Source organism: Pongo pygmaeus, chromosome 1, assembly GCF_028885625.2.
Source record: "Pongo pygmaeus isolate AG05252 chromosome 1, NHGRI_mPonPyg2-v2.0_pri, whole genome shotgun sequence".
NCBI classification, from domain to species: Eukaryota; Metazoa; Chordata; class Mammalia; order Primates; family Hominidae; genus Pongo; species Pongo pygmaeus.
In genome coordinates, this window is record NC_072373.2 from 92,098,508 (window position 1) to 92,336,577 (window position 238,070).

A 238,070-nucleotide genomic window follows, 5' to 3' on the forward strand; every position below is an offset into this window, starting at 1 on the left:
GTTTTACCCTGTGTTTTTCATCTTCCAACCACTGTATGCCCACTATGGGCTATAGATCATTCTATAGTCATCTTGCAAACTGTGTTTACTATAGTCCACAGAAGTTTCAGGAATCAGTATTAAATTCTAAGTCCATCTCCAGATTTCAAATAAATGTCCCCACAGAGTCACAGCAATTGTCTCAAAATGCACTGGCTCCAGTGCTAGAGGTTATGATTTATCTAGGAGATAGACATGTTCTGTAAAATAATTCTTGGTAATCCCACACAAATCCCACAGGTAATACATGTGAATCTTAGACAATATGTTGGATATCACTTTATTTTCCATTAGTTAACATAATTTCTAACTTGAGCATCATTCGTCCAATGGTAGAATACATGTAATTTTAGTTTTTCCTGATTTCTGCCCCCAATCCGTAGAATTCTAACCTTATACTCACTGACACTCATTTGTTAAGCCATACTGATTATCCCTGAAATAAACATATCACTTTCTGCACAGCCTTTTAAGACACAGTATCCTTTCTGATATTTCTGTGCCACAATTATAGGTATGGGTGTTTTGCTAAGGCTACCCATGACCTGTTGTCCAGCAGAACCTCATAGTCGTTCTCTCTGGGTTTTTGTCCCCTCCATGATAGTGCTGCTGGAAATAACACAGAATAACTGGGAAACTATTTCTGTTTTCTATCTTGCCACATTCTTCCCCTGAGGCAAAGAGAAATGTGTTAATATCTTCCATAGACAACGAGGAGAAAAGAGGAAAAATGTAAGAAAAGAAATAAATGCATATGTTAAAATGTCAAAATATTATCCTCTGCTGAAGCAGAGGGCTCTCTTGAGCCCAGGAGTTCGAGGCTGCTGTGAGCTATGATTCTGCCACTGTACTCTAGCCTGAGTAACAAAGCAAGACCCTATCTCCAGAAAAAAGAGAGAGAGAGAGAGAGAGAGAGAGATTGTCCTACAATAAAAAACATGTAGAAACTCATCAAAATATATTACACAAGTGTTTTCAGACATTGAGAAAAACAGAAAGTGAGTGTTGTGATACTGAGTATGGGAAAATAATCTAGGTGAGCCTTTAATTATTCACTGCCTTTCCACCTAGAGGCAATTTTCAAATCACATCACAGGGAGTGGGAAGTAAGAAGACATATGTGGCCAGAGAATAGCGTCCAGGCCACAAAGGAAGAAGAGCCAGTTTAAGCAACTGCACAGCACAAATAGAAAAGAATAAATGAGCAAAGTTTGTCTGAGCCAGTCTCAGTTTACACCTGTCACCCTGCTTAATTATTAAGTGCACCCTCTCAATTACAGTTACCCTAAGCAACAGAGACCCCAGGGAATGAAAGGAGAGGATACACTAAGAGTAGGGCAGCATCAACTCCAGATTGGATAAAGAAAATGTGGTACATATACACCATGGAATACTAGGCAACCATTAAAAAGATTGAAATCATGTCCTTTGCAGCAACATGGACACAGCTGGAGGCCATTATCCTAAACGAACTAACGTGGGAACAAAAAACTAAATACCACATGTTTTCACTTATAAGTGGGAGCTAAATATTGAGTACACATGGACATAACGATGAGAACAATAGACACTGCAGAGCACAAGAGTGGGGAAGGAGGAAGGGGAGCAAGGGCTGAAGTACTACCTATTGGGTACTACGCTCACTATCTGGCAGAGAGATTCATTTGTGCTCCAAACCTCAGCATCACACGACATACCTTTGTGACAAACCTAAACATGTATCCCTTGAACCTATAATAAACGTTGAGTCTGGGTGTAGTGGCTCATGCCTGTAATCCCAGCACTATGGGAGGCTGAGGTGGGTGGATCATGAGGTCAGGAGTTCAAGACCAGCCTGGCCAACATGGTGAAACCTCATCTCTACTAAAAATACAAAAATTAGCCGAGTGTGGTGGTGTGCGCCTGTAATCCCAGCTACTTGGGAGGCTGAGGCAGGAGAATCACTTGAACCCAGGAGGTGGAGGTTGCAGTGAGCTGAGATCACGCCATTGCATTCCAGCCTGGGCGACAGAGCAAGACTCCATCAAAAAATAAATAAGTAAATAAATAAATAAATAAATAATTGAAGAAAAAAAAAAAGGGGAACAGGCACTTCCGAGGATGGTTTTGGCAAAACAAGAACATCCATTCTCAGCTCTTAAAGAAAGAGCTACACCGCAAAGCAAAGCAAACCAACTCCATGCCATAGACTCATGACCAAAAGCAAATTCAGGTAATAGCTTTGGAAAGTTCACAGATTTCTGTGTGTAGCTGAGAAGACACAAGTATCCTCCTGAGTCCAATCAGGAAATAGAAACTCCACCATGAGTTAAACAGAGGAAGTTTAACAGAATTATTAAACATAATAAGAAAACAATTATAATATATAAGAAAACTCAACAAAAAACCCTAGGGTGGAAGGAGAATACCCAAAGAAGAGCAACTCGGAAGTGTGACTCTTCCGCAAGGCTGGGGCGAAGATCTTATTGGAGAAGGTATGGTTCAGTCCCATACCTTGGGTAGCAGAGATATTCACAGGTTTACCCAGGCCAAAGCTGGCCTGAAGTAGCTAGACAAGCTAGAAGAAACCCTCCTGGCTTGAGGCAGGGGCTTGCAGAGGAAGTACTGCTCAGTGGAAACCTCCAGGCAGTGAGTGGATTAAGCACAGGTGATGCGAGGGTCTGCAGATAGAATGGGGTACTGGGAGGGGCAGGGACCACAGGCAGTGCCACACAGGATGTCTTCACACCCCCTTCATTGACCCACCATGCAGTAGCTGGAAGCTGCAGGGGAGCCCCTTCCTCCTGCTGTGTCCCTCCAGGGCCCTTTACTGAAAAAGCTTAACAATGTGCTGACTTTAAAGGAGAAAGTCATTGTGCTGACTTTAAAGGAACTCTGTTCATTATCACTGTGCCTATTATGAAGAATGAATTTGGAGCAGAGTGGTAATAAATTGACAATCAGCACAACACTCAATAAGAAACATGATATTAATAAAAAGAGTATTAACATGTTCTAAAATGAATTCTCAGGATTTTCTGAGATATTTGGAACTAAGTATTTATTTGAAGGAAGAAAAAATTTCCTGGAGAGATAAGCCTTTATTTTCTACATAAATTAAAATTGTTTAAAGATGAGTCAGAGCTACCATAAATTCATGCAGAGGCATTTCCAAAAGGACATCAGTAGAGACTTTAACACACGTGCCCTCAGAATGCAGAAGGCCAGTGGGGTTGGTTCACAAACTTGACACTGCTAGAGGAACCTAAGCTGAAGAGCGCCACCTGAGGGCGATGTGGTACCAAACACAGCAACAGCCTCCACATCTTTTAAGGCATTACACACTTGAACTCCACAAGTCTAGGAGATAATCAAGACAGACATTATTATCCTCCTTTGGCACAGGAGGAAACTGGTTCAGAGGCTAGAACTCCAGTCCCCTCAGCCAGTGCACTTGCTGGTTCACCTCACTGCCTTTGTTTTTCAAAGCCCTGCTTCAAATTCCCCTCCCTCCAGGACGCCTTCCCTGACTAACGCCAGGCCAATCTCCTTTTCACTTAGCATTTTGAGGAAGTTGTTGTATAACATTGCACAATGTCTAAGAACAGTGGTTCTCTAACTTTAGCTAAGCATCAGAATCACCAGGGGGCTTGACTATTGATTGAGCCTGCTCCCAGACCCAGAGTTTCTCATTCAGCGGGTATAGGATGAGGCCCCAAATAATTTGCATTTCTAACAAGTTCCCAGGTCCTGCTGAGGCTGCTGGTCAGATTACTACAATTTGGGAACCATTGATTTAGAAGATAGCATAACTTTTTTTTTTAAGACAGGGTATCCCTCTGTCATCCTTACAGTGTAGTGACACAATCACAGCTCTCACTAACCTGGAATTCATGGGCTCAAGGGATCCTCCCACCTCAGCCTCCAGAGTAGCTAGGACTACAGGCGCTCACCACCATGGCTGGCTAATTTTTTAATTTTTTGTAGAGACAGAGTCTCACTATGTTGCCCAGGCTGATTTCAAATGCCTGGCCTTAAGCAATCCTCCCACCTCAGCCTCCCAAAGTACTTGGATTATAGGCATATCCAAGTGCTTTGGGATATGTTGAAGCCAGCAGAATCTTCACCCACATCCTAAATTCATATATGCAAGTCTAGTATAGAGAGTGTGAAATGTTACTTTTCTCAAGCAAACACTCTCCAACAGTTAAGTCTCACTTATTTTTTCTGGGTGTTCAGGGGCCCTGACTGCCAGGAGATTTACCTCTCAGCTAGGAAAACATGATTTTGGCCTCCTTATTTCTTTGGCATCAGAAAGGTCTGCTGTTCCTGTAAGTTTCCTGCTCTGTCCTCTCTAAGATAAGAGCACAGCATAGCTGGGCTACAATCACCATCATCGCAGTAGCTCATGCTTGCCCAAGTGGTGTTGGCCCTCTCCCTACATTGTCTCTTTTAATAGCTATAAGTAAAGGAGACTGCTGTTGTTGCTGTTGTTGTTTTGGGAACGAAGGGGTGCCTTCATGACAATCTTCTTCCAAGGAAAAAAGCGATGACCATTTGACAGAGTAGTTTTACTCAGAGTAGTTTTTTCAACATAATACACATATACTATGATTTCTCTTCATTTATTAATTACACCAAGTAAAAATGTGAGAGCCCTCTGTTTCTTATTACCTAACTTTCTTTTAAAGAGAAAATGTCCTTCTTCAGTCGTAAATCCAAATTTACAATAGAAACTGTGTCCTCCAACTGCCAATATGACATTCAGGGCAAACTTTTTATAGAGACACAAACTCCTGGGTTTGTCATCAGTCAGTAGGTATGTATTTGGGGTGTCCCACATAGTATTTTGTAAAAACTTGTGTCAACCTTTTAAAATCAGGCATGTTCACTGAAAATCCAGATTTCCAGTTTTCTTGAAAAATGGTTAAAGCCGAGCCAGGTCCTGACTTTATACTTGACAACAAGCAGCTGCAGCTGATTCCTCTGGGTAGGACATGTGCATTCCAGTTCATTGCAGGTCCCATCACACACACTCACACCAGCTCTTACCTGCTTGTCCCTGGTAGGTCTTCAGATACAAGTTTGCACACCTTTGCACTTCTGATTTCACAGAGCCATTTGGGCTTATAAACTTGTGGTGTAATTTTTTAAAAAGAATTTAAATTCTTTTAGATAAATGTTAAAAGGGTGTGATGAAAGCTGCCTCACGACTGTTCTCTACTTTTTCAAGGTATCTCTCCTTTCATCTTCAATTCCTTTCATCTTCAATTCCTGCACAGACCAGGACTGAAGTCTTGGGAACCTGAGGTCCAGAGGTCCTGGGTTCCAGAGACACAGATGTGGCAAGGAGAGTCACAGGATGCCCTGATAGGAACTGTGAGAGAACAGAAAGGGAAAGACCATTAAGGAAAAGGGAAGCCAGGAATGAAGGGGAGAGAGGTTGAGGAAAGGGAAAGGGGAGACTTACGTTTGCCTCTTAAACCGGGAGATAAAGCCTACAATGAGGAGGAACAGCAAGCATGCCAGGACTGCCAAGGCAATCAAGCCCACGGAGGTGTAGCTCCCACCTGCTTTGGAGGAACATAGGCTGTCTCTTAGCACAGGACCCTTCTCTCTATATATCCAATCCCTTGGTCTAGGCATGCGTGAGCATACCAGGTGCTTCTTATTTCCTCCTCCACTTAAAACATCAATTTCTATTCCTTATAAGTTTAGATTCCCCATCTTGTTTTCAGTGCCTGGGCATCCCAAATTCAGCCGACTTTGGCACTTGCTAGTGTAGCATAGAGGGAAAGGGCAACAGCTTTGTAGCAAGGCAGACCTGAATCTAAATCCAGCCCGTCCACTTTCTATGTGGCTCCAGGCAGTTAACCTATCTCAGCCTTCATTTCCTCATCTATAAAATGAAAAGAGCAGTACTTGCTTCAAAGAAAACTGTGAATGATGAGATGAGATACTATATGCAGACTCATCGGCCCCTACACAGGGAGCACTCAACCAACCAAGCTATCTTTGCTAACCTGCCTTCCCAAAGGCCTGGCTCCCTTTATGCCGAGGAATGAATCCTCCTGGGATTGTTTATCCGCTGCCTACTTCTGGATCCTTGAGTTTTGTAGTCTTGTTTCTTCTTGTATACAAAACACTATTTCAATCCTTTTTGACTTTCAGGTCTTTATTTCCCTCCTTCCTATATCTGGAACCCCTCTCTCTATCCCTTTTATTGGGCGCCTCATCTCTGAAACTCCTCTAACCTGGATATATCAAGCCACATCCCTCCCCAGTGCCTCCCTCTATGCCTGAGGACCACCTCCTGCCATTTCCAGCCTGGGCCCAGCTCTTTCTCACCCCAGTAGAGGACGATGTCCTGGCCCTCTAGACTGCTGTGCTTCACCCGACAGGACAGGCCAGCCGCCTCCCCAGCCACCACATCCAGGGTTGCTCGGAGATACCATGTCTCGTCAGCATTGGGTAGGATGTCCTCTGGCTGAGTGCCCTGCTGTTCCTGCTCACCCCGCATCCACTTCACCCATACAGGCTTTGGGTAGAATCCTGAGACATGGCACACCAGCAGCAGATGGCCAGGGCCAGGACTGGGGCCACGGGACAGCCAGGCCTTGGGCTTCACTGTATCCAACAAGGGAATGGAGGGGATCTTAAAGTGAAAACTCTGCATTAGAGGCTCCAGGCCTCATACTATCCTTTTTGACTTTCAGGTCTTTATTTCCCTCCTTCCTGTATGCCCCTGACATGTTCACTTCTGGAAATGAAGTCTCCCACAACTTTCAATCCATTTGTCCCAACTTCTTCAGGGAGCCTGCCCTGATATTCTTTCTCCTTCTCTGGTCCCAGCTTCCTATGAATGCCCCTTGTCTGTTCCCCTATAACAACCTTTGTTTTGAAGTAACATATGTAGCCTATTTCAAGCATTGCATTAATTAACATCCCTCTACCAAGCAGGGATCCTAACTGCCTGACACCTTTCACCCCCAGTTGTTCATTAATTGAATTCATGGAACCCAAGAGGTGCTCAGTTGATGTCTGTGAAATGAATAAATACCCTCACCCCTTATCCAGCCCCTCCTGGGCCTTCCTCTTCTTTGAATGCTCAAAGGTATGAGAACCCTGGAATGGAAAAGCCTGTTTGGAGCCCTGAAGTGGAGTGCAGGGAGTAAGGAAGGTAGACTGACCTTGCTTCTCCAGTTCCAACTTCCCTGACTCAAAGAGGCCACTGACAAATTGGGGGCAGGTGCCATTAAGAAGCCACTGAACTGTTTCCCTCGTCCACTTGTCCTGGTTGAGCACTTGGATGGCCAAGTTTACCCAAAGTGGGGCCTCTTGGGCTGGCTCCCAAGAAGTTCCTTGGAAACTCAGGATATCTCTTCCTTGAAATGCTACATGGAAGAAGTTATTTGAGGCGTTCCCAGGGTTCACCTCACAGCCAGCGGACACCTGGAGCTCCATGGGATCTGTGGAGACGAATGGAGAGAGATCAAAGAAGGGTTTAAAAGACTGGGAGAGATGAAAGAGAAGAAATTGATGTGCAGGTTATAATGGGGACCCAGACTTCAGGGAAAGGAAAGTAAGTGACCTGGAGTAGGCAGGAACGAGAGATACTTTGAAGAGTCAAAGGCTGGGACATCTCCAGGTAGAAGGGAAATCAGAAGAGGGTGGACAGAGCAGAGAATCTCATCAGGTGGTGCCACAGTCTCCCAGTTGAGCTTCTGTGGTCATTCTCTCCCTTTGGGTACCGGCCCAGGATCCTATCCCTCGGCTCACAGGCTAAGCGTAGCATTTTGGCGAATTCCTTCACGTCCCTGGTGAAGCTGCTTCGATAAACCCGAAATACATGCTGCAGCGTCTCCCACTGCTGGTCGCTGAACGTGCCCTGGGACCAAGGCTTCAGAGAGCGGACGGTGTCCGAGTCGTTGCTCCAACTGTGCGTCTGCAGCTCCCCCAACCACGCCAAGCCATCGGTGCGCGTCCAGCTGCTATTGGCGAAGGACGAGATCTGGAGGCAGCGGAGGGGGAAAAGCCTTTGCGGGACTGGGAGAGAATGAAGATTGGAGGCGCGTAGCAAGTGGACGGGAGAGCAGGCAGCATAAAGAGAAGGAAGAAAGAAAGAAACAAGAGGAGATGAGCTTCACGAGGGGGCTGATGCCAGCGAACTCTGTGCTGCGCTGCCTCTCCCCAGAGACAGGGAGCAGCGAGTTTTCTACCTGGATCGCGCCAGTGCGTCCCGGGTCTCACCAGTCCCCATCAGGCGTTGCCCTCCGGTCCCTACCCAGCTCCCTCTCTCCGCCCTCCCGCGAGCGCACCCAGGCGCCCTCGTTCCACCCACCTTCAGCGCTTCCCCAAGCCTGGAGGAGCGCCCACAGCAGCAGAAACAGCAGGCACCTCATATCGCCCAGCGTGGAGACCTCGCGGAGCGCCGCCGCGCGCAGCCCTCTGACCTGCGCACTCTTCTCCCCTCCCACTCAGCTCACGTCCCTTTCCGCGGGTGCCAGCCAATTCCCAAGCCTGGACCCCGGCAGCCCTCCTCGCTGGGCTTGCCGGCGGTTTGCTGCTTCTGCGGAAGGGCGCCCTCGCCCTTAGCTGTGTAAGCTGCAAAGAGGTCGGGGTCCCAGGAATCCTGGCGCCGCCGCTCACTTCAGTAGGTTTCACAACCCGCGTGTCTCAATTTCCTGTTTCAACGGAGACTTTGGGTCAATGTGTGGGACGCTTTACAACCATTATTTATGTTTTGGAGCAGGACATAAGGTTGTTACAATTCTGTGTTACAATTCCAACCATGGTAAAAATGCAAAGGGAAAAAAGGAGCAAAGTCCTTGCTTTAGCAGTAGATGTCTCTAGGTGGAAAGACTATGAGTGATCTTAATTTGCTTTACATCTTTATGTTTTCCAAAATTTCTCAAGTGCAAGTACCACATTTACAATAAAGTAAACGCATGAAAATTAATTTCCTCAGTTGCACATTGAGAGAACTGGATTAGGTTGGCTACAATTCTTTACAACTGTCGTATCCCAGGATTCCTCCACCTCAGTGTTCCCTAGCCTCTCTTTCCTCCTGTCATGGTCCTTGCTCTCCCCTCCCCGGCCTCTGCTCTGTCTTCCCTGACTCCTTTTTGGGGGCGCGCCCCCAGACTCTCTTCTTCCTCCTCTCCTCCCTGGCCTCTGCCGGCTTACCTTCTCCTCTGGCTCCTCACTCATTCACTCTCCAAATATGCGCCTCTGTTTTAAACAATAAGCGTAAGATGACAGTGTGTACCTGGACAGCCAACTCGCCACTTCTCACACTGAAAATAAGAAAAAGTGACCAAAAATCGTGGTTCCAAGCCTTAGCTCACCTTGAGGAAAAGACCCCTCTTCGGCAACTCAGAACCTAGGCTGCAGCCTGACACCTCCCTCTCCCTCACTCTTTTTATCCAATCTATCGCCAACTCATCTCTATTTCACTGCTTTTTAAATACCGCTTGAATAAATTCCTTTTTCTACATTTCCACCGTCACCATCACCCTAACCTTTTGCCTGATCTCCTGAAGTAGCATTCTTGGGTAGAAAACAAAATCATTAGCACAGCCTGCAAGATTATGCGCCCTCTAGCCCTGGTGTCTACCTTTTGACATCACCTCACACCCCAGCATCATTTGCTCTGTACTGTAGCCTGGCTGTTAGCTTTTAGCTCCTCCACTATGCAAAACCTCTTCCTGCCTAAGGTCTCTGCACAAAGTTCCCTCTACATGAAAGTTTTTGACCTTCTCCTCACCTCACCCCCTCCCAAAACAATGCCTAGTGATTTCCACTAAGATATCAGTTCCAAGGTCACTTTCTCAGGGAAGTCTTTCCAGATCTGCCAGACTCTGTGACCCTAGGCAGAAGTAGGGCAGTCCCCACCTCCACTGCCTGTACACTAACTGGCTTTGAGAAGCTATCCTCTCAGCATGTAGCAGAGTTTATAATTATAGAAATGGCCATATGTCTGTCTCCCTCTGTGTCCTCTTCTAAATCAGCTGGAGAGGTGCGGGAATGCAAGGATCATGTCTGCATAATCTGGTTCCTCACATTCTGCTAACGTTAATGTTTCCCTTCTCCCATATCCTGTTGCAGCAAGAGTCCTAGAGAAAATAGGCTACTGCACCACACTCTAGGCTGGGATCTTGTAGACAGCCATAACCCAGCCTATCTAATTATGTGTAATTTGCCCAAAAAAGCTTAAAATAACATAGTTAACGTGTTCTTGTAACAAATAAGGTGTTAAATTATTAAATTTGGATACAAAATTGCCTAAATAATGGCTAGGAGGGAAGCTATGAGACGTAAAAAGAAAAATAATTATATGACTCATGGGGCAATATTTTTAACTTTACTTTCTTCAAATTTCCAAGCTCCCTTTAAAAACTTGAACAGTTCTGTTTAGTTTTTGTGTATCTTAAAAATTTTAAGTGCTAACATTCTTGCACACTTAAAGACAAGAAGCTGGTTTGTGTGTGTGTGGTTTTTTTGTTTTTGTTTGTTTATCAACAGAGGCCAGGCAGTATTACCTTCAGAAGTTAGGACTATCTGGAGTTATACCGATATTTTTTCCCAAAGGTCAGTTGAGTTAGACACTTTTTGGCTATTGGAACTTTCACTGCTTTTTTCCTGGGAAAGGAACCATTGAATTATGAAATGTTTTGCAATATGTTACCTAAACAAAATATTTTATAACAAGACTGACTCAGAATACCCTAGCACAGAGAGATGGTGATTTACTCAGATCCTTAAAATAAGCCCACGGTGGGTACTACATGATCTCACTTATATGTGGACTCTAAAATAGTTTACTATTTTATGGAAACAGAGTTAGGGTAGTGGTTTCCAGGAGCTGGAGGGAAGGGGCAAATGGGTCAATTTTGGTCAAAGGGTTTCAGCCTCTCAATTTCGAGAGGCTGACCAAGACCTTGGAGCCTGATCATAAGGGACTTACTTGGTTTTAGTTAAGAATTCACAATTCACAATGTCAAATTAGTTGGAATCTTATATGCTTTCTTCATGTTTTTGTTATCCTAACCATAAGGAGACCATTTAATGTACAAAGGATAGCTGCATATGAGAATTTAAGATTCTTGAGAGGATACAATACATCAGGGAAACTTTTATAATAGCTATCAGGAGGATAATACCAACGAACTAAAGAACTCTTCTTAATAGGACTTTCTACAACCCAAACTGATCAAAATCAAACAATTCAAAGTTCAGTCAATAAAGAAAGTTCAACAGCATTCAAGTGCAACTGGTCATAGTCTTTATTCAGAGCATAATGGTGATCAAGGACCATAGTTTGCTGTAAAATGGCCTGATTTAAAGAGGTATTCATTTTTGTAAGTAGCCTGATAATACAAACCACAGTAACCTGGAGATCCACTAAAAAAAACATAAGGATTAGAAAACCTTGTAATAGCTCTCTTACCTCTCGGACGTCCAGTCCCAGGAGCAAAACTCCAGCGACTTTGGGCCCCGCCCCCGTGAGAGTGGAGGGCGGCCGATGAGGGCGGTTCTGAAGGGAACGAGACCAATGAGACGAGCCTGGGGCGGGGCGTGGGGGCCAGAGGGTGGGGCAGGTGGCGGCAGCGGCTGTCCGAGGTCTGGCTCCGCGCAGTATATGACAGTACGTCAGCAGCGGGATGGCCCTAGCAGTGGCGGCGGCTGCAGAAGCCCAAGCAGCTGCAGCCGCAGTGGAGGCTAGAGCTGGAGTGGCGGCGGCGGCGGCACCCCTGGGGGTTTAAGATGGCGGCGGGGGGGTCGTGGGGCAGCGCGGGGGTCGTGGGGCAGCGCTATGGGCTCTCGTTCGGACGGCTGGGGCAGGACAACATCACCGTACTGCATGTGAAGCTCACCGAGTCGGCGATCCAGGCGCTCCAGACTTACCAGAGCCACAAGAATTTAATTCCTTTTCGACCTTCAATTCATTTCGAAAGACTCCAGGAGCTTGTCAAAATTCCCAAAAATGATCCCCTCAATGAAGTTCATAACTTTAACTTTTATTTGTCAAATGTGGGCAAAGACAACCCTCAGGGCAGCTTTGACTGCGTCCAGCAAACATTCTCCAGCTCTGGAGCCTCCCAGCTCAATTGGCTGGGATTTATACAAGATAAAATTACAGTGTGTGCAACAAACGACTGGGATCAGATGACACGAGAAAGAATGACCCAGGCCGAGGAGGAATCCCGCAACCGAAGCACAAAAGTTATCAAACCCGGTGGACCACATGTAGGAAAAAGAGTGCAAATTCGGAAAGCACCTCAAGCTGTTTCAGATACAGTTCCTGAGAGGAAAAGGTCAACCCCCATGAACCCTGCAAATACAATTCGATAGACACACAGCAGCAGCAGCGTCTCTCAGAGGCCATACTGGGACAGGGTGGTTCACTTACTGGCCCTGAAGGCCTACAAGAAACCGGAGCTACTTGCTAGACTCCAGAAAGATGGTGTCAATCAAAAAGACAGGAACTCCTTGGGAGCAACTCTGCAACAGGTAGCCAATCTGAATCCTAAGGACCTCTCATATACCTTAAAGGATTATGTTTTTAAAGAGCTTCAAAGAGACTGGCCTGGATACAGTGAAATAGACAGACAGTCATTGGAGTCAGTGCTCTCTAGAAAACTAAATCCATCTCAGAATGCTGCAGGCACCAGCTGTTCAGAATCTCCTGTGTATTCTAGTAGAGACGCTGTATCTTCTCCTCAGAAACGGCTTTTGGATTCAGAGTTTATTGATCCTTTAATGAATAAAAAAGCCCGAATATCTCACCTGACGAACAGAGTACCACCAACACTAAATGGTCATTTGAATCCCACCAGTGAAAAATCTGCTGCAGGCCTCCCGCTGCCCGCTGCGGCTGCTGCCATCCCCACCTCTCCACCACTTGCCTTCAACCCATCTGCCTGTTTCACATCCTCCTCAGATTGTAAATTCTAACTCCAATTCCCCTAGCACTCCAGAAGGCTGGGGGACTCAAGACCTACCTGTTGACAGTTTTAGTCAAAACGATAGTATCTATGAGAACCAGCAAGACAAATATACCTCTAGGACTTCTCTGGAAACCTTACCCCCTGGTTCAGTTCTATTAAAGTGTCCAAATCCTATGGAAGAAAACCATTCAATGTCTCACAAAAAGTCTAAAAAGAAGTCTAAAAAACACAAGGAAAAGGACCAAATAAAAAAGCACGACATTGAGACTATTGAGGAAAAGGAGGAAGATCTTAAGAGAGAAGAGGAAATTGCCAAGCTAAATAACTCCAGTCCAAATTCCAGTGGAGGAGTTAAAGAGGATTGCACTGCCTCCATGGAACCTTCAGCAATTGAACTCCCAGATTATTTGATAAAATATATTGCTATCATCTCCTATGAGCAACGCTGGAATTATAAGTATGACGTCAATGCAGGGTATGATGAGTACAGAGCTTTGCATGCCAGGATGGAGACTGTAGCTAGAAGATTTATCAAACTAGATGCACAAAGAAAGCGCCTTTCTCCAGGCTCAAAAGAGTATCAGAATGTTCATGAAGAAGTCTTACAAGAATATCGGAAGATAAAGCAGTCTAGTCCCAATTATCATGAAGAAAAATACAGATGTGAATATCTTCATAACAAGCTGGCTCACATGAAAAGGCTAATAGGTGAATTTGACCAAAAGCAGGCAGAGTCGTGGCCCTAGAACTCTGCTTGGACCAGAAGATGTGAATAAACTTAAGCTTATTTATTTAAAATTCCAAATTAGTTGCTCTAGATTCTAAAAGGGTGAAACTTTGGCTGTTGAAAGTTTCAGTATTAGTAAACTTCAGTTACTTTTTCTTTTCCATTTTACTTTGCTTCCCTGCATTTTGAAGCTGCTCTTTCTGGTTCTCCCCACCACCCCACCCCCAAGACTTGTGTTTGTTAATGGAAATAACTTTTTAGGTATTGGGGATCCATTGTCTATATTTCAAATCAGTATTTTTTCCTCAAAAACTTGTGTTTGTTATTAGAAATGATTTTTTAGATATTGAGGATCCAGTGTCCACACTTAAAAGTTGTATGTGTTTAAAAAACAACAGTAATGTGCAAGGTGAAATACTTTGGGATAAACGTAAGCCTATTTTCTGATCTTTCTTAATGCAAACTCTTTGCCTTAAATGTTAGAATATTTAGAAATTTGCACAAAATTAAAAAAATAAACATTGTCTTGGAGGGTTAAAAAATAGAAAGGTGTATGTGTATAGATTCACATACACATATGTATATACAGGCTGACTTGATCTAGAACATTAAATCCACCCTACAAGTTAACCCCCCATTGCAATGGTTGCCTTAAGGTGTTTGCTAGTTGTGTATATAGTGTGGTTAATCACTAGCTACACTGTTTCCCACTTGATTAGAGCAATGGAAAGCATATTGTGGCCTACCAGCATCTGGAAGTGTGTGCTCAGTCTGTATGTGTGCAGAGGTGGTGTGGATGTGAGCATGCATGAAGGAAAAAAAGCTGCTACTCCTAGTAGGCCAAACACTCAGGTTAAACAACTGACAAGTGTTACTGTAGGGTGTTTTTTTGTTTTGTTTTGTTTTTTCTATCAAATTGCAACTTTTGTTGTGGAAGACAAAAGCATTTCCATTTCAACGAGTTTGTCAGGTTTATTAATTTTGGGCAAAAATTGATATGTCATGAAAATGAAACAGATCTATAGTTTTGGGACAAAATTATAAAATTAAATGTTTATATTTATATAAAATGTAAACCTATTTATATACTGCTATAAAGTATTTTTTGAAGAGAGATATGCAAAGAAGCTATTACCTATATAACATGTATATTTAAAGATTTTTTTTTCATCCTGGTGCCAGGAATATAAAAAAGAGCAGATATTTTTAACCATAACATACTGTGATTCTTCAAACAGCACAAACTTTCATTTCATGCAGTTAATGTGTTGACGTTGATTTAAACTGTCACTTGTTTTATCCTGTGGGAACATAAGTTATGTGGTCAAAAATATAAGGATTTTGAACTAATGTTGATTCAAGTTGCATTGTCTTATTGTATTGTCTTTTCAAAGTGCTGCCAGTTGAAAAGGGAAGCATTATGTTTACAAATCTGTTTGGAAATGTTTGCCAAAATTTTGGTAGTGTCTTTAATAAAGATGTTTGTCTCCAGCATCCAGAAAAATAAATAAATAACTTTGTTGTGAAAAAAAAAAAAGAAAACCTTGTAATAGCCAAGTTTGCCATCCACTATGCAGGATGCCTACAAACCAATTGTTAGCTGCTCCTGTAAATACATTATGTGTCTTTCCCCTAAACAAACAAAAAAAAAATCCTTAATGTATTTGGTGGCAGCATCTAGAGGAACAGCAATATTAGCTACCTTTTTAAGTAAGTGTCAGATAGTAGTAAAATCAGAGAAAAGATAAGTGCAACATTCAGTTTTGTTCAGCACCACATACAACACCCAATAGGGGCAAAAATGAGATCTAAGGCTATAAGATGTTTCATTAAGTGTTTTAGTGAAACAAAAATGTTTTAGAAAGTGTCTTCAACCCTGGAGGTCTCATTGGCTCCAAATTCAGGATTTTTCCCCAACTTGAACAGATTGGTTTCAAACTCCATACAACTAGTAGCCCACTGCTGCCAACAGTGAGCCCCCAGGAACTTTATTTAGAACCTTTCCTCAATAGAAAATAACTGATCTTCATCTGTTTTGAGGTTGGTTCTAATTTCAGTTATTGACCTCTTTGGCCTGTGAGTACCATGGGAAATTTCAGGCAGAGCTTTTTGGAAGGCAGGAGTGAGCAAGACCAAACAGAAAGATCCAACCCAGCAAGGAGGCAGTGTACAACAGAGTACACAAATTCTCCGCAGACCCAATATAGGATCTCAGGGGCTGAAAATGAGGTGAAAAATACCTAGTGGTGCTTGAGCAGAGGTCAAGTTATTAATAAATTTATCTGCCCATAAGTCAGCATAGCTCCTGAACAAGGTCCAGTGGGAAACTGACCTTTTTGTGGTCCTTTTATAGCATACTGTAAGGGTACATAAACACGTTTAGTGGAAAGACACCTCACTACATTTAATCTAGTAAGATCATATAAGCAATTACTCTTACCCACATAGGTAGTCCCCAGGTCTTCAGTTTGCAATACCTGGAGGCAAAATATCCCTTCTGCAGGCATCACTTGGATAGATTTCATATACTTGGTAGTGATTAGGTTAATTATTGGAAAGGTTAGGGTATTGTTTCCACTGAGTGCAGGAACCCAAATAGCAGTGATGCTAGAATATCAGGGATAGCTTTCCATTCTTGCTTTGAGATTTCAGGTGGACTCTCATTGGGAAAACAAAGAGGCATTGGCATTAATGGAATTGTTTTATCATTTGGGCGCATTAGTCCACACGCCCCAAAATTGCCCATGGATTTTCCTGTAAGAAAAGAGAAGATATTAGAATAAAAAGAAACACAGTAAAAAAGACAAGACTTTTGTGATACCAGAGAAGTCTTGATCATCAATCTTGGGAGAGCTGTCCACATTTAGAATGCCATCTGCTTATGGCCAAATCTTCTGTAGTCAGCTTCACCTTAAGATCTCTAATAGGTGTACAGTTTCAGGAGTCTCAAGGGCCCATTTTGAGCTGAGAGATGTGGATCCAAGACTTAAGGCCCTGAAGTTTGTTGCAGAAAACTTGGTATTGTCCCCTTCCACTAGAGGTCAAAAGCAGTCTTTCCCAGGTGTCACTTCCAAAAGACTTAATTTCTGAGTTTTAGACTGTGAAAGATCTGTTTATCATCATTTGAAAGGCCACAACAGGTTTCTTTCAGCTGGTGAAAACATGCTTTAGGATAATGCATTAAAGCCTGGCACCATTCAGCCATGTCAGAGTTTATAAGAGGGGCCAAAACCTGAGTTTCCATTATTAAGGGCATAGGTATTTCAGTAACTCTTTTATAAGAGGTCAATGTATGTTTTCCAGTGGTAGTGGATCTAATTCCCATCAACTGGTAACATCTTTAAATAAAACAATTCAATCAATTCAGTTAGCCATACCTAATACCTTTATGTTTGAAATATCTTATTTGACTGACTTATAATTTGATCAGTAAAGTGGGTTCCTCTGTTGCTGGATATTTTTCCAGGGATGCCCCATAAAGGGAACACATTTTCTAATAACTCCTTTTTTTCTATTTTTTTTTCTTTTTTTTTTTTTTTTTTTTTTTTGAAATGGGGGTTTAGTTCTGCTGCCCAGGCTTGAGTGTAGTGGCACAACCATAGCTCACTGCAGCACTGAACTCCTGAGCTCAGGCTCAGGCAATACTCCCACCTCAGCCACCAGAGTAGCTGCGACTGCAGGTCATGCTACCATGCCTGACTAATTTTTTTGGTTTTTGTAGAGATGAGATCTCAGTATGTTGTTTTAAACTAGAATGGTTTGTTGATCCAAAATGAGAAGAGTAAAAGTATAGGACAAAAAGTGAATGAATGAAAAAGTTGTAGAAGGTTTGTGGAAGATGAATCTTTTGTGTTTTTTTGTCTTTTTTTATTTTTTATTTTTTTATTTTTATTTTTTTATTATTATTATACTTTAAGTTTTAGGGTACATGTGCACAATGTGCAGGTTAGTTACATATGTATACATGTGCCATGCTGGTGTGCTGCACCCATTAACTCGTCATTTAGCGTTAGGTATATCTCCTAATGCTATCCCTCCCCCCTCCCCCCATCCCACAACAGTCCCCAGAGTGTGATGTTCCCCTTCCTGTGTCCATGTGTTCTCATTGTTCAATTCCCACCTATGAGTGAGAACATGCAGTGTTTGGTTTTTTGTCCTTGTGATAGTTTACTAAGAATGATGATTTCCAATTTCATCCATGTCCCTACAAAGGACATGAACTCATCATTTTTTATGGCTGCATAGTATTCCATGGTGTATATATGCCACATTTTCTTAATCCAGTCTATCATTGCTGGATATTTAGATTGGTTCCAAGACTTTGCTATTGTGAATAGTGCTGCAATAAACATACGTGTGCATGTGTCTTTATAGCAGCATGATTTATAATCCTCTGGGTATATACCCAGTAATGGGATAGCTGGGTCAAATGGTATTTCTAGTTCTAGATCCCTGAGGAATCGCCACACTGACTTCCACAATGGTTGAACTAGTTTACAGTCCCAACAACAGTGTAAAAGTGTTCCTATTTCTCCATATCCTCTCCAGCAACTGTTGTTTCCTCACTTTTTAATGATTGCCATTCTAACTGGTGTGAGATGGTGTATCATTGTGGTTTTGATTTGCATTTCTCTGATGGCCAGTGATGGTGAGCACTTCTTCATGTGTTTTTTGGCTGCATAAATGTCTCCTTTTGAGAAGTGTCTGTTCATGTCCTTCGCCCACTTGTTGATGGGGTTGTTTGTTTTTTTCTTGTAAATTTGTTGGAGTTCATTGTAGATTCTGGATATTAGCCCTTTGTCAGATGAGTAGGTTGCAAAAATTTTCTCCTGCTCTGTAGGTTGCCTGTCCACTCTGATGGTACTTTCTTTTGCTGTGCAGAAGCTCTTGAGTTTAATTAGATCCCATTTGTCAATTTTGGCTTTTGTTGCCATTGCTTTTGGTGTTTTAGACATGAAGTCCTTGCCCATGCCTATGTCCTGAATGGTATTGCCTAGGTTTTCTTCCAGGGTTTTTATGGTTTTAGGTCTAATGTTTAAGTCTTTAATCCATCTTGAATTAATTTTTGTATAAGGTATAAGGAAGGGATCCAGTTTTAGCTTTCTACATATGGCTAGCCAGTTTTCCCAGCACCATTTATTAAATAGGGAATCCTTTCCCCATTGCTTGTTTTTCTCAGGTTTGTCAAAGATCAGATAGTTGTAGATATGTGGCATTATTACTGAGGGCTGTGTTCTGTTCCATTGATCTATATCTGTGTTTTTGTACCAGAACCATGCTGTTTGGGTTACTGTAGCCTTGTAGTATAGTTTGAAGTCAGGTAGTGTGATGCCTCCAGCTTTGTTGTTTTTGGCTTAGGATTGACTTGGCAATAGGGGCTCTTTTTTGGTTCCATATGAAGTTTAAAGTAGTTTTTTCCAATTCTGTGAAGAAAGTCATTGGTAGCTTGATGGGGATGGCATTGAATCTATAAATTACCTTGGGCAGTATGGCCATTTTCACAATATTGATTCTTCCTACCCATGAGCATGGAATGTTCTTCCATTTGTTTGTATCCTCTTTTATTTCACTGAGCAGTGGTTTGTAGTTCTCCTTGAAGAGGTCCTTCACGTCCCTTCTAAGTTGGATTCCTAAGTATTTTATTCTCTTTGAAGCAATTGTGAATGGGAGTTCACTCATGATTTGGCTCTCTGTCTGTTATTGGTGTATAAGAATGCTTGTGATTTTTGTACATTGAGTTTGTATCCTGAGACTTTGCTGAAGTTGCTTATCAGCTTAAGGAGATTTTGGGCTGAGAAAATGGGATTTTCTAAATATACAGTCATGTCATCTGCAAAGAGGGACAATTTGACTTCCTCTTTTCCTAATTGAATACCCTTTATTTCCTTCTCCTGCCTGATTGCCCTGGCCAGAACTTCCAACACTATGTTGAATAGGAGTGGTGAGAGAGGGCATCCCTGTCTTGTGCCAGTTTTCAAAGGGAATGCTTCCAGTTTTTGCCCATTCAGTATGATATTGGCTGTGGGTTTGTCATAGATAGCTCTTATTATTTTGAGATACGTCCCATCAATACCTAATTTATTGAGAGTTTTTAGCATGAAGCGTTGTTGAATTTTGTCAAAGGCCTTTTCTGCATCTATTGAGATAATCATGTGGTTTTTGTCTTTAGTTCTGTTTATATGCTGGATTATATTTATTGATTTGCGTATATTGAACCAGCCTTGCATCCCAGGGATGAAGCCCACTTGATCATGGTGGATAAGCTTTTTGATGTGCTGCTGGATTCGGTTTGCCAGTATTTTATTGAGGATTTTTGCATCGATGTTCATCAAGGATATTGGTCTAAAATTCTCCTTTTTGGTTGTGTCTCTGCCCGGCTTTGGTATCAGGATGATGCTGGCCTCATAAAATGAGTTAGGGAGGATTCCCTCTTTTTCTGTTGATTGGAATAGTTTCAGAAGGAATGGCACCAGTTCCTCCTTGTACCTCTGGTAGAATTCGGCTGTGAATCCATCTGGTCCTGGACTCTTTTTGGTTTGTAAGCTATTGATTATTGCCACAATTTCAGATCCTGTTATTGGTCTATTCAGAGATTCAACTTCTTCCTGGTTTAGTCTTAGGAGAGTGTATGTGTCAAGGAATTTATCCATTTCTTCTAGATTTTCTAGTTTATTTGCATAGAGATGTTTGTAGTATTCTCTGATGGTAGTTTGTATTTCTGTGGGATCGGTGGTGATATCCCCTTTACCATTTTTTATTGCGTCTATTTGATTCTTCTCTCTTTTTTTCTTTATTAGTCTTGCTAGCAGTCTTTCAATTTTGTTGATCCTTTCAAAAAACCAACTCCTGGATTCATTAATTTTTTGAAGGGTTTTTTGTGTCTCTATTTCCTTCAGTTCTGCTCTGATCTTAGTTATTTCCTGCCTTCTGCTGGGTTTTGAATGTGTTTGCTCTTGCTTTTCTAGTTCTTTTAATTGTGATGTTAGGGTATCAATTTTAGATCTTTCCTGCTTTCTCTTGTGGGCATTTAGTGCTATAAATTTGCCTCTACACACTGCTTTGAATGTGTCCCAGAGATTCTGGTATGTTGTGTCTTTGTTCTCGTCGGTTTCAAAGAACATCTTTATTTCTGCCTTCATTTAGTTATGTACCCAGTAGTCATTCAGGAGCAGGTTGTTCAGTTTCCATGTAGTTGAGTGGTTTTGACTGAGTTTCTTAATCCTGAGTTCTAGTTTGATTGCACTGTGGTCTGAGAGACAGTTTGTTATAATTTCTCTTCTTTTACATTTGCTGAGGAGAGCTTTACTTCCAACTACATGGTCAATTTTGGAATAGGTGTGGTGTGGTGCTGAAAAAAATGTATATTCTGTTGATTTGGGGTGGAGAGTTCTGTAGATGTCTATTAGGTCCACTTGGTGCAGAGCTGAGTTCAATTCCTGGGTATCCCTGTTAACCTTCTGTCTTGTTGATCTGTCTAATGTTGACAGTGGGGTGTTAAAGTCTCCCATTATTATTGTGTGGGAGTCTAAGTCTCTTTGTAGGTCACTCAGGACTTGCTTTATGAATCTGCGTGCTCCTGTATTGGGTGCATATATATTTAGGATAGTTAGCTCTTCTTGTTGAATTGATCCCTTTACCATTATGTAATGGCCTTGTTTGTCTCTTTTCATCTTTGTTGGTTTAAAGTCTGTTTTATCAGAGACTAGGATTGCAACCCCTTTTTTTGTTTTCCATTTGCTTGGTAGATCTTCCTCCATCCTTTTATTTTGAGCCTATGTGTGTCTCTGCATGTGAGATGGGTTTCCTGAATACAGCACACTGATGGGTCTTGACTCTTTATCCAATTTGCCAGTCTGTGACTTTTAATTGGAGCATTTAGTCCATTTACATTTAAAGTTAATATTGTTATGTGTGAATTTGATCCTGTCATTATGATGTTAGCTGGTTATTTTGCTCGTTAGTTGATGCAGTCTCTTCCTAGTCTCGATGGTCTTTACATTTTGGCATGATTTTGCAGCGGCTGGTACCGGTTGTGCCTTTCCATGTTTAGCACTTCTCAGGAGCTCTTTTAGGGCAGGCCTGGTGGTGACAAAATCTCTCAGCATTTGCTTGTCTGTAAAGGATTTTATTTCTCCTTCACTTATGAAGCTTAGTTTGGCTGGATATGAAATTCTGGGTTGAAAATTCTTTTCTTTAAGAATGTTGAATATTGGCCCCCACTCTCTTCTGGCTTGTAGAGTTTCTGCTGAGAGATCTGCTGTTAGTCTGATGGGCTTCCCTTTGAGGGTAACCCAACCTTTCTCTCTGGCTTCCCTTAACATTTTTTCCTTCATTTCAACTTTGGTGAATCTGACAATTATGTGTCTTGGAGTTGCTCTTCTCGAGGAGTATCTTTGTGGCGTTCTCTGTATTTCCTGAATCTGAATGTTGGCCTGCCTTGCTAGATTGGGGAAGTTCTCCTGGATAATATCCTGCAGAGTGTTTTCCAACTTGTTTCCATTCTCCCCATCACTTTCAGGTACACCAATCAGACGTAGATTTGGTCTTTTCACATAGTCCCATATTTCTTGGAGGCTTTGTTCTTTTCTTTTTATTCTTTTTTCTCTAAACTTCCCTTCTCACTTCATTTCATTCATTTCATCTTCCATCACTGATACCCTTTCTTCCAGTTGATCGCATCAGCTCCTGAGGCTTCTGCATTCTTCAAGTAGTTCTCGAGCCTTGGCTTTCAGCTCCATCAGCTCCTTTAAGCACTTCTCTGTATTGATTATTCTAGTTATACATTCGTCTAAATTTTTTTCAAAGTTTTCAACTTCTTTGCCTTTGGTTAGAATTTCCTCCTGTAGCTCAGAGTAGTTTGATCATCTGAAGCCTTCTTCTCTCAACTCGTCAAAGTCATTCTCCATCCAGCTTTGTTCCGTTGTTGGTGAGGAACTGCATTCCTTTGGAGGAGGAGAAGTGCTCTGCTTTTTAGAGTTTCCAGTTTTTCTGCTCTGTTTTTCCCCATCTTTGTGGTTTTATCTACTTTTGGTCTTTGATGATGGTGATGTACAGATGGGTTTTTGGTGTGGATGTCTTTTCTGTTTGTTAGTTTTCCTTCTAACAGACAGGACCTTCAGCTGCAGGTCTGTTGGAGTTTGCTAGAGGTCCACTCCAGACCCTGTTTGCCTGGGTATCAGCAGCGGTGGCTGCAGAACAGCAGATTTTGAACCGCGAATGCTGCTGTCTGATCGTTGCTCTGGAAGTTTTGTCTCAGAGGAGTACCCGGCCACATGAGGTGTCAGTCTGCCCCTACTGGGGAATGCCTCCCAGTTAGGCTGCTCGGGGATCAGGGGTCAGGGACCCACTTGAGGAGGCAGTCTGCCCGTTCTCAGATCTCCAGCTGCGTGCTGGGAAAAACACTGCTCTCTTCAAAGCTGTCAGACAGGGACATTTAAGTCTGCAGAGGTTACTGCTGTCTTTTTGTTTGTCTGTGCCCTGCCCCTAGAGGTGGAGGCTACAGAGGCAGGCAGGCCTCCTTGAGCTGTGGTGGGCTCCACCCAGTTCGAGTTTCCCGGCTGTTTTGTTTACCTAAACAAGCCTGGGCAATGGCGGGCGCCCCTCCCCCAGCCTCACTGTCGCCTTGTAGTTTGATCTCAGACTGCTGTGCTAGCAATCAGCAAGACTCCGTGGGTGTATGACCCTCCAAGCCAGGTGCAGGATATAATCTCCTGGTGTGCCGTTTTTTAAGCCCGTCGGAAAAGCGCAGTATTCGGGTGGGAGTGACCTGATTTTCCAGGTGCCGTCTGTCACCCCTTTCTTTGACTAGGAAAGGGAACTCCCTGACCCCTTGCGCTTCCCGAGTGAGGCAATGCCTCTCCCTGCTTTGGCTTGTGCACACTGCACTTCACTCACTGTGCTGCGCCCACTGTCTGGCACTCCCTAGTGAGATGAACCCGGTACCACAGATGGAAATGCAGAAATCATCCTTCTTCTGTGTCGCTTACGCTGGGAGCTGTAGACCGGAGCTCTTCCTATTCGGCCATCTTCAGAAAAATCCTCAGAAGATGAATCTTTTGAAAGGAATTTTATGTGTGATCAAGCTGGCTAAGATTAGAAGAGAATTAGTTATATGTTTGCTCAGGCTGCAGGCTGATCTTGAACTCCTGGCCTCAAGTAATCTTCCTGCTTCAGCCTCCCAAAGTGCTGGGATTACAGGTATGAGCTACTATGCCCAGCCACTAATAACTTATTAACTGTCATCATAGCATCAGCTTTTCTACATGGGAAAGCTTTTATACAATCAGAAAACATGCAAAGTATTACAAGAACATTATGACACCTCATTAAGGGTAGAAATTGAAATTCACAGTCTATCTGTGAAAGTTCAAGTGATCCTTCAAATGGTAAAAATACACCACCTAAAGTTTTGATTGTCTTATCAGAATTATGGGTTTGACAAGCCAAACATTTAGCACTTTTAGAAGAGTCGCCCCATCAATATTTTTTCACAATTTGGATCCTTTTATCTTTTCCATGGAGGGCAGAGCTTTTGATAATGGAAACTTTAAGGACTCAGGAAGAAGCAGGTAGCTATCCAGGTGCATAGCATTGTTTGTTAAATAAGTTATCATAGGTAATTTGACTTAACTCAATCTTTTTGGAGTTCATTCAAATTGCATATCTTAATAATTTCAGTACTGGCTGACTTAGTAGGAAAATCTGCCGGGTCATTTCCTTGGTATTCAATTAATTCTTGTTCTGCCTGATGTTGGGTTAGGAGTTTTGTGAACCAGTCACTTGCTGCACTAAAGTTCTGGGAGTTCTTGCCCAGTCCAATGGTATGATCTTGAAGTTATCAGAAACCTGTACTTGTTAGAGTATTTTTCATTAATCTCCATGAACATGAAACACTTTAGGTTTATAGTTAGGAAAGTATCAGAGTAAGCAATTAACCACCTGTGAATGACAAGACCTGAAATGGCCATGGTTGAAGATATGATGGCAGTTTATTATAATAATGATTCAATTGACAAAGTGTTTTGGTTATTTCTGTTGCATAAAACATTTTAAGATAATAACTAGAATTATAACTGTTAGAGTTATACTAGGACTATTAGATTTCTATAAACTTTATACAGTTTCTGAAACACATTAATAACATATCTATGCAAATAGGGCTCAAAGAAAATTTGGCATTACTTGTATTATTTGACAATGCTTCCCATATCATTTAATATGTCAAATAAGCCCAGTTATTTTAGTATCTCTCTTTTTATCAGGAGAGGTATTCCTTTGAAAAGTTCCAAAAGTTCATCTTGAAAATGTCAAAGTTTATTTGAGGTCCAGAAGAAGACTTAATTTAGAATTTGATTTTAGAATTTTATCAAAAATATCAAATAGTTAAAATATTTGATCAAAATAGGATCACAGGTCGCTGTGAACAATTCATTTTTTAAATCAAGGTAATATTAAAAGACTTTAAAGACAAATATAGAAAGTTACATATTTATAGAAAAACCTGAGCTCTTTTAGTAGAGAAGGCTCAGTGTTCTTAAGTAATCAAAAACCTGAAAAAGACAACATAAAGCAAAGGAAATTATCTTGGTAAAACACGGAATCTTTGTTTTTTGGGCCAATTACGCAAAAGGCAAAGGAAGACCTTTCCCAATTTCCTATTTAGAGCAGATAAATACTCCAAAAAAGATGTGTTGTTTTAACAGGAGGACCAAGTTCTAGTTTTGTATCAATGTATTTTTATATTAATGCTCAATTTTTAGAAAAACATAAATAATTCCATTCACATACATAAACATATAGACAGAAAAAGACCTTAGAGCTTTTATTCAAAAATTTTAGCCATGTGCTAGGTACAATAATGCAAACTCACTAATTTATTAAAGAGTATCTGGGCTCAAATTGTTTTTCTAGTCCATAGAACAAGATTTCCAGCACAGATGGCTAAAGCTTTTGACTAATAATTATTAAAAAGACTTTTAAGATTTGTTTTCATTTGCCTTTTTTAAGGAACCTTTTAAAGAGGCAAACTTTGATTTAATTTAAATGTTTAGATACTTCTATGCACCAATTAAAGAATGTATCACCTTTCTTTTTTGGCATTTTGTATCCTTTCTTTCCTAATGCACCTCATAAGTGAATATTTTTAACTAGGTTAAAACTTCCACATTGTGGTGACTGTAATTCTAAGTTGTTCTTAGTAAAGTTAACCAGTTTTTCCAAAAATGCACAGGTTCTGGGCTCATAATTTTTGTATAAAACATTAGCTATTGTCCCAAAAAATAGAGTCCTAGGCTTCCTAGATTTGGAGGAACTCATTTCAAAAGGTACTTACCCGAGGTTTCTAACTGGAACCAATCCAGTTAGTTATCAGATACAATCTGATCCTGGATCCAGTTCAGTAAAAATTCCTCAAATAAAGTTGAAGAGCACACAACACAATTCCATGGAGGTTGAATCTGGGAAAGAACTTACCCAGATCCCAATTGCTATGAGAGATCAATGGGCACATTGAACGCTAGCAAGTACCTTTACTTGGTAACCCAGTGCTCCTGTTGGTTACTAGACGTCTACTTCAGATCCCACTTCTTACACCAATCTATTAAAAGAAAATCTTTAGACAAATTAAATTTAGCAGAGTTTATTTGAGCAAGGAAATGATTCATGAATTGGGCAGCACCCTGAACCACTGAAGATTGAGAGAGCTCCACCCAGCAACATTGACAGGCAGTATTTATAGAAAGAAAAAGGAAATTACATACATAAATAGCCTGATTGGTTACAGCTCTGCATTTTGCCTTGTTTCAACATGTTTGAGCAGTTTGCAGCCTATAATTGGCTGCTATGATTGGCTGAGGCTTGGTTACTTGTTTGCTTGTTTTTTTTTTTTTTTTTTTTTTTGAGACAGAGTCTTGATCTGTCACCTAGGCTGTAGTGCAGTGGCACAACCTCAGTTCACTGCAACCTCCACCTCCCACTTCAGCCTCCCAAGTAGCTGGGACTACAAGCATGCACCACCATGCCCGGCTAACTGTTTTTGCATTTTTTTAGTAGAGATGGGGTTTCAACATATTGTCTAGGATGGTCTACAACTCCTGACCACAAGTGATCCACCCACCTCAGCCTCCCAAAGTGCTGGAATAACAGGCATAAGCCACCATGACCTGCTGGTTACTTGTCACAAGAATATACTGTTAAGTTATGTTGCTGTTTGTTTACATATTAAGTTAGGTTATACTTCACTATATACAGAGGCAGCTTTAGGTCAAATTTAATTTAACACAATGTATACAAATATCAAAATACCAAATTCTATGCCTTAAACATATACAATTTGTATATGTTAATGATATCTCAATAAAGCTGTTTAAAACATTTTTAAAAAAGCCCAGGGTGGGAGCAAAGTCAATCCACTGTACTTTCTGCTTTTCCCAGGGACTGGGTGTGATCTATACCCTTAGACTACTAATCACTTCCTTCACTTTTAAAGTAGTTTTAGTTTCCAAAGACCTTTCACATATACCATTTTGTTTAATCCCCACAGCAGCTATGAGAGATAGGGATTACTATTCTTAATTTGTAAATGAGGAAACTAAATCAAAGAGAAACTAAATCTAACTAAATCCAAAGCAGCACACAGTTAATGATTCGGGGATGGAACTGGAATTTTGATCTTCTAACTCCTGGTCCAGCATATTTTATTTCTCATAGCTGCATTCTGAGGTTGCACCTTCCCCTCTGAGGAGGTGTTTAAGTGATATGAATGGTGTGGTTTCTTTTCTTTTGGTATTCTATAATCCTGGGCCATCACAGCTGGAGGAGAGCATAAGAATTTCTTGGATGGGAGGAAGACAGAAATAGAATCAAAGAATTACAAATGATTTGAGTAAAAATAGCTACAGATACAAATTGTCATTGAATATTTAAGGTATAAGAAGCCCAAGTAATATGAGGGCAGTGTATTTTTTTTTTCATTTTATTAGTGAGAAGAATAATGGGTGCCACCTGCTTACTCCTGATTAGCTGTCTGGCATCAAAGTCCCCTGTCTCTCTAGATTGTATTCTGATTGGTTCTGATTGCCATATGTTGATTTGCTTAGTTCTCTTTTAACAACCAGCATTACATTTTGATTCTTTTTTTACTCCTAGCCATACTGTTCAGTTGGCTGGCTTGATTTAAGTTTCTAAAATAAAACTTTCCCATTGATCTCCAAACTACTTTTTGTTTGCTCTCACTGATTTATGTGAATTATACATCCATATCACTATCTGAAATTAAGTGGCTCATTTATGTTGCATGTTTATTTACTGATCTCTTGCCTCTGGTCTTAATACTCTGTCCCCAGTGCCTAGTACACTGATTAGAACATTATAGATACTCTTCCGGGCATGGTGCCTCACACCTATAATCCCAGCACTTTGGGAAGCTGAGGCAGGTAGATCACCTGAGGTCAGGAGTTTGAGACCAGCCTGGCCAATATGGTGAAACCCCGTTTCTACTAAAAATACAAAAATTAGCCAAGCTGGTGGCATGTGCCTATAATCCCAGCACTCGGGAGGCTGAGGCAGGAGAATTGCTTGAACCTGAGAGATGGAGGTTGCAGTGAGCAGAGAACGCACCAATGCACTCCAGTGTGGGTGACAAAGCAAGACTCCACCTCAAAAAAAAAAAAAAGAAGAACTCAATAAACATTTGTTAAACAGATAAATTTCCAAGCATATATCCTACATCTGCAACTATTGTAAGTGCTTTATAGCCATTTTCTTATTTAATCCTGGTATAGACTCTACAAGAAGCTGGGCACGGTGGCTCAGCCTGTAATCCCAGCACTTTGGGAGGCTGAGGCTGGCGGATCACAAGGTCAGGAGATCGAGACCATCCTGGCTAACATGGTGAAACCCTGTCTCTACTAAAAATACAAAATATTAGCTGGGCGTGGTGGCAGGCACCTATAGTCCCAGCTACTGGGGAGGCTAAGGCAGGAGAATGGCGTGAACCCGGGAGATGGAGCTTGCAGTAAGCCGAAATCGCGCTGCTGCACTCCAGCCTGGGTGACTGAGCGAGACTCCATCTCAAAAAAAAAAAAAAGATTCTACAGGAAACTTTCTTGGTTTTGTTCACTGTGGTCTTCGGCACCTAGAATAGTTCCCGGGAGAATTTAGGCACTCAATACATATTTTTGAGTTGAAGGAAGTAGGATAGAGTGAGGGAAAGCAGAGCTTTAGCCCTGAAGAAACAGGAAACTTCCTTTCCTAGGAGAATCAAATCTAAAACATATAGATAGTGAGTGCAAGCATGTTTGTAGGGGGAGGATATGTGGAGAATGTTTCTTCATGTAGACACAGTATTCAGGGTAACATGACAATATTAAAAGCATAGCAAGCATTGCTGGATAAAATAGAAGCCTAGAGAGCTATGAACACTGTAGATATACTCTTTATATGTTCTACAGGTAATCAAAGAAGAAATGTGCCCTATAGGCTAAGGTCATATAGCAGAGTCAGAGAATCTAAAATTGGATCAAAGAGTCTCACACCACTTCTGTTGATCCACAGTGGATACAGACCTACCATACACCATAAAGTGAAATAGAAACTATATATATCAAACAGCAATCTAGTCTAGATTTGACCTAGCAATTTCACACCTCTGATTTTATTTATTTGGGTATTTTCTTTTTTCATAGTTAGTCTAGCTAAAGTTTTGCCAATTTTGTTTAACGTTTTAAAAGAAACAACTTTTCATTTCATTGATTTTTGTATGATTTTTAGTCTCAATTTCATTTATTTCTGCTCTGATTATTATTATTTCTTTCCCTCCACTAATTTTGATTTTGGTTTGTTCTTGCTTTTGTAGTTCTCTAAGGTGCATCATTAGATTGTTTATTTGAAGTCTGACCTAGCAATTCCACTCCTGAGTACATACATAAATGCGTGTCTATGTGTGTCAGGAGATATGCACAAGAATGTTCACAACTACCTTGTTTGTAACGACCCCAACCAAAAATGTTTTCATATATCAACCCAAGAGTAGTTGTACTTTTTAGAATTAAACCCCAAAATTTTCTTTAGTTTTGTGATTTTCTCATTGTTTTAATGGTTGCTTCGCCATCTTATCCTCTACGTCTCTTTAGCTTCACTGTATAATTTCCTTATGTTTATCTCTGCTATGGGTTGAATATGGCTTGTCCCCACCAAAACTCATGTTGAGACTTGGTCCCCAATGTGGCAGTGTTTTGAGGTAGCACCTTTAAGACATGATTTTAGAATTATAAAATCATTAAGATGGATTCATGTCTTTCTGATAGACTAGGTTAGTTCTCTTGGAAATAGATTCGCTCCTGCAAGAGGAGGTTCATATAAGGCAAGGTTGCCTATCATGTTTTGCCCATTTTTGCACATGCCCAGTTCCGCTTCCATTTCTCCACCATATTTTGACCCAGCACAAAGCACTCACCAGAAGTTCAGATGCAGCCACCCAATTTTGAACTTCCCAGACTGTAGAACAGTGAACTAAATAAACCTCTTTTCTGTATAAATTTGACAGTCTCAAACATTCTGTTATAACAACAAAAAATGGACTAGGATAACCACTCAATGCATTTTTGAGTAGTTTCTTCAGAGCTATCGTCTACTTTGTTAAATTTACCATCAACTATCCCTGATCTGTTATTTATTTATTTTTAACTTGTTCATTGATTTGTCAATATTTGTCACTTCTTGAAACAACTTTTTAAACATCTTTCTGTTCTTTTTATCATACTGTCTTCCTTTTCACTATGGTTTCTCTTCCTTCCTTTTGGTCAATAAACATTTTAAGCATAATTACCTCTTTTATATTGCTTTATTACCCTTAATTATTGGGATGTGAATTATCTTATTGTATCTGTTGACTCTTTTCCCACTGTAACTTGTGCTTTCTATTGTGTCCTCATCCTCATAGATATTTTTATTAATGTTTTATCATTGTCTTCCCTTGTGGAAGTACCATCCTTTAGGTTATGAAAAAGTCCATGTAGAACTATTTTGCAATTGCTTCTGCCAGGGCCCTAGGAATGACAATGGCTCTGGACCAGTTCTTGTGTTTCTCTGCTTTTGGTTCATGCCCTAGGAAAACAACAAAATACTGAGGCCCCCAAAACCAGTGCATATTACAGGCCTGGGGTTTTCATTTCTTCAAGATCCTTTTTTTTTTTTTTCTTCATTAACCCAGAGCCCTAGCAATTTTTCTCATCACTTCCCAGGACCAGTGGGCAAAGGTTTTTTTGTCCCTTTGTTATAGACTTTACACTTATTAGAGGATCTAGTTTTAGGGGACCTCTTTTGCAGAGTGTCGCCTCCCACTATCCCAAGGTAAAGTCTTCTGTCCCTTCATGGACATTAGAAACTCAGTCCCCAGCACCTAGGCAAAACCATACCAAGATACCATGAGCTGCTGCTCTCCGCTCACTATTTAATACTTCTGTTTGTTATAGGAAGGCTCCCTTGAGCTCAGCTGTGTTGTTCCAAATCTTTAGATTACATTTCATGAGTATTTACAAGTCTTTGAAGTATGCATTGGGATGGGTGAGCAGTCTCTATTATCTTACTCTGCCTTGTTGCCAGAAATTGTCCACTATGGTGTTTCATGTTGTATTGTTTTGAGCACTTTGACTGAAGAAGAACATTTACAATTACAACCTTCCTAGAAGAGGCCCTACAGAATGAGGAAAGGTCTTAAATCATCAAAAGGAAGAACAATTTAAAGGACTAGCCAGTATTTAAAGATCTGTCAGGAAGAAGTGGGAACTCACTTTTCAGTTGCTTTGGCTGGTGACATTAAGCTTAATGTGTGAAAGTTATCAAAAGGCAAACTTTAGTGCAACTGAAAATTGTATAGCTGTTAGACTTACCCAATAAATGATGGTCTGATTTTTGTGAACTCTGCCAGTAGTGATATCCACACTGGACCTGGATGATCATCTGCCAAATATGCTGTTGAAGAGATTACTGCATGGAGGGGGGTCTTCCAATTCTGAAGTTCTTCCACATTTAACAAAAGTTTAATTTCATGGGCTCACCTTTCACGATCTATGGTTCGAATAAGATGGAAATCTAAGACATATCAGGACAATAACCACCAGTGAAATGGAACAAAGCTCATAGAGAAGCCAAAAAATGGAGAAAAACCGGTTTTAATGGGTGCTTTCTCAGAATCTCCAATTTTTATTTCAAGGAGAGAAAGGAAGCACTTGCCATTTTGTCAACTTCCTTTTTCTACTCCATGACTCACAAATTTACAAAGCAAATGCCTCTGAAGAGTAAGTTTCATATAACAGACACCTAGCTACACCTGCAGAGATTTTTTTTAAAAACTGTATGTTGCCTTATCTCTTGGATCTTTCATTCCTCTGGATTCCTTCTCTCCATCACACTCTCATCCTCCTCCTCCTCTTCCTCCTCCAACTTCTCCTCTTCTTCTTCCTCTTCTTCCTCCTCCACCTCCTTCTTCTCTCTCTCCCTATCCCTCTTCCACTCTCATTTACCTATCTCATTCTTCTGTCTTTCTATCTGCCCTTCATCTGCACCTGTATCCAACCAGGTCATCCCATTTCTCCTTCCCTCTCCACATTCTTTTTCCCTCCACTTCTTTACTTCATTGTCTCATCCCTCTCTCAGCTCTTGACTAGATAGTCACCCACATTTCAAATGGAAACGTGCCTATAGTATTCCACAGTGGCATCAAAATTGAGCTTCTATCTAGCTGGCTTCTCTGGCAGAGCCCTGGACCTGACCCCTGTGGTCAGTTTCTGTTTCATCCACAGCCTACAACCACGGTGTAGGCTTCAGAGAAGATGAAATGTCAACCAAGGTTCAAATCAATGAGTGAAACTTGAGTTTAGGGAAGTGAACTTGCCTGTTCACTTTAAAGTGTATAACACTTTAATCGCCAATATTTCTTAAGCAGTTTCTATGTGCCAGCAATACATTAAGCACTTTACATTTATTTTTCTCTTTTGATTCTCACAACAGCCTGACAAGTTGAGCACCATTATTAATCATATTTTTGAAAAACACATCTTAGAAGTGCAAAGTAACAGTTAGAGAATGGTAACCATGAGATTGTAGCCTGGAGACAAGTTCTTGACTCTGAAACAATAAGCTGGAGGGAGGAGCCAAGATGGCCGAATAGGAACAGCTCCGGTCTACAGCTCCCAGCGCGAGCGACGCAGAAGACGGGTGATTTCTGCATTTCCATCTCAGGTACCGTGTTCATCTCACTAGGGAGTGCCAGACAGTGGGCGCAGGTCAGTGGGTGAGTGCACCGTGCGCCAGCCGAAGCAGGGGCGAGGCATTGCCTCACTCCGGAAGCGCAAGGGGTCAGGGAGTTCCCTTTCCAGGGGTGACAGACGGCACCTGGAAAATCGGGCCACTCCCACCCGAATACTGTGCTTTTCAGACGGGCTTAGGAAACGGTGCCCCAGGAGAGTATAGCCCGCACCTGGCTCAGAGGGTCCTATGCCCACGGAGTCTCGCTGATTGCTACCACAGCAGTCTGAGATCAAACAGCAAGTCGGCAGCGAGGCTGGGGGAGGGGCGCCCGCCATTGCCCAGGCTCGCTTAGGTAAACAAAGCAGCCTGGAAGCTTGAACTGGGTGGAGCCCACCACAGCTCAAGGAGGCCTGCCTGCCTCTGTAGGCTCCACCTCTGGGGGCAGGGCACAGACAAACAAAAAGACAGCAGTAACCTCTGCAGACTTAAATGTCCCTGTCTGACAGCTGTGAGGAGAGCAGTGGTTCTCCCAGCACGCAGCTGGAGATCTGAGAACGGGCTGACTGCCTCCTCAAATGGGTCCCTGACCACTGACCCCCGAGCAGCCTAACTGGGAGGCACCCCCCAGCAGGGGCAGACTGACACCTCACACGGCCGGCCAGGTACTCCAACAGACCTGCAGCTGAGGGTCCTGTCTGTTAGAAGGAAAACTAACAGAAAGGACATCCACACCAAAAACCCATCTGTACATCACCATCATCAAAGACCAAAAGTAGATAAAACCACAAAGATGGGGAAAAAACAGAGCAGAAAAACTGGAAACTCTAAAAAGCAGAGTACCTCTCCTCCTCCAAAGGAATGCAGTTCCTCACCAGCAACGGAACAAAGCTGGACGGAGAATGACTTTGACGAGCTGAGAGAAGAAGGCTTCAGACGATCAAATTACTCCGAGCTACGGGAGGATATTCAAACCAAAGGCAAAGAAGTTGAAAACTTTGAAAAAAATTTAGAAGAATGTATAATGAGAATAACCAATACAGAGAAGTGCTTAAAGGAGCTGATGGAGCTGAAAACCAAGGCTCGAGAACTACGTGAAGAATGCAGAAGCCTCAGGAGCCGATGCGATCAAATGGAAGAAAGGGTATCAGCCCTGGAAGATGAAATGAATGAAATGAAGCGAGAAGGGAAGTTTAGAGAAAAAAGAATAAAAAGAAACGAGCAAAGCCTCCAGGAAATGTGGGACTATGTGAAAAGACCAAATCTACGTCTGATTGGTGTACCCGAAAGTGACGGGGAGAATGGAAACAAGTTGGAAAGCACTCTGCAGGATATTATCCAGGAGAACTTCCCCAATCTAGCAAGGCAGGCCAACATTCAGATTCAGGAAATACAGAGAACGCCACAAAGATACTCCTCGAGAAGAGCAACTCCAAGACACATAATTGTCAGATTCACCAAAGTTGAAATGAAGGAAAAATGTTAAGGGCAGCCAGAGAGAAAGGTCGGGTTACCATCAAAGGGAAGCCCATCAGACTAACAGCGGATCTCTCGGCAGAAACCCTACAAGCCAGAAGAGAGTGGGGGCCAATATTCAACATTCTTAAAGAAAAGAATTTTCAACCCAGAATTTCATATCCTGCCAAACTAAGCTTCATAAGTGAAGGAGAAATAAAATCCTTTACAGACAAGCAAATGCTGAGAGATTTTGTCACCACCAGGCCTGCCCTAAAAGAGCTCCTGAAGGAAGCGCTAAACATGGAAAGGCACAACCGGTACCAGCCACTGCAAAATCATACCGAAACATAAAGACCATCGAGACTAGGAAGAGACTGCATCAACTAACAAGCAAAATAACCAGCTAACATCATAATGACAGGATCAGATTCACACATAACAATATTAACTTTAAATGTAAATGAACTAAATGCTCCAATTAAAAGACACAGAGTGGCAAATTGGATAAAGACTCAAGACCCATCAGTGTGCTGTATTCAGGAAACCCATCTCACATGCAGAGACACATATAGGCTCAAAATAAAAGGATGGAGGAAGATCTACCAAGCAAATGGAAAACAAAAAAAGGCAGGGGTTGCAATCCTAGTCTCTGATAAAACAGACTTTAAACCAACAAAGATCAAAAGAGACAAAGAAGGCCATTACATAATGGTAAAGGGATTAATTCAACAAGAAGAGCTAACTATCCTAAATATATATGCACCCAATACAGGAGCACCTAGATTCATAAAGCAAGTCCTGAGTGACCTACAAAGAGACTTAGACTCCCACACATTAATAATGGGAGACTTTAACACCCCACTGTCAACATTAGACAGATCAATGAAACAGAAAGTCAATAAGGATACCCAGGAATTGAACTCAGCTGTGCACCAAGCCGACCTAATAGACATCTACAGAACTCTCCACCCCAAATCAACAGAATATACATTTTTTTCAGCACCACACCACACCTATTCCAAAATTGACCATATACTTGGAAGTAAAGCTCTCCTCAATAAATGTAAAAGAACAGAAATTATAACAAACTGTCTCTCAGATCACAGTGCAATCAAGCTAGAACTCAGGATTAAGAATCTCACTCAAAACCGCTCAACTATGTGGAAACTGAACAACCTGCTCCTGAATGACTACTGGATACATAACAAAATGAAGGCAGAAATAAAGATGTTCTTTGAAACCAACGAGAACCAAGACACAACATAACAGAATCTCTGGGACACATTCAAAGCAGTGTGTAGAGGCAAATTTATAGCACTAAATGCCCACAAGAGAAAGCAGGAAAGATCCAAAATTGACACCCTAACATCACAATTAAAAGAACTAGAAAAGCAAGAGCAAACACATTCAAAAGCTAGCAGAAGGCAAGAAATAACTAAAATCAGAGCAGAACTGAAGGAAATAGAGACACAAAAAACCCTTCAAAAAAGTAATGAATCCAGGAGCTGGTTTTTTGAAAGGATCAACAAAATTGATAGACCGCTAGCAAGATTAATAAAGAAAAAAAGAGAGAAGAATCAAATAGATGCAATAAAAAATGATAAAGGGGATATCACCACCGATCCCACAGAAATACAAACTACCATCAGAGAATATTACAAACACAACACCTCTACGCAAATGAACTAGAAAATCTAGAAGAAATGGATAAATTCCTCAACACATACACCCTCCCAAGACTAAACCAGGAAGAAGTTGAATCTCTGAATAGACCAATAACAGGAGCTGAAATTGTGGCAATAATCAATAGCTCACCAACCAAAAAAAGTCCAGGACCAGATGGGTTCACTGCCGAATTCTACCAGAAGTACAAGGAGGAGCTGGTACCATTCCTTCTGAAACTATTCCAATCAATAGAAAAAGAGGGAATCCTCCCTAACTCATTTTATGAGGCCAGCATCATCGTGATACCAAAGCCTGGCAGAGACACAACCAAAAAAGAGAATTTTAGACCAATATCCTTGATGAACATTGATGCAAAAATCCTCAATAAAATACTGGCAAACAGAATCCAGCAGCACATCAAAAAGCTTATCCACCATGATCAAGTGGGCTTCATCCCTGGGATGCAAGGCTGGTTCAATATACGCAAATCAATAAATGTAATCCAGCATATAAACAGAACCAAAGTCAAAAACCACATGATTATCTCAATAGATGCAGAAAAGGCCTTTGACAAAATTCAACAACCCTTCATGCTAAAAACTCTCAATAAATTAGGTATTGATGGGATGTATCTCAAAATAATAAGAGCTATTTATGACAAACCCACAGCCAATATCATACTGAATGGGCAAAAACTGGAAGCATTCCCTTTGAAAACTGGCACAAGACAGGGATGCCCTCTCTCACCACTTCTATTCAACATAGTGTTGGAAGTTCTGGCCAGGGCAATTAGGCAAGAGAAGGAAATCAAGGGTATTCAATTAGGAAAAGAGGAAGTCAAATTGTCCCTGTTTGCAGATGACATGATAGTATATCTAGAAAACTCCATTGTCTCAGCCCAAAATCTCCTTAAGCTGATAAGCAACTTCAGCAAAGTCTCAGGATACAAAATCAATGTATAAAAATCACAAGCATTCTTATACATCAATAACAGACAAACAGACAGCCAAATCATGAGTGAACTCCCATTCACAATTGCTTCAAAGAGAATAAAATACCTAGGAATCCAACTTACAAGGGATGTGAAGGACCTCTTCAAGGAGAACTACAAACCACTGCTCAAGGAAATAAAAGAGGATACAAACAAATGGAAGAACATTCCATGCTCATGGGTAGGAAGAATCAATATCATGAAAATGGCCATCCTTCCCAAGGTAATTTACAGATTCAATGCCATCCCCATCAAGTTACCAATGACTTTCTTCACAGAATTGGAAAAAACTACTTTAAACTTCATATGGAACCAAAAAAGAGCCCACATCGCCAAGTCAATCCTAAGCCAAAAGAACAAAGCTGGAGGCATCACACTACCTGACTTCAAACTATACTACAAGGCTACAGTAACCAAAACAGCATGGTACTGGTACCAAAACAGAGATATAGATCAATGGAACAGAACAGAGCCGTCAGAAATAATGCCACATATCTACAACTATCTGATCTTTGACAAACCTGACAAAAACAAGAAATGGGGAAAGGATTCCCTATTTAATAAATGGTGCTGGGAAAACTGGCTAGCCATATGTAGAAAGCTGAAACTGGATCCCTTCCTTACACCTTATACAAAAATCAATTCAAGATGGATTAAAGACTTAAATGTTAGACCTAAAACCATAAAAACCCTAGAAGAAAACCTAGGCAATACCATTCAGGACATAGGCATGGGCAAGGACTTCATGTCTAAAACACCAAAAGCAATGGCAACAAAAGCCAAAATTGACAAATGGGATCTAATTAAACTCAAGAGCTTCTGCACAGCAAAGGAAACTACCATCAGAGTGAACAGGCAACCTACAAAATGGGAGAAAATTTTCACAACCTACTCATCTGACAAAGGGCTAATATCCAGAATCTACAATGAACTCCAACAGATTTACAAGAAAAAAACAAACAACCCCATCAAAAAGTGGGCGAAGGACATGAACAGACACTTCTCAAAAGAAGACATTTATGCAGCCAAAAAACACATGAAAAAATGCTCACCATCACTGGCCATCAGAGAAATGCAAATCAAAACCACAATGAGATACCATCTCACATCAGTTAGAATGGCAATCATTAAAAAGTCAGGAAACAACAGGTGCTGGAGAGGATGTGGAGAAATAGGAACACTTTTACACTGTTGGTAGGACTGTAAACTAGTTCAACCATTGTGGAAGTCAGTGTGGCGATTCCTCAGGGATCTAGAACTAGAAATTCCATTCGACCCAGCCATCCCATTACTGGGTATATACCCAAAGGACTATAAATCATGCTGCTATAAAGACACATGCACACGTATGTTTATTGCGGCATTATTCACAATAGCAAAGACTTGGAACCAACCCAAATGTCCAACAATGATAGACTGGATTAAGAAAATGTGGCACATATACACCATGGAATACTATGCAGCCATAAAAAAAGATGAGTTCACGTCCTTTTTAGGGACATGGATGAAATTGGAAATCATCATTCTCAGTAAACTATCGCAAGAACAAAAAACCAAACACCGCATATTCTCACTCATAGGTGGGAATTGAACAATGAGAACACATGGACACAGGAAGGGGAACATCACACTTCGGGGACTGTTGTGGGGTGGGGGGAGAGGGGAGGGATAGCACTGGGAGATATACCTAATGCTAGATGACGAGTTGGTGGGTGCAGCGCACCAGCATGGCACATGTATACATATGTAACTTACCTGCACATTGCGCACATGTACCATAGAGCCTAAAGTATAATAATAATAATAATAAAAAGAAAAAAAAAAACCAATAAGCTTCCCACTAGGGGAGAGAAATGTGGAGAAGACGTTTCACAGCTCCTTTGTTCTATCTAGTGGTATGCTTGCAGCAGAAAAGGTCCAGATTATCCAAAGTGAGGCCAGACATCCCTGCAAACAATAATGACAGAGTTTTATTTTTCATAGTGACACTAAGAGAAATTGGGGTAGAAGATTAGCTTTAACTATATCCTTTTTAAATGTGGAGACACTGTGCACTAAAAGAGGACTTTAAAACATGGTTTTTTTTCCACTTTATGGGCAAGGCATTTAATCTCTTTGAGCCTCAGCTTTCTCATTTTTGAAATCAGAATCTCATATGAGGCTTATGTAAGAGATTAGATAATGCATATAAATCACCTGGAATATAGTAGATACTTGGTATTTTTCAGCTGAGTCTTAATCCAATTTCTCTTAGTAACACGCTCTAGCTTCTCCAACCTACCCATTGCCATCTGCAGGCTAATTCCAAGTCACTCATCAGTCTCATGCCATTTAATCCAGGAACCTCTCTCATCAACCCCACTCCTCACCCAATCTGAGCTAAGTGATAGTTCTGTTTTTCCATAGAATCATGTGCATGCCTCTATTACAGCTCTCATCACACTGCCACTATCTACCATCCTGTCTCCCTCACTAGTCTGTGAGTTCCCGGAGTATGGAGACTTCTCCATTTATCTCAATATCTTCAGTGCTAAGCACAGGGTCAGGCACATCTGAAGTACTCAGTAAATGTTTTTTAATTAAGCCCTACTTTTAAAATATGTTAAACTGTGGACCTAATACACTTTGGCTTCAATGGAAGTATGAGAGGAGTTCCCCAGATGAGCCAATAGCTATTGTGAGCCAAAGACTTAGTCACATCGTTCTCACTTAGGTTAGAAATCCTCAGAATGCAAATACTACCTTAAAAATATTCCAGGCTTGGTCCATATTCTTCTTGTTTTACACCCTAATCATCTGTACCCTCGTTTTTCTTAGTATTCATCTTTAGAGGCTAAAAATTCAAAATCTTTTAAGCCTGTGCTCAGCAGGTCAATTCCTTTTATCTGGCTCCCCAAATAAATATATAAAAATTCCCTCCCCTTCTTTTAGGGCTACTCAATCTTCTACCAAGATCCTGCCTCCTTTCTCTTTCTAGCTCTGCTGTCCTTACTTTCTTTAAGCGTGGATTTGCCCAATAATAAAACTATGTTTATTGTTTGGCTTTCAAGACATGTAATTCCTAATGGTTTCTGGCATTGTTTCAGCTGCAGCAGCTTAAAATTAAGCGTCTCCAGAAAATCAGCTGTAATGAATCTGAGATTCATTCCTGTCCTGGTATGTGGCTGGTATCTTTGAACAAGGTAGCCTGTGTAATTTTGAGTCCCTACTTTAAAATTGCATGACTTCATAGATTACAGCTGTAATCTTGTCTATGTACAATTAGCCCTTGGATTTTTTTTAAATGTAGAGGCTTTTGTTTTTTAAATATTATTGTTAGTACTTCATGTTTTTTTAATCTAATGCTAACAATAGCTTGCATTATTTTCTTCCAAATTATGTTACCTTTATATTTCTCTACTTAAAGGCTTGCTTTGCACTATAACTTACTTTAACCTATAAAGTTTTGTAAGAATTTTCTTCCATTTGAAACCCCTCTCTTTTCCAACTGAATACTGAAAGAATTTAGTGTAATCTATGAACTTGGGGCACCTGGCAAAATTATTGAAGAAGCACTGACACAACACCAATGCCTTCTGTGTCATGACTTGCCCTGCATGTTTTTTGCTGCTTCTTTCAAAGAAGGGGAAAGATCATGGAACTAATCCGTATTGAAAATCCTGTGTTCTTCTGACTACTAGGAGCACAAAAAATCTATCATTTTCCATTCAAAAAAGTATTCGTTTATACCCACCCTATATTTGGTATCTTTAAACAGCTCCCTCACACTATAACACAACTAGCCTCCAATATTTCTACAATTCAATCTTTCAGCAGTCTTTGATAAAAAATTCTGTTTAAGTCCTTCATAAAACAAAAATTTGTATAAAATAAGTTATCTGGGCATGAAGAAAAAAATTAACTTTTTAAAATGCAATAAATACTTAATGAACACTGAGTAGATCTTAAGTTCTGTTTTCCACTGAGTAGATCTTAAGTTCTTTTTACCCTGGGAAGAGGAAGTGCTTAGCCTGAGCGCTACCCCAGAGGCTGGGGACCTTCCATCTTGACATCCTGTCTCACCCCCAGAACTCTCATTTTAACTGCCTCCCTGTCCCTCACCATTTCTTTAAACTTTCCACCACAGAATCCCAACCACAGTCAAACAAGTCCTCTTCTTTCCCCAGACTTACCTGTTCTTGACTCTAAACTTTGTCACTGGGCACATGTCTCCTCATTAGTCTTCATGAAGGCAGAGATGTTTTATCAGTTTTGTCCACTGCTATATCTTCCAACACTCAGAATAGTGCCTAGCATTATTGAATGAAGGAATAGTTGAATGCAATTATTACTTAGTGTTTAAGACCAAGTAATAATGTAATTATTGGTCTTAAACGCCAAGTAATAATTGCATTCAACTATTCATAAGTCAAAAATTGCACATGTTTATCTCATTGAATAAAGAGTATATCTCAGGAAGTTCAGTGAAAATTAACCTAATGAATATCAAATGTTAGTTTCAGATTCACATTGCTATTTCAGGCTATTCTAGCTTGCCTTTCAGATTCACCTCCAATTGCAAAGTTTTATTTTCTCTTTGGGTTGTGTTACCTTATTGCTTCTCTGCCAAGTTGCTAACTATCTGGTAGCAAATACTCATCTGTAGAGAAAAAATTCCATATAAAAAAAAACTAGCGATTCATCTTTTTCTATAGTTAAGAATTATCACCTAATATAATTGTTTGGTAACTGCCTGATTTTTTAAGCTTTATACTGTCAAGTGAAATCTACGAGAAGCTAAAATGATCATAAAGATAGCACCCTCATTCAAAGCTCAGACCCAGCAAAATTGCTATATGAATAAAATATGTACACAAACTAATCTTTTTTAAAAACTTTTCCCAAGGCTGTATATGAATATAAAAACCCAGATTTGAATTATACATGCAAACTGTAAAAGCAGAGACACATGCTCCCTGTTAAGTCTGTGTTTTAAAATATCCAGTTACCAATCAAGAAACCCCAGTAGATTCCAAAGAAGCATAGTCTGTAAGAAACAATGACAAGGTAAAAGATTATTATCTGGCAAGTGGTGCCTAGAATCAGGTCTGAGGGGGCCAGAAGGGATTATGAATCACAAGATAAGAAAAGATAATTTGCAGCAAATTGGTTAAGATATGTGGGAGGAGCTAAAGTAGTTGGGTCTGCTGGGTGAGGTGGCTCACACCTGTAATCCCAGAACTTTGGGAGGCCAAGGCAGGTGGGTCACCTGGGGTCAGGAGTTCTAGACCAGCCTGACCAACATGCCAAAACCCCGTCTCTACTAAAAATACAAAATTAGCTGAGCGTGGTGGTGCATGCCTGTAATCCCAGCTACTTGGGAGGCTGAGGCAGGAGAATTGCTTGAATCCGGGAGACGGAGGTTGCAATGAGCTGAGATCACACCATTGCACTCCAGCCTGGGCAACAAGAGTGAAACTCCATCTCCACATAAATAAATAGATGAGTAAAATAAAGTAGTTAGGTCAGGTCATGAACAATAAGAGGACATTAGAGACCTGTTTGTGTTGCTTTATTGTGGTGCTATCAACTGTGAAAAGCTGAGGCAAGCCTGAGAGCTTGTGAGAACTACAGGACCAGCCACTGAGTCCTTGTTTCAGCACCAAATTTAATTTATACTGGCTATGTTAACTTACACAAGACCCTTACCTTCCTGAATCTGAATTTCCTCATTGGAAAGTGGAGTCCATTAATGCCCCCTCACAGAGTTGTGGTGCTTGGATTGATCACAGTTGTGCACATATTTACTACATTATTATGCGCTGGACAGGAGCCAGGCCTACCCTATACCAGTTTTCTCTTCTTAATCACTGGCACCTCCTTTCCTACAGTTGTTGAAGCAAAAAACAGAATCATTATGTCCTCCTTTCTTTTCACCAGCTCACATCCATCCCATGAGGAAATCTATCAACTCCACCTTTAAAATATATCCAACAACATGCTACTACTGCTCACAACCTCTACTACGACTACCTGGGCCCCTATCACCAGGTTTCTTTTTTCTTGTTTTCACTCAGGCTATTACAAGAGCTTCCTCACTGGTCTCCCTCTCTGCCCTACCTTTGCATCCTACAGTTCTTAATCTTAACACAGAGAGATCCCTTTAAGATATGTCAGGTCACACATAAGGTTCATGCCTGTAATCTTAGCATTTTGGGAAGCTGAGCGGGAGGATCACTTGAGCCCAGCAGTTCAAGACCAGCATGGGTAACAAAGCAAAACACTATCTCTACAAAAAATTTAAAAATTAGCTGGGCATGGTAATGTGTGTCTTTGGTCCCGGCTACTCAAGAGGCTGAGGCAAGAGGACTGTTTAATCTGGGTAGATTGAGGCTGCAGTGAGCTGTGATCATGCCACTACCCTCCAGCCTGGGTAACAGAGTGAGACCTTGTCTCAAAAAACAAAATTAAAAAAATAAACTAAATGTGTCACATCACATTATTCATATGCTGAGGCCCTTCCAGTGGCTCAGATCTCACTCAGAGCCCTTACAATGGCCCACAAGGCCTGTGGGATCAGGTTCCCTGCCATACCTCCCTGAACCAAATCTCCTCTTCACTAACTTGGTAACAGTCACATTGAAATAGGAGTTCAGCAGGACTTGGTTTTTAAGACACGGGTCACAATGACCCCACTGATAAAACAAGATACAGTAAAGAAGCCAGCCAAAACCAGCCAGAACCAAGATGGTGATGAAAGTGGCCTGTGGTCATCCTCACTCCTCATTATATGTTAATTATAACGTATCAGCATGCTAAAAGACACTCCCACCAGCTGCCAATACAGTTTACAAATGCCAGGCAACATCCCAAAGTTGTGGTGGAAAGATATGGTCGAAAAACGAAAGGCACCCTCATTCCAGGAATTCCTTGCCCCTTTCCTTTCCCAGAAAATTCATAAGGAGTCCACCCCTTGTTTAGCTATGATCAAAAATAACTGTGGAAATAGCCAACCAGCAGCTCTCAGGGCTACTCTGCCTATGGGGTAGCCACACTTTTTATTCCATTACTTTTTAATAAATTTGCTTTCACTTTACTCAGTTGGCTAAATCTTGAATCCTTTTCTGTGTGAAGCCAAGAACCCATGTGGCCTCCCAGGCTGAGCCCCAGTTTTGAGGTTCACCCTATGACAACATGTCCTACTGATGCCTTGATTTTAGTACAGTGAGACTCATTTCAGACTTCTCACCTCTAGAACTGTAAATTTGAGAAATTTCATTGTTTTAAGCCACTCAGTTTGTGCCTGCCTTCAACACTGTCTCAAATTATTTATTCCAACACCTTATGGTCCATTGTAAATCATAAGCCTGTGAACCCAGAAAATCTTAGACAAGTCTCAGTTAATTTAGAAAGCTTATTTTGCCAAGGTTGAGGACATACGCCCATAACACAGCCTCAGGAAGTCCTGATGACATGTGCCCAAAATGGTCAGGGCACAGATTGGTTTTATACATTTTAGGGAGGCATAAGACATCAATCAATATGTGTAAGAAGTACATTGGTTCACTCTGGAAAGGCAGGACAACTTGAAGCAAAGTCCGGAAGACTGAAGTTGGGAAGGAGCTTCCAGGTCACAGATAGGTGAGACACAGTTACATTTTGAGTTTCTGATTAGCCTTTCCAAAGGAAGCAAATCAGATATGCATCTATCTTAGTGAGCAGAGGGGTAACTTTGAATAGAATGGGAGGCGGGTTTGCCCTAAGCAGCTTCCAGCTTGAGTTTCCCTTAGTGATTTTGGGGTCCAAGATATTTTCCTTTCACAAGCACAACTCATGCTTCCTACTTTGGCAGCACATTAAAAGATATGCAACATCTTTACATGATTCACAACCTTAGTGTCAAACCACTTACACTATCCCTTTTTCCACTACAAACTTCAACTTTCTTTAGATCTGCACTACTCAATGTCATAGCCACTAGCCTCTTGTACAACTTTCTTCAGATCTGCATTATCAAATATGGCAGCCATTGGCACCAGGAATATGGCTAGCCTGCATTGAGATGTGTTGTAAGTGTAGAATACATAGCAGATTTTGAAAACTTACGTATATAAAGTAATGTAAGACATCTCATTAATAATTTTTTTTTTTTGAGATGGAGTCTTGCTCTTGACATCCAGGCTGCAGTGCAGTGGCACGATCTCCGCTCACTGCAACCTTTACCTCCCAGGTTCAAGAGATTCTTCTGCCTCAGGCTCCTGAGTAGCTGCGACTACAGGTGCATGCCACCACAGTCAGCTAATTTTTTTTGTATTTTTAGTAGAGACAGGGTTTCACCATAGTGGTCAAGCTGGTCTTGAACTCCTGACCTTGTGATCCGCCCACCTCAGCCTGCCAAATTGCTGGGATTACAGGCATTAGCTACCTCACCTGGCCCTCATTAATAATTTTTAAACTACTGATTACATGTAGAAATTAGTTTGGATATGCTGGGTTAAATATATTATTAAAATTAATTATTGCCAGGCACAGTGGCCCATACCTGTAATCCCAGAATTTTGCGAGGCTGAGGCAAGTATTACTTGAGCCTGAGTCCAGGAGTTTGAGACCAGCTTACATAACCCAGTGAGATCCTGTCTAAAAAAATAAAAATAAAATTGTACCTCGTTCTTTTTACCTTTTTAATATAGCTACTAGAAAAATTTCAATTACACACATGGCTTGCATTATACTTCTATTAGATAGTGCTATATATTCTGTAGCCGTTCTAACTTCTAAATTTGGGACTAATCATATTGTGCATAGCCTCACTCAACCCTCAGGCCTGACTCAACAATGTCTTGCTTCATTCCTTGACTGTTGCTGCCCATCCTGTGCCAGATTGATAAGACACTCCCATCAGCCACCCAGCAACAGGTACAGGAAACATAACCATGGACAACAGTGCTGCCTTAAGGCAATTGTGCTCTACTTATTGAAGCTCTACTATTCTATCTATAGTGTAACTTTACAATTTTTACAACTCTGTTTTATCAGTCCCATTTGATGTTAAGTGTTTATATAAGGAAAAAAGCACTAAAAGAAGACAACTATTAGGAACACTTTGGTTCCTTCTCCCTAGCCTTGTTTAAACTTTTTAAGTTACATCTTATTAAATGTAGCTGTATATATTAATACATTTTTACATATATGCAGATAAAACTATTGGAAGGGAAATTTCTAAAATGTTAATTTCTAAAATGTTAACAGTGTTTTCTCTAGGTAAAGATAAAAACAGGTGACTTTTGTTTCATAATTTTATGATTTTTCTGAAATGTCTATAATATACATATATTGCTGTCATAATCCAAAGGTAAGAGACCTCAATTCATAATCAATCACCCAAGCCTGATAAAGCAGAGCAAGCACGTCCGTTCCACGTCGCTATGAAGTCAAGAGAAAGAGTGGGTTTCCTGTGGGGTTTGCTAACCCAAGAACCAAATGAAACAAGTCAAGCTGTTGGCTGATTCTCTTTAACCATCTCCAGTAGACTGTCTGCAAAGACTCTTAGTGGAAAGAGAAGGAGGTAGTCCAGGATTTTGAGGATGAAAATATAGATTTAATGAAGGTGAAGGGGGAATTTCCTGAGTAGATCTGCCTACATCAAGCAGCAGATGAAGTCATAGGTTCCAGAACACTCTATCCCATCCTATTTAAGCACCAGCCACCTCACCCCAAACACAGAAATGATCAGACAAAAATGGGGTACTTGAGGAAAGGCAGCAGAATCCCCAAAGACACCCAAGGACCAAGATCGTTTCCCACTCTGCCCAAATATGCCTCCCTTGCCTCGATGTTTGTCCATGCTGTCAAGGTGCTGTAGCGTGAGTATGTAACCACTGGTAAGTCTGACTGAGTGATCAAGGGTCACAACACAAGAAGAAAAAGGACAGGAGACACCAGTATAATTTGTCCTCATTTAGCATGTTCATGTTCACATCTGCATCCCAACAACCCCTCCCTACTAATGAGGAACTCCAGGAATGTACCAGAAATGCCAGTGACTCCACGCCACCCTAACCCCACCATGCCTTAGCTAACAGAACATAAGGAAAAGAGTAAGAGCTTTTTAGTCAAACAACGCTCAAACCTTGGTTCTTCCATCTCCTCTGTCACTAACAGCAGTGAGATTTTGAACCAAGTTATTTGTTTCACAATCTATAAAATTGCGGTCAAAGTGCCTCCAGTGGGAGGGAGACCAGCCAGGACCCCTTTCCTAACAGGCAACTTTGTACATTTCATTAATGCTCCCCAGGTACAGTAAATACATAGTCCAGGTAAAATGGACCTCCTTGTAGTCCCTTCTACCTCTCCCTCACCCTCCCTCATTCCTTTCCTCTCTAAACTCTCCTAATGGACTAAACATCCTCCTCATATTCATTTTGATCGGAAAAAAAAGGGAACCGAAGCTGACCTTCTACATCTCCCCCTGCACACTGCTTCCAACACACACACCCCTCCCCCTGCCAAAGCTTGTTCACAACAATCGTGATCATGTACTTGCACCTTATCAGGATTCTCTGCACATGCTATGTTTCAAATGGACACATCATCTAGGAAAAGTTTTCACTGGGCCTAGAAAGAATCCTTAGACCCAAAAGAAAGAGGATAAAACGAATGAATAATTGGCAAAAGGAAAAATGTACGCTTGACTTCATAGCATCTCTGAAAAGAAAACTAAACTCAGAAGTACCATTTTGAGTAAAATTGTTCTTCCCTTTCTTGCTTCCCCTTCTGCTGTACAGTTTCTTTTCCCAATAATCTTTTCCTCAAATAGAGTTGTATGAGCCACCTGGGGAGAGTCAAAGGAAAGTTGGTGTGTAACCCCAGGGAATTCCCCATATGAGGGAATTCAAGTGAAAATGAAATGAACAGAGGGAAACTATTTAGTGACAAAGAATCTAAATTCCAGCTTCTGAATCTCAGAGCCATTTTTCAGACATTAATATGAAAAGAGAAAATACTGGCAATATTGAGGCCATCGTAAAGAATATGTTTTTATAATGAATTAGGCAGATGAACAAGGAGTGGTTTTTTGGTGTGCCTTGCTCCAGGGCACCTCCATCTATCTGGGAAGACATGTCATAATTAATATAGCTTAAAGGGTGGCAGAAATTGAACAGGCAGTGAAATGAGGATGATTTCTAGTGCCTCCTAAATGGGGACTTCACACTGTGGTGTCATGATCTGCTAAGAAGTAGTATGAATTCCCAACATTAAATATAATCAAATGAAAACACTACTCCCAAACTAAAGAAAGATGAGCCTCTTCACAAGTCTATTCTCTTCACAGGATGTAAGGATGACTCAGAGTTGATCATCCTTACAAAAATGGCCTACAGTTCAATATCAGCAACAAGCAAGAAACTATTCTACCAGAGAAATTCCATTTTCAAGTGATACTAACTCAAGACCTACAGAATCTTCATATTTATTTTAATTTCATAAAATAAGCCTAAGGCTGGAAGAAAAACATATAGACACTTCCGACAGATTTTGATACTAAAAGCAATCATCCACATCCAGTACCTTTCCATGTAGCCAGTGAAAAGCAAGCTGGGTTTAACCAAGCAAAATGTATGAACATAAATGGTGGGGGAAAAACTCAGATCTGTGGAAAAATGATGGGGACTAATGGGGGACAGGAAGCACAGAGCTGTGAAAAAATGATGGGGAAGAGGGAAGCAAGAAGGTTTAAAGGGGTTTAGCAAAAACAAGAGCTTGACATTCACTCATCTATTCTTTCAACAAGTATTTACTGAGCACTGACTGTATGCCAGGTACTAGGAACACAATGCTGAATAGGACATATTCCATGTCTGCATGGAGATTACAACGAGTAAGGTGGATATACACCTAAGCCTGACATAATACAGCATAATTAAGTACTAAAGTTGGGGCAAACCAACTTGAGGAAAGGCCCCTTAACCCATCCTGGGGTGTGAGAGGTCACGAAAAGCAACCTAGAGTAAAGAAGTTCAGAAGCTAAGGCAAATGCCAAGGTGAAAGGCATTGTGAACAAATCTCCTTTCCTACTCACCTAATGTCCTTTTTACTTTCACTTATGGCCCAGACAAAAGGTGATGATCAAAAGAGGTTAGTAAATGGACCAGAGGATGAAACCAGCTGAAACCATGATGTTATAATCACACATACAACTATGTGAAAATTTAAGAATACAGGAGGGAGAGTGTAACTCTGAGACTGACAGAGGTGATGTTTAGGCCAAATAGTGGAGGTTGGGTAAAAAAAAAAAAAAAATGGCAAGAGAATCGTAGTGGGAGATACTGACAGAGTATTCATGGCTGATCAATTTCATCAGCCCAAACAGAACTGTCACCTAGAGTCCACTGCTCAAATTGGCTCCTTTTATTTTTCCTGGTAAACTAGCCAACATATGTGGAGTATGCTCAATCACCCCTTCTAGAAGGCCTTAAAAAAGTATTTTTTTCTCTCTTCAGTATTTTATTTGATGTTTCTGTTAGATTGTCTTATCCCTAAGCAATGGCAGAAAAATATGTTTGCCAATATACAATCAGCTCTGAGACTCAAATGAAAACTGTCCTTCTTTACATGTATAGGTTTCTCCAGTGCTGCATGAGGGTGCAGTTGTGCTCAACTTTTTCTCAAGGTCAGTACTACATTTATAGATTTCTTCACCACTGAGGATTTTGGTGTTGGATGAAATGAAGGCACTGAAAGATGCTTCACAGCATTGAACATAATATATGGGACCTCTCCTTCAAGTGGATTCTCCTGAAGCTGAGGAAGGATGGCACACTAAGTAAAGATCTTCCCACTTACTGCCTGCACAGACCCACTCCCCTGAAGAGTGCTTCTGTGGGACAATCACATCTTAGGGGAAATCACTGACACATTCTTCTTGGTGAGTTGCCGTCTTTATCTTTCACTGTCTTCCTGTTGCTGAAGACTTTACAGATTGGAGGATGTACAGCATTTACGGACCTTTCTTGTAATATTTCAGTACAGTGTGATACCCTGGAAATGTCCTGCTAACGAAATCTGAGTAAAAAAAGAAAAAAAAATGCATGCCTCAAATGTATATTAGTATTATGGGAATCCAACATTTTTGAGAATTCAAAACAAAGGAAGAAAACCAAAATGAGGTATAGCCAACTTTCCAACTTCCTTCCTTCCTTCCTTCTTTCTCTTTTTTTTTTTTTTTTTTTTTTTTTTTGGAGACAGTATCTCACTCTGTCGCCAAGGCTGGAGTGCAGTGGCACGATTATGGCTCTCTCTGCAGTCTGGACCTCCCAGGCTCAAGCGATCCTCCTACCCCAGCCTCCCGAGTAGCTGGGACCACAGGTCCAGTCACCACCGTGTCTGGCTAGTTTTTGTATTTTTTGTATAGATGGGGTTTCACCATTTTGCCCAGGCTGGTCTCAAATTCCTGGGTTCTGGTCAACTTTCATTCATCCATTATCACTCTCCACTTTCAACTATTACTCTACATATTTTTAAAATGAAAAATAGTATTGGTTTTATTGCATATTTCATGCTTTGTAAGAGATAATAAGCAGATTCTGGAAGTTCTTTGAAAATACAACCATGGTGTTTTTGAGAGCTAGACTAAAATACGACTTTAACATGATATACAAAAGAAATAGCTTGGGTCAGAACAAAGGGAAAGGGGCCTTAATAATGGGAAGTGGAGTGTATAACAGAGAAAGATGTGAAGAAGCAAAATACTTTGGAATTAGCTAGGGTAGGTGTGGGAAGGAGCAGAAGCACACACAGAAAGGTAAAAGATAAATCGATGTCATTCTGCAATGTTGCTCACCTGTATATCTGTGTTCTCTACAACTGAACTCTCAGCATCTAGGATTCTAACTAATGCATCCCCACCACAGAGCTCACAGACCCCTCACACAGCCAGCACTAAAGAGTTTTTGAGGGCACAAGAAGTTTTACTCTCTCTTCCCCCTCTTTCACCATATATCTCCCTGACAACTTCTTCAAACCTAATACATCAGTTTCCTCTCTTTTTCCAGTTTCTTTCACTTCCCATTCTCTGACCTAGAAGTCAACCCAGGGTTGGGTCCTCCGTTAAATGACAAGCTGTGGAGGCCAGAGACAAAATGGCAGGTCTGAAAGTTACTATCTACGGCCATCAGACTTAAAAGTTAAGCAAAGAGGCCACAGAGAGGTAGAACACAGAGGTGGAACCAGAAGAGACAAGGATCAGAAGAGAAGCAGAAATAAGTGAAATGAAGTAGGATGGTTCCGATCTGCTCGTGCCTAAAAACATTTACTGTGGGATCCTTTTCTTAGGGTCCTTGGCATGAATCCTGGAGCCAGGGCAGAGTGTTAGAGGAGCTCTGTCTAGGACAAAAACAAGAAAAGGTACTCACGAGGGAGAGAAGGATGAAGATTCCAGGAACTGCGTGTGAGAAAGAGGACAGAAACAGAGTATTTAAAACTAGTCGGAGCCAGTATGAAATAATAAAGGGAATCTGTAGGTTTTATAGAAGGAAGCCAAAGATGTGGGAGGAACTGAGCGTTAACGAAGGCAAGGCAGAAAATGATCCTAGAAATGCTGTCGGGTTTCCAGTCCCTGCTCACACTTCATTCAATGTCTCATCCAAAAGAGAAACAGCAGAATTAAGCCACACCCATGCAGCTAGTCCACACTCGATTCCCCCGTGCAAGCAACTTTTTCTCAAAAATCTTCGTGACTCAACTGGTCGCGAAGATTTCCTCCTAAAAGAACAAACTGTTACCACCCCGCAAAAACTACAACACCCATACTGCCCCGCGCACAGTCCGAGTGACCCATTCTCTTCCGATCCCCACTAGCTAATGGTCTTAGCCAATTTCCTCGGCCGGGAAATGATTTGGCGCACATGCGCACTTCCCCTACTTGTCCTGGGCTGGCCTCCAACTTGGAACGCTGGCGAACCGCCTGACCTCTTCCGGCGGCCTCAGCCTGGGACGCATGCGCACATCGAGGCGCCCCGACATCAGGGCGCGGGTCTTTAATTACATATTTTGCTATGCTCAAGGCTATGCATTTGGAACAGTACTTTCCTTTTTATCTTTATTTTGTTTCTTTTGCTTAACTTCGGGATGCAGCAATGAAGTGTTATTAAAAGAGCCCTAAAGCTGAGGGTGAAATTTGGACTCTGTAACAAACCAGCTGTGGGGTCTTAAGCAAGTCACTTAAACGTGGGGACCTCGGCCTCCAAACCAGATGACACTCGAGGCACAGCCTGCTTCCTATCGCTGCTGGAAAGACTGTGGAAATGGTACTGTTGGTGCCCATAGACCTCCAGACCCCCATGGGACAGCAGCTGGGCGTTCCTCCACCATTGAATGAAGTGTGAGCAGGGACTGGAAACCGGACAGCAATTCTAGGGTCAGTTGGAAGGAGAGGTAGGGAAAGAGAAGCTTCCTTAGCCTTTCCCTCGAGCCCACGTCTCATCAGTAAGCAATTCCTGACAATTCTCTACCTACATATCTTCCCACTTTTCTCCATCCACACTGCCATTTCTCTGTCTCCACTGCCATACCATTTTCTCTTGCTTAAATTATTTCCCTGTTTCTAGTCCCTACCCTACCGGCTGTGGGATCATTCTAAGATGCAAATTTGATCATTAAAATATTTCATGGCTTCTCTTGGCCCTCAAAATAAAGTCCAAACACCTTAACAAGGCTGTCATTGCCTGACTTCTTCCTAGTCTTCCAGACTTCCTTCTCTCCCTCTGTGTTCCAGTCATCTTCAGAAACTATCAGTTTAACAAACCAGGCTGCCTCTTACTTCAAAGGCTTTTTGCATATAGAAACAACTTAACGAACATTCTGAACTCTGCTGAACATATTCTCAATGAGGTTTTAACCAGTGCCTTCAACCATACTCTCAGTTCTTCCAGCCCTGACGGATTCTGTAGTTTTCTGTTTACTTAATTATTAGAAGTCCAGTCTAATGCAGTCCACTTAAAATCTTACATCTCATTTCAAGTTTTGCAATGAGATTTGCAAAACTTCCTTCCTTCCCCTCAGCACCAGCCAGACTTGAGCAGTGGAACTTGGTTTGGGGAAGTGGTGTATTCTGTCCTTTAATAAAAGTCTGCCTTTCCCAAAAATACTTACTGTGTTGGGACCCCGAGGAAAAATCAGGGAGGGCTGGGGAGCGAGGGCCAAAAGTCATTTTGCCTAACTGGGCATTTAATTGCAATTGTCTGTTGGTTCTCTCCACCCCTCAGTTGAAGGCTGATTGGTCACGAATACCTTCCATTTGGAAGATACCCAAATGCTAGTTCTTAATAGGCACATGGGTTAGTTCCCTGGGAGCTCTCCCCAGTACACAATTCCTTGATGGGAGATCTGCTGCAGCTTAAAACTGTTACTGGTAGAGGGTCTTGACCACAAGTTGTCCAGATTTTTGGCGTTTTCAACAAAGGATTGGACAAAACGCACAGCAAAGCAAGGAAAGAAGGAAGCAACAAAAGCAGAGATTTATTGAAAGTGGAAGTACACTCCACAGTGTGGGAGCAGGCCGAGCAGAGGCTCAAGGGCCCTGATATAGCATTTTCTTGGGTCCAAATACCCCCTAGAGGTTTCCCATTGGCCACTTGGTGTTCACCCCATGTAAATGAAGTGGTGGCCCACAATCAGTCTGATTGGTTGTGGAAAACAACCAATCAGAGGCTGAAGTGAAGTTACAAAGTTACACTCCTATGCAAACTTCTGATTGATTGCGAAAAGCAACCAATCAGAGGTACTTTCAGTTTCCCATCTACCCTGCAGAAAAGGTGGGAGTTTTTAAAGGGAGTAGCTTCTGGTCCTTTATGTTACTTAGGCGTTGAAAGTTAAATTGAAAGTTAAGGCTTTCCTTTCAATTTAGTTGTAAGGAAGTCAGCATGAAACCGCCTTAGGTTCCTTGCCTTCAGACCCTATTCTCCTGCCTCATAACTATTTCCCACAACCCCTCAGCCCTGCTCTTGGTGGTATAACTAGGTTCCCTGGCTTGGCAGCCAATTCTGTTGGAAGGAGCACTGGCAAGATGGCCCACACCCTGTTGAGTTTCACACTGTTCACTTAACTCACAGTAAACTCACACCGATTTCCACACTGTTCATTTGACTCACACATCCTTGCTAAACCAAGTGGTAAGAGTGATAGCTCTTTCCCTGTCATCCTTCTCTCCCTGCTCTAGTGATCACAGAGTACAGATCAGCAAGCTCATCAGCAGATATCCAACCAGAGATTGAGATACCAGTTTCTTCTTGCCAGCCCACCAATTTCTATGAGTGATTCTCTTGGAGACCCCTCACTTGGAGGAGGTGAGAACAAAAGTCACATCACTAATTTCCATGGCTGGGTACACATGACTCCATCAGTGCCCTTTCTCTTTTTACCTCCATATTATCTTCTAGGGGATGGTTTTAAATCTAGGAGAGGTTAAGGATGGGGTGCTGTGGTATGGTTCGGGGTAGCAGAACTAACTTTCCACTTTTAATGGCACCTCTAGGATGTTAGCGCAGGACAATATATTCCAAGTGGCCTTGGACAAACCCAGTTCTCCTCTCTTTCTTGCTTGTAATTCTCAAGAAAAACTGTAAAATGTGCTGGGAATACAATATCCTGAGAAAGGAAGGAACCGCTTGAAATAGACTGGGCCTCCTTGTTCCTGTCCCTCCTAGGGAATGTAACATCTGGAGTTAGAGAGGAGCTGCCAGGGACAGCCCAGGCTTTGTACCTCTCTCCCCTGGAAGCAGGATGCCCTTCCCAGATTTGTCCAGTGAGTCATATGACCCCTGAGGTATATAACTCATAGTGGGCTGCCTTTTGGGGCCCCTCACTTGTGGTGCACATGGGGCATGTACAGGCAACACTCTATCCTGCCCAGGACGCTTCCTTGAGCCTTGAGGACTGCCTCACAATGGATCCTAGGCTTCTTTTTTCCCTTACTGCCTGCCTATAAGTAATAATCCCACCTCACAAAATTTGTTGCATGTGAGTGTATCTCCAGCAGACACTGGTAGACCTTCAGGCCAGGATGTAGTGGGCAGAAGTGCGTGGACTCCTATTTCTGTCGATTGGCATAGTGTCGATCTCTGCTGTCCTGCTTGTAGTGGGAGTCTTCTCTTGGGATTGGTTATTAGTAAACCTGCCTCACAAAATTGGTGCTATGAGCAGGGTCTGATCTGACAGAACCATGGCTTTCTGGTGAAGTGGGACGATGATATCCCCCTGTATCTGACCCAAGGCAGAGACGTCAGCCTGGGCATTCAGGAACTGACTGGACATGCAGCTGGATGAGTCATGGGGAGGGAAGGATGATAAGTGAAACATAGTCTCCCCACCTCCCCTGCAGATGGGAGTGAGCTGGCTGCATAGACCAAGGAGAGGGTATGGAATGTAGAAACAGGATAGAGCAGTGTACAATTCCCTGGGTGTTGGGCACTTACATAATCGCTCATTCCCAAGCCAGAGAGCTTGGGAAGTGGGTATTCTGATGGACCCTGAGGCACCTGAGAGATAACGGGAAAGAGGTCCTCAGACAGTCCCTGGAACATCTGAGAGGGAACCAACACACACAGGGTGGGCCTTCACAGCTGGGGAGACCGCCTTTCTAAAGGATGGGTATGGAGGAAGGCCAGGGAAGTCTTACGCAGCCTGGGCGGTGTGTTTGATAAAGGACGTTGCAGACCCAAATGTCTCAGGCTGAATGGTGCAGTTAGAAATGGAGCCAAGGTCTCTGGGTCCCCACTGAGTACCAATGGCTCCATACTCCTGTCAGGATAAAAGGGGGAAGGAAAAGGATTCAGACTTTTCTTGGGTTCTTGTGCCCTTGGGCCCACATTACAATATTTCCAGGTCCCCTTAGGGGAAAAAAAGTTAAACTGATGACATCAGGAAGTTTGGAAATGAATATGGTAGCTCATGGTGCCTATTTGCTTGTGGTGCTTATCTGCTTGCAGGTGGGGCCCTTTGGGCCATTTCAGGTGCCAGTGATCATGATTCCATCACTAAGTGTATTGTAGGCATTGACATTTTGGCTGCTTGTGGAACAAAATATCACCACTGCCTGAGGGGGTATGTCCTTTCACAGCTAAGAATTCAAGCCATTAACAGTGGGGTACAGCCACTCCTGCCTGCCACCTAAGCTACTCAGGACCCATTGGGTTACTAAAAAAAAAAAAAAAGCAGTATTACATATTAAATGGAGAACAGGACATTACTTGGCTAATTCAAAACTTGCTACAGATAAAAATATTATAAGCTACCCTTTCACAGTGTAACTGCCCAGTCTGGCCAGTCAAAAATGCCTTTGGGGCATGGAGACTCACAATGGACTGTCCCAGGCTGAATGCCAAGGCCATCTGGGCTGGAAGCCAAAGAAGTATCCCAGATAAAGTCAAGCAAAAATGTTTAACCCTGATAGCACCCACTAATAAAAAGGAGGCCCAACAGCTGGTCAACCTCTTTGGATACTGACAACAGTATGTACCTTACCTGAGTGTCCTTCTGGCCCCCGTGACCAACAAAGTCCCCACTTTGAACAAAGAGCCCTTTGCAATGGCAGGCCTTGGAAGCCATTCAACAAGTTGTGGCCCAGGCACTGACTTTAAAACCTTGACAGCCTGCTAGCTTAATGGAGTTAGAGGTCCACAACCCCCATGCCTGCTGACTGGAGTTTGTGCCAACAGAAAACTGCCACTGGGTTACACCAGCCTCTCATTTTAAACACATAAGTTGTGCTGGGCATGGTGGCTTATGCCTGTAATCCCAGCACTTTGGGAGGCTGAGGCGGGCAGATCACGAGGTCAGGAGATCGAGACCATCCTGGCCAACATGGTGAAACTCCGTCTGTACTAAAACTACAAAAATTAGCCGGGCATGGTGGCATGCGTCTGTAGTCCCAGCTACTCAGGAGGCTGAGGCAGAAGAATCACTTGAACCCAGGAGGCAGAGGTTGCAGTGAGCCGAGATCGCACCACTGCACTCCAGCCTGGGCGACAGAGTGAGACTTTGTCTCAAAAAATAAATAAATAAATAAACAAACAAACAAACAAATAAATAAACAAACACATAAGTTGCCTGAGGCAGCCACCAGATATGTCTCTTCTGAATTCAACCCCTTGCTTGCTATTGGGCACTCTTGGGGACTGAGCATCTTACAGCCTGAAGGCTACATGTGACACTGTAACCTGAACTGGCCATTCCCACTTGAGGGCTCACAAACCCCAACTATAAAATTGGACAGGCTTGACAGACATCAGTTATCAAATAGAAATGGTACATTGAAGATTGAGCCCAGCCAGGACCCCAGGGGACCAGTATGCTCCATAAACAAATGGCTGGCTTATCAGAAGGAGCCAAGCTAGCCATACTGAATGCTCCAGAATGGCTGGCTTGGTTCCCTCTGAGGCCATCCAGGGCCCAAGACTCAGATACTTGCCTACTGATGGCATGGCAGGTTTACTGATGGAGCTGCAAAACAGGAAGAAGACAGGTCCATGAGGTTGTGGCCACCATCTGGCCAAGGGATGGTCATATATTGACTGAGACTGAACATGAATGTTCTGCCCAATGGGTCAAACTACAGGAAATGATGATGGCCATCCAGGCCACCTCTACCATCATATCTTGCTATATTTTCACGAATTTATGGGCTGTTGCCAACAACTTAGCCATTCAGTCAGAGGAATGGCAACTAAGTGACTGGACTATTAATGGATTCCTTGTATGGGGAATAGGACTACGGCAGCAGCTTGCTGCCTGGAAGGGAGACATATATGTCACTCATGTGGATGCTGGGACTACTATAGACCCCCTTGAGAGGAAGTTATGTCATATTTTTGGACACTTCATGGGACTTTACTCTGACCAAGGAACATCCTTCACTGCCCAGGGAACATGATGGGCACACTCTTAGGGAGTATGATGGACTTTCCACGTACCCTGTTATGTGCAGGCCAATGGAGCTATCGAACAATGGAATCACTAGCTGGCTCAGACAGCAACAGAAAAAGGACATCAAGGCAGCCTGCTGGTGTGGAATACCTGCATCTGACTACAGCAGTATGGACACTAAATTCTGCACTCCAATGCAAAAAAACATGGCACTGCAGCACATGTTGGGAAAACACTGAGCTTGGTGGAGATGGAGGTCAACCAGGCAGCCGTTTGATTAGGCTATGCCTGGAAAATCCCAATCTCAGTATTCCCAACCATTCTTTTTCTGTTTTCCCTTAAGAGTGCATATTCTGGAGGTGAGTTCAAGATTCAGGCCATTATGGCACCCTGAACAGGGCCTCCCCAACTCTAATATTCAGGTGATAGTTCCCCTGCTGCCTCCCTTCTATGGGATACCACAGGGGTGGGAGACAGAATCAAGGAGTACCAGGGTGTTAGGGTTCCTCTAGTGGCACTGGGGAAGTCTAATCTTTCCAGTCAGGTGGGTAGTGTTATCAGATGTAAAATTTGTACCCAACGTAATTTCCCTACATGGGCTAGACAACTGAGGCTGCAAGGTCTAGGTCAAGCAACAAGGGTAATGGGTGCCTACAGAGGTGGTAGCCTGGGGACTGGGACAGACTGGGTCGCTACACCACCTCAGCCCAATGCCTATCTGTTAGGCAGGAACTACCTGGACCTCAGGGAAGGGGAAGAGGAAGTAACCTGTCAATCTACTTCTTCCATGAGGACATGGCAGTAGAAGCCCGGAGCATAACACTTTCATTAGGCGTTCCCAAGCTGTGACCATTGCAGGTTACCAGACTAAGTGCTGGATCCTCCATCCCAGACTTTATTCTGTTACAGACCACACAGACCTTCTCATCCTGCTAATGGTATAGTACACCAGCATTCCTAAGGCCACAATGTACACTAACAGAATCCAAGCCCTGGTTACTGAGTGAGGATCTGGCACTTGCCGCTTGAGAGGGGGCTAGAGGTGCCTGTTACAACTTAACTGACTCAAAGTGTCATAACCACACCTAACAAAACCTTGGTGGGCTCATGCTTTAACACAACATGGTCCTTTGGCTACTTGGATCAGAAATGTCCCAGCAGTGATGACAAAAAGAAGGACTGAACAAATGCTAGTCCTCTGCATAGGAGCTTCATGAGCAATATCGAATGGGAGAACTGAGCTCATGCAGCTATGTGATTAATGAGGCCTAGCTGGTGAAGCCAGTGCCTCCATGCTATGAACAGGTCACTGAACAATACAACAGGGGAATGGATGCTGTATGCACCTGAGGGCTACATCTTTCTCTGAGGGCAGTTGGGGGTGACCTAAATATGGAAGGGGCAATGTCATGCCTGAAAAGCTGATGGATAAGGGGATTCCATACATTGAGCCTGCTGGAGGTGCCCCTAGACAGCACTCCTTGGAGTGAGGTGCACTGTTGGGCCAGCAACCTAAACCTGTACGCCAGGCTACCTAGGGACTTGCTAGGAGGAGGAGCTGACTCTGGAATTATGTCCTTTATGAGAGCTTTGGTACCATACATAGGAGTCAGAGCTGAAAAAAAAATAATCTGTCCCTGACCATGAAAGATATTTTTTCTTCCACTGCCCCTGCCCCTGCCCCTGCTGTAGCAGCCCAGCAGATATCCTTCAACTTATTCAGGAAGGTTGTTTTGGACAACAGAATTCTTCTAGGCTTCCTTTTAGATCAGTCAGGAGGAATGTCATTGCCAACACTTCCTGCTCTATCTAGATAAACACCTCAGGCACTGTGGAGACACACGTGGAGGAGATCCGAATGCAGCCCCCCCTGCTGCAGACAGTGGGGACACCTGAAGAATCCTTCTTTGGCCTCTTTAATGAATTCTTATCTGGATCACTGGAACCTTGGGTAGGTCACTGCTCAGGCAAGTAGAGCCACCCTGCTTGTGACTATAATACTCCTGGGCCTAATGAAATGTACTCTGGCTCACTCAGTGATGTTGCACCAAGATTGTGTCAGTGAAGGTGTCACATCGACCTGACAAGGCAAACCTCTACCTCCAGATCTGGGGAAGTCTGTGGACGTACAAAATGCACTAGCTTTGCTAAGACGGATATCTGGGTTGGTAGGGGGTGACTGCAGGACAGTCCTCCAGGGGGCCTTGGACTGACCTAATTCTCACCCCCTTTCTTGCTTGCAGTTCTCAAAAACACTATAGAATATGCTGAAAACGTAATACCCAAAATAGGCCTGTCATGGTGGTTCATGCTTGTAACCCTAGCACTTTGGGAGGCCGAGGCAGGCAGATCACTTGAGGTCAGGAGTTCGAGACCAGCCTGGCCAACATGGTAAAACCCTGTCTCTACTAAAAATAGAAAAATTAGCCAGGTATGGTGGCGGGCACTTGCAATCCCAGCTACTCGGGAGGCTGAGGCAGGAGAATAGCTTGAACCCGGGAGGCGGAGGTTGCAGTGAGCTGAGATCATACCATTGCCCTCCAGCTTAGGCAACAGAGCAAGACTCCTTCTCAAACAAACAAACAAACAAACCCAAAATAGGCAGTAACTGCCTGAAACAGCCCAAGCCTCGTTTCTGTCCCTCCTAGAAAAAGTAACATCTGGAGCTAGAGAGAAGCTGCCTGGGGCAGCCCGGGCTTTATTCCTCTCTCCTCTGGAAGCAGGATGCCCTTCCCAGCTTTGCCCAGTGAATCACATGACCCCTGAGATATGTAACTCAGGCGGAACTGCCTTTCAGGGCCTCTCAGCTGTGGTTTGTGGGGGGCATGTACAGTCAAGACTCCATCCTTCCCAGGCAGCTGTCTTGAGCCTTGAGGACTGCCTCACAATGCATCCCAGGCTTCTTTTGTCCCTTGCTGCCTGTCTGTATTATAATAAAGCCACTTCACATTACTTGTTGCATGTGAGCGTGTCTCCAACAGACACTGGTAGCACTTCAGGCCAGGATGCAGTGGGCGGAAGTGTGTGGATTCCTATTCCTGGCAGTTAGCATAGTGACGATCTCTGCTGTCCTGCCCATGGTGGGATTGGTGATTAGTCTTGCTTCATCGTTATGTGAATGCTCCTGTTTGTCCTCAGTTTGAGGTCATAATTGACAATTCCACGGTTCCAGATACATAACATTCTGCTACACAGATGCTGTTTCCTTTGCCCAGCACACCTGTCACCCACCTCAACCCTTTCTCTCTTTCCCCATCTTTCTGTGGCTAGCTCCTCCTCATTCTTTAGGTCTCAGTGTAGACAGCACCACTATCAGGAAGAAGTCCTGACACTGCCAGGCCTAAGGTAGGAGACTAATCTTCTGCTTCCAAAGCTCCCTGTGCCTCCCTCATCACAGCGCTTCCCAATTATATTTCAAATTAGTCTGTCTTCCCGGACTAGACTAAGCCCCATGAGGGCTGAGACAGTGTGAGCCCGTTTTGTTCATGTTTGCACCCAAAGTACCTTGTGTACAAAAGGCACACAATATTAGTTGACTAAACTTGTGAACGAATTTTTTTTATAATTTTGAGGAAGAGGGAGCTTGTGTGTGTTTGGAAAAAGCCTGGACTCCTATTGATAACACCACCACCCCTGCAGCCCACTCCTCCTCGAGAGCCACTGCCCTTTATTCCTGCTGCACATATCAGATTATGTTTGCAGAAAAATATTTGAAATATCTAAAGGGCTGTATTTGAATCTGCACTTCTATAAATCATATTTATTTGGTCAACCCCATCCTGTAAAGGCTTGCAAAAGAGAAAACTATGAGACAGCTAAGGATGGCGTATTATCCTGAACTTTTTGCTCCATTCCTCACATGGCTTTTCTTGGTTAATTAAAAGCCTGACTCGGGCGGGTGCGGTGGCTCACACCTGTAATCCCAGCACTTTGGGAGGCCGAGGTGGGAGGATCACAAGGTAAGAGATTGAGACCATCCTGGCCAACATGGTGAAACCCTGTCTCTACTAAAAATACAAAAATTAGCTAGGCGTGGTGGCGTATGCCTGTAGTCCCACCTACTCGGGAGGCTAAGGCAAGAGAATCGCTGGAACCTGGCCGGTGGAGGTTGCAGTGAGTGGAGATCATGCCACTGCACTTCAGCCTGGTGACAGAGCAAGACTCCATCTTAAAAAACAAACAAACAAAAAAAAAGCCTGACTCAGCCAGTAGGAGCTCCCTTCCCGTCAACTGACTATAATGAAAGGGAAATTATGGCTTCTTCTACTACTACACAACAGCCTTTGGATGCAACATTCCACCATTTATTTGTTCAACAAAATACTATTAACGTTAACTGACCTCGAAGGGCTGAGAGGGCTTTAATGTACATCCAGCTGGGGCCCTTCATGCTACTAGGGACACAGTGAGTGATGAAAGCTTCCCCAAAGTAAGGATATTCCTATGCTTGGACACTAAGGTAGAGTTCTCAGGGGCTAGGGCCTGTCCTTTCTTCACTTTCTCTTCTTCTCCACACCTCCACAATGGAACAGAAAGCAACAGTTGTGCCCTAGAAAAAAATGCCTCTTGGTCTTCAGAACCCTGGGGTGAAACAGAATATCATTCCCAGGAAGTAGCTCCAGACATAAAATTCTCCCCATATTATCTGCCCTGGGTCATCTATTTTGTTCTTTAAAATAGGGGCAGCATTTTTGTCTAAAAAAAAAAAAAGTTCCTAGATTAAATAAAACATTAATTAATCTAGAATATTGCACTCATCTGTTCACCCAATGAATATATATTGAGGAATATTTATATGCAAGTTTCTGTGGATACTTAAAGATATAATTCCTGCTCTCAAGTTGCTCACGATCTAGTGAGAAAAGGGAACAGTTTCAGCACTAAGCACTATGATAGGGTTATACATTTATGGCCAGAAAGTGGAGGAGGTCAGGGGTAGCTTCTCAAGGAAAACAACACTGGCTTAGTCTTAAAGTTGGGGTGACCAAGCAGAGAAGGGTGGAGGGAGGTGATGCAGAATTGCGGGCAGAGTGAACACCAGGTACAGAAGCCAGGCGATCATAGACATAAGCCCTTGCTGAGCACTTATCCTGGGATGGATGCTACATTAAGAGCTCAACCACAAATCTTTGAAATAGGGCCTATGCCCCCTTTCATATATGAGGAAACTGAGGCGTGGAAGGGCTAACTACATAAATTGAACAAAGTCACAGTTTTCTTAACAAGTGATGAAGCCAAGACTCAAACCAGAAAGTTTGAGTCCAGAGTCACTGCTCTTCACCACTTCATTAGCTGGAACTTGCTATTGATGTAAAGTGTCTTTTGTAAAGGAATATAAGATGCCCGATAAAGTAGGACAGGAAAACAGACTAGGCAGTGGACAGAAAAGCATGTCATGAATGTAGAGTTTATAAGCCCTGTGGTGGCATTTGGACTTATATTAAAGGCAACAGGGACCCAAATGATGGATTTTAAGGAGAGAAGTGGCCTGACTTATTTATGTGTATTATTCCATTAACATTGAATAGTACGGATGATAACAGAATAAGACTACTAGAAGTAAGAAGACCATTGGTAAACTATTGTGGTGACCCAGGCAAGAACTGATGAGGACCAGGAAGTGAAAGCTTGAACTAAGGTAGAAGCAATGAGGATAAGGAGGAAGAGATGGGTATAGAGGGTGTTTCAGAAGTGGAATTGACAGGACATTAAAACTGAATCAGTGCAGAGAATCACGAAGAAAGACCAGTCATGAATCCCAGGTGCTTTGTTTTAGAGGTAGGGTATGGAGGAGAAGCAGATTTGAATGAGAAGATAATTAGGGTGGGTTTGGGTGTGATGGATTACAGATGCTTGTGGGAAGATTCAATTAGCCAAGACAATGGGAAGTTCCCTATATGAGTCTGGAGTTAGGAGTGAAATCTGAGTAGAGATATATATTAGAGAGCCATTGGAACATAGGCTGTCATTGAGACCATGAGAATGGGCGAGATAACCCAGAGAGGATCTCAAAAGATAAGAAGACTGAGGGTGGACACTAGGGAAACACCAAACACACAGAAGGAGAACTAGAGGAAGGAGGCAGAGGAGGAGCTGAAATAGGAGAAAAATTGTGGGGGCATGCCACCACTGAAGCAAAGAGGAGAAAGAGGTTTAGAGAATGAGGAATTGATCAGTTCTGCTATGTCAAGGTAGAATTGGAAAGTGCTCTTATATATGGGATGAAGTTGTTTGTTGTTGGCCCTGGGAAAAATTGAGTGGTGAGGATGGAAGAAAAATCAAAGTGGGTTTCAGAGCATGTGGAAGGGAGGGGATGGAGGCAGCACTTTTCAGGAAGCTTGGCTTTGACGGAAAGTAGGAGAGAACACAGGAGCAAGGGAGTTGTTTGTTCGGTGGTTTGGTTTGGTTTGGTTTGGTTTTTAAATAAGAGAGACTTAGCATGGTGTATTAGTTTCCTATTGCTGCTGTAACAAATTATTACAAACTTATTGACTTAAAATAATACAAATTTACTGCCTTATAGTTCTGGAGATCAGGAGTTCTAAAATGGGTTGGCAGGGCTGCATTTCTCGGGGAGACTCTAGGGGAGAATCTATTTCCTTTCTTTTTCTAGCTTCTAGAGTCCTCTTACATTCCTTGGTTTGCATCCCTTCATCAGTCTTCAAAGCCAGCGGTTTACCATTTTCCAATCTCTCTCTCTCTGTCTGTCTCTCTCTCTCCCACTACCCCTTCCCTCTCTCTGCTTCTGTTGTCACATTGCTTTATGTCTGATTTTTTTAAGAACCCTTGTGAATTCATTGGGCCTACCCAAATAATCCAGGACAGTCTCCTCATTTCAGGATCCTTAGTCATATCGGCAGAGTCCCTTTTATTATATGAGGTAACATATTCACAGATTCTGGGAACTAGGATGTGGACATCTTTGGGGGGTTATTACTCAACTAACCACATATGGTATCTCTGCCTGGCATATAGTAAGTGCTCAAAAATATTATTACAATAAAGGTGCTGGGAAAACTGGCTAGCCATATGTAGAAAGCTAAAACTGGATCCCTTCCTTACACCTTACACAAAAATTAATTCAAGATGGATTAAAGACTTAAATGTTAGACCTAAAACCATAAAAACCCTAGAAGAAAACCTAGGCAATACCATTCAGGACATAGGCATGGGCAAGGACTTCATGTCTAAAACACCAAAAGCAATGGCAACAAAAGCCAAAATTGACAAATGGGATCTAATTAAACTAAAGAGCTTCTGCACAGCAAAAGAAACTACCATCAGAGTGAACAGGCAACATACAGAATGGGAGAAAATTTTTGCAATCTACTCATCTGACAAAGGGCTAATATCCAGAATCTACAAACAACTCAAACAAATTTACAAGAAAAAAACAACCCCATCAACAAGTGGGCGAACGATATGAACAGACACTTCTCAAAAGAAAACATTTATACAGCCAACAGACACATGAAAAAATGCTCATCATCACTGGCCATCAGAGAAATGCAAATCAAAACCACAGTGAGATACCATCTCACACCAGTTAGAATGGTGATCATTAAAAAGTCAGGAAACAACAGGTGCTGGAGAGGATGTGGAGAAATAGGAACACTTTTACACTGTTGGTGGGACTGTAAACTAGTTCAACCATTGTGGAAGACAGTGTGGCGATTCCTCAGGGATCTAGAACTAGAAATACCATTTGACCCAGCCATCCCATTACTGGGTATATACCCAAAGGATTATAAATCATGCTGCTATAAAGACACATGCACACGTATGTTTATTGCAGCACTATTCACAATAGCAAACACTTGGAACCAACCCAAATGTCCAACAATGATAGACTGGACTAAGAAAATGTGGCACATATACACCATGGAATACTATGCAGCCATAAAAAATGATGAGTTCGTGTCCTTTGCAGGGACATGGATGATGCTGGAAACCATCATTCTCAGCAAACTATCACAAGGACAAAAAACCAAACACCACATGTTCTCACTCATAGGTGGGAATTGAACAATGAGAACACTTGGACACAGGAAGGGGAACATCACACACCAGGGTCTGTTGTGGGGTGGGGGGAGGGGAGAGGGATAGCATTAGGAGATATACCTAATGTAAATGACGAGTTAATGGGTGCAGCACACCAACATGGCACATGTATACATATGCAACAAAGCTACACGTTGTGCACATGTACCCTAGAACTTAAAGTATAATAAAAATATATATATAAATAAATAAACATTTCTATGCTGAGGAGAAAGAGCCATCAGAAAGAAAGACATTACAAACACAGGAAAGAAAGAAAGAGAGAGAGAGATTCTGAAAGAGAGAAAGCAAGAATCCCTTAGGCCAAAGGGATGGGACCCAGAACACAGCCAGAAGGAGGGACACTCTGGACATTAAGTGAGATAATGTACACGCAGCTGGCAATAATTTTTAAAATGTAGCATTCGCTACATATTTGTTTGCCTGCCTTATTCCTCAAGTGTTCCTACACTAGTGAAGGATTATGGTATCATCCCTGCCTCAACCTGACAACCCAGCCATATACTATTATGTAAGCTCTCCAAAACTTCACTTCTGATTTATCATTGCTTCTTCCAGAGCTCCTGGCTCTTTCTCCTTGGCAACAACAACAACAAAAAAATTAATTAATTAATTGTTTTAAAAAAAGCAATCTCAATACATGTTTTGGGATAAATAAATTAATGAATTAATGAAAGAACAAATGAACAGACTTGTGGACTGGGAGAACAGTGATTTAGGGTGATCAGAAAGTAGTAGCTTCTCAGTCTTCATTGACTTCTTCATTGCTCCCACCTGGGACACCTCCCTTCCTGTTCTTTAAGTTTTGTCTTTAAGAACAGGAAGGGAAGTGTCCTAGGTGGGAGGAATTCTTCAGACATAGAAAAAGGAAAGAGGGCAGGGCAAAGAGGTATGGGGGAGTCAAGTGAAAACACTGGCTGTGGCCCAGCGCGGTGGCTCACGCCTGTAATCCCAGCACTTTGGGAGGCTGAAGCGGGTGGATCACTTGAGGTCAGGAGTTCAAGGCTAGCCTGGCCAACATGGTGAAACCCCATCTCTGCTAAAAGTACAAAAATTAGCCAGTCGTGGTGGTGCACGCCTGTAGTCCCAGATACCCAGAAGGCTAAGGCAGGAGAATAGCTTGAATCCAGGAGGTGGGGGTTGCAGTGAGCCGAGATCACACCACTGCACTTCAGCCTAGGCGACAGAGCGAGACTCTGTCTCAAAAAACAAACAAACAAAAACAACCAAAAAAATACAAACCACTTGCTGAAGTAGTTGAACAGGTAATTAGTAGAGGGCACTACAAGCCCCTAAGAATGAGTTTGCAATGGCACAAGATATACATTGGTGATAGTTAATAATACTGTACTATAAACTGGGAAATTGCTAAGAGAGTAGATTTCATGGGCTCTCACTACTTAAAAAAAAAAAGGAAAGATAACTATGTGAGGAAGTGGACATGTTAATTTGCTTGACAGTGGTACTCATTTCACTATGTATATAAAAAAACTATGTTGTATACCTTTAAAATATATTATTTTTACTTTAAAAACTTTTTAAATAAAAATTAGAAAAAAAGCTAATGACTCTAGATTTCTCAGAGATACATGAACAGTACTACAACAGAAGAAGCATGAGAATAAAAAAAGCACTGTGCTGGAAAAATTTTTTTTAATCCTAAATTAAATGCTTGATTCTAGCACTAATTTCTGCATGACCTTGAGCAAATTACTCAGTCTCATTGAGCCTCAGTTAGCTGAAAGGACAAAGCGAGCTGATGCAGGTATAACAGCCCAGTAGCTAGCGCAAGAAAAGAAATAATGCCAGTGGCTCAAGCCTGTAATCCCAACACTTTGGGAGGCCAAAGCAGGTGGATCGCCTATGGTCAGGAGTTCAAGAACAGCCTGACCAACATGATGAAACCCCTTCTCTACTAAAAATACAAAAACTGGTCGGGAGGCCGGGCGCGGTGCCTCGCGCCTGTAATCCCAGCACTTTGGGAGGCCAAGATGGGCGGATTACGAGATCAGGAGATCGAGACCATCCTGGCTAACATGGCAAAACCCCGTCTCTACTAAAAATACAAAAAAATTAGCTGGGCGTGGTGGCGGGCTCCTGTAGTCCCAGCTACTTGGAAGGCTGAGGCAGGAGAATGGTGTGAACCCAGGAGGCGGAGCTTGCAGTGAGCCGAGATCGCGCCACTGAACTCTAGCCTGGGCGACAGAGCAAGACTCCATCTCAAAAAAATAATAATAATAATAAATAAACATAATTTTAAAAAGAACTGGTCAGGAGTGGTGGCGGACACCTGTAATCCCAGCTACTCAGGAGGCTGAGGCAGGAGAATCACTTGAACCAGGGAGGCAGAGGTTGCAGTGAGCCAAGATCGTGTCATTGCACTCCAGCCTGGGCAACAAGAGTGAAACTCCATCTCAAAAATAAAAACAGAAAAGAAAAGAAAAGAAAAAGAAAGAAAGAAAGAAAGCAATAAATTATTGCTGTTACTATCTCTCAGAGTTGTTATAAATAAAACACCATGTCAAAGCACCTAGGAAATCATCTTAGTGGAGGTTCGGTGAACTTTAATCTCTTCTCTTCCACATTAGAAATTTAAACTAAATGCTCTCAAGGGATGAGAGACACTGGAAGCTGGGAGGCTCTTGGAACTCTGTTGCCATCATCAAGGCGAGAAAACTCAGGGCCTGGTTCAGAGTCCATGGAGGACTCAGGTATTTGAGGTTTAAGTGGTTGGTACATAATGTCTTCCTTTTCCACCTTAATATATAACTTGTCTCTTTTTCTCAGCCAAGTTTTGAACCAGTGGAGACAAAGAAATGAGACAGATAGCAAAACTCACCTTTATAACCTATTTAAAAAAAAACATGGTGGACTGACTCACCACCCAACATAATTATCAATGGAAAACACAGGTCTCTCACTCCTAGGGACATAGCCCTGGGAAATGTACAGAAAGCAGCAGGTGCATGGGGTGCTTTCTGCATCCTGGGGCCAAGAGTGACAGCCAGAGCCTAGAGAGGCCAGGAGTGTTTGTTTAATAGGGTTTCTTCCCCAAGAAAGAAAACACCAGCAACGTAGAGAAAGTGTTCTCCCAATGGCATGTTCTATTTCTTTTTTTCTACTTAGGCTTCCAGATACAGCCCTCTAGGTCATCCAGAGGTGCCAGCCAGCCCTCACCAGTGGTCAGCTTTTCCTCAGTGGAGTGGTGGGTGAACCAGTGGAGCTTGCTCTAAAGATACTAGAGGGAGCCAAAGCTGTCTGGCCCTTCAGTGTGACTCAGTTTCCAGACTCTTTCTCTTTAGACATAAATGAAGAATAAGTCAACCTCGATATCTTTGAGGGTTGGTTCAGGGGATGATGTGTTGTGGGGTTTTCCCACAGGTCAGCAGTCCAACTACCAGGGCCAGATCCCCATCAAAGAATCCTCAGTGCCAGCCAGAAACAATGATGAACTCCTCGTGTAAAGGGAGTTTGGGGCAACCGGTCAAACCATGGCCTCATGAGAAGCAGCTGACTAGGGAATGAGAGAGGAATACAAAAGACAAGGCACTGCAAAGCCAAGTCTGGTTGGGGAGAAGAAATCAATATGCCTGAAACAGGGAACCAGAAAGGACTCAGACAAAACTGCTGACAAGTATGGGGTTTCTTGGGGTAGGTGGTGAAAATATTCCAAAATAAGATTATAGCAATGTTTTAATAACCCCCTGGATATAATAAAAAACATAGAATTGTACACTTTAAATGGGTGAATTGTGTGGTATGTGAATTATATATCTCAATAAAGATATTTTAAAAAGAAGACACAGGCTGGGCGCAGTGGCTCACGCCTGTAATATCAACACTTTGGGAGGCTGAGGTGGGCAGATAGCTTGAGCCCAGGAGTTTGAGAACAGCCTGGGCAACATGGTGAAACTCTGTCTCTGCAAAAAATACAAAAAAAAAAAAAAAAATAGCCAGGTGTGGTGGTGTTAGCTGTAGGTATGGTGGCATGCACCTGTAGTCCCACCTACAAGGGAAGCTGAGGTGGGAGGATCATCTGAACCTAGAAGGTTGAGGGCATGCCACTGCACTCCAGCCTGGGCAACAGAGCAAGACCCTGTTAGTGTGCCAAAAATTGTGTGACGTTAGTCACTTCCCTTCTTTATGCCTCAGTTTCCTCATCTATTAGGTGAAAGAGTGGGAATAGATGAGCTCTCTAAGGTTCCCGTATTAACTTCCTGGGGCTGCCATAACAGATTACCACAAATTTGGTGGTTCAAGGCAACAGAAATTCATTCTCTCACAGCTCTGAAGGCTAAAAGTCTGAAATCAAGATATAAATACTAGGCTCCCTCCAGAGGCTATAGGGGAGAATCCACTCCTTGCCCCTCCCAGTTTTTGGTGACTGTTGTCATTCCTTGGCTTGTGGCTGCATCTCTCTCTCTGCTCTGTCTCCTTCTCCTTTGCATTCTGTCTCTTTCAAAACTTCTTTCTCCTTTCTCTTAGAAGGATACATGTGATTGTATTTAGGCCCCACTTGGATCATCTAGGATAAACTTCTCCTCTCAAGATCCTTAACTTAATCACATCTTTTGCCATTCCCATGCTCTAGGGAATTGATATAGATATCTTGGAATTGGGGGTGGGGGGCAATTTACTTATAGATCTTTGCACGTTTATAAGAGAGTGAGAGAACTGACTTGAGAAAAGTTGAACTACCTTGTTTTTTCCAGAAACCTCCTCTTCACTTCCCTTCACCTCCATCCTAGATCGTATTTAAAATAACTTACACTTGTATGGAATTTTATGTCTTGAAAGTTATTATGCATTTATCAGCTCATTTTATTCTCATAAAAACCTATAAATTTGATATTATCACTATAATTCCATTTCAGATAAGTAAATGGAGGCTCAGAGACAATAAATGACCTAACCAAGGTCACTAGCATGTAAAGTATTAGTGCCCAGACTCTGATCTGAGTCCCTGGACTTCAAATCCTGTGACTTCCGCACTGCCATCATTTGCCTGACCCTTGGTATAGCACCAAGCGGTTCTACACAAAGAAGAGTGGATGCACTTGGAGTAGATTCACTTTTTCCCATTCCTCCTGCTAAACTAAACACAGCTAAAACCCCTGGACATTATATATAAAACTAACATAAAAAGACAGAATGGTGCAGAGAAAGAAGCAGACTGACTAGCAACCTTGGAACCTTGATTTTGGAACCCAAGAATTGAATGGCAGTGAGTTCGTGGATTTTCTTTTTGCCTCGCATATCCTGAACTAGGTGCTAGAGAAGCAGCCCAGAAATGCCAAAGAGCATGCACAAAATAAAGTCCCAAGAAAAGCCTGCTTGTTCTCTTTAGCCAAAGCACTAGGAAGGCAATTCAGCAAGGCAGAAACTTTTAGAGAATAACTGCCCTACTCTAGCCAAACACCATGGGAAAAAATCACAGCCCCACCACCACCCCTGTTAGCAAAGGCCAAGTGGGGAGCCTAAACTTCCACCTTTAATTAGCTGTAAGGAGCTACCCTCCCCAGACTCCACCCCTCACCAGGGTGTTATCAGAGAATATGGAGTGGGGAGCTGGGACTTTCATCCCTATCCAGAGGTAACGAGCTCTCTCTCCAGCAGCAGTAACAAGGCACCCTTCCAACTCTGCCAGGATGAAGTCAGAGGAGGCCACCTGGGAAGTCTGGAATCCCATATCCACCAGTAAAGCACCCTTCTCCCCACTCTGGGTAGTCAAAGGAGGCTGAGTGGAGAACCTGGACCTTCACCCTTGCTTGGCATTAGCAAAATGAAACCCCCTCCCTTAACAGGCATGGTGTCAGAGGAAGCCTGCTAAAACAAAAGATTTAAGTAAGATCCAGAGTCTCATAACACCCAAAATGTCCAGTGTACAATTAAAAAAATCACACATCATACCAAGAACCAGGAAAATCTCAACTTGAATGAAAAAAAAAAATCAGCAGATGGCTACACCGAGATGACACAGATATTGGAATTATCTGACAAAGATATGAATACTCTTGGCATAAAAAATAGAAAATCCTATTGAATAGAAGCTAAATAGAAATTTTAGAACTGAAAAATATAAGCACCAAAGTAAAAAAACTCATTGGATGAGTTCAATGGCAGAACAAAGGGGACAGAGGAAAGAATCCATGAACTTGAAAACAGAACTGTAGAAATGACCCAAGCTCCGCACGGTGGGTCACGCCTGTAATCCCAGCACTTTGGGAGGCCGAGGAGGGAGGATCACTTGAGGTCAGGAGTTCAAGACCAGCCTGGCCAACATGATGAAACCCCGTCTCTACTAAAAATGCAAAAATTAGCTGGGCGTGGTGGCGGGTGCCTGTAATCCCAGCTACTCCAGAGGCTGAGGCAGAAGAATCCCTTGGATCCGGGAGGCAGAAGTTGCAGTGAGCCGAGATTGTGCCATCGCACTCCAGCCTGGGGAAGAAGAACGAGACTTCATAAAAAAAAATAAAAAAGAAAAAAAGAAATGACCCGAGCTGAATAACTTTAAATTGTGTAAATACACAGACTTTCCTTATCTTCTTGAGTTGTCTAAATTGTGTGATGGCTGAAGCAAAAAGTATAACATGGCCTGAATGTGGATCTCAAGGTATATAGATGAAACATTTAATACAATTATATCATAAGTGGAAAAACAAGGGACTTACAAGAAGGTAAGGTTTCTACTTTTGTATTGAAGTGATAGAATATGGACATCCGCTGATCTTTTTTGTTTTTTATTTTTTGAAACAGAGTCTTACTCTGTTGCCCAGTAGTGCAGTGGCAACATTAAGTGAAGAGTACACAGGACCTTTTTTTAGTATCTTTGCAACTTCCTGTATGTCTAAAATTATTTTAAAATCAAAAAGGTTTTTAAAAAGAGGATCAAAAAAAAAGAATAAAAGGGAACTGAAGGGGCATCATCACAGGCAATCTGGAGGCCATACTTGAGGGGAGACGGTGCTCAGAGAACACAGGTTTCCGGACTGGAACCTAGTCTCACCCTCCAGTGACATCACAAAGCCTCAGAAGCCCCACCGACCACCCAGAAGTTTTGCTAACAGAACTATCATCTGTGTTTGTATTGGAAGCAGTTGTTTGGCCTTGCTGAGCAAACGTCTATGCCTTCTCCATTACATCCGAAGGAGAATAGTCCCATGTTTGGAACGGAATCAGTAGATGTTTGGTCGCTGTACCACATCCACTCCTAGGATATAACAAGAACAGGCCCAATTCTCTTGGTGGTGTGGGCAGTCGGCTTGCACCACGTACCTACCTCGGCTCTTTTTGGAAGCTTATGTCCTCCCCACAACTTCCAGCTTTCTTATGGGACAAGGGTACACTCACCACTGCCGTATCTAATCCTACTTACCTGGTAAACGTTCTCTTCTTCTTTACACCCCTGATGACTCTGGTCACTCTATTCATCCTGGTCTGGAAAGTAACCAAAGACAAAAGCAACAAGAACAGAGAGACACACCCAAGAAAGGAGGCAACACGGCTGCCATAAAGATCTGGATCTCTTGGTGGGGACTCCACTGAGGTGAAGACCTGATTGTACAAGAGGCAGGGCCACTGGAGCTGTCTCAGAGCCCAGAGCCTGGGGAGCCAGAGTTGCTTTAGCCACCCTATTCCTCCATTGCCAGATGTCCCCCCAGGCCTCATTTCCTTCCTCTGCCACCACCCTTCTTATAATGCACTCCTCCTGCGGTTCTTTGGCTTGTCCCAGCTTCTGAGTTTGAATGTCTTTTTTTTTTTTTTTTTTTTTTTTGTGGATCTTCAAGACTGAAATAGTAAATGGCTCTTGATTTCTGCACTAACAGAGGAAAGAAACAAGTACATGGAAAAGTAAAAATTGATTACAAAGCCTAAATTTTCCTCTATAAATTGGGCATGTGCTGACTGTGGGATATTGAAATTATTGGGAGCTTACAGCATCTCAAGTTATATAATGAAGCTATTCTGGAAGCTCATTTCCAGAAGATCCTTGAAATGAAATGGCTCGCTCTATGCTGAATTGTAGGTACACTCCTTCCTCCTCTTCACTTAATGCTGGGAGTAAAAAGTATTTTTTTCTTAAGAAATGATTTGAAGTACCATACACTTTTCTCTCCTCTTCTCTCTCACCCTCCAACTTAGTGGGTTGACAAAATTTTAAAATATCATATCCTAAAATGATAATTTTTCTTTTTCTTTTTTTGTCCTTTCAGAATTTGGAGCAAGTTAACTCCTTTTTCAAATGAAATCCAAATTAAAGAGGCAGTTTTTTGAAAAACCAAACTCTTATCCAATTCAGTTTGGGTAACCCTAGGGAGCATTTTATTACTTGCCTGAAATGAATGAATATTTTTCTAGGAGAAGAACCTCTTTGCCCAACTCTATTGTTAACTCTTCCTTTTAGAAGCATCATATCAGGTGTCCCCTTGCTTCAACCCTCACATGCATTTGACTCTGGAAGTCTTAAACCAGGGCCCCTTCCCTTTAAACCTTTCCCCCATTGCTTACAGTCATGGAACTGTGTTTGGCCACTGGAATAAGAAGTCACTCGGGGTATGTGGCCATGCACTCTGCATGTCAAAGCATGGGTCACTCTTTCACCTCCACTTTAGCCCATAGAAATTTAGAAGCTTGGTCCTTTGGTGCTGTAGAGAGGCTAGGGTTGCTACCAGACCCAAGGGGAGTCCACCCCAGTGAGGGCTCTCATCTGCCTCCTGGAGTGTCTGTTGCCAACGGTGGCGGTGGGTGTTTGTTTCTGTGGTTGACCAGCTTTGGCAGAAACAAACCACCAAGTAGCTGGCAGATGAAACTGAAAAGCCTCATGGCTGAGAAAGACATAGCCCGGTTGCCTCTGACAGCTGAGGCCCTCTTTATTAAAAGCCACTAGCATTCCTCCCAAGCATGGTGTGCTTGGAAAATAGTGTGTGCTAGGGGTGGAATGGGGAGTGGTGTCTTGACATGAGTGGGCATGGGTTCCACGCCTTTCCTTGTTGGGGAGGAGTTCCACCAAAGGTCTGTGCATGTCTTAGAATTGGCAGAAAGATCTTCAGCACTCCTAACACTCTTCAAATCTTTCTTTCCTGTCATGCAGATGCCTCTATTCACCCAGCAGATATTTACTGAGCTCTTACTGTGCACCAGATCCTGTCCTGGGTGCTGGGATACAAGAATAGCAGAAAGGTGCCCCATCTTCTCTCTCCTAGAGCCCATACATCACAGTGAGAGAGACAGATGTTAACGAAATAATTGCATATATGCTTTTTAATTATAAATGGAGAAAAGTGCTCTGAAAAAGGAATCTGGCTTTATGAGAGTATATATGAAAGGAATCTGACCTAGACAGAGAAAGTTTACCTGAGGAAGTAATGCTTGGGCTGAGAACTGAAGGGTGAGTGGATGAGAAACAGGTGAGGGGCAAAAGGAGAAGGGCCAGGCCCCCCGGATAGAGAGACAGCTCTGGCCAAGGCCTGTGAAGGGAGCAGTCAATGGGATAGAAAGATGGTCAGCAGTTCTGGAACACAGAAATTGAACACAAAAATAAAGCATTATGAGGCTGGAGACATAAGTGGGACTGTATCTCACAGAACCCTGTTGGGCAGTAATCACTGGTGACTGAGCTGTGGAGGGGGGATGGAGATAGATCTCTAAGGCTCCTTCCAGCTTCCATTTCTGCATTTACCAGTTAGGTGCATGTATTAAAAGACTCCTGGCCAGGCGGGCGCGGTGGCTCATGCCTGTAATCCCAGCACTCTGGGAGGCCAAGGCGGGTGGATCATGAGGTCAGGAGATTGAGGCCATCCTGGCCAACATGGTGAAACTCAGTCTCTACTAAAAATACAAAAATTAGGTGGGCATGGTGGCGTATGCCTGTAATCCCAGCTACTCTGGAGGCTGAGGCAGGAGAATTGCTTGAACCCAGGAGGCGGAGGTTGCAGTGAGCCGAAATCGCACCGCTGCAACTCCAGCCTGGCAACAGAGACAGACTCCGTCTCAAAAAAAAAAAAAAAAAAAAAAAAGACTCCTGGGCCAGATTGTTTCACACTTCCCAGGGACTCAAAGTTCCCCTCCTCCCATGGAACGCAGAGCCATTTCCTTCCATCCTCCAGGATTTAGTTACTCCCCAAACTCCTCAAGCCCCCCCTACATTCTTCTGTTTCTATTATTCGGACTTAATGACAAACAGGCCAGGCTGCATTGTAAGCTTACGGCCATCAGATGGCAGCAAAAGATCAGCAAACCTGGTCCTTGTAGCACCTGCAAAGGCAAAGGGACTTAGCTGGATAGTCAGTTCCTCCCTCCACCTCCATAAAGGCCTATAATTAAGTCATCCACAATAATGGGAATCCCTTTTCCAGAAGATCTCCAGGGCTGGAAACTTCAGAATTTTAAAAACGTGTTATATATTGAGCATCAATTATACACTGGTTCTTAACATATGGTATCTTTTTGCTACCTACCTATGCTGTGAAAAGGGCATTATCTCTCCTATACAAGGAAAATTGAGGCTCAGAGCATCAGGGAAGCTGGTTATCTGTTCAAAGGCCCATAGCAGAGCCTGAATTCTTTTCCTCTCCCATGCTGCTCCCTGCATTCATCGTGGAATAAGACATTTTCAGCTTTGAGGAAGCTCTTCTTTCTCTATCAGAAATCATTTTGCTCTAAAATGCTGCTGGCATGAGTTTATAGTATTCTCTTTAGGGAGATGCTCTGCCAGGGGTGCCTTGTGTCTGCCTCCCTTGCCTCCTATGGCTTTTCTCCAACACCCTCCGAGAGGTCTGTCGGCAGCTCCAGCTCCTGCACCTGTAGGCATCAAGTCAACAAGCACTGACCATCATAAAGCAGCCAGTGAGCAATGGGCGGCAGAGAGAAGGTGGTGAAGAGCAATGAGATGTTAATCCCTTCTTTGAGGAACTTTCATTCCAGATGTGGCTAAGGGCTTCCCTTGGGCTAACGGCAGCCACAGGTGGTTTCTGAGACAGGCCAAGGATGGGGTGTTGGCATTCTAAAGCATGAAGTGTCCTTGTGGGCTAGAGCAATCAGGGAAAGCATCCAGAAGCAGCCACAATGTTAGGGAAACAGCTAGCATAGACTTAAGAGTGGAAGGGAGTTCATGAGGCATGACAGGGGGGCAGTGAGCCAGCTGCATGACGCATGCAGGGGAACAATGGGGAGTCAGGTGAGAAAATAGCACCTGCCCGTGGTAGGGACCTTGAATATCAGGTAAGGTATTCAATTTCAAGCTAGAGGGAGCCAGGGAAGGAAACTAACACATGAAATAAACACTCAAGGTTGATCTGGCATGGTTGATGACTAGGAATAGGGAAAAATTAAGAAGATAGGCTACAATGCTATAGTTTTATCATAAAGGTTTCCAAAGTTTTATCAAAAACTTTCCAAAGTTCCCTAATTACCCTTTGGTAAGAAATAGGGAGAAATTAAGTCAAGAAGATAAGCTAAAATGCTATAGTTTTATCATAAAACATTCCATAGTTTCTGGTTCTTTCCTGTTTCTCTGACTTTGCCTGTTGTATATTTTCCACCTGAATTGCCCTTTTGTAAACATTTCTCTGCTCAGTTTTTTGTTTTTTGTTTTGTTGTGTTTTTGTTTTTTGCGACAGAGTCTCACTCTGTTGCCCAGGCTGGAGTACAGTGGCGCCATCTGGGCTCACTGCAACCTCCGCCTCCTGGGTTCAAGTGATTCTAATGCCTCAGCCTCCCAAGTAGCTGGGATTACAGGCGTGCACCAAAACGCCTGGTTAATTTTTGTATTTTTAGTAGAGATGGGGTTTCACCATGTTGGCCAGGCTGGTCTTGAACTCCTGATCTCAGGCGATCCACCCACCTTGGCCCCCCAAAGTGCTGGGATTACAAGCATGAGACACTGCGCTCAGCCTGTTCAACAGTTTTTTAAGAGTGTGCGTGGAGAGGTAGAAGTTGAATTCAAAGGGATCCATCTTCAGAACTTTGTCAAAAAGCAGGCGATACCAATAAGGACCTTTGCTCACTCCCATCTTCCTAACTTGGAGCATCAGCTGGCTGGGTCAGTAGCTGAAACAGGTGATGCCACAAATTGGGGGTGGAGTGAGAAACCTAGAAAAGTTTGGGAGTCACAGAGCTGTCTTCTCAAGCGATTGCAAGATGCTCTCTAACTGTTCCAGCCCACTGAAGCTCAAAAACTGTGGATTCCCTAAGTGGGCAGGGGCAGCAGCCGTAGAATCAGCACTGCCCAGAACTGCCATCGTCCAGACAGACTTATGGAGTGCCAGAGCCAGAAGGTCCTTGGCCCACCCAGAACTTCACTCTCACTTTACAGAGGCCTCTGGTGCCCAGCGGTAAGTGGGGGAGGCCTGAGTGTGGAGGTGTGTTTCAGAGAAACTGGGAGTGGAATGCTGGCTCCACCCTTCATACCAGCTGTGCATCCACAGCAAATTTTCTAAGCCAGTGGTTCTCAATGTATGGTTCTGGGATCCCTAAGGATACCCCAAGACCCTTTCAAGGGATCCATGAAGTGGAAACTATTTTAATAAAAATATTAAGATTTTTTTCACTCTCATTATTTCATGAGTGTACAGAAGAGCTTTTGAAAGACTACATATTGCATTTTAAAGAGATTTGCAAACATGTAAAACACTGTCATTCTTCTTTCCAAATATATTATTTCTGTTAATATATAATAAGTTTATCATAGTTATTTTTACATAAAATAAGTATTTTTTAAAAGTTTAGTTTTAGTTTCTAACAGACTGAAGCTCCTTGGGGTCCTCCATAATTTTTTTCTTTTTTTTTTTGAGATGGAGTCTCACTCTGTTGCCCAGGCTGGAGTACAGTGGCGCGATCTCAGCTCACTGCAACCTCCGCCTCCGGGGTTCAAGTGATTCTCCTGCCTCAGCCTCCCAAGTAGCTGGGACTACAGGCGCACGCCACCATGCCTGGCTAATTTTTGTATTTTTTAGTAGAGACGAGGTTTCACCGTATTGGACAGGCTGGTCTCAAACTCCTGACCTCATGATCCACCTGCCCAGCCTCCCAAAGTGCTGTGATTACAGGCGTAAGCCACCACGCCTGGCCTGGGATCCTCCATAATTTTTAAGATTGTAAAGGCAGACTTAAAAAGTTTGAGAACCACTGATTTAAACTCTTTAGTTTAAATTTCCTTATCTTATCCATCTCTTTATCTGTAAAATGGACACAACACTTACTTCACAGGATAGCTGAGGCTTTAAAAAGACACCTCATATAAAATGCCTAGGCAAGGTTTTTGAAACACTGCTTTCTCCAACATCAGCTCAGAGCAGTTCTTGGCTTTCTGTGGCATTCAGAGTCAAGATCTAGTGTCTGGGAAACAAAACTTTGTGGAGTACAAAGATGCTTTCCTGCCGGAAGCCAAGATCTGCATACACAAGGTCCCATTGGTACGTGGGGAAGACCCCTGTGTCAAGAGCACCACACAGTGAGTGACAGTCCAACTAGACACAATACAGTAAGGTGCCTATCGGCAACAGCTGAGTTCCCAGAACCTGTTAGCGCACCTGTAGCTCAGCTCTCTCACCACCTGAGGGCAGAAACCCCACACAAATAGAACAGCAGAGTGGGCTCAGGACAAAAACCAAAATAAGCTCTTAAAATGGGCACTTCCAGAACAGGAAAAGTCACTTCAGATGATGTGTCCCTTAAACAGCTGTTTTAGGAGCTGTGACATTTTCCAATCATGAGTAAATAGGGGCACCTGCCCCAGCCATGGGGATGATAAAAACCAAGAACAGGGAAATAGGGGACACATCCATGCAGAGTCCCAGTTACGAGTCTTCCTTTAAAAAGCAAGAATGATTTTCATATTGTAATGCCTCCCTAGGCTTTTTTTTTTTTTAATCACTGCTACCTCCACCCCCCTGAATCTCCCGAATGAGGCTGTCTTTTTTTTTTTTGAGACGGAGTCTCGTTCTGTCGCCCAGGCTGAAGTGCAGTGGTGCGATCTTGGCTCACTGCAACCTTTACCTCCCGGGTTCAAGCAATTCTCCTGCCTCAGCCTCTCAAGTAGCTGGGATTACAGGCATGTACTACCATGCCAGGCTAATTTTTGGCATTTTTGGTAGAGACAGGGTTTTGCCATGTTGGCCAGGCTGGTCTCAAACTCCTAACCTCAAGTGATCCACCCGCCTCGGCCCCCCAAAGTGCTGGGATTACAGGCATGAGCCAACGCCCCCAGCCGAATGAGTCTGTCTTAATTCTAATTAGATACTGGAAGGAGTCAGAAGATGGACTCCTAGACTGACCTGGTCACTAATTCCCTGTGTAAGTGAGCTTCAGTTTCCTCCTGTGTAAAATGGAGAGGAAAAAAAAATACACACATCTCATAGGATTGTAAGGAGCTAAGGAAAGAGACAGAAAGGATCTTTGTGAAGTCTAAAGTGCCCTTCAGTATTTCTTACTGTAACTGTCTCAGGCAGCAAAAGCTAAATAGTTACATCCTTTTCATATATCGGTAGATCCTTTTTAATATATGCAGAAAAATCAATATGCCTGGCTTAGGTTCAGAAAGGAGCAGTGATTTAGCAAGAGCATGTTCCTTGGAGTTTAGTTGGTCTCCTTGATTCAATTAATGCTAATCCGAGTAAAATGGTTCTAGAAGACAACCATACAAATGCGATTTGGGAAAAACTGTACTTTCCTGTTAATAATAATGAGTGCCTATTTAACACTTTAGAGTTTAAAAATGATTTTACCTACATTATCCCAACTCCTCCTAAGAATACTGAGAGGAAGCCAGTCTTCTTTCTACAAGAATAGGCTGAGAGAAGTAAAGTAACCTGCTAAAGGTTTCAAAGCAAGTCAGAGGTGCAGCCAGATCTGCGGAGTCTAAGGTTTGCATTCTTTCCACTGTTTGACTCCAGAAGACACCACCTCAATTCCCAGTGAGATGATGTGGGCAGCTCTGGTCACCAGTGGCTTTGTTCAACCCAATTTACCCAATCTGCCAGAGGAGAACCAAGAGGGCCTCTGACCCCCACTCCCTCATCCCCAGTAAATGCCACTGTTTTTTTGGTCCCAAATGAATGGTAACCCTGACTTTCTCTGCAGCTTGAAGGGGCTGCCACAGCTCCTCTGAGGCCAGCTCCCCACTGCCACCCAGACAAATATCCCAAACAAGGTTTCCTCACAACTGTGCCACAGTGAGCCACACGGGAGGAACTGCACAGCATGCAGGAGTAGGGGAGCAGGGCTCAACAGAGTGGGCAGAGGAAGAGGGGGACCTGAGACACCCTGCCCAGGGAGGCAGAGCTCACAGAGGATCGGAGTCAGGGGCACTGAAGGGTTTGAGCCCTGCTTCCAATGCTTACCCCTTAGGGCTCTTAGACAGGTCACCGGCCTGGTCCATAAAAATGGTCCCAGGTCCATAAAAGTGCCCTGTATATTCCAAAAATCTCTTTGGGGTAGAACAAAGCAAAAGGTAGGCACACATACTGTCAAATCCTCTCTGTCTGAAGAAAGGCTTTACTTGATCTCCCCAATTATCTATTCCTTTAAAAAATACCTCTAGCTTGTACTTTAAAAATTTACATTAACATGGATTTCAACCAGTTACTTCTACTCTCAACCTGGGATCCATGGATACATTTTGAGGGTTCTTAGTACTTGGATGGGAGGATGACTAGATTTTCACTAACCTCTGAGTGAACTTAGTAGGTGTTTATTACAAGCCCCAATAGTATTAGCAATACCTGTGTCTCTGTCACTAACAAAAATGAAAATGTTTTCATATCCTATCAGTTGTTGTAGTCTCTTGAAATATTGTTTATACTCATCACAACTTGGAAATTACAGTAGTTATTAGGTCTGCCACTAGATCTGGTTATTGAATGCATTGTTAAAGAAGGCAGTAGATTACTATGTCACAAATTTGTTTTTTGATGCTTTCAATAACGTATTTCAGTAAAATTGGCTTCCTTTGTAATCCTATATATTTCAGCTTGTGCATTTGGGAACACTGTAAGCAGTCCACAGGCTTCACCAGACTGCCAAAGGGGGCCTGGACACAGAAAAAGTTGGGACCCCCTGACCCAAAATGCTCCTCTGAGTCCTCAGGGGCCAACCAAGCTCCCAGCACCAAGCTCCTCTGTGTGCAGTGGGACAACAGAGGTCTGAAGGATGAGTCACCTAATTTCTTGAGCTCCAATTAAGTACCAAGAGTTGCTATTTCGTTTAATTCTCACAAAGATCCAAAACGATCTCAAGAGAAGAAACTGAAGCTCACAAGGAAGTGAGGAAGAGCTACCCCAGCCCACCCCCTCCCACTCTGCAGTCAAGGGCGCTGCCTCCCATTCACCACCACCTCCACCCCCCTCTGCTAATGGTGAAAAATTGGGCTGGGAGTTAGGTACAACCAGCTGCGTGACTGGGAGCAAGTCAGTCGACGTCTCTGAGCCTCTAAGTCCTCATCACCACAATGAGGATAAACATCCATTCCGCAGGGTTTTATTGTGTGGGTCCAACAAGAAAGCATGTGTAAAGAGCTCAGCGTGGTGCCTGGGACCCACAGGCTGGCTCCTAAAAAGTGGCTGTCATCACTATCACTATCATAGAGCAGGGACTCAGTATATTGCACGTGTAGCTGCATTACAGTCCATTTTAGAAATTATAGGCAATCCTAAGGCCTCTCTCCCACCTCCAACAACTCTAATCAGAAATAGCCAAGAGTTTGTTTTCTTTCTCTCTGGGCATCCATGACTTCTTAGAAGCCAGATGGACTTCCCCTCCTCCACAGCAAGGAACACCTGAAAGATGAAAGCTTCAGCGGCAGGGTCTCGAAGTGGGGAAGATGGGTGGCCGACTCCAGTGCAGGTATCAGCACCCTGGGCTCGGCTGAGCAGTTTTTCCCCCAAGCTCGCTGGGGGCCCAGGAGAAGATGGTGCCGCCGTGTCTCTGCGTGCTCGTGCGTAGTTTATTTTCCTGCATGGTTGCAGGGAGGTGGCTGAGGTTTCACAAGCTGTACCTGACAGATAATTACACGAAGACAAATTGTGCCCTGCCTTACCCTTCTCCCAGTACGGCAACCTCCAGACTGCGTGTCTTGGGGATGGGGGTGGGGGATATGGAAGGCAGCGGGTGCTGAACTGCGGGAGCGGAGGGGCTGGGCCAAGCTGGCAGCAAGCTAGGGCAGACTAAGGAGCCGGGAAGAACTGGGGCGAGCTCTAACTGAGGCACAAACACTTCTGGGGACTGAGTAGTGGCTCTCTTAAAGGATGACAGACGCAGGGGGCGCTGGTGCCTTGTTCAAAGTTGTTTGCTTTGTGGGAAGCCAGAACCAGAACCAGACCACTCAGGGCTGCGCTGGCCCCGGCACGGGATTCTCTGCAGCTCCCTCTGGGGGAGAAGCAGTGCAGAGAGTGGAGGAGCCCAACGCCGCTCCTGGTTCTGATCTAGGAGCTGACAGGATTCCAGTTTCTCACCGGGTTTCTCTCATGCCCTAGATTCCTGCCCAGACTCTTTCCACTCCTACTCTCTTCTCCGTGATCCTCCCCATTTTTGTTATTGTTGCCTTCTAAGATTTTTAAAAAATGTTCCTGGGTGAAAACCTGAAACATGGTATATACAGCCTCCAAATCTACCTTTTAAAAAAGAAATTTAAATGGTAGTAATTTTCACTGTAATTTTTTTTCTTTTTTTTTTTTTTTTTGAGACAGAGTCCCACTCTGTCACCCAGGCTGGAGTGCAGTGGTGGATCTTGGCTCGCTGCAACCTCTGCCTCCTGGGCTCAAGTGATTCTCCTGCCTTAGCCTCCAGAGTAGTTAGGATTACAGTCGCAGGGCACCACACCTGGCTAATTTTTGTATTTTTAGTAGAGATGAGGTTTCACCATGTTGGCTAAGCTGGTCTCCAACTCCTGACCTCAGGTGATCCGCCCGATTCGGCCTCCCAAAGTACTGGGATTACAGGCGTGAGCCACCGTGCCAGGCCTTCACAGTAATTTTTAATTTATAATTATTTTATATTGACCCACATAGAAGCTAATAAAAATAAATCAAGCCTATAAGCATATTAAGCTTTTTTTTTTTTTTTTTTTTTTTTTTTTTTTTGGAAAAACAGACTGTTCAAGCCCAGGGATGCTAAGATTTTAGTTTTAAATCCTCCCAAAGCTGAAAGACAGCCTCAGCTTCCTCATCAATTAAATGGAAAAAATACCATCTTCCTTGGAGGGAGGGCTCTTCCTGGGTGCAAGGTATACTACTTCATTTACTCATTTATTCATGGAGCATCTGTTAAGCACCAACGGAATGCCTGGCACTGGGCATGACATAATTTAGTTTGTATCATCAAAGAGAAGAGCTGAATATGTAAGAGTCCTCTGGGAGGAGCCACCAAGGCAGGAGTGATTGATGTCATCCACTGAGGGGGTCAGGGAGAGCTTCAGTGAGGAGGCTTTGTGATCAATACTTATCTCTTGGGCCATTTTCTTTAGCCCAGAGCTTGGCCTCTTCTAGTCCCTCAAAATAGATTGCTCCCTGCCAGACTCCCTCTCTCACTGTATCTATATAATGTATCTCAGTCTCTCGCTCATCCTCCCCTCCGGCTTTCTCTGAAACCCCAGGCAAGATTAGTAACACAACTCTGCTCTCACAACCCCACACGCCGACCTTTAGCTCACAGTGAAATTACCTGGGGTTGTATGCGGTCCCCTACAGGACCCCTGGACCTAAGGGCAGGGATGGGTTCCTCCTTCCCCAGCTGCAGGCCCCACCCCAGCACAGACCAGGTTCACAACCACAGCTGAACTGACCGGGCCTCTCCTTGGATCAATCTCCTCTGGCTCTGTCCTTCCTGCTCTCCCTCCCTGCTCTGTCCTCCTTCTCCATTTGGCTTCTGCTCACCCTCCTCTCTCTCCCTCTCTGCCGCACCTCCTCCCTGATCCTTTGTTCTCGTTAAGATCTGTAACTGAGGAAAGATTCTAGCTCCTTGTCGGGCCCATTCGTTCTCCTCTCTTGCCTGGGCCAGCTCCCTTTGAAACACTTCTCTCGCTGTGGTCGTGTGTCTTCTCTTGGCTCCTCCCTCTTTCCCCAGAGCTAGGGGCTGAGCTTTCACAGGTGTTCCCAAGCCCCACTCAGCCTCAGCAGTAACTCCATTCCTGCGCAGGCCCCCTCCCACAAATTCCCATCCAGGCACAGCCCAGTCCACACATATGCCCATTCGCTAACACAGATGTCACTGTGCACACACGTGCCCCCACCCAAACATACATACCTGGGGACTGCCAGCCTTTCAGTGAGGAGCCACTTTTGCACTCCTAAAAAGGGATAAAGGACACAGATACCTTGAGGATAAACCCACAAGTTCTTCGGAGGACACCCCCTGTACTATTGAAAATTCCAACAAACCTCAAGGAACAGGGTCCTCACATGTCAACAGGTTTGGAGGAGATTCAGCACAGAAGGACAAAGTCCCCCACAATACAGCTTTTCCCTAAATTGAAAGCCATGTGTCCCGGAGGCTCCTGGTCCAGTGGTCCCTGGTCAAGTCTTGGCCTGGTCACTGCTCCTCAGATGTCGTTCTTCCAACCAGCACAGGTCCTTCTGATTCTGCCTGACACTCCCTCCCAGCTCCTTGCTCCCTGAGAGCCTTTCGACTTCTTCCGCATTGAGCATATCACCTCTGGGGTGTCCTGAAGCTCTGGACATCAACGCCCAGCCCAGTCCCCATATTCCTCTTGTGGCTCCCCTGACATTCCAGCCCAACCCCTCTTGCCCAGATCTGTTAGATACACACCTACCCCAAGCCTTACCTGCTCCTTTTCCTTTCCTATCCCCAGCCTACACAGCCACTCTCTTCTATAGAGAACCTTCCTAAGTCCACACAGGACACTCTCTTGTTGGGATAATCTCCTTGGTCTCTACCCCTAACATAGTCATAGATTAAAACAGTTGTAGACTTCTGAGTCCATGGAATACAACCTCCTTATTTTACAGAAAAGAGAACTGAGACTCGAGAGATGAGGTAAGTAACCAAGGGCCCACGGCTCAGTCTCTGTATGTAAATGGCATGCAGCCACTCACTCCGTTCAGTGCTCATACACCTCTATACAGACATCTGCACGGACACAACATCCATGGCCTGGTGTGATGGTGAGGGTATGGGTGGGGGTGAGAGCTGGGAATAATTCTATGTTGGACCCCTGGGAGACAGGCCGAGTCTCCTCAGTTCTTTTTAATTTTCATTTATTTGTTCATTTTTTTGAGATAGTCTCGCTCTGTCACTCAGGCTAGAGTGCAGTTTCGGCTCACTGCAACCTCCACCTCCTAAGTTCAAGTGATTCTCCTACCTCAGCCTCCAGAGTATCTGGGATTACAGGTGCTTGCCACCACGCCCAGCTAATTTTTGTACTTTTAGTAGAGATGGGGTTTCTCCATTTTGGCTAGGCTGGTCTCGAACTCCTCACCTCAGGTTATCTGCCAGCCTCGGCCTCCCAAATGTGCTGGGATGGCAGGAGTGAGCCACTGTGCCCGGCCCTTGGCCCCCTTTATAAATTTTTTAAGTTTTTTACTTTTTTTTTTTTTTTTTTTGAGACGGAGTCTTGCTCTGTTGTCCAGGCTAGAGTGCAATGGCACGATTTCGGCTCACTACAACCTCTGCTTCCCAGGTTCAAGCGATTCTCCTGCCTCACCCTCCCAAGTAGCTGGAACTACAGGTGCCTGCCACCATGCCTGGCTAATTTTTGTATTTTTAGTAGAGATAGGGTTTCACTGTGTTGGCCAGGCTGGTCTCGAACTGACCTCATGATCCGCCTGCCTCGGCCTCCCAAAGTGCCGGAATTACAAGCGTGAGCCACCATAACTGGCCAATTTTTAAAATTTTTGTGTGCACTCCTTAGCTTCTTTCTGAGCCATTCTGGGAATCTTACAGTTGGGAAGATAGTCAACCGGCCAACTGGATGAATCAGTCACCCCAACACTCCAAAGAACTCCCCAGGAGATGGCCTGGCTTGGCTGTCTTTGGATCTCTGTCTCTGTCTCTCTGTCTTTCTCTCTCTCTCTCTCTCTCTCTCTCTCTCTCTCTCTCTCTCTGCTTCAGGGAAGGAAACATTTCTGGTGAATGAGGAGGCAACGGGCGAGACCTCAGGAGAGACGATTGTTCATTTTAGGAATCTGTCTCAGACGATCTTCATCACCTGGAAACGATGGGAGGGGTGATGGGGGTGTCTTTCTGTGGGCATAGGGACAGAGGCCAGGGTCGACTGAGAAACAGACAATGAGGAGACCAGAAGGAAAAGGAGAGATGGTCTAGGACAGGCAGGGAGCCAGCTAAGTTTCCGCCAGGCTGAGTTCCGTGAAGGAAGAGATGCCTATTTTAGTCATCCCTGTATCCCTCCTGCCTCCTTCCTCACCCCCAGGTCCCCAGCACTAAGAAGAGAGTGATGTGGAGAAATGGATGGGGGCACCCAACGAATATGAAGCTGAAAGACAGGGGAAATGGCAGAAACAAAGGACAACCCTTAAGAAGCAAAGGGGTGGCAGAAAGGAAGAGTAGAGACGTGGAGGCAGCAGAAAGGCGGGCCACAGCTCAGGAGGTGCAGAGGAGGGCAGGGGAGGGCTCGGCCCGCGGAGTCAGCGCTCCTCCCGCGCCGACCTCGGGCTCCGGGCTGCCGCCCGGGGGCGCCGGGCGCATCCTTCGCTGCCGGCTCCCCGCCAGTGCCCCCGCTCGCGCCTGGGCCCCGCCACACTCCAACAGAAGCCATTACAGAGAACAAACTACCTTCTTGTCTCCGAGATGGGTCCCCGGGGAGGAAGGCAAATTGCCTGCCTCGTGCATAATAAACCAGGCGTGGAGAGCAGCGCGGAGGAGGCCGCGGCAGCCACCGAGCGGGCAGAGCCTCCCGCCCACACCCGCCACCCGCGCCTGCCGAGCCGCCTGCCGAGCGGGCGGCGCGCAGGTCCAGAGAATCTCAAAAGGCTTGGAACACCGGGCTGCTTCCCGGTACCCCCATCCCCGCACAAGTTTGTGACTGTGGGCTTATCCCAGGAGAACCACACCAAGAGCTCGGTGCCTTTGCCCGGGATGCCTTTCTTCATGAGAAAAAGCCGGCTGCCCTTCTTATCCTTCTCGGAAGTTACAGTCTCCTCACTTTGAATTCGACCATCAGAAGTAATCGCTTCCTCTTCTTGCTAACGTAGCACTTTGTTCAGACTCCTAGTATTTAGCGATGACATCACGTTTATAGTTATTTGCATACAGGTATGTCTTTGCTATTGGACTACACATTCCTAAAGGGCAGAAACCATAATTTACTTCTCTCCATACCCCAGAGACTTAGCACGGTGTCCAGTACCGAATGCATGAATGAATGAGTTTTAAAAGAAGAACCTAGCGTCTCGAATCGCCAACCCATCACAGGTTTGTCTCCTCCACCTACTATTATACCCTTCTTGCAATTCCTGGTCTCCCCTAAGATGCTATATACGGTTGAGGGTCTTTGGGGGAAGCCTCCTCAGGAGATTTAGACATTCTCAGGAGCTGTGTAGCAGGAGAACATTGAAGAGGACAGAGAGGGGTATACATTGAGCCCAGTGCCTGCCTTCAAGGAGCTCCTACTCTCATAAGGAAGCCAGGCAAGTAGACAGTGACAACCCACTATGCTAAGTGCATAGAAAGAGAAAAGCAAGGGACCACAGCTGTTCCTGAGATAAGCCAACAACCACAAACTTGTGTGTGACTCGGGTGCAAGGATGGGGGTAGCACCTAGGACAAGCCAACAATCCAGACAGGAGCAGGAGAGAAGGAAATCTGGGAGGAGGTGAAACCCAATATAGTTTTGTAGGATGATCATGAGTCAGGAAGAGATAAATGGGGGTGGATAAAAGTGTTTTGAGGATCCATTCCAAGGAGCTGAGAAAGGAAAGAAATGGCATGGCCCACATAATGGAGAACTATAAGTAGACTCAGGTGGCCTCCTAAAACCCTATGAAGGGATTCAACAAGAGGTGAGGCCACAGAAAGGGGTACTGAGGTCAGTTTAAGGAGGCCTTCAACCAACTTGTTAGTGGGCTTAATTATATCCCGACCTTGACAGAGAGCCATGGAATGATTTCAGAGATGAGAGTATCATATCAGATGTGCATTTTAGAAGGATTATTTCAGAAGGAGCAGAGTCAAGTACGGATTACATGGGGTCAGGCTGGAGACAGAAAGATCAGATAGGAGGTTCTGGTATTAATCCAGATGAGAACTGAAGAAAGCCTGAACTAAGGCAGCCATAATACAAATGGAGAGAAGCAGCCAGGCTGAAGCGTGAGCAAGAAGACAGAATTGGCAGGTACCAGAAGGTGACTGATTGGACATGAGGGGTGAGGAAGGGGAAAGAAATAAGCCTACTGCGAAGAGTTTAGATTAAGGACATGTGGTCCTGGTGGCTCACACCTGTAATCCCAACACTTTGGGAAGCTGAAGTAGGAGAATCGTTTGAGACCAAGAGTTTAACACCAACCTGGGCAACATGGCAAGACCCTGTCTCTAAAAAAAAAAATTAGCCAAGCGTGGTGGCTCATGCCTGTAGTCCCAGCTGCTCAGGAGGCTGAGGTTAGAGGATCACTTGAGACTGCCATGAGCTCACTTGAGGCTGCCATGAGCTGTAATGGCCACTGCACTCCAGCTTCAGTGACAGAACAGGACCCTGTCTCTAAAAAAACAAACAAAAAAAAAAAACAAAGGACCTCTGTAAAAGGTCATACCACCCCCGGGAAGAAAAAGTGTGTTTTGTAGGTAAGATATGTTGTTTTGAGGTACTGCAGGGATATAAAAAAATTAAATGTGGTTCTGAGCTCAGAGGGAAGCTGTGCTGGAGATAGAAGTTTAAGAGTTATCAGCATGATTTTGGTGGTTTGAAGACAAAAAAATAGATGAGATTACCCTCAAAAGTGTGAGTACAAGGAGAGAGAGCCCAGGAGAAAACACTGGAAAATATTTATATTTAAGAGATAGACTGGCTGGGTGCAGTGGCTCACACCTGTAATCTCAGCTCTTTGGGATGCCAAGGCAGTTGGATCACCTGAAGTCAGGAGTTCAAGACCAGTGTGACCAACATGGTGAAACCCCATCTCTACTAAAAATACAAAAATTAGCCGGGCATGGTGGCACATGCCTGTAATCCCAGCTACTCAGGAGGCTGAGGCAGGAGAATCTCTTGAACCTGGGAGACAGAGGTTGCAGTGAGCCGAGACCGTGCCATTGCACTCCAGCCTGGGAAACAAGAGTGAAAATCCATCTCAAAAAAAAAAGAGAGAGACAGACAGAAGAAGAGGAGTCCACTTCTGCTAAGGATGGATAGAAAGGTGAGGGGAGAATCTGAGGTGATACCACAGAGCAAAAGAGGAGTTTGAAGGAATGGTAATTAGTGTGAAATGCTGAAGATAGGTCAAGGAAGTGTCAGGAAAAATTGTCAGGAAAGACTTTAAAATGGACCAGAAAAGATTATTGAGTGTCCAGTCTAATTTACCCATCAGGGTTATCTCTGCCTTACATTGTCTATGAGCTATTTTACAACTCTTCAAGTTGGAGACACTGAAAATAATGCAGATGATTTTTGCCCAAATAAACGCAAATTAGTTGTGTCTAGTGGAATGCAATTGATTAGTGCCCTGTGGATAAACCAGTTTTATGACTATTTGTAAATTCATTTCAAAATTCCTGGTTGACCTATATAAGTGTGGTACTTTGAATTTTCCTTTGAAATCAGTTGGAATATGTTACTGGAACCCTCATTAATTAATGGATCAAATGCAGTTTTTGACATGTGTTCATTTTATATCTGTATGAAAGTTGTGATTTAAAATTTGTTTAGCTGTGCACGGTGGCTCACACCTGTAATCCCAGCACTTTGGGAGGCCAAGGCGGGCGGATCATGAGGTCAGGAGTTCCAGACCATCCTGGCCAACATGGTGAAACCCTGTCTCTACTAAAAATACAAAAATTAGCTGGGTGTGGTGGCGTGCACCTGCAATCCCAGCTACTCAGGAGGCTGAGGCAGGAGAATCGCTTGAACCTAGGAGGTGGAGGTTGCAGTGAGCCGAGATCATGCCACTGCACTCCAGCCTGGGTGACAGAGCCAGACTCCGTCTCAAAAAAAAAAAATGTTTAAAAAATTCCATAACAGAAGAAAATAACTGAAAAGTGACCATTGAATTTGACCACTGGAACAATATCTTTTTGGGAAGGTTGAGATGAGCAGAAGACAGATTGTACTGTGTTGAGAAGGGAGAGAATGAAATGAGCAAGTAAAGACAATGGCTTTCCAAAAGCTTAGATGTGGAGGGAAGGAGAGAGATTGGCCCTTAGCTGTAGGGCATTTTCTTCTTTCTTTTAAACAGGAAATTTTTTTTTTTTTTTGAGGCGAAGTCTCACTCTGTCGCCCAGGCTGGAGAACAGTGGCACCATTTCAGCTCACTGCAACCTTTGCCTCCCAGTTTCAAGCAATTCTCCTGCCACAGCCTCCCCAGTAGCTGGGATTACAGGCACGCCACTATGCTGGGCCGATTTTTGTATTTTTAGTAGAGACAGGGTTTCACCATGTTTTACAGTCTGGTCTTAAACACCTGACCTCAAGTGATCTGCCCACCTCGGCCTCCCAAAGTGTTGGGATTACAGGTGTGAGACACTGCACCCAGCCAAGATTTTTTTTAAAAAAACAGGCATGACTTCATGATGCAGATGACAGCTGGCACTACAACTCCTCTTTAAATTGTGAATAACTTAGTAAGCTGTGCTGGGTATAAAAACAATAACAGAGGCACATGAGGCCATAGGGAGGGGCACTATGAGATGACAAAGGAGGGACACTTAATTTGGCATGGTGGGGCACAGACCTTCTGTGAGGAGATAGGAGATAATGCCTGATTTGAGTCTTTAAATAAGAATGAGCTAAGCCAGGCATGGTGGCACATACCTGTAGTCCCATGTACTCAGGAGGCTAAAGTGGGAGGATCACCTGGGCCCAGGGAGCCGAGGCTGCAGTGAGCCATGATAGTGCCACAGCACTCCAGCCTGGGTGACAGAGCAAGACCGTGTCTCAAAAAAAGAAAGAAAGAAAAAAGAATGAGCCTAGTTGTCTTTTTAGAAGACAGTTATGGAGGCTCAAAAAGAGTCAAGAGATATTGCACAGTCAGTACCAAATGATAAAGTTTGGATCTGTGTTGCCGCCCAAATCTGAGGTTGAATTGTAATCCCCAGTGTTGGAGGTGTGACCTGGTAGGAGGTGATTGGATCATGTGGGTGGATTTCCCCCCAGGGGCTGTTCTCATGATAGTGAGTTCTCACAAGATCTGGTTGTTTAAAAGTGTGTGGCACTTTCCCCTCTCTTGCTTCTTCCTGCTCCACCCATGTAAGACATACCTGCTTCCCCTTCACCTTCTGCTATGATTGTAAGTTTCCTGAGGCCTCCCCAGAAGCAGAGCAGAAGCTAGCCTGTAGAACCATGAGCGATTTAAATCTCTTTTCTTTATAAATTACCCAGGCACAGGTATTTCTTTATAGCAGTATGAGAACAGACTAATCCGTGTTATGAAGAAATCAAGCTGTGGAGGGAAAGCCTTAGTGCCAAAAGATCTAGATCCTTGCTCTTGCCACTGATTTGCCATCAACACTGTAGATACAAAAACTGAGTTCTGAATGGAAAATTGGTGCAGGACATTTGGAATTGTACTTTTCTGAAAATTCAAGAGGCTTAGTTGCCACCACTTTGACATCCCTAAAAGAGATCAGAATCATGGAATCCTACATGTTAGTGTTTAGAGAGAAACTAGAAATCATTGATCCAATTCCCTTTTAAAAATGCAATTCTAGTCCTTTACTTTAAATTTCAGACCCCCCAATTTTTTACAGATAAAAAGACATGCAGGTATTTCCCTGCCCTGAGAGTGCTTCAGTGTTATTGATGGACCCCACACACCTGAATTAGACATGCGTAACCAGCCCATTAGCCTAAACTTGAATACTAGTTTTTGTTTTTTCTCTTCAATCTACCAAAATCCCAGTGGTTCTACACTTGCCTTTAAGATCTTTTACCCCTCTGAAGATTTTAAATGCAAAAGGAACCTGTGCCCAAAGGTGAGTGTCTGTGTCCTCCCATCAGAAAGAGACTGATTCTTGAACAATGAGGTCTGTTTTTCTTTTCGTACCCTGATGAGGGGCTGTCCTTTTGAAAGGAGGATCTGGGATTTCAGGCTTTTTTTTTTTTTTTGGCATGTAGCCAAGACCTAAGGGACAATCTACAAAAAAAATTGTTTTAATAAGTGAAGAGACTGTTAATAGCCCTTTAGGTTATGAGAAGGAGAAAGTTGGAGCTTCAGGGGCCCTGAGGCTGGAAGCCTCTCAGGTTTATTTGTGGAGCTTTTCTTCTAGCTGGCTCACTGGGTACTGGGGATGGAGGATAGGGGAATTCCCTGTAAGGTCTAACTTCAGAGGCCCATTATACTGAAAATTGCATGTAATCACATATATGAAAGTGCCTGGCTCACTTATTAAATATTAACTCTTTCCCTATTGGAAGCCCCCAACCTGAGCATCTCCGTAAGAGGGTTTGGCATTTTATCCCATGATAGAATGTCACAGACAGCAAGGTCAGTGAAGCTGGAATGGCAGGTGACAAAGTAAGAATGGAGAGAAGGTGGACAGGGGCCAGCTAAGGTAGGGCTTGTAGGAAATGAAAGAAGCATGGATTTTATTCTAAGTGGGATAGGAAACCATAAGGTCTGAAGCAGAGGAGTGATGTGATGTCATTTACATTTTAAAAGGATTACTCTGTTGTTGTCATACAAAAAGGTTGTATTTTATTGTTGTTAAAGTCTTCTATGGTTTGAATGCTTGTGTCTGCCCAAAGTTTCTATGTTGAAATCCTAACTCCAGGGTGACGATATTAGGAGAGGCCTTTTGGGAGATGAATAGGTCATGAGGTCGGAGTCCTCATGAATAGGATTAGTGCTCTTATAAAAGAGGCCCTATACGCGGTGGCTCACGCCTATAATCCCAGCACTTTGGGGGACCACGGTGGGTGGATCACAAGGTCAAGAGATTGAGACCATCCTGGCCAACATGGTGAAACCCTGTCTCTACTAAAAATACAAAAATTAGATGGGTATGGTGGCGCACACCGGTAATCCCAGCTACTCGGGAGGCTGAGGCAGGAGAATCACTTGAACCCGGGAGGCAGAGGCTGCAGTGAGCTGAGATAGTGCCACTGCACTCCAGCCTGGTGAGAGAGTGGGACTCCATCTCAAACAACAACAAAAAAAAAGGCCCTATAGAGCTGCCATGTCCCTTCTACCATGTGAGCACACAGCAAGAAGGTGCCATCTATGAACTAGGAAATGGGCCCTCACCAGACACTGATGCTGCCATCAGTGTCTTGGACTTTGCAGCTTCCAGAACTGTGAAAAGTAATTTCTACTGTTTATAAGACACCTAGCTCCTGGTATTTTGTTATAGCAGCTCAAACAGACTAAGACAAAATCTAATGAATTTTAGTATTGATAATGAAACTAACAATAGGTAAGGGATTGCTACCAATGCCATGCTGTGCAGAACAGACCCCTGGGGCACAAAGACTGGAAGCAGAGACCACTTAGCCACTGTAGAAGTTGAGGGAGAGCTGATGGACCCTTGGACTTGGGGAAAGCAATGGAGGCCTTGTACAGTGGTAGGATTTGGGTTACACGCTCAATACCCATCTGCGCTAGCTCCTCCTTCTGCTAGTGTGGTAGTATCATTATTCTCATTTTATGGATAAGAAAGCTAAGACCCAGAAATTTCCAGTAACTTGTCCAAAGTCAAATGGCTAATAAGTGGAGTTTAGACTAGAACTCATGTTTTGATTTAAAAACCAAAGAGGAAACAGATCTGGATTCTGAGGGCAGAAAGGATCTGGGTCATTGTGATGCTGACCACGTTGTTAAAAAACTACAAGTAGACCCACTACATAGAGCACATTAAGTGTTGGGATACCCCAGGAGAATCTAGGTTGTAGTGCCTGGCATGGCCATAGCTGAGCTGCTGGACCTGGGAACCCCTCTTATTTCATCTCCCTGGGATTTCTGCCTGAGATTCTGGCACCATCTCCTACTTCAGTGGAGGGGATAGGTATCAGGACCTTTGGGAGGTAAAGAGGCCACAACTCCCTCCTGGGGAGAAGCCAGAATTCAGTGTCTATATTTACTGAAGATTAGGAGGTGAAGGAACATAGAGGATCTTAATGGGCTGAGATGGGGAACTCTCCCTCAAACTGGTAGGTTGAAGTGGGAGACGCTGAATTTCTTAATGTGTGTTCAGAGCTCACCCAGAAGAAAGGGTGAGCACAACGGGAAGAATCCAAAAACCGTATCCTAAGAGAAAGGGTTTGAAGAATCAGAAATATTTAACTGAGAAAAGAAACTTCTTAGAAGAGACATGACATCATGACAACTACATTTCAATATCAAAAGAACTGCATGGAGAGGGAGAGGGGGGTGGCAGACTACCCAGACAGCACTGTCCTGAAGGCAGAGCTACAACCACTGGGTAAAAATAATAAAGAGGCTCGCTCAGCCTCAATAGGAGGAAGAAATGCCTTTCAAATAATCCTGCCAACATAATAGAAAGGCTTGTTTTTTAAAGGTGGTAATAATAAATCAACAGTACTGTATGTTTACATGTATTAGGTTGAACCATATAAAATTGCTGCCGTTCACCCATTTTTGACCTATAAAAACAGTTCATATGGCTTGATTTACTACGTCCTCTCATCTCACAGTAATTTCCAAAGCCCTTTCAATGGGCTGCAGTTCTCACAGGATCTGTTCCATCTCACCCTCTCCGGATTTCTCATCGCCCTCTGCTCGTACTGCACCCCCAGCCACATTCCTTGCTGGCCATGGACTCTCTAACTCATTTCTGCCTAAGGTCTTTGCAGGTGCTGTTCCCTCAGACCAGTATATTCTTTCCCTAGATATAAACCCAGCCTACCTGTCCGTTTATCCTGGACACTCTCTTTGACCATCTAACATAAAATAGCACATCTGTCTTCCCAGTGTCCCACTCTACCCAGCTCTGTGTCTCTCCTGACTCCTCTCTGACATTCGTTTGTTTGTTCATTGTCTATCTCCCATCATTACAGTGTAAGTTCTGAGAAAAGAAAAGAACTTTCATTTGAGGAATGCAAGTCCTTTTAATTATCAGACCCAAAGAGACATTAAAAGAGATCACAATCATGCCTCACTCTTCCCTTTGAGCTATGTATTCATCTCTTGAGACCGCTTACTTTTGCCACAAGTAGCTATAAATTAACCTAATAATGCCATACAGAACACTATAACCCACGCCCTATAGTTTAACAATTTATAGCCAATCACTAACCAATGTTATTTCTGTAAACCAATAAGAATTCCTGACAAAAAACTTTGTAGCAGTCCACTCCCTGTCAGCTTTTTTTGCCGTTAAAAATCCCCTTGTAACTGCTGCTAATTGGAGTGTATATTCAGGGCAACTTGAGTCTATGCTCCTGGGTTGCAATCCTCAAGCTTGGCTCAAATAAATTTTCCATGTATATTAATTTTGCCTCAGCTTCTTCCTTTTAGGTGCGCAGTTCCATGAAAGCAGGGACGTTGTTTTGTTTCCTGCTGTATCCCCAGGTTTTGATGTAATTTCAGACACATGGAAAATGTTCAATACATATTTTTTGCATGAATGAAAGATTTTTATGGTTGAGAAAACCGAGGCCCAGAGAAGGCAAATGATTTCCCCAAAGGCACAGAGTTGGTGCCTGCAGAAGCTCAGGGGAATCAAACACCCTGCTTTCTGGTCCCCTGTTGGTCTTGATGCAGAGCCCATTTGCCTCTGAAGCTGAATTGGGGCTTCTGCTTCAGGTCCATAACAGGGCCAGGTGACCCCAGAGGTGCCTTCAATTTTTGAGATTCGATTATCCACTGTTAAGGATCTATTTTAGTGAGGGAATCATAGAGGCTCTGAGAAACGCAAGGTTTTGGTCATCCTTCAGGTGATCACATGATTCTGGGAGCCAGACCCTTTGCGAGGAGTGCTGACAGGATACTGTTCAAATAGAAGTCCCAACCAGTGTCTCTTTTGGGGAGGTAGAACATTAATCTGATCCTCAAAATATGAAATATTCCCCAGTTTGCAAATGAATGCAGGATGTGTTTGCATAGCGACCACCAAGAGAGCAGTATTATGTGGAGAGGAACAAAAAGACAAAGCTCCCTGGTTCAATTTGGGGAGCTGATGGCTCTGCTCTCCCCAGGAGGTTGCCTCTGTGTAGCTAATTACAATGAGTAAAGGAAATGGGAAAGTGAGTGCCGATGAAGTGATCTTTCTCCTCCCCCAGGTTCCTGCTTTACAAAGAGCTGGTCTTTTGGTTTTAGAACCCTGGGGGCTGGCAAGATGGGCTCTATCATGCCCAGCTGGATGGGCACATTCTCCTAATATCAGGTCACTGCTAGAGCAGCATTCGTGTTGTGTTTGTGGCAGGGAGGTGTGTGGCGTGGGATGCTACAGAGAGTGAGGCTGGTGGGGTGGGGGGGGGCGGTAACATGCTTCAGAGAGTTAATAGACCGCATTTGATTCACATTTGAATAGCATTTAGCAATTTACAAAAGGCTTTTGTCTATCTCATCTCATTGAGTTTTTACACCATTTTAAATATAAAGAAATGGTGGCTCAAAAAGGTGTGCTGACCTGCCATGCATTGCAGTTACAGGAGGCTTTGCTGGGATTTTAAGCTAAATCTTCTCATTCCAAAATCCTTGTTCTTTCCATATCCCTTGGGCAAACGGAGACATCTTTCCTGATGTCTCTAAGGAAGAGGCAAAAGAGGGAAAGGGACAGATGCCCACTGCTCCCCTTTCTCTAGGCTAACAAAAGCTCACCTTTACTGGGTATTCACTTGCTAGGAACTCTGCTAAGCATTTTCCATGGGATAGTAACTATTACTAGTCCACTTCACAGAGGAGAAAAGAGACATGCAGAGAGGTAAAGCAACTCACCCAAGGAGCAAATGGTGAAGGCAGGGTTTTAGCACTACCTGTACTAATCAGGATAGGATATACTGTGTTGCAGTAACAAACAACCACAAAATTTCAATATCTTAACAAAGATTCATTTCTCCCTCAAACTACATATTCACCATGGGTTGGCTAAAGGGCACGGGACCCAGCCAGACAGATTCCACTATGACAAAGCCATACCATTTGGAATAAACGGGCTCCTGTCACTAAGGCAGAGGAAGATAATGCTGGAGGATCTCACACGAGCAATTAAATGCTTTGGTCTGGAAGTGACATGCCACTTCTGTTTATAGTCAGCTTGGCCTTGTCTAACAGCCAGGGAACTCAGAAACAGAGAATTCAATATGAATAAGTACTGGTCATGTCTATCGGCTTGGTAGACCGACTTAAACGTCCATGCTTTTAATCACCATGCTATACTACTTTATCAAGCATGAACTCTGTCAGGCCTCTGAGCCCAAGCCAAGCCATTGCATCCCCTGTGACTTGTACGTATACATCCAGATGGCCTGAAGTAACTGAAGATCCACAAAAGAAGTAAAAATAGCCTTAACTGATGACATTCCACCATTGTGATTTGTTTCTGCCCCACCCTAACTGATCAATGTAGTTTGTAATCTCCCCCACCCTTAAGAAGGTTCTTTGTAATTCTCCCCACCCTTGAGAATGTACTTTGTAAGATCCACCACTGCCCGCAAAACATTGCTCTTAACTTCACCACCTATCCCAAAACCTATAAGAACTAATGATAATCCACCACCCTTTGCTGACTCTCTTTTCGGACTCAGCCTGCCTGCACCCAGGTGAAATAAACAGCCATGTTGCTCACACAAAGCCTGTTTAGTGGTCTCTTCACACAGACGCGCATGAAAAACTCCTCTAGGTTAAAGTCCTTTTATGTATTGTGTTTATGGGTTTGCTTCTCAAACTCCCTCTTTCCTTCCCTCCATACCTACATTCCTCCAGCACATGCTGAGAAACTATATGCACTCTGTTGGGTGATGGATACTAAAATAAATGATACATGCTCTCTGCCTTTCAGTGACCTTCTTTTAGGAGGAAAGTGCTAATGTGTCATACACGACATCCTGTTATCAAAGCAGAAGGGCTATAAATGAGATGAGATCAGTGACATAATAGCTAACCCACGAGACTTCCAGGGAGGAAGAGAAGGTGAGTACTGAGTCAGGCAAGGCTTCCTGGAGGAGATGGCCTTTGGGCTGGGCCTTGAAGATAAGTAAAACTTAGAAATGGGAAAATAAAGGACTCCAGGCAGAGAAAAGAGCTTGGACAAAAGCACAGAGGGAGGAAAGTTCGGGGCATACCACAAACAAGGCATAATTCCATTTAACTGTGTTGAAATGTAGGGTAAGTGAAAGGGAGGGTTGTGAAATAAGTGAAAGATGTGGGGTCATCTCGTGGAGAAATTTGAACTCACACAGGAGTGTGTTTATGCCTGGGCCAATATCTCCTGTTGTGACGCAAAAGCCTCACAATGAGGGGTGGCTTTTACAACTTTGCAAAGCCAGATGATAAAGGGGCTGTGTCATTATTACTTATCCTCAGGCTGGAGGTGACTTAGAGGGGCTGGGGCTCCTATCACAGAAAGAGGCCTAATACACAGGGACAAGGTCCTGTGGCCTTTCTTGTGACTGAGAGTTGATTTAGGCCCTTGGAGCCTTATGTAGTGCCCTATACAGACTCGTCCCAAAGAACCTGCTGGCCCTGTGCTGGGGTCTGGGGATGTGGAGATGAATAAATGTATCCCAGGTGGACACATAACATAGGAAGCGCCCTACCTAGCACCACTTGGCCTAATAGTATTCACCTGTGCCTCCACATTTGCACAACTTTACTTCCTCTCCTGGTTTTTTCTCTTTTCCCTACTCTTTTCTGTTTGCTTTTGTATTCTATCAATGCCATTTTTACCTATGCCAGTGCAAGTTACCTCAAAGCAGGCTTCAAATATAACTGTACCTTGGCCTCTCATTCCCATCCAGATTGGATTCACCTTGGGCTACCTATAGGTTCTTGGTCCTGGCTACATGCCTCCAAACCCCAGGCCCCATGGCACCTTGCACACTCCCTCAGCTGCAGCTCCTGTGCCGTGACTTCTAGCCCTCTTGGAAATGGGTTGCATTATTTCGAAAGTATTTTTTCAGCTCTTATATCCTATCTTCCTCTCTGACTATGTTGGGTGTCCCTTGTGTACAAAAAAGGCTACTGTAAACTGTCTTAAGTTTGCTTCTTTGTTAACTGGATGAAGAAAACAATAAACCCTATTTCTCTAATGATTTATAGTTTTAAAAAACATTATCTGGGCCAAGCACAGTGGATCACACCTGTAATCCCAGCCACTCCAGAGGCCGAGGTGGGTGGATTACTTGAACTCAGGAGTTCGAGACCAGCCTGGGCAACATAGTCTCTACAACAAAACAAAATAAAAGTCCAAAACAAAATAAAACAAAACAGTATCTGAAAAAGCATTATCTGAAAACAATTTCAGGTATCTGCAAACACTCCTGAGAAATGAGCAAAGTGAAACCCTTGGGAACTGAACTCAGAGAATTTAGGATTTCTCAGCAGGATGGCCTCTGTGTGTGTGCACTGCTGCACCATCTGTTTTTTCATTCTGCTTCACTACAAGTTCAAAAGGTTGGAGACCTTGTAACTTTGCTTTTTACCCAAACCACAGCATTTTAAATAAACAAAACCAGCTATTCTTACACACCTGTCCCAATTCCTTTGGGATCTAGATCTCAGATTCAAAAGTCTTCCCCTTTCCCATTCCCATAATGTGATTTGGCACAGAACATTTGGATGCTGTTTTCCAATAGCAGGAGCCTCCAGCTGTTTGTCCCTGAACTGCCATAATTGGCCTCAGGGTTCTGCACAAGTGGCAAACTAGAGAATACGTTTTTGCCCCACGGCCTGGAGGTGGCACAAACATTGCTTCTGCAATTTCAATCCAAACCTGTTTTTTCCCCAAACCAGGACTAACACCCAAAGCCAGGCAGGCTTTTAAGTAACTAGCCGTTAATGCATTAAATAACACAAAACATGGTACTTTTTAAAACATTTATATTTATATATATAAAAAAATTAAATATATATAATATATAGTGTGTTTGAGACTAAAAATATAGTACATAATATTTTTAAAAAAAAGGAAAAAAAAGAATAGGAAAAGGTGTGAAGGACACACAGATACACATTGCTAAAAACCTACGATGGTTTGTCCTAACAAAAATAATATCTTTTTTTCTCTTCTCTTAATTATCATCATGGATCCATTTATTTCTGGGGTCTGGGTGGAGAAAATTCAACTGGAGCTGGAAATGGAGGTTGCAATGCCAAGAATGCCTGGGTAGAAAATGTGACCACAGGGAGCCCTGGGCCTCTTCTGGTGAAATTGGACGCCTCAAAATTTTCTGGGTCACTGTTGCTAATAAGATTGTGTGCAGTTTTATTGTATTGGGATTTTGGCTGCTCTTTCCCCAGAGTTAGGGTATTCTCTGGGGGGACAGCATCTGAAGAGCTCCAGTAGCAAACAGAAGAGCTCAGGGCCCATCAGTACTCAGCAAGGCCAGTGGTTGGGGCCAGCAAAAAAACACGGTAGGTACAGCAGACTGGCAGGAATGAGTGACAGTTCTATGCAAATGGAGTTATTATTATTATTATTGTTATTATTATTAAGGGCAGGTTTGTACCAGAACCGCCCAGTATGGCCTGTGACTTCTGCGCAGCAATTATTTCTCCAGGGACAGGGCCTGGAGCTCCCTCACAGTGATGCAAAAAAATGGGATTCCCCACTAACCCCCCCCCACACACCCCCTTCCTACCAAACCACACATCTCTCAGTCCTCTCCAGCAGCCCAGAGGTGAGCATCAGGACCACGCTGACAAAGGTGAGCCAATGCCTTTCACAAAAAGCCTGGCCTTGAGGAGAGGAGGAGAAATACCATAGGGGGATAGGAGGAGGCCAAGAGAAGGGAATGGGATATTTAAATGCTAATTTTATAGCGTCTTCACAAAAATAAATGCCTTTCAATTACATCCCTTGGCCTGTGCACTTCAGTGTTCATTATGGCCTCGCCAGGGTCAGGAGCTTCACTAATCCTTTTGGGCGATTCTCAACATGCACAGTGGCCTGCAGAGGCACCAAGCAGTGGCCTGGCTCAGGTCAGACAGCACTAACTTGGGGAAGCCAGGATTTGTGAGGCCAGGGTGCTTGGGCAGGAACTGGAGTTCAGCAGTGGGGACAGAACCTTCCACACAGCAAAGAACAAGGCAGTTCGCTCCAAACGGGGCCTTGGCTTTAATGTGGTTTTCTTCAAACCCAAATGGCTGAACATTGCTATGAACATAGGTCATGTATATTGAGACACCGATTCCGTTTTATGGACCCCTGTGGCTCCTGACAGGTTAACGAGAGGGCACGAAACTCCAGTGCGACGTGCTCCATTTTGAAAGCAGATAAAGCTCCCCTCATCACAGTGAAGAGGAAAGTAGCCCCGCTGGAATAAGGGGAGAGCATACCGCCTGAAGACAGGGTGCTCAAACGGACGTTTTCATTTCAAGCAAGAAAGTGATAAGAGCACAGCACTGCTCCCATCCCTGGCCCCTTTCCTTTCTCACTTACTAGGCTTTTTGCTTCATGCAAACTCTGTGGCTGGAATTTGAGGGATCCAGATTTTAGGATATAGGGCGGATCCTTCACGAGGGAAGTGACCGTGGCTCAGCCAAAATCACAAGATCCTCCTCAAGATCCAGAATGTATTCCAAAGCTGTTGTACCCCTTTCCCTCCACCAGCTCCCCTTGCAAGCTGCTCCTTCTCAGGTGGGGCAGCTGTGCTTACTCCCCAACCTCTGGCTCCAAGCACCTTGGACTGCAGGCTTCACCTGTTTGGTGAGAAGAACAAGCTGTCCCTGGGCCAGAGGAATGTTCCTAAGGATCAGGGTGGAGGAAGGCTCCTCCCATTTTCCCCTACAGAAGGAGTGCCTGAAACCTAGGCACATAATAATATCCCTATGTGCATACTATGTCCTGCCCTGGCAAAAGACACCTTTGCAAACCCATCAGAAATGAGTGGGGAGCAGCACAGATGACCCGATAGCCAAAGGATAGCCCCACATCAATTTTACTCTGAGGTTTAGGGTGTATTTTGTGTTGCTGTTAGGGATAAAGGGGCCCCTGGTGGAAACTAATCCACAACACTTCTGACAAGATAATGAAGCCCATGGTGAAAGCTTCTTCGAACAGGAGAGAACCCCCCCAACCAGCTCCCCAGCCCTCACCATGCTTGCTACTGTTCCCAGTTCCTTGCCAGCAATGGGCAGTCCCATCCCTACCCCCAACCCAATGGGTATAACAAAACCAGAATAGTTTTAGGTTTATGCAACCCCCCCCCCCCCACCTTCATTTTACAGGCCAGACAAATTGGGGGCAATGAACAGAAAGTTAGGCCGAGATCTAACCTTTGCAGCTTCAGGACTGGGTCCTGGGTCTCCTGACCTTTAGTCCCTTGCTCTTTCCACTAAAACAAGCTGTCAAAGGTGATCAGGATCACCAACTACTGAGGCATCACCATGTTGCAGGACTCCAGGATTCGACAGCAAAGCTCTGTGATCAAGGACGCCTTCCACTCCCCAGAAAAGCTATTCCACTGGGCCCATCAGGTAGGTTCCAATTCAGATTCTGATGCACCAACATGTAAGTTACAGAGGGCAGAGACTACCTTGGTTGCTGATGCTTCCCTGTGCCTTCCAGGGTGCTTGTTTGACACCCAAGAGGCTCCAGTTAACTTGTTGAGTAGAGGACAGTGAAGTAGCTCTGTGTCAGGCTTCTGGAAACTAGGCTTCCTTTCTCAACAATTCTCCCTGCACCATTAGCTCAATTACCTAGTAACCTTAGGCCCTCTCTCCATCATTTCAGTAGAATGAAACTAATACTTAAGCTAAAAAGGGATAAATAAGAGAATCTAGCCAAACCCAAAACAAAAATGAATTATTTTTGGAATATGTATGTTTAAAAAGCCACCATCTTTAGACTTCAAGTCTTTGGATTCCCCATGGCTTCTGGTTTTTGTGAAAATAATAGAAATTTGCATGAATTTGTCTGTACAAGAACCTTAATTTCTTGACAGACCTTCCCACTGAGCTCTCATAAAAGGACTCTATAGAAAGGTATCAGCTTCCAGGGATGGAATACAGCTGGAAGCGTGTAAATGCCCCAGATAGGGCCCACTCCACAGGAGTTTTCCCTGCTGAAATGAAGGAGGATGCAGAGACTTCCTGCGAGGTTAAAATTAGAGCTACTTGCTTCCTGGGTATTATCTGGTCTTTCCTAGCAAGGGGTTGGCCAGGAATGTCGCACCCCAGACCCATCCGTAAGGGTGGTAATGGCCTGTGGCTGATGAGCATGTAACTCATTAAAGCGAACATGAATTATGAATGGTTACCACGGAGAAAGGGCGAGGAACATTTTGGGAACCGCACCAGAGGCCCTGTCTCCCATTGGGCTGGACATGCAGTTGGGGAGGCGGGAAACAGCCAACTCCAGACACTGCTTCTTAGGAAGGCGAGGCTGGGGCAGGGGTACAGGTTCTCCTTGGAGCGCCTGTTCTCTTTGGTCAGAAGGTGGTGGCTGAGAAACGGTCACATGGAAGGTGTGTGTTGGATGTGCGTGCACATGGAGGAGGAGAAATGACCCGTGGAATGCCTGCGGTGCCCTTCCGCGCCACCTTCTCCCGGTCAGCACATGTTCTCTGTCAGGGCCATTTCCAGGCCCCTTACCTTTCCAGGTCCCCTCACCCATCTCTCTCCTAACACTTTAACACTTAACAGTGTGTCCGAGGCTCACAAGTACCCACTCCCTGCACAGCCGCCCACGTAGGGTCGGTCATCCAAAGCTTGACACTCAAGGCACTGAAAGTGGAAGAAGGAATCTGATTGGTCCAAGAAAAAAAAAAAAGACACTTGAAAAACCAAAACCTGTCTCCCATACCCGCTGGAAGGTGGCCTCCAACCAACTGATGGGACATAGGAGAGTAGAGACTGAGAGCCAGGCCCCCTCCGTAACCCTATCGGAGCTCACTGTGTGACAGGTCTGGCAACCTGAATGTTTAAAAATGAATTCAAAGTGCTTGGAGACTGAAAGAGTAATGGAGGGTGTTAGGAACCCCATGGAGAAGAATAGGTACTACCTTTCCTTTCCACTGGGACTTGCATTTGGGTGGGGGAATCCCTACAGCTTTTCTTCGCAAATGAGGTTTTCATTGTTTTTTGTTTTCTTTGAAAAAGAGCCTACAGCACCCCCACCCCTACCTCACCACTCCGCAAACCAGCTCAAGAGTTAAAGCCAGGAAGTGGGGCAGATTGGGGAGAGGAGGCTTGTGTGGCTCCCTCTAGTGTTGGTTCACTGCTGTGCAGCACACAGCAGTATCTGGGTCAATCAGGACATGGTCCTAGCCTTTCTTTCTCCACCAGGACCCTGACTTATCTGGCTGGCCCAGCATGGAGGAGAAGGAAAGCGGGCAGTGCTGCCGGGGGGATTCCTGGATCCCTCTGCATGCTGACAGACAGCTGTCCACAGTGGGTAGCCAAGGTGACTGGCATTTTGATCCCAGCTGAATGAAGGCTGGATTTGAATGCAGTGCCAGGGCTGTTCTGTAGACAAGAGTGATCATAAATCCAAGCTCCCTTCTGCAGTACCCTGAGGAAGAAGAGAGGCACCCAGGGCATGAATGCAGATAACAGAGGGACTGGCCAGGCTATCCTGTTTTCCACCTGTCTGTGCCACAGCCACCCACTCCCATACTTCATGTCCCTAGGCCAAAGCCTGCCCATCCCTGGGTACCCCCATTTCCACTTATGGGAGATCAGAGGGGTGGGCTAGAAAGGGAATGCTAAAAAGTGCCCCCTCTGCTCTCCCTAACCTTCACCTTCCCTGTCCCCATTCTAGGGTCAGGCAAGAGTGCAGGTCAGAAGAGACACATCCTCCCGAAGAAGAGGGAAGGGCAGGCCCAGGAGGCTGGGGCATGCACAGAGCACCATCCTCGGGACGGGGTGTTTCTGGGAGACCTGCTCCCCACCTGCCACGGTGGGAGGAAGAAGGCTGGTCCGAGAAGGGAGCAATGAGCAATGCCCCTGAATATCAGGGAACAGCTGTGAAAGCCTTCTCCTCTGCCCCGCAGAGATGCCCCAGCCAGGCTCTGGCCCCTACACGTGAGTCTGCATGCGCTGCTGGAATCGCTGGCCGTAGTCCGAGTGCTGGGAGGTGTAGGAAAATCGAGTGGCTGTGGCGTACTTGCCAATGGGGTCATACGCCTCATATGGGGTCCGCTCCAGGCCAGAGGGTGGGGCCTGGGGGTAGCCCAGTCGGTAGGTGGGGTACCCAGCTGCCCCAGGGAAGGGATGGGAGTTGAACTTCTCATAGTTCTCATATGACAGCTGGCTGGTTGTGTCGGTGCCAGCTGGGGCAGCAGGGCCAGGGGGTGTGGGCTCAGGGCCATAGTCAGAGGCAGGGGCCCGGCTATAGGTGTTGAGCTGGGCATAGCCGCTGGAGTGGGAGAGACGGGATGAGGGGCGGCCGTCGAAGCGGGCAGGGCCAGGGGCACGGTAGTCAGCATACAGCACTGCCCTGGAAGACGGGCGGTCTTCATGGGCACGCACGTTGTAGTAGCCATTGGTGGGGTCCTGGGGGCAATGAGAGAAGAGGATGGAGGCAGTGTTCCTTCTTGGGTGGGGATCAAGTCTCACCGTGGCCTTCTGGGCCTCTTCCTCCAGCTCTCCCTATGTCCCTATCTAGCATTCCACCTCCTCTGCTCCTTCAAAAACCCTCCCAACCACTCCTCCCCAAGTCTGTCCTCACCTCCCTGCTACAGGACCTCAGAAACCCACTGGCCCACCAGCCCTCATGCCCTGGCCCCTTCCCCCTTTCCCACCTTCATCTCATACTCCTCCCGGGTGTCGATGGTGTCGCAGCGCAGGTCCTGCTTCAGATCCACATCATCCTTGAATGACTGCAGAGCAGCAGGAGTGGGGCGTCAGCAGACGGAAGCTCTGCTCTTTTCATCCCTCACCAACCCCTCCCCACGCTCAGAGGCCACCTGCTCACGGGAGGGGTCTGAGGTCAAGGGCAGACTTGAGTTCTGGTCCTCTCAGCAGAGGCTCTGGGATGTGGTGGGAAGAGGCCAGAGACCTTGGTTCGAGCACTAGTTTGGTTGCTAACATGTAATGTGACCTTGTATATGTCACTGCCCCTCTCCAGGGCTGTTTCCTCATCTCAGCAATGAGGCAGATGGACCAGAAAGCCTCTGGGGGCTTCCAACTTTCACACTCTGTGGGGCAAAGGAAGTCTTTGGAGAACCCCAGCTGCCTATCCTCTGCTGGAGGAAACTAGCCTGGGGTGTGTGTGAGAGAATGTGTGTGAGTGTGGGAGAGTGTGTGTGGCAGGACCAGGGAAGGTCGACTGAGGAAGGAGAGAATGACCACGGTTATTAGAGATCTGGGATGGAGCTGGTCCTCAGAGGGTGGAGAAGGCAGGAGGCCAGCGAGGAGCAGGACCCTCACCGAGTAGATGGCCTTCATGACCCGGGTTGCTGTGGAGACGCTGGCGGTGTCATCCTCCCGGTCAGAATGCATCGTAAGTGGCTCTCGGTTCACTGTCTCCACCTTGATATCCAGCTTCCTCAGGGTCACGTCCTTGCGACCTGGGATGGGAGAGGCAGCCTGGAACAAGTGCTTCTTGCTGGCCTCTGCAGCGGCTGCTTCTGGCTCTCTCTGGCTCCCTCTGGGCTGGAGCTCAACGGCCAACCTCCCATCCATCCCGAGCACTGCCTGTCATGGCCCCGGAAGAGCCAGGGGAAGGCTGTGGGCTGCACAGGGCCCATACTCACTGCCTTTGCGGCGCCGGTAGAGGAAGAATACCAAGGCGATGAAGAAGAAGATGAGCAGGATGCTCGCGCCGATGGTGGCCCCAGCTATGATGCCCACAGGTAACACCTCTTTCGATGGGGAAGGAAAGGTGGAGGGGTGAGGCTGGAGTTATACTGGGAGCTAAGCTCAGTGCTGGCTAAAGGCTAGGCCACAGCTAAAGAGGCAACCTTGGCTTGTGTACAGGGCTAAGTTTTGACTGAGCCTGGGGACAGTGTTAGGTTTAAGTCAAGGGTGGATTAGAGAGGAAGGTCTGCATTGTGGTTGGATTTTGGTCTGTGCTCCAGCTCCATCAGAATGGAGATCATGGTCATGTCTCATCCCTGCAGCTGGGGCAGGAGTTTGCCCCTTGTCTTGGTTGTCTGTCGATCCCTATCCTTCAGCCCACGTGACTGTGATGCTTGGCCCCTCGCTCTTGTTTGAGGTCAGCTGTCTCCAGACTCTCCAGTCTGCCACCCGTGTTCCGACATCTTTCACTACTGTGCCATCCAAAATACCACTGTGACTGCCGCATGTGCACCTGTCTACTCAGGGCTCCAACAGTTTTCCATGGTTTCCTCTGCTTCCCAGAGCTGAGGAGGAGCTCAGGAATCCTGCTTCCAGCCTTCTCTCTCTTCCTAGCAGCCCTAGTTGAATCCAGATCCTGCTTATAGCTCTTCCCCTCTGAGATCCTTCCCTGCGGAGCCCCACGTTACTGTATCTACTCCATTCTTCCCCACCCCCAACCCCCTTGCTGGCATCCTCAGTTAAGACTGAAGTGATAGGCCGGGCGTGGTGGCTCACGCCTGTAATCCCAGCACTTTGGGAGGCCGAGGTGGGTGGGTCATGAGGTCAGGAGATCGAGACCATCTTGGCTAACACGGTGAAACCCCGTCTCCACTAAAAACACAAAAAATTAGCGAGGCATGGTGGTGGGTGCCTGTAGTCCCAGCTACTTGGGAGGCTGAGATAGGAGACTCGTTTGAACCTGGAAGGCACAGGTTGCAGTGAGCCAAGATCGCACCACTGCACTCCAGCCTGGGCGACAGAGCGAGATTCCATCTCAAAAAAAAGACTGAAGTGATGGGATGCTGTTATTTTCCATGCGGTTCCCCATCTCCTATGTCAAATGGTTAGTTCTCAAAAAATAAAACAACAACAAAAAAATGCTATCTTTTCCTCCTTGGACTTGGTAGCTTCCAAAAGTCAAAGGAAGCTTTTATCATGTGAGAAGTGCCTTAAAGGAGAGAACACATTTCTGCTATCAGAGTGACAATTCTTGAAGAGGTAGGGGAACCCATACTTACTGAACACCTATTATGTGCCAGGCATTTTGTAAATATTCTCTCATTTAATCCTCACTACAACCCAATGAGATGGGCAGTGTTATTCCCTTTTGCAATTCATATGATTCTCCTCCATCTGAATTAATTTGCTCCCACTCTGTAAGTCCCTCCACCACACTGAAAGTTTCTTGAGGTCAGGGACTGTGTCTTGTTCACAGCTCTTCCTGCAGCCCCTGGGGCACAGCCTAGCACACAGCAAATGCTCAATACACTTTAACGAGGTGAGGGAATTTCCCCAGTTGAGCATGGAGGCCAGGTTCTGGAGGGGAGGCCCAAGAGAGTTCTTTCCCTCTGATGCACAGACTCTGATAATAGGAATCAGAGGGGAGTAGCCCCAAACCCCTTTACTCTTGATCTCTCAGCCAGGACATCCCTCTGTGTGTCCCCTCCCTCAGAGCAGAGTCCAAGGGAAGGGCAGCAGCTGAGCCCTGCCCCTGGAGAAAAGAAGGAGCAGAATCCTCAGGCTGCCCTGCACCCCAGCTGGCAGGCAGCACTGCCAGTCACCTCGCTCTTCCAGCTGGATGATGGCTGTGCCCGGCCCAAAGCTGTTCCAGGCAGTGCAGTTGTAGTGAGTCTGAAAGTCGGCCTCCATGACATTGTTGATGGTAAGCGTGGATAGCACCCCACTGCCTGAGTTGGTCCTCTCCACTGTATAGCGTTCCAGGGTCCCCACCTCCAAGAAGTTCTCCTTCCAGGCCCATGCCTGCGGTGGAGAGGGAAGGAAGAAGGTAAGAAAGGGGCAGGGGGCAGAAGCCCCATGGCCACGTGTCCCCTGATCCACCCTCAAGGCACCCTCACCCCTATGTGCCATGTGTGCCCCACGAGCCCAGCCTAACACCTCCCTGTAACAAACCTAAGTCACACCTGCTACCTCACACCCTTGGCACTAACACTCCACTCAAGGAGAAGCAGTGGCTCCCAAGCATGGCTGACATCAGATTTACCTAGGGAGATTCTTTCAGATGTAGATATTTGGGACTTATGTTCTAAATAGGAATCTCCAGGGAGGAGGAGAATCTCTATTTTCATAATGATCACATGTGATGTGGATGCAGCTGATCCACTGAACCGACACTGGGAATCCCAGATGTTGTAGAAAAATTTCTGCATTTGTCCTCAAGAACGCTGGGCTCCTCTCCCCATCAAGCCCCTGTGTGGCCTCCCTGTCCCTCTCTAGGCCTCATTTTCTTCATCTATACAATGACAGAACCAGGCTAGGGCTAGACAATGCTCAAGATTTCTTCCAGCTCTGATAGTCTGTGATTCTAACTAAGCGTAACTCCATCTTTAGGTGTACCTTTAACCAACCCACACGACCTGCCTGGCTGGCTCTGAGACTGATCCACAGACTTATAATAGGCAGAACCCACAACGGGGTATTCCTGGACCCCTCCATCCCTGACCTCTCAGCCGGGCCATTCCCCTGCGTGGCCCCTTCCTCAGAGTGGAGCCTAAGGGAGGGAGAGCAGCTGAGAACTGGCTCCTTTCCAGGGATCAATCCTCCTAGATCTGCAAGGAAAGCCCCCCGGGAGGCCAGCCGCCTACTGCCCGGGCGGCCGTGGTAATGAAGTGTCCCTGGGCAGCCCTGGAGTTAGCCAAATGGTCATTAAATGTGATGAGGGGTTTGACAGTTAATAGTCACGGAAGGAATTAATGGCTCATGGTGTGGGGGAGAGGAGAAAGGAGGGAGGAGAGTGGCAAGGCAAAGGGGCTGGTAGGAGGAAGGCAGGAGGAGGGAGAGAAGAGTGGGCCAGGCAGGCAGGAGAACTGATGGGAAGGGAGGGAGACGGCAGGAGCCAGAGGAGGAGGAGACAGGGAAGGGGAGGGAGCAAGGAAAAGAGCAAGAGGTCAGTGACAGGGCAGATGAGGGAGAAAAGAGGGGAAGTGTTAGCCCAGGGGAGAGAGCGGGGAACTAACATGAATCGAGTGCTGGCCTAGGCGTCTCACACCTGTTGCTGCCATGACTTCTCACAGCAACCCTATTAGGTAGGAGTTACTGGCTCTGTTTTATAGATGAATAAACTGAGGTTCAAAACATTAAGTGATCTGCTCAGGGACACATAACAAGTAAGGGAGGAGGTGGGATTTGAGCAGGTAAAGGGACAGAGGGACAGAAAGCAGAAGATTCGAGGATGGAAACGGGACAGGGAAGTTGAAGGAGCAAAACCAGCAGAAGTGAGAGGAGGCTGGGCCTGGGCAAACAAGCAGGGAGGGCTGGCTGTCCGCAGGCAGGTCCACCACTCACTATGCGGTCTGGGGGTGGTGTGCTCCCAATGAAACACTCCACCTTGCCACCGTCACCCCTCACAGCGTATTGCACTGCCTCACTGGAGATGATGGGGGGCCCTGCAAGCAAGAAGACACAAGTCAGAACCAGTTAAAAACTGCAGTACCAGCCCGCCCAGGCCCGGCTGCCTCTCAGGCCATTCACTCACCGTTCACATAGAGCGGCACCTCCCGCTCAGCCACTCCGATTCGAGGCACGATGGCCCGACAGGTGTAAGTGCCAGCATCTGCCTGAGTCACCGACTTCAGCAGCAGCTGGTTGCTGTTACTCAGGACCTGGGCAGAGAGAGCAGCCTCGGGTGGGGAGCCAGGAGGCCTGGGCCCCTAGGTCCATGAGGGCCCCACATCGGAGGCATTGGAAAGAAAGCAGGAAGGGCCACAAGTGAATTCCCAGAAGGGAAATGGGGTTCCCGAGTCCATTTTGGTCCATGCTCTGACTCTACACAGGTTGGCATGTAAATACACCATCTCTGCAAGTGTGGGCAGGGATGGGGTGGAGGCCAGAGAGGGCAGGTGAAGGCTGCAATCATTTTAGGAGGACGCAGCCTCTTCTGATGATCTGTTCTAGTGTTTTCATTGCCAAATGATGTAGGACGTTTTACTCTGAAATTCCTCTTCCTGCAATTCTGGCCCAAATGGTCTAATGGGGGTCTCTGCAGAGCTGTAGACTCCAGCCTTCTTTAGTGAATCGCCTCAGCTTCCCCACCTCCCTGTGCAGCATTATTTACCAGACCTTTGCCACTGCAGTAGGCCCTCCCCAGGCCCTCTCCCCTCCTCCCACCCCACCCTGCTTCCCATGCACAGATGAGTTTGTCCCCCAAGTGCTTCTGAACTGGGCAGCTGTCCTGTGAGAAGAGGTGGGGATAACTGTAAGCACTTTCTCCTCCAAATCCCAAGACCCTAGAAATAGCCCAGGTTCAAAGACAATGCTGCAGCCTCCCATCTACTCCCATCTGTGGCCGCACCCCTTCCTCCCAGCATTCAGAATAGGCAGTAAGAGTCTTACCATATTTGAGTCCTTTTTGGTCCAGGTGAGAGTGAGGGGGGGATTCCCAACCCAGACACAGGTGAGGGTCACATCAGAGCCAATGTCTGTGGTTGTGGGTTTGGGGTCAACTACAATCCGGGGAGCAACTGTAAGGGAGAAAGAAGCCACTCGTTAGGGTCTCAAGCTCATGGGGTTAACTCCAATCAATCTTCCTCCTGCCCTGCTACCTCCCCATTCATGGAGCAGTCCCCGACTCTGCCCCAGGCCCTTTGGGGGCCCCTGCTCTCTGTCCCCATCCCTGCCCTCCCAGCTACTCACAGTGGACATTTACTAAAGTGCTGACATTGGTGCTCCCCACTTTGTTGTGAACCTCACAAGACACAGGCTCCGTGAAAAAGGAATAATCCACATTTGTCTCATAGCGACTCTCGTGGGCATCTTCAATCAAGAAACCCCCTTTGGCCCACCTGGGGGAGGAGGCAACACAGAGGTGGGATCAGGCCTCAGACCCTCTCAACTACATCCATGACACTTGGCCTCCCCAGTACAGCCTCCAACCCCGAACTCTTCCGTATCACTCCCCAGAGCGCTCCCAGCCTCTGACCCCCTCACCTGTAGCCCAAGATCTCGGGGTTGGCTGTGGCCTGGCAGGTAAAGACAACACGCTCACCCTCCTGCACCGTCTGTGGCTCAATGGACAGGGTCACTGTAGGAGGGTCTGCAAAGTAGAGCACAGGGAGTCAGGGTCTTTTCTGTCCCTTGAGTTTCTTTTTTTCTCCCTAACACATACACTCAGACCTGACCACTCTGGCGGGGATCTGGGAATTTGAGGTTGCAGCGTATCAGCTCCAGTTAACACCCTGTCTTCCTCACCTTTTGCACATGGAGCCTCTAGGGGGCCTGCTAGGGTGACCACCCATGAAGGCACCAAAGGGACAAATAACGCAATGGACTAATGACCCACTGTGGCCACTAGGCGTCAGTGTGAGCTTGCTTGGCTCACTAAAAGGGACGGGGTGTGGGCATTCCCAGTTGCTGCCCACACCCCCATGGTTCCCTGGGCAGAGACAATTTATTACACACCTACCAGGTAAGAATACTCCATGCTAGATGCTCTTCTGCTATATCTCATTTAATGCTCACAACCCCAGGAAGCAGGTCCAGGTCCACAATCCCTTATTTGAAACCCTTAGGACTAGATGCATTTCAGAATTTAGAATTTTTCAAATTTAGAAAGGCAATGGTTGTGCATAGAGCATTTACTGTGTAAGATCCCCAGCAGCGTCTGGGCCACATCCCATAGTCACACATATGAATACATCTGCAGTGAAACTTAAGACTAAATTAAATAAAAGACTATGAAGAGCCTTGGTTCAGGCTGCACCACCAAACCACTTTTAGTTTGAATAAGGGACTGTAGGCCAGTATTTTATCTTTTGCAATATACAGTATACAGAACTGGAAACCGAGGCCCAGAGAGTGTAAACCGTTGACTAATAACAGGCTGGTTTAGACCTGGGTACTGCCTGACTCCACAGCCAATGCTCTACCAGCCCTTAGTCCCCACGGTTCAATCCAGGGAATGAAAGATGTGAAGAAGGCAAGCATTTGTCCTGGGGACCATAGGGGTACTCTTAGTTTGTGCTTCTCAAAAGGCTGCCTACATTCCCCTCCCACCCCACTGCTCCAGACTGCTCCCCCCGGCCCACTCACGGTGCACGTCCAGCTCAATGGAAGTCTCCTTGCCACTAGGGATGGCTTCGTTCATGCTTCGGCAAGTGAAGACACGCCCAATGTCCAGGTCTGTGGGGTTGATGAGCAGTTGGCTCACAGTGGTCTCCCTCTTCCCATCCTTCAGCAATTCCTGGAACATGACAAGGGTAGGAGATATGGTCAAGCTAAAAGCCCCCTCCTCTGCTCTTAAGTTGACCTCACTCAGAGATGGGCTTGAGCTGGAGGGGTACTTTAACTTAAAGCTCAACCCCCTTCACTCCCACAACCTCTTCCCTGTGTGTGTGTGTGTGTGTGTGTGTGTGTGTGTGTTTAATCAATAGACTATTAATTATCTTTTAACTAAAAGTTATATATTTTTAGGGTCTTGCTGTGTTGCCCAGGCTGGCCTCCAAAGCCTGGACTCAAGCAATCCTCCTGCCTGAGCCTTCTGAGTAGCAGCAACTACAGGAGTGTGCCATCATAGATTATCTTTTGGAGCAGTTTTAAGTTTACAGAAAAATTGAGCAGAAAGTACAGGGAGTTTCCATATACCCTCCTCCCCGACCTTACAGTTTCCCCCATTACTAACATCTAACACCTTGCATTAGAGTGATAAGTCTGTTACAACTGATGGACCAAAACGAACATATTATTATTAAGGCCACAGTTTATATTAGAGTTCACTCTTTGTGAGTCCAGCGCAAATCCCTTCTCTTCTGGAAAGCCTTCTTCAGTCAGCCCAGCCCTCAGAACTCTCTCCCAGACTGAATTTATGCCCTTATAGTCAGTGTGTCCTGTTCACAGCTCTAGACACATCCAACCTTGCTTGTAGGCACCATGTGTGAGTGTCTCAGCGTTGGGTTTCTTCTGCTAAACTGTAAACTCCTTGAGGGCAGGGAAGGGACTCACAGGCTCGAAGTCTTACACTTGTTCAGTGACAGCCAGGGGTCCCTAAATATGGTCACAGGAACCCTTGATCTGTTTTCTGTATTGCAAACTGCCTGAAGGAAGCCATATTATTAATCAAAGTAAGGCCCCGTTGTTTGACCACCATGCATGCAGCTTTGCTGGACAGGCCCAGTTCAGGGCCAGTGCAGTAACACTGGCTCCCTTGTGCTGCTTTGAAGCTCCATTGTCTTTAATGAATATGAAAAATGGGGATGGATGACAAATGGATATGAACAAACCAACTTGTTTGGTTGCCAAAATATCTAAAAACATGTAGCCCTGATGAAGAAAAATCACAGTTTTTGGCTGTGAAAAGGTTAAGTACCACTGAGGCTGAATTATCATTTGTGAAATGAGAAACTAAGGCCAGAAAAAAGTGAAGTGAATTATCCAAGGTCACACAGTGTGTTAAGGGCAGAACTGAAGCCAGAAGCCAGGTATCCCTGGGATTGCATGCTGAGGAGCATGGGAACATCTCTCTCTCCACACTGAGAAGTGCTCCTGCAGCACCAGCAAAGGGCTGAATACACATATGTTTACCCACAACTGGCAGGGTAACCCCAACCAGGAAATCTGGCTTTGAATTCCAGCTGCACTGTCCTCTTTGCTATGTAATCCTGGGCAAGTCACTTGATATCTTTCATGGCTTCCTCATCTATAAAATGTATACAAGGATCTCTGCTTCCCCAGCCTCTTTGTTGTGATGACTGGAATAATCTGACAACCAGATGCTGAAGGAAAGAGGTAGAAGTGATCAGTGGAGAGAAAGCACAGTCAGACCCAGGTACAAACCCCAGCTCTGTGCCAGCTGTGTGACCTTGGACAAGTCACTCAACCTCTCTGAGCACCAGTTTCCTCCTTTGTGAGTTGGAAAGAATGCCTCCTTTATGGGACTCCTATGAAGATTAAGAGAGACTGTCCATAAAGTGTTTAGCATGCACAGTGTCTGGCACACAGTAGGTGCTTAATCCATGGCAACTTATTATTACTATTAGTCTCTGTTCAGCTACTGAATGACACAGTAAACCTAGGAATTCATTTCTCTTCTCTGGGTTTCAATTTTCCCAACTGTAGAATGAGAGGGCTGAACCAGATGACCTCTAAGACCCCTCTCATGTCTGTGTGCTCCTGAGTGTGTGGTGAAACCCCTGTGGGAAAGGAGAGGTGAGCTGGGCTAGGCCCAGGAGGAGCTGGGGGAGCTGGCCGGAGCTCACCGTGCTGGCCACAGCGCCCTCCTGCTGCGTCCCATCCCGGAACCAGATGATGGTGGCAGCAGGCTTCGCATTGAAGGCCCGGCATGTGAGGTTGTGGGGGGTGCCTGCCTGCAGTAGAATCACAGGGCCTCCGTCAATCCTGGTGTCCTCTGGGGGGACTGTGGGAGAAAGCAGAGCAAAGTCAGTGCAGGGTGTGGCTAACACTTCCCTGATGACCAAAACTCCTGCCTCTGGAAGCATCCTTCCACCTGCATGTGCGCCTCTAGGTAGGCAGTACCACCCTACCCCCTAACCTACAACCACTGTCTTCATTGCTCTTGTGGTGGCTTCCCCTAGGTCCTCAGCTCACACATCTTTCCCAGTCCTTGTCTGCTTTTCTTTCCTGGCCTATAATATTTTCTGGTACTCCGCGCCCCTACTGGTTTTTTTGTTTGTTTGTTTGTTTGTTTTTGAGATGGAGTCTCGCTCTGTCGCCCAGGCTGGAGTGCAGTGGCGCCATCTCGGCTCACTGCAACCTCCACCTCCTGGGTTCAAGCGATTCTCCTGCCCCAGCCTCCCAAGTAGCTGGTATTATAGGCGCCCCCCACTGCTCCCAGCTAATTTTTGTATTTTTAGTAGAGAGTAGGGGTTTCACCATGTTGGCCAGACTGGTCTCGAGCTCTTGACCTCTCGGTGATCCACCTGCCTCAGCCTCCCAACGTGCTAGGATTACAGGCGTGAGCCACTGTGCCTGGCTCCATACCCCTACAGTTGCTCAGAGCTACACACTACAGATGGAAGCCTCAAACTTAAGAAAGGGCTCGGCTATCTCAGGCCCTGAGTATAGCTCATACCCTTGGGAGTCTGGCTCTGAAAGGTGGCTACCTCCATAGGACTTCTCCCATCCTCCCTCCTGTCTGCTCCTCTGCCCTGGAGCAGACAGATGGACTGGCCTATTACAGTAACCTCCATGTCACACTGCTAACAGGTTATTTTTCCCTACAGCACAGCTAAGTATGTGCCACTCCCCTGCTCAAGCACCTTCAATGGCTACAACTGCCTAGGGCATAAGTTCCAAGCATTTCGGCCTCCTGTTCAGGGTCCTCAAGCCAAGACCTGCAATGCAGTGATTTCCATATGGCACGCCCTTCTCCCACAGCTTCTACTGAAGTGCTTCCTATCCTGTTCAAATCCCAGTTGATGCATAAGGCTTTCCATGCTGTAGCCCACTCCCACCATGGTGGCCCCCACCAGTCACTCAGAGCTCTTGGCGCGTTGGATTTTGTTTACTTATAACAGTTATTGAACCCTGCCCCAACCAAAACTGTGATCCCCTGGAAAAACAGCAACCCTGTCTCACTCATATTTATATGGTCACCAGTGCCTAGAATGTGACCAAAGTAGGCTCTTGCTAAATGTTTAAAAAATTGAATTGACTGATGTCTGATGCTGCAAACAAGGGGGGCTCTCCCTGCCCTATCTCCATAGGCTTCTAAGACAAACCAGACTGTAAGTTCCCTGAGGGTAGCGGCTGCTTCTGATATACCATCAACACTTCAATGTCTAGCCCAGGGCTTGGGTGATCACAGGTGCTCAGGGATATTTGCTGAATTAATGAATGGATACTGATGAAATAAAGGCAGAAGGATTTTGATTATAATTTTTCTGGTCCACCCAGTGTTTATCAACCATAAATGAGAATGGAACTCCTGGGCTCAAGCAATCCTCCCACCTCAGCTTCCCAAGTATCAGAAACTACAGGTACACACCATCATGCTTGGCTAATTTCTATTTTTTGTAGAGACGAGGTTTCGCTATGTTGCCCAGGCTGGTCTGAAACTCCTGGGCTCAAGCAACCCTCCTACCTCAGCCTCCCAAAGTGCTGGGATTACAAGCATGAGCCAGCGTGCCCCACCGATAAAAGATTTTGTTTGCTTCTTTCTGAGAAAGACAAGAAAGACCCAGAGGAAGGTCCAGAGGGAACACTCGAGAGGAGGGTCCAGAGGGAACACTCGAGAGGAGATCTTGGGAGACCCACGATGCCCAGTGGTGGGCAGGGCTGTTCTAGAATTTACACAATGAAGGTCTCTATGCTGGGGTTTCCAGTACAAACTACTTGAAACCTGTCTTAGCATTCTGTTCAACTCATGTGTGCCTAGTGGTATAGTGGAAAAAGAATAAAACTTAGATTCAGACTGCCTGGTTTCAAATCCTGGCACCTTTGTTCACCTGCTGTGTGATCTCGGATGAGTTCCTAAAAACATTGAGTCTGTTATGTCTGAAGAAACAAAGATATAACAATGCCTACTCACTAGAGCCTCGTGAAGGTCAGATGAGATACTGTACATAGACTATGATGTGCAGGGCATGTGTGAGGTATGGAATGTATTAGCCTTACTGCCTGGACGAGAGTAGCAGTGGCTCCAACTCCTGCCTGGCTAATTATCTTCTGAATCCCTGGCTCTTCCTCCTTGTTCTGTGGTGTATCTGGTTCCAATGCCAGATGGGGACAGGTTTGAGGATGGGGATGGGGAGCAGCTTGAAAAGTAGAGAAAGGTGGAGAGAAATGAATAAAGAGCTGCTGCTCAGGGCCTCCTGGTCTGCTCAGGCCCCTCTAAGGTCACATGTTGCTGCCACACCCAGGAGGAAGATCCTGGATGGGCAGAGCCCTGAGCAGACACCATGCCCAGGTGTGTGCCTAGGTGTGTGAAGCCCCTCCACTGGGAAGGCATCAGCTTCCTCTACCCTGGTAATGCCTCCTGCCCCTTTGTTCATGCAAAGACTACCCATCTGTCACCTCTGCCAGCAGTCTACCTTTCTCTGAATTTTCCAAACTCTCTGCCCATCCTCCATGAGCTCATCCCTGCCCCTCATATATGGGACAAATGACAATAAAGCTGTTAAGGTGCCTGCTGAGCCAGCTGTTAAAGGGCATGCGTCCATGTGTGCATGTGTTTATAAGCAAGTTTTTATGGTTTGTGACTTAAATCTGTATATCAATATGCTCATGTGCCTCCCCAAACTCATGTGCCCCTGAGTCTGTGGTCAAAAAGGCCTCAGTTTCCTTGTTTATAAAACTTCAAAAATACAATGGACACCTACTCCCCTGAGTTGTTATTGTGGAGGCAAAACAAAATCAAGAAGGTGAAGCCAACTGTAAATGGTGGTGGGATCGACAATAATTTCTGCCACTCAGTGAACGTTCACCTTGTGTCAGCCAAAGTGCCTCCTGTATATGACTTCATTTAATCCCTACCACAAAGTATATTTCATTATTCCTTTCATGGTAAATATCATTAACCCCAATTTACAGATAAGGAACGGAGGCTCGAAGAGGATAAACAAATGTGCTCAGAGACAGGAGAGTGAGTTAGAGCGCAGAGCTGGGATGTGGATCAGGCTTGCCTGACCCAGAAGTCATGCTCATCACCATGGTTTCGGAGGTCTGTATATCTATGTTATGTCTGCATCTGTTGGGGAGTGGGAGGCATCTTTTCAAAGTCCTACCCTAAGGAAGAATGACAGAGGCCATTTTGTGAAGAAGGCCCCTGGCCTGGGGAGCTGGGGGGCCACTGAGGGGGATGGCTGGGGAGGAGAGGAGTCTATAAGGCTGACATCATGCAGGGAGGCTGACACCAGGCACTGGGCACAGCCCACTCCTCATTTCTGCCCTGCCTAGTCTCTGGGTCCCCCAGCTGCCATGAGCAAAGGCTGTGGGTAAGCAGGTACGCAGGAAGGGATGCAGGAAGTGTCATGCCTTCTTATTGCCTCCGTGTGCTACAGGTGGCAGGGTGTTTGAGAATTTAAGACAAAGACAAGGAGAGGAGAGAGTGAGGGGAGAAGGGCCTCCTGGTCTGCTCAGGCTCCTCTAAGGTCACATGTTGTTGCCACACCTGGGAGGAAGATCCTGGATGGGCAGAGCCCCGAGGAGACACCATGCCCAGGTGTGTGCCCAGGCGTGTAAAGCCCCTCCAGCTACACTAACCGTCCCTGTCTCTCTTTCAGCTTAAAGTGACTCCTGGGGTCTCTCCCTGTTCTCTCATCCATCCAAGTCACCCAGGCAGGCCAGCAAGGACCATACCTTCAATACCCACCATGCCCTCGAAACAAGCCAGTCGGCTCTCCTGCTATGTAGCTCTCCTTCATTGGCCTGAAAGCTTTTAAACAAGGCACTCTTCCATCTAGGGTTCCCCTTGATATTCTCCTTTTCCAGGTTCTTCCTGGATTGAACCAAGCCACTGGGTGCCATTATAAGACATTGTTACTGCAACACTTAGTAGCTTAGCTGGCCTTTCTTCATCTCTCTCTATCTCTGTGATAAGGTAGCAGAGAGAAGAGTATCAAAGTACACTCATTAGGATGGGAGTTCTCCAGGGCAGCAGTAGCACCTTCTAGGGCCTAACATAGAGGCAGTCAGGGAGGAAAAAAGAAAGAAGAAGGTTTCCTAAGAGTCTCATGGTTCCTCGGAATGCTTGGTTGAGCATGGGACTGACACACTTCAGTGAGGGATGAAAGATGATGTCTTGGCATTCAAGATCACCCTCTAATTTTTGCTGTCTAACCTCATTCCTGCTCCTTGCTAATTCTTCCCATTTTAGTCCTAGAGAGGAAAAGCAAATCATCCAACAGCTTTGAATCCTGGTCCTTCAGGGCCTTTACATCCAATGAAATTGGCTGTTGGGTCCCTCCAGTCCTCACTTATTCTGACATCTCACATTCACCCAGACCTTCACAGGTTACAAGTCTCCATGCAGCAAAGCAGCAGTTGCTAAGAAAAGGCTGGTGTCATTATGCCATGTTACTGATGAGAAAACTCATGCCCAGAGGTTGTCACCTCTTTAGGATCATGATGCCAAAATGGCCAAGGTGCCCAGGTCTCCTAACCACCAGCAGTCTAGGACTCTCTTTCGACTACGCTCTGAGGACTTGTTATGTTCTCACCTCCCTCCTTGCAAAAACGAAAAACAAAACAACAGGCTGGGCACAGTGGCCCATGCCTGTAATCCCAGAACTTTGGGAGGCCAAGATGAGTAGATCACCTGAGGTAAGGATTTAGAGACCAGCCTGGCCAACATGGTGAAACGCTGTCTCTACTAAAAAATACAAAAATTAACCAGGCATGGTGGCGGGCACCTGTAGTCTCAGCCACTCAGGAGGCTTAGGCACAAGAATCCCTTGAACCCCGGAGGTGGAGATTACAGTGAGCCGAGATCATGCCACTGCACTCCAGCCTGGGCGACAGAGACTCTGTCTCAAAAAAACCAACCAATCAATCAACCAACCAAACAAACAACAGAAAACCTTCCTTGTGCCCAAACTCCCTCATCTCAGCTCCTCTCTCCTTTCTCCCATCCATCTTGGGGGCTCCCCACAAATTCAGTGATTTCAAGTTAGAGGGAAAGAAAGGAAGAGGGGCAAAACATATCAAATGGAGGCAGAAAAAAAGGGACAGAGTCAATGTAAATAGGGAAGAAAGAGAGTCACAGATGGACAGAGTCCAAGCCCAAGACAGAAAGCACAACAGAGGCAGAGGCCCAGTGAGGCAACAGGGCTGGAGAGAACAGGAAGACTGGCAGATTCAGAGGTATTGCAAGAGTGAGGCCTGGAGAGAGGCTGGGGGCTGAGTGGGCAAGGGGGACAAGGGGTGTGCTGAAGCTGGCCTCCTTCTGGTTCTGTGGCACTGCTGCAGGAGAGAGTCCCCTCATTATGCAAATGGCCTCAGGGGTTACCATAGAGGGACATCTGCTTGGTCCCCCAGTGGGTGGCTGCCTGGCTGGCGCAGGGCTTCCAAGAGCTGCAGGGCTTCCAAGAGCCAGCAGCCATCCAGACACAGCAGGACCCCATCCCTCCCACCCCTCACCCCAGTTCTCAGCCTCAAGGCCCATTCCTTCCAGTCCTATTCCCCTGTTCCTGGAGGAGGCCCCCAGGTGAATCTGAGAGGAGGGGTGAGCACTGAGGGAGGAAAGGAGTCAGCTGAGGGAAGAAGGGCTGTGTGAGGCTGGGGTGAGGTGGAAGAGGGACACAGGGGCCCTTTGGGGTCTCCGACGCAGCTGAGAGTAAAGTAGAAGGGAGACGCCCCCTCACCAACAAGCCTGCCAGACAGGACAGCTGGGAAAGGAGGGCCCAGGTCTCCATCACTCCATACTTCCCTGCTTCTTGTCTCCACAGCCTTGTTTCTAAAAGGCAGAAGGCCCTGTCCCTGAGTGGCCGAGGCACTGGCTGGAGCAGAGAGGATGCTGGGCCTCACACAGCCCACATCCTGCCAGCACCCCACATCTCCCACATGCCTGGTTTACTTTCTTCTACCTGGACTTGAACATTAGGGCAGGGATGAGGCCAGTAACAGAGAGAGAGAAGCTGGGAAATTGAAGAGGGAACTGGAGAGTGGGAGAGACTGCCAGGATACAGACAGATGGGGCCTCAAAGTACTGAAGGGCATTGGGGTCCTTACTGAGCACGGTGAGTTTGGCCCGCCGAGAGCGCAGGGCGGCCTCCGTGGCCTGGCACTCATAAGAGGCGTCGTCAGAGAGCTCAGCATCTGTGATCTCCAGGTTGTACTGCCCAGCGTCTGCGGAGCCCACGACCCGGTACCGTGGCCAGGCTGCAGAAACAGAAAGAATGAGGCCCAACCTTGAAACAAGGACACATCCTCAGCCAACCCACACCAGTACTCCTCGCTCTGCCCTCTCCTGGGACACCACTGACAAGTGAGAAGGTGAGGCCCCAGACACAGACACCTGATGCCACGACACCCCATGGCGAGGCTGGGAGCCATACAGCCGGAGAAGCAGACAGGAGGGCAGCTGAAGCAGGGAGGCTATCAGGAGCAGATGAAATCTCCAAGGCTGTTTGCAGACAAATGCCTCTCATAATAATAGGAGAGAAAAAGGCACACAGCAGAGAGCAAAGGAGAGGGGGAGAGAGGGAGAGCGAGTATGTGGGCTCCAGGAAATATAGGGCATTGCAGCACAGACATGAGCTCATGGGAGCACCTCTGCGGGACTCATAAGGCAGAGGGAAGCCCAAGGCAGGCCCAGGGAGGAAGGATGAGGCAGGGGACCGCCGGATCCCCAGAGAAGCCCCTAAACCAAAGAGTCCTGGTTTCCTGCAGAAGCAGTGGCTGAGGCAGTGGGCCTTGCCCTCCTTCCTCCAGGCTCCCCCACCCTCTTCTTGCTTCCCAGCCCTCCCGTCTCGTTCCCCCATCAGCTCCTTCCCATGATCTCAGTCTGTCCAGAGACTATCGATTCTTCTCACTCCATATCTATTGATCTCACTCTCTCTCCCCAGAGACTATCGATTCTTCTCGCTCCATATCTATTGATCTCACTCTCTCTCTCCAAAGACTATCGATTCTTCTCACTCCATATCTATTGATCTCACTCTCTCTCCCCAGAGACTATCGATTCTTCTCGCTCCATATCTATTGATCTCACTCTCTCTCCCCAGAGACTATCGATTCTTCTCGCTCCATATCTATTGATCTCACTCTCTCTCCCCAGAGACTTATCGGTTCTTCTCACTCCATATCTATTGATCTCACTCTCTCTCTCCAAAGACTATCGATTCTTCTCACTCCATATCTATTGATCTCACTCCCTCTCCCCAGAGACTATCGATTCTTCTCACTCCATATCTATTGATCTCACTCTCTCTCCCCAGAGACTATCGATTCTTCTCACTCCATATCTATTGATCTCACTCTCTCTCCCCAGAGACTATCGATTCTTCTCGCTCCATATCTATTGATCTCACTCTCTCTCCCCAGAGACTATCGATTCTTCTCACTCCATATCTATTGATCTCACTCTCTCTCCCGAGACTATCGATTCTTCTCGCTCCATATCTATTGATCTCACTCTCTCTCCCCAGAGACTATCGATTCTTCTCGCTCCATATCTATTGATCTCACTCTCTCTCCCCAGAGACTATCGATTCTTCTCGCTCCATATCTATTGATCTCACTCTCTCTCCCCAGAGACTATCGATTCTTCTCGCTCCATATCTATTGATCTCACTCTCTCTCTCCAGAGACTATCGATTCTTCTCGCTCCATATCTATTGATCTCACTCCCTCTCCCCAGAGACTATCGATTCTTCTCACTCCATATCTATTGATCTCACTCTCTCTCCCCAGAGACTATCGATTCTTCTCACTCCATATCTATTGATCTCACTCTCTCTCCCCAGAGACTATCGATTCTTCTCGCTCCATATCTATTGATCTCACTCTCTCTCCCCAGAGACTATCGATTCTTCTCGCTCCATATCTATTGATCTCACTCTCTCTCCCCAGAGACTATCGATTCTTCTCACTCCATATCTATTGATCTCACTCTCTCTCCCCAGAGACTATCGATTCTTCTCGCTCCATATCTATTGATCTCACTCTCTCCCAGTTTCTTTCTCTTTCTATCATCAATAGATCTACCAGACCCATCTCTTTCCCTTATATGGATTGCTCTACACGACAAATTTCCTGTACCTATACTAACACATGGAACTCACAGCAAGTAATCTCAACTCCCTCAACAATTACAAGAATACAAATATACAGCCCATCCCCCACACCCATACTTACTTCATTACAGTGCTTTAAACCTAAAATGTGTTCTTACAAATCTCTTCTCCCATTTGGCTCAAAACTCACAAATGCACTTCTAAGGCAGACAGGCCTGCAACTACTATGCCTGTTTCACACATCAGTAAATGAAGGTCCAGAGAGGTGAAGTGGCTTTCCTAAGGTCACCCAGCTGGCGGAGGCAGGACTAGAACCCAGGTGTCCACTCTGCCAGGCAGCCTTTCCAAAGGTCTCTTTACTTGCTTTAGAATATAGGAAGTTGGTTTTTTTGTGTTTGACTGACTCATTATGTTTGCTTCAGCACCAGCTACATAGCCAGTGCTTAATAAAGGCTTGTTGAATGAATAAATAAATGAATGTTCAGGCTGATATTAAAATGAGTTTTTGGCCTCTGAGCAGACATTGCCCGGGCAGCGGGGAGGAGAGAGGCTGGAGCCAAGCCAGGCCGGCATGAGACACTTGCGGGACACAGAAGTTGCCTGTGCCCTCTCCTCCCTTGCTGCAGACTTTGGAGTCTCCCAGCACCTCCTGCTAGACAGCTGTCTGCCTGCAGTGCCCCTCACGGGGTCTGTGTCTGCCTGAAGCTCTCTTATATAAAGGTCTCTTGGTTTCCCTTGACCTCTCAGGCTTCATACTGCCTTCCTCAAGTCAGTCCTCAGTGGGAGGAAGGGCAGAGCTGCAGGGTGGGAAAGCTGTAGAGATGGAGCTCAGTAGCAGAGACAGAGGGGAGGCTGTGGCACAGAGGAGGGCGGTTAGGGAACTAAGGGATGGTGAGTCCAGGAATCTATGCTGGAAGTGGGAAATGGCGGAGAAGATGGGACAGTTTGGACGTTGGGTAGCCAGGTACTCACCTTTGAGGCCCTGGCCCATGCCCAGGGCCAGCCCATCCTTGGTCCATTGCACAATTCCAGAGTAGTTGAGCAGCACACAGGGGAGCACGGCCCGCTGTCCAGCCACCACTGTCTGGTCAGCCGGCTCCTGGCTGAAGCGGGTCTGGGTCCCTGCAAAGCCAAAGCCAGCACTGGGTAAGATGAGTAAGGAGAGGGGCTCCTCTAAGAGGTCTCCCTCACCATGCAGCAGGAGGGAGGGAGAGAGCCTCCAGTTGGGGATGGGGACTCTCCGGTCCCTGCCCCCCTTCAGCCTCAACCCCTTTGTTCCAAGATGCCACGTCCTCACCCTTTATTCCTTCCTCCCTCTGAGACCCATGGGAATGGATTTCAGGAGCTGAAGTGCTCAGCAATCACAGAAAATGGTGCACTGTTATATAAGGGCCTTAGAAATGGGTCTAGTCCAACCCTCTCATTTTACAGAGGAGGACCCTGACTTCCAGGGAGGAGAGTAACTTACTCAAGGGCAAGTTAATGGCAGAGCTGGGATTAGAACCTGAGCCCCTGCATCCAGGTCCTGGCTGTTCCTCTACTACCCATTGCCCCAGCCCACCCCCACATTAATGACTCCTACTTAGACATGTGTCATGTGAGCTGATGGGAGCCAATGTGAACCAACACACTTGTGCAACTATGCCAGGTACAATTCCTCCATGAATACATCAGGGTAGATACTATAGAGCCGGCATGGCCACATGTGTGTATAGAAGCTTCCTGGGAGGAAAGTGTATCCAAAACAAAGTAGCTCTGAACCCACTTCTTGGCACATGTGCCCTGCTCTATGTGTTCATCCTTTGCTCCCAAGTGCAGGGGGGCCTCAATGTGTACACATGAACACACCTGCACACACCCTGCCTCCCTCACTGTGGGAGCTGAGAGGCCACGTGACTTTGTTCCACTCTCCCTCCGGCTGTGGGAGCTACACATGGCTGCCCGGCTGGCAGCTCGGCCGGGAGCATTTGATTAGAGAACTGCAGAGTAATTGCCTTTAATTGTGGAGCCTAAATGGAGCAGGGAATTGCATTGCGGGTTTTTTCTCCCCCACCACTCCCACCCACCGGCTCCAACCAGCACTGGTCGGCCCCAGTGGTGGGGCAGGCCTAGGCTCCTTGCAGAGCTATGTGAGCTATGGGGCTCAGGTTCCTTTGCCAAGTTGTGGGGAAAGGAGAAGGGGGACAAGGGAGTGACTGGAGGACAGCACAGGAGAGTTCTGGGACTTCCTTGCCATGCTCCCAACCTGTCATACCAGGTAACTGAAATCGGCTCTCCCCAAAAGTCACGGCCTCCTCCTTCTTCTTTCCCTCCACAGCTCATGAATCTGCACAGAGGCCACAATCCCCAAATCTGACCTTTTCCTAACACAGCTTTCTAAAATTTATCTGACCCATCATCACTCCTGTGTGTAAGCAAACTTAACTCACCCCTCCCCACTCCAAGATCTCCCTCTAAGCCCCCACAGAAGTGGGATCCTAGTCTCATCTCCTTCCTTCCTTTTTCTTCATCAGCCCCATTTCTCCTTTTTTCCACAAACCTGCTCTACATGTCCCTCTTCCAGGAAGCCCTCCTAGCCCGATTCCTTGGCCTCTTGGGCAAATATAACCAGTCGCATCACTCGGCCCTGCTGTCATCACTATGTACGGGATTTCCTCTCTCAAACGATCAGGAATAACGCCCATGATTTTGTTTGTCACAGGGTAGAGGGCAGCTAGTAGGTGAGGGCATTTGCCCTATCTGTTCCAGCAGAATGCCAACATCTCCTCTAAGGCAGAGGGCCAAGCTCTCTCCCCCATCTGAATCTCCTGAACATCCGACATCCATCGCCGTTGGTTGTTGCACACAAAGGGGTCTGAAAAAGAGGTGGCTGGGGCCTAGAGTGGACTGATAACCAGAATATGATCTAGCAGGAGGCAGACTCTTTACTCTTGATTAAGTGTGCAAATTTAGCTCTTTGAGTCTGCAGGGGCCAGGAAGTTAGAAAGAGGGTCCCTCTCCCATACTCCATGAGTGGCTCCTCAAGTCTGCTGACCTGACCTCTCATTCATGTCTTCTAAAGGATAATCCCTTTTGAGTGATCAGCGTGGCTGGTGCTGAGATCCTGGGGGAGGGGTGAGTCAGGTGAGCAGCCAACATTATTAATTCAAGCATTGTCCTCATTATTATTCAAATTTATTCATATCCTTGCGCATTTCTCTAGTGCAGCTATATGCTGCAAACTCTCCACACTCACGTTTCTCCTTCCCATGGCCCCCGGAGCCCAAGTCAAGGGCTTAAGAGTGGGGTTGCTAGTGAGCCCTGGCTCAGAGGTGGAATTTATATGCATAGCTTTCCTGCATGGAGCCTGGACACCCTGGTCTCTCGCTGAAGTCTCTCAAGGACAGTGAGCAGCTGTCCACTTGGAATGAAGAGGCAGCTGACCCTGAGGCAAGATGGAGATGGGAAGCACTTGAAGTAAGAATCAGGAGACGGGGCTCTTGTGGAGGTGAGGAGTGGTGTGACCTTGGGTGTGTCAATTCCTCATCTGGGCCCCCATTTGCTCACCTGTACAATGACAAGCCTGGACTGGGGAACGCCAAATCCCTCTGTGCCCAAATACTAAGAGCACAGGTTTAGGAGACAGACTGTGGTTTACATATTGCCTGTGTGGCTTCCTCACCCAGTGACCTTGGCCAAGTTACTTGCTAAGCTTCATTTTCCTCCCTGGTAAACTGGGGAATGTTATATCTATTTCTGGATTGCTGTCAAAGTCAAAAGAGATGAGGTGTATGCTATGCTTGGTACAGTCCCTTGCCTGTACGCACTAAATGGCATCTATGATCATTATTTCTCCTGAACAGTGAGACAATTAGAGGGACAACTGGAAACCTGAACAGGAACGTGACAAAGAAGGTGGTATCTGACTTTCTGGGAGTTTTGAAGTCTCCTCTTGATTTAGGCCTGACTGAAGCAATTCAGTCCAGACAAAGGGGGATGGAAGTAACAACTCTGCAGAGAGTCCAGAAAGGAGGGGAAGTAAAGACATCTAGGGAATTTAATTGGGTGGAAAGGCAGCCTAGATCCTGAGCCTACTAAAGCCACTGGCAGTGTTTTCTGGTCCCAAAACAGCCCCCGCAGCCAACACAGAATCCCAAATAGAGTTCAGATGCCCCTGGGTTATGCCGACCTGGCTTATGATTACGGGAACGTCCCAAGTCTCCCTTCACCAAGTCCTGTTCTCTCTGATCTGTACACACTAGGCCTTTGTTACCTCTTCATGCCCTTGCGCAGGCCTTTCCCTGGGGTGGACACTGCTCCCCCTGCTCCCTTGGGATTCAAACAGTCACCTCCTCTGGGAAGTCTCCCATGACTTTCGTGTATTTCCCTCAAGGCCTTCCTATTCATGTCTCACTTCTGCTGTAGTAGGGCCCACACTGCACTGGCCACCCCGTCCCTGCTGTTGCCCCAGGGGCAACTCCAGGAGTCTGGACTGTGTCACTCATAGTCAAGCCCATCACCAGGTGCAGGGCCTGCTGCCTGGCACACTACATACAGGTGTTCCAAATATGTCTGTTGACTGAGGGAGTGAGAGTGAGCAAATCCGAGTCCACAGTCCTGCCTGTGAAACCACCATCCAGAAAAGGAGGCAGAGCATGCCCCTGACCCCAGAAGGCTCACAGACTTCCACAGAGGTAGAGACAGGCTGGGCAGGTGAAGAGGGCAGCACCCTCCTCTCAGTGAGAGGAGGAACAATGCTGGGTGGAACTCGGAGTCGGTCCTGGGAAGCTCCCTGAAAAAGAGAATGTGGAGCAGAGAAGGGAAGGGCAAGGGAAACAGGCTCTGGACGGTTCTGACATATGGTGGTGGCGAGGGGGATGTGGGAGAGCAGAGGAGAAAGCCTAGAAAGTGAGCAGTGAGGTGCAGGCTTTGGACAGGGCACGGCTGCTCAGTTAGCAAGAAGGGGAGAGGGAACCCAGTAGCATTACAATGTAAAAGGGGGATGAGGTGTTGGTTTGCCCTTGAGTGTCAAGGAGCCACCAAGAACCCAGGACAAGTGGCCTAGCAAGTGGCCTAGGCACACATTTGTGTGCACACCTGCCTCTCAGGTCCTGGTTGCCTGGCCGTTCACCACCCACGCCACAGAGCAGAGCCTGCCCTGGACTGGGGGTGACATTTCAATCTCGTCCCTATGCTTGCACCCCCTTCCAGGAAATAAAACCAGTGCCAAACGGAAACACAAGGAAACTGCTCTATGTGGGGTGGGAAGGTGGCCTTGGGGGGCCAGGTGGGAGGGGAACCAGCAAGGTCCTGACCACAGACCTAAGGTGAAAACAGACCATTGCTGGGTCAAATTCTGGCAGCTCCAGTCTGGGGCCAGCCAGTGAGATTCTGCGCATATGTTTTAAGTGTATTCCCACCTGCTTTGATCTTGCTCCCTCCCTGCCTTCAGACACCATCACAGCTGTGGTGAGCTCTTAAGCAGTCATTGTGAGGACAGGCAGAGAAAAACTGAGCAGCACATCCATGTGCCAGGGCACGCACACTCACACATACTCACACGCACCCACACGTACCCAGAAGGCTGACAGAGGCGCAGAGAACGCTGAGAAACAGAGACAAAGACAGACACCCACACAGAGGCAGAAGGAGAGCGAGGAGGGAAAGGAGACTAGAGTGAGAAGGGAAGAGGCAAGTTCTGTGGGAAAGAACCCAGGGTGGAAAAGATGCAGGCTGGGTGGACAGAAATCCAGAGAGAAAAGCGCCAGGAGGAGCCAGTGAGACGAAGACATCCATGGAGTAATAGAGACCCAAGGCAAAGCAGGGAGGAAGGAAGGCAGAGAGATGGAGACCAGGAGAAAGACAGAGGTGGGAGGGGAGCTGGGGGCCCTGGCAGCACCCCATCTCCTGCCCCAGGGTTGGACACGCCATTTTTCTCACCAGATAGGAAATTACGAGAAGGCCCATCCAGGGTTTGCAGGCAGGTGAATAGCCTAATTAGGTGGAGGAGATTAGAGCCTTGACGGGTGAGAGGAGCACAGAGGGACCCTGGGGAGAAATTAGGAGAGCAATAGGGAATTTGGCGTGGCAGCTCTGTGCTTCTTCCCCAGGTGAGGCGAGGTGAGAGGTGAGAGAATCCCAATCGCCCACCAGCATCCTCTCTGCCTCTCTCTCAGACATCCACCCTTTCAGGTTAGCCCACAACCCTCACCACCCGCACCCCATAAGGCAAAGTTCCTCTAGCCTCAGACTGGGAATCATTCCCTCCCTCTTCTCCTACTGCATTGTTGGGGCCTCTGGTTATAACACTTTATCACAGCCTGCCTTGGATTAAAAGTTACCCATATGTGTGTGTTTCTGTCTCCCCCACACTCCTGGGAGCCCTTGGATAACAGAGATGCTTTGATTTACCTTCCTTGACCCTTCAACCCCAGCAATGTTCCTTAACAATAAACACTCCCAATTATAAGATGCCAACTATGTGCCAGGCACCCAGGCAGATGCCTTGTAGACATTGTTTCTGCACAATAATCCACTATTATTATCTCTGTTTTATAGAAAAGGGAAATAAGGCTGAGGGTGCTTAAGGTACAGCTGTTAAGTGGCAGAGATGGGATGTGAAATCAGGTATTTTCTGCTACAGGGATATCCAGAATGTCTCTCCGGAATGGATGAGATTCATGACCTCTACCCAGAAGAGAACTATCAGTGAGCCTACGTTCTGCCCATCAACCACTCCTGCTTCCCACCCTACAGCTCAGACTCCCATCTTAACCCTGTTTACCTCCTGGGAGGCTGCACTCTTCAGCTCTGGGCTGGCCAGCACTTTATAGCCACGCAGGACTTGCCCCACACGCTGCCACCAACATAGAAGGCTTGGTCTAAATGTCCCTACATGAAGGGAGGAGCGGTAGCCAAGGCTGGAACGACTGCCAACAGCATCCAGAGAGGTTTTGGTGATTCATAAAGCACCAACCTTCAGGCCACCAGTGGCTACCAGCAGAAGTAGACCCTGCTTATAAAGGCCAATGACTGTTCTGTGCAGCTCACTAATCCACTGCCACTTTTATACACAACAACCCAATAAGGTAGGCACAATTACTATCCTTAATAAAAAAAACTAAGGCTCAGGGACATTAAGAAACTTCCGTCTAGTCACACAGCTGGTAAGTATCGGACAGAGAGCACAGCAAGGAGCCAGACCACTGGCTCCCTTGGAATGCCATCTCAGCAGCCTGGCCACTGCTGTCTTCTCTTGGAACCTCCCAGCTCAGATTCAGGTCAGTGTGCAAAACCAGTCCCCAGGGGCTTCTCCACCTCCCCTTAATACTGTCCCCTCACCTGGAGCACTCTCTCCCTCTTAACACTGATCCTCCTGGGGCGACTATCCCTGTTCTCCAGCTCCCTGCTCCATCCTCATCACAGCACTGCGGTCCAGAGCTAGGCCAGTCTCTGTGTGTGAAAACACTTCCTGCTCCTGCAAAGACTGGGAGGACAACGAGGTCGAATCTCACTTTTGACAAAGAACTAGGAAGTGACCTCTAAATCTATCCTAGAGGGGCTGGAAATGCTTAGATTCATACACACACACACACACACACGTATGTCATACACTTCTTATAGGGACACATGTACCATAACACACAAGCGCACGCATTTACCAGCAAGCACATGCACACACACACCCCTCCCACATTCAAGTACTTGTCTCTGCACCCATGGATGCCCGTCTGCTTCCGTGTCTCTGCACACGTGCCCTGATGATCATGTTCCCAGAGCCTGGGCTGCCAGGCCAGCCCGGAACCAGAGAGGGAATGGGGCCAAGCATATGAGATGCCAGGGGACCAGGCGGCAGAAGAGGCGGGTGGTGGAGGACAGGCCCTGTCTCCCCGGATTTATCAAACGAGCAGTAATGAACCCCCTGGGCCAGAGCAGTCCCCACTCTCTCCACTCCAGATCGTGCTGCCGGTTCAAAGGGAAGCCTTTGATTCGCACCGACAGCTTTCAGATGGAACTAAATCTCTCCACACTCCACTCTCCCTCCCTCTCTGCTCTCACATCTTGGCTCTCCCCACCCCCGCAGAACTCTTTTCCCCCCAACCCCAGTCATTCCCTTCTTGCTCTATGAAAAATACAACAGCCAGAGAGGTCCCCTCACATTGGGTTCTCTCAGAGAAAAGAGGATTTCAATTCTCTAGGCTGGGCCATCGAAGGGGGAAGGAGAGAAGAAAGGGAGAGATTGGCACTTCTGATAGAGGAGAAGAGAAGGCAAGGAGGGAGGAAGAGAGGGGAGTGCTGGGCTGGGGCTGGGCAGGGTGAGGACAGATCCAGAGAAAGAAACCTGGCAAGGGCCATGGAGGCAGGCAGAGGCTCCCCAGAGTAAAGCTCTGTGCCTGCCCAGCTACTGCGGATGAGGGGTCTGGGTCTGTTGATTTCGCCTTATACACAGCCCAGCCCGGAATCCTAAAATGTCAAATTTTGATGTGACTGACTTTAGAGACCCTTAACCCCCTCCTTTGACAGATGAGGCATCAGAGGTCAAAAAACTCCATTGCCTTGCTCTCAGTGGATAATCTCAGAGGAATGACTACGCGTAGATGTCAGGTGATATGGATATCAGACGAAGAGAGGGAAATGACAAACGGCATTCCCCAAAGACAAGTTTCCAAACATTTAAGGACTATTATCACCTCCTGTCTCTGCCCACCAAAGCGCTCTGGCTTCATTTCACAGTTTGCAGTGAAAAAGACACTGAACAGTAGGAGCCTTAAATGCCCAGATTGAATCCACCTTTACCGCCTTCCCACTGCTGGTCCTTTCTCATCCCAGGAAGCCGAAGCCATGGACAGAAGAATCAATCTTTCCTCCCTCATCCAAGCAGCTTGGCCACCGCCTCCCTGTTGTTCATCTCTAAGGCTGGGGGTATGGTAGGGACAGCCGTAGGGGAATCTTTCCAGGGACCAGATGGGATTTTACAAGTGGCCATGGTCTGGCCTGGTTTCCTTGCATCTGAGCAGACCACAGAGGCCAGCTGCAGCGGCTGGCTGGAGGGGCTGGCTGGTGCTCACAGTGACAGGGCAAGAAGGTTTACTGTTCTGGGCCTATGGATTAGTCACCCCAAGAGGCAGGAACAGAGCCCTGAAAAATGCAAGGGGGATCAGCCCAGCACAGCCCTGCCAGGAAGGGACAGAAGTACTCTAAGCCAGAAGTTAGGAGACGTGGGCTTGTCTGGTCCTGGCTCTGCCACCAACTTGCTGTGTGACTTGGAGAGCTCATTTCGCTTATTTGGGTCTCAGGCTCCTTAGCCTGTAAAAGGGAGGAGAAGATTCACTTGGCCCCCAAGGGCCTTCCCATCTCTAATGTCCTCAGACTGCACCCCTGCCTCCTGCTGACCTGGGGCCTCGGTCAAACCTTGAGGACACTTAAGGACTCAGCACCGACTGCTGGGAGGAACTAGTGTACCTGGGCCCATCTTGGCATTTCCTCCCTGGGGCGTTTCCTCCCTCATCCTGCAGGGATGTGGAGGGAGGTCTGTGGGTTTGTGTCACTAAGACAGAGACTGACGACCCAGATGAGGTATCCAGCACAGGAGAAGAGAGGCCGTCCTTTCCTTTCCCGTTAGAAGCTCCCATCAGAGTTTCTCACATCCCTTCCAGTAGGGCTCATGGTGGTGCATGGAGGATAGAGATCAGGCAGCTGAGATCTCTGATGCGACCTGCCAGCCCTGGCCCACTCACAGGACTTTGAGCTGTACATGGAAAAGGCTGGAAGTGATGCTGGAAACACTCCCACCTTCCCCATTTGAACCTCCAGCTCAGGACACCTGCACCAGACCTAGTAGGACTGCTCTATGAAAAGGCACCCTGGCAAGGGCTCCTGAGAATATTTTATGGGAAGGACAATGGCACGAGGAGGCTAAATGTGTTGGCTATAGCAGGTACGACAGACAGGTGGGAGCAGAAAGGGGGTGGCAGGGCTGGTGGATGGTTCTGCTGAAAACCTGAATTTCAATCTGGCTTTAGTGGGCAAGGGAAGGGAGGTAGGGGAGACAGGAGGCAGGTGGCAGGCAGGTACTTAGTTCAGATAGGAGGTTAAGAGGAAGGAGAGCAAAAGACAGAGCGGGAAGGAGGCAAGAGAGCAGAAACTAGGCCAGGACCAGAGAAGACTGCAAGAGATGGAGAAAGGCACCAGAAGCTGGGATGGGAAAGCAGAAAGGGATGGGGGAGCCTCTGTCCTCTCCATCCAGGCCCTGCACCTGCCTCCCCGACCTACAGGAGCACATGGAGGCAGCGTCCAAGGCTTGGCTTTCCAGCAATCCCCAAGGTCCACACAGTGGGAGGGAAGGAAACTAAGACGCAGGACACTGAAGGAGATGCCTCAATGTGCAAAGGCAGACTGGGAAGAGAAAAAAGATGAGAAGAAAGAGTCGTAGGCAGAAATAGAGAGCAAAGGAGATAAAAGAGAAAGCTAGTTGTGGGAAAAGTAAGCAAGAGGCTGTTAAAGATTGTTTTAAGGTCAGGTAAGGAAGAAAGGTGCTAAGAGGACACTACGGTATGAAAGAATCAGAGGACAGGACAGAGAGACGAGCAAGGGGAAGAGAAGAGAACTGAATTAGAATGATGACTGGAGGTAGGTGGGAAAGGCCTTGATGGTCACCACTCCAACATTCTTTATTTTGAAGGAGCTGAGGGTCAGTGAGGGAGGGAGGTATGTGGGGTGGGCATGTCTCCAAATTCTTGGTGGCTTTGGCACTAGCCTCACAATGACAGAGGACCCCTCTCTAGAGGCAGGGCACATCCCAAAGCCTACTCTTCCTGCACTGATGGTGGGGCAAGAAGAGGCTCTTCCTGTAAACCCTCCTTCACTGAAAGAAGAAACAAACAAAAAAAGGTGGTGAGAGAGGAGTTATGGAAGAGAAGGTTGGGAAATTTGATAAAAAATGAGAACTGAGAATCAAGAAATAAAGTAAGGAGACCATCTGGGAGAGGAAAATGAGAACGAAAATAAGAAGGACAGAAGAGCAAGAGAGAAGAAACTGGAGAAAGCTGAGGGGAAAGAGGGCAGGTGGCAGAGACAGTGGGGTCCCACAGGCAGAAATTTGGGCTGCGATTCGCACCCTCTGGCCTCATCTGAAGGTCTTGAGCTTCTAGGTTGAAGAAAAGGAATGAAGTCTTTGCGAAATGGAAGGGAGCTTTGAAAGGATTAGCCAAGAAGGGAGAGAAGAGAATGAGGTGGGCTATATATGAGGTAATACAGAAGGCAACAGAGGACAGGGCCTTTGTGTCTCCCCACAAACCAAGGCTGGCTCACAGCTCACCTCCCTTCCGCAGGCATCCTCAAGGGGCTCTCTAACCTCACCTCTTAGAAGAGAGGTCAATTAGTTACTCCTTCATCTCCTGCCATCCTGCCTTTTCCTGGGCAGGCACAAAATTTTTCCTGGAGTCTAACCCCATTCCATTCTTTTACGTAAAAGCCATCCCCTCTGGGCGCGACACCTCCCTACAGGCTCCATAATTAAGGAAAGTGCAAGTTCTGCTCTGAAAACCTCCCACTGCTTACTTCAGCATTCTTAGTTACCACTGTAACCAACAGAGCTTCTAACCACAATCTGAGAAGAGCCAGAATGGTGCCTGGGTCCCCGCAACAGGCTGGAAGCCCAGGAAGAAAAGGCTGGTCCCAGACCCTCTCTAGAGGTCTCCTGGCACTTTTAGGAACAGTCTCCTGAATAAACAGCCTCAACTCAGAAATCCACAAAGGGCTAGGCAACAGTGAGGAGAGCATTCTCTCCTTGACCCTGAAACCAAAAGAACCAGAAGTAAATCCAGATCTTCTGATACCAGGCAAGCGCTCTGAAGAACCCCTCTCTGTTTCTAATTTTAACAAGCTTTATTACATTTCTATGCCTCCTCAACTCCCACCCCCCAACTCTTGCCCCTCTTTCCCACCTCAAAATTAAAAAAAAAAAAAAAAAAAAAGACCAGCAGGTTTAGGTGTTAGACATTATTCTCCTTCCAGAGGCTGGAACTCATCACCACAGTTGACTTGCAGATTTCTCTAGAATTTCCAGATGGACCATCTTAGTCTATGAGCCAAGTGAGCAACTAATACAGGAAGGTATGGGGCTCTGATGAATGCTCTAGACATCGACCCTCCCTGGCTCTCCACTAGTGCCTCTAAGAAAGTCTGGCTTGGCAGACACTAGACATGCCCATAACACAGGTGTGTCCCTAGACCCCATTACTGCACCTTCCATACAAGCCCTAGGATAGACATTAACAGTTGTAGATCCCAAGGAATAGATATTGTTATTCACATAAGAATTTTCTAATAGCACATAGCAGAGGCTTCCCACCACTAGAGGTGTTCAAGATAAGGCTGGATGGCCACCTGGCAGCAATGCTTCGGAGGGCTCTAGGTAATATTTAGGATTCCTTTCAACTCCAATGCTTTGGCATTCTATTTACACACCATATATTTTCTTCTTACTTTGGACTTACACCCATCAAATAATCAATTTGTAACAGGTCAATTAGGGTGGACTCAAAGTTTAAAGGAAGGAATTCTTTAAACAGGGCCATCTGAAGGGGAAATAACAGGTCAAAAAACAGTCTAGGATGGAAGTCAAAGGTATTAGTAAAAGCTTTTCCCCATGGCACTTAACCATGACGCCAAAGACTTGGTAAGGGGACTTGAACATAATCATATGGATTCCGACCTGGAGTTTAGTCTGCAGCTATAACTTTTTTTATTCTGGCTCCTTTTCCAGATGAATAGATGGCAAACTTCTTGAGGCAATAAATGTAATCTTAGTCGTGCATCATCCACACACACCATAGGTGCTCAGTAAAAGCTTATTATTTGCTTTTCTGAACTAAGGATGAATGTATAAAACACCACCCTCCAGAGAAAATAAACTCAATTCAACATACATCTATTCATGTAATAAATACTTATTGAATGCCTACCATACTGTGCACTGTCCTGGACCCTGGAATACAAAGGTGAACACGACAGACCTAGTCCTGCCATCATCCAGCTTCAAGTCTAGTAGACATAGCCAAGCACCAAGTCCATACGGTGCAACGGCGGCCATGATGGGGCAACATGGAGGAAAGTACCTGAGGTGCAGGAAGGAATCCTGTAGGAAGTGATGTCTTTGACAAGATCTGAGGGATGAGTAGGAGTTTTCCTGGTAAGCAGAGAGAGAAGGCAGAAGAAACTGTTCTGGGAAGGCAGAGGGCATAGACAGCAGTGTGAAACTGGGAAAGTGAGGTCTTTTAGGATCCTAGAAACAGTTCAGCCTGGCTGGTATGTTGAGCACAGCTCTCCTGGAAGCCAAACAATGTGCTTGATAGGATGGGCAAGCTGGAAAATGGGAAGTTGTCTGCTCTCACATTCTATCAGGGGAGACAAATTAGTTAACAAATTATTAAGTGCTGAAAGACTCTACCAGTGTCATGCAGTAGTAGCCCATGCTGATGAGATGAAATCAGGGCCGACTTGGTGGGGGGCAATGATGTGGGAACTCATGCAATCTGACTACTCCTGAGGGCATGGACATGGGGGTCTTATTCCACTCAGGAGCTTACAACCTTAATAGATGCTTGTTGAATGAATATCTTAATTGATGTTTGCTGAATGAACAAATACATTGCATTTTTTTCTTATCTGACTTCCAAACTGGTCTTCCCTTGGGCTGAGACTCATGTTAGCCTTTTATAGCTCTGGGCCCTTACTATAGCCTCGTAAGTTGGACATAGGTGGTCTTGCTTGGCACAGAGTAGGTATTCAATAAATGCATATTTATCGGCCAGAATGGCATTGAGCCTTGAAGACAAGAAATATTTAGACAGCCAGAGAACTAGGGGAAGAGTATTTCAAACAAAGGGAACAGTATGAGCCAAGACACAGAAACGTAAAAGTCCAGTGAGCAATTGGAAGTGGCTGGGTTTCAGGCATATAAATACATTGGAATCATGATCAGGCATCTTTAAAAATCTAATGCCTTCTCTTTCTGGACATTTCTCTGGCTCTGCACTCCAGAAACTTCTGGGCTATGGAGAGAATGGACATAGACAAAGAAAGAGGTCCAGATTCAGAAAGACGAAAGTGGAAGCTGTGGCACATCTAAGCTGCACAGGGCCATGTGTGTCAGCCTGATAAGGTTTGGGGACAGGCTTGAGAAGAATCAGAAAGGAAGAGGCTCCCTATGGTGATGTGAGTGTGTTTTGTATCTGCGTGCAAGGGGGGACACATGTGTCCTTGTTTGCATTCACCTGTCTAGGTAAGCGTGCGTGTGTTACCACACATCAACATACTAGCGTTGGTATACAGCCACCAAAAGGGAGAACGAGGCACTTTCTGCACATAAGCAGGACATGCTAGAGTTTTCCAATTAATCTCCATTAAAAATATTTCCTGCAAAGGCATTCCTAGAATCCCCAGGTTGGGGTCATCTGGATCAATTCTGCATAAAGTAAAAGCAGTTCCAACCGGCTGCTGAATCGATCCATCTAACTTGGTTCATTCTACACGTGCAAGGGGCACAGAATGTTAATTTGCTGCAGGGAGCTGAGGAAGCCTGAAGTGGAGGTTTCATAATTAAGAGCTGTAGGAGCAGGTCTCAATATGGCAGCAGTCAATAGGCAGAGGCTTGCATAGAGGAGGGAGCATCCAGAGGTAGAACTTCAGGGTTGATGATGCTGGAGCTCTTGTTCTTCCTTGCTCTGACTGACTGAGTTTCCTTGTCAGGCAGAAAACAAATGCCCCAAGAGCAGAGGGAGCCAGGGAAGCCAAAACCACTCATCTTACCACTCTCAGAAATTTACAGGATATTGGTGGGGGACATGATTTTAGTGACCAATTGCAAGCCTGTGGTGTGGGCACATGGAGAGACTTTCTCTTTAGGGCATGCACACTGATGACTGTTCCTGGGACCCCAAAGCATGTGAACACCAGGGCAGCTCTGTGCCCTCATTTCCATGAAGGAGGCAAGTATTAGCAGAAAGAGAGAGCAACCTACTTGTCCACATGCCAGCTGCTCCACCATCTCCTAGCAGATCTACATCCATCCACAGCCTGCTATGCAACCTTCAAATCCCCGTCCTCCAGGCAGTCTTCCCAGAGGGGCTATAAAGGAGGTATTCAGTTTCTTTTTCCATCCTACCAAAACCAGCCACCCTGAACTGTGCCCTCATCAGCCTCCCACGTGACCCTGTCGCAGCTTTTCTACTCACCCCAAATTCTGCTGATCTGGGGGCACCCAACTCTGCTCACTTGTCTCTCTGTCCTGTGTCAGTACATCTCAGCCTCAGAACCACCCTACATGCCAGAGGAGGGGCCAGAAACATGTGACTGATGAAGGTGTCCACAAAAGCTTCACACAAAACTGCCTAGAGAGGAGCTGGATGCAGCTGTGGCAAAGAGGATACCCCACATCCAGGTGTAGGAGAAACCTTGAGAAAGCAGCCTGCCTCTTCTCTCACACTGTTTCACTCCATCTATGAGTCTTCCTTTCCCTTTTTGATCTGCCTGTGTTGCCCACCCCCAAGAAATAGGGAGGGGATCTCTCATCCCTCCGCCTCTGTTGTCCCTGGTCTCTGCAATAACCTAATGATTTCTCATTTAGTTGTCCAGGGCTGGATGCAGAAAGGCTCATTTTGATTGTTTGTGACACCTATCTCACAACAAATTTAGCACCTCATTTCCTGGATGAGGCAATATTCCCTCTCGATTATCTCCCAGCAAGAGGGACAGGGTGCCATACATTCCAACGAGCAGCCTTTGCTTCCTGATACCAGAATCAATCAAGCTCGCAATCCTCTGATGGATGGATGGATGGGGGGTTAGGTTCTCAGGGGGGCACAGGAGGGCTCCAAGAACAACGAAGAGGTAGAGGACAGAGCAGGGCACAGGGAAGCCTCCGGAAACTCAGCCCTCCCTCAGTGGGTTTATGGGCAGAATTCTCTGAAATGGAATGTGGGGACAGGAGCAGTTTAACCTCTGCTCAGGTAGCTCTGGAACTTCCTTCCCAAACCACTCCTGAAATTTGGGTATTTCATCCAGTCACCCCCTAAATGCGCCCTAAACTCTGGGCTAGGAGACGGCACTGGAGTCATGCTATTTCACCCTGGAATAAGATGAGAGCGGAAGAGACACTTCCCTGCTTCAAGCCCCCACTCCAGCATTCTTCAATACCTTGTATCACATGGAAATGACTCTTCCTACAAAATCACTTGCTCCTGGCTGGGCTGCCAGGAAGAGCAGGAATTCTGAGGGATCTGCCCCATATGACTGATGAGGGGAGATGAAAAGAAATTTCTCCAGCCCAAGAGGCAAGCAGAGGCTATTGGAGGGATGGGTTGAGAGTCCTCTCATAAGGGAGTTAACGGAGGAGGAAGGCGCAGCAGAAAGGCTCAGTGGAGGGGGAACAGGCAGATTGAAGTAAGAGACCAGGGGACTTCTGGAAGGACATGGGAAAGGGATCAAAGGAGGAGAGAGAGAGTAATAAGCAGAACTCAGCTAAAGACAGAAGAGTCCCATGCATGAAAGATAGAAGTGTGAGGGCCTTAAGCTGTGCAGGGCAATAATAGAAGGGAAGGAGGGTGGGAATGGGTGAAAATGGCTCATCCTGGGGCTACAGACAGGGAGACTGAGAAGGAGGGGCAAAGGTCAGAGATCCCCAGAATGTGAGCTGTGAAAGAGGACAGATGTCATCAGAACCCTGCCCAGGAATGCAGGATGCAGACTCCCTGCTGGGAAAGGCGAAGGAGGAGCCGAGAGGAAAGGGGAAGGGGCTGATCACTAGGAGGGGTGGCAGATGGTCGCTGTCATTAAACGGATTCCAGTAAGTCCAGAAAGCCTTAGACAGCACAGACAAGGTTGGGTAAGCAGTGAGAGGAGAGAATTAAGGAGCAGAGACTTGGAGGAAGGAACTTACACAGAAACCTCACACCAACCTGTATGTTTACATATAATCTAAACGTATTCCCACTTCAACCCTAACCCCAAACAGTAACCCCGAACCCAACGTCCACCTCAACACTAATTCCAATCCATACCTAATCCCAGCAATCACTCTAACCCCAAATCCTAACTCGAACATGAGCTCTTGAAGAGGCACAGCATCTCAAGTCCCCTCAGAGCCAGGTACAGCATAAGTGATCAATAGATGCTTATTGAATAAATGAGAACATAATAAGCCAAACTTTACTTCTATCCTTAACAGTAATCGCTGCTTCAAGCCTGAGCCCCCACCCCTGCCTACCCCGATGCTCATACTGAGCACTAGTAAATCCCACACCCCAGCTAAGTATTCCCTACCCTAATCCTAAAGGCCACTTTCCTAACCCCAATCTCATTTCATCTAACTCTAATCCCAGTTTTTTTCTGCCCCCACCTCTGGAGAGATGAGGGTCCTCATTTAGAATTCATCTAGGCAGACAAACGTAGAGACAAACAAAAGTGTCAACTCAACCTGGAGGCCAAGCCAAGGTGGACATGTTGGCCCCTGAATTCTCAAGCTAATTGTGGATGCTTACCCTTGTCTCTAACCCAGACACCCAGAGCGTTCTCCCCTACAGTCATATTCTTGTCCCAGGGGCTGGGTGCTAGAAACTGGGGCTGAACATGGGTTTGAGGGCTGGGCCAAGGCAGTGAGGCTCCGGAAAAAGGGACTTGATGCTTTAGACAACAATAGAATGAGTTAGATCTGAAGAGGCATGTTCCTGCAGAGAGAAATCTGACAGGGAGTAAGTGAAAGGACTCCAGTTTGGAAGGCAGAACCAAAACATCTTCCCACCCACAGCCCTGACCCTGGGATCCCTTGCCCAGACACAGGGTGCAGGAGTGCTCTATCGGGTGCCCATGGGAAACATGCAGTGGGAAGGGTGCTGTGAAGGGTATGGAACTGCTCTGGAGACACTTCCTATCTGCCCCCCAACTCAGGAGCAGGGATCTCTCCCTCCGGGCCCTGCCACTCCCTCTCTGCATCTCCAAAGAGCAAGGCCCTCCACATCTCTCAGGACATGTCGGCTGCGGCGTCTGGGAGAGGAGCTGAGTATTATGTTCTGTTCTTGCTGCAGCCAAATCTGATTATCAGGACGGGTGATGGATGAGCTGGGTTTGGACCCCCAGCTCAGGAATGGGATGATGGAGTTGGCCTGTCACTCTCTCCCCAGGGGATGAAGCATCGGGTCCCAGATGTCGTCTGCAATGTGCATACCTAAGAGATGTCTCCCTAACCAAGATCCCTGAGGGACTGAAAATCCCTCTCTGGCTTCCAACTATTTCTTGCTATAAAGACCTTTGAGCCTCAAAGTACCTGCACTAGCTCCCCGAGACCTGCAGAAAGCAGGATCAGAAACCTAGGTGTCAGAATTCCTAACCCTGGGTGAGACCCATTGCTTCTGGCTGGCTGCCAACATCCATGGGGGCCACTTTGAGGGAGGGGGTGGAAAAGCTTGCCTCAGGTCTTGGCTAGGGGCCTCCAGGCATTTCTCAGTGACAGCCATGGGCCTTGGAAGCCTGGGGCAGGGCAGGGAGGGAGGAGGGAGAGACAGCACAGAATAATAATGAAGGATTTTTAATAACTCGTCAGCTATGGTGTCAGCTGAACAGCAGCAGCAGCGCAACCCGTTGGGAAAACTTGGTGAGGAATTATCTTCCTAGGAAGTTAGAGGAGTCAGAGGGGCTGAGGGCAGGGAGGAAGTGTCTTCCTCATCCCAAGCACCACAAAGCTTTGAGTCAGCGGTGGTGCAGGACAAAGTACAAACAGAATTACAGAACCCGAGGCCTGGCCCTCCTCTGGGAGCTTCCACTCTGGACCAGACCCGCAGGCCACAGATGCAGCTGAAGACACAAGCAATCTATGAGGACATTACTGAGCACAGTCAAGCTTCCCCTCCAGAAAATCACAAGCCCCCAACTCACCCTGTGAAATCAATCAACTGGAAGGCAATTACATGCTTATCAAAGGGCTTCTTCTCTTTACCTAATAATTCACCAAGGATTTGTTTGAAGTAGCAGTGTCATCAAAGAGGGTTAGAGAAAGCCCCTAGTGACTACGTTTTCAATAGCCTCGTTTTTCAGATAAGGACACTGAGGTCCAAAGACACTGCAGACAGTTAGTGGCAGAACCGGGACTGCTAGAAACTAGAAATCCAGGTATCTTGGAAATTAATATTATTTTACCTACAAAAGCAGAATTTCCAAATACTTTTCAGGGGACCAACTGCTGCAAAGAGTGGAGTACCTGGGTACTCTGGCATTTCAAGGGCAGCTGTCTTTTGAGTGGGAGCAATAGGGAAACCTGGGATGACCCCAGAAAACTATTACACATCTTTTCTTTTCCTCAGATCATCCTAGGAGGCCTTCCTGGAAGTAGTGGCTATGGATATGAACTGACTAATGGAGAAATAGTTCCCACGCCTTTAGGTGATGGTGGGAAAGAGCTCAGTGGCATGAATAGAGAGGAATATTCTATGTCTGTGAAAAGCCCTGGAGACAAATTAAAAGACAGGAGTACTTATCTTGCACACAAATGAAGGCACAAGAGAGAGGACTGAGAAAGATTCCAGGTCTTAGGAAGTCAAGGGCCCTAAAGGGTTAGTGGCTCTGAGCAGACCACCAAAGACAAGGCAGGGTTTCCTTTCTGGGATAACAGAAAGAGCTGGCTGGGATTTCCTGGAAGCTCTGGCATCCTGCAGAGACCATCCCACGTGTCCCCAAACCCCAAATAAAGCTGAGTGGAGGTGTCAACCCTTCAGCTCTCTTCATGTTAGGCCACAGTGCTGGGGGCAGGGACTCACACCTCTATCCCATCAACTCCTGAGAGCCCCCAAAGGCAGTAACATCTCTGCACCTCAGGTCCTGGCACACAACAGGCATTTCATTAGGGTTTGATGAATGAATGAAGGAAGGAATGCTGGGATCCTCCTAGGAGAAGATGAAAAAAAGATAAATAAAGGTTTGGAAGAAGGAGATGGGAGTGGCAAAGATGCTGGGATATGGCACCTCCATATCCTGGCAGAAGGCCAAGACTGAATGATTCCTTCCCTGTTTTAGAAGGAGAAACTAAGGCACCAAGGAGTAGGCACATGTTCCACATGAGAAGTTCAGAAATGAAACCCAGGAGTCAGCCCCACAGCTCCAAGCCCAGGCTGCCAGCACCCCCACCCAGCCAGCTGCTCTGGAAGATGTAAAGTGCTATCTAAACGTGATGCATTATTAACACTTTAGAAATCATATTTCACAGCCGCCCGGCTGGAGCTGGCTGGAATTTCTTCCTCCTGCTCTCCAAGCAGGGGAATTATTGTTGGAACCAAATGTGACAGCAGTGACGTGTGACCAGGGCCAAAGGAGAGGTGGCTGAGGGCGAAGGCCGTAGGCATACACCTGGGGCAGGTGCTGGGTGCTTCTCTTCTTCCTAAGCCCCAACCAGGCAAGGCAGCCAACCTGACCCCTGCCTCTCGTGGTCATGAGCATCAGCCTTCGGGGGCTCTTTGGCCTGCTCCCTCACCCCTAGACCCCTGCTGATCACTCCCCAGGTGCAGAACCTTGTCCTGCCCTGTGAGGAGGAATTGCAGATGGTGGTGGATTCTCCAGCCTGACGCGAAAGGCAAGTCCTTGGGAGACAGACACAAGGGCAGAAGATCTGTCATCACCACTGCAGGGGCTTCTCAGGAGAGGAGGGTACAAAGCAGGATGGGGAAAGAGTGCCCTGGAAGAGGGCGAGTGACCTCCGGGCAAGCCCAGAGGTGAAAGGGAATGGTGTTGACAAACAGAGACTGGTTTTGCCCATTTGGGCTGAAAGGAAAGGAGTGGGCAGGATGAGGGGAGGCGAGGAGTATATCCCTGGCAGGGCAGAAGGGAGGAAGCAGGCAGTGAGCTGCATCCTGTCCTCACTCCAGAAGCACCAGCCAGGGAGGGAGGGGGATGGGGCTGAGGGAGGGTCCTCCCTGCAAACACCAGTGCCTGCTCATGGGTAAGAAACCAGAAGGCCTCAGGTGGTAGATGCGGAAGAGGTAAAGCTGTCAAAGTCACTGCTGTCCCCATGTGGGACCACAACCCCAGGCCTTCCTGGAGGGTGCTGGGCTCCTGTCCTTATGCTCCATTGGCAGTGCAGGCACCTTGTAATTAGGCATGGGGAACAGATGAACCGATTTTCAATTAAAACCTTATCTACAGGGTGCATAGATATCAAGGCGGGTAGGTTTGATTCTTTTCTAAGCCAGCCTTCAATATTTGCAGTGCCTGGAAGGAGACGCAGGGAGGGTGCCCAGGCAGCCCTGGTGACATATAAATTCTGCTCATAATTACATGACTTTCAACACCACGAGATGCCAATAAAGCATTTGCAAGGCACACAAATTAACGACATGTTGGCATTCCTGAGATGACACTTGGACGGCCAGGGCACAGGAAGGGGGACTGCCGTTCTTGCCCATGAGGTTGGGGAAACTGAGGCTACTGATACATAATTCACCTGTTTCTTAACAAAGATATCCCATATTCAGGTCCCCCAGACCTGCCAGCTGATCTCTCTCAAATCCCCTGCTTGGTGAGAGCTGCAAAGTAAAGGAGTTAACCCGTGTTTCTACCAGAAGGGAGTGGAGGAGGCCAGAGGGACCAAAGAGAGTGGAGCTGGCAAGATGCAAACAGCTGTTAGTGATGACAGCGAAAGTCAGGCTCTAGGAGCTCTGGGGAGGCCGCCTCCCCTTCCTTGGTTTAATCTCTTTCCATGCTCCCACCTTCTTCAGGTGGGCCAAGAATAGGCTAGGCAACCCCAGGCTTCTTTGTTATTCATTCAGGGGGAAGGCAGGCAGCAGAATCGCAAGTGCAGGTGCTTAGTGTCAATCAGGTGCCAGTGCAGCCTCTCTGAGTCCCAGTTCCATCCATGGTAAAATGGTGATTGATGGTGGATGGCCCAAAAAAGGGAGAAGCAAGAAAGCCCAAAGAAATGAGTCTGAAGATGCTTGGTGCCGTGCTCAATAAAAACGCACCCCCTAGTCACCTCCCACCTCCACCCACAGTGTAAGTAGTAAACTTGTCAAGATCAGGAACTTCCATCTTCCCTGTCGCTCTATTGTCTCAATATCCCCCAGCACAGGTCTCTCCGCAGGAGTAGGTACTCGATAAAATAAATATTTGTTGAATTGAACAGAATTGAGGAAGATAGAATGAGGAATTCTAATGACAATTTGGTAGAGGCAGGTTTTAGTGGAGAGAGCAACAAAACATATCAGCTGGAAATCAGAACTGGATCTGAACTCTAGCTCTGCCACTTACTGCCAGGGAGACTGTGGGTGAAGCACACAGCTGTAGGCCCTGTTTCCCCATTAGTAAAGTGAATGGTTGGACAGAAGACATGGAAGATGACTTCCAAATCTCAAGACGGTGTGAGTTCTTTGAGGACAGGGACAGGGCTTGGAGAACCATTTTGAGAAAATGTCCTGACAAGTTCCTGGCACAGGCATAGGTTGGCCATCAGCACTTTACTCAAAGCTCAGCATGCTGTTTGGGATAATAAAAAATTAAATAATAGTAATGATGATGGTTCCATAAATATCCACAGGCAACTTGTTGGCAAGAAATTTTGTTTATATAACTTCTATGAAAGAGATCCCATCATGGTTAAGCAGCCTCCCCTTTGGTCCTGCCCTCACCCACCCTCAGTCTCAACCCATCCCCACCACTTTCTTTTTCTTTTCTTTTTTTTTTTTTTTTTTGAGATGGAGTCTTGCTCTGTCACCAAGACTGGAATGCAGTGGCGTGATCTCACCTCACTGCAAACTCCACCTCCCAGCTTCAAGCGATTCTCCTGCCTCAGCCTCCTGAGTAGCTAGGATTACAGGCACACACCACCACACACCTGGCTAATTTTTGTATTTTTAGTAGAGATGAAGTTTCACCAAGTTGGTCAGGCTGGTCTTGAACTCCTGACCTCGTGATCCACCCACCTCAGCCTCCCAAAGTGCTGGGATTACAGGTGTGAGCCACCGCACACGGCCCATCCCCACCACTTTCTTGATTCCTTCTTCCTGTGGTTCCAGCAAAAACTGGAAGAACTCTGAAACCTAAACAATCAACTCAGTTCAATTCCATTCTATTCTAACTAGCAAACAAGCATTGGGGACCTACTATGTGCCAGAGTTTATGCTCAGTCCCATAGAATAAGGGGATTAATAAGGAATAGCCTTGTCCTTGAGGAATTTACATGAAATAGCTTCAGCTAAATATGAGGCTCAGGTCAATCATCAGCTTTGGTGTTTAGGAGAAAAATGATCAATTCCAACAATGGGAAAAGAGGAGAGGGTGAATCTGAAAAGGGTCTGTGTAAAGGGCAAAATTAAGCCTCAAACCAGGAAATGTGGGAGTAAAGGGATTCTGGGCACGAAGAACAGAAAGGACATGAGCAGAGAAGCCTGTGGTGTGTCTGGGGAAGAGTCTGGTGTGGCTGAGTCACTGGGTATTTGTGGAAGGGCAGGGTTGTAAGGATTAAAAGTGATAATCCCCTTAAATACACTTGCAAGCTACTTGTGCATGGCAACCTTAAGATGCTGCATTTTTATTGTTTATGAAAGATAAGAAAGGACAGCTAGACTCTGACCAGATTGTGCCAAATCTTGAATGTCATTCATTCATTTATCCACTCAATATTTAATGCACCTGCACCCTACTGTGTGTCAGGTGCTGTGCTGGGGGATGGAGACAGGAAGTAGAATCCCACATGCCTCCTGCTCTCAAGGAACGTACAGGTGAGTACAGACTTACACACATAAACACAACATGCAGTAAATAGGTGTGATACGGTTTGGAAGTTTGTCCCCTCCAAATCTCATGTGGAAATGTGATCCCCATTGTTGGAGGTGGGCCTAGTGGGAAGTGTTTGGGTAATGGGGGCAGATCTCCATGAATGATTTGGTGCCCTCCCCAGGGTAATGAGTGAGTTCTCTCTCTGTTAGTTCACACATGAGCTGGTTGTTTAAAGGAGCTGGCACCTCCTCCTCTCTCTCTTGCTCCCTCTCTCGCCATGTGACACACCAACTCCCCTCTCTGCCTTCTGCCATGAGTAAAAGCTTCCTGAGGCCTCACCAGAAGCTGAGTGGATATTGGTGCCTGTAGAACTGTGAACCAAATAAATCTCTCTCTCTTTTTTTTTGAAACGGAGTCTTGCTCTGTCGCCCAGGCTGGAGTGCAGTGGCGCTATCTCAGCTCACTGCAAGCTCTGCCTCCTGGGTTCATGCCATTCTCCTGCCTCAGCCTCCGGAGTTGCTGGGACTACAGGCACCTGCCACCACGCCCGGCTAATTTTTTTTTTTTTTTTTTTTTTTTTAGTAGAGATGGGGTTTCACTGTATTAGCCAAGATGGTCTCGATCTCCTGACATCGTGATCCACCTGCCTTGGCCTCCCAAAGTGCTGGGATTACAGGCCTGAGCCACTGCGCCCTATATAAATCTCTTTTCTTTATAAATTATCCAGCCTCTGGTATTCCTTTATAGCAACACAAAACGGACTAATACAAGGTACAGTGATAAAAGTAAGGAAGCTTGGTGGTCAGGTAGTCTTCAGAGATATCACTTAGACTAAGATTTGAAATATAATAGGTGTTCACCAAGCAGATAAGGGGAATGTTGGGTGGGTTGGCTGGGAGCGGGGCAGTTCCTCCAGGCAGGAGATAAATGTTAGCAAGGGCTCAGGGGCCATGTATGTTTGTGGACCGCTGCATATGCAAGTGGTTCTGATTAACTAGAGTTCAAGAGAAGAGAGGGAAGAGAGATGGGGTAAGGGAGGTAGGTTGGGGCCAGATCATGTAGAGTTTTATATGCTGGATCAGGAGTTTGGATTTTATCAGAGTAGTTAAGAGAAGTGACTAGGCAGAATATTCTGCCAGTAGTAAGAGGGAGGGTAGGTACAGCAGGGAGCTGCTGTACTGCTCCTGGAGAAAAATTATTAAGGATATAAAATTAAGACAGTGGATAAAGAGAAATGGAATAGGTATGAAATAAATGAAGGGGTAGAATCAACAGGATTTAATGATTAGGAGAATGTGGAAGCTGAGAGGAAGGGGGATCATTTTCAGTTTGGGTAACCAAAGAGGAGGTGAAGGCATTTACAGGAATCCTGGAGAAGAAGGGTGTGGTGATGGGGAGGCAGAAGTCAATGGCAAGTGGCCTGGTGGCCATCCAAAGTCATTCCAAGGAGTATGAACTTCATCCTGTAGACGATGGGGACCCACTGAAGAGAAGATTTTAGAAAAATTACTCTTGCATTTTTCCCAGGAAAAGAGTAAGCAAGAGAGGGGAATTAAATTGGAAGAAGGAAGAGAGTGGAAGGGAGAAGAGAGCAGGTATCCATTCACTATGTCTCTACAAAAAGGAGGAAACAAAAAGTTAAATATAGTGATAGTTACTCTAGTGTTGATGTTGATGTGGCTACATGCTGGTTATTGGTAGTGTTGACTAAATGAAATATATATGTAGCAAGTATTTTAAAATATTAGCCACTGTTATTATTTCAATAATGCCACTTCTGTCATCTATAGGTATTCATTGTGTGACCATGAACCACTAATAAGAATAACTGATCATCTGTCATTATAGATGACAGAACTAGAAGTAGGATCTGGGAGTCAGGGTTCTTGTATCTCCCCTTGCTTCAGGAAAGACCACAGGAAGGAAAGGAAGATCTTCCAGGGAAGAGCATAAGCACAGGCACAAAGGCAAGGGGACAGGGAAAGGCACCGAGTATGGACTGAGTGTGAGCAAACCTTGCAACTACACTGGGCTGCCCATGTGCTTCTCGGCCTCCATGCACCACGTCCACCATCAGAACAGTTGATTCAATGCAGCCAGCACTGAAGTATGAGGAGGGGACCTTCGTTCTGAGCAACAGTGGACAGATGTCTTTTCTCCCCAGTGAGGTTTATGCTGAAGCAGGAGAAACGGAAGGTAGACATGAAGAAGAACTTCCTGCTCTTAAGTTTCCAAGAATCCAGAAAAAAGTAGGATTTTGGTAAAGTGTAGATAGTGAGACCAGGGACGGATCAAATCTTAGAGCAAATATCTGACTGTATTTTTCAGAATAATGGAATTTGAGACCTGGAAGAAACATGAGATAATTTAATCCAATCCTCTTATTTCACAGATGAAATACCTGAGGCCCAGAGAGATGAAGTGAGTCTCCTGAGGTCATACAGCTGGTCAATAGTAAAGCCAGAAAGATAACTCTGTGATCTCTCTGGACTTCTAATCAGGTGCCATCTCCACTCCCCACTTTCCTCCCCAGTTCCCATTCATGGTTAAGGTCCCTGGAACACTAAACACACTGTACTGGCAGTGCTCAGTGGTCCCTTAAACAAGTGGCTTCTGGCTTTAATGGGCAGAATCTAATTCCCCCATCCCACAGTTCTGCAAGGGGTCAAGGAAATTTCCAATATTCAGTGTTCCAGATACGTTTATCGCGAATGGCAACTGAGGAGGAAAGGGGGGGAGTGAAAATAGCACCTGATTAGAAGTCCAGAGAGACCAGAGTTATGATTCTGGCTTTACTGTTGACCAGCTGTGTGACCTCAGGGAACTCACTTCACCTCTCTGGGCCTCAGGTATTTCATCTGTGAAATAAGAGGATTGGATTAAATCAAAGAGTCGAGGAAATTTCCTTGACCCCTTGCAGAACTCTGGGACGGGGAGAATTGGATCAAGTCTATGTTCATGCTAGGAGGCTGTCAGGGTGAGGCAGTACTGCTGCCTGGGACTTCAGAAGTGCAGTAGTCCCTGGAACCCAGAAATTCCTCGCCAAATGTTGTAGATAATCTCCAACCACATCTCACATGCGTGTGCACACACCTCTCTCCTCCAATCTCCACTTCCAGACACTGATGTTTTACTTTAAACCTGAAAAACTGCCAAGTCCTTGGTCCTCATCCAGGGATTTCCAGGAATTGCTCACCATCACTTGAAGACCAGCTCAGTCCACAAAACTTGTGGACTCTGGCTCTGATGACCCTCCCCAATTCACTGAGGGCCCATGGCTGCTGTAATATGGGTCTTTTCAGCTGCATTTCTGTAGTCTTTCTGCTCACCAACCCCGCTACCTCCCTACCCTCATTTAAACCTGGGACTCATCCCAGACTTTCTTCTCCTACCTCATAGCAGGCACCACTAAATATCCCTCCTAAATAGGTCTGGATTCTATCCCTTCCTCTCCACTCTACTACTTTGCTTAAGGTCTTTATCCTCACTCCCCTGGACTATTGCAATAACTTCCTAATTGGTTCCCCTGTCACCAGCCTGCTTCCCTTAAGTCCATTCCCAACACAGTTGCCAGAATGATCTTTCTGAAACACAAATCTAATGATAACATTGCCCTGTGAAAAACCCTTCAATGGCTCTCCATTGACTTCAGATGAAGTTCAAATTCGGTTAGACCCTGGTCAACGTGCACTTTACCTTCTAGAAATCCCAGACTATCAGAGGTGTGTGCACACACCAAACCATCCTCTCAGTGCGCCCCCTCAGGATGCTCCCGTGCTCCCGTCACTTGGCTCACTCCTCTCCATCCTTCAAGACACAGTTCCAGCTTAGGGCCCCAGAACCTCCCTTAAACCCTCAGTCTGAGCCAAGGGCCCTGCTTGAATTCCCATAGTACTTGTACATCCTCTAATTCTGTGAAGCTCTGAACTATAAGCTCCTTGAAGATAGGCACTACTTTTTAAATTCATTTTTATACTGACCAAGGAAGTCCGGCTCTTAGTAAACACTCAACTTACACTTGCAGAATTGAACTGAATCCAAAAGTTAATTCCCTCCTTTTCTACTTCCCACACCACCTTCTACAAATACCTTATTCATTCTGTCTCCACACTTGCAAATCCAAGTTTTTCTTCTTTAGTGCAACCCAAATGCTCCCTCTTCCAGAAAGCCTTTCCTGATAAGCCCCACCTGACTGCTTCTCAGGAATCTCTGAACTCAGTTTGTACTACCTCCCTTAGCATCTCCACCTTACCTTTCAATTCTCTCTCAGAAGTGAGCTCAACTCCTACCAAATTGGACTGCTCATTATTTTTCAAACACTTTAAATACTTTACACTCTTGGTCAATGTCATCCTATTTCCTACTCTTGCAATTTCCCCTCAGCTGGAGGACAAAGACTTTACTTCACTCCTGCTGCAGCATCCAGACATGTATTTACTGTAACAGGTGCTCAACTTCAGTTGTTAATGGCCTGCCTTGAACCGCTGACTTGTATGTTTTATGCTATTTTTGTATGTGTGCAAAAGTATGTGTTCCCTTTTCCTTCGTAGGTGTTTCACTTCACCTCCCTGTGTCCCAATTTGGATGATATCTCCATGGTCTCTTCCAACTTTGATGTTCTATAATTCTGTAGCTGTGAGTTCACTGTGGGCAAGGACTAGATCTATTTCTTCCCCCACAGCTTCAGCACGCTGCCGGCTCAAAACAATCTTGCTGAAAAAAAGCCTTTCCTAGTCTTGTTTCTCTCCTCCTTTCCTTCTTAAGGGAAGCAGTGGAGCACAGCAGCTAAGCATGGCCACTTGGTAACTAGCTCTGCTACTCAACCTGGAGCAACCTACTTTAGCTCTCTGCGCCTCAGTTTCCTCAATTGTAAAATGGAGATAACATAATTCTTCATAAGTAGTAAGCCTGATGTAAGTTTTAATAATCACTATTATTCTTGCCCTATCCTTCTTCCTTCCATCCTTCTTATTTACAGCATTTAGATATCCAACTCCCCTAATTTTTTGGACGCAATAGGTCTCACCAACATCAGAGGAACCCAAGGACTGCTGGCCTAGAAAGTATGAAGAATCTCACAATTTTAGACCACGATGAAGTCCAGAGATCTTCTTAAAGTAAGAGAATGTGATGTAAGATCAGGCAAAAGAGAAGGGTTGGAACCAGAGAGAAAGAGCAGGGGAGAAAGCCCCAGGCAGAGGACTGGAAAGTGTCTGGCTTCATCACAGCAGATTCTTTTGCAGAAACCAGACTGGGGAAAGCTCCAAGAAATCAGGAGAAGGGGCATGAGGTTAGGAAATGTTTCAGCTGAGACCCACATCCTGGCCCCAAAGTACTTTTGTGCATGGGTCAGAGAAGGGAGACGGTAAATTATAGTCAGCATTTCACAGCTCTGGGAGGGTGTGTTCATTGGACCAGGGACTCATGAACCGGGTTCTGGCCCCAGCTCCATCTTTATAATAATGATGTGACCTTAGGCAATGCTCACTGTTCTGAGCCTCGGTTAACCCAACTATAAAACAGGGACAACAGAATGATCCTGGCAGGCTGTTGGGAGAATTAGAAGTTCTCTGTAAATGATAAAGCACCGCCCATCTATCAGACATCATTTTTATGAAGGCTGTATCTACATGGCCTAGCCATCCAGAAAATGTACCTGATAACTGAGGTTCAAGTGCCTTTTTAAGCCTCATTTATTTAGGCCAAATAGGCTCTCGGTTATCAGAAGGTGGAATATCCTCAGCCAACAATGATGACTTCTCCACCCAGCCTGACCTTCCCCTGAACCCCCATTCCCCACCCCAGTCAGACACAGGGGCCTTGTCAGCACTTTCCACATGGCACAACCATTGTTTGCCTGTGTTGCTCTCTTCCATTAGCCAGAAAGGGCTGAATCTTCATCATGACGACCCCTGGTGCCTAGGCCAGTGTCAGACATGCAGCAAGTGTTCAATACTGACTTCCTGAATGAGCAAATACATGGATGCACAAAATTCTTATTTAGGCTGAGCTACAATCCTCCTCTTTGTAGCTTGTAGCCATTGGCCTAGTTCTTCTCTCTGGAGTCACATAAAATGAATCTAATTCTCTTCCATATGACACTCCTTTAAGCATGTGAGGAGAGTTAGGACATGTCCCTGGAGTCTCCTCTTCTCATGACCAAACATCCCCAGTTTCTTAACCTGTTGTTTCCACAGGCATCTGCATACAAAGGGGCTGCATTCTCTCCTCTCTTAAAACCTCTCTGTTGACCCTGTGCCCAGCAACCCCCTCCATGCTCTGCTCTCCTTTATAGCAAAAGTACTGAAGCATAGTAGTACCCACAATCCTTCTCCTCCCATTCACTCATGAACTCACACCAGAACTTTTAGTGCTGAGTTACCAATGACCTACAAGTTGCTAAATCCAACACTGGCCCTCATCTTCGTTCTCAACTTGCTTAATGGATCAGCACACTTGTTACAGATGATCCCTCCCTCCTCAAAGACCTTCCCCACCTGGTCTTGCAGGACCCCACAGTCTTTTGGGTTTCCTCCTTCTCTCTTGCCTGCTCCACAACCTCCTCCTCCTCTTCTTGTTGAAGGGTCCTGACTGCCCCCCCCCCCTTGGTTCGCTCCCTTGTTAAATTCAACCAGTTGCACAGCTTTAAATATCATCTCTAACTTGATGTTCTATCCCAGCTCAGACCTTTCCCTCCAGCTGCAGTGGCATCGCTCAAACTTCTTACTGGACACCCTCACTTGGCTGTCTCATTGGCCTCTCATACTTAATGTGTCCAAAACTGAGCTTCTGATCTTCCACCCTCAAACTTGGTCTTCTCAGTCAAAGCCAGCTTCATTCCTCCAGGTCCATAAGACAAAGCCTCAATGTCATCTTTGACTGATCTTTCCCTCTCACCCTTCGTCCAATCCATCAGGAAGTCCTGCTGGTTCTCACTTCCAAATAATCCCAGAAATGGACCACTTTTTGTGGCCTCTAGGTGTGCCAATGGTGCCCAAGCCATCACCTTGTGCCTGGATTACTGCAGTAGCTGCTTAATGGGTCTCTCTGCTCCTGCCCTTTCTTCACACAATCTATTCTTGACACAGTACCCAAAGTAATTCTGTTAAAACATGAATTATACCATGTCACTCCCATGCTCAAAATCTACCAGTGACTTCCCATTTCATTCAAAGTAAAAGCCTAAGTCCTATGATTCCTTCAAGGCTCTGGTCCAATAAGGAAGAATTTTTCTGGCCTTTGTCCGCATTCCTGGGACAGAGGTTTTAAACTCATGGAACTTCCCAAGTGATAAGAATGTCTTTGCTATTCATTGTACACTTGGGTTTATGCTAATGAGGTGACTCTGGATTGGGGCTGAGGATGCTGGAAAGATCAACCATGTGATTAGAAGGTTAGGGCACTGAGCCACATGACACCAGCTTCCAGAGAGGAGAAGGAGGTTGGAGACTGAATTCAATCACATGGCCAAATGATTTGATAATAAAACTACAATAAAAACTCTGGACTCCTAGAGTAATGGAACGTCCTGGTTGGTACACACATTGATGTGCAGGGGTGGGTGAAACATCTTGATTCCACAGGGAGAGGGCACGGAAGCTCCATGCTTGGGACCTTCTCACAGCTGGTCCTGTGTGTCTCTTCATTTGGTTCATCCAGATTTATATCCTGTATAATAAAACTATAATAGTACAGCACTTTCTTGAGTTCTGAGAGTCATTCTGTCAAATTATTGATCCCAAAGGGGTTGTGGGAACCACTGAATTTGTAGTTACTTGGTCAGAAGTCCAGGTGGCCTGGGGACTCCCAAATTTGAAGCTGACATCTGAAACGAGGGCAATCTTGTTGGGGACTGTGCCCTTACCTAACCTGTGGATTCTGGGCGTTCCCACAGCCACTAGAACTCATGGTAATGGGGTACCCAGCCTAGGGGAAGGTATGGCGGTGTTGTAGCCCCTCATGATTTGTGCACATGTGCAGGCACACTCCTCACTTCTATCACCAGTTCCCCTGCTCACCTCCCTCCATCCACACTGGCTTTTCCTCAAACATGCCAGGTGCATTTGCCCCTCAGGACCTCTGCCTCTGCTGTTCCCTCTGCCTGGAATGCTTCTTCCCCTTAATGTGCCTACTCCCTGAACTCCTTCACATCTTTCCTTGTTATCACCTTCTGAGTAAGTTCTTTACTCACTGCACTACTTAAAATTGGACCACTGCCCCACCAGACTCTGGATTCCCCTTCCCTTGCTTAATTATTTTCCATTTTATCAATATCCAACTAACTGATATTTTACCTGTTAATTAGCTTATTGTCCCTCTCTCTGACAGAAGCCATATAAGGTCCATGAGGCGTAGAGATTTTCTTTTTTCATTGTGTTAATTGCTGTATCCTCAGCACTTAGAAAAAGTGCCTGGCATTTTGGGATGAGTGGATCACTTGAGGCCAGGAGTTCGAGACCAGCCTGGCCAACATGGCTAAACCCCAGCTCTACTAAAAATGCAAAAATTAGCTGGGCATGGTGGCACATGCCTGTAATCCTATTTACTCAGGAGGCTGAGGTATGAGAATTGCTTGAATCCGGGAGGCAAAGGTTGCAGTAAGCCGAGTTCATGCCACTGCACTCCAGCCTGGGTGACAGAGCAAGGCTGTCTCAAAACAAACAAACAAACAAGCAAACAAACAAAAAATGCCAAATACTTTAAAAATATTGAATAAATAAATAAATCTGGTATAATTTCTGGAAGCTTCACCACTGTTCTCCATTAGGGAAGTCCAGTTTGTCCACTTCTCATTAAAGTGAGTGTCCAGAGAGGATAGAAGCTCTCTCTGGGCATGGACCTCCCAGTCAGTACAGATGACTGTCCCCTCCCAGATGCAGGACCTTGCATTAAGCCCGACCTGGCTTTGGAGGCAGACAGAAGGGGGCTTACCTCCTTCTGTCACTTTTTTCAGCTGCCTTTTACTTAATGCTTCTTATATCTGGCACCCACCATGCCTTGCAGAGATTGCTTGTTTTCACAAAGGCAGAGGCCAGGTCCAGCTGCTCACTTTTGCATACCTAGCATGCAGCACAGTCCCTGGTATGTGGCTGGCATCCAGTTCACATCTAAATGAATGAATGAATGTCCAAAACACCGAGCTTGTTCTTTTATGTGGATTGCCTCACTGAATCCTCAACATCCACCATTAAGATACCTATTATTAACCCCATTTTACAGATGGAAATGTGGAGGCTAAGAGAAATTAAGTAATTTGCCTAATGTCACAAAGCTAGTAATTTGCAGGGTGAAGCTGGAAAAATAGGGTTAAACATAGGGTCCTTTGTGGCGTCAAAGCATCTCTCACTGAGATGCTGCCGTTCACGGCTCCCTGCCATGGCACAGCCCACCACTGCCGCACCCCCACCCCCAGTCCTCTCCAGGAAGGCACATTTTTTTCTGTTTTCCTCTTTCCCCCTAAGCAGGGGCCCAAGAAAGCAGAGGCCTTCTCCACAGCCCCTAGAACTCATGGTAATGGGGTACCCAGCCTAGGGGAAGGTAATGGGGAGATATGGCCGTTGGGTGGAGAGGAAAGGCGTTTATTTAGGGAGTCCTGTCTGACTTCCCAAGCTGTCCCTCAAACTCCCCTGAACTATCAGTGCTCCCAGACACAGAGGCCTTTATCCCCTGAAAGGGAGCAGCCAGGCAGAAAGACAAAGACCATATCTGATCCCGCCTGGGGTGGAGGCCACAGGTTGGGGGAAGGGAGGCATGCAGCGGGGCCAAGAGAGGGCTGAGCACATCTGAGCAGGAATGGAGGAGGGGTGGGGTCAACATTCTTACTCCACTCTTCCCATAAGGGGGGAATGAGGTGCTGGCTGGGGCAAAAATATCCCATGCCTATGTCACCATTTTCAGTTTTCAGGAGCTTTCCATCCAATCTCTTTTCCCATCTGTAGCCTCTCCCAGTGTAGATCTCACGGTCCACTCTGCAAGCAGCTTCTCCCTCTCTCCATCACTGCTTCTTCACAGTAGGTGTTGGAGTGCCCCCACCCTCATGATGAAGGGCAAAGCTAATCTTTTTTTTTTTTTTTTGAGACGGAGTCTCGCTCTGTTGCCCAGGCTGGAGTGCAGTGGCACCATCTCCGCTCACTGCAAGCTCCGCCTCCTGGGTTCACACCATTCTCCTGCCTCAGCCTCCCCAGTAGCTGTGACTACAGGTGCCTGCCACCACGCCCGGCTAACTTTTTTGTATTTTTTTTTTTTTTTTTGAAGTTTTATTTGATGTTTATTTATGTTGTATAATTTTTAACATACAAAATATCCACAAACATTATGAGATTTACCCTTAAGTAGTTCCTTTTGGAAGGTATTACTTTATTTTTTATTTTTTATTTTTTTCTTTTTTTTTTCTTTTATTGTAATTATTATTATTATTATTATTATTATACTTTAGGTTTTATGGTACATGTGCCCAATGTGCAGGTAAGTTACATATGTATACATGTGCCATGCTGGTGCACTGCACCCACCAACTCGTCATCTAGCATTAGGTATATCTCCCAATGTTATCCCTCCCCCCTCCCCCCAACCCACAACAGTCCCTGAAGTGTGATGTTCCCCTTCCTGTGTCCATGTGTTCTCATTGTTCAATTCCCACCTATGAGTGAGAATATGCGGTGTTTGGTTTTTTGTTCTTGCGATAGTTTACTGAGAATGATGATTTCCAATTTCATCCATGTCCCTACAAAGGACATGAACTCATCATTTCTTATGGCTGCATAGTATTCCATGGTGTAGATGTGCCACATTTTCTTAATCCAGTCTATCATTGTTGGACATTTGGGTTGGTTCCAAGTCTTTGCTATTGTGAATAATGCCGCAATAAACATACGTGTGCATGTGTCTTTATAGCAGCATGATTTATAGTCCTTTGGGTATATACCCAGTAATGGGATGGCTGGGTCGAATGGAATTTCTAGTTCTAGATCCCTGAGGAATCGCCACACTGACTTCCACAAGGGTTGAACTAGTTTACAGTCCCACCAACAGTGTAAAAGTGTTCCTATTTCTCCACATCCTCTCCAGCACCTGTTGTTTCCTGACTTTTTAATGATCGCCATTCTAACTGGTGTGAGATGGTATCTCATTGTGGTTTTGATTTGCATTTCTCTGATGGCCAGTGATGGTGAGCATTTTTTCATGTGTCTTTTGGCTGCATAAATGTCTTCTTTTGAGAAGTGTCTGTTCATGTCCTTCGCCCACTTTTTGATGGGGTTGTTTGTTTTTTTCTTGTAAATTTGTTGGAGTTCATTGTAGATTCTGGATATTAGCCCTTTGTCAGATGAGTAGGTTGCGAAAATTTTCTCCCATTTTGTAGGTTGCCTGTTCACTCTGATGGTAGTTTCCTTTGCTGTGCAGAAGCTCTTTAGTTTAATTAGATCCCATTTGTCAATTTTGGCTTTTGTTGCCATTGCTTTTGGTGTTTTAGACATGAAGTCCTTGCCCATGCCTATGTCCTGAATGGTATTGCCTAGGTTTTCTTCTAGGGTTTTTATGGTTTTAGGTCTAACATTTAAGTCTTTAATCCATCTTGAATTGATTTTTGTATAAGGTGTAAGGAAGGGATCCAGTTTCAGCTTTCTACATATGGCTAGCCAGTTTTCCCAGCACCATTTATTAAATAGGGAATCCTTTCCCCATTTCTTGTTTTTCTCAGGTTTGTCAAAGATCAGATGGTTGTAGATATGTGGCATTATTTCTGACGGCTCTGTTCTGTTCCATTGATCTATATCTCTGTTTTGGTACCAGTACCATGCTGTTTTGGTTACTGTAGCCTTGTAGTATAGTTTGAAGTCAGGTAGCGTGATGCCTCCAGCTTTGTTCTTTTGGCTTAGGATTGACTTGGCGATGCGGGCTCTTTTTTGGTTCCATATGAACTTTAAAGTAGTTTGTTCCAATTCTGTGAAGAAAGTCATTGGTAGCTTTCTACAGGTGCCTGCCACCACGCCCGGCTAACTTTTTTGTATTTTTTTTTTTTTTTTTAGTAGAGACGAGGTTTCACCGTGTTAGCCAGGATGGTCTCGATCTCCTGACCTCGTGATCCTCCCACCTTGGCCTCCCAAAGTGCTTGGATTACAGGAGTGAGCCACCGTGCCCGGCCGGCAAAGCTAATTTATAAGGCATAGATAATAACATCACAGAGGGTGCAGCAGGTGGTTAAGAGCACAGGCCAGAGCACAGCCAATCTGCATCCATTTTCTCATCTACAAAACTGGGGAATAGTCATACCTACCTCAGGTTGTTGTGAAGGTTTTAATGAGGCAATATGCATCTGTAAAGTACATAGACCAGTGCCTGGCCTCAGTAAACACTAGCTAGTGTTACAGCAGTGTGGAGCTCTGCTTCCATAATCTCACCTCATCTCATAATAGCTCTGCAAAGGAGGGACTTGTATCCCATATTACACATGTGGAAACTGAGGCTCAGGTAACAGAGAATGAGGTAATAGCGTAACCAAAGAAGCAAATACTTCTGGGCTCATGTTAAAGATTCTTCCGAATATCTTAGCTGCCTCCCAGTGAAAACCGAAGCAATAGGAGGGCACAAAGGTCACTCTCAACTGGTGCCCTGAGCATCTAGGCCAGGCCCCCCTTACCTACACGTTCACCTGGAAACCTTATTTAGTTACCAGGTCTGAGTCAAACACACACACCACACACACACACACACACACACACATCCTGGAGAAGATCCACACAACGCAGCTACTCACAGCCTTGGGCCCGCCTCCATTCTGGTGTTGGAGGAGCCCTTTTCCTCTCTTGTTCCTCCCTTCAAGCCTCCTCTGACATCGAGAGCTCTGGAAGTGCTCGGGCAATGTAACAGTGTTCTCCGAACAAGTTCTCTGAGCTCCAGAAGTGCTCAGGCAATGTAGCAAGTTCTCTGAGTTCCTGTGAAGGCCCTTGAACTTCTGAGGTCCACTTTGTTCCTCTCACCTCCTTCCCCAGAAAGAACCTCTGAACCAGACCAACTGCCTAACCCTCCTCGCCATCTCTAGCTCACCAAATCCATGCCCTTCCACTCCATCCAAGCCAACCTGCTGCCTGCAATGATGAAAGTTAATGTCCTAGCATCAGCCTAGGGTTTTAGAGTACAAAGCACCCCCATTCTCCCACCGTACAAACCAGAGGGGAGACTTGTTCACCATCATGCACACAGTAGGTAAGGAGCTGAGATTTGGACCTGGTTCTTTTGGGAGAGGACTGAGATAGGAATCTGAAAAGAGAGGTGGGAAAGCCCAAGAGAGGGTGGAGAGAAATGATTCCCTCTGGGTTAGGTTCTAAGATAAGGAGAAGTGAGGCTCAGAGGGCAGGGGTCCCTCAGGTTTCTGGTCATTCCCATTAGCTGCTCTGCTGGTATTCCTTTCTCCTTAGACACTCAAGCCTCAGCACCTTCAGAGGGACTGTTACGAGCCTGGATCCTTTCCTCTCCCTTAATCCATATCTCAAATCTATTGTCAATTCCAACTCCAGAATACTTTTTGAATTAAATGCTTCCCCTCCTGAATTGTCTGTCCCTTGGTTCAAACCTGTATTCTTTCTCTCTTGGATAACTTCAAGACCAGGACCACCTTACGAAGTTGTCTGTGAGTGGCACACGGGAGTTGTGTGATGTATGCACACCTATGCGGATAAATGAGTGGCCTGTCCACAGCATCTTTTATTAGCTGACCATCCCCAAGGCCTCTACAGGACCTGTTCTGCCCTCTAGCACAACTCTTACCACAGTTTATTGTGTTCCCTATTTGTCTACCCCAGGGATCCTATTCAATTCATCTTTGTATTCCAAATGCTCAGTGGAGTGCCTGGCACATAATAGCTGCTCAATAAACATTTGTTGCTTGACTGCTTGTAGTCTCTCCTGGATGCACATCTACCTGCTCTCTCTCCTCTGTTCCATTCCTACTTCCACACATGCCCAGCCCCCACTAGCCCCCAGAGTTATCCTAAAACACAAGATTGATTCACATCACTTACTGCTTACAAACCTCCATTATTTCCTTGTTGTTGATAATAAAATTCAAAATCCTTAGCTGGACACCCAAGGCCCTTCATAACCAGGTTCCCAACTTCCTTTCCATCTTATCTTCAGCCCCCCACCAACCACCACCTTAGGACACGCTCCAGCCCTCCTCCTCTGAATAGACCAGCCTTTTCATTACTAGGGTTAATATTAAGGAAATGCCTGTTCCCATTTTCTGAAATGTTTTCCCCCTCCATTTTCACCTGAAAACTGCTCTCTGTGTTATAAAATCAAGCTCAGAAACCACCTCCACTGTGAAGCTCTCCTAACTTGCCTAGGCAAAGTGAGTAACTCCTTTTATATTCTCCTAGACAATGGAGAGGAAGAATCCCTATTTATAGAGTGCTGACTATGCATTATCTAATTTAATTCTCCCTCACGACAATCTTGGAAGATAGATGTTATCATTCCATCAAACCTTTGCTGGAGTAGGTGTAAAAATAATAAAAGCTGGGGTCGGAATTTCAACCCTGGTCTGTCTGACTCTAAAGTCACAGTTTTTTCTTTTCCATGTCTCTGACCTCTATTATGGGACTTGCTTGCTATGCTTTTTGGCATTTCTCAGCCCACATGTCTGTTTCCCCTGTTAGACGTACGATCAGAGGCTGGTTCTTACTTATATCTACATCCTGGAGGTCAAGCCCAGGAATGGTCTTACATAAGGGTCTCGATAACTGTGGTTAATTGAACAAACAAGTGAGTGAATGCATGAGTGAATGAATGAATGAACAAACTGAGGATTATGTTATTCCCCTAGACATGAGCAATAATGAAGGAAAGCAACAATTGGTGCAGAGGAAAAATATGCAAGGGAGGCCCAGTCTCATGCTTTCCGCTGGAGAACCCCTTGTGCATCAACTGTCTCCTCTCCTCGGAGCTCTCCTTTATGAGCAGATCAACAGCCCACAAGGAGATGGCATGGTTGCCAAAAAACAAAAAACCAAACACATCAAAACAAACTGAAAAACATAACAACAACGCCCAGAGGTGACAAGAGCAGCTCCCTATAAAGAACAAGACAGACATGCTCTCTCCCTTCTGGGACCTCCCTCTGAGACCAATACACCAACACAGGTAGCAACATCTAGGCCATTTGGAAAGAAGGCCTAGAAATAGACAATCAATACATGACCAGACTGTATTTACATCACAGGCCCGATAGGAGACATGAAGGAGTGGGGAGGAAGAGGAAAGAACTGTGCTCAGGCAAAGAGGTCCCTGCAGGACAGTAGGTTCAGGAACAATTGGCATGATTGAGGAAAAAGCTGGCTTGATGAGTAAGTGTGGGGTGGGAGGTTCTAGACATATGGTAACGTGAGTGCAGGCGCATCCCGGCTCTGGTCACCCCAGCTTGCCCAGCTCTCACATCCCGCTCAGCCTTTGCTGCTTTTGTGTCCTCCAGCTTGAGACTCGAGCCAATACCACTAATTGTTTTCTCTACTGGCCAACTGGTGGGAATGAGGGGCCATAAAGGAAGCAAAGAGCACACGCCATGCATCCAGCAATTTTACTGTTGGCAATTTGATACAAAAAAATAAAATGAGGACAGAGCTGCAGGGTCAGTAAAGGGAAGTATATTTCCAAGTGATTTTCCCTTTTACTGCTGAGCAGTCAAGGCTCCTCTTCGTGGACAATTCTATGGCAAGCAAGACATAGGCATTGTCAGCAAAGTCCAGGCATTTATGATGCAAAATCATAGGCAGGCTGGGCCTGGGAAGGGGTGGTGCTGAAATGGCAGAGCCTCAGTGTTGGAAGGGATAATGGCGGTCACCTTGTCCAACCTTCCTCTCAATCAGAAGTCTCCGGTCCAGCATGCCCAGCATGTGGTCAGCCTGGCTCTTCCTGAACCCTCTCGGGCTGCAGGGCTTACTGCCTCATGAAGCAGCCCTTTCTATCTGCTGACAGCTACAGCTATTAAAAAGCTGTTCTTTATAGTCTGTGGAACTCTGCCTTTCTGTAACGCTCACATCCATTCATCCTCGTTTAGCCCTCTGGAGCCAGTCAATGTTTATTGAAGACCCACTACGTACCACTCTTCTGGATTCTGAAGTTACAGCCGTGAACAAAACAAAGCCCCTAGTGGGCAAGTCTACTGTTTCTTTGACATGACACAGAATTTTTCACTTCTCCTCAGACCCTTTGGAACCCTATTTTTGTTCAGTCATCAGTTTGTGAGATCTCCCAGGGCTAAGAAAAATCACTCCTACCACACACTAGGAAGCATTCCTTAAAAGAGGAAGAGACAACGGCTAGACACAGTGAATCATGTCTGTAATCTCAGTGTTTTGGGGGGGCCAAGGCAAGAATCACTTGAGGCCAGGAATTTAAGACCAGCCCAGACAACATAAAGAGACCCTGCCTCCAAAAAAAAAAAAAAAAAAAAAAAAGAGGAAGAGCCACGTGTAAAAGGACTGGAAGACATCAGATTTTTTCATGCCACTCTGCTTCATCTTCAACATCATAACACTCATTCACAGTCCATATGTTCTTGTTTACTTGCTATTGTCCTCTGCCCCCTCCCACCACCACTGACTGACCCCCTGCAGCTATGAGGGCAAAGCCTCGTTACAGCGACCCCTACCGGGTCCCCAGGGACCAGAGCAGTGCGGGGCACAGGGTGGGAGACTCAATAAACATTTGCTGAATTGAGAACTAAACGGATGAATGCACAGGACTCAGCTCACACATGAGGAGAACGGATGGAGTCACCACACGGACCTCTATTCCTCCAACAGGAAGAAATAGCTGGCCTTCCTCCCTCATCAGCCAGGCAGATGGGTGGCAGGCCTGAGACAAGCTTCCCAGGAAGGTCGTGGGCACAGAGCCAGACCCTAACTTAGCTAGAGCCATTGGGCCGCTGGCAGGCTGAGTCTAGCTGACACTGGACCTGGGGATGTTTCCTGGTGAGGAAATAGTTATGAGTCGCAGGAAGTCCATCAGCCAGGCACCCTGGGCTCAGCCCAGTGCCCTGAGGGCCAAAATCTGCAATGGGCCATGAGGAATCTGGGGAGGAAAGGAGACAGGTCCCCCACACTAAAGACCATGTTCCTAGGACACTCAGGACAACAAGCCAACTGCTACCTGGGAACCCCAAAGTGAGACTGCAAGAGCCTAAGTGCAGTGTGTACGAGCAACTGGAGACCTGTGAGCTTAATCAGAGGATGCTTCCTGGAGGAGGGAGCTACAAACAGGGTTTGGAAGGAGAGATGGGACTTGATAGCTAATAATAATTAAAATAATGGTCATTTATTGAACACGTATATAAGCCAGGCATGCTGCTAACCATTTTATAGACATTGATTCACTTAATGCTCATGACCCCTGAAAAGTAGGTGTGATTGACCCCTTTCTTTTTTTTTTTTTTGGCCAGAGTCTTGATCTGTCGCCAGGCTGGAGTGCAGTGGCACAATCTCAGTTCACTGCAACCTCTGCCTCGCAGGTTCAAGTGATTCTCCTGCATCAGCCTCCCGAGCAGCTGGGACTACAGGCACGTGCCACCACGCCCAACTAATTTTTGTATTTTTAGTAGAGACAGGATATCACCATGTTGGCCAGGCTGGTCTCGAACTCCTGACCTTGTGATCCACCAGCCTCAGCCTCCCAAAGTGCTGGGATTACAGGCGTGAGCCACGGCGCTCGGCCGGCCGATTGACCCCTTTCAACAAGCTCAGAGGGATGAAGCAACTAGGCCAAGGTCCAGTGCTAGTCGTGGCAGCAGTGGGACTAGAACCCAGGTGTCCAGGACTCCAAATCTGAACTCGCTGCTGCACGACACCCATGGGCCCACAGCAGCCTCTGGGATTTGTTTACCATAGGAGAACCAAAGGAGACACGGGAGGCCCTGAAGGGCCCAGCTGAGACTGTCCCATCTCAGGCTCCATCGAAGTCCAAGACTCCCGGTGGTTCACTCCAGACCTGCCTGCCAAGGCTCCTCTGGCTGATTAAAGCCCACAGCCCAGCTATCGGCCATCCTCACTCCTGTCTAACGGCCCTCATTCGTCTGCTCTCCCAGTCTTTCTTCTCCAGACAGCTTGCTGTCCACCCCAAACTGCCCTCTCTCTATCCCCTACTTCAGGCCAGAAAAGATGAAAACCATAAGCATCAGGAGGCCTCAGGTATAATCCAGCCCAAGCCCTTCACTGTAGACTGGAGGACATCAGCCCCAGTGAGCTGACCGAGACTGCACCAAGCATCGCGGTCCACGGATGTTTATCTCCTCCATCAAGCGCCTCTCTTTCCCGGGTTGTGACTGCTTTGAGAGAACTTACACCATCCTCCTCCATGAACCTTGCCGCTCTCCTTGAAGGTCCTGCCAAAACCTGGAAAGGTCTAGGAGCCCTCTCGAATTACTCTCATTCTCCATGTCCTTTCCCCATTTGTAAATACAGGTTACATAGTGGACTGCTTTCTGTTACCTAAGCATCATGCATGTCCCCTTATTACCCAGTCTGCAAAAAAGCTGAGTATTCTCCATGTTAGTTTAGCTCCCTAAGCCACCTAAACTGTCTATCACTGCCCAGCACCTCCAGCTGATCTGTCCAATTGGTGCTACAAGTTCATTGCAGTATTTATCTGAATAAGTTACAACCAGAAAATAAGTCTGGAACAGTAATAAATAAAGAAATGAATAAATGAATAAATAAATGGAAATTCTGTATTCTAATTCTGTGCTCCAGGGGGTGCCATTTGCACCATAGTCTACCTGCATTGTAATGTCAAGGCCCAAGGTCCCTTCTATATCAAAACACAAACAAACCACAACACTTTTAGTAATCCCCAGTATCCCTGGGTTTTGACTGTTGGTTTAGGAAAGTATCTGTCCACACTCTGGTTCTCTGCATTTGTTGAGAATTGAGGGATGACGGTAAACTCTGTCAATGCATAAATCCACCCCCGGAAATACCAGCTCCCCCTGGCTCTGTGTAGTTCTGTAGGGCTCTGTAGGTTTCTGGGACTTTGGGGTAGTAAAATACCTTTCTAAGGGGCAAAGGTACGTTCCTCCCAAATTATTGACACTACTGCTACTAGGACATAGACTGTGGCTAAAATCACCCAAACATCCAATCACTGTTATTAACCACATGGTCTCTACGTAGCAGGGGCATGGCCTGTCTCCATCAGAGTGGTTCTTTAAAGCCCCGACAGATCATGGACTGGTAAAAAAAATACTAGGATTTGGAGTCAGACAGGCCTGGGTTTGAATCCCAGCTCCACCTTCACTTCTCTGAGCCTTAACACCTCATCCAGAACATAGGGTGAGTAATTCTTATTTAACAGGGCTCCATGAGAATTAAATTAAATAGGTCAACAGTAAGTAGAATATCTAGCAGTGTCTCGTGCAGAATAGGTTCTCATTATATATGAATTGTCTCCCCCTTGATTTCTCTCCTTTCTTTGTATTTACCCTTCTACTGTTCAGGGCAGGGTCTTGTCATTATCCTGATACCCTGGACCCTCTGCTGATGGAGGAAAGATGCCAGAGATGGGGAAAAAACCCTGCAGTCCTTGCTGCTGGGCTCCATGAGGGCAGTCGCAACTTTACATCAGCATACAGCATCTGGACCTCACTTCTCTACTACACTCGCTGCCTGGGGCCCTAGTCCCATGGGGGCTGTTCTAAACAGGTTTCCTTCCAAAAGATAAAAGAAACTGACGGATGGTAAGTAATTGATCTCTTAAAAGAGGCAGAGAGGGAGCCTGAATAGCTACCTAGCCAGGGGGCAAAGGGAATGGCTCCTACCAGTTCCTGCTTCAATTCCCAGATTCCAAGATAAAATACATACCCAAAGAGGTGGAAGCAAAGGAGGTAAGAAAAACAAAACAATGGCAAAAATAAATACACACACATATACACACATGAACACACACACACAACCAGTTCAGTAAAGATGTTTGTTAAATAGAAAATATAGAGAGAATTTAAATTTTTTTTTCTAGCTTGCCTCAATTTCTTTAATAAAAAAAGTACACATTTATATCTGGTAGCATGAGAAATAAAAGTGTGATTTTTCAGTAATAACTAGATGGCCCCACATTATCCAAAAACATGTCTACCCCAGCTACCGAAGTTGTAGATCACCAGGGTCTCCCGTCCCTCAACCCCTGTTGCCTAAGTAACTGCGCTAAGATGGAATTAGCAAGAAATAACAATCCCTTATGTTTTATGAACAGCTTACAATTCAAAAATCACTTTTATATTCATTTAACTTCTTCAGCCACAAAAAACTGAGCCCTAGGAAGCTGAATCTGAGTTTCATATCTTTCCTAAGGTCTCACAGCTGGCGAGAGGAGATTCTGAACTTGAACCCACATCTGACTCCTAATACACACTTTCACTAAGTCACATTACAAAGTAAAAGGTCCAGGTAACTGGATAACAGAGACTAGAAAACAACACCCTTCCATTTTGGTCATGCTCAGAATCCTATTGAAGCTTGGGTTTCAGGGATATAAAGAATGCCAAGTATTTGGATATAAAATGGAATGAAAATTGGGAAAGGGGAATCTATGGGAAACTGAGGCATCTAAAATCAAAGAGGAGAAGGATAAAGAAAAATTTCATTTTCTTTTTTTTTTTTTTGAGACGGAGTCTTGCTCTTTCTCCCAGGCCTGACTGCATTGGTGCTATGTCGGCTCACTGCAAGCTCCGCCTCCTGGATTCACGCCATTCTCCTGCCTCAACCTCCTGAGTAACTGGGATTACAGGCGCCCGCCACCCCGCCGGGCTAATTTTTTGTATTTTTACTAGAGACGGGGTTTCACCTTGTTAGCCAAGATGGTCTCGATTTCCTGACCTCGTGATCCGCCCACCTCAGCCTCCCAAAGTGCTGGGATTACAGGCGTGAGCCACCGCACCCAGCCTTTTTTTTTTTCCGATGGAGTTCATTTTGTCGCCCAGGCTGGAGTGCAGTGGCAGTATCTCCGCTCACTGCAACCTCTGCCTCCCAGGTTCAAGCAATTCTCCTGCCTCAGCCCCCCAGTAGCTGGGACTACAGGCACGTGCCACCATGCCTGGCTAATTTTTGTATTTTTAGTACAGACGGGGTTTCACCATGTTGGCCAGGCTGGTCTTGAACTCCTGATCTCCGGTGATCCACCTGCCTTGGCCTCCCAAAGTGCTGGGATTACAGATGTGAGTCACCATGCCCGGCCAAAAACTTCATTTTATATCTTTGAAATGTTAGCTCCATGATATGCAGTCAAGGGCCAAACAAGAAAGAGGACTCTGCAGCAGTAGGCTTTGAGACAAGGATCAAACAACCTGATTGGGGCAGTGGGAGCATGAGGAGCAATAAAATGAGCTGCAAAGCAAGGAAGAGAAGGCACTATGGAGCACTGATGCCAAAAAGTCACCAACCAGTCCAGAACTGCAAGGTGCTCCTTGAAAGGGAAGGCGGCCACTCATGGAAAGCCCCGATGTTTCCTTTAAAGGTGAGGCATGGGGATAGTAGTGGGGGTACTCTCAAAAGGGAGTTGGGGCCTGGCACAGTGGCTCACGCCTGTAATCCCAGAGCTTTGGGAGGCCGAGGCGAGTGGATCACCTGAGGTCAGGAGTCTGAGACCAGCCTGGTCAACATGGTGAAACCCCATCTTTACTAAAAATACAAAAATTAGCTAGGCATGTTGGTGGGCGCCTGTGATCCCAGCTACTGGGGAGGCTGAGGCAGGAGAATCACTTGAACCTGGAAGGCAGAGGTTGCAGCGAGATCGCGCCATTGCACTCCAGCCTGGGTGACAACAGCAAAACTCCGTCTCAAAAAGAAGAAAGTGAGGATCCCGGCCGGGTGCAGTGGCTCATGCCTGTAATCCCAGCACTTTGAGAGGCTGAGGCAGGCAGATCACTTGAGGTCAGGAGTTCGAGACCTGCCTGGCCTACATGGTGAAACCCCGTCTCTACTAAAAATACAAAAATGAGCCAGTTGTGGTGGCACATGGCTGTGGTCTCAGCTACTCGGGAGGCTGAGATAGGAGAATTCCTTGAACCCAGGAGGTGGAGGCTGCAGTGAGCCAAGATTGCGCCATTGCAGTCCATCCTGGGCAACAGAACAAGACTCCATCTCAAAAAGAAAAGGAAAAAAGAAAAAGAAAGTGGGGATTCCCCATCACAGGCTGGGGATGATTTATAAGGAGGCTGGGGACAAGCAGTGAAAGGTGGGAGGTGGGGGGCGGTTCTTGTGCCTGGGACACACCTGGAGTTAAAGGAAGGGATATCCAGAGCTCATCTCTTCTCAGACCTGCAGGGAGACCTTTGAACGGACTTCCTTTTCCACACTTCCACCCTCTGCATCCTGCTCCCAAGAAAAATAGTTTTTGAATTCTGCCTTCAATTGCCTTCTGACTCCTACTAATTCCAGAGACAAGTTCCCTTACAGCCCATTTGCACAGAAGCCAACTTCATACATGCATTCAAGCACCTACTATGTTCCCGAGATTGAGATGCTAGGGGAAAGTCAGCCTCGCCTTCAGGGAGTCCACACACAGCCAGTCTCTCATTACCCCAACCTCATCTCCCTGCTCCCAAGCCTGAAGTTCCTGCTTCAGCCAGACAGGCCCAGCTCCTCCTCATCCTCTCCAGCCATCTCTCAGCCCTGTGGAAGCCATGAGAATCCCTGCCCCTGACTTCTCAACCCTGCTCTAGTTTCCCCCATGGATGCCAGTCCCCAGTTACCATCATACATTAAGTTCTTAATACTTAATTTTGTCCTATCTTGTTCTCATTTGCATATTTGTTTGTTGGTTTGTTTTTCTTTTCTTTTTCTCATTTACAGGATCTGGCTCTGTTGCCCAGGCTGCAGTGCAGTTGTGTGATCATAGCCACAGCCTCAGTCACCTAGGCTCAAGCAATCCTTCCACCTTAGCCTCCCAAGTAGCTGGGGCCAAGGGTATGCACCACCACATCAGGCTAATTTTTTTTTCTTTTTTGTAGAAATGGTTTCTAACCATGTTGCCCAAGCTAGTCTCAAATTTTGGGGGTCAAGCGCTCCTCCTGCCTCTGCCTCCCAAAGTGCTGGGATTACAGGTATGAGCCATTGCACTGGCTTCATCTGTCCATTTTTAGAGGACTTTTCAATCTTCTTTAATCTATCCTTCCAAGCAACTGGGATCCCTCAAAATACAAGGACTAAAACTCTTTTCCCTCCAGTTCTTCCCACTCTCCCCACAGGGGTCAATCAGCCTCAAGAATTTGCTGCCAGGGCACAGAATGCTTCCAGAAGTCGCCCAGCCATTTGGACACAGCAGGTAAGTATTGAGTACCTACTGCATCCCTGTGAACTCCTGAGCATTACACACACTATTCTCTGATGAGGAAGGTGGTCAGTGACAGAGAGGGATTGGAATTGGGCTCTTCTGACTCCTTCCATCCCATTTGGCCCCTGAGCCTAGAGGGCACCCGAGAAGTACCACTGGGCAGTCCCAGCCAGTTTCAGTTTCAGTCACAAGAATGGAACCCTAACTCTCCAAGCCTCATGGCAGTGTGTGTGTGTGCGTGTGTGTGTGTGTGTGTAGTGGAGGGGAGAAAGAAAAGAATAAGAAGACAGAGAAGTTCTAGAAGCGAAGGCAGCCTTCCTAGTTATTATTTGATATTAGGGAAGACATCTTACCGTTTGTTTCCCATTACAGCCTTCAATTCCCTTTTCGTTCAGGAGACCTGAAGCACAGAGCCGGCTTGTTGATTGGTTTGAGTTTAATTCATTTGTGTAATATCCCTGTTCCAAATGATGTCTAATTAACACATTTGTTGGGGGGAATAAAACCTCCCATAATCATTAATGAACAGGAGAGAGGAGGGGACTCTTTCCCAGGCAGCAGCCTCGATGCTACTGGGCTGTTTGCTGGCTCCATCTTAGAGAAGTCTTAATGAGACATGTCTTAACAATGGGATTATCGCCCACTTTGGACCAGGATGAGCAGATGGAGCTGGGATTTGATGATGGGATGTTCAGTGCAACATGAGTCAGCACTCACACCTACTCCTGGGGATCTTGACTCTGGGTACCAAATACAGAGAGGGGGTGCATGGCTGGATAGCCTCTACCACATAGGACAGGTACTCCAGCTACTGGATGAAATTCCAGGTATAAGACTACTTCTTTCTGGTTTTCTCACCTGCTCCAGGCCTAGCAGGGAGAAATAATATATTAGATTTGTTTGTAATTTCACAGTTTGCAAAATGACTTTATAAATGTTAGTTCACAGCTCCTGGGGACAGAGAATACCAACCCCATTTAACAGACAAAGAAAATTAAGCTCAGAGAAATTGAAGGACTCACTCAAGGTCACAAAGCTAAGATATGCCATGGCCTGGAGTAGAACCCAGATCTTCTGACTCCAGAACTTTGGGCTCCCTGGGGAGCAGGTTCGGTTTGCAGGTCACTGAGCACACTCCACTGCTCTCTAGAGAAGTGCCATAGAGCTAAAACCCTGGTGATGATATAAAGGTATTGGGATGGTTTAGACTTTTGAACTTCTAGTGTTTGAGAAACCATCTAAAATATATGCAAGTCTGAATGGCATGTGTATGTGAGGGTGAGAAAGAAAGGATCCATAACTTCCATAAGATTCTCAAAAGAGTCTATGGTCCCAAAGTCACAAAATTCAGCAGCCTGGGGTCCATCTCCGACCACATCTTCTGGTGTGAAACATGAAATACAGCAAGCTGGGGTACTAACAGGAAGACGTGGGTTCTAGTCCCACCACTTTCATGTGGGTAACTTCAGGTAACCATTTAATCTCTCTGGGCTTCAATTTCCATACCTGAGAAATAAAAATCAAAAACCCTGACCTGCCTTATACACAGAGATTTTGTAAGGACCAAAATCGTTAAGGTTAAGAGAAATGGTAGCTAGAAGATAATGATGGGAGAGTTATTTTCATTTTTTTTTGTAGTTTTTATATTTTGTACTATGTACATTACCTACTAAAAATATAAAATTAAAAATTTAAGAAAAATACATTAAGCCATCAGGTTATAGAGTGCTTTACTTATACAATCTCACTTAATTCTCTGAACAGCCCTGCAAGGTAGAGATAATTTTCCCAATTGCATGTGAGGCAACTGAGGCTCAGCAAGCTCAGATAAATTGTGCAATGTCACAATTGTGACTGAACATTAGCAGGTCTAGGATTAAAGTTCGTATCTCTCTGATTTCAGAGTTGCTATTTGCTTCTCTCTCTCTCTCCTATATTACAGGTGCTCATTCCATCTCATAAAGGCTCAGTGTTAAGAGAGAAACTTGATGTACATCGGAGGAGAATAAATTTCACTATACTGCTACAGGAGGGCTAAAAGTTTCCCCATCATTATCTAAATATAAGACTCCCATAACTATTCACCTTCTAACCAACCCAATTGTACATTGGCAGCCTGAAGAATAATATTTAAAAATTATACATATTTTATGTGCATTATACACACGTGCATATATGCACATGCATGCATGTGCGCATGCGCGCGCGCGCGCGCGCACACACACACACACACACACACACACACACACACACACAGGTTTTTGTTACAGCAATAGGGAGAGAGAATTAGGGCAGCTATTGAAGATGCACTCTGTGGTCTGGCACTGTGGAGATCTGCCCAGGCACCTTGGCAAGAGTTATTCCTTCTGTCTTGTGCCTGAAATGCACTTACCCTTGCCTTGCACAGTCTTGTAAATACTTTGCTGTTGATTCATGATAGGAAATTGTTTTCATTCTGCTGTACATGCCCTGTACAGGTTTTTCCATGTCAATGCCTCTGGCTTAGACTGCAGGCCCCAGAAGGCAGGGGCTGGACCATACATATCTCTTTATACTACATCCACACTGAGCCAGATGCAATTATGTGTTTAATAAAGGTTTGAACAGATGACCACAAAGATAAAGGTCATTTATTTCAACTTAAAGGGATATGAGCCCTCTACGTAGGGTAATTTTCACCAGACAGTGTTGTGCAGTGGAATGTACACTAATGCCTGGAGAAGGTCAAGTTCTGCATCCTGACTTTATCTGGTTCTACCAAGACCCAGAGCAAGAGAATTAGCCTCTCAGTTATTAGCTTGTGCACCTATGAAATGGACATAATAATACCTACTTCACAAGACTGTAGTGAAAATTAAATAAAGAGACTGTGAAATCCCTAGTACACTGAAAAGTGCTATGTAGTTTCCAGTTACATAAGTTAAAAAAGTAGAAAAAATAAATGAAAAAATAGCAACTGAGCAAACCCCTAAGATGTGAAAGCATCCCAGGAAAATGCCTCCTGGGTTTTCCAGGCTCAGTGGAAACTATGGCCCCTATGCCTTGCATAAGGCCTGGTACATCATCGCAAATGGAATGAATACTCCAGAGATCCTTGCAAAAGCTAGTTGCTACAATCAAAAGCAGAATTTGCATCCAGCTTTGGGAACAACTAAAGAGGAAAGAAGCAACCCAAATTCTCCCTAAATTTCATTTAAGTTGCATTAACCCTTCTCTAGCCATTCTGGATGGGACACATCACACAGCTACACACTCCCCAACATTAGGGAGGGTTTATTCAAGGGCAGACCAACTAGTGCAAATTACCATGCAAAGGTACACCCTGAGGACCCAGGTGCCCAACAGCCCCTGGGCAGGCAGATAAGGCTAATAAAGTCACAGTTCCTGCAGACCACTGCAGCTGCTTTGGCAGGAGATGAAGGTCAAGGTTAGTTGTGGAGAGAGACAGGGCATTCCGGCAGAGACAGTGGCATGTTCCAAGCCTGGGGGCAGGAATGAGCAGACCCTACCTCAGGGACATGGTAGGGTGGGAGAGCGGAGGAGGAGTTGTGTAGGGAGGTGATGAGAAATAGCATTATTAAAACCTGCAGGGAAGTATAATGGGGAGGTGGGAGTGTGGGTCTTTTCTGAAGTGGTCTCTAGATTATCCTTCCTTCCCTGGGGCTGCCCCTGCACTATCCCTAAGACTGAAATCCTACTAATTCTTCCTGAAGGTCAATCCTTCTCCAAGCACCCTAATAAGAAGTAATTTGTTGCTGGGAGCTTCCTGGCTATGCTACTCACAAGGCAATTTAACATCTACTGCTTTGCTCTGAGACAACACAAACATATTGAGGACCTACTATGCGCCAAGTGCTTTCAGCTGATCTAATTTTCCCCACACACCTGTGTATTATCCTCATCTCTGAGAAAGACTTTTGTGATATTGTGAAATACATATTTGGTCCTGGCTCTTGGCATATACTCCTAAAGTCCTTGGAATCTCCCAAGCGATAAGTGTCTTTCTGTATGCTAATGAATTGACTGGTGGCTGGCAGCCCCTTGGTAGCTTCAGTATGAGAGGTGTTCACCAGACAAACCAAGGCAGGATTAGAGGGTTGAGACCTTCAGCTCCATACCCCAACCTCTAGGGAGGGAAGAGGGGCTGAAGGTTAAGTTGATCACCAGTGACCAATGGTTTAATTAATCATGCCTATGTAATGAAGACTTCATAAACCCCAGAAGGACAGGATTCCGAGATCTTCCAGGTAGCTGAACACAGGGAGGTTCCTGGAGAGTAGCACGCCCAGAGAAGTCATGGAAGCTCCACATTCCTTCCCATGTGCCTTGCTCTGTGCATCTCTTTATGTATATCCTTTCTACTATCCTTTTATAAAAAACCAGTAAACGTGTTTCCTACTTCTGTGAGCCACTAGAGAAAAGGAACAAAACCTCAGGATAGGGTCTTGGGAACCGCAATTTGTAGCCAGCCAGTCAGAAGCACAGGTAAAACAATGTGGGGCTTGTGATTGATATTGGAAGTGGGGGACAGTCTTGTGGGACTCAGCCCTCAACCTGGGGGATCTGATGCTATCTCCAGGTAGATAGCGTCAGAGTTGAATTGAAGGACACCCAGCCCAAGTCTGCTAGAGGATTGCTTGCTTGCTGGAAGACTGATTGCTTGCTGGAAGTGCGGGGAAAATCCCACACATTTGGTAACAGAAGTCTTCTGTGTTGACTGTTGTGGGGGGTGAGGGGTGCAGAGCAGAGGAAAAACAGTTTGCTTTTTTTCATTCAGCTTTGGAGCATGGAGATTAGGAGCATAGTCTCCAGGCCAGACTGTCTGACTCCAATCCCAGCTGCTCTGTCACATCTTAGCTGTGAGACTGGACAAGTTACTTCTCTGTGACTCCGATTCCTGTTCTGTAAAATGGGGATGATAAAATATCTACCTCATAGGATCACTGGGAAGATCACATAAAGTAACATCATTTTTAAGGGTATCTGGCACTTGGTTAGCTAATAAAGCAACTGATGCTTGGACATTTGCCCAAGACCTACTAAGTGATATAGCTGGGATGATAACCAAGTATGTCTCTCTTCAAAACCATGTTGTTTCCACTTTTCCACATAGCGTCCCATTCCCTTGTATTTCTCTAAGTATACTGTCCCCATCTCCTGCATGTTCTCATTAGGTTAACAGTGGTGTGTCCTCCACGGGGCCTAGAGGATGTCCGGTCAGTGAGCCCAGATAAGCAAGTCTACAGTGAAGATATACTAGACCTAGCTTCTACACATTACCTGGCAGGACAGGAAGAGGGAAGAAGCCAGACCGGCCAGAGGCTGGAGTTCCACCTACCCCTGGTGTGCTTTCTGTGCCTCTGAGATTCAGAGGGCAAAGCATCAGTACCAGACAGAAATACGGGGCAAAGAAAAAGGCCCCATGGAGGTGCTGGGGAGTAGAAACCCCAGCCTGCAGCTCCTTCTCTGCTTCTCACTCAGCCTTTGGCCTTCTTATGACTTAGCCAAGAGGAAGGCAGTGCCAGAGTGCCAAGTCAAATAGGTGTGCCCCCTTCCACCACCCCACCAGGACTGGCAGGGAGAGAGGCCTGCAGGAACCAGGGCAGGGGTCCCATCTGCTGTCCTGCCAGCTCAGCACTCCTACTTGCCCCTGCCCCAGCCCATCCTCCCTTCACGCCACCTCCCCCAGCCCTTCTGCTGGGGGAGGGCATTTCTTCAGACCTCCTGACCTCCTCCTGCCCAGGAGGATGAAGGCATAATTAGCAGCAGCCTCTCCTGGGGAGTGGGAAAGAAGAGCGGCTCATTAAACCAGCCATGCGTGCCTCTTCTGCGGCTCCCTCCCCGGGTTCTGCCTCTTCTGCTTGCCCTCTCCTCTCCGTCTCCTTTGCTCCCATTCCCTCTCCCATCTTCTCACCCTCTGGCCTCTGCTTCTCCTCTTTGGTGCTACTCTTGGCTGCATCTCTTCCTGCCTGGCCTCGTCTTGCTCTGTTTATCCTCTCTCCTCTCTCTCTTCTTTCTCTGGCTGTTTTTCCTTCTGGACTTTTCCTTCCTCCTTCCTCTCTAGACAATTTTTCGGCCGTCCCCCACCCCCATCTCTCTCCTTTGTTTCCTTTCTCAGATCCTGTCTCTGATGCCCTTCTCCCTGGGGCACCCCTTAGCTTTTGTCCCTCCTCGGAGTCTTCAGTTCCTTGCTTCTCCTGCCCTTTCGCTTCACCTCTGGCCTCTGCTCTGTTTATTCCCAGCTCCCCTTTCTCTGTTGTTTCCCCAAGTTTTCTCTTTCCCCTTTTCTTACTCCGTTCCTCTTCATTCCTGGGCCTAACAGGGCCTGTCATTGCTCCACTCGGTGTCTCCGCCACCCTGAAAGAAATCTATGCATGCATTCTTTCCCTTTCCCGGTGGGAAGAGAGAATGGGGGGAACTTGAGGAGGACCCCTCTGACTTTTCTCATCCAAAGCGCTCCCCTGCATTCAATCTACGCATTAGTCCAGAATGTGAGACCCGGTGACAGGTCAGTTTGCAGGGTCAGAAGAAAATTGAAGATGCTTTCTCCACACAGAGGAGGCGGCTACAAAGGAACAGGCTTTGAGTGTCAATGGGTCCCTTGGGGACAGGGTGTCTGCCAGCCACACCTGGGCTGCTCACAGTGGTGGCTGAAGAAATCGGAAGGGAGGATCTCTTTTTTTGGTCTGGTTTCCTCAGCTTAGGGCAAGAAGTGCCGACCTCCGAGTAGTTACTTAATTTGGTTTTGCCGCACCCCTCCCCTCCTTCTAAAAATGCCACTGGTGCTGAGCTGCTTTCAATTCTGAGGTCAGGGTGGACCTTGGGGAACTGGGTGGGGGAAGGGACACAGGGAAAACACCAGGATCCCCTTTGCCAGATCTGTTTCAAGTTCTCCTCTATAAACCGTTATGTTTTCAGGTATGGCATTCTACAGTTGGATCCAAGGGCCTTCCCACCCTCATCCTCCGGGTCTACCACTTCCTACACTACCTGTTAACAATACCTGTTCAAAACCCTGCGTCTTAGCGGGGTGCAGTGGCTCACACCTGTAATTGGAGCACTTTGGGAGGCGGAGGTGGGTGGAACACCTGAGGTCAGGTGTTCGAGACCAGCCTGGCCAACATGGTGAAACCCCGTCTCTACTAAAAATACAAAAATTAGCCGGGTGTGGTGGCGCACACCTATAGTCCCAGCTACTAGAGAGGTCGAGGCAGGAAAATAGCTGGAACCCAGGAGGTGGAGGTTGCAGTGAGCAGAGATCGCACCACTCCACGCCAGCCTGAGAGACAGAGCAATACCTTGTCTCAAAAAAAAAAAAAAAGTACAACAACAACAAAAAAAACCAGGCCAGGCACAGTGGCTCACGCCTGTAATCCTAGGACTTTGGGAGGCCCAGGCGGGTGGATTACCTGAGGTCAGGGGTTGGAGACTAGCCTGGCCAACATGGTGAAACCCCGTCTCTACCAAAAATACAAAAAATTAGCCGGGTGCAGTGGTGCGCACCTATAATCCCAGCTATTTGGGAGGCTGAGACAAGAGAATCATTTGAACCCGGGAGACAGAGGTTGTGGTTAGCCGAGATCATGCCACTGCACTCCAGCCTGGGCGACAGAGAGAGACTTCGTCAAAAGAAAACAACAATAACAACAACAACAACAAAAACCCCATGTCTCTTCCATCCCCTCCCACTATCACACATTCCTATCTCCATTTTACCAAGATATTTGACAACAGGACACCTTTTGCAGCACAATAACTTAATGTTTTCTTTCCACTTTCCAAACAGTTCCTGAAATTGTACTTCTTTCAGGAAGCTGTCCTGGATTGACTCCATCTTAAAGCTGGAAGAGATCTAATAAATTATTTAATCCTGTCTCAATTTAGAGTTAGGACACTGAATGTTAGAGCAGTAAAATGATTTGCCCAGTGCACTTTGGATATTAATGGCAAGGCTGGTAGAAGACACACAAGTCTCCTGATCCCTCTACTTGTGCTCTTTCCATGGTACCCAGCTGCCTTTTAAACAGAGAATGGAGAAGTGATGGTCCTGTCTGGTGTGGGGATTCCTGTAATTATGCCTCTTATTCTCTACTCCAAAATACTTTCCCTTGTAGTCTGTCTCTTTGCTATATTTGAGACTGGTATTATTGTTCTTAAGTGAAAATTTACTTAACTGGAAGGCAAGTAACCATATTATATTCATCTCTGTTTCCTCAGCACTGAACAGTGCCTGGCACTCAATAAATGCTTGCTGAATTGAAACTAACTGAAATGAAAACATACTATTGACTGCCTACAACTACAGAGCCCTCACCATCAATAAGAGGGTGAGGGAGGTTTTTTGTAGACAAGAATGATAAGGCATGGCCCAGTCCACTGGGGGCCAGCTCTCTCTTGCCACTCCCCACCACTCCCAAAGGAAAATGGGGCCTGGAATGATGCCTAGGGACACAACTTGCACTTTTTGCCCTTTCCAAGGCCCGAAGAAAAAGGCATAACCTTCCAGGCCATGACGTTTGCATTTGTTTGGCCTGCTTCACGGCTGCAGGCAAAACCTGTGGAGAGGAGAGAACAGGGGCCACATAGGCCTCCAAAAAGAACTTCAGAAGACACCTGTGGACCCTCACATCATCCAGGGTGGTCACTCTGGTTGCTCCTGGACCTAACCCCAGGTCTCTCTTCATTTGCACCCAGACTGAGTATATACATGTAAGAGTGCATGGGTGTGCAGGTGTGTGGGAGGAAGAGGCTGGAAACAGGCTAGGGCTCTGGCACTTTAGCAGAAGGCCCACAGATGCAGATGTGGAGAGGATCTGGCAGAGCGGTACTTGCCTGAACACTTGGACCCTCTCTCCCGCCCTTCCGATTAAGTTATTATGCAATCTGTTCTGGAGGCTGTTTGAGGAGTTTAAATCTCAGGGCCTGGATTTTGGCAGCTGGCAAGGGATCTGGGACAAGTCCTAACTTTTAACCATAGTGGGAAGCATATCTATAGTAGGGGTCCTAGGTATACCCAGTGGTGCCCCTTTGGCACTAGATGTAAATTCAATAGGGAAGGTGAAGTCAAAGAATATGGGTGTTTTTTAGCTGTAGCAGAAAGAACAGTAGGGTGGGAGTCAGGAATCAGGGCTTCTAGATCTGCTTCTGTCAGAATCCGCTGGGTGGCACTAGGCAGTTTGCATCCCTTCTCTGATCTTCAGTTTCATAATTCATAGAACAGATTACCTCTAAGGTCCTTTCCAGAACGGACATCCCAGAACATAGTAGGTGTTTAGCACAAGTAAAATGCTCAAATAGAAATAATTCCAAGACTCTCTTTTTCGGGATATTTATAATGCTCTTATCCTTTACATCCCACTGGTCTCATTTGGATGATAATGGCCCTTCAGTATCCTCCTTACTTCATGCCTTCCCCACTTTTATGTGCCCAAAAATCAGAATGCAGCCTCTCAAACTTCATTATGTTGACCCACTTCTCCAGAACCCAAAATAGCTGCCAACTAGGAATCCAGGTGCATAAGGCTTTAATAACTACCCACGGAGCCCCACCCCAACCGTACCCACCCACACACCTGGAGTGGATTTCTTTCTCCCCTTGCAATTCATGCCATGTCTCCTCCTGCTGAGCCCTGCTCCAGATTTACCTCTTTAAGGAAGCCTGGCCAAACTAGCACTATCCATAACCACACCCAGTATTATTTCCTGTCGCTTCAGTACTTAACACCCCCTCAGGTTGCATGGCATTTCTCTGCAGTTGCTTACATATATCCTGATAAGTATAGGCACAATTTTCTTTGAAACCTTACAAGTGAACAGAAGGAACCAAAAAAACCCCTTTTGTAAAGCCCACCACAGCCGCCACACCCAGAGAACCTCTAGGGCCTATTCAATCTTCCCCAGGAAAGGAAGGGAGGCTGAAAACATAATTTTATATATATCCTGCAACCTGTTATAGAAAGTAAATAGTATTCAGTCAAAAGTCATGTATATGCACGTTTCTTCTTAACCTCAATTACAGACACACACAGAGTTATAGCTAAAAAGAGCCTCTGCTTTTACCTAGCCCAACTTCCACATGTTAGGGATTATGATTACCAAAGCCCAGAGAGGTTAAGCAACCTGTTCAAAGTCACACAGCTCATTAGTAGCAGAATCAGGAATGAAACTAAGATGAGGGTAATGCCTTGAACAGGGCTCCTTCCACAATACCATGATACTTTCGCCAGCTAACTGAATTAGCCAAAGCAAGGAGTCATTTTGGCATCATGCAGCCAGCTGAGTTCTGCTTTTTTGGTGGAGAATCTGCAATATAGTGCAGTGAAAGAATCTCTCCAGGTCACCAGAAAATAATTCTGATAACAAAAGAGGACAAATAGGTCTGAAGAACAACCAAAAGGATTTTATGATTCCACCAAGAAAAAAATTAAGAGCCCTAGGATACGGCATTTTTTACTGTGAATTTTTGAGGTTTTGGTCGAGATACTTCCTCGATGCCAGCCCACATTGGCCATTTTTAGGTTGCTGCTGAGGGTGGGACCATCAACTCTAAGTGCTCTGTGCAAATCCAAGGAGCTTAGCAACTGGAGAAGAAAGAATTACAGAAGATGTGGGCCACTGCTTCTTCCTCCTGGCACCCAATAAATCCAACTGCCCTTTAAGGTGGTCCCATCATCAATTATGATGGAAATGTTTATGTCTCAGTTATGAACACCATTGAGGAAGGGCAGTGGAGTGGATAATACAAAAGTCATTTCTTTTTGGCTTTGGAAAGCATGATAATGAATTTTTAGCAGCACCTAATTATGTTGTACTGAAGATAATATTTAAAAACTGTTTGCATTCTCTGAGCACATATTAAGTGATAGTACCAGGAGCTGAGCTGGAAGAGAAACTAGACTTTGAGTTAAACACTAATTATAGGGATCTACCAAGTGGATAATCCACACTCAAATAACTGGGATATTCACTCAATGGCTTTTTTTTTTTTTTTTTTTTAATTTACTGTGTGGCAGTCATTCTGCTCTATGCTGGGGAAAAGAGGCAAAAGACGGAAGTTATAGATATAAACAAATCATAGTCCCTATCCACAAGCAGCATTATAGTCTAGTGCAGGAGCTTAACAACTCACTATGATTAAAATAGAATGTATGATCTTTTGGAATTTCAAAAAATTTGCTTTGGAAGCCCCCCAAAAATAATAGTTCATTCTTTGGGGGGAGTTGAGAAGACTACCTTAAGAAAGTGGCATGGGAGGTGCATCTTGAAGGCAAATCCCAGCCTCAGAGAGTAAAGGATAGGAAGTGGGGTCATTGGGACTGATGCAGCAGTGTTAGCTAGGTATGGAGGTGAGAAAATGTATGGGCTGTCCAGGGAACATCATCTTCCCAGAGGTGATGACTGGGATATCCTGACCAGATGCTCTGGGAGGAGAGCTCAGAAAGGGAGAGACCTGACTGGTTTCACCCTTAGAGCAAAAGGAAATTCTGTCCACCCCAAGACCCCTTCCAGTGTGCTCCCTGCACAGCCATCATTTATTTCAGCAAGACAGTTCTTGCTCCTAAACCAACTTCCTTTCCACTGGCTATTCTGAAGAACTAAAAAAATTCACCCTGGGAAAAATGCTTATCTCGGGCCACAGTAGTCTATTTTTGACTTCAAACTTACTCAATTCAGGACTAATTTCTCTGGGATTCCCAGACTTGGGACTTTCTTTACCGGGGTCGAGGGTGTTATGCTTGGGGCCTCTCTCATAGCCATCAGCCCCTCCAAACCCTTCTGATTTGCTGCAGCTTTAAAATTGCAAGGGAAAAAAAGATGGAGAGAAGGCAGTTCTCTGCCTCTCCTGCCTCTTTCTCTAGCTCTGCGGTTAAGCTCAGCAATGATCCTACAAGCCTGGAATTTGAGGAATTTCCTGCCCCGTGCTCCCTGGAAGAGCTGAGAGAGACCTAGCAATTAGGCCTGGAGTTTCCACTCCTGCCTCCCTCCACCCAAGTTAAGTGCCCTGAGTGAAAGCCTCAGTCTAAGGGAGTCAGTGTGGAGCTCAGCCTGGGATGTGTCTGTGGCCTTAACTTTCAGCCCAAATGCGACTCCCATATAGTCACCCCAACAGCCATGCCCTCCTACCTCCCCCTCTCAGTCACCCAAAGAGTATCTGCCAAAATGCTCCAAATCCTTTCGTTTGCCCATCTTAGAGTGTAGTAATGATACTGGTACAGGACATAACAGAGTTAATTCCTTCCAGAATCCATCTTGTCCTTCTGAAATTGTCTGAGAATAATTCAATGCCTTTTTTTCACCTTCCCTTCCTCTAACATCACAGGAGCAGAGCTATGCCTCAGCTCTTTATTCCTTCTCCTCCAGTCTGCTCCTCTCTCTTGTCCCTTCTCCCTTTTCTCCCCTTTGTCCACATGTTCATCATGACAATACATTGACTTATTCGATTTGTGCCCTTGTTCCGTGTCCACTATAGGCTGAGGGTCTTAGATCTCCTCCTTGAGCACATTTCTGTCTTGGGAACTTCTAGAAGGCAGAGTGGAGGCTCTGGGCCTCTATTTACTTGGTTCAAGCCAGAGAAACGGGAACAGGAATAGGGAAGTAGGGAAGGTGTTCCCAAGTCATCCAAATGAACCTTATGTAACTTCTTTGCTGCAGCAACTGCAACAGCAGAAGCAAATTTCTCCTCCTAATTATGTTTTGTTCAGGCTAATAATAAAATTGGTTCATCTCCTCTCGTAGCACATCAATCGATGGCTGGATACCAGGTGCTGGGGCAAAAAGCAGCCTGGGATTTAAACGCTTGCCACAGATGGTTCTCAAACTGGCCCATCGACCCTCATCAGATGGCCTCCAGGGAAGGAGGCCCCCTCTTTACCCCTCCCCTCTTTTTCCAGGGCTCCCCCTTGTCTGGGTGTCCAGCTTTATGTTTGCTTCCTCATTCTAGCAGTCCCATTGTTGACACCCTTTCAATAATGCCCCATGCTACTTTTTGCTCTCACCCTTCCTCCAATCAAGGGACATCTCTGAGTCTTTTCTCCTCAAAGTCCTAGAGCAGCTGACCAATTAGAACCTTGCTTCCCTGCATGCCACACTGTATTCCCAGGTTGGCACCATCTCACCACACTCTGATGCCTCCTGGCTCCATGGCCATGCTGCCAGCTGCCTCCTACCTGCCCACAGGTCTCTCCCGGGGCTTCACCAGCTTCACCATCACCAGCCCTCTATATCAGTTCCCACGGCCCTTCCCCTGCCCCCTGACTCTGCCTACTCTCTGCTTCGTTCCCTGTCTGGGAAGTATTAGGCTGGGACCTGTGGTGTGGTGCGGCACACCGGAGCCTGAGGCTTCAGGCCTAGGGCTTCTTTGCAATCATCCTAACTCCTGACAATTCTGACCCAGGGTGAAATTAAAATGGCAGTTTCCTGCTTCCCCATGCTTCCCACCCCACCAATTCTTCCTCTCAGCATATTCCACCAGCCTCAAAAGGACAAGACTCTCTGGCTAAAAAGGAAATCAAAGTTATTCCCCTACTTCAATGGGAGTGTTCACTATCTCCAGATTTCCTTCAACTCTCAAGATATTTGCCTTTTGAGGTTGAGAGTTGCCGGTTGCCAGTTCCCTCCTCCTCCCCCTTCACATTCCCTTCAAACAAAGCTTTTCTGTCAGGTTTTTGACCCTGATGAAGATTTTTAAGATTTTTAACTGGAATCTTTTTTTTTTTCTTTTCCCCTCTTCCTCTCTAATTCTGAAGGATCTTTTGTCTTCTAAGCAAAAGAACTAAGAGATTGAGAGGGAGGGCTGCCTTCTTTTTTTTCCTTGTAAGTAATTAGGAAAGAGGTTTTAAAAAAAAAAACAGAAAAATAGAAAAAAAATGAAACTATTTTCTTTCTCAGAAATTTATTTTTTATTATTTTTGTTTTTTTGAGACAGGGTCTCACTCTGTCACCCAGTCTGGAGTGCAGTAGCGCAATCTCGGCTCACTGCAACCTCCTCCTCCTGGGTTCAAGCGATTCTCTTGCCTCAGCCTCCCAAGTAGCTGGGATTACAGGCGCCACCACCATGCCTAGCTAATTTGTGTTATTTTTAATAGAGACAAGATTTCACCATGTTGGCCAGACTGGTCTCAAACTCCTGTCCTCAGGTGATCCGCCCTACTCAGCTTCCCAAAGTGCTGGGATTAAAGGCGTGAGCCACTGCGCTCGGCAAAAAATGTATTTTAATAGGAAAAAAAAAAAAAAGAGAAAGCCCTTGAAAATGTAAAAGGAAAAGAAGGATCTTAAAAAGGAGGGAGAGGTAAAGAGGGTAGGAGAGAAAACGAAGAAGGGCTAGAAAGACCTTGAGGGAATGACAGAGAGGAGTGAGAGGAAGAGAGCCCTTGAGAAACGCAGGAGGAAGCAGGAAAGGAGGAAAATGAGGAGCACTTGCCTGGGGAGATGCCCATTTCCTGGGCCATGCGTGCAATGATCAGTGTCTCCACTGGAACCTGCCCTCTGCAGGAAAGGGAGCTCGCAGGGACTTGACCCATCCAGAGCACCTAAGAGTGCCTAACATACAGTAAATGCTCCGTGAATGTGGGGTTGAACAAAACGAGATGTCATGGCGATTTTTTTCTTTTTCTTTTTACCCTTGGACCAAATGAAAGGTTTGCTGGAAATGAGCAAATAAGAGACAAAGAATGCAGGGCCAACCTCACCTGAGCTAGGGCAGGTTGTGCAAGCAAGGCTGAGAAATGGATAGAAGTCACACTCTGTCAACCTCCTCTTGTCTTACCCTATTGTCTTTCCAAGGCTTAGTCCTCTCCCTGTCTGACTAGGCAAAACTGATCCAACGAAATGCTGTCAGCTCTCAATTACTCACACGTAGGTTCCACACTTTGGAGATTAACCATGGAAAAATCTTAATCCCAGGCAGGCTGATTCCCTTTGCCACCCAGAAGGTTTCGGTTGTCAGTCTGGTGTGAGCAGGGAATTAGAAACTCATTTAAATAGCAGACCAAGTCAACTCTAATAAGCAGGGCAAATCTGATTATTTATCATCATTATTATCACCATGATGCATCCCAAAGTTAAAAAGAAAAGATTAAAAAAAAATCAGTGGCTGGGTGTTACTCAGGTCAAGGCTCTTCCTTCTATTGGGCCAACTGGGATTTAACTATATTTACTGCCTTTAACTGGTGGCCTTTGATCTGGCTAGTTTTCTGCAGTCTCTGGTCCATATTTGCAACATCTCTAAAATAAAGATTAGAAACAATTTGAATTATTTGTTTACTTAAAATAGTTGACATTTTCTTTGCTTTCTTTTTTTTATTTATTTTTTTGAGATGGACTCTTGCTCTGTCACCCAGGCTGGAGTGCAGTGGCACGATCTCGGCTCACTGCAAGCTCCGCCTCCCAGGTTCACGACATTCTCCTCCCTCGGCCTCCCAAGTAGCTGGGACTACAGGCACACACCACCACACCTGTCTAATTTTTGTACTTTTAGTAGAGATGGGGTTTCATCATGTTGGCCAGGCTGGTCTCAAACTCCTAGCCTTGTGATCCACCTCAGCCTCCCAAAGTGCTGGGATTACAGGCTTGAGCCACTGCACCCAGACTGCTTTCTTAATATTTGTCAGGCACTATGCTCTATGTTTTATAGATCTTAACTCAATTAGTTTACTTGTTTCATAGAAAATCTGAAGCAGCATACATAAATTTGGTCAATGATATTAAAAATAAGAGAAGAAACTAGACACTGGGATGGGGATGGTGGTGATTAGGGAAGCAGGGAAAGAGACTAAAAACAAAAGAAATAAATTGAGGTTGGGGTAAAACTAATATACTAAATATATGCCATAAGATCCTAAGTGCCTCATCAGAGATGAACTACAAGGTCTAGCTCTGAGCTTCCAAGCAGTCAGTGCAAAGAGGAAAATTTCGAAATTCATGATACAATTTACAGTAACCATAAAATAAAAATGAACCAGAGGCTTAGGTAAAGTAGCTCTGGAACTTTCTCCCGTGGATCCTCATAAAAGGACACTGTGATGTGTTGAACCATGTCCTGGACAACATTCCTACCATAAATGCAGTAAGGAGTCTCACAGGGCTGTTCCTTAAAGCATTCCTCAGTGAGGGCTGGTGGCACAGCACCAAATGCTCAGTTCAGTAAAAGCAATTCTTCAAGGGGCCAAAACCATTCCATCTTGGTTCCCAACTCTCCAATGGTCTGGCTTAGTCTGAGGATAACATTGAGAGTATCTGCAGGAAGGGACTGCAGGTGGGTGATAACAGTGGGCAGGAGTGCGGGAGTGCTGCAGGTGCAAAACAGGACTCTTCCTACTTAGCTATTTTGGCCCCCAGTTCAGAACTGCATCAGAGATGAGAGGAAGAAAAGGACATCACAGCCCTCTCTGATATTCACAGTTTCTTAGGAGACACTGAAGGTATGGCAGGACTCAAAAGATTATTTCCCTAAGGAGATGGGGTGAGGGGCCAGCCAGCTGTTGTGATGTCTGGGGTAGGAGTAAGGTGACTTTATGAAACGCATTTAAAAAAGAAAAGAGTACTTTGGCAATAAAAAAAAATTTCTTCAGAGTACACCTAACCCCCAAAGTATCAGCTTAGCTTGTGGCCATCTTGAGGCTTGGGAAGATTAAGCCTGCTGGAAAAATCCTAAGAAGCATTCAAAGAGGAATTAGTGGTAGCATTAAACACAGTTAAATAGTCCCAGTAAAGCACTGGAAGGAGGAGAACGCACCTCCCCTTCTGAGGAAGACCCCAAGAATCCCAGCAATTCAGAGATCTGGAGGCCCGCAGTTAACACAGAGGTGGGCCTTGCCTGTCGTATCCAAGGAAGGAAAGAAAAGTCCACAACTTAGTTATCCATCTAGTAATTCAGCATCAAGAAGTTCTTCCATTTATCTGACTAAAACCTCCTTCCCCCCGCCCCCCCCCCCATAAAGATTATATTTCTCTTAATAGTGAAGGAGAGAAAGCTCGCCCAGTGTCGGTCTAAGGAACTGGGACTGGAGTAAGCAGGTCAGTACCTCGCTAAAGAAGATTACAGGGAGGGTGGTCGGGTGCTCCCTGGCTGCTACTTTGAAATCCTTGTGAGTGAGGGGAAGGAGTAAAGGGTGGGAGAAGAAGGCAAGATGGGAAGGAGGCTAGGATCTCAGGCCGAGTCCCGGACAATGGGCAGGAGTATGGAACCTGCGGCCGGTTACTTAATTATCTCTGAATGGTTTTTGTTCCTGGCTTTAAACATTTACCCCTATTGGGTTTTCACGGCTTCACAAGCTCTCTATCTTCTTTTCTTTGCTGTTGCCATGGCAACAACTCCAGGCTTACAACTGCTCTCTGATTTTAAATAAAAGTTGAGGTTTCTCTCTCTCTCTCTCTCTTCCCTCCCCCTCCTCCCTCCTTTTTCTCTCTTACTGTAGTGAGGTCTCTCTCATCTCCCCCTTCCCTTTACCTTCCTCGTTGCCCTCCACTTCCCCCACCTAGCTCTGTTTTTTTATCATCACCTCATTCTCTCATTTCCTCCTTCCACCTGCCTTCCTACTAAGCCCTCTCCCATATCTTTGGGCTTCCAAGCTGGTCCTAATCCCCTGGTTGCCATGACAGCAAGAATAGGCCCCTTAGGAGGGATGGGGGCAGAGGTTGAAAAACAAGGGCATCTCTGGGGAAGGTGGGGGATCTGCTGACAGTCCCAGGAGCGGTGTCACCTAAAATCCTCCAGGGACCACCACCTTCCTCCAACAATTAATGGACAGTAAGCTCCTTAAGTCACCACCCCCACCCCCACCCCAGAGAGGACTTTTTCGTCTGTGCAGTGGGGAATGGTAGGGGAGGCAGGGAGGTCTGTGGAGACAGCCTAGCTGAAGTGGCAGTTTTCTAGTCAGCGGGAGGTGTACTCACACCTTGGTTGCGGAGCAAGGGCAGGGGACTAAGGTGGCACTTGCAGCTCTGGTCACTGCTGTGGGGCAGCGAGTCACTTACCCTCTGAGTCTTGGTTTTCATTTGTAACATTCAAGGGTTGGAATAAATCTGTAATTTTCAAACTGTACTCTAAGATGCCCTAAGTCCTCTCAGAGCTACTGTGGGGTATGGGGTGGGGTATGCAAGCTGAGAAGAAACAGGGAGCCGTAGGCACCTGAAACCCAAAACAGTTCTGTCTGGCATCACAAGCAGTCTGCTTTTATCTGCTTGGGGTGGAGATGTGGTAGATCGTCCAGCAATCCTCATCACAAACATGACATGCTTCTAGGGGAAGTCAGGTCCTCCGTCCACTCTGCTTAGTGGACTGCCCAAGTGACTCTCTTTGCCACCTGCCTCATTCCTTAGCTCTAACCCAGGACAGACAGGTCAGTCGTGGCTTATGTGGAAATTAATTATCTCTGAAATGGGCTAGAGGACAAAATACTTTACTTCATCCTCAACAACATAAACCTGTATCTCTTAATTTTATGGGGTATAGGATAAAGGGAGAAATGGACAACAGTGTGGCATTTTAGAAAAAGCTATGGAAGGGGAGTCAGAAGACTTCATTTCCAGTTCTAGCTTTTCCCCTGGTTAGCTCAGTGGTTCTCACTTGGGGCAATTTTACTTCCCAGGTGACATCCGGAAATGTCTGAAGACATTTTAAATTGTCACACCTGGAGACTGGGGTGCTACTGGCTTCCAGTAGGTAGAGGCCAGGAATGCAGCTAAACATCCTCCAATGTACAGGACAGCCCCCACAACAAAAGGTTACCTGTGTCCAGCTTAAGCAAGTCATTTCCCCATTCTGGGCCTCAGTTGTTTTGTTCACAGATTAGTATCTTACACTAATTATCATTTATCTCCCATTTCCTGAGTGCTCATGCACTAGGTGGGTAATGGGAGGCTGAGACAAAGAAGGCCCTTGCCCCTATAGACTTTACGTTAACTTATATTCACAACTCCCAGTGAGGGGCAAAACAGGACTTATGAATTCCATGTTATAAAGTGTTAGGGAAACAGACTTGCACAAGGTCACACAGACAATTGGAAAGGAAGATGGAATGTGAACTCAGGTCCCTGATTACAAATCCAGGACTCTTTTTATTACACCACACCAAAAAAAGGTTAGGATTTAACAGTAAGAGCTAACTTATACCACTGGCTTACAGCGTCTCAGGTACCAAGCCACACATTCTATGCAGGTTATTTAATGCAGTCTTTATAGTCACTCCATGAAGCAGATGCCACTGTTCTCCTACAAAGAGGTGAAGTGACTTGCACAAGGTCACACGGGTAGGAGGTGACAGGTCCTTGAATCTGAGCAGTCTGAACTCCAGATCTTGCTCTTTTTTCCAGAAGGTGAAAAGCACCTTTGAGGCCTCAGGCATCATTTACGGAGCTCCTCATTTTACTACTGAATAAACCGAGGCCCCAAAAAAGCACATGTCTTGCCCAAGAGAAAGCAGTCCAATAAGACGAGTTGAGATTAAAATCCAGGTCACCTGACTCCCATTCTAAGGTCAACTCTAATCTACCCTCAAGCTCTACATTTTTTAATCTTATTGGGGAAGGGATGCAGGAGGTGGGAGATACACTATGAAAAACAGACCTAAGTCCAAAGGCCCAGGAATCAAAGTTTGAGGGAAAGTGGGAGGGGGAAAGTGGGAGAAACAGCTGGTGGTCATGAGAATGAAGAGAGCTGCCTCCAGATGGAGAAAGAAACTGTGAGCTCAACATTGAGGGGGGAAGAGCTGGGGGAGGGAGCTCAGAAAGAAGAAAGATGCTGAGCACAGGGGGGACCCAGTCCAGGGAAAGGAGGCTTCTGCGTGTGACTACGTCCTCGTGGCCACTGCCTGGCCTCCTGCTTCTCCTCCAGGCTCCTTCCCCCACTGCTGCCCTCTGGGCCTCCCACCAATCACCTCTCCACAGCTGGCAAGATTTCCTGGTTCCCTCCTTCACCTTAAAACCCACCGTGGCCCAGGGAAGGAAAGAGCCTGGAATCCCCCATCCCATCTCCCAGCCACCTGTGTCCAGGAGCTTCACCCACTGCCAACCAGCCCTACCCCTGAGAAAGGGGACAATAAGACCCTCTGCTTCCCCTAGGCCTCAGCAAAATGCCTCCAACCCCTCCCATAGGGCAGCCTTGAGAGAATCCTGAAGTGCCCAATAGAGCACAGCACAGAGGAGGCAGCAGCCGCCAGGCTCCTCTCAGCTCCCGGTTCCTTCTGGAGTCTCTTCAAGGCTGGGCTCAGCTCTTCAGCCCATTTTACAGATCAGGAAGAGGCCTTGGGGCTTCTCTGAGGGTCCAACCCTCACGCAGGGGACCAAGGGATAATTATGAAAGAGGCTTTGGTTTGTCGTTTGTTAGTTTTGCTTTTAACAAAACATAATCCAGGGCCTTGGGGAACTTGCAATCCGGTTGGAAAACTGAAAGGTCAGTGCTTGAAAACCGAGTGTAAAGTGAGATAAAAAGAGAGGGTTAGTCAGGATGGACTCTCTGGAGGCAGTAAACCATCTGCAGTCAGACACGGGAGGTCATGAGGGCCTGGGCTGAGAAGAGTGAGCAGCTTGCATAGGAAGGCTGTCGGTCTTTGCAGACAGTCTGAGATTCCAGCCCGCTCCAAGTAGAGGGCCCTGGTTTTCATTTTTTCCCTGCCCCCACAGCTCAGCTCTGGTCAGCCTCTGAGATGATTAAAACCAAAAGAATTTTAAATGTCTGGAATTCACTTTTCACCACTGATGCCATTGGCTTATTTTCTCTCTCTCTCTCCTCCCTTCCCTTCTTATAATTTCTCCTCTTGGGAGAGCTATCTGTTTGCTTTACTCCTTTCTTCTGGCCCAGTTTGCTCTGAAATGATTCCCAGTACACACCAGTTAACTTTGTTTTCATTTTGGAGAGGAGGAGAAAGGGGGTTGGGTGTCTCAGGCAAAGGGGAGGGAGGAGAGAAGGGTGGAGGGCCCTTGATCTTGCTGGCAAAAGTTCCCAGAAAAAGAGAAGAAATAGCTTTCAGGGAAAGAAATCTGCCAAATGTTTATGTTCCCACAAGATTCTGCAAAACCTTTTCATAGACCAAAGCTAAAGTTCAGGGCAAAGCCAGAGCATGTTTCTTCAGGGAGAAACTCTTATCAACATGCATACACAAGCACCCACTCCCTTGGTCCAGGTCCCCACCTTCCAGGGCAGGCTGGGACATTCTCAGGACTGTGTGTGTGTGTGTGTGTGTGTGTGTGTGTATGCATGTGTGTGACATTCTCAGGACTGTGTGTGGTGTGTGTGTGTGTGTGTGTGGTGGGGACTCCTGCTCTCCTTACCCCAAGTTCAGACCAGATCTGAAGATGCATGAAATGTTTGCTTCCACCCTGGTTCCTGAGCAAACGCTGCTCCTGGGGTACCCCTGCTCTGGCCCTCTAAAATCAGTGCCTCTGGCCTTGGCTCACAAACCAAATCAGAGAGATCCAGGGCCTCATTTGGGAAGAGCCAGTCCTTTTCATGAACTCTCACTGGATGGGAAGGAGTTGGAAAACTGTGCAGCCAGAAAGAATCTTGGAAATTAACCTTCTCATTTTATGATAAGAAAACAGGCCCAGGTCACTGAGTAAGGTCTCTCCAGTAGAGGCACAAATGGGGCTAAAATCCACATCTAGACCTGCAATCCAGTGCTCTTTCCATACTGCCTCCTGAATATAGATGTTCCTATTGTAATGCCCAGGAAACCAGAAGCTGAGTCAGAAGTTGCAAGCCATGTGATATGTTTAACCCTTTTATGTTTAACTTGATATGTTTAACCCTTTGGCACTCAGGCTTGAGGTGGGCAATCTGAGGTCTGGCAGGCGGCAGAGGCAAGATCAGCCTTGCTTGGAGCTGGGTGCCAATGAGCTTTCAGCCAGAGCCAGCCCCAGCTTGAACAGGCAATTTATTTGTGGAAAGAAGAATTATATCAGCACAGGCTGCCATGACTTTTCTCAATAGCACACCCTAGAAGCAGCACAAGGTAGAAATTGTGTGCCTTCCCTCCTTTTTCGAGGAAGTAGAACAAAAGGACCCTCCCTCCCTCACAAACTTTTTAAGAAACTAACTTGCTTTATATGCTGTCTGCTAAGCCAGGTGCTTTCATGTATGGTGGTAATAATAATGGTAGCTAACAACAGCCACCATTTGTTAAGCACCTATCATGGGTCAGAGGCTCTGTTTTGCATATACTGTCACCAGTCTTTTCAAGATTCCCATTTACCAATGAAGAAATTGAGACTCAAAATTTATATTCCAGGGTCTCACTGCTAGTTAATGGCAAAGAAGTAGGATCCAACTCATTTAATTCTAAAAACCAGGCACACTGGACTAGGGTCGTGAAAGAAAATTCAATATGTCCAGGGAAAGAAGGACTTTTCCATGTCCCCCATCCGCTTCTCGGGGACCTGAAGAAGCTCGGGCCACAAAGAACTGCTGAGGAACAGGAACGAGGGACAGACACGAGACACACTAGAGATTAGGGTCCCCTGGTCCAACTGTGTGTCCAACTCACAGGCAAAGGTTTCTGTCTCTTGGGCTTCTCGATTCATCATCTGGACGGGTGTCCTTTCTGTTTATCTCTGGGATGAAAGCCCAAGGAAAGCCCCGAGGTGACAGCAGAGCTGACCATCTGCTGGGTCCAGAGGGGAGGGGCCAGCAGGAATGGTGTCCCCTCCCTCCCTTTTTCCATCACATCCTGTCCTGTGCTCTGACCCCATGGAGACAGGGCCATTGGGTGGTACGAACATGACCTTTACAACTAACCAGACAGACCTGGATTTAATTTGTTGTGACTCGAACAAATGACTGGCTCTCTCTGAGCCACGGTTTTCTTCATCTCTAAAATGGGCATGATGAGCACACTGTGAAACACTTGGCGCAGCTCCCACATGGTGCTGAGTAAAGGTGAGCCCTTTCCCTCTTCGTCTGATCCTACTACTGAGTGATCGTTCCCTGGTCATTTCCAGGGGCTCAAGCCTCAGGAGAGGTGTCCTGCTCCCCCCAAACAGAAAAGTTCCCAGGCCAGGGTCCAGGTCTTGTTGTGATGGTGGCCCTGCCCTTCCTTTCCCTATCACAGCGATTCTTGACTTCCCAGCGCACGGTTGACTGAACCTCACTGGGGACTATCTCCTGCTCTTCACTAAGCTTTCTGGCCACCAACCTATACACATCGCCTGCTGTACCCCTAGGGCAGGCCAGGGGAGCTCAGGGGATAAAGCTTGTGCCAGCAGCCAGCATTGTGGACCAGGTGAGGCCTCCTCAGGGGGCACAGCCTCCTGCCTTCTGGCAGAGACCCCTGGGGCCTGCTGGGCAGCCCAGGGGTCCTGGCTCCCAGGCTGCCTTACCATCCCAAGTGTCCCTTTCTTCTCACTGCGCCGCCCCCCCTTCCTCCAACATGTCTCTTCCCACTCTCCCCTTCTCTCCCTCTTCCTCCCCACCCCCCTAGCTGCCGGCTTGGAGCAGGAGGTTATGAAAATGAGCTGCGTGCCCAGGAGACTGTAATTATCTGCTAAGTGTGAAAGCCAGAATGATTAATTAAGAGATAATAAAAAGAAAAGGAGGGCGAGAGGGGGGCCTCCCGGCTTTGCTTTGATGATAGAAACTGAGGTGAGCCAAGCAATTAGGGGAATCTTTATCGAGAGTTAGCTATAATCCACAAATTATCAAGCTCCAAATGCTTCAGGAGCAGGGCGCACTTCACTCCTGCCGAGTGACAGACCAACAGACAGGGAAGGACAGCAGGAGCGGGGAGCATCTGGCTGGGGGACAGAGAGAAGCCAGGGCACAGGGGCTGCTGGTGGATGGCCAGCCGCAGGGCCGGCTGTGCTTCCAGGACTGCGGGCCATGGTTGTCCTACCCTCCTACCCTTGAAGTGTGCGCTACCCTCAAGCAAACCCAGGCTGCCCACAGGCAGGCTCCAAGCTGAAGCCCAGTTTAACTCCAGGACAGGCTGCCCATGCTGCACTCTCCCCCCAGACACATGAGCTCTTCTTCTTCAGAGGACTTACATTCCACCCCAATCCTCTCCTGAGGTGTCGGGGGGCTCTGCCTGTGTGTGTGGAAAGCATGTCACCTGGCCAGTGTGAATGCTGCAGGGACCACATTTGACAAAGCCATACCGCAGCTCTCAGCCTCCAGACCCTCCAGCCCACATAGACCTCGCTGGGCGACCTCCTTCTGGCCCCACCCCCACCCCTTTCTATAAGCCCCCCTATAAGAATTGTCTTCACTTCTCTCATGGGCTCCACCTGGTGTCCTCCTTCCACCTGGGCCAGGTTCCCTTCCCTCCACCCCTTCTGAGGAAACTTCCCTCGCTGATGACCCAGCTCCAGTGTCTCTTTCTATCCTCTGCTGTGCAGATGCACAACAGGGTCCAAAATCTTCCCTTATTTAAATGATCTTTATAGGTGTTTATACACTGGGGAAGATGGGAACCCATGTCCCCCCATTATAGTTAGCTAGCTGGTAACAGAAACCAAGTCTCCTGCCTCAAGTTCAAGTTTACAGTTGAGTTTGCACTTATATGGTTCAGTATCCCAGGAAAATGCCCACACTCCTTCATCAGACTAGGAGATCCCCAAAGGCAGGCACTCCATCCCACAGACCCCATCCCCTCCTCTCTCTGCTTACATTGCTATCTCTTGGGATCCACCCTGGCAAAGCAGGGCAAGGACACCTCTGAGTGATTCCAAGAGGAAAACATTCCTGTTCCTAAGCTAAAACTGGCCCTGGCTGTGAGGCAGGCCCACCTCTACCATCACCCCCGTGCCCACTTTCCTACATGCTGGCTTCAGCAGCAGATGCCAGCACTGCTCTCAGCCTGGCTCCTGTGGAGAGAGGAGGAGGGTCCCTCAGGCCATCAGCTAGAAATGATGGGAAGGACACCAGAGTCCTCCAGCCCCCAGCTGCTCTGAGCGGCTGAGAAGGGGACACTAGACAGGTAAGGGCACAGTGACTCAGCCAGGTTCTTGTGAACACCGTTCTCCTGGTCCTGGCTGGGGATACTGTAGGAGGACAGCCTTGGTGGTTTGCTGGAAAGCAAATCTGACCCCTAACAAGATAAACTTCTTGGGCTCACGTGGGGCCCAGGAGGCAGTCTCGCCTATGACCTCTATTACAAGGAGCTTTGCCTTGAAGCATGAGAAAATAAACCTGTTGTGGAAAATGTTATTTATCCAGACATAGATTAGACTGGAGACGTGTTCAGTTACAATACCTAATTAGACAATTTCCATGCAGGAGCAGGGAAGGTTCAGGTTAGACACAAAGAAGAACTTCCTGCTTCCCAGGGAGTATTTGAAATGAAAGTGAGTGAGCAGAGAGTACTAATGAATTCCTTTCTCTTCAGAAAAAGGACAAACATTGATGTCTCTGGGTTGGTTCAAATTAGTCCAGCCTAAAGAGAGACATTTTGAGAGTCCATTTTGAGGTTCTTAAGGAATCATCACTCCACTTTCATTTCTCACCGCAGGTTCTGTGTTCCAAGAAGCCCAATCTATTGATCTCACCCCATCCGTACTTTGCCTGTGTTCTCATTCACACTTGCAGATAGCTAAATGTGTGTTGATTTTCTGGGGGAGAAGAGCAGGTGAAGGAAAATTAATGGGAGTTCCTGTTTCCCCCAGTGGACAGGATTCCCTACGTATAAGGACCAGGCTTCTCTCACAGAACCAGGGGAACCCTGAAGGCAGGGAGTCTCTCTTCTCTGGCCTGTGGATCTCCCTCTACAGCCTGGGGTTCTGCAAGTGGAGAAGGGAGGGAGAGAGTGAGTTTGCTCATCATGTGGGTTGAACAATTATGAGGTCTATGTGAGTGTGAGATGCTGACCTGCCCAGAGACAGTTCCCCACTGCTCCCCCAAATCATGCACCCAATTAAGTCTATGACCTACCTTCCTTCCCAAATCACGCAACTTGCTCATGACCCAGTTTTTAAGCCAAAGCCAACAGGGTCAAGGCCCAGACCAGAAGCTCTGTCAAAATGCTTTCCCCCACATCTCCCATTGAGAGATGAATTATGAGGACTTTTCTCATTAAAAAAAAAAGGTGGAAATGACTGGCTCCGATATGGATGAGTTTCCACCAGCACACCAGCAGGTTGCTTTTCAACTCCACAGCTGGCAGCCTGAGTGAAGACTTGGCACGGTGGGGTCGGGTGGCATGGAGCTAGTGAGGTGGCAGGGAGGGGCTTAGATAAGACAATCTTGGGGCTAAGGATGGGCTGTGCTGGCAAGCTCTGTGCACTCTCTTGTCCCACCAGCTGCTTCCTGAAAACAAACATATCAATGCTCCCAAATCAATGATCCATCAGGGCTGTTATACAACTAAGCTGGCTGAAAAGTGAATTCAGTTAAATGAATTCTATTTTCTTTCGATTCTCATTAGAACGTTGAAGATCTATTTCCCCAAGGAAAGCATCCCCTAACACCTCAGGGTGTGGTCCTAGGACAAGCAGCATCAGCATCACCCGAGAGCTTGGTGCAAATACAGAACTTCCATCTGACCCCAGACTTTGTGAGTCAGAATCTGCATTTTAACAAGATCCCCAGATGTTTTATAAGCATGTTAAAGTTTGAGAATCATTGTTCTAACATACTGGGTTGAAACCTGGAAAGAAAGGGGTTTTTAAAATTTATTTATTTATTTTTGAGACAGAGTCTTGCTCTGTGGCCCAGGCTGGAGTGCAGTGGCACCATCACCACTCACTGCAACCTCCGCCTCCTGGGTTCAAGTGATCCTCCCACCTCAGCCTCCAGAGTAGCTGGGACTACAGGCGCACAGCACCATGCCTGGCTAATTTTTATATTTTTGGTAGAGACGGGGTTTCACCATGTTGGCCAGGCTGGTCTCAAACACCTGATGTAAAGTGATGCGCCCACCTGGACCTCCCAAAGTGCTGGGATTACAGGTGTGAGCCACCGTGCCTGGCTAAAAGACAGGGTTTAAAATGATGGTTAAGCTTACTGTACACCATCCTGAGAGTGCTTTTCCAGGACTTACAAAAGAGGAAAGTGGGTGCTATCACTCTGTTTTACAGTTAAGGAAACTGAGACTCGCAAAGGGCAAAACAGCATTCAGTTTCCAGATCCAAGACACAGACATAATTCCAAACCAGAGTGCTTTCCATTACACTGTGCTGCCTCCCAAAGCTCCCACTGCACTGAACCCTAGAGAACAGAGCTCAAGGATTACCTACATCACTGGTCAGCCTCCTTGGCCCAGTTAACAGTCTGATCTGTATTTGGCCTATTCTTTGTTCATCTCTCATTTCTATTGTCTGTTTTTTCAAGATCTGCCTTGGACTGAACTGTAAAAAGCAAGGACTGTGCAATACTAATAACAACCATAATTTATTGAGTACTTATTGTATTCCAGATACTGTTCCTTAATATAGATTCTCTCATTCAATCCTCACAACAACCCTAGAAGATAGACGTAATCATTTGCATTTTATAGATGGGAAAACTCAGGCTCCAAGTAAGTGACTTGGTCATGATCACACAGAAGCAGCCCCTCTGAGAAAGAGGCTGACTCTGCCACAGGCCCCCTGGTGAGGAGGTCACTCTAGGTGCTTCCCAATTCCAGGAACCGGGTTGTGTTGAAAAAGGCCAGTCTTAAAACATGACCCTGGCATGAAACCGAAGGCAATGTGCACAAACTAAATCCCTCAGGCACAGACTTTACAGGCCCCCTCTCGATTTTCTGCATAAATGGAGAGTGGCAGCGGTGCAGATAATCCAGAAGTTATTTTAACTTGGCTTTGAAATGCATTAGATTTTTTTTTTCTTTTTGCGAAGTCAGAGATTTTCCTTTCTAATTATATTTGGCTCAAACTGACATTAAAATGAGTTTGCATTCTCACTTCGCCCACTGCCTGGTGAAGGGAGACTTCCCAGATGTGTGCTGTGTGATGGGCAGGTCAGTCTGGGATCCAACATCAACCACAATGTAGCTGCCCCGGGGGTGAATGCTGGAGGGTTCTGGTGCTGGCAGCACAGCCAGCCACAAGTGTGTGTGTGGGAGGGTCGGGCATCAGGCAGAGTGTGGGACCTCTGGGAGTCCCCCATCGCATCCCACGGTGTCAAGCTGGTAGATTTCCAGGGAGAGTGGGGAGTGGTGGGGAGGATTGAGACAAAGAGGAGCAAGTCAATTCCTCAAGGTTTTGGATTAAAACCCAGGAGTCCCACTGTCTCGATGAAATGTCTTTCTGGATGACTCGGGAGTCGAGATGAAAACTTCAACTTCTCTCAGAGGCTTCATTCTGCCAGCCTGCCTAGCCTTGGGTTTCTGCTCCTTTGAAATGCCTTCTCTCTCTACTATGTTCTCTCTTCCTCTGCCCTGCCTGCCCATCTCTGCTCCTTTCCTTTTAATAACCTCCCAGTTAAGCGAATCGAATGGGAAGAAGCAGTTAAAAGCACCTCATGGCTTGACAATGCTGGGTAATGGAGCGAGCAGGGCCCCGGGCTGTTCCTGGGAGAATTCAGGAAGGAGGAGGAAAAATAATAATAATAAAAAAAACTCAGCTAAGCTGATTACAAGGACAAAGTTAATTTAGAAATCAGCTCTGTTGGGTGGGAATGGGGGGTGGAGAGTACGGAACTGGACACAAGAGGTTGGGAGATTCGATTTGGGGGAAGTGTGCTTTATATAAACTGCCTTTGTTCCTGGAAATCATAATCCTTGGGAGGGACCAGGGTTCACTCCTTCGGATTCCTCAGCTCCTTCCATCCGGAGCAGGGGGTACAATCGGGGATTGTCCAGAGCTTGGATATCTCGTGGCACCGCATTCCAGAGGCCCCGCAGCCCCTGAGCCTCACATCTGTGGCCCCCTCCCCGCCCCTGCTCCCTGCTCCGCTCCCCCTCACTGGACAGTTAGGCTTCAGCATTTTTCACATACCTCTCTCACAACCTTTATCTTATAAAATTGTCAATATGTGTTTATACATCCATCTCCCACACCATACTGAGAGTGCCTCAAGAACAGGGACTAAATCTTACCTACCTTTTCATTCCCAGGCCTAGGCCAAGCACAGCCATTTAAAAAAACAATGCTGGTAAGTTGAACACATGCTCTCACCCCCCCTGGTGGGACCCTCTTCAAAGGACTCCATTTGAAAAACCAGAGCTCACTTCCTAGCAGAGGTTTTAAGAATCTTTAGGCTCAGCCCCTAAATGCACATGTATCTAAGGCCACAGACCAGTGGAAATGGCCCAGAATTGACCCTGAAGGGACTAAACCCAGATGGGCCCTCTGATGGAACCAGATGGCTCCCCTTGACTCTGGGTAGTGTAGCCATGGCCCAAGCTTGGGGGGCACAGGTAACAAAGAGCCTGGCCTCAGAGTCAGGCTGCAGAGCTCTCCTCGCAGTTATTGCCGTTGAACTCTGCCTCCAGGCATCTTTATCTTATACTGAAGGATTCTCAGAGGAAAAGATTTCCTCATCCTTCCAAAGTCTCTCTGGCTCAAGTCACAGATCTGAGACTTCCCAAGGCAGAGCTGGTATTTCTCTAAGGTTTTCTGCTCACTTCTGCCTGGCCAAACCTTGGTTATCTGTTTTTTTCATGTTTTTAATTGGAGGGGTTACAAATTTCCATAGCATCTCCAGTAGAAGAGGTGTTTAAGAGGAGCGGAGGCTTTGGTGAGAAATGAGATGGGGATTATACCTGTTTTTAACACACCCTTTGTCTGCTTAAAAAACAGAAATCCATGGCTCCCTAGTTCTTACAGGGGAGTCTTTGTAAGAAGCCTTTCGCCTGGCTTTTCCAAGCCTCCTCTAGTCTGTCCCCATTCTACCGTTCTGGATCATCTCATCTATTTCTCCCAAACCAACCCAAATCCTCAGTCCAACCGGCCTCAGTGTCCGCCACACATCCCAGCAGCAACATCTTGGTTCAGGAAGTCTGGCCCATCTGGTAAGGCTCTCCCTCTTCCTGCCACATCCATGTCCTGTCCATCCTTGGGCCCCACTTCCTCCACGGAGCCCTTCCTGGTCACTTCAGCCCACAGCAAACTCCCTTCTCTGGACTCTCCAGCTCTGACCTGCACACTGCTATTACGGCACCAATGACCACACCTTGCACCACTAGCAGTCTTCATGTATGTATACCTTAGTTTCTTAAAAGGGAAGGACCACCTGCTGTCATATTTTTTGGTCCACATAATGCCTACCAGTATGTTTTGCATATAATAATGTACAGTTGATGATTAAAAAAATAATTCTCCCGATTTGGTGAAAGAAAACTGAGGCCTACTGAGATTAAGTAATTTGCACTGAAATCACAAAGTGAGACCTTCAAGGGCAGAGATCTAGTACATTATTCACTTTGCAACACTGGAGCCCAGCACACAGTAAGCACACAATTCTCTTCCGCTGAATGAAGGAACAAAAGTCCTTCCTCTTTCCACACATCTTTCAGTGAGGATATATTCCTCAGACTGCCTCAGAAGGAAAGAAGGGGCAGAGAGAAAAGGCATCCAACGGCCTAGTCGATTCTGAAGCGGGCCTAGGATGGGACAGCTTCCTGGGATAAACCTGCTGGGCACAGAGTACACCTCCAGACACTCGGGTTCCTGTTATCCCTTCCCTGCCTCAAAACCCAAGACCCACAGCATTCTGGGTGAGTCTCCCATCGCCTTCCAGAGCCAGACTGCAAAAGGAATGAAGCGGCAGCATTCTCTCCTGGGAAACTAATGGAATTTGCTAGAGAGTTCTGGAGATTTCTACCCCTGGATTTAAGACCCTTAATCCTGAGGAGGTTGACTGGCTGCAAGGCTCATTTATTTCAATACGATGCCTATTTTGTTAAATGGGCTCAAGGAGGGCAGAGAGGGATGAGGACTGCAGCCCCTGGCGACAACAGAGGTTAATAAAAGTGGCTGAATAAATTAAACATGGAGGGAAGGACAAGCTGGGAGCTTGGAGTCAGCTGATAGAGGGAGAGTAAGTGGGATAGAAAGAAGAAAGAAAAGTGTCATACTTCAGTGGTGTCTGGGAGCTAGAGCAGCTTTTATCCTGGATGCTCCAAGAACTTAATTAGGTTCGCATTGTCTGACAATCAGACGTGGGAAGGTATGAGAGCTGGAGCTACAGAATGGAGAGGGACCAGTGTTACAGAATGAGGAACCCCAAGCTTCTTTCTCAACTTTCATAACCTCACAGTTTGTGCATCTATCAGAGAGGATGCAGAGCATGCAAGGCAAGGCAAAAAGTAGTACCTTTAAAGACACAGGAGGGCTGCTATGGCTAGAAGAAAAATGACTCACAAAAATGTACTACTGTTGCACACTAGTGCTCTGGTGACTGAAAGGGCTTGGGTAAAGATGAGAGATATCTGTCCAGATGTGTATGGGGATGGGGATAAGAAGGGGGTGCACGTATAGCTGCACTATGAAGGCATGTGTGAATACATATGCATATGCATGCAGTGAAATTGCGTCCACACGCTTGCATGCAGCAGTAATGCAGAATAGGTAGGTGTGCAGTCTTCCTTCTAGGAATTATCCTCAGCCCCCACCCCAACTTCCCTGCTTGGGTTCTAGTTCTGGCTCTGTCACTTACTAGCTGGATCATCTTGGACAATCTGCTTAACTTCTTTGGATCCCTGTTTGTCTGTCTGTAAAATGGGGATAACACCTAACTTCAACAATTATTGTCAGTATTGAATTAGTCACTAATACATGTAAAATACAAAACTGCCCTTCACAAAAATGAACGGCTTTCTCCCTCACTCTGAGAGAGCCCACTATCTTTCCTGATTTCTGAAATTGCCTCTTCCTCCTCCCTGGTTTCACATTTGAGGATCAAGGACATGACAGCCTCTTTCTCCTCTACTGCTGACAACCCATCCCCACACCCCCATCCTTTTCCAAGTCAAAGAACCCTCCAGGAGATTGCCAAGTAAACTGGTCCGGAGGCCCTGGGAAGAAACCAGACAGGAACTGGTAGGTCGGGAAGGGGCATAGCTTTCCCATTTCTGGACATATGAAGAGAAATGTCTCTAGCCTCAGATGGAAACATCTCCCAGAAATTGGGGAGATTAAGGAATTTGTCCCCATCCCTTCCCTCCATACCAACTGCCACCCCTTTGCAATTTATTTAACTTCTCTAGGTCTCTGTTTTCTCATCTATTAAATGGAGAAACAACTATCCTGCCTACATCATAGGATGAGTGTATCTCTCTATCAAATGGTACATGTAAAAAGTTGCTAAAATTGCCAAGCACCTTACAGGTACAAAGATAAAAGACTCTAAATGTGGGAGGAAAAGGATTGAGGCTTTCCAAACCTCCTTCTGACAAGGGGCATTATTTACTGGTCCCAGCCCCACTGATTAAAATATGTATCCTGACATCTAAGTTTTGCTTCACAAATGATCATCAAAGCAAGGCAGGGAGATAGATGTGGCCTTGGAATTTCTGGGCTGAGAACAAGGGAAGGGGGCTGAGCTGAGTGAGGCACCAGGAGAGGAAAAAGGCCTAGGCTTCCCTCCTGTCCTTCCACAGCTGCTTTAACTCTAAGAGAGGCAGGGTGTGGCTCTTCTAGCCAGGTTGAAGGGCACTCATGGTGCTTAGTAGGGAGACAAAAGAGGGGTTGAATCTGGGATCTAACACCTCAGGTATGCCCTTAAGCAAGTTACTTAAACTCTCAACTGTGGTTTCTTTAACTATAAAATGGGAGTAACATTAACCTGAAAAGCACACTGTAGGAATTCAATAAAAGGTAATTTTGATGCTTTGGTATGGAGTTCACCTCCTACAATCACTTTTCACCACCCTAGGCCAGGCAGTTCCCCAGCGCACAGGCTAAGAAGGAGGGTTGAAAGCCTCCCCAGGCGGGTTAGAACAAGCCATCTAAGACCTTAGCCTCCAATCCTACCAGACTACTAGGGACCAGACAAATTTGGAAGCTGACACTTGGGGAGATCCTGGTCTCAGGATTATCCCCTAGACCCCTTCTCAGTGCTTCTTTTGCCTCTGTATGGCTCTGGGCCTCTCCAGGAGTCAGCCTTGCAAGAAACAAGAGTAATTCCCAAATTTGTAGTTCATGGACCTGTAAGGCTGTGTTTAATATTAGAAAAAACCTTTTTATTTGCCAAGTCCTTGAAAAAAGTCATTTACTAGATTTATCATATCATCAAAGAAAAACAATTTAACACCAAAAAATGTAGGACAGAATCTCAGAATAAAGGATTGTTTTTTAAATTTGAATGAGTTTACCTTTATGAAATACTCACTCCCTTTTCTTCCTAGTTCTCATTCTGCTATGGACCAGGAAAATCCCTGTCCCAGCCCAGCATCAGTCTCTGCTGGCATGTAGGATCTGGCAAAGGAGAAGGGTGCAGGCTGTGGGATCAGCTGGTTCCTACAACTACCAATAAGATACTTAATGTATCTAAACCTCAGTTTCTTGGCCAGGTACAGTGGCTCACACCTATAATCCCAGCACTTTGGGAGGCCGAGGTGTAAGGAGCACTTGAACCTTGGAGTTTGAGACTAGCTTGTGCAACCTAGCAAGACCCATCTCTCCAAAAGAAAAAAAAAAATTAGCCAGGTGTGTGTGGTCATAGCTACTTAGGAGGCTGAGGTAGGAGAATGGCTTGAGACTAGGAGGAGGTTGCAGTGAGCCATAATCACACCACTGCACCCTAGCCTGGGCGGCAGAGCAAGACCCTATCTAAAAAAATAAATAAATAAATCTCAGTGTCTCATCCATGAAATGGGGATAATTTACACAGCCAATCTCAGAGGGCTGTAGCATAGATTAAATTAGATAATGCATAAGAAGTAGTTAACACAGGGCTCAATAAAGGATCCATATTATTTTCAGACTCTGAAATGCTGCCACCTCGGGGCTAGTGTCCCTCCTCATTTCACACAAGAGCTCTGGTTCCTTCTCACTCAAGTGCCAACCTCTTCCACGTTTGCTCTCTCTCCTCAAATCCCTTCCCCAGATCTTTTCTGAGGTCTCCAAGGAGGGGGTCAGTTTCCCCTTCTGGGTCTGCCACAACATAGTTCTTTCCACGAGAGATACAAAGAAGGCGCTTACTGAAGCCCAGGACCAAGAATCTGGGGAGCTGGAGCTAGAAAACACACACACATACACACACACACACACACACACAACACAAAGAATCATGAGGAGAAGAAAAGGAAGCGCAGACAACTCGACTGCCTGTCTATGTCTCACCTCAAAGTCAAGATAGTAAGCATTTACTGAGCACTTCTCGCTGTGCCAGACACTATTCCATGTATGTTACATGGATTAACATATTCAAGTGCCACCACAACCCTATGAGGTATTACTTCTTTCCTCACTTCTGGAAGAGCATGCTGAGGCACAGAGAAGGTACATGACTTGTTCAAGCTTATGACTACCAAATGGTGGAGGTGGGAGCTGGATGCGAGTCTGATTTAATCGCCATTGAATGCTGCCTCTTTCCAGCACTGCAGCGCACTCATCAAATCAATCAATTGATCAGATATTTAAGGGGCACTTACCACATGCTTAGCACTGTGCCAGAAACTATAGGATAAAAGAAATTAAGACTTAGTCCCTGCAAGGATGTAAAGAGGTCCTAGAGGAGTAAGGGGGCCAGAGGTGGGGCTTCCTCCTCCCATCTCACTGGAGCACCAAAGGCAGAGCCAGAACAACCAACCACTCAGCTGTGGGAAGGAGCAGAGGCGAGAAGGCCTGGATGCCTCCTCCTCCCACTCCTGACCAGGTGCTCTGGGGCCCAGGGCTGAGGCACTGAGTACTCGGTTCACACCCTCCCTTTGGGTCTAAGTGAGTAGAAGGCAGAAAGTGGAGTCCAGTCAAGGTCAAGGAGAGGAACCCAGTGTCCTGGTTTCTGCCATGTCTCCCCTGACTCTTCCCCAACCTCAGTGCCCTGCTCTGGGCAGAAGTGGGACATCTAAAGTGTGTATATGTGTCTATGTGTAGCACCGAGAGGGCAGAGTCCAGCTACTCTCCAGACCTGCTGTTCTCTGCCAGGATTCAGCTGTATTCAGGGAGTTGAATCCTGGGAATTTAGGAGGCCCTCGGGCCTCCTCCCTTTACCCTTTACTCCCCTCAAAAGCTGTGGCAGGAATGCCAGGGGGAGCTCTGGGGGCTGGATGGGCTTATTTTTCTCCTGCCCCCACATCCATCCCCCCGCTGGAGGCAGCTCCCGCCCCGAGCCGGCCTGTCATCCCACATTGCTCTGATTAGCTATAATCTTTCTTTTTCAATTTCTCCTCCCCGAGACTAGGGAGCGAGAAAATCTCCCAGAAAATGAATAAATATTTCAATTTTCGGCGCAATCAGTCTGTGGAGCCGGCGCATGATGGAAACGGGGGGAAGGATAATGGTTTTCATTTAGATAAGATACAGAAAATTATTTAGTGAAAAATGAAGATTGATGAAGCCCATTGAAATTCTTTAAAATGCGATTTTTATTTCTCAGCCTAGGCTGAATCTCCCCTTCCCCTCTCCTCTCTGCTCCCCTCAATTCTATAGCTTCCTGCTGACACTTACTCCCCCATCCCTATTCCCCCACCATCATCCCTCCTCCCTCTTGTAGCGCCCCCCTCCGTTTCCTCTCTCACTGCCCCAGTCCCTGACCTAGAGCTCCTTTCTGAGGATGGAGGCTAAGGAAAGGGGGTCCTGCCAAGCTCTCCACCCCAACGTGTGTCCCAGTCTACCCAGACCCCTACTCCTTCCCTCTCTGCCTCCTCCCCAGTCCCTTGCCAAGCTTCCCCCAACACTCACTAGTGATTTCCCCTCCCCTCCTGTCTAGTATCTCCCTTTCTTTTCTCTGGTATCCTCTCCCCCAACCCCAGATACTTCACCAGGTCCTGCTTTCACCCCTGTTGGAGCAGAGAAGTGGAAGCTCAGCATTCCCTAGCCACTCGCTCCTTTCCAAAGAGAGAAAGGCACACAACACACACTTCTTTCTGTCCCCAATTCAATCCACATGTCTCTCCTGTTTGCTAACTGCTGCTTTTGTTCCTTAACACTCATTTGTATCCATGTTGCTGACATGTAAGGGCTGTAAGAAAGGGGCAGACATAAGCTTGCCCCCAACATAGACCAATACTGACCCAGGGGCCCCCTCCACCACCAGCATGGTCCACCCCCTTCCTCCCCGACACCAACAGCCTGGCTGAACAAAGTCAGAACTTAAGTCATCTTCCCAACTTTCTGCCAAGTGGCTGGCCTGGCCTGCCAACCCCAGGGCCAGGCCTCCTCCTTTCCCCTAGCACCACCTCCCACTCTTGGCTCACACCACAGATGTGTGCCCTTCCCATATCATAGTGTGTGCTGGGGGGCTGGCATGGGTGCCCTGTGGGGAGAAATGAATCAAGACCTGCCCCCACCAACTCAGCCAGGCTTTGCCTTCGGAACTGGGAAGAGACCTGACAAGGAGAGGAAAGGTCCAGCATAACACCCCACCTACAAACGCAGGAAGGGAACAGAAAGCAGGGCAATAATGCCTGAGGCTGTTCTACCCAGATCCATTCCCAGACACCCCCTAAAAGAGACCACCTCCTCCATCTGCAGTCTGTACATCTCCATAGGTGTCTGCCCATATGAATGTCTGTTCAAGTTTCTTTGTTTGCTAGAGGGTTGGTTTCTGTGAGAGCGTGTGTCCTGTCCTTGTAAACGCCTGCATACATGTACTGTGTATAGTTGTAACGTTCGGGTGGATGAATGCGTGAGTGTGTGCCGATCTGGGGGAGGAATCTGTCTTCCTCAGATGTCTCAGTGTCTTTGTGTATATGTGTCTGTCTCAGTGTGGGGGATGTTTGTGGGGATGTCTCTCTCTCAGTAGGTGAGTAGTCTGTCTCAGTGTCTGTGAGTGTTTTACGGTGTTTGTGTGTCAATTTCTGTGTGTCAGCTCCATTTTTGGGGAGGGAAGGAGTTCAGCAGGATTCAGTCTTCTTTAGAGTCAGAACTGGGAGGCAAGAACCAACTCCCACAGACCCCAGTCCCTGCTGCAGTCTGGACCCTTGGTTCCCTCAGCCCTCTTCCCTCCCCCAACCCCAGACCTGCCCAGGATACACTGACATCCTCATCTCTCTCAACCACCTCCCTCACCTCCCAGCCTCTCCCCTGCCAGTTCCAAATAAGCCCCAGACAGCAACACTTTCCTGAGCCCAAGTAGAGTGTCAGCCCCCTCCCCCCACCGCCTCTGCCCCCGCCCCCGTGAGTTCCCCCCTCTGTATCAAGCGGGCCTGAAGCTGTATTTGGAACTCCACTCTCCACCCAGAGCCTCCGTGGACAGGGGTTCCAAATCCCCACTAGAGGCCCCGAGACACCCCTCCCTTCCTCTAGAGGGGGCAGCCCCAGGCAGTCTGGAGCCGTGATTCAGACTCAGACCCCCAAGGGGCTGGGCTGGAGTAGGGGGATCCCCTTAGCAACATCTTCGGGAGGTGGGACCCAGCTTTAAGCTCACCCCCTCGCCCGAAATCCCACCCTCTTCCCAGCCTTGCCCTTAGGCTGAACTCAGGTGTCCGGAACCCCGGCCTCAGAGGGCGAGGGTCGGTAGGGCTGCCAGAAGCCCAAGAGAAAGCGTTCGGTTCCCCGTTTTACTCGGACCTCCAGCCCTCGCGGCCCCATTGCTCGGTTCTCCCGCGCAGCCAGAGGAAATAACTTGGGCAAATCAACGGCAAACTCATTCTCCCCAGCCCCCCGTTACTCCGCGCCCCCTCCCCCAGGGCTCTGCGCCCGGACCGAGCCCCCGCCTCGTGGCGTCCGGACCCGGGGACTGGCCGCGGGCCGCGGGGCACCCCAGCACTCTCCCACCGGGGGAGCAGTGCCCCGGCCCCGGGGGGAAGCCGAGCGTCCGGGGGCGGGCTGGGGGCCCTTACCTTGGGAGAAAGTATCGGAGAGAGTGAGGATCCAGACGAGGAGGCTCAGCATGCTGTCCGCCCGCCGTGCGCCCGCCCGCGGCTGGGGCCAGGAGTTGGCGAGCGAGCCAGAGGAGCGGGCTGGGGAGGAGGGGAGCCCGGGAGCCCGCCCCCCGCCCGCCGGCGCCCGCCCCTGCACACACACACGCGCGCGCGCGCACACTCACGCGCACAAACTCACTTCCCTGCCCTCCGATTCTCTTTCTCTCTCTTTCCTCCCAGTCCTTTTTCTCGTCCTTGTCGCCCTCCCCCTTTAATTATTTCTCCTCTCAAGCTGTGTCTCTCTGGGTCTCTTTCGGTCTTTGCTCCCCCTTTCTCTCCCCTTCTCTTCCTTCCCTCTCTCCCTCCCTGCCTCCCTGCCTGCCTGCCTGCCTCCCTCCCTGCCTGCCTGCCTCCCTCCCTCCCTCCGCCTGACGTCTACACTCCCTCCGACGGCGCCTCCCTCCACGAGCCCTCCCCTTGCCCCCACAACGCGCGCGCACACACACACCCCTCGCTGGAACTGAGATGGAAGGAGAGCAAAGAGAGAAAGGAATTGAGGGCAAAGGCAAAAGGGGATGAAAAATGTGACCGTCGTGGGTTCTGGGGCAGGCACGACAGGACCCCTGGCCACCTCACCCCCTCCCATTTATAGACGCAATCTTGGTCGCGGGCTATGGAACTAAGCAGTGGAGGAGGAACATGGGCTGAGGGACATCAGCTCAGAGGATGTGATGGGGGGTGTGTGTGTGTGTGTGTGTGTGTGTGTTTCCGTGTGTGTGTCTAGGAGTGGGGTGGGGGGCAGGGAGTTAAATAAACATAAAGACCTTTCTTTTTAAATTCCACACCCAAAGTCTAGCCCCTAGATTCCCCAAATTAAGAATTCTCAATTGACTAATGAATGCTTGGATAGGCGAGGGGCATACATGCCTCTCCCCACCTACAAAACCCAGAACTGGAGAATGGGAGCTGCCTCTTGGACCTGCCTTGAGGCCCTGCCTTGGCTTCACCCCGTCAAGGTTCAGCACGGCTAGGCGTTGGAGGACTTAGCGGCCTGGAAGAGGCACAGTTGACCCTTCCTTTGTTCATCTTGGCCTTCCACCCATCCCGAAGGAGAAGGTAGCCAACTGGATGGCTTTGAAGGGCCACGGCCTGGCCTCACCTCCCTGAATGCAAGCCAGAGGAGAAGACAGCCACCAGAGGATCTCTAAGCACGCTGGAGTTTGAGATCTTTTGGGGTAGGGACATGGAGGAACTAGGAAGGAAGGGAATTCCTGAGAATCATGAGAGCATTCAGGAGGGATCTCCACTTTCTTAAGGGCCCATTTTGGCAACCAGCTCCTCTTCTCACCCCTGACCAGATACTTCTGCTCACAGAGTTGCTCGGGGAGCCAGAGGTCCGGACCCTAGGGAATGGACAGAGGAGTTGCTGGAATTGCACAATTTTACAGTAATGTGTTGGTCCAAAGAGGTCTCCACTTCTTTCCTCCCAGATCCCGGATCTCCTGGATCTCTAACACTCCCCGCCAAGCTTTCTCAATTTCTGCCCCTGAAAGTAGGTGCGTGGCTCTCTGGTGCCCTCTGTTGATGTGTGGCGGCCACAGCTCCTCTTTCCTCCGCAGATTCTAACACCAGGCTGTGGTCCGGACACATCCACACACAACCAGAAGACAGAGAAAGGCAGGAAAACACCCAAGCTCATATGCAGAAGCCCCATATGCACAGACCCAGAGAATTCTTCATATGTTCCAAAACACAGACAAACACAGTTTAAGAATAGAGCCATACCTTGGCCAGAGAAATAGGACTGCAATCCCAAACGTACACAGAAAGACACCAACACACAGACACATAGGGCTTTTCATTTGTTCATTCATTAATCATATATTCCACAGATATTTCTTCAGCTCCAGACTGCTATTTTCCAGTCACCATTCTAGGCTTTGGGGAGACAATAAAAAAAAAAAGGACAAAGTCCTTCCCTTTAATGTTCTATTCTGGAGGAAAGTCAGAGGCAGTAGAAAAAATATGAAATACACTACATTATGGTAAATGCTATGGGGGACAACTAAAGCAAGATAAAAGATTAGGGAGAGGGGGAGAGGGAGGAATTACTGTTCTTACAGGTAGTCAAAGAAAGCTGTTCTGCTAAAGCCACATTTGGGAACAGACCTGAAGGAACTGAGGGTTCAGCTGCTCAGGCGTCTGAGGGAAGAATGCAGCAGGCAGATGGTAGCAGCAAAGGCAAAAACCCTGAGGTAGGGAGCTCTGGACATGTCAGCGAGACAGGCTTTTCTCCTTTCCACTCCACATGATGGTGCATGGAGGGGAAGGCGAGGGTGACCCTGACTTAGGAAAGTATTATTTTTGCGTGTGTGTGTTTTCTTTTCTTTTCTTTTCTTTCTTTCTTTTTTTTTTTTTTCTTTTTTTTTTTTTGATGGAGTTGCACTCTGTCACCCAGGCTGGAGTGTAGTGGTGTGATCTTGGCTCACCGCAACCTCCATCTCCCGGGTTCAAGCGATTCTCCTGCCTCAGCCTCTTGAGTAGCTGGGATTACAGGCACCCGCCACCACGCCCGGCTAATTTCTTTATTTTTAGTAGAGATGGGGTTTCACCATGTTGGCCAGGCTGGTCTTGAACTGCTGACCTCAAGTGATTTGCCTGCCTCAGCCTCCCAAAGTACTGGGATTACAGGTGTGAGCCACCACACTCAGCCTAGGAGAGCATTAATTAAAAAAAAAAAAGTCTTTAATCGAAGGAAGGGAATATTCTCAGCTCAGTGCTTCCTGCCTAATCTCCACGTCTGATATCAGGCTTGATAGCTATTCTTTTTATGAGAAGGGACTGGGTTATCAGAGCTTTTGGATTTTTGTGGGCCTTTTATTTTGCCTCAGAAGCCTAGAAACAGAGGAGCCAAGTTTCTCTAGCTCACTACTAGCAAAAACAACAATCTGGCCTGTCTCCTCTGGTCCCTTAGCTTTCCTTTTCCCTCCCCCTTTCCTTTAATTCCAAATCCTCACCAGCTCAGTTCATAGCAAACTCATGTCTCTAGAATCTCTTCCACATAAGTCATCCAGCATCCCAGATCTCAGAGCTTAAGACCCCATAGACCTCATCCCCAGCTAGTGGTCCTCAACACCAGTTGTGCATAGCACCTCCTGAGGGCCTTTAATTTTATTATTATTTTTTTTAATTTTTTGAGACAGAGTTTAGATCTGTCACCTGGGCTGGAGTGCCGTGGCACGATCTCAGCTCACTGTAACCTCCGCCTCCCGGGTTCAAGTGATTCTCCTGCCACAGCCTCCCAAGTAGCTGGGATTACAGGTGTGTGCCACCATGCCTGGGTAGTTTTTGTATTTTTAGTAGAGACAGCATTTCGCCATGTTGGCCAAGCTGGTCTTGAACTCCTGACCTCTGGTGATCCACCCGCCTCAGCCTCGCAAAGTGCTGGGGTTACAGGTACGAGCCACCATGCCCTGCCCTGAGGGCTTTTTAAAAACACCAGTGCCATGCCCTCGTCCCTAAAGATTAATTGTTCTTGGGTGAAGTTCAAGCATCAGTATTTTTAGACATAGCCCCAGGTGATTCTAGTAGACAGCCAAGGTAGAGAGCTGCTAAACTAAGCAAACCCCTGCTTTCCAGACATTGTCTTCAGTAAGCCTGCACACCACACAAGTGTCCTGCCCTCTTATCTCCGCTAGCATTTCTTCTGCTTATTGCCAATCTTGTATCACCCTTCCCTCCTGGGGCAACCCCAATTAAGCTGCCCCAACTTTGCTCCATCCTCGTCTCTTTAACACTAAGGCTCACAATTTTGTCTAGTCGAATTAACTGAGTCTCTTAGAATCTAATAACATAACTCATCAAACTGTAGACATCCTAGGGCTGAGTCCCTGGTATCAGTCAGATGATCCAAAGATAAAGCTTGTGTCTTTTCCGTCAGACTGGACATATCTTCCTAGGACAGGATATCTGCCTCCCCAGTCAAACTTGGGGATTCTTGGGGGGCAAGGAATATGCATGTCACACCATTCTGGAGCTCCCTGAGGGCAGAGCAAAAGCTGGGTAAGCCCCTCCCTATCAGAGAGGTACCTTGCAGAGTAGTTGACAGCAAAGCACATGGGCCCTGAAACCAGACAGGGATTCAAATCTAGGTTCTTTCCCTTCCTTTCTGTGTGACCTTGGACATTTTATGTGGCTAACCTCTCTAGTTCTTGTTTTTTTTAAATATGGAAACAGGGATAATAATAGTACTTACGTTATGGGGTAGTAGTGAGGATTGAGTTCATATCCATACAGCCCTTAGAACAATACTAGGCATACAGCATATGCTCAGTAAATGCTAGCTGTGATTATTTTTCAGTTTTAGAGCTTCCCCAAACAGAGATCTTTTGAATCTTCCTCCTGTGGATTTGTCTTCATCCTCATGCACAGAGCCCTGCCCCGACAGAAGCAGGCAGGCGCGGAGGCGGAGGAAGTAATCCCTAAGGATGCTACTTCACCTAGAATAAAGGAGAGAAACAGCCAAAGGTTATATATGGAGTTAAGAGAAATATTAATAATTTTTTGAGCACAAAAGCAAAAAGATCAAGAGGTCAGGGAGTGAGCAGGAAGGCAATTTATGACCATCAGCAGGAGAAGCCACCTTCAGAGACAGAAATGAATTCTTTGTCTCAATGAGGGCTAAGAACAGCAGAACAATTCTATAAATTGTCCTTTTTCCCCCTAGAGAGGTGGAGTATTGTGTCCCTGCTGCTTACCAGAGACAGAGGAGAGAAAGGGTGAGATCCTTATTCTCAGCTTGGAAAATAATCCTGACCCTAAAGGAAACCTTGAGTCCCCAAGGGCAAGGGATCACCAGAGGTCACCTTGTCTCTTCCCCTGCTGCAGACTATAGCCCAGAGCAGTGAGAGTGAGAGATGTACCCCTTCTTCAAAAGTCCTCCCAGCAAAGGGGGCTCTTCATCCCTTCTCCACTTTTGTATCTCACAGCACAGGTAACTGCATAAGGCCTTTCCAGATATTCAGCCTTGAGATTTCCTGCTATTATACCAGTTTATTTCACTTGTGCTCCTTTTCCTTAAGATGCCCAGCTTCTGAGATGTACAAGAAAAAGGGCAGGGGCAAGGGACTGCCATATGGCAGTGGAAAAAGTCTTTAATCTGCACTCTGAGGGGAGAGTGGGGCAAGAGGAAAGACAGCATCAGTCAAAGTACCCCAGACCTCTCCTTAGTGGCCAGGGGGCCCTGAGCCTGGGTCCAGCTAGGCTGGCCTCTCTGCAAAGAGTATCTGGCCCTGTAAAAAAAGTGAAGAAGAATTCTGGGCCTGGGAACTGGCGTTTCCTCATCTCAGTTTTGCCACCTATGCTTGATATCTTGCCAAGGAACAGGGGTCTCAGCAGTTGAAATGATAGTTGTTCACCCTCTCTGACATCTGTGCAGAGCAAAGAAGATACTCCAAGGAGGCCCAGATCGCTGATACTTTAAGACATGAGGATGCCAGTAAGACACACAACAGAAACTAGGTACCCTGGACAGCAGTGGGGTTAAGTGGCCATCTTAGGCCTCCTACAGAAGGGGAAGATGGTAGATGAAGGAAGTCAGGCTCCATGGATGGGGCATGGGTGTCAGAGGACACTTAGGAAGCAGTGCTGCTATTGAAGGAGAAAGAATAGAGGCTAGCCACCATAAAGGACTGTCTACTGAGAAGTATCCACAATATTTAGGGAGAAATGTTTTGGATGGGTTGAAGTTGCTCAGAGGCAGGGGCTTAGAAAGAATGACCTTGGCAAAGACAGGTTCCCAGTGTATACATCTACCGTGTGCCAGCATTGCCTGCGAATGACTGGGATCCATTCCACACCACCCATTTTCAGCCCTTCCCCTTCCATTGCTTCATATTCCAGCTCCAATATGGCAGGGGAAGTGTTGGGGGGAGGGCAATTTGTACTAAATGAACCAGTTATCTCTTATTAGGTTTAATGAATATCTCATTGCCTGAGTCACGGGGATTGGAAGATCCCTGCTTCCAATGAGTAGCCTGGTTGAGGAGACCTATTCAGAAAAAAGAAGAGTGTTAGTGTTCAGCAACTCTGGGCAGAGGCCTTGAGATGGGGAGTGGGTATGTGTGTTGGGGGGAGGGCAGTGGGAAATAGACTTTTTGGAAAAAATGGAGACAGTAATAATGAATTAATAACTCAAATGGGAAGCTGCACAAATGGAGACAGCATGAAGTCCATTCCCCTTAGAGGTGGCAAAATGGTCTGTCAAAGGTCGCAAGGAAAGGCACAGTAGACCTGGGACTAGAACCCAGGCCTCTTAGGCCAGGATTCACCTATGTATCTCACTAACTCCATCTTTCCCACCCTTGCACCCCAGTCTCATTCCAAATGCTTTTATTAGCAAAGACACTCCTGATACCTAAACGGCTCTGACCATTATGTGGCTCTAGTCTTCTGTAAGGGTCTGGAAATCAGAGAATAACGTGAGCAGGAAGCAAGGGATACTGAGGAAAAGGGAGAAGTCTCTCATCTTCCTTTGGCTCTTGGTTTTAGTTTTCTTGGATTCTGTCCCCAAGCCCAGAGTTTCTTGGCCTTTAACATTCTCCAGTGCTTCCTTGAACACCTAAAACCACCCATTCATTAGATCCATTTAGTATCAGAACTGGTTTAGAGGGTTATGGTTTATGTTTTCATCCAAGCTAGAAATGAGATTTAGTTTGCAGCTAGGATTATGGCCTGAAGTTCTATTAAGGACACTGAACATCATGGCAGTTGAAGAGTGAAATTAAATAAGGTTCATATGAGTGGAAATATAAGGGCTAAGTTTACTTAACCTTAACTATAAGAGAGCCCGTTAACTTAAAGCACAACTCTTAACAATGTTACTACAACCGTTATAACCCCCTAGTAGAGGTTTGCTAAGGGTTTTGGTTGAGATTAATTAAGTAATTAGTCCATTCACCCATTCATTCATCTATTCACCCCACAAACATGTATTAAAAGCTCACTCTATGCCAGGCACAGGGTGAAGCACTTGGGATATAAAGAAGAACGAAGCACACCCCCTTGTTGTCCAAAAGCTCATTGTCTAGTGGGAAAGACAGACAGATAATTACAACAGAGTTGGGAAGTGCAGATAGAAAAATGCTTGTGTTTTTTAGTGCAAAACAGAAGTTACTCAACTCAGCTTGCAGGCATCTAGAAAAGTTTCCTAGAAATGGAGATTCAGGATCTTTAGAGTCTGAGTGTGGCTTTAGATTTGATAGCTCCCCTCTCTGGGCTCCATTTCCTGCTAACTCTGATGCCCCCATGGTACTGTAATATTCTTTGTCTCTAATATTGAGTTACGAGATATTCCCTGGGGATGCCTTTTAGTGGGTTCCATCAGGGCCCATAGGGTATTCTGTAAATTCTGTGTTTGAGAACTGCTTCTGGAAACTTTGGCTCATTTCCTCTCAAGGAACCAGAGCCAAGATTCTTCCCCAGGTCCAGTGTTGGGGACCAATTTTCTGACTCCCACTCCTTTCACCTGACTTGGTGCCTTCCTCCCTGTGACAGCCAAGCTCCAGGACAATGGAACTCCTCTCTACTTCCACTGGCTTTCCGGCTTCTGTGCCAGGGAACAGGCCTCGTGGTACCTGCCAGGCAGGGTCTGGCTGCTGGCTCAGGTGGCATTTCCTAAATGGACAGATGGAGAATGTTGGTTTACTATCTCTCCAGTGCTTCTATTCCACCCTCCAAGACACAGCCAGCAAACAGGTCCTGGTACCAAGTCGTCTCTTCCAGGCACTGGCAGTTTCCCCTTTTCTACTAGCCCTTAGCCATGAGCCTCAATGCTTCCCCCATCCATAGGTCCTCCTCATGCAAAGCGCTAGTCTAGGCTTTGGGAATAGATCCAGAGGAAAGCAAATTCAGAGGAAAATGTTGTCCCCCAAGTAAAAAACAAAACAAAACAAAAACCAACCCTGGCTGCTCCTTCAGCAGTCCTCTTTCGAGAATGGCACCAACCTCCATCCTATTGTTCAGACCAGACATCTGCGAGTACATACTCTCTCCATCCCCATTCACATTCAAACAGTCTCCAAATCCTCTGGATTGGCTTTCCCAGGTAGTGGCCTAATTTGCTTCCATCTTCATTGTTACCACCCTGCTCCATGTGTATTATCTCCTGCCTCAACACCAGCAAGGCCTTTCTGCATGAGCCCAAGCCTAATAATTTTTCTCCAGCTCAAATTTGACCACATTACTCCCCTGCTTAAAACTCACTGGGGCTCTCATTGCCCTTAGGATCAGATACAGCACCTTCTTGTTGGTTCCTAGAGCCTGCCTGGGGTACGTTGGCCTTCCCTCCCAACCCCACTGCTCTCCACTCCCCTTCTTATCCTTTATACTCCAACTCCACCCGGCTTCTCTAAGTTCTAGGGACTGGCCATATTTCTCTCATTGTTTGGGGTCTCAGCACATGGGGTTCTCTTGCCTGCAATGTTCTTTCCGCCCGGAGTCTACCCCAACCTCGCCCCTTAAGCTAAGTCCTACTCATCCCTCAGACCTCACACTAAATGCCACTTCTCCATGGAAGCCTCTCTAATTTCTCCAGACAAGCTAGATCACCTTGTTATTGCCTTCAAGCACCTTCTATTTCCACTGGTAACATTCATCTCCCTTCTAATTAAGTATTCAATGTCTGTTTCCCATGCTAGATCATAAACCCTGTGCAGGTAGAGCCTGTACTGGTGGTGTTCACTGTTGTCACCAGAGTGCCTGGCAAAAAGGGATATATTTCTGATTCTGAGTTCCACAAAGGAATTACTGGAGTAGACAGGAGGCTGAGTTCCATTTCAGAGTACAAAGCCAGGGCGCTAGCAATTGAACTGCAAGAGGATATTCCCAACTAAGCAGGCACTTGATAAGTCCAGGAAATCATCCTTCCAAGGAGCTGGGAGAAGATGAGCAGAAGTGGCATAAAAGTTTATCTTCTGTTGTTCAGGATGAGTGTGTGTGGGGGAGACACTTATTACCTCGAATGTGCCAAGAAAAAAAATCCCAGGGAACAGTGAACAAAGCTATAAATACAGCCGAGGGTCGGGTGACATCACCTGAGCACAGTGTGGCGATTTATGGCCAAGTCACACGGCCCTAAAATGTATTTATAACGGTGTAACTCACTAGTACTTCTCCCTGCCTGCCTGCCCTCCCTCATTTCCCTGTTCAGTGGTGGCCACATTCCTTATTCTGATGAAACAGGATGGCTGGGCCAGGCACCGGCTCTGGGGGTACTTGGCTACTCTGAAAAGCGGAGCCGTTTCTCCAAAATATGTATGCAACAACGTGCAATGGTTCTTTGCTTTTTGGAGAATTCTGAACGTTTAAGCTGCGTATTCAAGGCACACAAACCCTCTGGCCTTAACGTACCTTCTAGCTTCATGGACAGCTTTGTTACCTTCCAGCTTTATTCACGTATGTCACATGGATCCTAATCTCCAACCTATTAGTTCTTCTCTGAAACCTTCAGATTTTTACCCCCTTACTTCTTTGTTCATGCTTTCTACCATAATCTCTGGTCAAAACTCCTCCTTCAAGGACCAACCCAGACATGACATTCTCCCTGAGCTGCCTGATGTGAGGACGTGATTTTTAGTTCTCTCTTTCCAAAGCCAGTGACTCTCCATTCCTGGAGGCCACCTGTTTACTATTACAGTCATATATTTACATAGCTTGTTTCCTCCTCAAACTTTGAAAGCCTTCCCCACACATCTTAGTTCCTCCCTGAGGGTTTGCTCAGGACCTGTCACAGGGAGGAAGCTCAGGGCACATTTTTTCAACAAAATATCTGTCCCTCCTGCCAACTCAGTCCACCTTGAGCATCTCCTACATGTCTGACACTATGCTGAACATCCTATGGGCATTAGTTTCAATCTTCATAATGACAAGATAGGCATTATCATTCCCACTTCTGTATAGGGGAATTGTGGCAGAGAGAGGTTAAGCAGCTTGCCCAAAGGCACACAGTATGTGAATGTGACCACAGGATGCTCACCCAGTGTGTCAAACTCCACCATGTTTCTTCTGTTCCTGGAGACCTTGGGCTGTGTGTTCCACAGCCTAATTTCTATACAATATCCCAGGGTTTGTATTCTCTTCTCAAAGACACTGCACACAGCCAGCTGAGAGCCTGCCTCTTCACAGAGAGTTCCAATGTGGCTTGCTCAGGTGCTGGGGTTATCAAAGTGGAGTTTTTGAAGAAACTTTTCAGAGAATGGCTGCTATGAAAAAAGCAGCCCAGGCTCTGTCTGTATTCTGGGGGTCTTCACCTCCCTTGCTTTATTTACATAGGGAAAAGAAAGCTCAGAGTCAGCTCAGAGAGAGATAAACACTCACCTGCCAGCTGCTCACTCCTCACAACATAGGCTCTCCTCTTCAGTCTCCACTCCTCTGATCCTGGATTTTCTCAGGTGATTTTACCACTACCTCTGTTTAGAGTCTAAATGGAGAGAGAAGCAAGGTGGACTGAGATTCTCCTTCTCACAAATACATCACCAAGTGCTCAGCTCATGGGAAGTGTGGCCTGGAAATCACCCAAGGTGGATGGGGTAGGTGTAGGGAGAGTTCAGCTAGGCTGGTCCCTGAGCCAGGATCTCTTTTTTTTTTTTTTTTTTTTTAATTTTTTTTTCTTTTATTATTATTATTATTATTATTATTATACTTTAGGTTTTATGGTACATGTGCGCAATGTGCAGGTAAGTTACATATGTATACATGTGCCATGCTGGTGCGCTGCACCCACCAACTCGTCATCTCGCATTAGGTATATCTCCCAATGCTATCCCTCCCCCCTCCCCCCACCCCACAACAGTCCCTTAACAAGCTGAGTTTGGGCAGTGCAGACAGAGGGCAGCGGGGGAAGCAAGCCAAAGGAAGTTAGAAAAATTATGTCTCTCCAATTCAGCCTGAACTAAGTCACCAACATGCGGCTTAAAGCACTCAATAAAATCCAAAATACTTACCAAGCAAAGTGATTTCGTTGAGAAATTGCTATTAATACTATTAATAGTTATTTTCTATTATTGCTCATAATTGAAAAGTGACTAAAAATAATGCTAGATGGGTTCTCTTTCACTCTATCTCCACACATAGGCCACTTGTAATCCCATATTTGGCTGTAGGACACAGGACATCCACTTTACACACAAAATGTGAAGTAAAGAAAGTTTGCCTTTGGTGATACGGTCTCTCTTTCTTGATACTTTATTCTATAACCGTGAGAATTCTCCTACAGTTCTAAACTTCCCCTGATGAATGCATTCATACTAAAATGTGAGGGACTCCATATCCTGCCTCCCCTCATACCCCCTACCAAAGCGTATTTTAAAAGAGAGCTAGCATTGGCACAATGCTGTAACCAAGGGAATACATTTCTGACAGTGTAATTATAGACACCCTTATACTTGATAAGGAGGCATTTTGGAGCTGTACTACAGAGACCTTCTACAGCCCCTGAAATTATAGAGTCTACAACCAGAGGCAGACTTATCATAAAGTTAATGAAGCTCACTCGTTCAGGGCCCTCATAAGGCCCTGGGAGGCACCCTGCTAGTATGTTCACATGGTTCTGCATAAAAGATGCAAGAGTAAGATATTGTAACCACAATTCATTAAGTCTGATGTCTCTTTCCATTATAATTTTCTCTCTGCCCCACCTCCCCTCATATTAGGTGGTGAAGGAGCCATAGGTGTTTTGGGGGTTTTGCCTAAGTGAAAGTTGAGTTGAAAATACATTTAGGTTTTTTCTTTCTTTCTTTCTTTTTTTTTGACAGAATTTTGCTCTTGTTGCCCAGGCTGGAGTGCAATGGCTCGATCTCGGCTCACTGCAACCTCTGCTTCCCAGGTTCAAGCAATTCTCCTGTAGCTGGGATTCTCCAAGCAATTCTCCAAGTAGCTGGGACTACAGGCATGTGCCACCATACCTGGCTAATTTTTGTATTTTTAGTAGAGACCGGGTTTCACCATGTTGGCCAGGCTGGTCTTGAACTCCTGACCTCAAGTGATCCACCCATCTCGGCCTCCCAAAATGCTGGCTTGAGCCACTTCACCCAGCCTACATTTAGGTTTGATTAAAGGGGTATGTGATGTGGCCCAGGACCACCTGCATGTATGGTTGTTGCTAACTTCTGGTATAGGAATGGCTTCCAGGAATATTCCTACAGCCATTGAGCTGACTGATTCAGGTATCATCATGACATAAAGATTCAGAACCTGAGGGTCATGGTGGCAAGAACATGTCCTCTAGTGCCTGGACCTGGAAGTAATATTTGAACTGTATGGCGCCAGAAGCCAGTCCATGGAAAATTCTCCTAATCACTAGTCATGTAACATTGCAAGCAGTGGATTGGGTTCTCACTGGTGCTTTATCAGAATGGAAGTTTTCCCTGTCAGGAATATGTTTAATAAGGTGGGATATATAATTATAAACATACCATACAAAAATGTTCCCCATTGATTTTTATATAAAATTGTAGATAGAAATTATTCTGACATTAAGAAATGAATTGTAACATAAAATTCAGATTATCCCCAAAGAGATACTGCAGTAAGAGGAAGAGATAGATTTCTAATAAGATCTTGGATTGTTTAATAATTCAATTAATGAAGAAGAGTAATTCATAGGAATACACTGCAAAAAGTTCTAACCTTTCTTGGTGGGTTGATAAAAATAACATTCATAAACTTCATAATAGACCACTACATCTAGGACAAACTGGCTGACTATTATCCTTTATAACAAGTATTTAAGATTAGTCACTACATAAGAAAGCCTGAACTGTCCTGAAATCTTACAGCTCTATTATGAAAAAAAATTTGCATAGCTTTCTTTTTCAAATCTGACAATCCTAATTTCTTTTTTTCTTAATAGAAACAGAGTCTTGCTGTTGTCCAGGATAGAATGCAGCGGCACAATCACAGTTCACTGCAGACTTAAACTACTGGGCTCAAGTGATCCTCCCGCCTCAGCCTCCCAAAATTCTGGGATTACAGGTGTGAGCTACCATTCCTGGCCTACCCTAAAATTATATGTGGTATTACCAAGAGCGATTTTTATTTATTTATTTATTTTTCTCTGAACGGAGTCTTGCTCTGTCGCCCAGGCTGGAGTGTAGTGGCGTGATCTTGGCTCATGGCAACCTCTGCTTCCTGGGTTCAAGTGATTCTCCTGCCTCAGCCTCCCCAGTAGCTGGGATTACAGGTGTGTGTCACCACACTTGGCTAATTTTTTTGTATTTTTAGTAGAGATGGGGTTTCACCATGTTCGCCACATTGGACTTGAATTCCTGACCTCATGATCTGCCCGCCTTGGCCTCCCAAAGTGCTGGGATTACAGGCGTGAGCCACCGTGCCCGGCCTCACAAAATTTTAAAGTTGAAACATATTTTTAAATACTATCAATAATAATAATAAAAAAAATGTTCATCAACCATGCCAGAGGAAAACAAACTTATCTTTCTGCTCTCTCTATAAAAAAATGACAAAATCATTATGAAGAATCAATCAAAGAGCATGCTGCCAGAAAAAGTAAAAAAATACTATATAAATGTGCTAGGCAGTTAATTAATATAAATTACTATGCTATTTTTCTGGATTCTAAATGATTTTTGATTTGCCACCTCTTTAATTTGCAACTTGTTATGATTCCTCGTCACATTTTAAAAATAAATTTTCAAGTATGTATCTAATTTTGCATTTATACTTTTATCTTTTTTTCCTTTATGGGAGACCCTCCCTCCAACCAGTGTAAGCTTCAGGCCCCATAAAATTGGATTCACCTCTGTCCACAGCATTGGGGGTTTTTTTTTTTCTTTTTTTTTTTTTTGACAGTCTCACTCTGTCGCCCAGGCTGGAGTGCAATCTCGGCTCACTGCAACCTCTGCCTCCCAGGTTCAAGCGATTCTCCTGCCTCAGCCTCCCGAGTAGCTGGGATTACAGGTGCGTGCCACCATGCCCAGCTAATTTTTTGTGTTTTTAGTAGAGATGGGGTTTCATCGTGTTAGCCAGGATGGTCTCAATCTCCTGACCTCGTGATCTGCCCGCCTCGGCCTCCCAAAGTGCTGAGATTACAGGCTTGAGCCACCGCGCCCGGCCAGCATTGGTATTTTATTAAGGTAGTGTTGAATAATAATAATAATCATAATAACTACAATAACAACAATGGCACCACCTTTCCTGACAGTTTGCTATGCATCAGCACTGTCCCAAGGCTTTACATGAGTTCTCTCATTTACTCCTCTATGACTATGTTGTCTCCATTTCACAGGTGAAGGAACTGAAGTCCCAGAAATGCTAGGTAACTTGCCCACGGTTATTCAGCTGGAAGGCTGCAAAGCTTGTTTCCTCTATCTGTCTCCCTCATCTTCCCTGACTCCAGAGGGAAAAGCAATGTCCCACTTACTACGGCATGTCTTACAGAGGGCGCAGTAAAGGCTCAGCGGGGTTGAGTGACTTGCTAGGCGATGCACGGCGGGCAAATGGCAGTTAGACCTCCAGGCCGCAGGGCTTTCCCTCCCACACCAGCAAACACCGGCCTCGGCCCAGGCCCCATCGCAGTCGCTCCCTGCCCGCGGACTGAGGCCCTGTGTGGAGGGGATGCTCGGCAGGTGTGACCCAACGGCAGCCTGGGGCGGGGGAAGGGGACAAGGAAGCAGGCTGGAGTCTCGCGGAGGAGATGCCTTCAGAACTCCGGCGTCTCCAGGGGCAGCGGCAGAGACTCAGTCTCCCCCCATTTCATTAACTGGAAAATAAACTAGAGCCACAAAAGGCTGAGGGAAGCGGAGGGCCCGGGCCCAGCTGCCGCGGGGTCGAGGGGCGAGGCGCCGGGTGGCGAAAGCAGGGGAGGAGGCGCCGCCAGCTGAGGCCGCTGCAAATCCCTGGCCCGCAGCCCCCAGACTGTCGCCCCTCCCCAGCCTCAGAGCCGCCCACCCCCTGCCCCCAGTTAGCACTGAGGAGCTGGGGGAGCCAGTGGACTTCCCGGAGCAGGAGGGAATTTTTCCCCTCGGAATCACTCCACCCAACTCTGTGGACACAATGGGCTGTCAGATGGCGGGGAGGGGCGGGGGCCGTTCTACACCCTCCTTGGAGCCAAACCTTCTGCTCCCTGAACCGAACAGAAGCACATTGAGAGTGTGGCCCTGGGGAACATGGGCTGGCCCAGGGGAAAATGAGATTTTAAGAGACAGAAATGAGACTTTCTGTCTTCTGCAACCCCGGCTCCATACACAAAGTTCCTAGCTCCTCTTTTTTTCTTGAGACGAAGTCTCCCTCTGTGGCCAGGCTGGAGTGCAGTGGCGCGATCTCAGCTCACTGCAACCTCTGCCTCCCAGGTTCAAGCGATTCTTCAGTCTCAGCCTCCCAAGTAGCTGGGACTACAGGCGCGCGCCACCTCGCCCAGCTAATTTTTGTATTTTTTTTTTTTAGTAGAGACAGGGTTCATTATGTTGGCCAGGATGGTCTCCATCTCTTGACCTCGTGATCCGCCCTCCTAGGCCTTCCAAAGTGCTGGGATTACAGGCGTGAGCCACTGCGCCCGGCCCCTAGCCCCTCTTTTCAAAGCACCCACCCTTTTCATTTTGTCACAGGATCCCCTGAGTTGTGCTTCCCCAGTGCCATCCCAGTACCACCCACGTCTGTCCTCCAAGCTCACCCCTTTCCTACCAGAGCAGTTTCCACTGCTCTCCAGTTGCCTTCTGCATTATAATAATTTTCTAGGGCTACGATAACAAAGTAGCACAGACTGGGTAGCTTAAACAACAGTAGTGGCTGGGCGTGGTGGCTCATGCCTGTAATCCCAGCAATTTGGGAGGCCAAGGCAGGTGGATCGCCTGAGGTCAGGAATTTGAGACCAGCCTGGCCAACGTGGTGAACCCCCCGTCTCTACTAAACATACAAAAAATTAGCTGGGTGTGGTGGTGGGCACCTGTAATCCCTGCTACTTGGAAGGCTGGGGCAGGACAATTGCTTGAACCCTGGAGATGGAGGTTGCAGTGAGCTATTATGTCATTGCACACCAGCCTGGGTGACAGAGCAAGACTCTGTCTCAAAAAAACAAAAACAAACAAACAAAAAAGTTGATTTCCCCCTAGCTCTGGAGGCAAGAAGTTCCAGGTCAAGGTGTTAGCAGGGCTAGTTCCTTCTGAGGCCTCCTTCACTTATAGACAGCCTCTTCTCGTTGTGTCCTCACACGTTCTTCCCTCTATGCATACCTGTGTCCTAATTTCCTCTTCTTATAAGAACATCAGTTAGATTAGGACCCACTTTAATGACCTCATTTTAACTTAAAGACTCTATCCCCAAATATAGTCAATTCTGAGATACTGGGGTTAGGACTTCAACATATGAATTCTGGGAGACCCAATTCAGCCCATAACACCTTATATGTCTAGACATTCTGCCATCAAATCCTGCAAGTCACAGGATTACCTTAGACTGGATGCTGTGACATGCACCAACACACCCTAACACCTTTTCCACTTTTCCCTCCACATTCAGGCCCTCTCAGAACTACCTGGCCACACAGGCCCAAGTAAGCTGGAAAGTATAACCTAGCACACAGGGTTACCAACCTCCTGCTCCCAAGAGCAAAGCTGGCCTCTGGCTTCTTACTCTGTGATTTGGGGGCTGCCTATTGTAGAATCATAGCTCTTCAGTTTCTTTGGTCCTTTAGAAATCTCTTCCCATCCCCCTCCCACCCCCAGTGTTTCAGTGCCTTTAAATAATATATTTTGACTAGTTCAAAGTTTCCAAAAATGACACAAAACTGAAAACTGAAAACATAGAGGAGTCTTCTTCTTACCACCTCCACCTACCCTGTTTCTTCCCCAACCCCACCCCTTACAGGGAGTAGGTTTAATTAGCTTCTGCTGTGTCTCCCCAGTGTTTCTTTATGCAAATAGAAGCCCATGCAAATGCATATATGTATATTCCTCCTTTCTTATACAAATGCTAGTATTCACTGATTTACCCTTTGCATTTTTCACTTAACCATATATCCAGGAGGTTTCCCCATATCTATACAGATGGCTTCACTTTTTTTCTGTAATAACTGCATAGTATTTCATTGTAAGATGATTTATTTAAACAAGATGATGTAAGATGATTTATTTAAACAATCCCTGATAGACAGACACTTGGGTTGTTTCCTATGCCTGTCCTCTTAAGAGGAGTATCTTGAAAACTTTAATCCACCAAGGCTTCCTAACACCTGGGAAATATCAGGGCCTAAGGGGAAGGCAGAAGGGACAGCAGAAAGGATCCAAAAGTACAGGAGATGTGGTCTCTGACATTGGATATTTCAAATGAATGGGAAAGATATGGCTGCTCTACTCTGAGGAGTCTTCTATATGAAAAAGATCCTACGGAAACTCAGACCAGGCACATTTCTTGGATACTGCTTTACTGGTTCAAGATCTCTGGGACTGGTGATATCACTGAGTTAAAGGGCTAAGATTAGAAGTAAACCTTAAAGGCCAATTTTTTTTTCCTGTTTGTATTAGTTATCACTGCTGTGTAACAAAATGTCACAAATATAATAGCTTAAAACAATATACATTTACTTGGTAACAGTTTTGTAGGTCAAAAATTTGGGCAGAAAGAAAGATGTGGAAGCTGCAATATGGTAATGGGGAGAGGGGAGGTAGGCAATAAGTAGCCCGGTGGTCTAGAATTCATTATGTAGGGAGAAAGGGGAAGTGGTGGTATGATCTCAGCTCACTGCAACCTCCGCCCCCCAGGTTCTCCTGTCTCAGCCTCCCAAGTAGCTGGGACTACAGGTGGGCACTACCACACCCAGCTAACTTTTGTATTTTTAGTAGAGATGGAGTTTCACTCTCTTGGCTAGGCTGGTCTCGAACCCCTGACCTTAAGTGATCCTCCCGCCTTGGCCTCCCAACGTTCTGGGATTACAGGCATGTATCTTTTTCAGTGCTAATGAATGGAATGATGAAACATTCTTTCTGTCTTCGTACCCTTTCCCTGTACCTAGCACAGTGCAAGGCAAAAAAGCAGACATTTAATAAATATTCGTGGAATTTAAATCACTGATGAGGAGCAAAAGAGAAGGCAGAACTGTGGGTATAGATTCAGGAAGGGAGGAGGAGCTGGGAGCCAGGCCAGGGCTGGGCCTATGGGGATGGGCTAGGGGACAAAGAGCCACCCACCGTCAGTACCCCAGCTTGAGCAGACTTGGCAGCCAAGCCCAGTCTAAGTAGCACTTTCTTGCTAAGTGTTCTGTGGGGAGGTGTAATGTGTCTCTATTTAAAATTAATTTTTCAGAATTGGAAGCCCCACTCTGAAAGGCAGTGCTCCCTTGGTGGCTTCTGGCAGGATTGGAAAGCTATAACTTTGGAGAGAAACACAATAAACCAGAAATTTCCTCCCAGGTGAGCAAGAAACTGCCTCTCTCCTTCTGAACAGAGCATTTTCCAGAACTTTGCTCATCAAGTAGCTGGTTTTCGAGTCATTTCTTCTATTTGTAAGTGAACCGCATTCCAATCAACTATCTGTTCTTCTCTCTGATGGATGGGACAGAGGCCTAGGCAATCAACATATAACAGAGAACACAGAAGTAATTTCTCTCTGGCTAGGGGCTATGTTTCTGTATTTACATGTGAATGGAGTAGCATCTGATGCTTGGAAAATTTGCAGTGCTTGCTGCCAATAAAGAAACACCACTCTGTGGTGGACTTTGGAGAACTTGTTCAGTTCAACAAATGTTTACAAAGGATGTAGGTGCTAAAACCACAAAGATTCATTCATTCATTCATTCATTCACTTATTGAGCGCCTACTACGTGCTAAGTATTGTACTAGGCACAGAAGAAACAGCAGTGATAAAAGCAGAATCCCCCAAATCTCTGCCTTTATGAAGGGGAAATACACAGTTAATATTATAAATAAGTAAAATGCATACTATGTTAGGTAATGATAAGTACTAAGGGGACTAAGAAGAAAGTGGGGAAAGAACATATTGGGAGGTGGGAAGGGTTTACCAGGAAAAAACTCTCTGAAAAGGTGACATTTAATAACAACTTAAAAGACGTGAGGGAGTTAGACATCCAGAAATCTGGAGAAAGTATTCTAGAGAGGCCACAGCAAATGTGAAGGCTGTGAGGTAGGAGCACATTTAATGTGTTTGAGTAACAGCAAAGACCAGGAGGTGTCTCAAGCCCAGAGGGTGAGGAGAATAGTAAATGATCAGAAAGGCAGTGGTTAGAATGGCAATTAGCAGCCATAGAGGTCACTGTAGAGATCTGGGCTTTTCTTTTTCTTTCTTTCTTCTTTCTTTTTTTTTTTTTTTTTTAGATGAAATCTCGCTCTGTTGCCCAGGCTGGAGTGCAGTGGCACCATCTCTGCTCACTGCAACCTCTGCCTCCTGGGTTCAAGCGATTCTCATGCCTCAAACTCCTGAATCGCTGGGATTACAGGCACACATCACCACGCCAGGCTAATTTTTGTATTTTTAGTAGAGACAGGGTTTCACCATGTTGGCCAGGCTGGTCTTTAACTCCTGACCTCAGGTCATCCACCTGCCTCGGCCTCCCAAAGTGCTGGGATTATAGGAGTGAGCCACTGCTCCCAACTGACTCTGGGCTTTTAATATCAATAAGATGTGCTACCAATGGAAGGTTTGAGCAGAGGGATGATCATGATATGGCCTGACTTACGCTTTAACAGGAACACTTTGGCTGCCACGTCAAGGATAGAGGGCAAAGGGAAAGGGGCAAAGGCAGAGAGCCATGGGGGGACTGCTCAACCATCCGTGAAGAGTGGCTTGGGTTAAGATGAGAGCTGGGGTCTGGATTTCTCTTGAAGACAATATGGACATGATTTATTGGTGATTAGACGTGAGGTATGAGAAGAGCAAAGTCGAGGATGATGCCTGGGATCTCGGCCTGCACAACTGGAAGGATGAAGGCAGTGTCATCTCTTGCAACAGAAAAGAAAGCAGTAGGAGCAGGTGGGGGGCATGAGGAAAGAACAGGAACTTGTTTTTTGACATGTTAAGTTTGAGGTATCTCTTAGACACCCAAGTGGAGAGTGCTACTATATAGTTGGATAACAGAATGTAGAATTCAGGAAAGAATATTCTGAGCAGGAGTTATAAATTTGGGAGTCATTAGCATATAGATGGTATTTAAAGCCATGAGACTGAATGAGATCACCTAAGATGTGAGTGAGTGTGGATAAGAAAAGAGAAGAGGTCCAGAGATTGAAATTGGGAGCGCTCCAATCTTTAGAGGTCAGGGAAACAAGAAGGAACCAGCAAAGGAGACATTGAAGGAGACTGGAGACAAACTCAGGGGACAGTGGTGTCCTGGAAACCAAGGGGATAAAGAATTTCAAGGGGAAAGAGTGGTCAGCTGTATCAAAGACTGCAGCCTTCCTGGTGGGGTAGTGGGGGCTAAGGCCTGCCTGAAGTGGGTTCAAAAAAGAATGTGAGGAAAGACATGAGAAACAATGAGTATGGACAGTGGTGTGAGACATTATGCTGTATAAAGAAGGAAATAAATGGGTGGTAACTACAGAGGAGAGTGGGGTCAAAATTTTTTCTTTAAGATTGGAGAAACAAGGATGACTATGGTATGGTCTGTTCTCAAGTTGCCATAAGTCTAGCGGGAGACACATAGGCAGAAGAGATGGCATAGAGCTGTTTACAGGGGTCTGCACAAATGCACCTTAGAGAGAATTTAAACTCTAGCCTAATTTGGATGTTTTGCTCCATCGGAATCTTATGTTGAAATGTTGGAGGCTGGGTGTGGTGGCTCATGCCTGTAACCCCAGCACTTTGGGAGGCTGAGGCAGGCAGATCACAAGGTTGAGAGATCTAGACCAGCCTAGGCAACATGGTGAAACCCCATCTCTACTAAAAATACAAAAAAATTAGCTGGGCATGGTGGTGTGTGCCTGTAGTCCCAACTACTCAGGAGGCTGAGGGAGGAGAATCACTTGAACCCAAGAGGTGGAAGTTGCAGTGAGCCAAGATCATGCCACTGCACTCCAGCCTGGGTGACAGGGTGAGACTCTGCCTCAAAGAAAAAAAAAAAAAAAGAAATGTTGGAGGTGGGCCTAGTGGGAGGTGTTTGAGTCTTGGGAATGGATCCCTCATGAATGGCTTGGTGCTGTCCTTGCAGTAATGAGTGAGTTCTCATTCTATTAGTTTACATGACATCTGGTTGTTTCAAAGAACCCAGCACCTCCTCCCTTCTATCTTGCTCCCTTTCTTGCCATGTGATACACTGGCTCCCACTTTGCCTTCCACGATGATTGGAAGATTCTCAAGGCCTTACCAGGAGCAGATGCTGCCACTATGCTTCTTATACAGCCTACAGAACTGTGAGCCAAAAGTTACCTCTTTTCTTTATGAATTACCCAGCCTCAGGTATTTCTTTATAGCAATGCAAAATGGACTAACAAAAAAATTAGTACCAAAAAGTAGGACATTGCTATAAAGATACCTGAAAATGTGGAAGCAGTTTTGGAACTGGGTAACAGGCAGAGGTTGGAAGAGCTTGAGGGCTAAGAAGAAGACAGGAAGATGAGAGGGATTTGGAACTTCTTACAGATTTGTTAAGTGGTTTTGACCAAAATGCTGATAGAAATATGGACAGTGAAGGCCAGGCTGATGAGGTCTCATGGAGATAAGGAATTTATTGAGAATTAGAAAAAAGGTCACCGTTGTTATGCCTTAAAGAACTTGGCTGCATTGTGTCTGGGCCCAGGAGCTGGGGAAGGTTGAACTTAAGAGTGATGACCTAGGGTATCTGGCAGAATTTCTAAGCAGCAAAGCATTCAAGATGCACATGGCTGCTTCTAACAGCCTATTATCAGATGTGAGAACAAAATAATGACTTAAAATTGGAACTTATAATTAAAAGGGAAGCAGAGCATAAAACTTCTGCAAACTTACAATCCCGGATGGTAGAGAAGGAAATAGCATTTTCAGAAGAGGAATACAAGCTGGCTGTGGAGCAACCACTTGCTAGAGGGATTAGCATGACTAAAAGGGAATCAAGTGCTAATATCCAAGACAATGGGAAAAAGGCCTCGAAGGCATTTCTGAAATCTTTAAGGCAGCCCCTCCCATCACAGGCCAAGTGGCCTAGGAGGATAGAATGGTTTTGGACACGAGGTGCAGGGCCCTGCTGCTCTGTGTAGCCTCAGAATACTGCTCCCCACATCCTAGTCACTCAAGCTCCAGCCTTGGCTCAAAGGGGCCAAGATGCAGCTCAGGCTGCTGCTTTGGGGAGTGCCACTATAAGACTTGGTAGCTTCCACATGGTGTTAAGCCTGCAGGTGTGCAAAATGCAAGAATGAAAGAGTTTTGGCAGCTCCCGCCTAGATTCCAGAGGATGTATTAGAAAGTCTGTGTGCCCAGGCAGAAGCCTGTCACAGGGACAGAACCCCCACAGAGAGACTTTACTAGGACAGTGCCAAGGGGAAATGTGGGATTGGAGCCCCCACACAGAGTTCACATTAGGGCACTGGCTAGTGGAGCTGTGGGAAGGAGGCCGCTGTCCTCCAGACCCATGAATGGGAGAGCCACTGGCAGCATGCACCCTGAATCTGAAAAAGCCACAGACACTTAACTCCAACCTGTGACAGCAGCCACAGGGGCTGCACCCTGCAAAACCACAGGGGTGGAACTGTCCAAGGCCTTGAGAGCCCACTTCTTGCGTCAATGTGCACAGGATGCAGGACATGGAGTCAAAGATTGTTTTGGAGCTTTAAGAGGTAAGGATTGCCCTGCTGGGTTTCAGACTCCGTGGTGCCTGTTGTCCCTTTCTTTTGGCTGGTATCTCCCTTTCAGAGTGGAATGTTTACCCAATACTGGTATTACCATTGTATCTTGGAAGTAAATAGGTTGTTTTTGATTTTACAGACTCATAAGTAGAAGGAACCTGCCTTGAGTCTCAGATGAGACTTTGGACTTTTGATTGAGTGGATGCTGGAATGAGCTAAGACTTTTGGGGACTATTGGGAAAAGATGATTGTATTTTGCAATGTGAGAAAACCATGAAATTTAGGGAGCCAGGGTCTGAAAGACATGATTTGGATGTTCCGTCCCCTCCAAATCTCATGGTGAAATGTGACCTATAATGTTGAAGGTGGGCCTGGTGGGAGGTGTTTCAGTTATGAAGGCAGATCCTTCATCAATGGCATGATACTGTCCTTGTGGCAATGAGTGAGTTCTCACTCTTTGAGTTCACATGAGACCTGGTTGTTTAAAAGAGCCTGGCTCCCTCTCCCCTCTCTCTCTTGCTCTTTCTCTTGCCATGTGAAACACTGACTTCCCCTTTACTTTTCACCATGATTGGAAGGTTCCTGGGGTCTTACCAGGAGCAGATGCCAGTACCATGCTTCTTATACAGCCTGCAGAACCATGAATCCAAATATGCCTCTTTTCTTTATATATTACCCAGCCTCAGGCATTCCTTTATAGCCATGTGAAATGGACTAACACAAATACTTTGAAAAGATAAGTCCTAAACCAAGTCTTGAAAGATAAGTGATTTTTATCCAGGGGAAGAAAGAAAGGAATGGTATTTCAAGTAGAAGGGAGACTATAAATCAAATCATGGAAGCCTGAAACAGCTTTTGTGTGTGGAAATCACAAAGAGAGCAGCATTTCTTTTCAAGAGCTGAACTGCCTGGGTGTGACTCCCAGACTCTCTGCAAGATATGTGACCATGGGCACATTACTAAACCACTAGGTGAATCAGTTTCCTCAATCATAAAGTGGGGAATATCATAGTGTCTGCCTCATAGGGTTGTCATGAGAAGGAAACAAATCAATTCACGTGAAGGGCTTGGGACAGTGTCTGGCACATCGTAGATGCTCAATAAATGATAGCATTTCTTATCATTGGGTGCAGACAGTGAGGCAGGGATTAGATGGAATACGAGATTGAAAATGTAATTAGCTGGATGTAGAAGGTCTTGTATGCCATACCCAGGGTTTTGACTTTGTCCTGGGGACACTAGGAGCCACTGCAGGATTGTAGGCTAAGGAACATGATGGGATTTGGTGTTTCAAGTGGCTCACTATGGCCACCTAGTGGAGGATGGTCATGGGGAGGAAATTTGGAGGCAGGTTTTAGAAGACCTGGCTGTATATTCTGGCTCAACACTTACCAGTGTATGAATCATTTCCTTCTTTGAGCCTCAATTTAATAATCTGGGAAGTAGGAATTGTAAAACATATCCAAAGGGCTGCGGTGGGGAGAAAATTAAATAACAGAATGAAAGTCCCTAACCCAGTGCATGACACATATAAATAGGTTTGCAATGAATATTTGTTTTGATTTTAATATCAGAAGTCTTACAAGACAGGAGCAAAAAGCCTCACAGTTTGCCCATCTTTGTGCTCTGTCCCACCAGGCCAGCTCTCCTTGCTTCTATAAATGTGCTAGAAACAGTCGAACTGGCTCACAGACCTACACGGTGAGTATCATCCTTACTCTCTCCTACTGCACTCTTCTCACCTCCATAGCTGTCCAGTTCACCCTGACTCAGTGGTCAGAACCCTGACCTCTTTCTAAAGCGTCTGCCATATCCAAGGCTAAGACCACATCCACCAGGCTGGAAAGCGGGTAAGGAAAGCTTCTGATGTAACAAGTCTTTTCTTTGTCTGCTGATTGTCATCAGAGAGCTGTTGTTTTTCAATTGACCCTCACCACATTCAACACCGGTTGTTTTATACAATCATTTTGCAACACTTCTGTCTTATCTCCCCTAATAGTCTGTATGATTCTAGAAGGCACAGACTGCACAGTAAACATGCCTTAGGACCTGCCTGTTGCTCATGGCAGAGGCTTGCCGGGGAATGAATCGAATGAAGAGTTGACTGATGCTCACGCAGTGCTGAAAGCCTGCCAAGCTGTGAATAAGTATGAGTTGGTTTGATTATGAAAGATGGGAAATCATGTCTTCTTTTCTAGAGTGGAACATAAAGCTTCCCAACCTCCTCAGGCTTGCTCAGGCAGAGCAGGCAGAGCTGTGACCTGTGGGCCCAGAATTGTACCCTTGATAATCTAAATGACAATCAGCTTATTATGCCTCACAGTCCCCTGTGCAAGCTGATGAAAGAGGGTGGGCGCCTCAGTGGTCAACAACAGTTCAGGGCTCTCCTCCCAACAATGGCTCTGTGCCTCTACAAGGCAGTTTGAAACACACACAGAAAACCAGCCGATTTACACACTCTTCTTCCTGCTGTTCCCTTGGCACACATTTTGTGCTGACGTGACAGCCACAGGAACAGATGTCTCTTTGGCCTCTGGGAAGGCAGAGGAAACCCAGGCCACATCTGAAGCTCCTCCCCTTCTTTCCGGGCCACCTGGAACCCAGGCCATGAGTCATGTAGGACTAGTTCAGGGATATGGTCCAGGAAGGCTACAAAGCGTGGGGGTGATGACAGTTGGAGAAAAGAATCAAAGGCGTTGGCACGGAAGGGGAAGTTGAAGGATTCTCTGGCCTAGCTCTCGGGTCATTAAATAGTATTATTGCTCCGGTTTTGTAGTGAAGTAACTGAGGCCTGGGGTGGGTGAGTGTTCTGAGCGAGGCAAACGCTCCATGTGTGTAGAGAAGAGAGAAGATGGTGGCAGCTCAGGCCTGCTGCAACGTCCATCACTGCCACCTGCTTCTGACTAAAGATGTTGGTGGTGGTGATGGAGGGGGGATATTGGAGAGGATGTTGTTACCTCAGACCAGGTTAACCAGTAAAGGTGAGTGTGCATATGTGTTTGTGGGTGTGACTTGCTCTTCAATACTCAACTTCAGAGGTCCACTTCTATAGGATACTACTGCTGCTGTCACACCTAATGATAATAACAATGGTAATAACAAAGGCTAACAGAGCGATTGAGCACTTACTATGTGCCAGACATGGTGCTCAGTGCATTACACAGATTACCACATTTAATCCTCTAAGAGGTTGTTCTTATTATTCTTACCCTGTTCCATAGCTGAAGAAAACGAAAGATAAGTTTAGGAACCTGCCCACAGATGTACACTAAAGTCTTGGTTAGATTGGGTTGCTATGACAAATACCATAGACAGGATGGCTTAAAAATCAGAAATGTATCTCTCACAGTTCTGGATACTGAAAGTCCAAAATCAGGGTGCCAGCAGATGGGGTCCTGAGCCGCTCTTCTGAGCTTCAGCAGATGGGGTCCTGAGACGCTCTTCTGAGCTTCAGCAGATGGGGTCCTGAGCCGCTCTTCTGAGCTTCAGCAGATGGGGTCCTGAGCCGCTCTCTGAGCTTCAGCAGATGGGGTCCTGAGCCGCTCTCTGAGCTTCAGCACATGGGGTCCTGAGCCGCTCTCTGAGCTTCAGCAGATGGGGTCCTGAGCCGCTCTTCTGAGCTTCAGCAGATGGGGTCCTGAGCCGCTCTCTGAGCTTCAGCAGATGGGTCCTGAACCCCTCTTCCGTGTTTCAGCAGATGGGTTCTGAGCTTCTTGCTGGATCTCTTGCTGTGTCCTCACATGGTGGAGAGAGAGAGAGAGGGAGATCATCTCTTTTGTGTATTTTAGGGCACTAATCCCATTCATGAGGGATGCACCCTTATGACCTACTCACCTCCCAAAGGCCCCACCTCTAATACCATTACATTGGGGATTAGGGCTTCAGCAAATAAAATTTTGGGGAATGCATGCATTCAGTCCACAGCAGTTCCTAGATTCACAGGACCAGAATTTGCATGTGGGGTAGTCATTAGGATTGTTCACAAATCCTTTTTTTTTTCTCTCTTTCCCCGGGTTAGAATTTTCTGTCTCAGTTGAGTTAAAGCATGACTATGGGACTTTGTCTGGCCAATAAAATGTGAGTGGAAGTGTCACTTCTGGCCAGAAGTTTTAGGAACCAAGTTATGCTCTGCCATGTTCTCTTTTCCCTTGGTCACAGCGACTGGCAATAACCTAGGTGATGTTGTGCTATCAGCCCAGGTCCTAGGGGGAGGAGGATGATGGGGTTGAACAGAGCCCTCAACTGACCCTCAAGATTGCATAGTGAGAAATAAACCTTTGTGGTTGTAAGCCACTGAAATTGTAGGGCTGTTCACTATCGTAGCAACAGGGCTTAGCCCATTTTGACTGAATTGGAGTGAGGCTCTTTTAGCACAAAGTGAAACTCAAACCCCATATTTTGCCATCTCCTCAATTTCTCCAGCTGTCCTGGATATTCCCCCAGTGGGCTCAAGTAGCACTCTGCTATGGCATCAGTTACATTGTATGTCCAGTCTTCTTTCATTCCTGTGACCAAGCCCATTGGGGCACACTTCTGTGTCTTTGGGGTCTAAGCATCTATCACAGACATGCTAAGGACACAGGACATGCTAAGTACATGCTCACTGAATGGATGCCTGTAGGAGAAGGATTCTGGCACTGCAGTGTTGCCCTGCAGGACAAACTCCAAGTGGCCCAGAAGGTCAGCCCACCTTGGACCCCACATTTTTGTCAGATGACGCAGGAGACTTTTTGTTTCTGGTATCCTCATCCCTGGGGGCTCAGCCAGGTGGGTTGGCACCTGGGGTGTCTGCCCAGCTGGCTAGCAGAATTTGTGTCACCCTGTGCAGACCTCAGCAGTAAATCAGCAGGTGTGAGGAATTTACCCCAGAGAGTGATCCAGCAGTGGCATGGATGAGTAATTTACAAAGCCCATTAAGGCGGCACAGAATTACTTATTTATGGGAACTTTTTGACAAATCTGCAGCTTAATCATTTATCCCTGTGAACATTTAGCCAGGGTCATTGGTAAATAATTCACTTATTACACACTCTGGAGTGGTTTATGGTACTGTGACTTATGATCTCACGTGAGTTCACAGCCGGGGAATTGGAATGTGAAGGCCGGGGAGGGGAGGGGAAGTGGAGGCCTCTGGATGCAGGCCCCAGTAGAAAGGCCGTCTGCTCTAAGTCAGCTTGATGTTACAGCACAGGAGGATTTTAGTCCCCAGTCTAACCTTTGGGGAGACAGTGAGGGAAGGAAATAGGTATTAAGAGAACGGTCTGAAAATGCTAGGTCTTAGCTCCAGGCGGAGCGAGGACAGACTCCAGCTTCACTAGCTCTCCAGGGCCTAGTGGGGAAATCTGAATGACCCAGCCTGACATTCAAGATCCTCCAGGAACTGTCCCCATTCCTTCCCAGTCTTATCACTCATTACTTATCTCAGCAGCAGCCACGGGGGCTGATATCTCACATATCTCCCCCTCTCCCCAAGCATTTGCTCGTGGCACTCCACCTGCCTGCCTGCCCTTCTCTTCTTTTGTCTAACT

The 238,070-nt window shown here is 46.1% G+C and overlaps 4 protein-coding genes and 1 pseudogene across 7 annotated transcripts; 2 read left to right on the forward strand and 3 right to left on the reverse strand.

Moving 5' to 3' along the window:
• Positions 1-4,632: 4,632 nt before the first annotated feature.
• CD1D (CD1d molecule) lies at positions 4,633-8,702 on the reverse strand. Of its 2 annotated transcripts, none has more exons than XM_054457037.2 (6): positions 8,360-8,702; positions 7,798-8,064; positions 7,209-7,487; positions 6,367-6,645; positions 5,489-5,588; positions 4,633-5,395 (listed from the first exon to the last, which is right to left on the reverse strand). In XM_054457037.2, exons 1-6 carry the CDS (start codon positions 8,418-8,420, stop codon positions 5,374-5,376), a joined length of 1,008 nt encoding a protein of 335 aa, XP_054313012.1. In that variant the 5' UTR covers positions 8,421-8,702; the 3' UTR covers positions 4,633-5,373. The 2 variants fall into 2 exon arrangements, with proteins under 2 accessions (XP_054313012.1, XP_054313003.1); XM_054457028.2 differs by having other exon boundaries at positions 5,489-5,591; positions 8,360-8,695.
• Positions 8,703-11,784: 3,082 nt separating this feature from the next.
• LOC129040437 (RNA polymerase II elongation factor ELL2-like) lies at positions 11,785-13,915 on the forward strand. The gene is given in 2 exon segments (XM_054494983.2): positions 11,785-12,921; positions 12,923-13,915. Coding segments are annotated over 2 exon segments (1,929 nt in total). The 3' UTR covers positions 13,715-13,915.
• A 47,211-nt stretch (positions 13,916-61,126) lies between these two features.
• On the forward strand, positions 61,127-74,101 carry SMIM42 (small integral membrane protein 42). Its single transcript, XM_054447415.1, has 2 exons — positions 61,127-61,297; positions 70,888-74,101. The coding sequence occupies exon 2, from the start codon at positions 73,314-73,316 to the stop codon at positions 73,524-73,526; it is 213 nt and encodes a 70-aa protein (XP_054303390.1). The 5' UTR covers positions 61,127-61,297; positions 70,888-73,313; the 3' UTR covers positions 73,527-74,101.
• Positions 74,102-101,104: 27,003 nt separating this feature from the next.
• LOC129012108 (uncharacterized) lies at positions 101,105-104,857 on the reverse strand (annotated as a pseudogene).
• On the reverse strand, positions 103,166-210,172 carry KIRREL1 (kirre like nephrin family adhesion molecule 1). Of its 3 annotated transcripts, none has more exons than XM_054447435.2 (15): positions 209,744-210,172; positions 125,859-126,008; positions 122,881-123,030; positions 116,451-116,608; positions 114,289-114,439; positions 113,188-113,293; positions 112,894-113,042; positions 112,594-112,721; positions 111,737-111,863; positions 111,547-111,647; positions 109,806-110,004; positions 107,940-108,047; positions 107,614-107,753; positions 106,986-107,063; positions 103,166-106,737 (listed from the first exon to the last, which is right to left on the reverse strand). In XM_054447435.2, exons 1-15 carry the CDS (start codon positions 209,793-209,795, stop codon positions 106,261-106,263), a joined length of 2,274 nt encoding a protein of 757 aa, XP_054303410.1. In that variant the 5' UTR covers positions 209,796-210,172; the 3' UTR covers positions 103,166-106,260. The 3 variants fall into 3 exon arrangements, with proteins under 3 accessions (XP_054303410.1, XP_054303403.1, XP_063506193.1); XM_054447428.2 differs by having other exon boundaries at positions 111,737-111,911; XM_063650123.1 differs by lacking the exon at positions 116,451-116,608 and having other exon boundaries at positions 111,737-111,911; positions 209,744-210,110.
• Between the last annotated feature and the right edge of the window lie 27,898 nt (positions 210,173-238,070).

What these genes read in the sequence shown, in the direction of transcription:
- CD1D (XM_054457028.2), bottom strand. Translation starts at nt 8,420, where the DNA reads ATGAGGTGCCTGCTGTTTCTGCTGCTGTGGGCGCTCCTCCAGGCTTGG. An exon ending in GTTGGAACTGGAGAAGCAAG is followed by an intron (nt 6,646 to 7,208) that starts GTCAGTCTACCT and finishes TGTTGGATACAG; the next exon opens with TGAAGCCCAAGGCCTGGCTG. An exon ending in GGACATCGTCCTCTACTGGG is followed by an intron (nt 5,592 to 6,366) that starts GTGAGAAAGAGC and finishes GTTCCTCCAAAG; the next exon opens with CAGGTGGGAGCTACACCTCC.
- SMIM42 (XM_054447415.1), top strand. Translation starts at nt 73,314, where the DNA reads ATGTCCTCCCCACAACTTCCAGCTTTCTTATGGGACAAGGGTACACTC.
- KIRREL1 (XM_054447428.2), bottom strand. Translation starts at nt 209,795, where the DNA reads ATGCTGAGCCTCCTCGTCTGGATCCTCACTCTCTCCGATACTTTCTCC. An exon ending in CACTTTAGTAAATGTCCACT is followed by an intron (nt 112,722 to 112,893) that starts GTGAGTAGCTGG and finishes TCTCCCTTACAG; the next exon opens with TTGCTCCCCGGATTGTAGTT. An exon ending in TCATGAAGGCCATCTACTCG is followed by an intron (nt 107,064 to 107,613) that starts GTGAGGGTCCTG and finishes GCTGCTCTGCAG; the next exon opens with TCATTCAAGGATGATGTGGA.